Source organism: Hyperolius riggenbachi, chromosome 11 (genome assembly GCF_040937935.1).
Source record: "Hyperolius riggenbachi isolate aHypRig1 chromosome 11, aHypRig1.pri, whole genome shotgun sequence".
Lineage (NCBI taxonomy): Eukaryota > Metazoa > Chordata > Amphibia > Anura > Hyperoliidae > Hyperolius > Hyperolius riggenbachi.
In genome coordinates this window covers 48,705,660-48,994,017 of record NC_090656.1, presented here as the reverse complement: position 1 = coordinate 48,994,017, position 288,358 = coordinate 48,705,660, and the positions used below count along the sequence as shown (strand labels likewise).

General features: G+C 44.2%; 2 protein-coding genes across 6 annotated transcripts; one reads left to right on the top strand and one right to left on the bottom strand.

Annotated features, from left to right (window-relative positions):
• Window positions 1-27,622: 27,622 nt before the first annotated feature.
• LOC137537798 (solute carrier family 35 member F3-like) lies at window positions 27,623-71,245 on the top strand. Its single transcript, XM_068259760.1, has 6 exons — window positions 27,623-27,663; window positions 33,492-33,705; window positions 39,292-39,417; window positions 44,956-45,151; window positions 54,936-55,025; window positions 70,807-71,245. The coding sequence occupies exons 1-6, from the start codon at window positions 27,623-27,625 to the stop codon at window positions 70,995-70,997; spliced, it is 858 nt and encodes a 285-aa protein (XP_068115861.1). The 3' UTR covers window positions 70,998-71,245.
• Window positions 71,246-85,363: 14,118 nt separating this feature from the next.
• EHBP1L1 (EH domain binding protein 1 like 1) lies at window positions 85,364-266,926 on the bottom strand. Of its 5 annotated transcripts, none has more exons than XM_068260656.1 (20): window positions 266,248-266,926; window positions 182,130-182,187; window positions 158,705-158,800; window positions 157,292-157,345; window positions 143,064-143,242; window positions 136,906-137,045; window positions 131,197-131,232; window positions 131,036-131,095; window positions 130,707-130,959; window positions 121,866-125,703; window positions 111,819-111,964; window positions 109,531-109,579; window positions 103,267-104,148; window positions 103,108-103,171; window positions 100,606-100,694; window positions 99,356-99,476; window positions 97,085-97,184; window positions 94,159-94,232; window positions 87,182-87,296; window positions 85,364-87,090 (listed from the first exon to the last, which is right to left on the bottom strand). In XM_068260656.1, exons 1-20 carry the CDS (start codon window positions 266,349-266,351, stop codon window positions 87,003-87,005), a joined length of 6,546 nt encoding a protein of 2,181 aa, XP_068116757.1. In that variant the 5' UTR covers window positions 266,352-266,926; the 3' UTR covers window positions 85,364-87,002. The 5 variants fall into 5 exon arrangements, with proteins under 5 accessions (XP_068116757.1, XP_068116761.1, XP_068116759.1 ...); XM_068260660.1 differs by having other exon boundaries at window positions 124,188-125,703; XM_068260658.1 differs by having other exon boundaries at window positions 130,707-130,839.
• Window positions 266,927-288,358: the final 21,432 nt, after the last annotated feature.

Genomic DNA, 288,358 nt, shown 5'->3' with positions numbered 1-288,358 from the left:
AAATTGGGGGGGGGGGGGGGGGAAGAGGCAGCGGACACTAGAGGGAATAGGCATCGGTAGAGGATATGTGCAATATGCATATATTACCTTGTCCCGGGCCGCTCCTTCACTTCTTCAGTTAGTTTGCTGTAGTTCTGCAGCCAGCCAATCACCATGTGGTTTCAGTCCCCGCATGGTGATTGGCTGGCTGCAGGACTACAGCAAACAAACTAGGAAGTGATGGAGCGGAGGGAAGGAGCGATCGCCAGCTGGGACAAGGTAATGTATGCATATTGCCCACATCCTCCCCCGATGCCTATTCCCTCCAGTGTCCCGCTGCCTCTCTCCCCCCAACCCCCGCTGCCTATACTAGCCCCCCTGCATTTTTTAATGGTGCACTGTTCTGCAATAAATGTATCATAAAACGCTATTTACCGTTTTAATGTATTTACATTAAAACGGTAAATAGCGTTTTATGATACATTTATCGGCAGAACGGTGCGCCATTTTTCTCCCTGCGCCATTTTTAGATGGACGCGCTTTAACGGAATACCCAAATTCAAACAATAAGACTACATGTCATTGCCAGCGAAGGCCTACTAGATATGCCAAATCAGCACCAATCATTGCCAAACAACACCTTGTAATGTGCCAGCCAATGCCAGTCTTTTTAGCACTTTCAGTATGGATTTGCCATTTAGACTAAATATAAATATATTTCTGAATTCTGACAAGCTATTTTCAAATGTGGAAATGTAATATTTCCCCGTTATGGGAAATGATCTCAGGGGTTTTATAAGATGTCTTCTCAGCACAACAGTTTCATTTCCAGGCATATCAAGAGGAAGGGAGTGCAATTATTCATCTAAACAACAATGCCTAGCCCAAAAACAGACTGCAATCCATTGCAAATGAAGAATCAGAATGCAGATTCTAACCCAGTGGTCCTCAAACTAAGGCCCGCGGGCCGAATGTGGCCCCCTGAGGCTTTTTTACCGGCCCCCCACACAGAAAATGTATATCTTATTGATGCGGTAAGCTACATCTTTAAATATTGGTGGTCCACATATAGAATAGCAGTGCTGGCACCACCTATTCACATGGAAGCCAGAAAGCATTGCTGGTTTCCAATCAAATTCCACATCAGGTGACACTGCTGTCCAATTGGACTGCAGGTTGTCACCTGGGTATGCCTCACTGACTGTCTAGTCCACAAAGACTTCTACATCATCTTATGCATACTCCAGTCCCCCAGCAGTCTGAAGTATGTTGACCTGGCTCTTGACCCAAAATGTTTGGGGATCCCTGTTCTAACCAATGCCCATTCATGAGTGTTTATATGGCAGACTTTAAAGAGGGACATAATGAATAAAATTACTTTTTTTTACAATATTCATTTATAAATTATTTAGTCAGGTTTGCCCATTGAAAATCTTTTCTTACCCTAATTTACATTCAGAAATGTATCACAGTTGGGGACATCTATCAGGTGCATGTCTGCGGAATGTTTGCATACTTAGTGTTTCAAAATCCAGTACAAATAATACCTGGTCTCCCAGAATGCTCTGGGAGAAGAATTGCACATAGCTAAACAGCCTAGCCTAAGCATCACTGGGAGGGTCGGGTTTAATACCAATATCAAGACCGGATTTAGGCCATGGCCTAGGGCACCACAGGAGGAAGGGCACCAAAGCAGCAGGCTAAAGTGTTGCAGCATTTGCAAGCTTGCAAATACTGCAATGCAGGGAGATGAGGCGAGTGCCTGACCGCGGTGATGCCAGCCACCTGTGCAGCAGCCACCTTGCTCTCTGTGCACGTTTGCATTGTGGCCAGAGGCTATGGACTTGGGCAGCGTTGGAGACGGAAAGGAAGAGGAAGCTTCTGCACTGGAGACGAGCGGAGAAATGAGTGACACTGATGGCTGCTGCGGTGTGAAGGCGAGCTGGCTACCTATGCTGAAAGGATGGGGGGGAGGGATTAAGGGAGTCATCTGGCTACCTATACTGGAGGGAAAGGGGGGGAGTCATCTGGCTACTTATACTAGAGGGAAGGGGGAGGAGTCATCTGGCTACCTATACTGGAGGCAAAGGGGGAGGAGTCATCTGGCTACCTATACTGGGGGGGGGGGAGTCATCAGGCTACCTATACTGTAGGGGGCGGCTGGTGACCGTGGCCTAGGGTGGTAAAGAGTACAAATCCGGCCCTGATCATGTGGTTGTCTATAAGTTCTCTTTGCAGTAGAATTCTGTAGTGCAGACCTGTATTCACCTTAGTGACGGAAGTGTAAAGTTTTCAGACAGACAGACACGAGGAACCTCCTCCTTCAGCATGCGTATAAGTGACGGGCATATACAGAGGCCATATGACTGTTCACACTACCTTATGCTTTCATGATAGCACGGACATACCAAATGGATTATTTGTTCACTTCAAATTATATACGTACACTAGTTAATTAGCATTCAGATTCTGACGCTGCCTGTTGTCCTGAGCCCTTGTGCAGCTCTGTAATACAGCCTTACACTTTGTAAGAGACCACAGTTTCCTCTGTTTCTCACCGGCAACCCACCCCCCTCTTTTTGCCTGTGACAGTCACATCCTGAGAGTGCCAGGAAGCCAGAGACAATGAAGCAGAGACAGAAGCATAGAGAGAGAAAGGAGGGGAGCATAGAATAAGAAAGAGACAAACATCCTGTTAAAAGGCTTTACATACACCGAAATAGGCAGCTGCCTATGCTGCTTCTACCTGTCACTATTGCAAAATACTGTACTGCAGGGGCAAACACAGGACTTTCAAGGGGGAATTCCTGAAATGTCTCCCTCACCCACACACAATACAGTATAACCATATCTCCCAAGAGGGACACTTAAGCCACGCCCCTGCCACACCCCTGATCACGCCCTATCACACCCCTAGTCACGCATACCAAAAAGATTTCATAAGAAATATATGTTGTTTTATAATTCAAACCACACTGGTCCTTTCTACCCTGGTTAATTTTCCTTAATATTAACATTTTAAAATTAGTAACATATCAATTTAAAGGATGGGAATAAAATGTAGAGTCATTCAAACACATTTTCAGTAAAGGAATATATATATTTACATAGAAAGAGGGACAAAGTCCTGAAAGAGGGACAGATGAGGAGGAAAGAGGGACAGAGGGAAAGGGCTCCCAAAAGAGGGACTGTCCCTTCAAAAGAGGCACAGTTGGAAGCTATGTATAACATACCTCCCAACTTTTTCAGATCAGAAAGAGGGACACTTAAGCCACACCCCTGCTACACCTCTAACCACACCCTGACACACCCCTAGCCACACAATCTATAAAGTCACACAATTCTATTTCATAAGAAAAATATGTTGTTTTATAATTCAAACCGCACTGGTCCTTTCTATCCTGGTTCATTTCCATTCATATTAACAATTGAAAATAAGAGATATATCATTTTACAGGATAGTAATACACTTTAGAGTCATTTAAACATATTTTTTTCATTTGAAAAATACATATATTTAAATAAGTCTGTTCATGATTACTGAAAGAGGCGATTTTGTCGCTCCCGACGATCTCGCCGCTGTTTCCCTGCCGCAGCTTACTCGCTCTACCTTCTCTATAAAGGCAGAGCCCTGTGAGCAGGTCAGGAGCCGATTTCATTGCCTCCTGACCCTGTCAGAAGCCAATGAAAGTGGCAGAGTGGGTGGCCCAGGTTAATGACGTGCGGTGGTGATGGCGATTGCGGAGGGTATGTGCGGCGCTTCGTCGTTATTCAATGGTGTTCTGCCATTTCTGGTACCAGCGGTCTCTGGTCCTTAAGGGGGCAGAGACCGCTGGTACTTAAGTGGTTAAGCAGTGCAGTACAGAGGATGATGTTGTCATTCAACATTGTTAACTGTCCCTCAGAGGGGCTCACAATCTAATCCCTACCATAGCCATTTTTCTATGTATGTATGTGTGTAGTGTATAGCCAATTTAGGGGGGAAGGGGGGGCGATAAAAAAAAATGCAAAAATATATCTCTTTTTTATTGATAAAAAAAACCTAAAATTGCAGCAGCAATCAAATAGCACCAAAATAAAGCCCTATTTATGAGAAGAAAAGACGGTAAAATTCATTTTGGTGCTAAGTTGTATGACCGAGCAATAAACCGATACAGTTGTGAAGTGCAGAACTGTAAAAAATTGCCTGGTCAATAGAGGGGTATAAAACTCTGGTCCTCAAGTGGTTTAAGGGAACTTTACCAATAAATATTTTTCAAAAAGGACACCTAATGTATGTGTGGAGAGTTGTGCAGATGGTTACCGCAACTCCCATGCCCCGATGCCTCCCTTTATTCTCCACTAATTGTCCAAGTTCTGTACTTCCTGGTCGGCGCGGTGGTGCCCTCCGACCTAGACATACTATGCTGCACATGCGCAGTATGTCCGCTTAGGTGCCTTGCGACCCCGCTTACATCATATGGGGTCACAGGGGATCGCAATCGCAAGACTGCGCTGATCAGGAAGTAAAGAAATTGGATAATTACTGGAGAACAGAAGGACATTCCGGGGCATGGGAGGTGCAGTAAGCATCTGCACAACTCCCTGCACACACATTAGGCCTCCTTTTTGAAAAAAATGTTATCACTAAGGTATCCTTTAGGTAGCTAGAGGTGCCCCCAAGTATTAGGTAGCTAGAAGAACCTCCGTTTTAAGTTGCTAGAGGTGCCCTTGACTGAAGTAAGATCTGATCAGTGGAATGCTGAAAGCTGGATGAGTAACCTCTCATTTACACTCTCATCAGCACTCTGCATAAAGAAAGAGGGAGGCGCTCAGAAAAGGGAGTGAGCCGCTTTTGTATCATCAGGTGCCTGTAGGCACATGCCTACAGTGCCTTATGGAAAATCCGGCCCTGCGAAGCAAGTATTGAGATATACTTTCAGATGTGACATAGCAAAAAGCTAACATACAGAGGTATGCAATTTTTTTTTTAAATTCAATTTACAATCATTTTTATTAATGGATATTGATTGACAATAGTCAGTATTTAGATCAGTATTTGCCAGCATGTCCGATCTGCTTCCGATTTTTTGAGTTTGGGATCGGTCCCTGGCAATCAGTAGGTTCAATAATTTTTCCCCAGATTCGATTATTTTTTTGATCATAAGCAGGATCTGAAGTGAATATTGCACGGTGTGTACCAAGTTTTATTCTAGGTACACACAATGCAATTTCCCATCAGATCGCGTGTCGAATTGATAATTTCTGATGTGTCTGATCAGTTTACGGCCGATGTGTGAATTCACCGCCTGACAGCTGCTCTTCTGCAGGGGCTGGACGCTTGTTAGTGCACGCTACTGCTCAGATGAGACATGTCGTGGTGCTTTGCCACCAGGTAACGCCACTGTGTGTCAGCGCATGACGGGCCTGGTGTTACAACTATTGTAATTTGGCTGCATTTCAGTTGCACCCAAATTGCACTGGCAGGTGGTAAGCTGAACTGCTCGGCAAGCACTCAGTTCAGTCATCCATCTGAAAGAGGCCTAAAGGTGGCCACACACAATTTTTTTTCAATTCGAAAAGTACAGTCAATTTTTATAATTGATTATAACATCTGAAAAATCTAAGCGATGTTTCACAAACGCGTTTGATTTTTCCTCAATTATGGAAAAAAATAACTGAAAATGTAAAATTCTGCTTACATCAATAAATCAAGAAACTGACAATCTATCCTACAACTTTCAATGCACTGAAAACTGTATGGAAATGTCAACTACTCCTGATTGAGTTGTACGAAAAATTGGGGGAAAAAGCTTTTGTTTTTTATTTTGTTTTCATCAAGGTACTGTAAAATCAGATCCTTTTTTGTATTGTGTGTGTGGCCACCAGTAGGACTCCACTGAACTGTCTAACAAGGCTATCTCCTTAGCCACTACCCGATGACCCACCGCATTAAAACATCCGGTTGGAGCCTCTTAATGGCTCCAGGACATTTTAATGGGCCACTCCCTCGGGAAACCGTGTTAAGCAATTGGGGAAGGGGAATGAGCGTTCCCCTACCCAATTGCAATGCCTGGAATCATGTCCATTCATAAAACAGGAAGTAGTATAAAGCTCATAAAATGTAAAAAAAAAAATGAACACTTTCTTTTTACAGGACAGTGTTTGCAGCATCATCTAGTGGTCACACGCACCTTGCAATTACAATTAAAAATTATTAAAATGAATCCCTTCCCTTCCAAAAGCCCCCTTCCCCCCCTCCCCCAGCACTTGGAAAAATAAATAAATAAATAAAAACAGTTTAGCAAAAATACCTAAGTAGTTAACTTAGGGGCTCAGCTTTTTTAATATGTATTTTATGCGGCTATATTACTGTTATTTTACTACATAAGGGCTTGTATTTTTTCCCATTAAAATGCATTTAGAATAAAATAATTCTTAGCAAAATATCTTGCCCAAAGAAAGCCTAATTGGTGGCAAAAAAACAAGGTATAGATCATTTTGTTCTGATGAGTAGTAATAAAGTTATTGGCGAATAAAAGGCAAAAGTGCTGAAAAGTGAAAATTGGTCCAATATTGGTCCGAAAATCAGTACAAAAAAACTTTACATATTACATAAATTTACATAAAACCCTTTGCATACATTTTTTACATACCTGGGGCTTCCTCCAACCCCCACCAGGTTGAGTGTGCCTTTGCCGTCATCTGCTGCCTCCTCGTCCGTCCGCAATCAGCTCCAGTAAGTCCACTGGTCTGGGGCCAACTGTGCATAAGTTCCCATCATGCTCCCGTCACTGGGAGAGTTCTGTGCCTGTGAAGAACACTCCCGGCCGTGGGAGTGCGATGGAGTAGCGTAGGCAAACAGACTGCACCTGTGCCGACTGGCCCCGACTGGACAACTTACCAGGGCCAATTGCGGATAAACGAGAAGGAGGCGAGGACGGTGAGGGAGCAATCAGGCTTGGAGGGGGCTTGAGGAAGCCCCAGGTATATATCAATTTTTTTCTCCTACTCCATCTCAAGTTTACTTAAAGTGGATCCGAGATGAACTTTTACACATTGCATGATTGTGTTCCTTTCATATAGTTTATAGGGCATTCCTCAAGCCAAATACTTTTTCTTTTTGTTTTAATACTCTAATTCCCTATAAACTAAACAACCTTCGCCCACAGCTTCTCCAAAATGCCAAGGCACTCAGACCCATGTAGCAAGGGCTTATGGGATGGGCAGGAGGAGGAGGAGGCTACTAGTCAGATGATTTCAGAAGTGAGCTGAGGGCTGGAGATGCAGTTGCAGATTACCTGTGTAATGATGACAAACAGAACATGGCCACTCTCATTGTATCACAGGAATAATTCATCATATTCTATTGAAGCTGTTTGCAGCTAGATTTGCTGTGTAAACTATCTCAACTTTAGATAAGATATATAGACAAGTTACTTGTTATAGTTAGTTTTTCATCTCAGATCCGCTTTAAAAACCTAGACTCAAACTAACCTCTCCGGACCTAGAAGCTTGTTCTGACACCCTCAATGCTAACGCTAAAAAAGGGCAATGCTAAATGCTAAAAAAAGGGCAGCAAAGCTTTGCCTCAAAAACAGAAAAACCAGCGGCAGTACTTCACGGGTATCCTGTAAAAGGTGAAAATGAATAGCTTCCTATACAGGAAATTCCTTCCAAAAGTCTGTGAGAAATTCTTTTGCTATGAAATAATGCAAATATGCAGGAGCATTCTTTATTTTTCTACAGTGAAACCCATACACTTTAAAGGACAAGTAAAAAAATATGTTAAATTAAAAAACATGCATAAGCATATGTATTGGACATAATCATCTCCAAGAGTAAAATGGGCTGTAAATTACCTTTCTCCTATCTTGTTGTTGCATACAGTAGACAATAAAAATTTGACAGGTTCAAACTAAACCATCTCCTCATGGGGGATTCTCAGTATTACTCACACACTATTTTGGCACTAAGACTGCCATTCAGTAAGTGCTTTGAAAATAGAAAAAACCTTCAAGCAGTGTTCCCCAACCCTGTCCTCAACCAACAGTGCATGTTTTGTGGAAATCCACAGAGGTAGTTGTCACGGAAGAGCCGTGAGACCAGAAAACGCAATCACAATCGGTTTCCTGCACCGATTGTCGTTACCAACCCAGATCAAAATCTTATGTGTAGGGATGACAGGCAGTCAAGCCTTTTGGCCATCTCAGCTGCTAGCAGAACTCTTTTTATGAAGTCCCCTTTTGTCTCTGACTGACACCTAGTTGTGAAAGCTTCCCAGCAGTAAGCCCAAATGGCCGAAGTGTTGCTGCCTTCCTGAAAAGACAATATAATCCCAGCAGGAGATCAGACTTCTCAGCTCTGTTGGAGGCAGAGGGAAAATACATGCTGTGTATGATTTTTGCTTGTCTAAGGAATACCGTGCCCAGGAAAGTTGTGGGAGTTAGATCAATTGATTCGTGGTGTTTTGATGGACATTTTGATACCAGTCTTGGGGGGCAATGGATAAGCCACAACAAAGTATTAAACCTCTCAGGAACTAAACATAATATGGTCATCAAGTCTGGTCTCATAGGAATTGTCATATTCTGAAGAGTATGAATCTGTCATCTGCACAAATATGGCATTTCCCGTTTTTGAATTACAGCGTTTTATAAGTTTAAACCTAAATCTCTCTCCAAGGACATGAACTGTGATTGGTTTGTCAACCAGAGGGGCCGGCTTGGTCCCTCCCTAAAACTAGCTTCAATAAAACCAAGCTTCAGGCAAATTCCATCTCACGAAGGCATGCTGTTGCTCTGAGGACTGAGCAGCGGCCATATTTGTTTGAACTTTTCCCCAGAAACAAAAGGATTGTTCCAGGTGCTCAGATTTCCCAGAAGGACATATTTTTCACCTGAGCATAAGTATTCGTATTTTCTTCCCTTTTTATTTTTATATTGATCTACTATTGTCTCCATAATTGTTGATTTTAATGATTTTCTGTATATATTAATTATTTATATTACATTTATAATAAAAGACTTCTAAAAGTCATTTATTTTTCGGCTACGCCTACTATTCAGTAACACAAAACGAATCCTAGCATTCCCGAAGAGTCACTACTACTGTTGATAGCTAGATAAAATAGAGTATGTTTTAACCATTTTATTTGCAGGTATTAGTATCAGTGAGGTTAGGTCTCCTTCCCTTCTGCAGGAGTGGTGGCAGTTCTATACCCTGAAATAGTGTGTAATTTGTGTTACTGTAACTTACAAGCTCCCTTCTAGCCTGTCTGCTGCCAAAATTCCATTGTTTTCTGCGCACCGATTGCAACCACAGATTGCATGGTCTGTGTGCTGGAACCGGTTGGAAGACATTGTGAGGTCTGGCCATTAGGGGGAGTGTGACAGTAGTTATTAATCAGCTCTGCTGAGATTCTAGTTACCCCACCTGTGAATGTTTGTGGTTTCCTGTAAAACATGTACTGTTGTCGGCCTTGAGGACAGGGTTGAGGAACACTGCCTTAAAGAGAGACTGAAGCAAATAAAAATAGCTATTTTTACCTCATAGTTCGCTTCAAGAGTATCAGTAGAGGTAAACCGGCGCATCCCCGCGGCAAAACAAGGGCTTTAGACCCCCCAAATCCCCGGGGAGGAAATCATGGGGCGCTTCCTGAAAGAGGCAGAGGTTTCTGCTGTAGCTCTGCCTCTACTGAAGTCAATCGCTGCTGATCGCCACCTCTCCCCGCCCCTCTCACTTTTCTTTCACATAGAGGGGCGGGGAGAGGCGGAGATCCGCACGCTGATTGACGTCAGTAGAGGCAGAGCTACAGCTAAAAGCTCTGCCTCCCCGGGCAGCAAAATCCATGACTTTGAAAGTCGTGGATGTTTGCCCGAGATTTGGGGGGTATAAACCCCTCGTTTTGCCTCGGGGATACGGTTTACCTCTACTAGGACTCCTGAAGCGAAGTACCAGGTAAAAATAGGAATTTTTATTTGCTTCAGAGTCTCTTTAAAGGATACCCGAGGTAAGATGTATCACGATGAGATAGACATGTGTATGTACAGTGCTAAGCATACAAATAACTAGGCTGTGTTCCTTTTTTCTGTTTCTGCCTCGAAAGTGTGAACATTTAGATATGCAAGTGACAGCTTCTCTGTAGTCGGACTATAACATAATCCTCAGTGACAAGGAATTCTAACCATAAAACTCTTTCCTTGATGAGAACAGCTTCTGAGTGCAGGGGATAGATACAACGGTCAATGGTTCATACATTTTGGGACACTGAAACACTGTGTCAGCATATGAGACAATACAAACATTCAACATTATTTTCTTAGCTGATACACAGAAAATAAAACTGCAGGATTCTAAAAAAAAAGGTCATTTTTAGAAGAAGGAAGATAGATACAATTGTTTATCTCATCAATTTATTTTCACCTCGGGTTTCCTTTAAGGTTGGGTGATCGATCATCTGATTCAATCGTTTTGATCAATCATCGTGCCCACTAATGGACGAAAACCTGCTAGTTAATTCTATCAGATTGATGGGATCAATCTGAGAAATGGATTGATGTAATTAATCTGTTTAAAATTTGATAGCAGGTTTTAGTCTGTTAGTTGGCACGCGTGATCATTTCCAATTGTTCATAACGATTGAATCGGGCGATTATATATTTCATACATATGCACACACATGACAGGCCTAAACCCAACTCCTGACAAACAAATGCTAACACTCGTTTGGCCGCAACAGCTGGTGACATCAACGGGAGCAAGGACACGGCAACGCAGGCGCAGTGGTTTTCAGACTTTAAAGTCTGAAATTCCAGTAGTGAACCGGAGGCGGGGCCGGAGCATCGGTGAGTGGCTGCGTGGGCACAGGATGTCTGCGGGGGACTGTTAGAAGCCCCGGGTAAGTTCAACTCATTTTCCCCTGACCCCCCTACAGTATCCCTTTAATAGCTCAAAACCAAATTTGGGTGATTGGAAGTTCAGAATAGGTGGCTGGTGAATAATGCTGGCCTAGTGGCTAGAGTGCTGCAGGAGGTCAGGCCTGGCGGTGTGTGTGTGTGTGTGTGTGTGTGTGTGGGGGGGGGGGGGGGGTCTGGATTTCAGCAGGAGGACTGCTTGGGGGAAAAAGGTGCACCTGGTGGTTTTAGAGGGGACGGTTCTAAAACTATGGCACAATGGGAGGAGCTCAAAGAAGCGATTGTATGGGCTGGAGAGGTCGTGTGAAATCCTGGTGGCCCTCATACTGATGATCGCTAATTGCTCTTTGAAGCTTGTTCTTGTCACTAGCAGTTGCACCTGCATACAACACAATGGCGGGGGATTAGACGATGAAAATGGTAGCAGTGCAGAAGCTGGTCAGCAGTTCTCGTGGCATACCAAACGTTTTCAATTAGCGCAGGAGGAATAACCTCAGGCGAGCCTTGTTCTGAATGTTGGTGGTGTTCTGCCCCGATTTTACATTGTGTATAGTATTGCCAAGGAACCGAAAGCATGGTACCCTGGAGGCCTCAGTGTCATCAATGAGGCCTGGGTGGAGGGTGGAAGGGTTCTTCCTGACGTCCACAATCTTCCTGGGCTAAGAGTGCCTTTAACCAAGTATTCCATTTTAAATAATATAAAACTACTTGCCTTCAAACTTTAACTACTGAAACAAACACAGATAAGAAATGATTAGTAGCATAATTAATCTCCTTGATTTCACAATGTAATAAAATTCTATTTTTTTCCCCTATAAAGCTAATGGAGGTTAGTACAATGTTCACTACGTTCTCAGTCCACAAAGCTTTTCACCTTATTGCTTGTACCAAAGGGCCGCATGCAGTACTGAATAGAGCCAGAATTCTTTAAAATATCTATGTAGTCCTCATTAATAAATCCCTCTTGCCATAGTGATCTACCACTATCAGCAAGTAGGAAATCATGCCAAATCATCATGTAACTCCCTAGTTAGCCCGATATGCAGACAAGGATTTTTAGCCTTACTATGGGAAATGGAACTTAAATGTTAAAGACCAAACAAGAATTAAAGTGATACCTATACAAATAACGATTATTGTGTCGGCTCTTTTAAACCCCATTTTGTGAATTGGATTGATTCTTGTTATTCAGTATGACTGCCGCTTTTTTTTTTCACCATTGAAATGTATTGAGAAAAAAGATATCAATAGCAGGACAGGTAAACATTAAACATTTGGATAGATAGCACTTTTTTAACCTCCTTGGCATTCCGATTAATTTAGATTTTAGGTTCTAAAAAATTTCAATGTATCTTTGCTTTTAGACCTAAATTCAGAACTAATTAGAATGCCAGAGTCCTCCCCTGAGGCCCTGAGGTGCCGTATTTGTGGCTACAAGCACTATTAGGCACTGCTATTTGGCCTGAGGAAGTGGGTATGCATCGACGAAACACGTTGCCGGTGCAATAAAATTATATTAATACGTGAATTTGTCTTCATTGAGGTAAGCCACCTCACTTTTATTCATTTTATTTGTTTTAACGCATTTTATCTTCTCTGGGCTCCTCTTTCCCCTTTATCCTCCCTCATTAGTTAAGGCAGTCTCTGCACGTTACTCACCTCACATGGGACACAGAGGCATGTCCCCTGCTGCATGACATGCCTTTGTGTCGTGCTCCCCCACAGCGCAATCACCTCTCCAAACACCCCCAAAATTGGTGACAACTTTTAAAAATTGTGTATTAGTCCTTTAAAGACAACCGTCTCTTATCCCAATAACTGCTGAAATGTGAAATTGGCTAGATCAACGCCCCCAATAGTGTGCTGCTCCATTCCTCTTTTCCCTTCTTTTATTGTCGTATGTACCCTTTTTTTTCCAGAAAAAAAAATTGCACATACAAAGGATTTATTTGGCAAAATGAAACACGTTTGCAGAATGCTATTACTAATGATCTGATTCCTATGATAATTCACGGATGTATGGGATCATGAAATCTAAAAAGAAGATATTGAAAATCCTGTATTACGGTAACTTCCCAGCAAGACCATCTGTTCACAAAAATACATGGCTATAAAAATAGAGAAAAAGATGCAAATGGCAATTATAACACCATTATGTGAAAAAATGTTAATTATGACTCCATTGTATAAGGCAAAGTAAATATAGCTCTGTGTAGGAACTAACATGCCAGCAGAAAATAACATGCTGGCAATGTTTCAGGAGTGCGTCACTTTATCAGTCCTATTCCCTGCTAAGCTAATGTTGGATGATTTCAGAAGTCAGTGCTGAGCTATACACAGACTGTGGAGGTGATCGTCAAACTGTTCCGTGTTGCGCAAACCACACCAATATCTGTTTGCATGCGATTCTGAGATAAAAGTGTTTCCACAACACAATTCATGATAACATATAGCCATGAAACTACAGGGCAGCGCTATGGTAACAGGTCATGTTAACATGACGGCATGTCTGCTGCAGGTGTTAAAAACTGTTGATGACAGCAAAAGACCCAGAATGTGCATCCTGCGTGGGAAGGAAATGTGAAAATGGCCATCAGCTGTAAATTTAGTTTCAGATGCGCAGCAAATTGGTTGTCAGATAGCAACAGCAAATAGGGAGGCTAACATAACTCCTGGGCCATTCTCTGTGAGGGCCACTTCAAGTGAGTGTTGATTGAGGAATTGATTGAATTCCACTTTTTTTTACTGTTTACCCCAGCAGTTTGCATTTTTGAGTGCTGGTGCACACCAGAGTGGATCTGAAGCATTTTTTAAAATGGTTGCCGGGGAAAACCGCTTGGCTAATGAAAGTGAATGGTTCGTTTTCCCCCCAAACGCAAACTCCTGTCCTGCAGCATTTTTTAGATTTCTGAGGCGTTTCTGCCTCAATGTTAAAGTATAGGAAAGTGGAAAACCGCCCTGAAAAATGTTAGATCAGAGCGGTTTTCCAAGCATTTTTGTTACAGAAGCTGTTCAGTAACAGTTTTACTGTAATAAAATATCTGCTACACAAAAACGCTCCAAAAAACTGTAGGCATGTTTAGAAAATCTCTCTGAACATGCCTAGAATCCCTCTAAAAATCTGCTTCAAAAACCTCTAGCGTTTTGCGGATCTGCTAGAGGTTTTTGGTGTGCACTGGGCCTGACACTGCTTAATAAATTGGCCCCGCCCTGACAGGTGTTTCCTGTTTGCATGAATTTTGAATGCTGATACCAGATTGCCCACACTTCATTTTCAAGCTGCATAATTTTGCATAGACATTTTTCATGTTGTTTCTACATTAACTAGTTACTGCAAACACTTTTCAGTGCAAAACAGGTGTTTTAAACTGATTGGTTTTGCAGCATCTGGTGCGAGCTAACGACATGCGGTGCGTTACTGCAAAACACGTGCATTACCAGTGCCCGTGAGGCACAAAAAAAGTACCTGTGTCAGTTTTGATGTCCTGTAACTCTAGCATAGCTTTGAGCAAACTATGGGCTGCACTGTGAGACAGGCTCGCTGCATTGCACATGGCTGATCATTTAAATGTTAGAAATAACGCGCGCGCGCACACACACACACTATTTTTTAGTAGAAAAATACACATATTTACACAGATCTGTACATGAGTCCTAAAAGAGTGGCAGTTGAGGAAGGAAGAGGGACAGGTGGATTAAGTTCCTAAAGAGGGGCTGTCTCTCACTATCTCTGAAAACGGGACAGCTGGGAGCCATGGTTTAAAGAGACTCTAAAGCCTCTTTAAAAATCATCTTATTTATGTTAAGGATCTATGCCCGACCTAAAATGCCGCTATCCCGTGGCTGAACGAGGGTTTTATTACCCTCAAATTCTAGGGCAAAAATCCATGACTTTCTTGGTCGTGGATTTTGCTGCCCAGGGAGGCAGAGCTTTGCGCTGTAGCTCTGCCTCCATTTGCATCAATTCACCGCCGATCTCCGCCTCTCTCCCAATCCTCTCAGTGAAAGAAGATGGCGGGAGAGGCGGCGATCAGCGGGGATTGATGCGAGGAGAGGCAGAGCGCTTGCAGAAAGCTCTGCCTCCTCCAGGAAATGCTCCCTTGTCTTTGCCCTGGGGATTAGAGGGTGATAAAACCCTCGTTCATCCACAGGATGGCAGCATTTTAGATCGGGCATAGATCCTTAACATAAATAAGAGCTAAAAACTGATTTTTTAAAGAGGCCTCTGAGTCTCTTTAAGTGCAGGAGGGGGAGCAAAACAGTTTTAAAAAGACTCACTGGCCAGTATGTTGTGACCCTTCTATGCAATGATCTCCTCTACCAACTAAACACCAGAACTTCCCCTAGAATTTCACACAATACTCGACAAATAACAACTGGTATGAGCACCAAAACCCAGGTCAGGTCAATTGAGTGCCTTGATCGGCAGGTGTCTAATGGACGACTGTATTATTTATCGGTAACTGGGAATTCAAGCAGTGATTTGGGATTGGGCTGGTAGGTACTACATAGTTATTAATAGTTGAAGCCAATCATAAACAAGGGTAACGAGGATAGTTTTACAGCACTTACCGGGGGAGGGGAGTTAGGGTTAGCAACCTACAAGGGGGTTAGGTAATAGGCATTAGGTTGGGGAGATAGGGTAAGGCATCTACTACAGCCAGGGGAGTGTGTATGGGTACTGAATAATGCTTTGTAAAATATCAGTAATCTAAATTGCGTATGTACAAAAAGGGCGCCCGGACAAAAAGGGCGCGGGGTGTAAACTCTAAATAATAATTAATCATTAATAGGGTTTATAAAAATAGTGTGCTATATTTCGTTTACAAATAATGTTTAACAAAATTATAAATCATTAAATAATGTTTATGAAATCGGAAATTGTGAAAACGTTAATCTTCCCTGTTTCTAAAGTTAAACTTATAATTACGTGTATTAAAAAAACAATAATATATGTTTAATTGTTATAATTCTATATTATTGTGAATAACCTTCATTTACGGTTTGTTCTTATAATAAAATCTGAAAATATTCTTTATAACGATGATATAAATATAACTACGTTCGTAATAAGTGTTGTAAAACATTTGTAATTATTACTAAAATTTTACTAAAAGTATACCTAAGCCTACTCTTACACAGAACCCTCCCTGTACCTATCCCTAACCCCTAGACCCCCCTGTTGGTGCCTAAACCTAAGACCCCCCTGTTGGTGCCTAAACCTAAGACACCCCTGTTGGTGCCTAAACCTAAGACCCCCCCCTGTTGGTGCCTAAGTAACCCTCCCTGTACCTACCCCTAACCCCTAGACCCCCCTGTTGGTGCCTAAACCTAAAGGTGGCCACACACGATACAATAAAATGATCCGATTTTACAGCAATTCGATAAAAACGATCGTATCTCTCGAAAAAATCTAAAGCTTTTTTTTCATTCGACTGAAAAATCTGATCGGAATTCCCGTTTTTTTCGATTTAAATCGATCCGGAATGCCAGATATTTCTGTTCAATTTCTCTAAAGATTGTATGGTGTGTGTTGGATTGTAAGTTTATTAATATACACACCCTAGCAATTTTCTCAGAGTTTCCAATCATTTTTATCATAATTGGGGAAAAATTGAACATAGGTGTGTGGTACATTGGTCATATTTTTTAATTTGTTACAATCAGTCAGAAAAATTGATTGCAATTCTTAAATTGAACAGATATTTAAAAAATTGTATGGTGTGTGGCCACCTTAAGACCCCCCTGTTGGTGCCTAAACCTAAGACCCCCCTGGTGGTGCCTAAACCTAAGACCCCCCTTTATTATGTGGATAATAATGTTTTACTAATTGTGGATGCAAAAAATATTTTGCAATTTACGTTACGTACTGATCGCTTTATTTTGTGAATAATAATGTTTTACAAACAGTAAGGGATAAAACTTTAAATAATGTTTTAATTAGTTAAATAAGATAAATATGTTTAGTATTTTTATAAACATTATTCGGCACGGGTGCATTTTATAAACGTAAATCACCACAAGCCCAGTTATAAATCATTAAAAATCTCCTGGCGCCGTTTGTAAACGTTATTTATGTCATGCGCCCTTTTTTCCTGCTCGGCGCCCATTAAACGTTATTTATTATGAGAGTGAATGGCGGCGCCCTTTTTGTCCACTAGCAGCCTGCGCCCTTTTTTCCCACTTCCATCTAAATTACAGATATTTTACTATCAGTGGCACCACCTGGCACCCAACTTGTGTGGTGCTGCCCCGCAATGTGTATTCCCAAATCCTGCCAAGGAATGATATCCCCACTGTCAGAGAGGTGTAAGCAGGTGAGTGGGTGGGTGGGGGGGCGGTTGGACAGTTTTTGTTTATGATTACTACTATTCAAAGAACATATAGAGGAGATCATCCCCAGCATGACAGCAATAATGTGCTAATACAGCAGTTGAATGAGGGTTCCTCATTAAAAACACAACAAAAAAGATGTGGGCCTCCACATTTCTCCTACCTCAAGTTTCCTTTGATGTTCTTAACAAGCATAATACCAGTGAGTAAAACCTACTCTAGAGAAAGGCCGAGGATTAGCTCTAGTTTTTGTTTTTAATTGAGATCCTTCACTAATTCCACTAATCTGAAAGTGATCCTTTCTCAGTAAGAAGAGCAGCAGGTCGGAGAGGAGGGGGGCTGGAAGGTAAATCTCACACTGAGACATCGACTGTAAGGGATGGACGGGGACAGCGTTAAAACTCTTTCTGCTAAAGTCTCGCCTTCATCTCCTCCTTCTCAAACAACGAATGAGACAGAAGACAGAGGTGAGTGCCACCACTGTGAAACCCAGACAAGCAATTTGTAACAATGATTGCTATTATTATGCGGCCTGGAATTAATTTTGTACTTGAAAATCAGTATGACTTCATTTCACCTGACCCACATCCAATATTATGTTTTGTTACCATGGTTATTCCTTTCACTACTAATGTTCTATTGAGGAGGATATCAGGCTTCAAATATCCCCAACAGCTGATGATGCTTTCAAGACATGTGTCCTTGATCGTATGCCCACGCCAATATAAGCAGCCACCGTGTGCCTCCTGGGCACTGCTGTCAGGTAGATACAACAGAAGATGTTTGCCATTTTCAACTTTTCAACATTTAAAATGCATGTGTATAACATGTACATTTGTTGGAGAGTAAAAAGCACTATGCATTTATTTTTTTCCTATGTCACTGTCACTTACAAGACGATGTAAAAATCTGGCATGTTCTGGAGTAGTCCATCTTCTCATGGGGGATTCTCGAGGTTAAAATAGTGTGCAAGAGAGTAGGGAGGCTGGCTGGTATCTTTGTATAGATCCTTTCCAGGGAGTGTTTTTTTTTTTTTTTTTTTTTTTTTAGAATAAATGTAATACTAAGAATTGCCCATAAGGAGATAGACTAATCCAAAACCAATCAAATCTGTCCGATTTGTACTGCCTAATGTATGTGACAGGAACATGGGAGAAGAGTTATTTAACATGCATTTTATTTTAGGAGAAATGTACTTCTTATAAGTTTACAAAGTTGGAGGGGTGTCGCAGCACCCTAGGCAAGAGGGTACAAGAGACAAAAAACGGGAGCCCAAATAGTGTAGTATGTTAGATAGGAAAAGCGTAAAGAAAGAAAATTCGAAATACTACTCACAAAGGCGAGTTGCACGGGAGCAACCAATCGCAGGAAGCAGGTGGAGACAGTGAACCCGACTCCACTCAGGGTGGTCCGGCCAGACCTGGATGTGGTCGCTCTCCTTATGAAAAGTGACAGTGAACCTCTGTGGTAAGGACCACAGGTGTTCTGTCTCAACCCCTACAACAGGGACGTTGGGGGGTAAAGGAAGGCTTCCTTTGCTATTGTTATTTTCTTCTAATGGGCAATGTGATTGGCCTGAGGAAGCGGGCTAAGACCCGTAAAACGCGTTGCCTGTGCTAAATACAATTCTTTGTTCAAAAATTTTGTTATTGAGGTAAGCCACCTCACCTTTTTCGATGATTTTAAACTGGTTTTAATCCATTTTATACATACCAGGGCGCCTCTTTCCCTTTAACTGTTCTTATAGGTTTGTCTACTCATGTATTTTAGATTTAACAATTTTTCATGATGGTGGCCCTTTAATTCATTTTACAGCTTGCAGGTAGTTTTCATCAGTGCGAGACATATGCTGGATATGTCCTGTGCCACATCCAGTCCATTCCTTGCACTGATCAGGAAGGTGCAAGGCAGAACTCTGCCTTGCTGTTCATTTTCAATAGGTGGCATCATTAGATTTGGTGCCCTGCTTACAAAGACAAGGTTGTATGCAGAGCAGGGCCGGGCCGAGGCATAGGCTGGAGAGGCTCCAGCCTCAGGGCGCAGTGTAGGAGGGGGCGCAGAATTCATTCAGCTGTCATTCCTAATTGTGTTTGAAGCAGAAAGAAATAAGAAAAGGGGATACATGGCAGTGACTGCAAGCCATATAACTAGATATTAAGAAGTTAGGGAGGTTGTGGGCCCTGTGGCGCCTCTTAGTCTAATAGCAATCAGTGTGTGACAACTGGGGTGGCAGGGATGGAGGGGCGCACTTTGGTGTCTCAGCCTTGGGTGCTGGAGGACCTTGTCCCGGCTCTGATGCAGAGGCATATACTGTATACAGGGGGTGCATGTATGCCACGGCCATGGGCAGCTCTTACTTTAAACAATTTGGTGTGCTTCTCAGCAGGGTCCATGGGGTTCCCTATATAGATTAGATGTCTCCTCCCTCCCCAGAAGATTGAAGCAGCAGGATGGAGCCCTGAATCAGCTTTGCTCTCCTGTATCATGCCCAGAGCAGGATCATCAACAAGGCACCTTAAGCTGGTGCCTCTGGCCTAGTGTAGATTTGTGGGCCGACACGCCACTTTATCTGTCCTGTTTCCCACCTCAGAATGCCAAAAGGACTAACAGGATCAGCCAAAGCTACTATCTTGCCTAAGGCCCCATTTCATCTTAGTTCATCATTGATCATGATCATGCACATGCGGGCTCAATGTGCGGAGACTGGTAAGCTTTATAAGTGCTACCAGCCCTGCAAGAAATATGGGGCTAAAAAACCTGTCATGCACAGACTCTTTACAAATAGCGTAACGTGTTGAGCAGTGCTGCTCGGATACCACTTTTCACTATCTGGATCTAATTCGGATCCGGAAACCCAGATATCCGATCCGGGTCGGATATCCGAATTTAAAATTTTCCAATCCAGATCCGAATCGGATATCCGACCTCAATATCCGGCCGGGTTCGGATATCCGGATAGAAAACCGGAAGAGACCTGAAAATGGCTTAAAATGCTTCTAAAAGTCTCTTTAAATGGCAAAGACCCCTTTCGGAGGTTTCTCTCTCTCTCTCTCTCTCTTTCTCTCTCTCTCTCTCTCTCTCTCTCTCTCTCTCGGCCTGGATGCCTTCAAAAGGGATTTTTGCCATTGAAGGTGATTTTGGCTTCTGCTCAGATATCTGAACTAACTATCCGCCTGGATTTCTAATGGGAAATTCGAGTTTGCTCGGATAGTTTATTCGGATTTTAAAAAATATCAAAATTGCTATTCAGAGTTCATAAAGTACCTACATCTTATTGAAATAAATAGGAGATGGCCACCCATGATTGTCTGAATCTGGTGAATTGGGGCTTTAGTACCTCATTAACCTTCTGCTGCATTGCTTACCCCTTCATTTGCACCCTGAAATTTTCCTAAAACCTTTAAAGCTGCACTCTCCCCCAGATGTAATTCTAAACCCTTTCCTCGGTTGGGGCTCGCTCTGCATCTACAGGTATAATTGGGGAAGACCTCATCACTCAATGGTGACATGGGCTGCACGACCCCTCAATGCAACCCTGCCGATCAGGGAGGTCAGAGTGAGGTCAGAACTATTTATAACTATGCCTGAGAATCAGCATGATAGCCAGCATAAGGTGCATAACAATAACAGCCGCAATATTCCCCTCATGAGAGATTTATGTCATTATTTCCCAGATTTATATAGCATCAACATATTCTCAGCTCTGTGAAGGAGGTTTTTAAGGGCGAGGTCGCTCTCGCATGGCGCTGTTTAACGAAGACATGCAGATCCCCTGCTGAGCTATAACATAGCAATAAATGAAGATTTGTCTCCCCTTGTCATACCAGTGCTGGAAAGAAGGATCGTTTTCCAGAAATACGATACAGCTCAGCAGGAGGTAAAAGTGACTCTAACATACTTCCATAAAAGATGTTAATATGAGGAGCATTTGCCATTGATCATTATTTACTTGTGCAGCGTAGAAGTCTAATAGGTTAGCCGCTTTATTGGCGTACTTTTCTTGTATTATACTCACATCATTCTTATGTTTATGTTTTCCATGATTCTAGCCTTTGCTTGGCTTCTTGGCTTAGGGGGGGGGGGGGGGGGGGGGGGAAGAGAAGAGAAAGAGCGCATGACAATTTGTATGTTTGAAAAAGTAAAAAAGAAAAAGAAAATCTCAAAAGAGTTTCCTGTCTGAACTGTAAGGGATAGCGGAGATGCCGCCGCGGAGACAGGCGGCATGGCGGCTGTCTCCGCGTGTCAGCCGGCGGCCTCTGCCGCACAGTTTCATGCTGGTAATCTGCCTGGTCCTTCTATTGCACATAGATAGCGCGCCAGGCGACAGGACCTTTATGCGAATAGAAGAGGAGTCAGCTGATCTGCCAAGTCAGCTGACTCCAACAGTACTTCGGATTGGCTGAGTGGCTGGGGCGGCGCTGCAGAGCAACTTTGTATATATAGTACCAGACTGTCAGTTGCTCCGTGTCTGCTATTGCAAATGCTTACGTGTGAGCGCTCAGACCTTAGTCAGATCCCAAAGTGTGCTAGAACCAGCCGGAGCTGGGGATCCACACTTAGCCAGATTCTGTTGATAGCTTAAAGTACTAATTACATTGTATTATCTGTTATGACCTTCTGCTTTCATTGACTATTCTCCTGCTTGCTGACTCTGTACCTCTGCTCATCTGATTCACGTTGCCGACTCTGCCTGAACTCAACACTGAATCAGCCTTCTGTCTTTGTACCTTATCTGTCCGTACATTGCCTACGCTGCTTGTCTGACCTCTCTATCCTCGCCAGTGGGCCTAGCCACTGGTGAGGTATCTGTAGCATTCACCTGCCCCTCAGGTGAAGCTTTATTGCAGTACTATCTGTAACACCTGCTCCTCAGGTGTCCAATAGCTGTAGTATAGTCTTAATCACCTGCTCCTCAGGTGATCACCTTTTGCAGCACTGTTTGTAACACCTGCTTCTCAGGTGTCCACTGGCTACAGTACTGTCTTAATCACCTGCTTCTCAGGTGATCAACATTGCAGCTTTACCTGTAGCACCTGGTCCTCAGGTGTCCACTGGCTACAGTACTGTCTTAATCACCTGCTTCTCAGGTGATCAACCTTCCAGCATTACCTGTAGCACCTGCTCCTCAGGTGTCCTTTAGCTGCAGTACAGCCGGACTCGCTTGCTCCTCAGGTGATCCTTGGCTGCAGCATTTTCTGTAGTCACCCGCTCCTCTGGAGACCTCCTCTTCCTCATTACTGTTGCACCAAACACTACTCACATTGGTAGTCCTGTGTCTGGCTATACTAGCATTATTGGTGATTCTGCAGATCACCACATAATCAGGTATAGTATCTGTATTATTGGTGATACTGCAGATCACCAATAATCAGAAAATCTGTTTAGCTGACACCAATCGTTACATGAACCCTTAAAGCCTTGTAGGCAGAGAAAAAAACCCAAACGAGGCAATTGTTGTGCAAGGTCTTGGTCAATTATCTTGTGTGAGTACAGATGGTTTACTCAGGGGCGTAACTTGCATATCCCGGGTCCCCCTGACAACACCCAAAAAAAAAAAAAAAACAACAACATGGTGCCTTGTGTGCTTTTCCAAACCCTTCCCCCTCTTTCCCCCTGCACCTGCCAGATTTTCCAGAGCAGCAACAGCAAATCTTCATACTTCACCTCATTCTGTTGACAGGACAGGTCCTCCTCACTCTTCTGTGTAGTTGCACCACGCAGTCTATTAGCTTGCGGCTCCCAACACTGCATGTCATGTGACAGGAAGCCGCAAGGTAAAAGGCTGCACAGCTTAGCTACATAGAGGAGTGAGGAGGACCTGCCATGTCACTAGAATGCTGCAGCTGCCTCTGTTCTGCAAAATCTTGGGGGTGCTGGGGAGGGGGGGGGGGGATTGGTTCTTCAGTGCACACAAGGAATCTTTGCTGCCATGTCACTGCTCTGAACACCAGTACCGAGCCCCCCATCCTCGCCTCCCCCTCCCACAACAGCTGGGGTCGCGGGGCTATTGCTATGCCGCTGGCCTCATGATACTGTTTAGCAATCCCACACGTCAGATCTCTAAATGACTGTGAGGAACGGGCACCCTACTGTACACCACCCCGGCTTCCCTCCTCTCTATTAAAGGACATCCGAGGTGATAATAAACATATGAGAAAAACAATTGTATCTATCCTCCTTCTCCTAAGATATCCCACAGTTTTATTTTATATTTAAATCTAGTTTTTAAGTTTTTACTGTTTCATTGTCTCTGCTCAATGACACCTTCATTGAAGTATGCCAGAGCTCAAGTCTAAATTATTAGGCCATTTATATGGCTACACCTTAATAAAATGGGAATGGTTGGTGATATTAGCTTCCTGTTTGTGGCACATTAGTATATGTGAGGGGGAAACTTTTCAAGATGGGTGACCATGGCGGCCATTTTGAAGTTGGCCATTTTGTATCCAACTTTTGTTTTTTTTTCAATAGGAAGAGGGTCATGTGACACAACAAACTTAATGGAAATTTAACAAGAAAAACAATGGTGTGCTTGGTTTTAACGTAACTTTTTTCTTTCATGAATTATTTACAAGTTTCTTACCACTTATAAAATGTGTTCAATGTGCTGCCCATTGTGTTGGATTGTCAATGCAACCCTCTTCTCCCACTCTTCACACACTGATAGGCTATAGCAACACCACAGGAGAAATGCTAGCACAGGCTTCCAGTATCCGTAGTTTCAGGTGCTGAACATCTTCACAGCATAGACAATCTATCTATCTATCTATCTATCTATCTATCAATCAATCACCTATCTATCTATCTATCTATCTATCTATCTATCTATCTATCACCTATCTATTGATCTATCTATCTATCTATCTATCTTTCTATGTATCAATCACCTATCTATCTATCTCTCATCTATCTATCTATCTATCTATCTATCTATCTATCTATCTATCTATCTATCTATCTATCTATCAATCACCTATCTATCTATCTCTCATCTATCTATCTATCTATCTATCTATCAATCACCTATCTATCTATCTTTACTAGAGGGGTCCTGGGACCTTTGGGTACTTCTATGTTCTTCTATCCTTGGGGTGGGTCTTTCAAGTAACAAAGTCTCTAGTTGGTTAAAGCGGATCCGAAATAAAAAACTAACTATAACAAGTAACTTGTCTATATATCTTATCTAAAGTTTAGATAGTTTACACAGCAAATCTAGCTGCAAACAGCTTCAACAGTTTATGATTATTTATTCATGTGATACAATGACAGCAGTCATGTTTTGTTTGTCACATTACACACAGGCAAGCTAATAGCATCTCCATCCCTCAGCCTGGGAAAACTTCACTCCCCTCTCCTCCTCCCTCCTCCCATCTGCCTCTGAAATCTCTGGCTAGTAACCTCCTCCTCCTCCTGCCCAGACTGAGCTCCCATAAGCCCTTGCTACAGTGCCAAGGCCCCCTGAAAAAGCTGTGGGCGAGGCTTGTTTAGTTATTAGTTATAGGGAATTAGAGTATTAAAACAAAAAAAAGTATTTAGCTTGAGGAATGCCCTATAAACTATATGTAAGGAATACAATTATGAGTAAAAGTTTATCTCGGATCCACTTTAACTTTCTTGGTTAATTTGCTTACAGCTAAGGCACTGATTGGCCCAGGCTTGTGTAAGCTGAGTTGCTGAGTGGTGCAAAATAGTGTCCTGGACCGGTAACATAGAAAGGTAGGAAGCTGCAAGTGCATTACACACGACACCCTCCAGTGTTATAACTACAATTCATTTGGGCCCCAGCAAAAGTTTTATGGGCAAAGTTGGAGCGATAGCAGCAGGTTGGCGCTACAGCATATAGCAAAGCCATAGGCAGTGCAAAAGTGGCTTGGATGTATGTCCTCTCTTGCTTAGTGTACGCAGCATGCTCTAAGAGTCTTATGGGTTTTATGGGGCCCCACCAATATTAACATCCCTTTCCATGCCTTCCCTTGGTGCCATTCACTGTCTTGAGGCCCATCTCACAAGGGTCAAAAAACACGTGTGGCAATCAAAAACACCTGATCTGAAGTATAGTCCCCTGTATCGGAGGTAATGAAGGTTAGTAGTTGGGGTCCTACAAAGCTCCGTGCCTCTCAGATTATGCTCCTGCACCCTCTGGTGTGACCACAGGTCTCACAGTGTACTTGATGGATATTTGGTGACTGTTTCCTGTAAAAAAGCATCTTCATTAACTCTGTCTTGTCATCACTTCTCTTAGACCAGTGTTTCTCAACATTTTATTGGTATGTACCCCTTTTAAAACCCTGTACTCACCAAGTACCCCCTAGCATAGTAAACATTATCACCAGTACCCCTTGACAAATATATATTTAATCATAGTACATTACAATTTGTTCTAAACAATTTCCAAACATTTACTATTGCTTTTAATTAGCTAAAATACTAATTTGGCGTTGTTTAAATAAGATTTATCATTTTCTAAAACTCTAAATGTGTTATTTTTGGTTAAGTATATCAAGCCCGAGTACCCCCGAAACCATCAGAAGTACCCCCTGGGGTATGCGTACCACACATTGAGAACCTAGGTCTTAAGGTGGCCACACACGATACAATAAAATGATCCGATTTTACAGTAATTCGATAAATATGATCAGATCTCCCGAAAAAAAATGTGATCGGATTTCCCATTTTTATCGATCCGGAATGCTGGAAATTTTTCTTCAATTTTTCTAAAGATTGTAAGGTGTGTGTTAGATTGTCAATTTATTAATATACACAACCTAGCAATTGTATCTGAGTTTCCAATCATTTTTATCGTAACTGGGGAAAAATTGAACATAGGTGTGTGGTACATTGGTCATATTTTTGAAATGTTACAATCAGTCAGAAAAACTGATTGCAATTCTTAAATTGAACAGATATTTAAAAAAATTGTATGGTGTGTGGCCACCTTTAGAGCATGTTCCATGTGTATAAGGAGATGTGCTGTGCAGTAACATTCTGTGTGTAGTTAGCATAGTTACTGTAGACCGCAGGCACATGCATTGGTGGCACAAGAAAGGGGGCGTGTTCTTTGTGATTGTGCATTAGGCCTTAACTAATCAAAAATGCAGTCTTTACTTTTATCCTGTGGGCTCTTCCCTCCCTTTCCTCACGGTATATTCACGCTCATGCGTGTCTCACAAACCTATGGAATACAACAGGGTATTTTTCGCTGCCCTGCTAACAAAGCGCTTTAAGATCAATTTAGTCACACTGACTTCTTCTCCATACAGACTGTCATATGACATTTGTTTTCTATAAATGTTACACAGCTTCATTGTCTGCTCTGAATGTCGGGGCACAGTTGTAATTGCAGAAACCCAACGTAACCGGATTAGTTTCGCTGTAGCGTCTGATTTTTCCCTTGCGCTGTGTGTTAAAATTTGCCTGTTAATCAAGAGGGCTTGATTAAATTCACAGTAACAGTTAGGCCTGGGGTCACTTTCCTTCCACTGTCATTTGTGCTAACACTTACAGTTAGAACTGTCGATCTTGGTTCATAGAATAGAATAGGACATTTTTACATTTTTTAACAGACTATTGTTTACAGGGGCGTACCTATAGGGGAGGTGCAAGAAGGGGATGGGAAACAGCTTGTTAATGATTACTACTATTCAAAGCATCTATAGAAGTGATTATTACCAGCACAGGACCAATAGAGAGCTAATATTGAGCTTGAGGGAGGGCTCCTTGGGGCCCCTCTGGCCCAAGGGCCACGATGCGATTGCTACCTCTGCACCCCCTATTGCTACGCCACATTAAAGTTTCGCCGGGGGCCCCATGAATTGTAGTTACGCCATGGATTGTTTACTATAATTAGTGAATAATACACTTGGCATTAGACACAATAATAAACAGATCTCTGCTTTTTTCTGTTTTCAGATGAGCTCTCTAACATCTGTCCAAGCATAGGATGTTTTCTGCTGACAGTTACCGCATCTGCATGGCTTTGGGGTTTTGCCACTCATACGGCCTATATTGCAATACAGAAGGGCTGTAATCCTGTCCTGCTTGCCTGGCTTTGCACGGTAGCATCCACTGTAGCCCCTGTGCTGTGCCGTATAAGAATACTGGGACGTGCCGAGCAGGCTGGAAGGTAACTGCAGTCTATACAGTTATACATTCAAATGACTGTCAAATGTTAGCAATTATCACCGAGATGCTAATAATTGTGGTTTACTAGCAGAATGAATGCAGCCTATATGGAGCTTAGAATTGAGCCAATCAGAATCAGCAGGAAGTACATATGGAGCTACTGTGCTTGCCCTGCAGACAAGCGGATACATGCCCATCATCACTGCACACAGTGCGGATCAGGAGTAGAAGAAAGCACTGTGTCAGCTGTCCCACCTTATCCAGGGAGCTCAATAATAATGACACCAGATACAATGGCTATCATTCATGAACAGGCTGTCGGTAAAGAGAATCAGTGCGGGAAAACACCGCCGGCGGATTTTTAGACTTCTGGGTGGGCATTCATAAAGATGTATCCGTGTGCGGAAGCAGTGCAGAGATTCCCCGAGCTAAGCTGACGGTAGACAGGCGGTAGGCTTGCAGAGACACAGAAGCTGCCGAGTTGATACATTTCTCCGTGTTCCGCTCTGCTGCAGCTGCCTGGGAGGTCTGTGTGTCTCCATTCATTTACATTGATATCGCCACATCAGAGGGAGCGGAACTTCCCGACCTCACACCCCTTGCGGTGATCTTTATGAATGAACATTTTGCTACATTTGTATCGATAATCACCGCACAAGGCGGTGATTTATCACTCTGCTCGGTAGTGTCATTTTTCCATGCGGAAAGAGGCTTTATGAATGCTGACTTTGCCGAGTGGTCGGTAAAGTCAGCTGTTTTAAGCATTTCCGCATGCGGAAATGCTTTATGAATGATAGCCAATGCCTCCAAGCTGACATCTTCCTCCTACTCCGAACGGCATTCATCAACAGACACGCCTCTTACTGGAGGGCTGTGGAAGGAGGTGGGCAGCTTCTGAACTTCTGAGAGGAACTGATGCAGAGCTAAGTATGTAATTTTTATTTGCAGGTACCAAATATGTTTATTTTAAATCATTTTACTTGGTTCAAGTTCACTTTAAATGGAACTAAAGGTTAGATTGATATGGAGGCTGCCATATGTATTTCCTTTAAAACAATACCAGTTGCTTGGCTGTTCTCCTGATCCTCTGCCTCTAATGCTTTTAGCCATAGAACCTTTAGCCACAGTCAGAAGATCACAGGACTGCCAGGCCACTGGTATTTTGAAAAGGAAATAAATATGGTAGCCCCCATTTCTCTCTCACCTCGGGTTCCTTTTAATGTGAAGGGGAAGAAGATGGAGGCCCAGCTCCACGGCGGTAATACTGTGATAGTATGGAGCTCTTGGGGACATGGGGGGTTGGAGTGAAGAGATATTCTGCTTTTGGCTGCACATGGCTTGTGCTAGTGTGCAATGGCACTTGGGATGTGCCTACTAGTCTGAAGGTTGAGCACACTAGTGGGTCACCTAAAGCAGGCTGCATTTTATTGGCCCAAGTCCAAGCTGCGTACTTATTGCATTCAATTTGCATGCAAGGCAGAATTATTAACATCTCAAAGCCCATTCTAGTAAACGTGTGTTTATTATATGCTTTGTGTTGTGCAGGTCACTTTGTAATAACCTGGTTTTTCAAGTAGTTTAATGTGCCCATTAGTGGATCGATTGTTAGCATAAGCTTATTCAGATTGAAATAAAAGGTCTTATATCACCATTACTTTTGCAAATTAGGTCTTGTAATTATTGATCACATATAAAGAAACACAAACTGAAAAAATACACTTTTTTATTTCTAAATAAAATATTGTTATACATTGTACTAGGGACACAATTTAAACGGTGTAATAACCGGGACAAATGGGCAGATAAAACGTGTCGGTTTTATCTATCTCAGCACATTTTACTTTAAAACTATAATGGCTGAAAACTGACAAATAATGATTTTTTTTTTATTTTTCCCATATTACTCCCTTTTAATTTGCAGCTAAAATAAAATAATTCTTAGAAAAAATATGGGAGGATTCTCAGGGATTTATTTATTTTCAGAAGCACTTAGTGAATGGCAGTTGCTCTGTCCAACTGGCACAAAAACTGTGTAGCGAGCAGGGAAGCTGGCCAGCATCATTGTTTAAATCCTTTTTAGGGAATATCTTTATCTATATATATATAAAATCGGATGTATGTATGTATGTATGTGTGTGTGTGTGTGTGTGTGTATGTGCCGCGATCACGCGAAAACGGCTTGACCGATTTAAACGAAACTTGGTATACAGATCCCTTACTACCTGGGATGATATGTTCTGGGGGTCTCGGGTCCCCCCTGCACACGTGGGCGGAGCTATAAACAGAAAATCAGATTTCACCCATTCAAGTCAATGGAAAAAATGTAAAAGGCTGCCATTCTGACAGTAATCAAGCCAGAGTCCCCACACTTGGCACAGTTGGTCACTTGGTGACCGAGGTTACAAATCCAGGAAAAGTGGGCGGAGCATAAAACAACCAATCAAATTTTAGCCGTTCATTTTAAATGGGAAAATGTAAACTGCAGCCATTCTTAGACTGTTAATCGCAGGGTTCTCAAACTTGCCACAGTTGGTCACTGGGTGAATGCGATTAAGATTCAAGAAAATGGGTGGAGCCTACAACAGCCAATCAAAATTCACCTATTGATTTTCAAGGGGAATATTTAAACTGCTGCTATTCTTACACTTTTAATGGCAGAGGCTTCAAACTTGCTACAGTCGGTCATTGGGTGACCGGGGTCCAAATTCACTAAAGGGGCGGGGCCACATACAGCCAATCTGATTTCCATGGTGGATAAACTGCTTTCATTCACACATTTTTTATGCCAGGCACCTGAAAGCTCACAAACTTGGTCATTGAGTGACTGTGTGTCAAGGTTACAAAAAGTGGGCGGAGCCAAAACAACTTTTACTGGGAAAATATAAACTGCAGCCATTCTTACACCGTTAATGGCAGGGTTCTCAAACTTTGCACAGTTGGTCATTGGGTGACTGAGATTAAGATTTTGGAAGGTGGGTGGAGCCTACAACAGCCAATAAAAATTCACCTTTTGATTTTCAAAGGGAATATTTAATCTGCTACCATTCTCTTATACTGTTAAAAGCAGATGCCTCAAACCTGGTACAGTTGGTGACTAGGGTCCAAATTCAGAAAGGGGGTGGAGCCTCAAACAGCCAGATTTGTTAATTTTTCAATGGGAATATACAAAGTATTGATACCAAGGACCCCAAAGCTGATAAACTTGATAATTGAGTGACTGTATGTCAAGGTTAGAAAAAGTGGGTGGTGCCAACAATTACATTTTTAACATGGCAGGATTCCCAAACTTTACACAATTGGCCACTGGGTGACTGGGATGAATATTCAGAAATGTGGGTTGAGCCTACAACAGCCAATCAAAATGTACCTATTGATTTTCATGGGGAATATTCACATTGCTACCATTCTTACACTGTTAGTGGCAGAGGCCTCAAACCTGATACAGTCAGTCATTGGGTGACTGGGGTCCAAATTCACTAAAGAGCTGGAGCCACAAACAGCCAATCAGATTTGTTAGATTGATTTCAGCCATTCTGTTATTGGCAGGGTTCTCAAACGTGACACAGTTGGCCACTGGGTGACTGGGACTAATATTCAGAAAAGTGGGTGGAGCCTACAGTAGCCAATCAAAATTCACCTAGTGATTTTCAAGGGGATTATTTACATTGCTGCCATTCATACACTCTTAATGGCAGAGACCTAAAATCTGCTACAGTCAGTCACTGGGAGACTGGGGTTTCAATTCTGAAGGGAGCGGGCCAAAAACAGCCAATTAGATTTGTTTAATTTCAATGGTAAAATGCAACTTATTGATGCCAAGGACCCCAAAGCTCATAAACTTGGTCATTAAGTGACTGTATGTCAAGATTAGAAATAGTGGGCAAAGCCAAAAACAACTACCTTTTTACATGGGAAAATGTAAACTGCAGCTTTTCTTACACTGTTAATGGCAGGGTTCTCAAACTTCACACAGTTGGTCACTGGGTGACTAGGATTAATATTCGGAAAAGTAGGTGTAGCCTACAAGAGCCAAACAAAATTCACCTATTGATTTTCAAGGGGAATATTGAAACTGCAGCCATTCTCACACTGTTAAAAGCAGAGGCCTCAAACCTGCTACAGTCGGTCGTTAAGTGTCTGGGGTTCAAATTCAGTAAAGGGGCGGGGCCAAAAACAGCCAGATTTATTTGCTGGATAAACTGCTTCCATTAGCACAATTTTGATGCCAGGAACCCAAAAGCTCACAAACTTGGTCATTAAGTAGTGACTGTGTGTCCAGGTTACAAAAAGTGGGTGGAGTTAAAAACAGATTTTTCTGGGAAATTGTAAACTGAAGCCCTTCTTCACTGTTAATGGCAGGGTTCTCAAACTTAGCATAGTTGGTTACTGGGTGACTGGGATTAATATTCAGAAAAGTGGGTGGAGCCTAAAAATGCCAATCAAAAATCACATGTCACTTTTCAAGGAGAATATTAAAATTGCTGCCATTCTTGCACTGTTAATGGCACAAGCATCAAACCTGGTACAGTTGGTCACTGGGGCTCAAATTCAGAAAAGGGGACAGAGCCACAAACAGTGAATCAGATTTGTTTCATTTCATGGAAAATACAAATTATTGATGCCAAGGACCCCAAAGCTCACAAACTTGGGCATTGAGTAGTGACTTTGTGTCCAGGTTACAAAAAGTGGGCGGAGCCAAAAAGAAATTTCACTGGGAAAGCGTAAACTGCAGCCCTTCTTACACTGTTTATGGCAGGGTTCCCAAACGTTGCCCAGATGGTTACTGAGTGACTGAGATTAATATTCAGGGAAGTGGGTGGAGCCTATAATAGCCAATCAAAATTCATCTGTTGATTTTCAAGTGGAATATTTAAATTGCTGCCATTTTTACACTGTTAATAGCAGATGCCTCAAACCTGCTACAGTTGGTCATTGGGTGACTGGGGTTCAAATGCTGGAGAGGGGCGGAGCCACAAACAGCCCATCAGATTTGTTTAATTTCAATGGGAATATACAAATTATTGATGCCAAGGACCACAAAGCTCACAAACTTGGTTATTGAGTGTTTGTGTGTTAGGGTTAGAAAGTGGGCGGAGCCAACACCAGTCACATACATACCCGGGCAACGCCGGGTCATCAGTGGGTGGAGACAAATACAAATTTCACTGAGAAAATGTAAACTGCAGCCATTCTTACACTGTTAGTGGCAGGGTTTTTAAACTTTGCACAGTTGGCCACTGGGTGACTGGGATTAATATTCAGAAAAGTGAGTGGAGCCTACAAAAGTGAATCAAACTTCACCTATTGCTTTTCAAGGGGAATATTTAATTTCTACCATTCTTGAACTGTTGATGGCACAGGCCTCTAACCTGGTACAGTTGGTTATTGGGTGACTGGGGTTCCAATTCAGAAAAAGGGTGTGGAGCCACAAACAGCCAATCAGATTTTTTCATTTCAATGCAAATGATTGATACCAAAGACCGCAAAGCTCACAAACTTGGTCAGTGAGTAATTGTGTGTTAGGGTTAGAAAAAGTATGCAGAGCCAACACCAGACAAATAATTACCCGGGCAACGCCGGGCAATCAGCTAGTAAAGGATAAAAACCTTGCTGAGAATCCCCCATGAAGAGATGGACTAGCCCAAAACCTGTTGGTTCTCTCAGATTTCTACTACCTACTGTAAGTGTGACAGCAACATAGGAGAAAAGTAATTTATGGCTCATTTTACTCTGGAAAAAACATACTTTTTATTTGTCTATGTTTACTTTGCACATATTTTAAATTTTACAATTTTTCTCTATAGTGCCCCTTTAAAGTGTTATATGTCTCCAATACAAGCAGCAACATGATTCATTTCTAGTCAATTTGATTACATTTTGATATTTTGCTGAAAGAAAATGATCTATTTTATTCAACAAATGTCCAAGAAAAAAACCTAAATAAAATTGCAGCATGCGGGCACTGCCAGATTGTATTGTATGCTTTCTGTGTATCTGTATTTTGTGTTTTGATAGTCTGTCGGCCTCTAGGCTAAAAGTTGAGAAAGTAGATTAGAGTAACTAGGGTTTAGAGGAATAATAGGATTACTATGCGGCACTGTATTGCCACTCTTGCCATGGTTATTGAAACAGGTGACCTGTTCATGTTTTCTCCTCCTCTAGTTGGAGAGCTCTTGGGCTTCATAGTGTCACCCCTGCCCTGATCATTAAAAGGATCTTCCCAGTCTGCAGCTTCTCATTGTTGGCCCTCTCCCTCTACCTCCTCGCTCTGCACAGCCTACACTCTTCAGAAGCTGTCGTTCTCTATTCCTGCAATAAAGCTTTTTGTTACCTTCTCACATGGACCATACTAAGAGAACCATTCCTGGGGGCCAGAGTAAGTAGTATTATGAAATTTTGTCTGTTGTGTGTCTGTCCTTGTTGAGGATAATCAAGAATACCACATTGAGGACGTTAACTGAGTATGGTGTGTCTGGCTGCGGCTGATCTGTGCTCGGAAACCTCTGTCTCACGTAGGGCACAAATGGTCTGCTGAGTTGGTTGGCAAAGGGCTGGCTATGGTTTTGCGCCGGCTAATGCTTCTCCTGTGCCTCTGCAATCCTACTCTGCTGGAGGAGGTAACCATTTGCTGGTGCAGGTTTACCAAGCGTGGGCGATTTTGTAATAAGATTTCCCAGGAGTCCAAGTCAATGCTAAAGCTCCTCAGAGAGATTCTTAGGGCCCATTCACACTTAAAAGTGCAAAACGTTTTTGCGTGGGTGATTCTACAGCAATTAGCACAGTGAAATCACTGTATACTCCCGCGATTCAGAGCGATTGTGATCAGCGCTTGTTTAACTACTTTCGCCTCCTGGACGTACTAGCTACATCCAGGAGGCCATGGGCTTGATTCACAAAGCGGTGCTAACTGTTAGCACGCCTGTGAAAACCCCCTTAGCACGTCTAAACAAGCTTTTCGCGCATAAAACTTTATGCGCGCAAAACTTTATGCGCATGAAACTTTACGCGCGTACTGCACAGAGCGCAGGGCGCTCCGCGCGAAGTGCCCATTAAAGCCTATGGGACTTAGCGCGCATAAAACTTTGCGCGTGTAAAACTTTGCGCGCGCAAAGTTAGCGCGCGATCTGATTTAGAAATCCGGTGCTAACCTACTTAGCACCCTGGTTAGCGCGTCTAAAGACTTTAGACGTGCTAAGTAGGTTAGCACCGCTTTGTGAATCAAGCCCCATGTGTGCTCCCGTGCGCTCCTGCAGCCGATCGCGCACGTGCACGCACGCTCCCGGCCGCGGATCGTTAGCCCAGGAATCAATGAATCGGGCTATGGTGCCTGATCACTGATTCCTCTCCCCTGCAGAACAAGTGACAGCTTCTCTCGGAAGCTTCGCTTTTTCTGCCTCCTACGTCCCCCTACGTCCCTCTAAGAGTACGTGTTACGCTTAGAGTGGCGTCATGTAAATAAACCTAAGGTTGCCATCTTGTGGCCAAAAAGTAAAACTACATCTACATAAAAAAAAATAAACATATATTTACATTACAAAAATTACTTTTTACATCCCACCCTCCCAAAAATACCCAAATAAAATGTTTAATTAAAAAAAACACACATAAATATTTACCTAAGAGTCTAAACTTTTTAAATATCTATGTAAAGATGAAATATTACTATTTTTTTTATATTATAAGCTTGTAAATAGTGATGGATGCAAAACGGAAAAAATGCACTTTTATTATCAAATAAAATATTGTCGCCATACATTGTGTAGGCCAGGGACATAATTTAAATGGTGTAATAACCAGGACAAATGGGCAAATACAATATATTGGTTTTAATTATGGAGGCATGTATTATTTTAAAACTATAATGGCCGAAAACTGAGAAATAATGATTTTTTTCAGTTTTTTTCTTTTTCTTACTGTTAAAATGCATTTACAGTAAGGTAGCTCTTAGCAAAATGTACCCCCCCCCCCCCCCAAAGAAAGCCTGATTGGTGGCGGAAAAAACAAGATATAGATTAGTTCATTGTGATAAGTAGTGATAAAGTTATAGGCTAATGAATGGGAGGTGAACATTGCTCGGATGCATAAAGTGAAAATGACTGAGGGCTGAAGTGGTTAAGCACTGTATCGCGATTGCTCGAGAATCATGGCAAAATGCTGCAGGCAACATGATTCGCGATTGTCGTTAATCACAGAATGCCTACAGCCGTATAGTTATAATTGTGCTAGCACTTCGGTGATTAGCGAGAATGGGCCCTTAGCATGTCCTTAAATTGCTTTTCCTGCCCACCTTATATGGATTTGCCTTGCCTTGGGCCAGCTCACCATAGAGCATTTTTTTTAACTGTTCTGTTTTTTTGTCTTCTGTTTTCACGAATGGGTGCTGCTGTTAGCCGCAGTCATTCATTTTTAAACGTGCACAAGCAGGAACGACAAGAGTGTGCACATGCTGGAGCGCACGTGGAGGTGATTTTAGCTGTAGAATGTGAATTTCACATCCTGGTATGCACAGGAAGGCCAAAACATAAAATTCCCATCCTTAAATGTTTATGTGGAAGCGATTCCATTTTTGGCATGACATTCACAGTCCATGTCCATGGCAATCAGTTATTAATCATTAGCCGTCTGAATATGATTAGCCCTATGCAAGGATCCTAGTTAGTCATGAGACATGGAGACATGGATTTTTTGCTCATAAACTCATCTTTGTTACCAATTACAAAGCCAGGCTTCCCACTATTTATAGTCCATGCAGGAAAACAATCCATATCACTGTATCTGCCGCTGATATACAGTGTTATTGTTATTATTATTCATTTATATAGCAGCAACATCTTCTGTAGCCCTGTACATAGTACAAAACACACATTGGGGAACATAGATACATTAGAAGTTCAAGACTCTGTACAATCGGAACATCAGCAATACAAGTGCAAATACATACATAGTTAATGTGTGGTTTAAAATATCGCAAAAACAAATTGCACCGCTTTCAAAACCTAAAATCCTGAAATAATCATACCGCTAGGGAGGTTAAGATTACAAAACACACCATGGGCTTGATTCACTAAGCTGCGCTGCTACAGCAGCACAGCTTAATGAGTGCAGAGAGTGTTATAATGGTCTGCGCATGCTATGCAGCCATAGTGTGTGCAGTGACATTACGCTGTGATTAGTTATTGTAAAGGGCTCTTTGTTACTCTTAACGCAGCCTACAGGGCCAATCAAAGTGCAGGATTCTCGTACTTTGACGCTACTGGACCTGCCAGGCTCCGGGCGGGTTCAGTAGAGCGATCGTTATGAGTATCAAAGTACCCTTTACAATATCTAAGCACAGCGTAATTTCACTGCACACTATGGCTGCATAGCGTGCGCGGGCCATTATAACTCTCTCTGCACTCATTAAGCTGCACTGCTGTAGCAGCGCAGCTCAGTGAATCAAGCCTCAAATACCTTAGTTGCCTAGCTCTCTTGACATTTTGTATTACAAATCTGCAAATAAATTACCGGTAACCAGTGTTCAGTTAACACAAACCTCACATCAACAGTTAGGGCTGGTTCACTTGGGCGTCTGCCCGGCTTTTGGAGGCGTTGCGTTTGCCGGCGTTGCGGCAGCGTCGCGTTCGAGCTTTCAGTGGCGTTCAGTTGCAGCCAGCGTTTTTTTTTTTCCCCCATGTGGACATTAGCCACAGCGGTTAACCATCATGTAGCGTCCAGGGTTGCCTCGAATGCCAGGGAAAATCGAGATCTGAACGCTGCGTTTCCGCAAACGCCGGTAAAAGCCCGGTACAAATACTCCCATTCACTTGAATGGGAGCGATTAATGCCGAGTCCCGAATGCCGGCAGTAAACGCGTGGCAGACGCCCGTGTGAACCAACCCTTACAACGTTACAGAAAGCAGGTTGTAGGCAAGTGCTTACATTTACATATGTTTTTTTTTTTTTTTTTTTTAATAATTACACTTTAAGATGGTGAGAAGGAGATATAAAAATAAAAGGATTAGAAAAAGAAAGTGGTATTCAATGTTTCTCCTGTACAGGTCCAGCACAGATCAGAGATCCAGGTTACATGGTGTTAGTTCCAATTCTTTTGGCTCTCTAGAGAGACTCTGTCCATAGCCATTAGCAACAATATGACCAGTCAAGTGCGCATATCGGAAGTCTCTCTTGACCTTTTTAGTTACAGCAGAATAACGGGTGTCCTGGTTTTCCATCCAGCCACAGAAAGGCATGGACTGATCCAGGGGCATGTTAATGAGGCAGCAAATAGACTCAATGAGGAGGTGGTCATTGGAACCTGGCAATGTGGTTTAAAAGTAAAATAGAGTCCCAACTGGCAGCTGAAGCCCAGTCAACACACCTTCATAGATCACAAGCAGTGCATCACACTGGTACATGCGAACTCTGCAGCTTGTAGTGATGAAGCCCTGCCTAGGCTCTGGGCAAAGATGAGCTCAGCTGCAAATTTAAGGATACAAACTTAGCCTGAAAGTATTGAACTGGGATAGTAGAGATGGTCAAGGAAATGTAATCTTTCATGACTTGCGTGCTAACTGAATGCAAAACATACAGTGGCTTGCAAAAGTATTCGGCCCACTTGAAGTTTTCCACATTTTGTCACATAACTGCCACAAACATGAATCAATTTTATTGGAATTCCACGTGACAGACCAATACAAAGTGGTGTACACGTGAGAAGTGGAACAAAACACATACATTTTTTCCAAACATTTTTTACAAATAAATAACTGCAAAGTGGGGTGTGCGTAATTATTCCGCCCCCTGAGACTAGATAAGACAAGACAAGACAAATAACATTTATATTGCGCTTTTCTCCTTGCGGACTCAAAGCGCCAGAGCAGAGCAGCAGCCACTAGGGCGCGCTCTATTGGCAGTAGCAGTGTAAGGGAGACTTGCCAAAGGTCTCCTACTGAATTAGTGCTGGCTTACTGAACAGGCAGAGCCGAGATTCGAACCCTGGTGTCCTGTGTCAGAGGCAGAGCCTTTAACCATTACACCATCAGCCAGCTGCTAATAGTTACTAGAGCTAATAGAGACTAATAGTTGTCCTATGGACAGATTCCCCCACCTGAGCTGTAGATCTCTGCAGCTCGTCCAGAGTCACCATGGGCCTCTTGGCTGCATTTCTGATCAGCGCTCTCCTTGTTCGGCCTGTGAGTTTAGGTAGACGGCCTTGTCTTGGTAGGTTTACAGTTGTGCCATACTCCTTCCATTTCTGAATGGTAGCTTGAACAGTGCTCCGTGGGATGTTCAAGGCTTTGGAAATCTTTTTGTAGCCTAAGCCTGCTTTAAATTTCTCAATAACTTTATCCCTGACCTTTCTGGTGTGTTCTTTGGACTTCAGGGTGTTGTTGCTCCCAATATTCTCTTAGACAACCTCTGAGGCCGTCACAGAGCAGTTGTATTTGTACTGACATTAGATTACACACAGGTGCACTCTATTTAGTCATTAGTACTCATCATGCGATGTCTATGGGCAACTTACTGCACTCAGACCAAAGGGGGCTGAATAATTATGCACACCCCACTTTGCAGTTATTTGCAGTTATTTATTTGTAAAAAATGTTTGGAATCATGTATGATTTTCGTCCCACTTCTCACGTGTACACCACTTGTGTTGGTCTTTCACGTGGAATTCCAATAAAATTGATTCATGTTTGTGGCAGTAATGTAACAAAATGTGGAAAACTTCAAGGGGGCTGAATACTTTTGCAAGCCACTGTATGCAGCTTAGAATGAAGCCAACCACGTGATCATCCTAGTTCAAAACGTCGCACAGTTTGCATGCAAGTTAGACAAAGTGGCACCATACAACCAAAAGGAGCAGTTTAACAACTGGCATTTATAATGAATAAATTATTTCCTGTGTCATTAAATACAATTTACAATTGGGATATTCTCTGTTAGCTCAGATGTATCTTTAGTGAAGCAATTCATCTTGCAGGTTGTTGCTCTTGTTTTCTGTATGGCCGGAGTGGTGATGATGTCCTACAGAGAAAGCCCCGATGAAGAAGCCTCCAGTGGTCGAATTCTGGCTCTGTCTGCTGCAGCTGTAACAGCCATAAATGAGGTGAGATAATGCAGAATATATAGACATACCATATTTTTTGGACAATTGGACACTCCCGACCATAAAAGGCACATACCGTAGGGTTAAAGAAAAAAAATCAGGGGTGAAAAAATACTAAACCTTGGTGTGTCCATGGTGTAGGGGGTGTCTTGTGGAGCTTCTCCCCCAAGCTGTCTCTATTCCAGCTACACTAACCCCTGCTGCCCGCACTAGCTACACTAAATACACTACCAGCTATACTACCTACACTACCAGCTACACCTGCATAGCGGATGCCCTCACCTATCCAGCTGGCATGCTCCAAGTCCTCCATCTCCAGCCCCTGTAATGACGGATTCTGCTGCTCTGATGCCGCTGTTCTACCAGGTTTACTGGCACCTCCTTACTGCATGAACTGACACCGGGGTTACGCATGACGTGTGGCACACAAGCCTTGGGGTCATGCAGTGAGAGGGCACCAGTAAACAAGGTAGAACAAAGGCCTCTGAGGACTCGGAGCAGCAGAATATGTCATTACAGCAGCTGTAGTCAGAGGACTTAGAGCGTGCGGCTGGATAGGTAAGGGCTTCTACTGCACTCTGCACTTGCTTCTGGGGAAGGGGTACCTGACCGCATTTTCAGACTGTAAGATGCACTGACTTTTTCTCCCCACTTTTGGGGGAGAGAAATTGTGTTGCATGACAGGAAGTGTATCATGTTCTGTTGGCTTTAATGGCCATTGTGACAATGGGCTTGATTGACTAAGACAAATAGCATGCCTTATCAGAGTTAACGTGCCTTATCAGAGTTAACACACCTTATCAGAGTAGCATAGCGAGCGCTACGAACTTATGCCTGCTAATTGGCAATGACGAGAGCTCCACTTGTCCTGCCCTGAGTCCCTTCCGGACTCACTATGCTACTCTGATAAGGTGTGTTAACTCTGATAAGACATGCTATTTGTCTTAGTCAATCAAGCCCAAGGTTCGGTACGAGAGTCTAACACAATGCGACGCAACACGGCAGGTGTTAAAGGGACCTAAATATAGGTCACACTTGATCCCAAAATATTAGCCTGGGTGTCACGATCGCTTCTGCAGCGTTTAATGCTGGCTGCAGTGGTATTGCAACCCAAGCAGTTCTGATGTCATTACATGCATTTGCTTGCATAGTTTGGTTTGCACTTAAACTAGTTGCTGATTTCATCTGCAGTCGCTCTGAAGTTAATGACAGTTTAATATGCTTTTGTGAAAACAAACATTGTCTACTGCAATGGAGTGGCAATCCCTTTCCTGCAGGCTGCATATCATTGTCTGCCTTTTCCTGCTGTCAGCCTGTGATTAATTACCATTCACTTGTGTGGGAATCTGCAGGTCTGCTCCCATTGGATGACCTCAGTATAAAGAACTGCTTCCTGCAATGCTCCATGGGCTACCATAGTCTCAGATTCTGTCTGTTACTCTGTGCGGCTCCCACCTCGTTCCTAGTCTGTGTGGACTGCGCTGACTCCTGCGAAGGGGTCAGCGAGTCCTCTTAGTTCTGCTCTTGTTTCTAGAAGTTGTTACTTTGCTTGTCTTGTGTCATATATCCCTGTCCACCCCTTTGCCTGATATTACAATAAATGTTAACAACACGTCTATAACATCAGTTCCCAAAGCACGGTGCCTGGGGGTAATATTTGATTCTTCTCTCTCATTTACTCCTCACATTAACTCCCTAACCAGCTCCTGCCATTTCCAACTGAAAAACATAGCACGTATCCGACCTTTCTCTCCCATGACACAACCAAAATGTTAGTACATGCTCTTATTATATCTCGATTGGACTATTGCAATATATTGCTTGGTGGACTTCCAACTAACCGACTAACACCGCTCAATTCTGTACTGAACTCTGCTGCTCGACTCATTCATCTCTCCTCTCGCTTTTCCTCTGCTGACCCTCTCTGTCAAGCTCTTAACTGGCTACCAATTAATGGGAGGATTCAGTTCAAACTCTTAACCATAACCTACAAAGCTCTCCACAATCTCTCTCCCCTGTACATCTCCTCACTAGTCTCCAGATACCAACCCAACCGCAATCTCAGATCTGCACACGAGCTTCTTCTATCCTCTTCTACAATTACCTTCTCACATTCACGTGTACAAGACTTCTCACGTGCCTCACCCCTCCTCTGGAATGCCCTTCCGCAACACATCCGCCACTCTCCCACCTTTGAAATCTTTAAACGCTCCCTCAAAACCCACCTTTTCCGACAAGCATATTCTCTAGCTTAGGCCATGCACCCACTAAATAACCTAATTACGCACTGCCTGTACATATACTGTATACTTCCCCCACCTCTTGTTTCCACCCCATTCCTTTAGATTGTAAGCTCGCAAGGGCAGGGCTCTCACCCTTTTGTTTCATGGAATGTTATTAATTCAATTGCTTGCGCACTGTTAGAAATTTATACATTTTAGTCATCCTGTTAAATCAAATTGTAATCAGCAGTGCTGTATCTTGTATCAGTGTTCATATTTTCATGTATATCATTGTCTGTATCATTATGTATCCCTTGTTTGTTTTCTTACATTGTACAGCGCCACGGAATATGTTGGCGCTTTATAAATAAATAAATAATAATAATAATAAAAAAAAATAATATATTGGTTCATCGCCAATATATACGCATACTTGCACATTTTGTTATTTTCCTTGTATTCGTGTTACGTTGATACATCAGTGTCGCTGATGTATACGTACACGAACTGTTTATATCCCGTGTTCAGTTAGTCAGCTTTCCAGCACGTTTTGGTAGTTTGCGCGTATCGTGATCACCCGTGCTGAGTTAGTTATCCTGCTCCTGGTTCTGTTTATCCTGCTCCTGGTTCTGTTTGTGGATTGCGTTCATCTCTGCGAAGAGATAGCGAATCTTTCTGAGTCCTGTTCCCTATATTGCTCCAGTCCTAGTCAGTGTTCCTGCTTATGTCATATATCGGTTCATTGCCGATATATACATATGTTAGTCAGACGTTACAAATAGTTTCATTGATAGCTGTAATTGTAATACGCTAGGAAAACATACTTATTGTATTTTTGTCTGTGTTACGTTCATCTATCTTGATCCTGCTATTTCCTGACTATCCTGTCCTGTCTTTGTGAGGCACGCCATCACTGCAACGCATTGGCTGCCTCATTCCAGTCTGTCTTGTTGTGGACGCTTGCTGTCACTAAGTAGTGGCTAGTTAAGCAAGCGTTCATTCTGTCTACCTGTCCTGATCTCCTCAGTCCTGGTTTATGCGCTCAGCGCTACTTTGCGCTGAGACGTTATCACGAAGTATTGTTTGTGGCTGTTCGGATCTGCACCGGCTCTGTGCACCACAATCTCCTATTGGAGTCAGTCCTCTCCTCCACTAAACTGGGGATATCCTGATTCCTTGTGCTGGTGTGTGTACCTCCTTCACGTCAGCTTATGTGTTGCATGCTGACGGTGGAGAATAAGCCCACCAAGCCTAACACTGGGTTTATTGACAATCATTTGTTTTGAGGTGTGAAAGACCCACAACCCCTTGAATCATATCAGACCATAGAAGTTGCTGAAATAAAAAAAACAACAATTTAAAATTTTCTAAAATAAAAAAATGATTTACAATGTGTGCAGTTTCAGACACTTGATGATTACATTTGCTGATTAGCAGAGCAGCACAAACGTTTGCCCCTTTCTGCATTGAAAGTAAAAGTTTTCACTCACAGGGAATTCCTACAAATGTTCTTTTATGCATCTTAGAGTACATTTTGGTTTAGGGAGTTTAATCCCACTTGTTAAGAAATCTAAGGCAGTTTTACAGGATCAGTAATGGTGTTCAAGCTGGAAAAGTTCTAGGCCCATATCTAATTCACTTTTACTCCTGAGTTTTCTCCTAGGTGATATTTTCACACTTAGTCAATATAATGTCTTTTAAACCGCTAGCAAACGAGACAATACTCAATATTTTTTACCTACTTTTTGCTGCTTGTTCAATTGCAAAGTGCAGAAAAGTTATTTTAAAAAGAAGTTGAAAAAGTATCTCCTAGGAGAAAACTGAAGAGAAAACGTTAATCATATATGGGCCCTAGTGATTCAGGAAAAAGCTAGTTTGGATATCCAGTAAAAAACAAAGAAAGGCACTGGGACTTTGCAAGGAAAACATAAGAAAACCTGGCATATACTGTGCTTTACACGTTTCACATTTTATAGGAACTGGAGAAAAATCTCTCTATTTATATTTCCCATCCATCTATCTCATCCATCCTCCCACCTATCTATCCAACCATGTATCCATCCCATCAATCTTTCTCATCCATTCATCCACCCATCCATCCATGCATCTCAACCATACATCTATTCATCCATCCACCCACTCACCCACCCACTCACCCATCCATCCTCTCACCCATCTATCCAACCATTTATCCATCCCATCAATCTTTCTCATCCATTCATCCATCCATCTACCCATCCATCCATCCATCCATCCATCCATCCATCCATCCATCCATCTCAACCATACATCTATTAATCCATCCATCCATACACCCACCCACCCACTCACCCATCCATCCTCTCACCCATCTATCCAACCATTTATCCATCCCATCAATCTTTCTCATCCATCCATCCATCCATCTCAACCATACATCTATTCATCCATCCATCCATCCATCCATCCATCCATCCATCCATCCATCCATCCATCTTACTCATCCATCCATCCATCCATTCATCCAATCAATCTTTCTCATCCATCCCATCAATCTTTCTCATCCATTCATCTATCCATCCCATGAAGCTTTCTCATCCATCCACCCTTCTATCCATACATACATACACCCACCCATCCATACATTCATCCCAACAATCTTTATCATCCATTAATCCATCCATCCATCCATCCATCCATCGCCCATCCCATCAATCATTCTCATCCATTCATCCATGCTTTCCACCACATCTCATCTATAAATGCCTTCCATCCCATCCTGTCCCAACCCGCTATCTAACCATTCTGTCCCACCCATCCTACCATCCATTCCATCCTATTCTATATTACAACCTATCCATTCTTATGTCCATACCACTATTTATCCCATCCATCCCTCCTATACTTTCCCACTATCTATTTAATTTACCCATCCTCCCCACCATCTATCCCATCCTATCATCCATCCATCTATTCCTTCCAATTCCATGCAACCCATTAATCTCATGCATCCCATTCCATGCATTCCATCTTACCATCCATCCATGTTGCCCCACTATCTATCTCATCCATGCGTGCGTCTACCCCCTATCGGCCTATCCCATCACACGATCTGTCCCATTCCATGCACCCAATGTATCATCTCATCCTTCACAAGCTTTGCTGTTACATTGTGATATATGTTTGCACCCCTGTTCAGGAAGAGGATTTGCAGTATTACTGGCTGACAGTGAAATGAGTTACACATGGGAACACCGTACAGATGCAATCCTAATCACATTGTCATGTTCTGATGAATGTGTGTTTTACATGTTCTTCTCACTCTCCATATATGCAGGTAGTAACTCGCCTCCTTATTGGGAAGCTGAGCTGTCAGGAGACAGTTGTCTTCTTGGGTTTATGTGGATTGTGCAGTAGTTTTGTACTGTGGTGGGCTCCCCTGATCGTCCTTCTGCACCAGAGGATGGAAGAGCTGGAGCTGCTGATTTTCCCAGTTATTAAATATTTATGTGCATCAGTCTTCTTCTTCTTTTGTAAGTATCCATCTGTTCTGTTCTGTTTTTTAGTCTCACAACTAGAGATTGTCCATTTTACTAGAATGTACTGTATCCTACAAGTAGAATTCATGGAGAAGCTTCTTGGTCACTCCATTGGGTGACCACTTTGTACAATGTGTACTGCCTGTATTGGCTGGTCATGTTCAGTGTACACAGGAAGCTAAAGTGAGACATGATTACATAAATTGTGATCAGCCAATGAAAGAGTACAAATTGATCTCCAACAGTTATCGGTATAGAGTGTCTCCAGTTTGCACCGGAAGCAAAAATAAACTAATGAAATAAACTATTGTATCTATCTTCCTTCTCCTAAAAATTACTTTTTAAGATATTCCACAGTTTATTTTATGTTTTAAATCTACTTTTTAAGTTTTAACTGTTTTATTGTTTTTGCTCAATGACACATTCATTAAAGTGTGCCAGAGCTAAAATCTATGACCTGTTGATCCTTTTTATCTCTGTCCTACTCTCAGAAGCCATTTTCTGCTAGGAAAGAGTTTTATAGTTGGAATTTCTTATCATTGAGGGTCACACTGTAGTCACTTCCTGTCTGAGTCAGGACTGAGTCAGCCACTTCCATACCTGATATTTAACTCTTTCAGGCAGAGAAAGAGAAAAAAAGGAACACAGCATAGTTATTAGTGTGCTTGGCACTGTACATACACATGTCTATCTCATCATGTCACACGTCACTTCGGGTATCCTTTAAACAATGCTAACTTCCTGGCTTTTCTCCTGATCCTCTGCCTCTAATACTTCTAGCCTCAGACTCAGAACAAGTGTACGGGTCAGGTGCTTTGTATAACGTCTGACCACACTATGTATAACGTCTGACCACACTATGTATATCGTCTCACCACACTGGTCCCAACCATCTTTTAGATATGTGATTCAGAAACATCTTAAAGCCAAAAAGATCAGCAGGACAGACAGACAATTGGTATTGTTTGAGAGGAAATCAAATATGTCGGCCCAGATACCTCCCTTACTGCAAAGCTAGTTAAAAAATTCCCTTTGGCCTCAATGGAAAAGTCTGTTATTATGTTCCAGTTTCACTTGAAAAATGACTTGCACACATGACTTGCCGGACACAGCACATCCCTTTCCCCAGTGTTCCCAGGAGCTCCACACTATCACAAAATTACTGCTGCAGCGGTGACATCGGGCCATCGCCTTCCTCTCTGTTGCATTCACTAACATGCCTCCAGCTTCTGAAAAAAATCACTGTTGTCCTAATGCTGAGATGTACCTCTGTGTGCAACTGTTTGGACTAAGACTAAGTTCTGAATCAGAAATTATGTCCACCCTCTTCACCCTGCTGCTCCCACTGTCACCATCAGGGGTGTTGCTAGCCCCAAAGATCAGTGGCCCGTGCCCCAGATCTATTCTGAGGTGCCCCTGATGTCCCTCAGGCAGAGTCAGCTGTGGTGCCTCAATGCTAGGTATGCTGGGAGTTATGGTGCATCAATCAGGGGTATGCTGGGTGCTGTGGTGCCTCTATGTGGGCATACTGGGTGCTGTGGTGCCTTGCTGGGCACTGTGATGCCTTTATGGGTGCATGCAGGGAGCTGTGGTTCTTCTATGGAAGCATGCTGGGAGTTGTGGTGCCTGAATGGGAGGCCCATGGGAGCATGGGAGGAGGTCCACTAGAAGGTCAGGGAATGCTATGGGGGAACTGCCAGAAAACCTGGTGGCAGGTCATCCCGCCCAGCAGAAAGCCAGACCAGGCAGCACAGAAGCCAGGTAACTCTGCCTAGTTATGTTTAAGTGACACTGCCCATTTATGTAATATGCTGCATTTTTAGTTTTTTGTATTAATGGAGAGGGGGCTTCATCCAACATTATGCTGGGCAGGCCTACTTAGACCGCTGTTAAAGAGAAATTCCGACCAAGAATTGAACTTTATCCCATTCAGTAGCTGATACCCCCTTTTACTTGAGAAATCTATTCCTTTTCACAAACAGACCATCAGGGGGCGCTGTATGACTGATATTGTGGTGAAACCCCTCCCACAGGAAACTCTGAGGACCGTGGTACTCCTGGCAGTTTCCTGTCTGTGAACCTTGTTGCATTGTGGGAAATAGCTGTTTACAGCTGTTTCCAACTGCCAAAAAAGCAAGTAAATTTGGCTCCAACGATGAGCACACCCACATTCCGTGCATGGCCACACCCATTTTCCATCTGGAGTGCTCAAAAGTGCCCTGGATCTCTTAGGATCCTAGCAACACCCCTGGTCACCATCCTTAGTCATGTGATATTGGGTGCTAGATTAGTGAGCACTGGTGAAGTGGCAATTGGCCAATGGAAGCAGCTTAGCGAGGAAGGAAGTGACAGGCACAATTTATAACTCAAGCCTTAGGCAGGGAACACACTTTTCTTTCAGTTTTCTGCGTGCGTTTTTCTGCATACATCTTCTGCACACCAAGTGTGGCTTCTATGCAGGAGCGTTTTTTCACAGCAACTAATGTAATTGATAGAGAAAACTGACAAAATGTGCAGAATTATCATGCAAGAATGTCATTTTTTTTCAGCATCTGAAAAGCGCATTAAGTGTGAACTAGCTAATTAATTACCATGAGTTCTCAGTTTTTCTGTGCAGAAAATGCGCACAAAAACAGTCAAGTGTGTTCCCTGCCATATGTCTCACTCCATAAGTTGGACCTGGGACGTAGCTAGACTTAATAGGGCCCCCCTGTAAAAATGATAGCAAGGGGCCCCCATGGTCCCTGAACCCCATGCGGGTCATGTGATCGGGAGCCAGCGAATGGCAGCAGAGAGTGTTCTGCTGTGAAGCAGGGCCTGGAAGCAGGAAAAAATTATACACACTCCTGCACACGGTATTGGTAAACAAACAGGGAGTTTCTATGCTATGGCTGCACTTGCAGTTGGGGAGAAAGAGGAGGAGGGGCCCTCAAAGCCTCTGCAATAGCAGGGGCCGCAGGGGTGATTGCTACGCCCATGAGTTGGACCCTGCTTTGCTTTTAGAATGCCATATTGAAGACTGAACAGTCCCTTTTATATATCTCCACTCCTAGGAGTGGTCATCAGGATGTAAACAAACAGTTTAATTGGTTGTCTCCTTTACATCTAAGCAACTGATTTGCCAGGATGTTTATATCTTAAAGATGATCCTTAGGGTAATAAGGGTCATACAAAATAACAGTCTGATTGCAGGGACTTAAAAAAAAGTAAGCCTTCTAACCATGTGTAGTAGAAACATATTCTTGCACTTTCGGGTTGGAGGTAGAGGAAGACCTGTACAATACTAAAGAGGATGCAAGAGACATCTATACACACACTTTACATCTCTGGCTGAAAAGATCAGGAAGGAACACTTTAAAATAGAACCAAGCATGCATTGTTCACAGTGTAGGGCACTGAAGCTGGGGGGAGGGGTGGTTGTATTGGGAACTGAATATCTATCTGCAATACATCTTCTTTTTGGTTATTTTGTGTGGGTTTCCTTTTACATCCCAAACACTACAGTCCTGGCCAGCTGCTTTGAGACTGTCAAAAATATTGGAAATTAGAAAAGTTGGTGCTTAAGTTTTTATAATAGCAATTTGCATATACTCCAGAATGTTATGAAGCGTGTTCAGATGATTTGCATAGTCCTTCTTTGCCATGAAAATTAACTGAATCCCAGAAAAACCTTTCCACTGCATTTCATTTCTGTCATTAAACGACCTGCTGAAATAATTTCAGTAATCGTCTTGTTAACTCAGGTGAGAATGTTGACGAGCACAAGGTTGGAGATCATTATGTCAGGCTGATTAGGTTAGAATGGCAGACTTGACATGTTAAAAGGAGGGTGATGCTTGAAATCATTGATCTTCCATTGTTAACCATGGTGACCAGCAAAGAAACGCATGCAGCCATCATTACGTTGCATAAAAATGGCTTCACAGGCAAGGATATTGTGGCTACTAAGATTGCACCTAAATCAACAATTTATAGGATCATCAAGGAAAGACGTTGAATTATTGTTAAGAAGGCTTCAGGGCGTCCAAGAAAGTCCAGCAAGTGCCAGGGTCGTCTCCTAAAGAGGATTCAGCTGCGGGATCAGAGTGCAACCAGTGCAGAGGTTGTTCAGGAATGGCAGCAGGCAGGTGTGTGCGCATCTGCACGCACAGTGAGGCGAAGACTTTTGGAAGATGGCCTGGTGTCAAGAAGGGCAGCAAAGAAGCCACTTCTCTACCAAAAAACATTAGGGACAGATTGAGCTTCTGCAGAAAGTACGGTGAATGGGCTGCTGAGGACTGGGGCAAAGTCATGAAGCCACTGTTAGATTGTTTGGGGCATCTGGAAAAAGGCTTGTCAGGAGAAAAAAACGTGAGCGCTACCATCAGTCCTGTGTCATGCCAACAGTAAAGCATCTTGAGACCATTTATGTGTGGGGTTGCTTCTCATCCAAGGGAGTGGGCTCACTCACAATTTTGCCAAAAAAACAGCCATGAATAAAGAATGGGACCAAAACAACCTCCAACAGCAACTTCTTCCAACAATACATCAGCAGTTTGGTGAAGAACAATGCATTTTCCAGCATGATGGAGCACCGTGTCATAAGGCAAAAGTGATAACTAAGTGCCTTGGGGACCAAAACGTTGAAATTTTGGGTCCATGGCCTGGAAACTCCCCAGATCTTAATCCCATTGAGAACTTGTGGTCATTCCTCAAGAGGTGGGTGGACAAACAAAAACCAACTAATTCCGAGAAACTCAAAGAAGTGATTATGAAAGAATGGTTTGCTATCAGTCAAGATTTGGCCCAGAAGTTGATTGAGAGTATGCCCAGTCGAATTGCAGAGGTCCTGAATAAAGAATGGCCAACACTGCAAATACTGACTCTTTGCATAAATCTCATGTAATTGTCAATAAAAGCCTTTGAAACGTATAAAGTGCTTATATTTCAGTACATCACATGAACAACTGAAACAAAGATCTAAAAGCAGTTTAGCAGCAAACTTTGAGAAAACTAATATTTCAGTACATCACATGAACAACTGAAACAAAAATCTAAAAGCAGTTTAGCAGTAAACTTTGTGAAAACTAATATTTTTGACAGTCTCAAAACTTTTGGACAGGACTGTAAGAAGTTATTTGTTTGCCTCCAAACTGGCATTAGATTATAATAGTGTTACTTGAGAAGTCCCCACAGAGGCGCTCATACCTATTTGAGGAGCAGCCGTTGGGTACGATACCTGAAAAAATGGGCCAGACCCACAAAAGGCGTTATGGAAGGCTAAATACAAACCCTTGTTAGGGCTGGTGCACACCACAAGAGCTTTCTAAACGCTAGAGAATTAAGAAGCTCTTGCTATTGCAATGCTATGGGGGATTTTTACATAATCGCATCGCTCCAGTGAGAACACACACATAGAATAACATTAGGAGGAGGTTTTAAAATCACAAAGTGCTCAGAAAAGATCTTCTGGTGTGCACCAGCCCTTAATTTAATCTACTCCTGAATATTTGAGGTGAGTGCATTTAACTTACCTTCTTTACCATCTCTTAATGACATCACCGAACTCCTCAAGTTGCATTAGTTACTAAGCATTAGCATTGCAGTTGTGCACTCCTCCCCCCCCCCCCCCAAACCCCCGTGTCACCCACCCTCCCAACCTAAAGCTTGGAGGGCATAGGACAGAACAACAGATACCAAAGTGGGTGAGGAGCTTTCACCACCAGCAATAAATAAGCTGCGATAGGACATCCACCCATTGTGAGTAGTGATTTTATTAGTATGCTCTCCAAGGGATTCCTGATACTAAACGGAAGATGGAAGGACACAGAGGGAGTGCGCTAGCTGGGCAGGTGAGTGGTGACTGCGCTCTGCTTCTGTGATTACTCTGCAGTGGTCCCGTGGAAGCAAAATAAGGTGGCAGGAGACCTGGGGGAATGGGGGAGGAGGGAGGGCAGTCAGATCTGGAAAAATGCCCAGATATTCCCTATGGAAGCCTCTAATCTATTGCCAATCAATAATTGTGGCCTGAAATTGATTGAAATTATGATTGGACAGTTAAACTGGGACATTGATCTCTGGTGGATTCTGCCACGGGAAATAGATTAGTGTATGGGCACCTTTAGACTATGACTATGGCAGGGACATTGGATTTTAGCTTCTCTGAGGGACAGTCAAGTGACATGAATTTTTAAGTGTTGGTGCAGTGCCATATAAATACATAAAAATCATCATCATTACATGAATGCCTAAAGTAAATAAATTGCTAACAGCTGACTGCAGCTCTGAATAATTATTTGTTTTACTCTCCTGACCTCTGCTGGAGGAAATGAGACATGCAGTTGTCTTTTGTTACACGTTCCCTCCCCAGTACAAATCAGTATTTTTTCTTCTTCAAGCAGGTAATATACTGTAATGGGGTGGAATGCATCGCCCCTCTGCATTTATTGCCACATTAATCTGTGTAACAGCTGCTTCCAGCTATTTTTAAAGGGGCAAATAGTCTTTTCACTGCCTGAAAATTGCTATGAGCACTCTGAAGGTGACGGCAATTTCCATAGGAGAAAGTGACAGCCAAGACACCTCAGTTTTGGCAATTTAATACAAATTTATGCCGCTTGGAAATAGACCAATTAAACACTACTGCTGCAGCATCAGATTGGTCCATTTTCGAGCTGCATACATTTGCATGAAATTACCATAATAATTTGCACCCATTGGTCCTATGGGAGAAAAGCGCTATAGAAATGATATTGTATATTGTATTGTATTGTATTGGTGGCACCTTTTTCCACTTCGGTGAATAAGAAGACCTGTGATCGCTACTAATAAACAATTCATGATGATTTGCAAGCAGGGATAATACTGCAGGGAGGTGCCACACATAGTAAAATATTAAAAAATAAGACTAAATGGTGGAAAGGATTTATCTCTTCCAAAGGAGATCAGTAGCAAGGTAGAATATATATATTTATTAGATACAATGATGTAACACTCAAACAGTGTCACAATAAAGCTGTATCAGATGGAGGCACTCTGCTCCAAGGAAACAGGCCTGTTCCAACAAACACATCATCCTACCTAATAGTTTACTTTGGAGGAGGTAACTTCCCCACACTTCCTCCTTTTTACTAGCTGAAGACCCGGCGTTGCTCGGGAATGTATTTGGTTGTTGGGTCCGGCCACTTTTTCTAGCCTTGACACACAGTCACTCAATAACCAAGTTTGTGAGCTTTGGAGTCCTTATTATCAATGTGAGAATAGAAACAGTTTACATTTTTCCATTAAAATCAAACAAATCTGATTTGCTATTTGTGACTCTGCCCCCTTTTCTGAATTTGAATGCCAGTCACCCAATGACCGACTGTAACAGGTTTGAGGCCTATGCCATTAACAGTATAAGAAAGGAAGTGTAAGGCCTGGCAGATCTCTCGTCTTCCTTTAGCCTCTATACACTAATCTAATACCACGCTCTTCATCTATACGCCAAGCCCCCGTGTGATTAGGAGACCAGTATGCCTACCCGACTACGGTTACCTCACAGGATTTCACAGTGTATAGAGATTGAGGCCGGGAAGACTAGACTACTACCAGAACCCACTACACAAGATAAATGTTATTGGTTGATATCTGGAAATAGTGCAGGACGCACTTGTGGAGGAGACAACACAGATCACAGCAGGAGCTGTAGACTAGAGACAGGGAGGAAGGTTGCTCAGAGCGACCACATCTCTGAGCTTCCGATAACCACCACAATCAACAAAACCATTGCTCAAAGCAACCACAGATTTGAGCTTCTGTTGTCCACCACACTGAATAAGACAAGGACAGACAGACGGACAGGAAGGAACGTTTAGCAATCTAATTGCTACCGCAGCGATGGCGAACATCCATACAGGCATAAACAAAACAGAACAGGTAGGAGAATGACTAATAACAACTGCTGCTATAGTCACGTCCACAGGATCAGAACTAGAGGAGCGCTTGCCAATGACTACCGCAGTGCTGGCTGCATCCAGGCTAGCTGGACTGGAAGGACGTTGCTGTTTGCCCACGTAGGAACAGCAACCGTCCACAAGGAAGCAAAACACGGCAAATAACAATAGAGACACGGAGCCCAGCCAACAGCTATGGCAAAGCTGAAAGCTATGACAGTCCAAGTGTCAAGAGAGGAAAAGGCTTTTATATGGACACTACCCAATGAAAGCAGGCATGCAACTTCCAACACAGCTGAATGGTAATCACTCAATCCTGTGTTACCCTGACTGAAGACTGCAGGCTGATTGCAGATAAATTGTACTCTTATTACAAATGCATGCAACATTTTGCAGCAACATGCATGCAGGGAATTCAGCACTGTCTACCTGCAGCTCAGCTGCAATAAGCCATAGGTGGATTCATGACAGCATCTTGAGCTGCTTTGAACTGCAGGGTGATTCATACTAGCAAAACTATGCAGCTGAATGCATGCAGAGACGTCAGAACTGCCTGGTTGCAGCTCAGCTGCATCCAGCAGGTCATGCTACAGGAGAGATCATGACAGGCAGACATCTTTAACATCAATTGTTAAATTTTAATTGGCTTTTGCAGGCTACGCCCACTTTCCTGAATATTAATCCCAGTCGCCCAGAGACCAAGTGTGCAAAGTTTGAGACCCCTGTGATTAACAGTCTAATAATGGCCGCAGTGTACGTTTTCCCATGTAAAAATTTGGTCGTTGTTGGATCCACACACTTTTTGTAACCTTGATACACAGTCAGTCAATGACCAGGTTTGTGACCTTTGGGGTCCTTGGCATCAACAACGTGAGAATGAAAGCAATTTATCATTCAAAGAGATCTGATTGGCTGTTTGTGGTTCCGACCCTTGGAATTGGAACACCAGTCACCTAATGACCTACAGTAGCAGGTTTAAGGCTTGAGCCGTTAACAGTGTGAAAATGGCAGCAATTTAAATATTCCTCTTAAAATCCAATAGGTGAATTTTGATTAGCTGTTGTAGGCTCCATCCACTTTCCTGAATATTAATCTCAGTCATCCAGCAATTTGAGAACCCTGCCATTAACAGTGTAAAAATGGCGGAAGTTTACATTTTCCCATTGAAAATGAAATGCTAAAATTTGATTGGCTGTTTTATGCTCAGTCCCTGAATTTTTCACGTCGGACACCAAGTTACCAACTGTGCCAAGTTTGGGGACTCTGGCTTTATTACTGTGAGAATGGCAGCCTTTTTTCCGTTGACCTGAATGGGTGAAATCTGATTGGCTGTTTGTGGTTCCGCCCAGGTGTGCGGGGGGGGGGGGAGGGCTTTGCAGAACACCAAAACATATCTTTCCAGGTAGTAAGGGATCTGTATACCAAGTTTCATTTGGGGACGGGGACACACACACACACACACACACAATTTTATGCAGTCTAAAGACATTTTACTTCTACACTTTTTACTCAACTAGCCCAACTCTGATGATCGGTTTGGTAATTTTTTTTGTACCTTTAACTTTTTCCTACAACTTGAAAGTGGCTGTGCACCAGACCTGAGTGTGGACTGGCTTGTGGTCCACAGCCAGCTTGTTGGTTGCCTCTCAGGTGACCTAACCATGTGAGTACCTATCTTTACCATTCAGGTGTTACCAAATACTGTAATGCTACATGTACAAGCTGCACTCGGTTTTATATCTTAGAGTTTACTAATGATCTGCATCTCACTGGCAATGGCAAAGAGAGTTGTGTTATTGCATGTAGCTCCGATCGATCTGTAAAAAAAATTGTGTTCATATTTGCAATTTTGTTCTTTTCTTTAGTGTATGACATTTTAGAGAAGATTGGAAGTCATTTTGCACCAAGTTCTGGAGTGTCACTTGGAGTTTTTCTCAGTACGGCTGTCGTAAGTGGTAAGCATTTAATCTCCTCCCCCACCTCTTGGAACAGGGCTAAACAAACTGTCAGACAGTGAACAGAGAGTAAAAAATGCTTTATTGAAAACAACGCTAATGCAGTTAAAATCTTGGTGGTATGTCCTCAAGCAACCCAGTGAAATTTCTTCAAGCAAACCTGAACTAAAAAATAAAAGTCAAAATAAACATCCACACTTCAGACTTACCTCCCGCGTAGTCCACACATCAATCTCTTTCTACTCTCCAGCATACTGCTTGTTCACTGCGATCAATCAAATCCTCAAATTTTAAAAATGGTGATGACCCAGTAACAGCTTCTGGGTCAGCACTCTGCTAACCTGCTATATTGTCCACTTGGGCCATAGGGAACCATGTACATAACCTTGCACTACAGTTATTCTTTCAGTTATAACAGACAGAAGCTGACACAGTGGAAAGGGACCCTAAAGCTTCCAGTTCCGACTAGATCTAGTCGGAACTGGAAGGAATTGTTGTTAGAAAAAAATGGCTAGCCTCTGAGTGGGACTGATGGCGAGGTAAGTATGTAATATTAATTTGCGGGTACATCATGTGTTTATTTTAAATAATTTTACTTGTTCCAGGTAACCTTTAACAGACAGGCTTTGCGCACTGCTGCCACTGCATCTCGCATCATCATTATTTTGACCATAATGTGGTCTAAGAAGATCCAGTTCTGGAAAATCTGTTCTGCAGGAAGTAACCACATTGGTGTCCACAGACAAAATAAAGAGACATGCACAGGGCCGGTTCTAGACTTTTTGCTGCCTGAGGCACACTTGTGAGGATGCCCCCCCCCCCCCCTCCCGATTTGGAATGATCGCACAGCACCCTAACATTTTCGCCCTCAGTATAGGTAGGTAGCCAGGTATAAGTGCTGCAGTACAGGTAGCTAGTATAGTTTCCCCCAGTATAGTTAGCCAATATTAATGCCCCTGTATAGGTAGCCAGTATAATTGCCCGAGTATAGCTAGCAAGTATTCTTGCCCCTAGTATAGGTAGTATAGTTGCCCCAGTATAGATAGCTAGTATAGTTGCCCCCAGTATAGGTAGCACAGTTGCCCCGGTGTAGGTAGCTAGTATAGTTGCCCCAGTATAGGTAGTATAGTTGGCCCCAGTATAGGTAGTATACTTGCCTCAGTATAGGTAGTATAGTTTCTTCAGTATAGGTAGTATAGTTGCCCCAGTATAGGTAGTATAGTTGCCACCACTATAGGTAGTATAGTTGCCCCCAGTATAGGTAGGTAGCTAGTGTAGTTGCCCCAATAACAATAGTAAAGTTCAACACTCAGTACAGGCGCCACTCAAATTTATATGTAATGCCCACAAATTCCACAACATGAAGTCTTTTTCCTTCTCTGCAAATGTTTCAAGGTCCCTGTTCTTGCATATCCCAGTACACCTCCCCCACACCCAATCAGAAGCCACTCACCAGATGCAATGACCACAGTATCTAGTAGATCATTGGTGATATTCCTAAATCACCCCCAACCTCCACGATCAGATACAATCCACTTCTTATTCCACCTTCAATATCCCATTCATGGCTTATGTGATAACCTCAAATAAAAACCTCACATAGCGTAATACTGTAAATCGTACACTGCCACATCTGGGGTTCGCCTTCTAGATGTTTGTTAAAATAACTCACCAGTGGATAACTCATCAGGGGCTCTGATGAATTATTTTATAACGAAACTGGTAGGGTGAGCCCCAGATGTAGAAGTACACGAGTACAAGTGAAGAGAGCTGTGTTGGGAAGTTGCGAGATGGATGCTGTGCCCGCCGTAGCTGACCATACACTGCGAGGACAGCACATTAGGAGGAGCGAACTGAGGCCACCTGAATGGGGGAGAGCCCATACATAAAACTCTATGCTATTTCACAAGTCATTCTATGTGAGTGCAATACCCGTTATACTATTAGTTTTATAGTATTACGTTGTGAGACGTTTTTATTTGAGGTTATCACATTGGCCATGAATAGGATATTGAAGGTGGAATGGTAAGTGGATTGTATTTGATTGTGGAGGTCGGGAGTGACCTGGGAATATCCCCAGCGCGCTAATAGACCATGGTGGTCATCGCATCTGGTGAGTGGCATCTGATTGGGTGTGGTGGAGGTGTACTGTGATATGCAAGATAAAATTTAGAGAAACCGAGAGCCCAATATAGTGTAATATGTTAGGCAAAAATAAAGTAAGGATAATCAGTGAGAAGAGTATACTCACAAACATGGGTTACCACATAGGCAACCACTGTATAGGCAGGGAAGGAGATTAGGCCTGTCCTCACTCAGGGATAAGAAGTCGCTCTCTGTAGACCAGAAAAAGGAGTAGATCACCGCTCCACCAGGGGTGGACACGGTATAGCAGTAGGAGAACAGAGGCGCAAGCAGGATAAAAATGGATAAAACCTTTAAAATTTGCTTGGCGGAAGTGGTGGACTTACCTCCATAAGAAGACACGAAAGACTGTCTGAATAGTAACAATCACATTTATTATATAGTACCCCAAAAAGTGAAGTGCATCGCGTTTCGCAGGCCAAGCCCGCTTCCTCGGGCAAAAAACGTGGGGACAAAACAGAATTTTGGCAATAGCAGGTGATTTCGGCAATGTGATTGCTACTATTCAGACAGTCTTTCGTGTCTGATAAACTGAAAGAAAAGCACGGACTCCGGCACTCCAAAGGAACTCTTCTTTTATTGATGCCACAAAGCAACGAATACAGAAAGAAAGCCCCTCTGTCTACAGCTGTTTCGCGTGAAGTTCACGCCTCTTCAGGACACGTGGAGTCTTTCGTGTCTGCTTTATGGAGTTAAGTCCACCACTTCCTCCAAGCAAATTTTAAAGGTTTTATCCATTTTTATCCTGCTGGCGCCTCTGTTCTCCTACTGTGATATGCAAGAAGAGGTCTTATATTGTGAACACTGCGTTCCCAATTTACTCAAGGAGTGCAACCTACCAGAGCCTGCCAAGTAGACCTGGAATACCAAGCAGGGACGGTTATTTTCCCGCAAGCCTGAATGGAGGTTGCAGTACAGTGCAACTCATCCTTGCAAGTATAAAACTTACATATCAACACATCCAAATCTAACAAAGGATACGGCATCATTGGGCTCCTGGACTCTCCCATCCTCCCACCCTGTATGTATTATGTATTAAGTTTAGCCTGTGTAATTCCCCCTCATTTCTGTCTAATCACTAGTTGTAATTTGATCTCCCCCATGTCACATGACTGCCTATGGCAGAGATGGCAGAGAAAGCACAGTCTGTAAACAATATGTCTGCTTCCATGAATCAGGAAGTAAAAACGGTGCAGATTTATTTTAGGTATGTATCAGCTGTAACAAAGAAATGTTTTTGGTTTAAAGGATACCCGAAGTGACGTGTGACATGATGAGATAGACATGGGTATGTACAGTGCCTAGCACACAAATAACTATGCTGTGTTCCTTTTTTTTTTCTATGCCTGAAAGAGTTAAATATCATGTATGTAAGTGGCTGACTCAGTCCTGACTCAGACAGGAAGTGACTACAGCGTGACCCTCACTGATAAGAAATTCCAACTATAAAACACTTTCCTAGCAGAAAATGGCTTCTGAGAGCAAGAAAAAGATAAAAAAGGGGAATTTCTTATCAGTGAGGATCACACTGTAGTCACTTCCTGTCTGAGTCAGGACTGAGTCAGCCACTTACCTACCTGATATTTAACTCTTTCAGACAGAGAAAGAAAAAAAGAACATAGCATAGTTATTTGTGTGCTTGGCACTGTACATACCCATGTCTATCTCATCATGTCACATGTCACTTCGGGTATCCTTTAAAGGTTATTATGCTGTTGTGTTTCTTTTAGAGCATAAGACGTTCTAAATTCAGGTCCACTTTAAAGGAAAACTGAGACAAATCCAAAATCATTTATAATTACCTGGGCCTTCCCCAAACCCAGAAATAAATTAGGATGAAATTGGGGCGCTTGGCAAGATAGCAGTTTTTGCCAATCGCTTATGGTTTCCTGGCTTTTTTAGTAAGATTTTAGTGGGAGCTAGCATCCAGCAGGCCCCTAGACTCTCTCTGGGCCCTAGGCCACTGCCTTGCAGATGATCCGGCTGTGCCGCAGCCCCCTTCCCATCTCCAGAGTGCGGCTGAAGATATATACCGGGACAGCCAGCAGTGGATTGTAGCAGCCCAGGGAGATGGCGAGGGAACGCCCAGTCTGAAGGGGGCTGGAGGAAGTCCCAGGTAAGTATAAGTGCTTTCTTTTGATTCTGTACACTTTCATTTCTCTCATATTTTTTTGCTATAGTTTTTGCTTCTAAAGAAACCTTTTAACATTTTCTTTTTACCATAATGGGAGAGCTGTTGTTCTTATGTGCACAGTATATAAATGAATGCTATACTACAGCACTAATGCTAGGCATACACAATGTCATTTTACTGTCAGATCGATTATTTCCAACATGTCCGATCTGATTTCCAATCGATTTTTTGTTCACTTCTATGCAAAATCGACTGAAAAATCAGATCGGACATGTTGGAAAGAATTGAACTGACAGTAAATCTGTCTGAAAATTGCATCGTGGGTATCTAGCATAACAGTACAAATGACAGTCCAGTACTCCACATTGGTAGTGTAGCATTGCCATCTTGTGGCTAAATGGACACATTACAGTTTGAGAAAATTTCTCTGTGGAAAAAGCCTGATTTAAGGCTTCAATAGGGTTGTTGTTTTTTACTGAAAATGTGTTTCATGTGAATTTTCATGTGTGATTTTTTGCAATAGCTCCAATTGACTTATTCTGTTTAGTGACAAAATAGCAAGTTCCTTTTTCCAGTAAGCTGTTTTTTTCTTGCATTAATCGCAAACAAAAATGAGCATTAAACGGAAACAGGCCCATTCACAATCATTGGTTTTCATTCGAATACCAACTAAAACATGTTACAATAACGGGCACTAGGCCTCTTCCCTAACAACCCATCTCCCATCCCGCCCCTGTCGCTGCCGCCGCATGTCAGCGCACTTGGCCGCGACCCATTCCCCCGCACGCACAGACCTGCGCATACACGCCCGCCCCCTGGCCCAATCCTGCTTTTGTCCCAACGCCGCTCGCACACACATGCCACACATGCGCAGTATGGGCACGGGGGCAGGGACAGGAGAGGACGCAGGGACACAGGGGGTTTATTATATAGGATTAGTTTACACTGCAATTTTGCAATGCAATTTTTAGAGCAATTTTTAACCACTTGAGGACCCACCCTTTACCCCCCCTTAACCTCTTGCCGACCGCGTCACGCCAGTAGGCGTGGCCGCGGCGGCAGCCCCAGGACCGCCTAACGCCAATTGGCGTAAAGTCCTGGGGCTGGGATTTGCAGGAGATCCTGCACAGGCTGTGCGCGCATCTCCTGCTTGGGGGGCAGAGCTCCGCCCTGCCTTCAGTCTCCGAGCGGCTATTGCCGCTCGGGAGACTGTTAGACGGCGTGATCGCCGTCTATTTACTCTGTGCAGCGCTGCGATCAGCAGCAGCGCTGCACTGGGGACAGCCGTGCGATCGGCTCTCATAGGCAGAAGCCTATGACAGCCGATCGCCGTAATTGGCCGGCTGTGGGGAGGGAGGGAGTGAGGGAGGGAAGGGATTTAAAGGAAGAGGGTTTTTTTTTTAAAAAACAGCAACACAAATATTTATTTAAAAAAAAATAAACATGGGGGAGCGATCAGACCCCACCAACAGAGAGCTCTGTTGGTGGGGAGAAAAGGGGGGGGGGGATCACTCGTGTGCTATGTTGTGCGGCCCTGCAGCTTGGCCTTAAAGCTGCAGTGGCCTTTTAAACTAAAAATTGCCTGGTCACTGGGGGGTTTAGCCCTGCAGTCCTCAAGAGGTTAAGGACCAGCGTTATTTTTTGTGATCTGTGCTGGGTGGGCTCTGCAGCCCCCAGCACAGATCTGGTTTCATGCAGAGCGATCAGATCGCCCCCCTTTTTTCCCCACTATGGGGATGGTGTGCAGGGGGGGTCTGATCGCTCTGGTGGGCAGGCTAGTTGCGGGGGGGACACCTCAAAGCCCCCCTCCGCAGCGAAATTCCCCCCTCCCTCTCCTACCTGCTCATCCCCGGTGATCGAGGCTGCACAGGACGCTATCCGTCCTGTGCAGCCAGTGACAGGACGTCCCCTGTCACATTGCGGCGATCCCCGGCCGCTGATTGGCCGGGGATCGCCGATCTGCCTTACGGCGCTGCTGCGCAGCAGCGACGTACAATGTAAACAAAGCGGATTATTTCCGCTTGTGTTTACATTTAGCCTGCGAGCCGCCATCGGCGGCCCGCAGGCTATTCACGGAGCCCCCCGCCGTGAATTGACAGGAAGCAGCCGCTTGCGCGAGCGGCTGCTTCCTGATTAATCAGCTTGCAGCTGGCGACGCAGTACTGCGTTGCTGGTCCTGCAGCTGCCACTTTGCCGACGCACGGTATAAGCGTGCGGTCGGCAAGTGGTTAAAGGAATGTGCATTTTTGCCCATTCCTCTGTGCACAATCACTCTGAAAAATGTTACATGCAGCAAGATTTCCATTTTCTAAAAATTGCAATGCTTCTGTAAGAACACCCTCATAGAGTGACATGGCACTAATGCTTTGCTGATCGTTAGTGATCAGCAAGCGCCCCCAGTAAGCGTGAGCTTTTTTTGCACTTAGATTTTTGGACACTATGCATGTTCATCTGTACCTAAAGGGAATCTGAAATGAAAATAAACTTTTTACATAATGAATTGTATGTGCAGTACAGCTAAGAAATAGGACATTAGTAGCAAAGATATGAGTCTCATATTGTTTGCAGTACAGGAAGAGTTAAGAAGCTTCATTTGTTATATATGCAAAAGAACCTCTCTGAGCTCTCCGTCCAAACTTTGTCCGCTACAGTGCTATTTTATGAAGCACATATACATCAAAGAAACAGTTAAATACAACTATACAGGGCCGGATTTACAGCTCAGGAGCCTGTAGGCACATAAGCTCCGGCGCCCTAAACTCCGTCCCATAACAGGCCACACCTCTAATGCCATGTCCCCTTTTATTAATAAAACCACACAAGTAATACAAATATTACCAAAGACAAGTACTGTATAACAACAATGCGCAGATATTACCAACGAATAAGGGAATTTACCAAATTTAGGCTTTTACTAGGAGGAGACAGTGGCGGTAGGTTGGTGGTAGAGCACAGCAGGTAGGTATAAAGGGCACAGAGAGTAGTCAGTTGGAGTAGGTAGGTGGGAGAATGCAGTAGGTAGGTATATAGAGCAAGGAGAGCAGTCAGTGGGGGTAGGTAGGTGGGAGAATGCAGTAGGTAGGTATATAGAGCAAAGAGAGGGGTCAGTGGGGGTAGGTAGGTGGGAGAATGCAGTAGGTAGGTATATAGGGCAAAGAGAGGGGTCAGTGGGGGTAGGTAGGTGGGAGAATGCAGTAGGTAGGTATATAGAGCAAAGAGAGCAGTCAGTGGGGGTAGGTAGGTGGGAGAATGCAGTAGGTAGGTATATAGAGCAAAGAGAGGGGTCAGTGGGGGTAGGTAGGTGGAGAGCACAGCAAGTGGGTATAGACAGCACAGAGAGGTGTCAGTGGGGGTAGGTAGGTGGAAGGATGCAGAAGGTAGGTGTAGAGAGCAGTAAGTTAGGGTAGATAAGTAGGTAGGTGGGAGGTTAGAGCAGGTAGAGGAGGGAAGTCAGCGAACGGACCTGAACTCAGAACTTCCAAAAGATACGTAACAGCATAATGACCTTTACAGAATGACTATTTTGTTACAGCTGATACAAATCCTAAAACACATCACCTGTGTGTCTACTTCCTGCTTTCATGGAAGCAGACATTTTGTTAACATCCTGTGCTTACTAATGAGCTTATCTGCCATGGCAGTCAGGTGGAACAGGGAAGAGATCAAATACAAATGTGTGATTAGACACAGATAATGGGGAATTACACAGGCTTAACTCTAAATACATACAGCAGGGTGCAGGGTTTCCCTTCTGTCCTGTGTAAGAGATCAAGTACTGAGGGGGTATTAGACAGGCTACACGCTCTACTTACATACAGGCTGCATTTCTCTCTGTCCTGGGCAAGAGTTCAGGTCCACTTTATTGCGGCAGCGGCTCCCCCAGGTGTCGGAGTTGGTGGGGCTCCAGGTGGAGGACCGTCAGTAAGTCCTTCTTCTGCCCAATATCCTAAGCGGCTGAGGGAGAAGAAGTACTTAGGTGGTGGAGAAGACCCGGATCAGGGGTATTCTGCAGTCCTTCAGCAAGAGGTAGAGACCCGTTTCAAAGGACGCTCTATGCGTCCAGCGTTGACGTCACTCGGCAGTGCCCTCTGCATCCTCTCCATGGTCAAGCACTGTAACCATGGAGAAGACGCAGGGGGCGCTGCTGGGTGATGTATACGTTGGACGCATGGAGCAGGAGATCAGAAGGATGGACAGAAGGTCGGTGGGGCGGAGCTTTTTGCCTACCTGCACTGCTGCTGGATTAGTCCTCCTCTCTATCCCCTTCAGTCATGGCTCTGGGCGTACCAGCACAGCCAGACAGGCTAATTTCGCTGTTAAGTGGGTCCAGTCCCTCGGCATCATCTTGGCCGCCCACATGGTTTGCCACACTCATAGGACTCCAGCCGGCAACAGAGAGGAACAATCGTGCCGCCCCCCCCCCCCCCCCCGCCGCCTATGCTGTTCACTTGCAGCGCTGTGTGCAGGCATGAATAGGGCGGCCGGTGGGCGGGAGAGCGGCACGTAATGACAGACTGTGTGTGTGTCACTAGCCGCCAGCCCCTCACTGTAGTTGCGGCCACCGGATCATGGTGCACGGAGGAGGCAGTGGGCGGCGCTGGCATTAGTGTTACATTTTTTAGGTTTTTCATTTTAATGGGACATGATTCAACCCCGCCCTTTGCCAATCAGGCGCCTTATGGTAAATCCGGCCCTGCAACTATAGATACATTTTTGCTCATAGTTTAAAATGCAGAGAGTAGTGTGTAAACCGCAAATATAAGATAATGATGCAATGTTATAAAACAAAACAAAAAAAAGCTGTAATGACTGAAAATAAAAATATGAGACTTTTCTTTGCTACTAATGTTCTATTTATTATCCGTACTACACATACAATTCATTGTATTATACTTTTTTCTCGCTTCAGTATCACTTTAAACACATTCATTTTTTCCACAGTAGCTAATGTTTGGCAATGAGAAAACACACACAATGTGCAAAATGATGCTGCACTGCTGACAGTGGCGGCTCCAGGATTGTTTTTAGGGGGTGCTATGCAGCACGGACCAACTTCTGGGGTAGCTGACGACCTGTGGCGCGCAAAGCTATAACCTGCGCCGTGGCAAAAAAAATGGGCGTGGCCACTACCGGATGAGGGCGGATCTAACTGTAATTTAAAGTGAACCCGAGGTGAGAGTGATATGGAGGCTGCCATATTTATTTCCTTAGCACAGATCTTCTAAATCAGCGCTGGTCCTTAAGGGGTGGGGGGGGGGGGGGGGTAAAGGCTGAGTCCTGAAGTGGTTAAGATATTTATTGGCAGCGGGGAGCAGCAAAGATAGGATAAATGAAGAGGGGAAATAACGGGGAAACAGAAATATGTTTATTTTAATGTGCTGTACATTTTTCACAGATCATCTTTAACCACTTGAGGACGGCGGTGTTAAACCCCCCTAGTGATCAGGCCATTTTTTACTAATTGAGCCACTGCAGCTTTAAGGCCTAGCTGCAGGACCGCACAACACAGCACACAAATGATTCTCCCCCTCTTTTCTCCCCACCAACAGAACTCTCTGTTGGTGGGGTATGATTGCGCCCCAGTTGTTTTGTTTTTATATAAATTTATAATTTTATTATTTTTTGAATAAATCTGCCTATTTTTTTAATTTATTTTATATTCCCTCCCTCCCCCCGCCAGCCAATCAGCGTGATCAGCTGTCACAGGCTTCAGCTAGGCTTCACTCTCACGGCTGTCCCCCATACAACGCTGCCTTAGATCGCAGCGCTGTACAGGTATATTAGATGGCGGTTTCGCCGTCTAACAGTATCCGAGCGGCGATTGCGGAGCCTCCACCTTCCAAGTGGAGAGGCGCACACAATCTCCCGCTAGCCCCATTCCCAGCTATTCACTCCAATCTGCATGGAGTGGTCCTGGGGCTGCCGCCCTATACACGCCAATTGGCGTGGAGCAGTCAGCAAGTAGTTAAGCTGATCGCGGCTCGCAGGCTAAATGTAAACACAAGCGGAAATAATCCGCTTTGTTTACATTTTTACAACGCTGCTAACAGTAGCAGCGTTGTACCAGATCAGCGATCCCCGGCCAATCAGCGGTCGGGGATCGCTGTCACATGACAGGCAGGAGCCTGTTAGAGGCTGCACAGGACAGATCCGTTCCTGTGCAGCCTCCGATCTCCGGGGCAGGGAGGGAGAAGAGGGAGAGGGGGAATCCTGCGGTGGAGGGGGCTCCCCCCCCCCCCCCGCCACCCACACGCATGCAGGAGCGATCAGACCCCCCCAGCACATCATCCCCCTAGTGGGGAAAAAGGGGGGCGATCTGGTCGCTCTGCCTGTTGTTTGATCTGTGCCACAGGTTTCTCTCTTTGCCGTCTCTATGACGGCAGAGCATTCTGCGCCGGTCAGGAGCAGCTTTTATTGGCTCCTGACCCTGTTAATCAATGTAAGCCAATGGGATTGGCTTACAGTGATGACAGGGTCAGGAGCCAATGAAAATGTCTACTGACCGGCTCACAGAGCTCTGCCAACATAGAGACAACAGGGCGAGTGTATTGCGGTGGGGAGACAACGGTGCAATCAGCGGGAGCGGCGTGACTGCATGCCGACGATTGTTGAAATCTATGCCCTGTCAGATCCGCGCTGCCACATGCAGGACGTAGATTTCAACTGCGTTGGTCCGGAAATGGTACATCCTTTTTGTTTTTGTATTTTTCATTGGAAAGCCTTGCGTGTTGTTATTGTGTGATTTACCATGGCAATAACGGATATTTTAAATTGGGTAACTGCACAGATTTATCATTTGCCTCTGAGCACATCTGTATTATACATAATTGATTTGGCTCAGGATTACAGTCTTTACCATAGTAACTGGCTAGTTTCTCTTCATTAATATGCAAAATGCTTACATTTTGCAGGGATGCATTTGGGGCAATTCTTTAGGCTCTCACTGAACCATGTATCAAAGTGTCTCTAATAAGGATGGTTTTGCCTCACAGCTACTGGGCTTCCATTCACGCGCTGTAATTTCCAAATTCACGAGTAACTCATGCATAAAATAACAGGAGATGTTTACTTTTGGCTGGAAGACTGCATACTGTGTTTCAGTACCTTGATGTGCTGATCTGAATTGCTACAGCCAGCTATAACATACCAATGTACATTTAGGAAAACCTGCTGAGCGGTCTGGACGAGCTCAGCTCGTCCAACACCGCCAGAGGCTGCCGCTCAGGCCCTGCTGGGCCGATTTTCACCAAATAAAGTGCAGCACACGCAGCCGGCACTTTGCCAGCCGCGTGTGCTGCCTGATCGCCGCTGCAGCGCGGCGATCCGCCGCGTGCAGCGGCGAAAGAGGGTCCCCCCAGCCGCCCGAGCCCAGCGTAGCCGGAACAAACAGTTCCGGCCAGCGCTAAGGGCTGGATCGGAGGCGGCAGACGTCAGGACGTCGGCTGACGTCCATGACGTCACTCCGCTCGTCGCCATGGCGACGAGGGAATCGAAACACGGAGGGCCGCTCATTGCGGCCTTCCGTGTTATTTCTTGCCGCCGGAGGCGATCAGAAGATCGCCTCCGGAGCGCCCTCTAGTGGGCTTTCATGCAGCCAACTTTCAGTTGGCTGCATGAAATAGTTTTTTTTTAATTAAAAAAAAACCCTCCCGCAGCCACCCTGGCGATTTAATCAGAACGCCAGGGTGGTTAACCTCTCTCAACCTGAAGAACATTAGAAAGCACTAGGGACCATACGTTGGTGCTAATGGGAATCCATGTGTAACTAAAAAAAAGTCAGATACTCAACCTAAAGAGAGGGAAGGCTCGGGTCCTAATGAGCCTTCCCTCTCCTCTCCCGGTGCTGCGCTGGCTCCCCTGTTTCAATCCCCTGCCACGGGGACTTTGAAAGTCTTCGGGAGCCAAGTCCTCCCGAAGACAGGCGGCGCACACGCGAGTGCATCATAGAGGGCGCTCGCGAGTGCGCAGTGTAGAGCGGCCCATCTTCGGGAGCACTCGAGCTCCCAAAGCATTTCCGAAGCCTCCCTTCGGCCGGGAGACAGCAGTATTTGACCGAAATGGTCCAATGCCGCTACGGGGGAGCCAGCGTAACAGCGGGGACCTGGAGAGGAGAGGGGATGCTCTATGGGACCCAGAGCCTCCTTCTCCTTAGGTGAGTATCTGACTTTTTTTTTTTAATTTTGGTTCCCATTAGCTTTGCTATAATGACTCAGCTATAAATGATTCCTGAGCAGAGCCACAAGGGGGCAGGCTTGGGCTTGAAAAGACAGCACAGAAGACAGACTCAGCTACAGTATAATGATTCCTAAACAAAGCCAGACTGAATGTTCAGTCTGGGATTTTATCAGGGCTGATGATAAGCAATCTGAACAGTAAAGAATGAAACCGAGAGCAGAGTAGGTGTTTTCTCTAATGTTCCCACTGATATATATGGTAAAATACATGAGTGTGCTTTGTCTCTGGTTCCCTTTAAGGGAGGAGATAGATATTGCTTGCTTAAACACCCACTAGGGGCATTCCTGCAGGCCTACCAAAGCTGCCATTGGGCAGCTCTCTCCCCGGCCATGCCCCCTGCCACTCCCCCGCCTCCCTGCACGCTGCTCTGTGAGAACAGCTCTTTCAGCACCACGACCCCAAAGGTCACAAAACCAAAAGGAAGAGGATGCAGGCCAACAGAGCGGCGGAGAGCAGCAGGGATTGCAGCTACCTGATCCGTCCCCAGCCCCCAGGACCAGGTAGCATTATTCTTTTCTTAGTTTACTGCCCCACCTCGGGTTCTCTTTAAGGCTGGATTCACACTTAGATGCGTTGCGTTGCATTGAAGCATGCTTTCTTCAATGGGATGCAACACAACTCAACGTAACACAATGTATCTATGTTTGAATCTAGTTTCAAGGACACCTAAAATGAGAGGAATATGGAGGCGGCCATATTTATTTCCTTTTAAACAATTGCCTGGCAGTCCTGCTGATCTTTGACTGCAGTAGTATCTGAATTACACACCTGAAACATGTATGTGGCTAATCTAGTCAGAAACACCTGTTCTGATGCATGCTTGTTCAGGGTCTATGGCTAAAAGTACAAGAGTCAGAGAATCAGCAGGATAACCAGGCAAGTGGTATGGTTTTACACCTGGCCAGATGGTTGCGGTGCAATGCTCCGCCCCCTCGCACCACAAAATAGAATCATATGACCCTGCGGCACAGTGCGCTGACAAGGTCATATGCATAGAGCCCCCCCCCCCCCCCATCCCGCACACTGCTCGCACATCCCCGCACGCCCTTCGCCCAGTGACATACTACCTGCTGGACAGTTGCAGTGTTGTGCGCTGCACCGCTGACGTCAACACATTTAAAATGTCTGCATCACCTCACTAGTCGGTAAGTTTACTTTTCAGTGCGGTGATAGGTTTAATGAATTGGCATTTGGGGAGATGATTGGTAAAATCAGCTGTTTTCTACATTACCGAATGTGGTAATGCGTAGTGAGTTGAGGCCATTTATGATATTTACTACTGCATATTGGAGAACTTTTCTATTTACTATTCTGCATACTTTGGAATTTTTCTTTACATCTTTGTGCAAGTTTATATCCATCTGGCTTGCATTTAGTTAACCATTCTCCTTTTGAGACATTGTGCTTGTGTATTGCATCTGCATTGTTTGCTGGAACTATTCTTTTTGAATTTTCTGGAGCATCCTTGCCTTTAGGTAGGGCCGGGCCGAGGAAGAGGCAAGAGAGGCTCCAGCCTCAGGACGCAGTGTAGGAGGGGGCGCACAACTCACTCAGCTATCATACCCCTATTGTGTTTGAAGCAGAGAGAAATAAGAAAAGGGGATACATAGCAGTGATTGCAAACCAGATAAGTAGAGATGAAGGTGTTGGGGCCCTGGGGCACCTCTTAGTCTAATAGCAATCAGTGTGCAATGGCTGGGGTGGGAGGGATGGAGGGGCGCACTTTGGTGTCTCAGCCGTGGTTGCTGGAGAACCTTCTCCTGGCTCTAGCTTCAGGATTCCTTGAACCATTATTATTACTTATGTCACCAAGCCAGTCGCCTGGCAGCCCTGCTGATCTATTTGGCTTCAATAGTATCTGAATAACACCAGAAACAAGCATGCAGCTAATCTTGTCAGATCTGACACTATATATACTGTAAATATATATATATATATATATATATATATATATATATATATATATAGAAGTAGATAAATACTAGTTCTACTTACATAACACATGCATTGCACTGTGTACATTATGAGTCCTGTGAATTGTATAAAGGAAAAGCAGAGAATCCTATTCTAGACAGTTTCCATCTTGGTTACCTTTGAATGAAGCTAATCCTGACATCATTTCCTCCTTCATTCTTTTTTCTCCTCTTGCTAATTGTGTATTTGTTACCCGCCCTCCTCCCAGAGTCTTCAGACACTCCCACTGAGGTCTATACTAGGAAGTGCTCTGTCATGTCATTAGAAGGAGTGGGAAATAAAGGGAAGAGGAGGTTAAAAGACCCCCCCCAGCATGCAACTGTTTTGCCAGCCGATGGCAATTAAAGGGCCGGTGCTCCTAAGGTATATGATAACTCCAAACCATAACAGCAGAAAAAGTTTTGAATGCAGAATTAGCATCTTTATCACTTAATACACTCAGACCAGTTGCTGTTGAAATTTGATTCTTATGGTGACAATCCTGCTTTAACCACTTGAGGACCCACCCTTTACCCCCCCCTTAAGGACCAGCGCTGGTTTGATTGATCTGTGCTGGGTGGGCTCTGCAGCCCCCAGCACAGATCAGGGTGCAGGCAGGGAGATCAGATTGCCCCCCTTTTTTCCCCCCTATGGGGATGATGTGCTGGGGGGGTCTGATCTCTCCTGCCTGCTGTGGGTGGCGGGGGGGGCACCTCAAAGCCCCCCTCCGCGGCGAAATTCCCCCCTCCCTCTCCTACCTGCTGCCTCCCCTGGAGATCCGGGCTGCACAGGACGCTATCCGTCCTGTGCAGCCAGTGACAGGACGTCCCCTGTCACATGGCGGCGATCCCCGGCCGCTGATTGGCCGGGGATCGCCGATCTGCCTTACGGCGCCGTACAAATGTAAACAAAGCGGATTATTTCCGCTTGTGTTTACATCTAGCCTGCGAGCCGCCATCGGCGGCCCGCAGGCTATTCACGGAGCCCCCCGCCGTGATTTGACAGGAAGCAGCCGCTCGTACGAGCGGCTGCTTCCTGATTAATTAGGCTGCAGCTGGCGACGCAGTACTGCGTCGCTGGTCCTGCAGCTGCCACTTTGCCGACGCACGTTATGAGTGTGCGGTCGGCAAGTGGTTAAAGAGCAGCATGCTTTATGAAAGGATTATGAATATCAGCCTCTATACTCCTCTCGTTTTAACAATCAATTATGGTACATTTTTTCCAAGAAGAAAAGAGCTTGCATTATTGCTCACAATCTGTTGATGAAATGAGAATCTTATAGTAGATAAATCTTGGCTTCATGTCTGTTCTCAGGAATGGAGCAGCAGTGGGAGGTCCCGCCTGGGATGAACATGATGGGATACTGTAGTATTGGTGTTGGATTCTTTCTACTCCTCATTCCTGAAGTATTTTGGTCACATCTTGGTTTCACTCATCAAGAACAAGCTTATCAGGAGGAATTCAATGAAGAAATAAAGAACAAGTGCACGGTCTCAATCATGTAACAGCTTTGGCCACCTCCGAGCATAATAGAGTGGTTGCGCGTACACATTCACGGTAGTCTAAGTGGATTGGCCTAAAATAATGAAAATGTACATAGCTGGAGCTTCCATGTCCAGATGGTCTGCTGATGTGATGTCCACATACAGGCACTTCCTGTTAAATATATGTCATCAATACTGCATCTCTCAACGAACAGCTGTATTTATCGTGGTCCTTAAAGGGAACCTGAACCATGTAAAATTATTTCAAATAAACACATGATATACCTGCAAATTAATGACATACTTACTTTGCTGTCAGTTCCTCTCAGAAGCTCACCATTTTCTTTTTACAATTATTCCTTCCAGTTCTGACAAAAATATCTGTGTCTGTCAGTTATACAGTATATCAGTTTCTGAATGGGGTAATGGCCATTTTCAAAATGGAGGACGGAGAATTCCATTGATCACAGTGGACAAACGGGACGCAGGAGAGCAGAAAGAGATTGAGGAGTAGACTACACCAGAGGTAAGTATGACCTGTGCATGTGTATTTTGCCTTTTTTTACCTCGTTTGCTTTAGCCCCTTCGGGACCGGCTGCCTACCCCCCCCCCCTTAAGGACCAGGCATTTTACATGATGGGGGGGGGGCGTTTGGGGGGATCAGGCAGCCGGATCCCTACTGTGGGCACGTAGGTATGGTCCACCCTGGGTGGCCAGGTATCCCCCGTATTGCTGGCAGCCTTTACTTACCTCCCAGGCTCCAGCGATGAGCAGCTGTAGACACCTCCGCTCTCGCTGGCTTCCTGGCTCGTACTGACCCTAAGTCCCGGGTCGCGGCTTGATGATGTCATCAAGCAGGGACCCGGCGATGGCTGCTGATCACTGAGGGGAGATGTCGGGGAGATGTCAGCTGTCATATGACAGCTTAATCTTCCCCCTCCGGTGCGCATGATCGCGTCGGGACGGTTTGTTAGCGCGGACGTTCAATCAACATCCAATCAGGGTGGCAGCACCACCTGCTGGACGTAGATTCAAACTACGTCGGTCCCCAAAAGGTTAAGGACATGTACACTATAATGTAAAGTACAGATACTTATTGGTTCCCTCAGAGGACATAAAAACTGCCCATGATGTTCTCTATCTGAGGTGGATTTTTTTCCCCCCTCTTTTCACTTAAGTTCCTCTTTAACTTGTAGTGGGGTCACTTAAAAACATGGGCACACACATAGTGAATATGTAATGGTGATGGGGTGAATACAGGAAGTGGAAAAGAAAAGGTGGACAGGACCCATAAACAGGGAAGCATGAGGTAGCACATATTGCTGCAAAGAAAATATATTGTATAAAGCGGCACTTATTAAACAATGCACAGAATAGACAAGGATGCTGACTGCCAAGATGTGCACCCTCATGCTGGAAAACCTTTCTGGGAACTGTTCTGGCTAAGGTGCATTTATTTGATGCAGCAGGAACTGAGTAACATCACAGATCTTACAAAAAGGCATAAATGTTACAAGACAAGGTTATATTCAGTATAAATATGGTCTATACATGTTTCCTTGCAGTCCAGCTACTCTGCACAGCATTGATGTTTGTGTTCAGTATTATGGTAAAACAAGGAACATGTGTAAGAAAGTTTTCCAGTGAACATAAACAAAAATGTATTTTATTACATTTATTTAACACACCAACAATCCAGCAGTCTCCGTAATCTTTCATCATTTCCCTTGTACCATCCCAAAAACATATACTACAAAAAGTGTGCAACACTGTGTGACTCAAGCTTGTAGACATGATTTGGGAAATTCTTATCAAAATGAAATACACACGCACGCACACATATACAGTGCTGCCTATAATTATTCATACCCCTGGCAAATTTTGACTTAAAGTTACTTTTATTCAACCAGCAAGTAATTTTTTTGACAGGAAATGCCATAGGTGTCTCCCAAAAGAAAATAAGGCTGTACAAGAGGCATTATTGTGGGGGAAAAGAAAAAAACATTTCTCAGCTTTTATTTACATTTGAGCAAAAAGTGTCCAGTCCAAAATTATTCATACCCTTCACAAACTGTCACAGTCTGTGGGGAAATCCAAAGTTCTACCATTCCAAATAGTTAGAGATGTTCTAAAGCAGCTAGTGGCTGGAAAGTGTATAGGTTAAGGGCACCACCTTTGACATGGGAGTCCAGGGTTTGAAACTTGGCTAGGGTCAGTACCTATTCAGTAAGGAGTTCAAGGCAAGACTCCCTAACACTGCTGGGTGGCCTCTTGAGCACGTTCCAGTGGCTGCAGCTCTTGCGCGCTTTGAGTCCAACAGGAGAAAGGCGCTATACAAATGTTCAGATTATCAGATTATTAATTACCCTGATTAATTGTTGACAGCTGTTTTAGTCATCTCTACAGGTAAAAAACAGCAGCTTTCTGCAGTTGGTTTGTGGACAGTCATGACTAAGACAAATGAACTCAGTCAGGCTGCTCACAAGTCAGGAAAGGGCTACAAGGCCATGTCTAAATGTTTTCAAGTTCCAGTGGCTACAGTGCAAAGTATTAAAAATTAAAAATGTTTCACACTGTGGAAAATCTCAGAGGACGTGGTCGGAAGCCAAGCGACATCTGTGCTGTCCAGGAGGATAGTCAAAGAGGTGAAAAAGAATCTAAGGATCACCACCAAGGCCATCCTGGTGAATCTGGGCTCTGCTGGTAGCAATGTCTCAAGGCTAACAATCCTACGGACACTGCACACTGCTGAGTTCCACGGATGCAGACCAAGGAGGACCCCATTTCTCCAGATAAGGCACACAAAAGCTTGCTTGGCCTTTGCAAATGCTCAGCTAGACAAAGAAGAAAACTTCTGGTCTTCTGTGTTATGGTCAGATGAAACAAAAATGTAATTGTTTGGTCACAATGATTTTTCCTTCATTTGGCGTAAAAAAGGAGAAACCTTCAACCCAAAGAACATGATCCCCACTGTCAAACATGATGGTGGGAACCTAATGCTTTGGGAGTGTTTTTCAACGAATGGACCAGGGAACCTAATGACAGTAAACGGCACCATGAAAGAAGAGCAATACATGAGGATTTTCAACGACATCAGGCAGTCTGCAGAGAAACTTGGCCCAGGGTACCAGTGGACATTTCAGCATGACAATGACCCAAAATACACAGCAAAAGTGTTGAAGAAATGGGTAGCAGACAACAACATTAACGTTTTGGAGTAGCCCAGCCACAGTCATGAATTGAATTCTATTGAGAATCTGTGAAGGGAGCTAAAGATCAGGGTGATGGCAAGAAGACCCTCCAACCTGAAAGATTTGGAGCTCATTGCTAAAGATGAATGGGCAAAAATACCTGTGGAGACATGAAAAAATCTGGCATGCAATTATAGGAAGCGTGTGTTTGCTGTAATAGCCAATAAAGGCTTTTCCATTAATTATTAAAAAAGGTGTGAATAATTTTGGACTGGACACCTTTTGCTCAAATGTAAATAAAAACATTTGGTCTTGTTCCACAATAATGACTCTTGTACATCGTCTTATTATCTTTTGGGAGACACCTATGTCATTTCCCATCACAAAATTACTTGCTGGTTGAATAAAAGTAACTTTAAGTCAAAATTTACCAGGGGTATGAATAATTATGGGCAGTACTGTATTTATATAGTTGTCTTTGCCAACAACATGTCTAAATGCACGCAATCACACAAGTCTGGTGTGTAATAATGATATCACTGACCTAACACTACAGGCAAAACACGGCTTTTATTTTACGAAATTACATTTCACGGATATTGTATTGTTAATCCTTTAGTTCTTCTGTTGAAAATCTCTGTAAAAGGCAGCTACTTTCTCCAATGATATTCATGGAGGGGAATTCTCTGAGATAGGCTTGACAAGCCAGTCTCCTGCCTACAGGCAAGTTTGTGGTATTAGCGATATGGGAAATGAAATGGAAGGGAGATGTTAAAGAGTTAACAAAAATTATATTTCATTTAGAAAATTGTAATACACCCTAACAGTGTAACTATAATGTAGGGTATTTTTGCGACTGCAATGTCTAGCTGCACAGGCAGCTACAAAAATCAATCATGTTGTTTTGGGGAACCAGGCTGCCAGTAAGCACCACGGTTGTTTTGGCTGTACTGCGGGCTCATTCATCAAGTAAACTGAAAAGCAAAAATGTGGAGCTAATACCCGCAGCAGTAAACCAATCAAAACATGGTTTTTAGTGGATTATTTGCTACTACTGTGCTTTGATACACTTTTTTCTTTTTGAACCCCTCTTCACCAATCAGCCCCAGTAGAAGGGGCCCCGCACAGAAAAAACACCAGGCTATGCCACAAAGATCAGATTCAATAACAAGTTTCTCCAAAACTGCAGTGCAGTATCGGTTTTGAAAGTTCAAGATCAGACAGTTTTTATATGAATTCAATGGAATATTATACTAAATCAAGGATGCATTTTAAAAAAGTAAAACCAAGTTGCACACTTTGCAAAAAAAACAACAAAAGAAAAAAACACTTATGTCATGATCGCTGCTGCAGCAGGTATTGCTGGAAGTAGTAGTGCTGCAGCTCAGGCAGTTCTGATCTCTTTCCATGCAAGCTGCTTAGCTTTGTCTGCCTTTCCCTGCTGTCAGCTTGTGACTGATTATCATTCACCTGTGTGGGAATCTGCATGTCTGCTCCCATTGGATGACCTCAGTATAAAGATCTGCTTCCTGCAGGACTCCTCGGGTTTTCATAGCTTCAGTTTAAGCCTGTCTTGCTGTCGCTTCAGCCCCCGATCGTGTTTCTTGTTCTAAAGATACTTTGCTGGTTTTGCATCATATATTGGTTCATTGCCCATATATATGCATACCAGCACGTTTATTATTTTCCTTGTATTCGTGTTACGTTGATACATCAGTGACGCTGATATATACGTACACGAACTGTTTATATCCTGTGTTCAGCTAGTCAGTTCTAGCAGGTTGATCACCCGTGCTGAGCTAGTTATCCTGTTCCTGGTCCTGTTTGTGGATTGCGTTCATCTCTGCGAGGAGATAACGAATCCTTCTGAATCCTGTCCTGTTACCGTTTGTGGATTGCGTTCATCTCTGCGAAGAGATAGCGAATCCTTCTGAGTCCTGTTCCCTGTATCGTTCGAGTCCTAAGTCAGTGTTCCTGCTTATGTCATATATCGGTTCATTGCCGATATATACATATGTTAGTCAGACGTTACAAATAGTTTCATTGATAGCTGTAATTGTAATACGCTAGGAAATCATACTATTTGTATATTTATCTGTGTTACGTTCATCTATCTTGATCCTGCTAATTCCTGACTATCCTGTCCTGTCTTTGTGAGGCACGCCATCGCCGCTACGCTTTGGCTGCCTCATTCCAGTCTGTCTTGTTGTGGACGCTTGCTGTCACTAAGTAGCGGCTAGCTAGCAAGCGTTCATTCTGTCTACCTGTCCTGATCTCCTCAGTTCTGGTTTATGCGCTCAGCGCTACTTTGCGCTGAGACGTTATAGCGAAAGCATTGTTTGTGGCTGTCGGATCTGCACCGGCCCTGTGCGCCACAATCTCCCTTTGGAGTCAGTCCTCCCCTCCACTATACTAGGGATAGCCTGTTTCCTTGTGCTAGTGTGTGTACCTCCTCCACGTCAGCTCATGCGTTGCATGCTGACTGTGGAGAATACACCACCAAGCCTTACATTATGAAAACCCCATTACCAATCCCCATTGTGGGGGGGATTCCCAGAAAGTATGACACTGTTAATTATGGTTCCTGTTCCTTTAAGAAATTTGAAGAACTTAACTCTGAAACAGAAAATGAGTTTTTCTCTGAATGTGCCAGGTTCCTGGCCAATCCCGATCTCCAAGCGACTCCTGTTTCAACCTGGGCACTCCAGCTAGTTTATATTTTGTTTAAAGGGCAATTGTTTCAGTGGGCATTTGATGTTCTCAATCATTCCGATTTGAAAGAGAGACCGCTGGAATTTCTAGCGTTTGTGATCCATAACTGGTTGCGCATAGATCCATTGCCTTTTCCTCTAAATGATCTCCTGGCAGCAGGCCAATCAGCTTCCCCTTCAATTGTTTGCAAAAATGATCAGCAAGCAGAGAGTGCTCCTGATAATTTTCCTGCAGCTTTGAATAAATCACCAAAGGCAGCAGGGTCTAAGGCAAAACGCAAACGTTCTAAGAAACGTGTCCGATCTGCAGAGTCGTTATCCTTAGCGACTGAGACCTATAATGAGATTCTGCCATTAACAGATAATGAAATGCAATTGTCTTTCAGGGGAGTTAAATGGACTTATGAGACTACTAATGAACTTTCCTCCCTGGCTAGGGAAAATAAAGATTTTTGTTTAAAAGAATTATCTGAGTATGATTATGAGGAGATATTACAGAGTATTGAACAAATCAACTTATTTGTGAACCAAGGGAAGTTTGCATACACTACAGTTCAACACTTGCTACAGGTATTGGAGATTCTTAAGAATAAGGAATCTGCCAATCACCTGCTAATTAACCCTATACATGTGCCTGCCACAATCATATCTGCCAACTGTGATCAGCCTAAATGTTTCGCTGTTAAGTATGCATGGGATCCTCCATTCGAGAGGGGAGAGATGGAAGCCCTGGTCTGTGAATGGAAGAATGATTCAAGTTCATTTTGTCAATTTTACAGTGCAAAAAGTGAAATGGTATTGAATGCATGCATTAAGTCAGCCTATAACCTAATAGAGACTGGTGTGTGTAGGTATGACTGTGTGGCTCCCTTGATTGATGTGTGGGAACTGATTTTGGATGATTTTTATGTGACTCCGAATTCGCAAATATGGCGTTCTGACCCGCCTGCTTCAGCACCTTTCGCTGATTCAGCAGGTGATTCGGAGCTCTTTTTGTGTGAAATTGAAGTTCCTGCAATTCCACCCTGTACCATGGATAACTCAGTGTTACTTCCCAGTAAAACAGAAGCCACTGATACTTTCTTAACCTTGGCCTGCACAAATTTCTCAGCAGAGAATCCAGAGGTCCTGCTGACTTCCGAGTCCAGTCTAGCCAGTACTTATGAGTCTTTGTTCAGTGAAACAGACACCAGAAAAATCTTGCCTGCCTCTGCAAACACTTCTGCAGAAATTACCTGTGTTAATAAAGTTCAACTCCTGTCTGATCCAGCAGATGCCAATAGATGCACTACATCAGTTTCCGAGTCCCAGCAATCCTGTCTAGAAACCTCAGAACCCCAGCATCTGAATTTTCCAATTTTACAAATGAATGGTGATTCAGATGCGCAAACATTGTGTCTTGATCTTCCTGTTTCTACACCTCGCTCTAGTTTCGTGAATAGCTCAGAGCATCTGCTATGTGAACCTGAAATCGCAGAATTATTACCTTGTTCAGAAAATGTTCCAGTAAATTTGCCCTGTATCGTGAATAGCTCAGAGCATCTGCTATGTGAACCTGAAATCGCAGAATTATTACCTTGTTCAGAAAATGTTCCAGTAAATTTGGCCTGTATCGTGAATAGCTCAGAGCATCTGCTATGTGAACCTGAAATCGCAGAATTATTACCTTGTTCAGAAAATGTTCCAGTAAATTTGGCCTGTATCGTGAATAGCTCAGAGCATCTGCTATGTGAACCTGAAATCGCAGAATTATTACCTTGTTCAGAAAATGTTCCAGTAAATTTGCCCTGTACCATGAATTGTGCAGTAGATCTCTCCAATGAAACTCAGGTCACAGAATCATTATGCTGTCCAGCAGGTGCTTCCATGGTTTTGCCCTGCAATATGGACTGTTCAGTGATCCTGTCCAGTGAAGCTGTGGTCGCAGAGTCTTATGCTTCACCCAGTACTTTGGATACTTCAAACCCTCTAGCAGAGGAGTCTGAGGCACTGCTTACCTCAGTTGGTGTTGCAGTAATATTCACTTGTCTAGCAGCTGTTTTGGAATTACAGTCTGCTCTAATAAAACTTGATGAATTTCTGCCCAGCAAAGCAGAAGCCATTGAAATATTGTCCTCGTCAGCAAGTGTGTTAGATACCTTGCCCTGTACACAGTCTGATTTAACCAATGTTGTTGAGTCCCTCTCCAGTGTTGTAACAGCTGAGGAACTCCAGCCCTGTCCTCTGAATGTTTCAGAAGTCTTGCCCTGTAACATGGATAATTCTGATTCTCTGGTCAAAATAATAGAAATCTCAGAATTTCAGTCCGGTCTGATGAGTGTTCCTGAAACCCAGCCCTGTATCCTGAAAGATTCTGGTTCTCTGGCCGCTGTGGCAGAGGTTCCAGAGTCCCCTTCCTGTCCAGGGAATTCCTCAGTTTTGCCTAGTCCAGTGGGGGCTGCTGCAATACTGACTTGTTCTGCAGCGCCTCATGAGCTCCAATCCAGTGTATTAGATGAGTCTCTGTCCAGTCCAGAGGTAGTTGTGGAGTTCCTATCTAGCTCAGGTCATACATCAGAAGACTTGTCCTGTCTTGTTGATGCCCCTGAACCTGATTTGTTAACAACCTTGCTAGAATCAGCAACATCCAAGTCTGTTCCTGCATTCTTTAGTGAGAGTCCAGTGCTTGTGAAGTCTAGTCATGATGAATTTTTGTCCAGTCCTGGTTTCGGTCCTATCTTGGCTGACCCTGAGGTTCACAGTTCCTTGACATGCCCAGAAGTTTCTCTTGTACCAGTGTGCCCAGATGTGCTTTGTGTGCCAGAATGCCCAAGTGTGTCTAAGGTGTTAGCGTACTCAGATGCTTCCTTAGGGGAGACATGTTCTGATGTTGCCAGTCTGCCTGCATGCCCAGAGATGGTTCTGGTTCCTGAAAGCCCTGATCTTGATGTTTGTCCTTGTAACCCTGACTCGGGAATTGCCATAGGTTCCATGGGGATTCTTGATAGTTCTCCATGTGAGCCTAAAGGGCATTCTGACCTTTTGGGATCTCTTTGGAGCTTTAAAGTGTTCTGGGAGATCTCTGAGGAAGCTTGTCCTGGTACCTTGGACTGGTTCAACAGTGGGTTTTGTGTTGGTAAACACAGTTCCGGTGGGCATTGCAAAGGCTTTGGCATTTTTGGACGGTCCCTGGAAGGCAGTGGGTATCGCTCAGAGAGCTTCGGGGGGCTTTCTTCTGGAAATCATGGTTCTGATGGGTGTCACACTGAGACTTGTAGTACTGATGGGCATGGTTCTGTAGGTTCTGGTTCTGATGGGTCCAGTCTTGTGGGGACTGATTCTGGAATTTGGTCTTGCCGGGCTGTCCCGGTCATCATGAATTATCAGTCAGACTGTTTTGTTGGGAATTCTAGTTTTGAAAAGCGTCTGGAATCCGCTTTTAAGGGCGGGGGTACTGTCATGATCGCTGCTGCAGCAGGTATTGCTGGAAGTAGTAGTGCTGCAGCTCAGGCAGTTCTGATCTCTTTCCATGCAAGCTGCTTAGCTTTGTCTGCCTTTCCCTGCTGTCAGCTTGTGACTGATTATCATTCACCTGTGTGGGAATCTGCATGTCTGCTCCCATTGGATGACCTCAGTATAAAGATCTGCTTCCTGCAGGGTTTCCTTGGGTTTTCATAGCTTCAGTTTAAGCCTGTCTTGCTGTCGCTTCAGCCCCCGATCGTGTTTCTTGTTCTAAAGATACTTTGCTGGTTTTGCATCATATATTGGTTCATTGCCCATATATATGCATACCAGCACGGTTATTATTTTCCTTGTATTCGTGTTACGTTGATACATCAGTGACGCTGATATATACGTACACGAACTGTTTATATCCTGTGTTCAGTTAGTCAGTTCTAGCATGTTGATCACCCGTGCTGAGCTAGTTATCCTGTTCCTGGTCCTGTTTGTGGATTGCGTTCATCTCTGCGAGGAGATAATGAATCCTTTTGAATCCTGTCCTGTTACCGTTTGTGGATTGCGTTCATCTCTGCGAAGAGATAGCGAATCCTTCTGAGTCCTGTTCCCTGTATCGTTCGAGTCCTAAGTCAGTGTTCCTGCTTATGTCATATATCGGTTCATTGCCGATATATACATATGTTAGTCAGACGTTACAAATAGTTTCATTGATAGCTGTAAATGTAATACGCTAGGAAATCATACTATTTGTATATTTATCTGTGTTACGTTCATCTATCTTGATCCTGCTAATTCCTGACTATCCTGTCCTGTCTTTGTGAGGCACGCCATCGCCGCTACGCTTTGGCTGCCTTATTCCAGTCTGTCTTGTTGTGGACGCTTGCTGTCACTAAGTAGCGGCTAGCTAGCAAGCGTTCATTCTGTCTACCTGTCCTGATCTCCTCAGTTCTGGTTTATGCGCTCAGCGCTACTTTGCGCTGAGACGTTATAGCGAAAGCATTGTTTGTGGCTGTCGGATCTGCACCGGCCCTGTGCGCCACAATCTCCCTTTGGAGTCAGTCCTCCCCTCCACTATACTAGGGATAGCCTGTTTCCTTGTGCTAGTGTGTGTACCTCCTCCACGTCAGCTCATGCGTTGCATGCTGACTGTGGAGAATACACCACCAAGCCTTACAACTTACAATTTACTCACCAATCTCCATCCCCTTCCAAACCACAAACACTCCCAGTTAGTCTGATGACAACATCCCCCACTACCATAAACTGACGATAATACTTATGATCAGGCAGCAGGAAGGCGGGGCTTCAGCTGACAGAGCAATCACTCTTCCCCCTGCTTGCCATGTGACCAAATTGGGAGTGTTCTAGACTGACTGGCAGTAAGAAGACTGCAGTAGATCACTGACAATGACATAGGAAACTCTAATACGGCAGAGCAAGCATTTTCTCTTTTTGATTTTGCAAAAATTACATTTTTTTCATAATTAATATAAAACATTAAGGCGTGGTTGTGAGCATTTTTTAAAAACGCTTTCGGGCTGAAAACCGCTTGGCTGATGTATTTCAATGAGATGGTGCACACCAAAGCGGTTCGTTTTTTTTGCCAAACGCAAAATTGGGTCCTGCAGCATTTTTTGTGGTTTTCTGAGGCCTTTCTGCCTCAATGTTAAGTATAGGAAAGTGGAAAGCGCTCTGAAAAGCGCTAGATCAGAGTAGTTTTCCAAGCATTTTTGTTACAGAAGCTGTTCAGTTGCAGCTTTACTGTAACAAAATATAAGATCTGCTGCACAAAAACGCTCCAAAAAATGCTAGGCATGTTTAGAAAACCTCTCTAAACATGCCTAGAATCGCTCTGAAAAACCAATTCAAAAACCTCTAGCGTTTGAGGATCCACTAGCGGTTTTTGGTGTGCACTGGCCCTCAATGCATATAAAGAACTGTGGCTGAACCAGTAGCTGTGAGCTGCCAGCATACTAAATAAGTGCACATCCTTCCTCTTACAAATGTAGCCTTGATTAGGGAACTGTATAAATGACAATGTGTTTATGAATATGTAGCAACCAGCTACCTAAGATGCTATATTTGACTATTATTAATATAGGATAAATGACCAAAGATACAAAAAGTCTGTGGCAAAATAAAATAAAAAAAAAAAATATCTGGCAGCAGCATCCCATTTTACAAGGCCAGTGGTCGCCGTTATCAATTAAAAATAAACAAACCACCGTGTGAATGGCTCTGTGTGTGTGTAAATCTCAGTGATATCACTATTTATTACAAATCAGCCAATATAAATATTTCAAAAATATTAATATTATTCATTTTAAAAGTATTTATAATTAAAGAGAACCCGAGGTGGGATTTTATTATGCTAGTGGGGCACAGAGGCTGGTTGTGCACACTACCACCAGCCTCTGTTGCCCCATGGTGTGCCTCCAAGACCCCCCTGCGCGCCGCTATACCCCCCGCAGTGCTGGCGAATCGCAGCGTGTCGCCAGCACAATGTTTACCTAAGCGATGTCTGTCAGCACCGCTCCCCCGCCTCCTCCTTATCGGCGCTACCCGCCTGTGTCCCTTCCCTCACGCTGATTGGAGGGAAGTGACGCGAGCGGGTAGCGCCGATACGGAGGAGGCGGGGGAGCGCCGCTGACAGACAGCGCTTAGGTAAACATTGTGCTGGCGACGCTCTGCGTGTCGCCAGCACTGCGGGGGGTATAACGGCGCGCAGGGGGGTCCTGGAGGCACACCATGGGGCAACAGAGGCTGGTGTTAGTGTGCACAACCAGCCTCTGTGCCCCACTAGCATAATAAAATCCCACCTCGGGTTCTCTTTAAAAAAAAAAAAGTGTGATTGTCTTGTTTATTTTGACTGTGACACAATGCAGCTGGGCTGAAAGCAGAGAAAAGCACTTTATCTGCACCAATTCACACCAAAGCCACCACTGCCTGGAATCAGCATAGAAAGATATGGTGCCGCACACCTGCAATGCAGTGCAGAGGTATGGGCAGATGCATTCTGGAGTGCTGGAGATGGGCTTAGGCAGCAGCGGTACCCAGCTTTATGTACAGCGCAGCACCACTGCAAGCATCAGAGTGCCCTCAGTCTTGTAATAATAGCAGGCGCTCATAATCACTGAGAACATCTTATAGGGTGCAAATCCTAGCAAGCTGGAGCGGTCACATAAGGAGTTACAATTCTAGCTTGTAATATTTACATAGGAATTACTAAACAGAAACTTAGTGCACATCTTCTCGCTGATACAATGTTTTAAACTACCTTATATTCTCACGTATAAGCCTAATTTTTCAGCACAAAAAATATTCTGAAAAGTTATCCCCTCAGCTTATATGCGAGTCAGTGGAGCAGAATGGATGGTGGAACAGGTTTTGTTACTGGCAAAGGATAGTAAGGATCATGCACTAGTGATCCTGCTTTTGCCGTCTGGCTTCCTGATGTGTCCGTGCCCCACATCCCCTGCAACATGGTGTGCATATTGGGCTGCTAAAGACTACCTGTGTCCCCTGGCTTGTGGAGCGGAGCGTGCAAGCAGAGTGTCAGCTGTGTAATGATCAGGGATTCCTCTTGTGTGGCATTCACTGTGTCTCATATCTATGACCCCCATCTAGTTGCGTCTTAAGACATAACTGTATCATCTTTGGGGAACATCTAGCTATACAGAGGGGGGCTGTAAAGGGAAGGAGGAGGGCTGACTTGTACTAGGGGCACATCTGGCTACTGTGGAGGGGGCTTATACGCGAGTCAATCACTTTTTTCCTTGTTTCTGGCAGAAAAGTGGATACCTTGGCTTATACACGGGTCGGCTTGTATGCAAGTATATACGGTATGTTCCCAGAGATGGATCTGATGCTCAAAGCGAACCTGAAAGCACATTATGCATTTTTAGTAAAGAGGCACTGTGGTGACATTTGGAAGAATGCAGTAGATTATTTTGGATACCCACTTTTACGGAAATTATTTTGGTTTCAGCATCAGAAACATTTCCTATATCTATATATTGCTGTATGTTGAATGTAGCCCCGCCTTCCCAGTGATGTTTGGTCTAGGCTGATTAGCTATGCTGAATTTTCCCCCCACAGAGCATCCTGGGAGACCAGGTTTCTTTTGTATTGGCTTCAGAACTCCTCATTTTTAAAGGCCGTCTAAAGAGAATATTTATCCATAGGCCCGGATTTAAATCACAGGAGCCTATAGGCACAGATGTTCTGGCCCCTTAGACTTCGCCCTCCATGAACCTACAGACCCCCATTGAACAGTGTTCTGGCTGTCCCAGCTGTCACTTCTCCCTTACTTACCCTGCCTGTCAAAGGTAGCTACAGATGATCCTTAGAATTAGGTAGCTAGAGGAACCTCAATATTAAGTAGCTAGAGGTGAGTAACCCCTCATTTACACACTGCCCAGGACTCTGTATAGAGAAGGAGGGAGGGAGGTGCTCGGGTAGGAAAGTGAGCCGCCTTTTCATCATCAGGCGCCTGTAGGCACGTGCCTACAGTGCCTTATATTAAATCCGGCCCTGTTTATCCACTTACGTAAATTGTATCCGCCAGTCTAATCTAGGCAGTATCCTACCGCATATCAATGACACCACTTTTGTTAATGTGCATCTCCACTTCCATGCAAAAAAAAGGAAATTGCAACTTTTCTATAGTTTAATGTTATTAAAAATGACTTTTGCAGCTCAGGTTGCAGCCAGCTACCATTTCTGAAAAAAGTTGAATCATGCTTTCTTGCAGCTATGGCAACAACACATTGTGGGCGTGTCTGCTCCAAATAGTTGTTTTTTACATACTTATTCACCTATTCACTCAGTGGTTCATTCATGCTCACATCTCACATCTGTAGGACATTGATTGTGCCAAATCAGTGATCAGATATACCCTATTTGGTTTCAGCTACGCAACCGATTAAAAAAAAAAAAGGTAATGCAATATTTAGGTAACTGGTAAAACATTTGCAGTGCTTATAAGCGCCTTGAAGGGATTTTTTCTTTCAATTCATAGGAGTGAAGTTACACTTAAACTGTTGAGTTTGTTCAGTGCAGATTTATTGCTTTAGAAACAATACTGTACAGATAGCTTCCTTAGTTGAAGAGCTATAGAAAATCATAAAATGGGTGGAACTGTCAAAAGTCTCTTCTGATGTTAATTTCCCAGCGTGCATCTTTGTAGGCAACATGTAGTTGGCATAATCACATGATCAGGGGCCCATACACAGTTGTTTTTTTTTACCATTAACAGTTATTAAAAATGATTGAATAAACATTGTGTAATAATGGACAATATTACCTGCTGATAACATCTGTAAAGTTCAAATGTAGGATCCACTTTAAACAACAAATTACCTCTCATAGTTTAGAAACAATATTTCACTTTCTTAAGGCACATTGAAAAACAGCATTCATTTCAAAATCGCAAACAAAAAGAACTATTAAAATAATATGCATTACTTTGAAAAAGACTCTAAAATGTCACATCATGTGACTCTCTATATAGTAATTGAGTCACATCCATCAAGAAGACATGCAGTGACACAGATCCTGATAAAATTAAATCTTACATATGTTCAGCAAATGTTACACAAGGCAGCATGATTCCTGGGAAACAGAATTTCAAAGTAAGCATTCTCAATAATAATAATAATAATAATATTAATAAAAAGCCTTAAGAAAAGTGTCCCATGAAATCTTTTTCATGAAAACGAACTGATATTTTGCTTCTTATCCTAAGGTGCCATTCAAAAACTTCTAGTGACCCTCATCATTGGTAATTGTGGGCCACTGCCTCAATAGTCATTTCACAACTAATACAGAGGATTAAAAACACTCTTTATAAAACCTACAGGACCAGATTTGGTAAACTTCTGGGTTAGAGCACAGAGGAGAACTTAGGAAATTCTGAAACCTGACTTTCTTTTTGAAAAAAAATGTTCACCATTAGATGGCAGTCCTAAGGTAGCCATCAATGAGACAGTCTTGATTCTACAATCTTACCATATCTATGTAATATGAACGATTTCCTAAAGTATCCATACATTGTTTGTTCATTCAATTTACCCCTCTACTACTTAGATTTGGCAAGATTGTGGAAGCAAGATTGTATCATCTATGAGAACCTTCAGTCTAGTCCACACCAAGGATTGGCCAAAGGTTAGTGAAATTGCAGCCATGTGGTTGCACCATGTTCACAACCCTGAAGTGAGAAATTCAGATTTATTGATTTATTATAGAACATTCTTACTATCATATGACAGTAATGTTTGTACTCTAATTGTGAATTTTTTGAAAAAAATAAAAAATCTAGGCCGACTTTGCAGGATCATTTAATTACTCCTCTTGTTTCTGGCCCTGGAGAATCTTAGTAAACACATGTTAATATGTTCTCCATGGCAACATATATATATATTACTCCAGATCATAGCAGCAGGTGTGTAGATAAATGAGCATGGTGGGTGGTGCTCAGGAGGCATCTCAGTATCTTAGTCAAAGGTTGACCACTGACAAAAGTTTGTAGCCCTTTTTTCTTTATAGAGGAGATGCAGGGTGCAAGGTGTTCTTTTAAAAGTAAAGAAAGGATTGTGTGAAGCTTGGCATGAAGGGAACTGGCTTGTCTTCTGTTTCGCACCCCCAGGCTTCTCCTGTGAATACAGCTCTCCTTTCTCTCCAGACTTTCAGCTGATGCGGCACTTCTCCTTTTTGCTGAGTTTCCTCCTCCTTTGTTCAAGACTTCTCTCTATTAGTTCATCTTCCTCTATTGCTCTACAAAAGTAATTTGAGAAAACCGAGTGTTACCTTGGGTGACCTGTGATGCAAATGTGTTATATGCTCTAATAATGGAAGAATGACAGACCTTCTCTCCTTGATGTGGAGATCTCTCACTAGACCATCGCGCTGATCTACGAGTGACACCAATTCGTCAAGTAGCAGTTTTTCCCTTCTCTTTTGAGCCTCGCTCTTCAGACAGTCTATGATGGATACAAAAAATACAATACCAATCTAAATATGAGAGCTTGTATAAAACATTTTTACCATACCAACGCTTATGTAACCTCAAGGTTGATTCACCAAAACATTTTTTCCTTACTTATTTTTCTCTTAACTACAAGGAAAGAAAATGTATGAGATACAATGGATAATTGTAGGTAGTTGTGACAGACTATTAACAAACAAATTGAGAGATCATTCATGAGGTAAAATAGATACAGTGAGATAAATCATGAGTTAAGGTGCGTACAAATGCACGAGTTCTGTTGCCCAAGGGACTGAGTCCCAAAATCTGTGGGCAATAGAACTCGTGCATTTGTACGCACCTTAGTTTAAGGCCGAGTTCTGTAGGCTGCTGATGAGTTCCGTTGCCATGTAGCGGGGAGGAAGGATGACGGGATGGGAAAGAGCGGCACAGAACAGAACAGTGTTCCCAGTCTGTGCTTGGTCAAGACACATTGTTATAGGGTTTTTTCTTTGGTGATTCTTGTAAGGGCCAAGAATACCTAGGTGAGAAGTAGGTAGAGACCGGGAGCCCAATGGTGCAGTATCGTCGGGTATAGGGAGGGTAAACCTGTGTTGATATATACTCACAAAGGTGGGTGCAGTTCCTGCAACCACCGTATAGGCCTGCAGGGAATTAACCAACCCTGCTCGGTACTCCAGGTCCTGCTGGATAGTGGATGGTCCTCTCCTGTAGTACGATAGACTTTACAGAAAAACTGCAAAGCTATAACCTCCAAAGGAGGTCTGACTGGTAGTGGGTAGGATGGAGGCGCCCAATGTATGTTCCTCTAATGATTTGATTAGAGGCGCCTACACTCTATCCCCTATGCTCTCAAGGCATTTTGTATTGACCTGAGTAAGCGGGCCATGACCCGTGAAATGCAATGTCAGATTGCTTTTTGAATATAAACTTTTTTTCCAGTTGAACTGTTGTCTATCTCTTCTGGAGAGGTAAGCAATTACCAATTTTTTATTTTGTATTTTAAAATACTAAAATAGAATAAACACTGGGCGCCTCCATCTTACCCATTACAAGACACATTGTAGCTGTCATATACACATGCTACATTCTCAGTAGAGGTGGCTCCAAGTGGCCACTTCAGCTGACAACCATGTAGCATGTACCAGAAGGAACCGTCATGACATTTAGTAGAACATTACTATTACTTTTAGTATCCTGGTTTCAGCAACAGAAATGCTTCTTATATGTAGAGTGCAGTAAAGACGTGTAAAAATTAAAAATTTAGGAAAGTTCCTGAGAAGAAAGATTGTACAATGAGCTAATTTATTGATTATTTATAAATAAACATTGTGGAAATGTATTTATTAAGTTATATTCAGTAAAGTTCAGTAAAGTGACAGATGAGGGGAGATAATTCCTAATAAATATTTTGTGAATGAACCCCCATAAGGCCTCCATTCCACTTACTAACGGCTTTGTGTTTCAGTGTTTGTTACACAGTGTTCAACTGGCCATAAGCCGATAGGTCACTGCAGGTCCTGCCAGCCCCCCCCCCCCCCCCCACACACACCTACTATGTTCATGGGCTGATAAGGTGCAGTGCTGCCCATAATTATTCATACTCCTGGCAAATTCAGACTTAAAGATACTTTTATTCAACCAGCAAGTAATTTTTTGATAGGAAATTACATAGGTGTCTCCCAAAAGATAATAAATAGGACGTTGTACAAGTGGCATTATTGTGTGTGTGTGTGGGGGGGGGGGGGGGGGATCTCAGCTTTTATTTACATTTAAGCAAAAAGTGTCCGGTCCAAAATTATTCATACCCTTCACAATAATCAATAAAAAATCCTTTATTGGCTATTACAGCAATCAAACGTTTCCTATAATTGCAGACCAGCTTTTTGCATGTCTCCACAGGTATTTTTGCCCATTCATCTTTAGCAATGAGCTCCAAATCTTTCAGGTTGGAGGGACTTCTTGGCATCAAGGTATTTATAGACATACATGGAAGAAAGGAATGGAGCATACAAAATTTAATAAACTGTGATACCGACTGGGTCATTTATCGTTTGGAATGTCCCTGTTCAAAGATTTACGTGGGAATGACAACCCGCAGTTTGAAGACAAGAATAATGGAACATGTTTCAAATATTAAAAAGGGAAGACAGGATAATGGTGAACACAAAAGTTCTGTAGCTGGACTGGCCTAGGTCATAACTCTGACCCCACAGGATTGAAGTTCTTGGGAATAACACAGATCACCAGGAACAGGAGAGGGAGAGATAGACTGAACATTTTAAAACAATAAGAAAATAGATGGATATATCTCTTGGGGGCCATGGGTCCCAAGGGGATGAACCCCTTGGGACTCATGTACTTCAAATAATATTGAGCAACATAAGGCGAATGAGCTGTAGCATAGTGATCAAAGACAACTTGGAAAAATCCAGATTAAACTAAAGATATACCTCGTGATGGAAGAGAATGGAAGTGACAGTATGTTTGCTAACATCTGATGTGTTTATTGCAACTATTGGTGGAGTCTCCATATAAAACATAGCTATAATTCAGAACTATATACGTAAGCCACTGTGAAATGATTGACGTTTTGTTACCATGATAACTCATAGGGTGCTGCGGAGGAAGTTACTGCCCTCGTGAGGGCAGAGGGATAAAGAGGGCAGCCCATCCAATCAGAAGTCGTGCACATCCTGACGAAGCTCGCAAGGGGGCAGGAGCAACGCATAGGTGGGTAGGCCAGTATCCAGTGACTCAGGTGACGCACTAGCCATCGGCGAAGCCGGCAAAAAGTTTAACGGTTAGTGTGGCAGTGATGGCGGCTCCCCCGGGACTGCTACTACATGGGGTTGAGCTGTAACAAACGCCACAGATGTTTATCTACTTCGCAATGCATCTCTAAGTACTGGCCATCAAAGGACGGAAGTCTGTGGCTGAGACGATATTTCTGAAGAATGGGGAGAGCATCTTGCTAAAACTAATGCTTGCAAGCTGAAGAGGCTAACACATGAATTCAGGCTGCTGCACGATCTAACTCCATCTCTCCCCCTCTCTGAAGATATATGGTGAATGGTACCGGTACCAGATTGGGTGGATGAGAGATTGCATGCGGAGCTAATGGAATGTGTGGGAGCGCTCCACTTGGTCCAATTTTAATTGATTTTAGATTGGTTTGGTTGTCATTCTGTAGTTATGCCAAATAAATGCTGTTTATACACTTGCAATACCTGAATGGCACCGCATCTTCATTTCAACTATTAGCAGTCTTCTTGGCATCACCCTGATCTTTAGCTCCCTCCACAGATTCTCAATTGGATTCAAGTCAGGACTCAAGTCAGGGCCACTCCAAAACGTTAATGTTGTTGTCTGCTTACCATATCTTCACCACTTTTGCTGTGTGTTTTAGGTCATTGTCATGCTGAAATGTCCACTGGTGCCCAAGGCCAAGTTTCTCTGCAGACTGCCTGATATTGTCATTGAGAATCCTCATGTATTGCTCTTTTTTCATGGTGCCGCTTACTGTGATTAGGTTCCCTGGTCCATTTACTGAAAACACCACCAAAGCATTAGGTTCCCACCACCATGTTTGACAGTGGGTATGGTGTTCTTTGGGTTGAAGGCTTCTCCTTTTTTACGCCAAATGAAGGAAACATCTTTGTGACCAAACAATTCAATGTTTATTTCATCTGACCATAACACAGAAGACCGACTTCTTTTTTGTCCAGATGAGCATTTGCAAAGGCCAAGTGAGCTTTTGGGTGCCTTATCTGGAGAAGTGGCGTCCTCCTTGGTCTGCATCCGTGGAACCCAGCAGTGTGCAGTGCCCATTGGATTGTCTATATTGAAATTGCCACCAGCAGAGCCCAGAGTCACCAGGATGGACTTGGTGGTAAACCTTGGATTCTTTTTCACCTCTCTCACTATCCTCTTGGCCAGCGCAGGTGTCACTTTTGGCTTCCGACCACATCCTCTGAGATTTTCCAGAGTGCGGTACATCTTGTATTTTTAGTAATACTTTGCACTGTAGCCAGTGGAACTTGAAAACATTTAGAAATGGCCTTATAGGCCTTTCTTGACTTGCGAGCAGCCACAATATGCAGCTGCAGGTCCTCTCTGAGCTCCTTTATCTTAGCCATAACTGTCCACATATTAACTGCAGAGAGCTGCTGTTTTTAACCTGTTGAGTTGATTAATTCAGCTGTTCCCAATTAATCAGGGTAATTAGGATGTTTTAGAATAGCTTGGACTGGTATAGAACTTTGGATTTTCCCACAGACTGTGACAGTTTGTCAAGGATATGAATAATTTTGGACTGGACACTTTTTGCTCGAATGTAAATAAAAGCTGATAAATATTTTTTTCCCACAATAATGCCTCTTGTACATCATTTTTTTTATCTTTTGGGAGACACCTATGTCACTTCCTGTCAAAAAATGATTTGCTAGTTGAATAAAAGTAACTTTAAGTAAAAATTTGCCAGGGGTATGAATAATTATGGGCAGCACTGTTTTCCTTAGGCTGGGGCCACACTTGTCTATTTTCGTGTGTGGTTTCTACACAGAAAAAAACTATTTAAACTGAGAACTCATGTTAATCACTGGACTAGTTCACACTTAAATGCGTTTTTCGCATACAGAAAAAAAACTGACATCATGCAGGGTAATTCTGCACACTGCTATCAACTACATTAGCTACTGTGAAAAAATGTGCTAGTTTTTCTGCATACTAATGGACATGGTGTTCAGAAAACTCACGCAGAAAACTAAAAGACAAGTGTGACCCCTGCTTTACTATGAAACATATACATACAGTGGTTTGCAAAAGTATTCGGCCCCATTGAAGTTTTCCACATTTTGTCACATTACTGCCACAAACATGAATCAATTTTATTGGAATTTCACATGAAAGACCAATACAAAGTGGTGTACATGTGAGAAGTGGAACGAAAATCATACATGATTCCAAACATTTTTTACAAACAAACAACTGCAAAGTGGGGTGTGCGTAATTATTCAGCCCCCTTTGGTCTGAGTGCAGTCAGTTACCCATAGAGATTGCCTGATGAGTGCTAATGACTAAATAGAGTGCACCTGTGTGTAATCTAATGTCAGTACAAATACAGCTGCTCTGTGAGGGCCTCAGAGGTTGTCTAAGAGAATATTGGGAGCAACAACACCATGAAGTCCAAGGAACACACCAGACAGGTCAGGGATAAAGTTATTGAGAAATTTAAAGCAGGCTTAGGCTACAAAAATATTTCCTAAGCCTTGAGCATCCCACGGAGCACTGTTCAAGCGATCATTCAGAAATGGAAGGAGTATGGCACAACTGTAACCCTACCAAGACAAGGCCGTCCACCTAAAATCACAGGCTGAAACAAGGAGAGTGCTGATCAGAAATGCAGTCAAGAGGCCCATGGTGACTCAACATGAGCTGCAGAGATCTACAGCTCAGGTGGGGGGATCTGTCCATAGGACAACTATTAGTCGTGCACTGCACATAGTTGGCCTTTATGGAAGAGTGGCAAGAAGAAAGCCATTGTTACCAGAAAAGCATAAGAAGTCCCATTTGCAGTTTGGTACAAGCCATGTGGGGGACACAGCAAACATGTGGAAGAAGGTGCTCTGGTCAGATGAGACCAAAACTGAACTTTTTGGCCAAAATGCAAAAGGCTATGTGTGGCGGAAAACTAACACACATCACTCTGAACACACCATCCCTACTGTCAAATATGGTGGTGGCAGTATCATGCTCTGGGGGTGCTTCTCTTCAGCAGGGACAGGGAAGCTGGTCAGAGTTGATGGGAAGATGGATGGAGCCAAATACAGGGCAAACTTGGAAGAAAACCTCTTGGAGTCTGCAAAAGACTTGAGACTGGGGCGGAGGTTCACCTTCCAGCAGGACAACGACCCTAAACATAAAGCCAGGGCTACAATGGAATGGTTTAAAACAAAACATATCTATGTGTTAGAATGGCCCAGTCAAAGTCCAGATCTAAATCTAATCGAGAATCTGTGGCAAGATCTGAAAACTGCTGTTCACAAACGCTGTCCATCTAATCTGACTGAGCTGGAGCTGTTTTGCAAACAAGAAAGGGCAAGGATTTTAGTCTCTAGATGTGCAAAGCTGTTAGAGACATACCCTAAAAGACTGGCAGCTGTAATTCAGCAAAAGGTGGTTCTACAAAGTATTGACTCAGGGGGCTGAATAATTACGCACACCCCACTTTGCAGTAATTTTTTTCAAAAAAGGTTTGGAATCATGTATGATTTTCATTCCACTTTTCATGTGTACACCACTTTGTATTGGTCTTTCATGTGGAATTCCAATAAAATTGATTCATGTTTGTGGCAGTAATATGATAAAATCTGGAAAACTTCAAGGGGGCCAAATACTTTTGCAAACCACTGTACATATAAAGTATATTGGCTACAGCATTCCCAGGTTTCCTCCGCAATCAGTCAGTATTGCTGGTATGGCGGTACTGCTGTGTGTTAGACCTCGTCTTGGCTGATACCTTGCCTTGTTCTGTTCTTTCCTTGCTCGACCCCTGCCCTGGCATGCCCTGTATACTTGTTTATTATTTGTTTAGTGAGTCTACTGATTCATTGTGTTCATATACAGCAGTCTCTAGTACCGCATTTCACTTTTGTTGCTGTGCTTATTTTTCCATTTTTGGTAAATAAACACAAGTACTCTCATTTCCACATTGGAGTTTCTCTTCTCATAACACTCCAAAGTCTGTTCACAATACAATGATACATCTACACCACTGTTCTTAGGTCCACGGAGCCCAACTAGAATTAGTAGTTTATGTGCAGCTGAATGCTGATATCCAGTTTGCAATCTCTCACCGTCAGTGCACAGCAAGGCCCGGAGATCTCTGCTCAGCAGTTCAAATCGCCTTTCCAGGTCTTGTTCCTCCGCACTGCAACATGAAAATCAGGCAATGAATGAACTGGCTTACGCACCTGTAACATCACAATGTCATCTAAAGCATTTACCCTGATATATTTTATCTTAGCCACAAAGGTGATGTTGTCTGAAGGAGGACCTGAACTCAGAACTTCCTCTCTGCTCTAAAAGATATGCAATAGCATAATAACATTTCTTTGCAGATTTATTGTAGGATTTGTATCAGCTTTAACAGTGTATCCTCTTCCTGCTTTCATGGAAGCAGACATATTGTTAACATCCTGCGCTTTCAAATTAGCCTATCTGCCTTGGCAGTCAGCTGACAGAGCTAAAAGATCAAATTACAACTTGTTATTAGACAAACACTAACTCACACAATAGTGGTGTGAGGCGGCTTTTAATCTTAGACATAGTCCCTAAATCCATGAACATTATTAATACCAGTTAAACCATGACTCACAAAAAAAAAAGCCTGTTGGATGAAGGTTTTCAGGATTTTTAAAGTGAGAATAACAGCCATTTTCCTCATACATACGGCCATTTACAGTCATTCACCTCATACATATGGCCATTTACAGTCATTCACCTCATACATATGGCCATTTACAGTCATTCACCTCATACATATGGCCATTTACAGTCATTCACCTCATACATATGGCCATTTACAGTCATTCACCTCATACATACGGCCATTTACAGTCATTCACCTCATACATATGGCCATTTACAGTCATTCACCTCATACATATGGCCATTTACAGTCATTCACCTCATACATACGACCGTTTACAGCCATTCACCTCATACATACGACCGTTTACAGCCATTCACCTCATACATATGGCCATTTACAATCATTTTCCTCATACATACGACCATTTAAAGTCATTCACCTCAAACATATGGCCATTTACAGTCATTTTCCTCATACATATGACCATTTACAGTCATTCACCTCATACATACGACCGTTTACAGCCATTCACCTCATACATACGACCGTTTACAGCCATTCACCTCATACATATGGCCATTTACAGTCATTTTCCTCATACATACGACCATTTAGTCATTCACCTCAAACATACGACCATTTACAGTCATTCACCTCATACATACGACCATTTACAGTCATTCACCTCATACATACGACCATTTACAGTCATTCACCTCATACATACGACCATTTACAGTCATTCACCTCATACATACGACCATTTACAGTCATTCACCTCAAACATACGACCATTTACAGTCATTCACCTCATACATACGACCATTTACAGTCATTCACCTCATACATACGACCATTTACAGTCATTCACCTCATACATACGGCCATTTTCAGCCATTTACCTCAAACATACGGTCACCACATACACAGATTTTAAATTGCAAGTGAGAAATATATATCTGTTGTCAATATTCCTGGGTGTATTAACCCCCCTGGTGGTATGATTCTTCACGGATTTTAGGGTCTAATAGCGGTACAATTTTTTTTTTTGCATGCTTTTTGATGCTAAAACCGTGAACAAATCATGCTGCTAGAGAGCCTGGTGCAGCAGTTCTCTCTCCATCCTCCAGGTGGTGCTGTAATCATATAGTGAGATTGCGGCCTGTCCTCCTCATGATGACAAACGGCGATCTCCCCTGAGGGATGCAGAGCCTCAATAGACAGGAAGGGGAATGGCTGGGGGGAAGTGCGTTAAAACACCCGCTGCACATAGCACTCTGGATTTACCATAAGGCTATGTAGGCACATGCCTACAGGCAGGGCCGAGCTGAGGCAGAGGCTAGAGAGAGGCTCCAGCCTCAGGGCGCAGTGTAGGAGGGAGCGCACAACTCACTCAGTTATCATTCTTGTATTGTGTTTGAAGCAGAGAGAAATAAGAAAAGGGAATACATGGCAGTCACTGCAAGCCAGATAACTAGAGATTAAGGTGTTGGGGGCCCTGGGGAGCCTCTTAGTCTAATAGCAATCAATGTGTGACGGCTGGGGTGGGAGGGATGGAGGGGCGCACTTTGGTGTCTCAGCCTTGGGTGCTGGAGGACCTTGTCCCGGCTCTGCCTACAGGTGCCTGATGATGGAAATGCAGCCTACTCTCCTCCCTGAGTGCCTCCCTCCCTCCTTCCCTATGCAGAGTCCTGATGAGATAGTAAATAAGAGATTACTCAGCCTGCTCTCGGCATTCAACTGACGAGATCTCCCTTCAGCCAGGGGCATCTCTAGCTACCTAATACTTGGGGACACCTCTAGCTACTTAATACTGAGGTTCCTTTAGCTATGTAATACTTGGGGCAATTCTAGCTACTTAATATTGAGGGTACGTCTGGCTACCTAATACTAAGGGACACCTGTAGCTGCCTATGATGGGCAAGGGAAGTAAGGGAGAAGTGACAGCTGGGACAGCCAGCACACTTGCAGTGCGGTTCAGCGGGGGGTTTGTAGATTCCTAGAGGGCAAAGTCTAAGGTGCCAGGTTATCTGTGCCTATAGGCTCCTCTGAGGTAAATCCGGGCCTGCTCTGCACAGATCTCCTGGCGGCTACCACGAGCCACACTCGGGATTACCGCTCCTAGCTTCTTTTTTCCACCCCGAGCCTGACTCGGGATAACCATCAAGGAAGTTAAGAGAAGTATAAATCTGATCTCAATATTTCTGTGTGTATTGTGAGAAATATACAGTATATCTGTTGTTGCTGCTAAGATGATAAGCAAGCGAATTATGTGTAAGGAGCTGAGATGTAACCTGGTTGCCTGGTACCAGCGCCTCAAGCATCAATGGTCAAGAAATTCAGACAAGGCTACATACTTTCTGTAAAAGTCGTTATAATAAAGTGTAACAATCCTGTGCATTACTCACAGCAACTGTAGCTCATCTTGTCTGCGGATTAAGGCATTCTTCTTATTCACCAGAGTGAACCATTCTTGAATGAGGAGTTCCTCTGATTCTTTGTCAGAACCTGGAAGTCAAAAGGTAACAGGAAGTTTTCAGTCTGCACTGAGGAAGTAAAGCTGTATCTAACCTACCTCTACCTGATGAAACCCCTGTGTAAACAATAATGGCTCACTACAATTGTGTTTTCTTTGTGCTTATTAGTCTGGTATCACTCAGCCACTGCACTTCACTTTCGTGAAAGTTTTTTTAATTTCTTCTAAATAATAACCAACGTTTTAACATCCAGTTTGAAGAAAGGACTAACTGGTAATACAAACTACAGCATTTTGACTAATATAAAAGCAAATGTCTCTAAAGGTGCCCATTAATGGTACAATGATACTGCGCATGTATCTATGCTTCCCATTATTGTATATTTTGTACAGTATATAGCACTATATAAACACAAATAATAATAATCCAATCTTCTCTGTATGTTAACACTTCTAAATAATATGAGGAACTACTGCATATCCTTGCATATAAGCCTAATTTTTAAGCATAAAAAAATGTGCTGAAAAGTTACCTCCTCGGCTTATATGCGAGTCAGTGGAGCAGAACAGGTGGTGGAGCAGGTTTTGTTACTGGCAGAGGAGCATAAGGATTGTGCACTAGTGATCCTGCTCTTGTCAGCTGGCTCCCTGCTGTGACTGTGCCCTCCATCCCCTGCAGCATGCTATGCAGAGTGTGCTGCTCAAGACTACCTGTGTCCCCTGGCTTGTGGAGCGGAGCGTGCAAGCAATGTGCCAGCGGTGCAATGATTGGGGATTTTTCCTGTGTGGCAATGGCTGTGTCTTATATCTCTATGACGCCATCTAGTAGCTTCTTGAGACACAGCTGTATCATCCTTGGGGAACATCTGGCTATGGGGAGGGGGCTGACTTGTACTGGGGGCACAACTGGCTACTGTGGAGGGGGCTACATTAGGGAGGGGGCTTATACACGAGTCAATCATTTTTTCCTGGTTTCTGAGAGAAAAGTGGGTGCCTCGGCTTATACACGGGTCAGCTTATATGCAAGTATATACGGTACTTAAAGTATATTCATTCAGTTTACCATTCTACAAATATTAGGTAAGATTGTACAATCAAAATCGTATCAATAAGTAGGAAAAAGAAGAAGGGGAATGTGGGAGGAAACCAAGAGCTAATATAGTGCAGCACGTTTGTGACACAGGGATTAAGACAATGTGAATACCAGAATGCCGAAACCGGTCAGGAATTAGAGACTGGGCTTCTGTCTACATTGCTGTATATGCTGTATATGTGTACTGTCTGACGCTGATACACTGGTTACATCAAAAGGGTTCCTGTCATAAGGGCCTGCAATGTGAGTATTGTGATTACAGTTTTTAACTGATTTACAGGAGAATAAAAATTTCCATTGCATTTTAAACCCACTAAAATATTCGTTTTGATTTTGGTGGTAGTCACTGTGTATGTGCTTCATGTAGTTTGAGCACTACGTGACTGCAGAGAGAAACACTTCTGAAAACACCTGTTGAGCCTAGCGCTGTGGAGTTTATGACATGAATGATTATACTCACATTTGTGCCATGGCAGTGAGACGCTAGGCTCCACTACGGCTCATTGGAGATTTTACTCTCTTTATATACCCGAAGAAGCGGGAACCTAGTCCCAAGAACTGCATTCCAATATATGAGAAAGTTACAGTTCTTAACCTTAGCATTGCGTTTTTTTCCTCAAGAAGAGTAAGTTTACTGTTTACTTTTTACTCCTCTATTTTTATACTGTTTTTAATCATTGTATTTCACTTTGGCATCTCTTAACCATGAACAAGATTGTATTAATAGTGGGCACCCCTTAAGCCTTGGCCCCCTACAGTATGGACCCACAGGAGGGTACATCGGTAATGTACGGAATTGCTGTACTGCTCCAGGCAGACACTGTGGCCCAATACAACTTCTGCTGCTACCTCGGGCTGGTTGCTAGCCGTTCATCAACACAGACCACCCACCACTCGGAATAAAATAAAACTCGTTAGGATTTTCTGTTGTGGAAATGCAACAGGCAATCTGGACTTTTCCAAGATGGAGTGATGTGAACTACCCATAGAAATGTTATTGCCAACTGCATACTGTTCATTTTTGTTAACTGCCAATTCTGTCAAAACCGAAGGACCCATTATGACGTACGCCTCAGTAAAGACATAAAGCCGAGATACACATAATAGTACCATTCTCCATCAGCACTCGCAGATCCTTCTCTAGTACTGCAGCTCTGGCATCAATCTCTAATTGTTGATCTTCCAGTGCGGCGAGCTCGCAGGTCACATATTGGCTGGTGTCTTTAAGGACCTGAAAAGGAGGAGATGTCACTTAGCGAGCCAGGATGTTGTGGAGTTGTGAAAGTTTGCTGCTGTTTTTTAACTAATAATATAATAACGAATAACAGCGAATACCGACGAATCACCACACATATACACCACAATCGCCGTCCACGCCGCATGCCAGGAACCTCAGACACCCACTCTGCCGTTTCTATGACAGCAGGGTTCCTGTGGGCCGGTCAGGAGCCACTTTCATTGGCTCCTGACCCTGCCTATCAATGTAAGCCAATGGGAGCTGCTTACATTGATAGACAGGGTCAGGAGCCAATGAAATCGGCTCCTGTCCTGCTCACATTCTCTGCCGTTATAGAAGCAGCAGAGCGAGTGAGTTGCGGCTAGATCGCCTGGAGCGACGAAAGTGGCAAGAACGCGCGTCGTCAGTGTATTGAAATCTACGCCCTGGCAGCCACCAAAACAGGGTATAGATTTCAATTAGCGTGGCCCTTAAGTAGTTAAAGGATACAATGCAATATATCTGTAGGGTGTTATAAGCCAGGAGGAGGGAAAATGCTCCTCACCTGTACTGAATGGCTGAGACATAGTCTGGGCAACTAACTGTCATTGGACTATTACACCGCATGTCACCACGGTACAAGGCAAAAATACTGCTTTTAATATTGTCAGGGGCGTAGCAATAGGGGTTGCAGAGGTAGCCACCGCATTGGGGCCCTTGGGCCAGAGGGACCCCAAAGGGCCCTCCCTCCACTACAGTATTAGCTCTCTATTGGTCCTGTGCTTATAATAATCACTTCTATAGATACTTTGAATAGTGGTAATTATTAACAAACTGCTCCCCATTCCCTTCTTGCACATCTGGCACTGTAATTGCCATTGGCAGGTTTTGCTGCGCCGTATCAACTGCTATGTATTGAGTGCTTGGGGGGCCCCATTGTAAAACCTGCATCAGGGCCCACAACTCCTTAGCTACGCCACTGAATATTGTTAACACTCAAGCACTATTTGAACAACACATCTTTAAATTCAAAAATATTGTTCTCCTCAAGAAAAATCATACAAAGCACATAAAACACACAGCATGTAAATACAATTCAAAAGATCATAGAAGTGAAATATCAGAGAAAAACGTGAAGTCGTACCATAGGCTCCTCCTCTTTGACTGGTATTTCTGTTGTGGGTACTGCGATAGACGAAGAGGAAGCTGCAGCAGGCGCTGGAGGTTCTGCAACTAAATAAAAAAAAGTTACCATACTCCAAAAATACTCAGGAGATTCAATACTCAATATTTCTTAAAGGAGAACTGTAGTAAGAGGGATATGGAGGCTGACATATTTATTTCCTTTTAAGCAATACCAGTTGCCTGGCAGTCCTGCTGGTCTATTTGGCTGAAGAAGTGTCTGAATCACACCAGGAACAAGCATGCAGATAATCGTGTCATATCTGTCTAATTTGTCAGAAACACCTGATCTCCTGCATGCTTGTTCAGGGCCTATGGTTGAAAGTATTAGAGGCAGAGGATTAGCTGAATAGCCAGGCAACTGGCATTGCCTAAAAGGAAATAAATATGGCAGCCTCCATATACCTCTCACTACAGTTCTCCTTTAAGAATAATGTGTGTCTGAGGCTCAAACTCTATGCCTGCTTGTGACAACTTTATCCCTGCAGTAACAGAGCGCTTAATAGATGGTGGGAATTTTTTTTGTACTTTTGTCCGTTAGTACAGCACTAGGTTGCTGCTTCCTAACTGGGTGGTTCAAGGTTAGCCTAGCAACTTTTTTATTCAATGGGTGGCACATAAAAATATGCACGTGAAGCTGTAGATAAAATCGTGCGTATGAGGCCGAGAGGTGCAGGGGGCGTGTACTGATGCGAGTTTTGAGGACACGCCCCCACACCTCTACCACCACAACCCCAAGTCCTGGCCAGACTGAGGGAAAAGAGAGAGTCCTTGCAGGCGGCTTCATATATGCAATGATTTTACTGCATATTTTAGGCGTGACCCATTCATTAAAAAACGTGAATGCCCTATAGGAGGGCTCCCTCCTCCTTTTTTGTTTAATAGATAAACTGTCAAAGAGAATCTTCTCCAAAACAATGCAGAACAAATTCACTTCCCCTGCCTGAGCGAGGTAATTTTAGGATTACCCTGCAGGTGTTGATTATTTTGCTACATATTTTTCCAATTTTAAAATGTGACCTGGTAAAAGGGTACCACTGAGCAGTTCACAAATTGGGCCACAATTAGCTGTTAAAAATTACTGTGGCCATTATTCGTACAATTTTTAGTGAATGACCGTATGTTCAGATTATTCAGATCGTATAGTAGTACAAACAGAGAAGGTGGTGGGCCCATTAGATCCAGAATGATTGCATTATCAATAGTTTCCTTAAAGAGACCCTGAGATGGGGCCACAGGAATAAAATATACATACCTGGGGTTTTCTCCAGCCCCCTCCGGCCTGATCGCTCCCAGGCTGTATTCTTCAGTCTTCCTGTTCGCGTGTAATTGGCCCAGAGAAGTCCTTCGGTCCAGGGCCAACTGCGCATGTGCGGCTTGGCCGCGTGCCCGCTCCCTCCACGTTCACGTCGCCGGGAGCGCTTTGAGCCTGCCGGGGGGGGGTAAACAGATGAGCGCGCCTGGCCGGACTGCGCATGCCCCGACTGGCCCTGACTAACCTAACAGATTTTCCAGGGGGCCAGTAGCGGGCGAACAGGCAGTCAGAAGAGGACGGCGTGGGAGCAATAAGGCCGGAGGGGGCCGGCGGAAGCCCAAGGTATGTATATTTTATTCCTGTGGCTCCGTCTCAGGTACACTTTAAAGAAATGGTGCTATGGCATAGCAGATTTTTTTTTTTTATACGATCATAACTGGTTTACATATACAATTTGCATTTTTTTTTAATGCTGTGGATTAAATATGATATTTTTTTCTAACAATCTCAATGGCTTAATTGAAAATAAGATTACCACAAAATTGCTCCATTAATGGGCACCACCAGAATGTCACATTCCCTAGAAGCACAAGCACCAGCCTTCTTCTAAGAGATTTAATGTCATGTAGATCGTCATGAAAAGAATCACCACTTATGCATCATGGAACCAATCAGGTTGCACGGGAACTCCCCAGTCATGTTTACAACATGTAGAAAAGAGCACAGCGTACCACTGTTGATAGGATGAAGGGAAATGTAAAACAGTAAGGGATTCAAAAGACCCTCGTAAAAATGAATCAGGAAGGTTGGTTGGTAGGCTGTACTCTTTTCTGCTTCCACTCGGTCATCCAAAAAGCAGTTGGAAGCAGGACAAACGTTTCAGGGGAACAGTCAGTGATTCTTCCTTCCACTAAAGATGGTAAAAGTAGTGCACTGAGATTTAAAATACAAGTGCAAGACAACCTAGAGGCCACAAAGAAGAACAAAAAAATCAAAACAGAAAACTCATTACCAGTAACCTTTTTGTAGATACATTCAACGTATTAGACACTCACTGACCAAGAAGTGGTATTACAGAAATACCAATGAATCTAAATTTGGTAGTACACAGTGGTTTATGTTTACAGTGTTACAATGCAGTCCTATATACTGGTTACAAAGGATAGATAGATATGCTCTGAAAACAGTGTGTGCTCTTGTATTATTTACCAATGACAATTTGGGAAGAAGGCCTTGGACTTGTCTCATGACTTTTTGGTATGATATCCATGTCCTGCAGGTGAAGGTATTAAAATTTGATTAACGTCATATGTATTGAAGTATAGAAGCTATACCAATAAAGAAAGAATACAGTGGTAACAGACTAACCTCATCCTGTGAAAGGGACTGGGAGCGAATAAGAGAACGCCTTTTTTTTACAAGGTCAGCATCACGGAGGTGACCTAGACCTCCTGCCTTTCGTGGAGGAGCAACTGGAACGGATGACGATGAAGCTTCTCCCTCTTCTTGATCCGCTAAACCTTCATTAACGCTTAGTCTCTTTTTAACACGAGGAGGTGGAATAACTCCTTTTCCAATAGTGCTTGGCAGCTTCTCTTCCTCTGGGTTTGTAAGGTTCTTTTTCTTTGTTCTGTGCTCCACCATGACAGGAGATGGCGTTCTCCTTTCTCCAATGGAGTGTCTTTGTGAACTATTTACAGGCGAAGATCCTGATGGCTCCTGTTTCTCAACAGAGGCTTCATGCTTATTCTGGTTCTCAGGCATGGCGTTCACTTTCTCTTTTACCTCCGGTGCAGATATTACCCTACTGTCATGTATGAAATGTTTTAGTCCTTCATTCTGATTCTCTACATTGCTTAATCCTGCCTGAGATTCAGGTAAAGACTTTGTCACCTCTTGGTCTCCAGAGGTTGGATGTGTAATATTTGGCATTCTAGGCTCTACATTTATTAAGTTCTGTTTATCAGTAAGTTTGTCTGTAACAGTGCTTTCATCAGAGGTGGAGCTTATGGTATTCTGATCCACAGGAGAAGCATCTTTCTCCCTTTTAGAGACCAAGTCCTCTTTTACTTCTAAGGCATTGTCAGGTTTCTGCTTCTCTGTAGCAGGTGTCTGGGCAACACTGGTAAAGTGGGATCGTATTTGGCAGAGATATGTTAGAATAATGAGCTTGTCTGGCACAGAGCGAAGCAGCATGTCAGAGGGGGATAAAAGTGGTGGAATTCCAAGAGCAGCAAAGCCATCATATGCCTACAAACAAAAATGTTCAAAATCTCCATTAAAACATGTCCAACATACAACATGAAGTGTGCTTGTTGCTTTTCTGCCCTCTCTCATAGAAACACCCAATGCTGTATCTCTTTCATCCCCTCCTTTGCCCCAACAGCTGCCCCTCTACTTATGCCATATCCTGCAAACACATTTTCTGCCTTCAGAGTACCCCACCCACAATTCAACCTCTTTTTGCTTTGTCCATTTACTCAGTGTTTATGTCCTTTGCCTGAAAAGGCCACCTGCACTCCACCTCTTCTCTTTCAGCAGTTACCCACCATTTACCTCTGTTTGAATGTGTATTTAGCAAGAACAGTCTGTTATCTGTATATCTATGCATTACCAGCTATAACCACAAGGGGGCAGTGTCAAAATAGCAAAGGTCTCTTACTAAATCCTGTGTCTGTAAATGAAGTTGTAAAACAAACTTATTTGTTCTTCTTGGTTTGTATTAGCCTAGAGTACCACTACCACTAACATTACCATTATTAATTATCTGTCTATCATCCCTTTCTTGTTTTACAACATTCAATCCCTTCTCTACGTACACAGCCAGACAAAACTTCAATCCCTTCTCAATGTACACAGCTACACAACTTTTAATCCTTTCTTCAAATGCAGCATTCAACTCATTTTCTGCATACACAGCCACTTAGCATTCCGTTTCTTCTCTACAAACATAGCCACACAGTGTTCAATCTCTTCTCTATGGTCACAGCCACCCAACATTCAACTCCTTCTGCACATAAAAAATTACACTGCATTGAATTCCTTCTCTACATACACAGCATTCATTCCCTTACCTATCATTCAGGCCCTCCTAAATACACAGCCACATTGTGTGCATCTCCTATATGATATATTTAACTGACATTTTTTGTCGTAATAAGCAACGATTTATACAGGAAAATCATGACGATTAACAATGTCGTCTGAACTTCCGCACCCCACTGTATAATTTATTTCTGTGGCCCAGTCTCAGGTACACTTTAAAGAAATGGTCCGACCGCGTACCAGAGTTTTTCTTTGATACGATCGTAACTGGTTTACATATACAATTTGCATTTTTTAGTGCTGTGGATTAAATATGATTATTTTCTAACAATCTCAATGGCTTAATTGAAAATAAGAGCATTACCAAAAAATTGTTCCGTTAATGGGCACCATCAGAATGTCATATTCCCTAAAAGCACAAGCACCAGCCTTCTTCTAGGAGTTTTAATGTCATGTAGCTTGTCATGAAAAAACCCACCACTTATGCATCATGGAACCCTTTGTTATTAGGCCTCAGTTATTTGGACTGAGTTAGTCAAAAAGGCTTGAGGAGCAGACCTGCCCTTTAAGGGATTTTCTCTTAGAGAGAAAATCTGCAGTTCTGTCAGCAGAACTAGAACATACCAAGAAGCTGTTCTATGGACAAGGCCGCAGGTCTCACTGACCTCAGCTTGTACGCCACTGGAACAATAAACATCAGCCATATTTACTAAATATCCACATTCCAGTAAGTAAAGGAAAGGTGACATTAAATATTAATCGAGTGGGTGGGTATTATGACACCACGATGGGGTTCATCCAATAGTCTAATGCTAATGTTTTTCTTTCCCAAGGTGGTGCTTTTATAATGAAGAGTACTGTGCTGATGGTGATCCTAGGTTGCCATTTCGTCCTAGGAGAACGAAGAGAGGACATTCTCCTGTATAATAAGGGGTTAATGAGAATGCAAGGCCCAAGCATGTTAATGTTTGGTGACCAAGGTACTAATCCTTTCACACCTCCCTCTGCTTGGCACAGATGGACCAAGCAGGGATGGAGGAAAAGAGCACTTGTGCCAGGAGAAAACAAATTTCATGGCACAATGTGGGTGAAAGGTCTGAAGGGTCAGGTGTGCGGGCAGTGGGAATTGAATGGCAGTGTAAATCTGCTATTAAATGCCACACTCCCAGAATCGATGCACCGATCCAAAGTTTGGTTAAAAGGTACATTGCAGTACAATGGGTACATGCAAAAGGTGGAGTGTGTGATTCAGGGGTACCTTGTCTTGGTTATGCAGAGTGAGATGGTTCCAGATTGGAGAGGAACGAGCAGGAGGCGTCAATTCTCCTACCAGAGAGACGCAGGGGACAACATCACACTCTGGAACTACCAACAGAGAGTGCCTCTGAAACAACTATACACACGTAAAGGCTGGAAAGCCAAGGGTTGGTGGTTCTCAAAACAAGAAGTAAAAATCGAGATCAAGCCACATTTCCAGGTGACAAAGAGGGTGGGGAGAGCGGTCCCGGGGGAGGGAAAGCCAACACAGGGAACCCCATTCACACTACACGGGTCACCACAGGGGACTATAGTACACAGTCCATATGCAGCCGCTTATCCTCAGGCTAGTTGGGTAAGTGAAGAGGTACTCTTAATTGAAAGATTGCAGAGAGTACAGTCTTCCCAACCTCTGGTACATAGTGTGCCTCAGGACATAAGGGGGGAAGAGGTCCAATCAGGACAGTTGGGGACATATTTTGTCAGGGAGATGCTTAAAGATCCTGTCCAACTGAGATTGGACAAGGGGAGGTATATCGATTTTTCTGGAGAAGGATCTTTTGCATGGAAGCTTCAAGATGTTTGGGTGAACAAATGGAAACCGTGCAACATTCCTTTAGGCACCGCCACTTCCTTAGTTCCCACCTCAACACGTCTTACACCATGACCTGAGAGGTCAAACTTTTTTGGTGCTAGACGGGTAGGTGAAACGAGTAGAGTTGTCCTCATGCGGGCAATTCTCACAGAGGTACCTGTGTTTGCCGGGGCAAGTCAAATTTAGTGAAGAAGCCTGCAGGCTCCATAAAGCAGAATGCGAGGCTACCATTCAAAAGATCCACCCTGAAGCCCAACCGATAGTTCCGGTGGCTAAAGGAAAGGTTTGTTTTTTTAACATAGTGTCTAATGATACATTCAAGGTATATTCTCATAATTGTTCTGATAATGGGGATTTTCCAAGGGGAACATATTGTGTGAGTGGAGATCCCATATGGATCTAGTCATCCAGGTTGGATGACGTTGTTTCTCAAATTGTTAAGAGAACTCTAAAGGTCAAAGTTTCACGGGTAGTTCCCGTCCTAAAAGAGAACACGACGTGGGACAAAGGGGAACAGGGGTTGATCCAAGACGACCACACGTTGATACAACGGTTAAACAAACAGTACACTAAGTTAGAGGTAAGATTTCCCCATGATACAGGTGATCTTAACGAGGTAGAACACAAAAATAAGCAGGTGAGTTCCAGTCTGACCTGGTGGAAAAGGGTTCCGGCGATGTTCCAGGGACCCTCGGACTGGGCCTCTGCAGTTCCAAAGTTCTTTCTACACCCACTGGTCGTCTGGATGGGGATGACAACTTTAGGCATCATTATCCAGGTGAGGTTGCGTGTTAAAATTACGTAAAACAAATTAACCTGGTCCAGAGATTGGTGCCTCATAAACAATCTCATGAACCAATATTTTTAAATTAAGGGATATACAGGGTTACGGGTATAGGTTTAGTAGTACCGGTGATGGAGTTGATTGTATAGAGGCGCTCTTTTAGAAGGCTCCTGGTACTGCTCCATTGAGTAACAAACAAACGAGTTTCACTTTTCTGTGGTCATGCAAGTTTGTGAGTGATACGCAAGTGACGCAAATGCTGAGCATGTGGTATAGAGGGACTTAGAAGTAGGGCCTCCCCAGAGAGCCTGGTTACAGGAAGACCAAGAGGTCTTGCTCTCTCTTCCAGGGATAACCGCTTAGAGCAGAGAAGTTGTGTGAGCATGAACATCGAAAAGTGAAACATAAAGAAAGACACCAGGTACTGGTAGGTTCAGCTGCGGGTCAAGCCTTTTTAGGGGGGATTGTTATAATTTAAGTAGGCCTCAGTTATTTGGACTGAGTTAGTCAAAAAGGCTTGAGGAGCAGACCTGCCCTTTAAGGGATTTTCTCTTAGAGAGAAAATCTGCAGTTCTGTCAGCAGAACTAGAACATACCAAGAAGCTGTTCTATGGACAAGGCCGCAGGTCTCACTGACCTCAGCTTGTACGCCACTGGAACAATAAACATCAGCCATATTTACTAAATATCCACATTCCAGTAAGTAAAGGAAAGGTGACATTAAATATTAATCGAGTGGGTGGGTATTATGACACCACGATGGGGTTCATCCAATAGTCTGGTCTAGGGGATGGCGAATATGATGTCACGTTTAACTCTTTCCTAGTCGGTATTAAAAACCTAGGTGGGCGCTCAGAGCTCACTCTGCTTCTGACTTTCCCACTAGATCTAAAGGCTGACTGGAACCTCTATTTTTCATTCTATATATAATCTGATATAATGTATGCTGTACATACTGTAGGTAGTCTAGTGTAACGTAGTTAGGAAGAAGGTACCTGATTGACTTCAGCAGGAAGTCTAATCAAGAAGCTTGTAACACAACATGGAAATCTGCTTTGCCAGGATATGATGAACTATATCTGTATATATGTCTCCTGAATAAACTTCGTGAATATTGAAGAAGCCTGAGAAAAGTCTATCTCCAGCTTGCTGTGTGATCGTGTTTGCAAACTCTTGAGGAGGAGTTTGCTGGTGCCGGAAAAAGGTGAATTAGAACAGTTTATAACACCCTTCTCAATGTACACAGCCACACAACATTTAATGCTTTCTTCAAATGCAGTATTCAACTAATTTTTTGCATACACAGCCACTTAGCATTCCGTTTCTTCTCTACAAACATAGCCACACAGTGTTCAATCTCTTCTCTATGGTCACAGCCACCCAACTGCCTCTGACACAGGAGACCTGGGTTCGAATCTCGGCTCTGCCTGTTCAGTAAGCAAGCACCTATTCAGTAAGGAGTTCTTTGGGCAAGACTCCCTAACACTGCTACTGCCTACTGAGTGTGCTCTAGTGGCTGCCTCGCAAGCGCTTTGAGTCCGACAGGAGAAAAGTGCTATACAAAAAAAGGAATTATTATTATTATTTAACTCCTTCTGCACATACAAAACTACACTGCATTTCTTCTCTACATACACAGCATTCATTCCCTTACCCATCATTCAGGCCCTCCTAAATACACAGCCACATAGTGTCCAGTACCTTCTCTACATACACAGCCACACAGCATTCAATTCCTTCTGTACATACAAAGCATTCATTTCCTTACCTATACACAGGGCCACACATCATTCAGGCCCTCCTAAGTACACAGCCACATAGTGTACAGCACCTTCTCTACAAGCAATGCCACACAGCATTTAACCACTTAGCTGCCTGAAACTAATCCCACAGTTTTTCTTAATTAAGTAAAGTATATATTTTTTCACCATAAGATAAAAATCAAGCTGACCTTTTTATTATTTGAGTTTACATTTAAAGGGTCCAACTCTTCAAAGTTACTGAAAGAGAGTAAAAAAATATGTTGGCTACACAGTACTTCCTGTTGTAGTTAAAGGATTAGGATAGATAACTGCTGACACAGTGCGCAATGCATTGCTAAAGTTACATTTCTGTTACATAGAAAAGCTGGTTTCATTTTGTGAGTGTTAATGGCAATTGTTAAGTTTGACTTTGCTTATCATATACTTTAATACACTTGAATAAATAGAAAAGACTGTGAAAGACCATCAGAGCATCAGAATAAAATACTGAATATACTTTTAAAAAATAAATAAATTATGAATTGACTTTTTTAATATCTGACAATCCCTCATCTGTCAGCAGACCCCCCCCCCCCCCCCCCTCTATATTTGGAATCGTCCAAACAAATAAATTAAACATTGAGCACAGTAACTATAAATATAATCTGTGGGTGAATTCCTACAGTCTTTTTAATGACTAAAATCTAAGCGTAAATATGTAGATATCAATATACTGTGTGACAGCTGTGGAATCTCATGACTGATCGGGAAAATGTAAGCTCACACTCACAGGGGCTGGGCTCTCTCCCTTTGGATCTGTAATCACTACTGGAGAAAATATGACTTTTCAGAGTCAGATTTTAAGACAGGAAGAGGCAGGTTTGCTGCAATGTTCCCTCCATTCACCCTCCTATCCCCCCCGAGAGTAATTAGAAATCAATAGGCCCCCTTGAAAAACTTTGGATGGGGTCTTCTCCTGTCAACCCCCCCAGAAGAGCCTGCTGCACACAGAATAGAGACTGTCTATAACAATTTGTATGATTTATTAGAAGTGGCTGAGCAGTTGCAGTCATTAGAACAAATGCGCAGAGAATAGAAAGCTTTTTCTCTCCATGCCCAGACTCCTCAAGTATCACTACAGGACACAGCACTTGAGGTGGGGTATAAAAACGCTGTACACAAGACCCTGCCGAACACTGAATAGGGACTGTCTACCCATCTCTGTCTGCAAAACTTTGTATGATTCCTTATCAGTGGCTGAGCAGATGCAGTCATTAGGACGATTGTGCAGAGAGCAGAACTTTTTTTTCTCTCTTTGCCCTTAGTTGTCAGTTTCCCAGGACAAGCAATCCTGTGGCTTCTGAGCCCTCCTGTGGCTGCATCCCTTGCAGGGTCTATTGTTATGCCTCCCCCCTCCACATTCAGTCCCTTTAAAAAGGAAGGAATGGGAGGGTGATAGGAGGAGATATCATAGCAAGCCTGTCTCTTCCTGTCTGAAAATTTGACTTTAGCCAAAAGTCGAATTTTTCAAGAAGTGAATATGGTGGCCAGGCCATACATGTTATAGGCCTGCTCCTTTTGCATACTCCTAAACTTTGTACATGGGCAGCACGGAGGCGTAGTGGTTAGCACTCTCGCCAGGCAAGGCTAGGTCCCCAGTTTCAACTCCAGTCAGGGAGCGATCAGCGTGGAGTTCGTATGTTCTCCCCGTGTCCGTGTGGGTTTCCTCTGGGCTCTCTGAGTTCCTCCCACATCCCAAGAATATACAGAAAACTTAATTGGCTTCCCCCTAAAATTGGCCCTAGACTACAATGGACATATGACTATGGCAGTGTTTAGATTGTGAGCTCAAGAGACAAGACTAAATATACTCTGTAAAGTGCTGTGGAAGATGCCTGCAGGGTCGGTTCTAGACTTTTGGCTGCCTGAGGCAAACCTGTGAGGATACCCCCCCATTTGTAATGACTGCACAGCACCTGACAATTTACTGCCTCCCCCTCACTCACTGTCAGACTCCTCACACAGCACAACAAGCTTCTTATCCTCAATAATGTCCTCTTCACCTCACTCTCCTCTCGCTTCTCCTCCTACTGACTTCATGCTGTTAGTGTAAACACAGTACAAATATGCTGCCGTGGATGCCGGCGTTATATAAATGCTAAATAATATTAATAAATAGCCTCCCACTGTACTTTAATAGGAGTTTGGTTAAAACGGACTTGTGCCATTGCACTTACATGGATTCTTCAGTGGACTGTAAAGTAATGGCACTTTATTGTAATAAGAACCTCAAACAATTTAATATATTAAAGAAGAATTTGCGTTTGGCCGCCTCTTCTAATCGCTATGCCACACCTGTCACCAGTGGAGCCATGCACACAATTAGACAATACCTCATCTGTTAATTATCTAAATGTTCAGCTGAAAAATATAAGAATAGCAGCGAATGCCACATGAATTAATCACAATGAGCTCCCTATTGTTTGGCGTCTCTTACATGCTCTCTGGGTGGAAATGATGAAGTATGGCACAGAATGCCAGCCCGTTCCTCCAGGAGGTGGTGAAGTTACCGATCCTCACTCCCCGATATCCGGCCGTCACCTCCTGACACCAGCGCAGGAGCGAATCAGTGCTCAGCGCTTCCTGCAAGGATACAGCCCACATGTAGGAAGATTCATGGATTTCCACAGACGTAAAATTATAACATGCAGACAGGCAAAACACACACAGATATGGCTACATACTAATAGTATAACAAGAACATCGGACAAACCACATAGAGAACAGCTGCAGTTTAGCAATTGCCAGAACAGCCAGAGAAAGCCCCCAGTGCTACATGCATGGTCAGTGTGGAGGGTAGTAAGTTTAATCTGCAGGACTACAGCAGGAGACAGATGCTAACCTATAACGATGCCAGACAGAGGCTGGACTAGGAAGCTCTGTGTTGGTTAAGGAGAGCAGTAACAGGCAGACATCACTGGAGGGGAACTGACACTTCACAGTCTGTGCAAAGCGAGACAGAGACAGTGCTGATAGGCAGATCTTCAGCACAAGATAGGAGACGACGAGAAGAAAACCCCTCTGCATATTTTTATAATATGCATTTAACAGAACATAAACCATGCATAGCAACATTTTACTAAAAAAATAAAAAAAAGAAAGATTTTACTTGCTCCACCAGACCATAGATCCTCATTGAATGACAGCTGCCTGGTCACACCTAGCCAGCCTGAACCACCCCCCATCTAGCTACTTTTTAGCTAGGAAGGATTGTTCAGGACTTAACCCTTCCCAATCCTGTGTCGTGCCATATCCGACATTCGAGTTTACTGCTTCAGCTCCAATGTCAGACTGAAATATAGCTGATGCCCCGCCCCTATGCTCCCTCCCTGCATCACGTAATATAATGTTATATGGGCGCATTTGGGCTACCCACTGTCTGTGCCACCAGATCTAGTCCAGAGCAGCATCAGGCTACATGGATCAAAGTGTCAGATTTAAGGTGGGTACACACGTCAGATAAAAGTCTTTGGAAAATGAAAGATCACAGACCAATTTTACCCCCTTTCATGTAGTATGAGAGCCATACTCTACACAGTCTATTCTATGGAGCTGAACTCCCCATCAGATAAAAATCTTTGCAAGATGCTGCACACAAAGATGGTGTACACATGCAACAGATCAGTATCTGCAAAAGATCTGTTCCTGCAAAAGATCCATTGCTGCAAAATGCATTCATAGTCTATGATATCTGCAGATCCCATACACACCTTGTTTAATGGACATTCATCTGCAGATCAGCCAATTATCTGCCGATCTGAAGATCCAACCTGGTGGATCTGATCTACAGATAATTGTCCGTTAAACAAGGTGTGTATGAGGTCTGCAGATATCATAGACTATGAATGCGTTTTGCAGGAATGGATCTTTTGCAGGAACAGATCTTTTGCAGATACTGATCTGTTGAGTGTGTACAGCGGTCTTTGTGTGCAGCATCTTGCAAAGATTTTTATCTGATGGGGAGTTCAGCTCCATAGAATAGACTGTGTAGAGTATGGCTCTCATACTACATGAAAGGGGGTAAAATTGGTCTGTGATCTTTCATTTTCCAAAAACTTTTGTCTGACGTGTGTACCCACCTGAAGTCTGACACTTCCATCCCCTATGGCACTACGCTGCCCCATGTAACTACACTGGCATGCTTACACTTCAGGGAGCAGCTACAGGGTGCGAGCTGGCGCCATACTGGTCGCCTGCTGATTAAGGATTGGCTTCCTCGAGGCCAGGGCTGTAACTAGAATTCACTGGGCCCCCCTGCAAAACTTTGGATGGGGCCCCCTTCCCTTACACACTGAATAGGGACAGTCTACAAATCTTTGTCTACAAAACTTTGTATAATTCGTTATCAGTGGCTGAGCATATGCCGTCATTAGAACAATTGTGCAGAGAGCAGAACGTTTTTTCTCTCTTTGCCCTTAGTTGTCAGTCTCTCAGGACAGGACCCCCTGTGGCTTGTGGGCCCCCCTGCAGTTTCATCCCTTGCAGGGTCTATTGTTACGCCCCTGCTCGAGGCCTCTTTTCCACAGACTGTAAAGCTGTGTGCTCAGCAAGCAGTTACCAGGTAGCAGTGAGCAGTTGTGAGAGTTTTAGAGGCATTTCACTGCCTATAAACAGTCCGTGGAAAAGAGGCCTTAGTCACATGGGCATGAGAAAGGTAAATTATTGCTGTCAGCTGAGGCCACGCCTCCCTATTGACAGACAGCCTATCACAGCTTCATACTAACTGAAGAGGAGTGAGCAGGCATTTAGAGTTTGCTAAGGAGGAACTGCAAAGCTGTAAATTGTTACAGCAGTCATTTCCCTTTTTCTTTCTGAAAACTGTATTTTTTTTTACAAAACGTTATTTACGTCCTTTTAAGGCCTGGAACCCACTAAAGCGTTTTTATGAGCTTTTAGGGAGCGCTTTCAGTTACTAGCGATTTCCCTAAACGCTCTGCCAATGTAAATAGATGGGACTGATTCCACTAGAGCGAATGCGATTAAGAAAATCATAATCACAGAACATGCAGCATTTTGGGAGCATTTCCATTCCAATGAATTGTATAAGAGCAGGGAAATCGCTCCCAAAATCGATTGCAAAACACTATCACAAATCGCTAGGGATCGCGATAGCGTTTTGCGCTTTCTAGTGGGTTCCAGGCCTCAGTGTGCATTAACCAGCCTGGCGGCCGCTCAGGCCCTGCTGGTCCGATTCTCATCAAATAAAAAGGAGCACATGCAGCCGGCACCTTGCCAGCCGCGTGCGCTACCTGATCGCCACCGCAGCGGCGAAAGAGGGTCCCCCAGCCACCCGAGCCCAGCGCAGCTGGACCAAACAGTTCCGGCCAGTGCCAAGGGCTGGATCGGAGGCGGCTGACGTCAGGACAGCTCATCGCGGCCCTTCTTGTTACTCAGTGCGCATTAGGAGCGCCCTCTAGTGGGCTTTCATGCAGCCAACTTTCAGTTGGCTGCATGCAATATTTTTTTTTTTATTAAAAAAAAACGTCCGGTCGCCAGCCTGGCAATCTTAATAGAATGCCAGGCTGGTTAAAAAAACTATGACTGATCTTGGGCTTTGAAGGGACAGAGTTTGCGCACAAGCACAGATCAATGTCAGGTACACACAATACATTAAAGAGATCAGGTACAAGTTTAATGTTTCAAGTTCTTGCCCAAGTAAAATGCAATAACTAAAACATAGAGACGTAAAAAACCACAAACACTAAATATGACGTAGCTAATATGATGTACAGTATACTGTATGCGTATAGCAGGAAACAGCAGCATAATCGCCAAACCCCAGGCTTTCAGCAGTGCCACCAGGCTGCATTGATAAGCAGGGGAGAGCCAAACAAATTACTGATATCATGAAGCAAGTGCCACATTCTTCTGTCAGGCTGGGAGGAGATGAAAAGTTTCAAAAACTTACTTTGCAACAAAGTTTGGCCAACATTTCATGCACTCAAAAGCAACAGGAAATGCATCCAATTGGCTCAATTCCAAACTGAGTACAATTTGCATTAAGTTTGCATGCAAAAAAGAATCATTTGCATCTCATTGACCCTCTCTGCTAAGAAGACAACTTCATGAAGGGGACCAGGAGTTGCCACTGTCCAATCTGGTTCCTGGTATGACTGCTTGGAAAATGTTTCCCATCACTGTAAAGTGCACCTTCAGGTCAGAAGCACACTTCACAATCACATCGGGGGTAAGAGGCGTCAAAGGGTATATAAAACGGAGTTCAAATCAAATAAAAGGAGAAAGAGGAGGCGGCTTACTTAAAAAACGACAATCTCATGGGTTAATGAAATTTATCAGCAGAGGCAATGTGTTTTGTGAGTTTGAGCCCACTTCCTCAGGCCAATTATCATCCCAACAGGAGACACTCATTACTTTGGCTAAGACTCCTGTTGGCATAATAAAGGACAACTGAAGTGAGAAGAGTATAGAGGCTGCCATATGTATTTCCTTTTAAACAATACCAGTTGCCTGGCAGCCCTGCTCATCTATTACGCTGCTTAGTGACTGAGTTACACCAGAAACAAGCATGCAGCTAATCTTGCCAGTACTGACAATATTGTCAGAAACACCTGATCTGATGCATGCTTGTCCAGGGTCTCTGGCTGAAAGTATTAGAGGCAGAGGATCAGCAGGACAGCCAGGCAACTGGTGTTTAAAAGGAAATAAATATGGCAGCCTCCATATCCCTCTCACTTCAGTTGTCCTTTAAAAATAACCATTCTGCAAATTTGTTGCAGATAATAAGATTCCCTAATTATTTCTAGACTTGTTCAGATGGGGGTGAGTAACCCAGCTGACTCAAAAGGGTGTTTAAAAGTTGTGCAGCTGAAGAAGAAAACACATTTTGCAGTTTACATTACAAATGTTGTTCCTATTTGGTACTCAATGCAATGTAACTTTGTAGCATTCCCCTTAAAGGTTGCTTAAAGAGGAGCTCCAGGCTGCTATTTACTGCAGTAAATAGCTGGGCGTTTTTTTCTCCAAGGAGAGAAGAGAGGCGGGGCCAGGCGCCGGAAGTGGAGTGATGCAGGGTCATCCGGACGGGTTCGCGGGACATCACACCGCAGGTAAATATAACTTTTTCTACAGCAAGGCTGTAAGTTTTTGTATATCAGCCTGGAGGTCCCCTTTAAGGTTTATTTAAAGCATAAGCCTTATTGTTAAAAGTAGTGAAAAGGTTGAGGTTAGCATAAGCCTCGAGGCCAACTTCACACTGCATATTGGCCATGTGGTGCAGCAGCCGCACTGCCAGAAACCGGCCTTTGGGGAATAGCACGTTACTATGGCATCCGGCCAAGCACAGGGGTGCTTGCTAAGGTTTTTGTGACCCCAAGCGACACATTATTTGTGCCTCCTCCCTTCAGTCATAGGCCCCTTTTCACATAATAATATTTAATAATAGAAAGTCAAAAAATGCCTTCCCTCCCCCAGAAAACAAAAATAGGCAACTATCCAGTATAGGTAGGTAGCCAAAGGTTCACCCCCTCCGCCAACAATATAGGTAGTCAAGGAGTCCCCCAGTAAAGGTAGCCAAGGTGTTCCCCTAGTATAGGTAGCCGCACCCAGTGTAGGTACCCAATGGCCTTATAGGGCACTGGTGTCAGTGGGGGTATGTAGCTTCCTGCTTCTTCCCTATCCCCAACACTCACAGACCTGCAGATATGTGACAACCCAGAGAGGAGAACAGCCCACATAAACCGTGTGACACACTTCAAATGCAAGAAATGAGCAATGACCTCACTTCCGCAGTGTACTCCGTGGTCATAGTGCCGATCTACCCTCTGTGTACAGCAATAGCCTCTCAGTCACAGGCAGGGTGGCTCTGGCAGCATGGAAGGCCCCTGCTGTGGGTGAGGCCCCAAGCTGCCGCTTGGTTTGCCTGGGCCTATCTGCACCCCTGGCCAAGCAGGAAGAGACGCTCACTTCCTGTTTGACAATCGATGATGTATGTGGAGGCACATTTCTAAAATACGGTTCCGCGCATGCACGACACAGATAATTGCAGCGGGTTTTTAAACGTACGCGCGTTACCATAGACTTACACGACTTCCGGCCTGATGCAGATCGCAGCAGAATTCCACATGGTAACAAGTGTAAATTCTCTCCTAGATTAGCATTAGGCTGCGGTGGGGTGCGTTAAATTTACCGCACCGCCTCAGTGTGAAAGGGCCCTAAAGGACAACTGAAGTGAGAGGGATATGGTGGCTGCCATAGGTATTTCCTTTTAAACAATACCATTTGCCTGGCATCCTCTGCTGACATTTCATGTATCAGTAGTGTCTGAATCACCCAGCTGTGGCAAATTCAGTCAAACTTCAGTCAAATCTGCATGCTTGTTCAAGTATGACGGCTAGTTCACACCAAAAAGCACTAAGTGTAATCGCAAACCCTTAGCGCTTTTTGTAGCAATTTGCAGTAGCGATTCCCAGGATGTTCCTATTTTATATTTATACCTGGCGATTTTGTCAGAGTGTTTGTGTTTTGTGATTTTTATAGTTCTTGTGGCAAAATAGGAAGCACACTTTGATCTGGAAGTGAACAGCTTTTGGCAAAAAAAACCACTTTGTAAATCGCTCTGTTCAGCAATTCTTAAGGTGGCCACTAACGATCCAATTTCTAGCGAAAAATCATTCGAGCGATCAGAAATTCTGATCAGAAGTGAAATCGTCCACTACACCATCAACGAAAATTGGTTAGACGAAAATTAAATCGGACGATTGTTTTTATGATCGTTTGGAATCGATTGTGCCCATCAACAGAAATTATTTACAACCAATCCGAGCAGAATTTCTGATCGCTTGAGCGATTTTTCGCTAGAAATTGGACCGTTAGTGTCCACCTTTACAGCAATTTTACTTTCTTCCTAAACTTTATATAGAGGTGTTAACAGCTCCAAAATGCTGTAGAATCTGCGTTTGCATTTAGGAAAAAAAAACACATCACTCTGGTGTGAACTAAGCCATACAAACACATTAGCCAAGTACTTTTGGAAAGCGCTTTTAAGCGCTGGTGCTTTTAAAAGCGCTATTAGTGTGAATCAACCCTTAGAGGCAAAGGATCAGCAGGACAGCCAGGCCATTTTCATTGTGTTCACACATTATATGACCATTGTGTCGCATACAGTGAAACAATGAAGCGTATGATTCACTGTCACTGTTAACATCGTTTAATAGCCCTCTCACTTCAGGAGTGCTTTAACTGAGTACTTTATAACACAACTAGCCTGCATGCCCAGTCTGGATGTGCTCGTCCACGGCCCAGAACGTGACCAAAATATGCAGAGGGAACCTGTGCTGTCATAGTGGGGACTACAATGATCTGAAAGGTCTTTATCCAGAGGTTTCCAATTACTGAGGTACATATCTAACTACCCACGACTCCCCATACCTCCCAACTTTTTGAGATCAGAAAGAGGGACACTTAAGCCACACCCATGCCTCACCTCTAACCACACCCCTGACACACCCCAAGCCAAGGTTACTATAAAGATCCTGGTTCATTCTCCTTCCCATTAACATTTGCAAATAACAAATATATCAATTTAAGGGACAGGAATAAAGTTTAGAGCCAAACACAATTTTTAGGATAACTAAACTAAATATATTAACACAGATCTGTACATCAGGCCTGAAAGTGGGACAAATGAGGAAGAAAGAGGGACAGAGGGACTGGGTTCCCAAAGAGGGTCTGTCCCTCCAAAAGAGGGACATTTGGGAACTATGCCTCCCCACTACAAGAGCCTAGATACAAAATGTGTCATCAATGCAAATGAAAGGGATTAGAGCGCAAGATGCAGTTACTAGTATTATTAGCGTTGTAAGCAATATTTTACCAAGTCAGAAGGTTGTAAAGCCTGTCAGACAGCTGCAAGCAACATTGGACAATTCAACTCAGAGGCAGAAAACAGCAAAGGGACCTCTGCATGGCTGAACTATGACAAATAGCGATGGCCAATGAAATCCGAATAATTCCGGCAAAAGATATGCAGCTTGGAGTTACGGCAATCAAATGTACTTCCTGTTTATTTTAATTGGCTCAGCTCCAAGCTGCATGCAATTTGCATTATATCTGCATGCAAGATGGAATTATTTGCATTTCATTGCCCTTCTCTAACTAACCAGTATGTAATGCTCCTGAATGGAACGCACTGCAGGTTACTGATTAATAGGAGTAGGAGGAAACTATGATTGACACTCTGCAGCTGCAAAACTGGACAGACGGGTTAATTGTAAGATGCAACTGCAATAACCAGCTCAATCGGGGCTGAATTATATTAGTAGGTCGGTACACCAATATCATTTTTATATACGTAATGCTGACAAATATAGGATACACAATCTGTTAGCTGGAAAATAAATCTTTCACTAATTTAAATTATTATTCTTAAAAAAAAAACTCTAGACTATTCACCTCTTCAGGCCCCAGTAAACGTAAGTGGAATTTACATCTATTAATGAAACCATGGCTACAGTGAGATTGCCTCATCTCCCACTGATGCATGCTCTGCAGCCTTCAGAACTGACAGGCTGATCGGTGCTGAGTTGGGGGGTGGGGGGAGTGTTTCTCAGAGCAAGTGGATCTGTCGTATAAGCCTCAATAAAAGTGAATAGAAGCTGTGTAGCAGTTTAAGGTCACATGGCAGATCCCCTCCTTTAACTTTTTAAATGAAATGAAGCTGTAGGCCACCAACTAATTCTAAAAACTGCAGAGGAGCCCACTCTGCCGACAGCGATGGATTTCTTTTTAATTTAATGGAATTGGGATTTACAAGTTTTCTGTAGTACTCTACAGTGAAAAAAATGTATCTTAACCAGCAAGTCTCCACCAACCCATGGAGTGAATTAAATGTAAGTTATCACAGCCTCTAACCACTGGTTAAAGGACTCACTAGGTAAGTAAAAAAAATCCTCATTTTACTTACCTGGAGCTTCTTCCAGCCCCTACAAGTCATGTATGTCCCTTGCCGCAGCTCCGGTCTTCTGACGTTTCCTGTTGGCATCCAATGATGATGATCATTTGGGGTAATAAATATGGTATGAGTACAGTTGTCTTTCAGCATCAGCAGTCTTCCCTAGCGATCTGCCGAGTTCAGGTGCCCATAAATCTAGAAATGTTTGGGCAGATCAACCAAGAAACAGATTGTCTGTTTGATCGGAGAGAGAGATTAGCTGCCTGCCCATACACCACAGGCCAATTGCCGATATCAGGAATCTGCCTAGCAACAACACCTCCCCCTCCTGCATGGCTGCCCCCTAAATGCCTCCCCTGATGCCTGTGCAGTGTAAAATCTCACCTGTGCTGCTGCCGTGACTCCCGGCCTCCCCATTGTTCTGGCATGCTTGCTGCAGCACCAATTTAAATTCAATTGGATAAAATTATCAAACTGGTTGATAAGGCTGCAAAATCGATCCATGTAAGGGTACCTTTAGATCTTACTCTGTTGTCAACTACTGGACTTCCTACTGGGATTAGTGACGGAATATCTCCTGCTAATCCTCCCCCTTGCCCTCCCCATAGGCCAGATTGTGCACTTTCGCCCTTATTCAATTCCCTTTTTCTCCTAAGTTTTCCCTCCGGAGATAATTTTCTAGATTCTGGCCCATATGCAATTAACATTTTCTCCAGACTTTTCTCCTAGGTGATATTTTCAAACTTTACGCTAAAGTGCCTTTTAAACCACCAGGAAGCAAAAAATACTCAAAATATTTTTTTACAGCACTCTTTCACCTACTTTTTGGTATTTTTTTCCATCACAAAGTGCTGGAAAGTTATTCTAAATCAAAGATGAAATATTATCACCCAGGAGAAAAAATAAATTGCTTATAGCCCTCTGTGTAAAATAACTTTTCAAAACTCTGCAAGAGGAAAAACTCCCAAAAAGTAGGTGAAAAAGTATTGTCAACATGATTCTGATAATTTTCTTGCTTGCTGGTGGCTTAAAAGGCATTTTATTGATTAGGTGGATAATATCCCCCACGAGAAAACTTAAGGAAAAAGTGAATTCAATAAGGGCCGTTTTCTATTCACAGATCAAGGAAAAATGTCACTCAAAGCAATGAGGACAAATGTCTTCATATGGCGTTTATCCCGTTTATCCCATGTGTCTATGCAGCTTCATAGCTAGTGTATACAAACACTACAACTGTGTTTATGTTGCAGCTGAACCACACTCATGTAGTATTGAGCTTTTCCTAATACAGCATGTTCTGTTCTGCTGCATTGGCACAATCGCTTATGCAGTACAATCGCAATACTTTCATATATTTCAAGGGTACTGCAGTGCGCATTTTGGGCCTGTGGATTTTCTGCCAATGTGTCCAGCTGCAGAGTGCCATTCGGGTAAAGGCTTCTCCTGTATCACTCAGACTATTGTATATCCACCCATGCAGAGCCCCTTTCTGCCTCTCCATGCAGGAAATCTCCTACAATGACCACACCCATGCAGAGTGTCTTCTTCTCTTCTGCATAATACACTGTCACATACCTCCCCCTCATGCCCTGTGCACTCGCTCAGTCTCTTCGTTTCTGCACTTCTCTGTTGTCCAGGTATTGGTGGAGGGGGCATTGTGGGTTTCTTGACCTCAGACTTTATGCTACCTAAGGGATACCTAGGGAATGTCTCTTTAGGACAGATGGGAGGATCAGCTTCTTGCTTTGATCTTTCTCTGGCACCAGAGGGAAGTGCTGTCTCTGTCTCTGAGACTACTTGGCTAATTTCATCTACAAGCTCTGCCTGCTCCTTTGTGGTATCCACCATGTGGGTTTCCTGATGTACGATGCTGTCTGCAGGAGCCCACTGTGGTCTGTCCAAATTGTGGTCACATACTGAAGCAATATCCAGACTGCATTTTGTCATTGCGTCTGTGCCCTCCTCCTGTATGTGTGTCACATCTTCTTGCTCTTCAGTTTGTGCCACTCTCTCATGTACTGCCTCTGCCCAGTGCTTAACCTCTTCAATATCTTCTTCCGTTGCAGTTGAACTAAGTAAAAATTCCTTTTTCGAAACTTCCCCATAGCCTCCTTCTTCTGTCTGTGTAATATTTTCAAATACAGTAACTTCCTGCACTGCGGTTTCAAACCAGTAAGATGGTGAAACTGTCTCATTTGCAGACAATGATTGCTCATTTTTGCTTACCATGTGCCCTCTGTTTTCAATATTGGTATCTGTCCCTTGCCCTTCTGGTTCATAGCATACCTTCTCCTCTACTGCTATGGCTATTCTAGATACATCTGCTCTTTCATCTCTATCCATTTTAATTTCCATTATGGACTCTGCCTCAGTCTGGCTTCCTTGTTCACTTTCTGCAGTCACTACATCATTAAGCACAGTCCCTGTTTCTTCTAATACTCCTCCTGAATCTACTCCTTTCTCTATTGGTTTTTGCTCTTTATGTTTCTCATGGTCACCTATGCTTATATTGTTTACCTCCCCTTCTAATAAAGCCTCTTGCTTAAAAGTGTTCTCATTCAGTGTGTTATCAAACCTGTCTGTCCTCGCTAGTCCGCTCTCATCTATCCAGTCTCCATTAGATTTATAGATATTGCTTATATCCTCTACATGGCTGGTTACATCCTCTTCTTCCAAAATGTTATCTGCCCCAATACATAGCTGTTCAACCTGATTTGGTCCCACTGTGGTTTCTGTTTCTTCCTCCATTCTTTCTACTGCATCACTAAAGTCCTCTTCTGTTTCATCATCACCATCTAATAAATCTTCAGCTACAACCGTCTTCTCAAAGTTTGGTTCTACTGGTTTGTATACTGGATCTTCTGTTTGTTCTGCCCTGACTTGTTCTTGAACCGATCCCTCTACTGCTAAAAGATATGTATTTTCTACATGAGGATGTTGGTCTACCAGTTTTTTAGTTGCATCCCCCTCGTCATCCACTTTCTCATCTACCAAAAGAAAGCTAAGCTTATTTAGAATGATTGCTTCTCCAGGACTAGTGCTATTTTCAATAGACCTCTCATTGGTCTGAAGGTAAGTCTTTTCCATTCCATCTACCTGGTCTGGAACTGATTCTCCTCTATCTGGTTCTAAAGGAGGACTTTCAATAGTAAAAAAATGGGACTCTTTTGTTGCATCTTCATCTACTACTTCTGTATCCCCAGCAGATGTTTCTCTCAGTATTTTGTCTTCTAAAAGATATCTTTCTGCTAACTTGTCTTCTTGATCCAGGACCATGTCATCACTTGGTTTCTCTGCCACCCTTCCATCAGATGACAGAAATAATTCTTTAAAGCTATACTGTTTTATTGGAGATGTTTCAGAGTCTTCATTGCTGATAGTACTATCCTCCTCCCCTGTCTGCTCAGGTGTTGGCTTCTCCTTTGGCAATACGCTTTCTTCCAGCTTCTCCAGTTCATCAACTACACCTACTTGTATATGTGTTATTTCTGCTAAATCCGTCAACTGTTCTGGCTCCATAACTTCCCCTCCTATGTCTGTAATGTCAGTAGCACACCTTTCTGGCTCTTCATAGTCCTGCCTTCCATTTCCTGCTACAGCTGTGAGGTATGTCTCACTTGTATTGTCTACACTCTGCTGTGGATCACTTGCATCTACTTTAAATAACTCAAGTACATTATGCTCACCAGCCTTAAGTAATAGGTCTGTTTTAATACTATGGTCTGGAACATTTCTAGCTAGTCCTCCATCTAGACTACGTAACACATATTTATAATCCCTATCTCTGTTATCTGAAGTCACTGATGTGTCCTGAAGCCCCTCATCTACAACTGCTATATTGCACAGTGTGTCTTTTATCCATTTAGTATTTTCTTCCGTCTTTTCAGGTTCACTCACATTACTCTGTCTTTTGTGCACTGCCTCAGTAGTTTTTCTCTCCTTCTGTACAGCATCTCGGTCCGCGGTTCTGGTATTTTCCTCTTTCCTATTTGTTGTGTCACAGGTTTCGTAGGCTTTGGGTATTTCTTTTGAAGACTCCTCAGCTCTGTTCTTTTCAGAGGTTATTGTATGATGCGCTCTCTCTTCTTCCCTTTCCTTCACTGGAACCTCTTTTGTGTCGTCAGCCTTAGCGACTCTCTTTTGTTCAGCCCCATCTATTTCAAATATGCCTTTATCTGTTCTATCCTGATCTAGTCTGTATTGTCTGTCTGCTTTGTCTGCCTCTACCGGCGCATCTTCTGCTTTACTATGTACAACACCGGTGTCTAGGTCTTTCATTATGCTAGTTAGTGGCATGTCTTTTACGCTCGTGTCTGCAATGAGCTGTGTGTTTTGAGATGTTGCTTCTGTAGGCAGAATTATAAGGCTCTCATCTATCCAAAGAGGGTTTTCTTCTGCTATACGTTCTTCCTTCTCAGTGATCAGATCTTTGAGTTTAATTTCCTGTGTTAGTTTGTCCCCCTCTGTCACCTCTGCTCTCACTAGAACTGTGGCCTGACCTTTCTGTCCTGTGTCCTCAGGTGTGGAATCAATTTTACTTTCCTCCACTGGCCTCTCCTCTGTGATCTGCTCTTCAGCAGCTGTAGTACTTTTATTTCCCTCTGGCTTTTGCTCACTTGGTGTAACATTTTGTATGTGTGTTGCTTCTTCTAATTTAGGTTTTACATCCCCTGTTGCTTGAACGTCATTATTATCGACTTTCACCATTTCTGTATACAGTGTTCTGTCTATACTGTGTGGCTGTGGTACAGCAATATTCTGATCATCCTGCTGTGTAATGTGACCTCTGATATGGACTGGTTGTGTATCTTCTACTACTGCTGGTGAGGTTAGTGTGTCACTTAAAACAGTCCCACTATCAGCTGACTTGCATGCTGTCTCTTGCACATTTTTAGAGTCTAGCTTTTTTTGTACTGACCTGACTGCAATCTCAGGCATCTGAGACATTTCATTTGAGTTCTCATTTGCCTTAGGCGGTGGCTCCTTATCTTGATTTGCATCATTTACAGCTACGCTGAAAGATGTCTTTTGTGCAGCCTCCGTCTCCAACAGAACAACCTCGGGGACTACTTTTGCTGCATTGGCAACTGCCCTGTGTTTATTCTCCATTGCCTGCTCTGTTATTGCTCTACTTGGAACAGGTGGTATTTGAGACACCTTGGGATGAGTTGCATCTCCTTCTGATTGGCTAATCTGTTCTGCAGCCTTTCCTGGGACTTTGTTTTTCCTCATCACAACCTTTGGTCTATCTGTTATATCTGATGTTCTATCTTGTAGACCTCTTACTTCCCTCACACTGTCTCTGCTTTCCCTATACCCATCCCTGGGGGCTGAGTCAAGCTGTTCCGTGGCTTTATTGAGCAGTTTCATAGGATCAACGCTGAGCTCCCTGGTCTTCCATACCTCGTTAAACCTAAGAAAACAAAAATTAAAAACAATTGTATCACTGTTCTGCACAACTAGGTCTGAGTCATACTACAGTAGACTTCACAAATAAACAAGAATTACCAATTATAATTTATCCTCATTTATCTTAATATAAAGAGTTAAAGATTGCCCAGCAAGCTCAGGGTGAACCAGAACTCAGGGTGAACCAGCTCAGGGTGAACCAGGAGTGTGTAAGGCCTGAAAGAGACCAAAGAGCCTCCTTACTAAGATGATATGAAAAACAGAAGTTTGCCTTCTTAAAGCAGAAAGTGTTTGCAATTATTCAGGTTGGCGTGAGCTCTGTGGTGTCCCACAATGCATCACTGCTCAATAAATGCATACATAGTTCAGGCCAACGTGTACCTGAGATAAATGTAAAGAAGAAATGTATAATACCCATACCCATATTTGTATAGCGCTATTCTCCTGTGGGACTCAAAACGCTTGTGAGGCAAGTACTAGAGCACACTTCGTAGAAAGTAGCTGTGTTAGGGAGTCTTGCCCAAGAACTCCTACTGAATAGGTGCTGGCTTACTGAAAAGAAAGAGCTGAGATTTGAACCCAGGTCTCCTGTGTCAGAGACAGAGCCCTTAACCATTACACAGTCCAGCCAGTAGCAACATACCTGGGGCTTTCTCCAGCCCTATTCATACTGATCGGCCCCTATCCTACTGCCTATCTGGGGTTACACTTCAGACATGTTATACATGAAAGCCAATTGTGATAAGGTATGGAGTCAGCAATAACCTCCTTAGCGGTATGCCCGACTGCCCCCAGGAGTCCCCCGTTAGAATTTTAAGTGATCGTGTAGTTGTAATATGTTCAGCTAGCATTAGGCTAGCTAGCAGTGGTGGCCGGCATCTCCCTGATTACTTCTGATCCCCCCGATCGCAGGTAAATACAATACCCCCCCCCCCCCCCCCCGGATCCAGCGATGGCGCAGCCGCCCTGCACATCTCGGGTCTGCGCATGACGTCATGTTCGATCCTCCTCATAGAGAGGACCGGAGATGTGCAGGGCGGCTGCGCCATCGCTGGATCAGGGGGGGGGGGGGGTAATGTATTTAGCGGCGATCGGGGGGATCAGAAGTAATCAGGGGGATGCCGGCCACCATTGCTAGCTAGCCTAGTGCTAGCTGAACATATTACAACTACACAATCACTTAAAATTCTAATGGGGGATTTCGGCTGCAAACCCTCCGGCGTGCGTAACGCCCAGCAGGTTAAGTGACAGGACTGCTATCCACTTACCAGTGCCATGACTGGAAGGAGCTGGGAGGACATGCATCACTGAAGGTAGATACTAACTACAGAACAGTGCACTGGTTAAGTGCACCAACTTTGGTTTGAATGCTGGCCTACTCAGCTTGCCCTAAGTGACTGCAGCTCTCAAGTGCTTTGAGCCTGACAGGAGAACATGCTTTGCAGTGGGACAAGGGACCTGGACACAGAGAAGATGAGGACCAGGTAACGGGCAGTGCCAGGGGGGTAGCTACAGGGGAGCAGCGCCTGTGGCCGCAGGTGGGCTCAGAGCTATAACTCACTCTCGAATAAGGGGCCCATCCTTCAGATCAGGTGTTTTTGTGGCTACAACTGTTATGGGTGTGAAGACCCTGATGGCCACACTTGTTTTATGACCCTTGTAAGATGGGCCCCCAGGCTGTGAGGTTCACCAGGGGTAGGCAAGAGAAAAGGTGTGAACACTGGGGGGGGTCCCATGATTTGTACAGCGAGGAGAGGGCCAGCGCATACCACAACAGGCTGCATCTGAAATGATCAACAGCTCACATGTGCAGCACCTCTAATAAGCTATCTGCACACTTTGCATTCAAATCAGATGCAAATCATATGCATAACTACTATTACTTACCATGCAAACAGGAAACTCAGGAATACGGGCTGGGAGCAGCTAACCTGGTAGTTACATACTAGCAAAATTAGGAAAGGGGGGGGGGGGGTGTTGCGCATCCCTAAAAACATGCTGCAATTGACTACCTCCCTAGCGGCATTGACAGATTATCCGTCCATACAAAACATGCTTTGAACAGTATAAATGTGCATACACATCAATACTCTCCTGCACTGTATACTAGACCCTTGCTTAACACATTTTGGCAAGTTACAGGAAAAAAAAGTTATACAAATTAATTTTATCACTTTTTGCACAGAAATCCTGGGGAAATTGAATGCCAGGGAGGTTAATCACTCAGGCATGCACCACCTCTATTAGGCTGAAAATGCATGCCCTGTGTCCAAAACAAATGCTACATGTATTATGCTATGGAGGAACTTTGGCTTCCACTATAGTTTGCATGCAAAGTATAATATATTGGACACTTGCACCACGGTGAGGTAAACCTCTCCTCGCTGTCCATTAAAATGTAAGTTACACATTTTTTGCTTAGCTGCTTCCAGGGTTATACTCCTGATTTGTAGTTACACCACTGGGCAGAGCCATACTCACATAAGGCTTAATTTTTACCAGAGGGGGGCTTTAACTCTGCATTTTCCTGCTTCTACTAACGGCTGACACGGTACAGAACTCTACTACCAGAAACGTTTATAAGTCACTCATCTGAAGCAATTCATCAGATCAGCAGGTCTGACTTTCCTGTAATGTTCCTGATCTGCATATCTGACCCTGGAAAGTGAAAGCCGTGAAATGAGCACTTTTTAGAAAGAGCTGAAGGAGGCAGTTCCCTGTGGCTCTTTAATGGCCAGTGTACTTTAATAACACAATGAGCTGGAAGTCCTGAAAATAGCTACATCTCTGTACTAGAATTAGCACCCATAGAGAGAGACAAAGAGCCCCCACCGAAAGCTCACACTTTCCCAGCTCTGGATTTCAAGCTGCCAATGTGTGGCTGACATCTAGCATCGCCTTGTCTCAGGACCACAATCAAAGCATAAAAACTACCAATCGCTGTCTACGATTATCACGCTTCCATGTCAAAAACCCTGCACTAAAACATTTTTTTTTTAAAGTATACCTTAAGATAAGCAAAGAATGCAGCCCAACATGTACCAGAGTCAGTAGTAGTAGTATGTAGTTACCATTTTTAAAGAGCATCTGTAAAAAATAAACCTTGGAGGGGTTTAGCCTCTGGATCCTAAAGAGGATTCCCCCATCCTATTCTGTCCCTCCGTTCCAGCGCTGTCAGCCTCTGAAAATCTATTGGGGCTCCAGGGTCATAACAATCCTGTGTGAGTCTCGCGCAGGCACAGTAGCGGCTTTTGCAGCTTAACTAGTTCTGCCTGAGCCCGAAGCAAAGCCGCTACTGAGCCTGCCCGAGACACACACAGGATTGTTATGATCCTGGAGAGTGGCACCGCTGACATTTTCGGCGGCTGGCAGCACTGGAACGAAGGAAGAGAGAAGGATGGGGAAGCCTCATTAGGATCCAGAGGCTCCCCCCTCCGAGCTAAGTATCCCCCAGGAGCACTTTTTTTTTCTTGTAGATTCTTTTAAGTCTTTCCCTTTATAAGATTTTTCAGTCTTTTCCTAAAATAGAGATTATACATGCAGCTAGCACTTTGCTCGCTGCGTGTTACCTTCGATCGCCGCCGATCCGCCGCTACCCGCCACGTTAGAGGGTGCCCCCCTCCCTGAGACCCCGTGTGCTGCCTGGCCAATCAGTGCCAGGTAACGCTGAGGGGTGGATCGGGACTCCCTCTGACGTCACATGGCGACGGGGGAAGCCCTAAAGGAAATCCCGTTCAGAACGGGATTTCCTGATGGGCCTGATCGCCGGAGGCGATCGGAGGGGGTGGGGGGATGCCGCTGCTCAGCGGCTATCATGTAGCTAGCGCTAGGCTAGCTACACGATTTAAAAAAAAATAAATTAAAAAATAGTGCTGCGCTGCCTCCCTGGTGGATTTAATTGACCACCAGGGAGGTTAAAGAAGCTCTGCAGGCAAATAATTTTATTACTGCAAAAAATATTAGGCATTACAACCTAGTGATTCCCAGTGCAATGCCTGGAAAATGTGCTTGTCAAGAAGGAAGCAGCAGGTTCTGTCACCTCACATAAGCAACAGTGGCTGTTTACCCATGTCTCTGGAGAGCCATGCCGTTAGTAACTGGAATCACAGTAAGTGTTTTTTTTTTAAGCGCTGGCGATTTTAGAAATCGCCCTAAGGCTCCGCTCCCTGCACACTGCAAATTCATTTTGCGATTCCAATTCCGATTTGTAATTCCAATTTTCCTTGAATGCAATCAACAGAAAAACGGAGGAAAAAATGCAGCATGCAGTAATAATTAAAAATCAGAATAAGAATCGGATGTAAAAACCGATTAAAAATCAGAATCGGAATCGCATGCAGTGTGCAGGGAGCCTAAAAGTGCTAAGAGTGCTTGTGCTTACAAAATCACTTCTCTAAGCTCAAAGCGCAGGGAAAAGCGCTTTGAAAAAAGCTGAATAAATCGCTCTGTGCTTGCAATAGCAATTTATAATGTGAACAAGGCCTTATAGTTTATTTTTCCCTAGATCAGGCCACTTACTAGCAAAATGCATTGTGGGGGATGATTATGTAATTCTCAGCATTTCATTTAGCAATATAGAGGCAGCTAAACATCTCCCAGTAACTTCTAGTACACCACACACATTCCCTCCTTCTCTGACTGATTGCCAGTGGAAACAAGGGGGAGGAGCCTGAAAAAAGCCCCATTCCCAGAATCATTTGAAATTAACATTGTCTGCAATTTATTTTGGGAGAAGGGTTATTGGGTTGGAGTTCTGGCAAGGTATATCTATCTATCTATCTATCTATCTATCTATCTATCTATCTATCTATCTATCTATCTATCTATCTATCTATCCCATTTGGTTAGCTTGTGACTGAGGATTGAAAAAAAATATTTTTACACTTCTGCCTGGAGAACCTCTTTAGGAATCAAGTATCAATGCGGAAGGAGTGAATGGATTAGTTGTTGCTTGCTGGGCTGCTTTACACCACACTGAATGGCAATGATGATTAAACCGTTTCTCACCTTTGATCATGGCTTGTGGTGGAAGCTGTTCCATAAGAGGGCTCTAAAGACTTTCTAGACAGCTCTTTCCCATTGTGATGGCTATGATGGGTGTGCTGATCAGCGGGTGAAATGTTAATACTCTCTTTTTTGGCTGCAGGAAGAAAATGCTTGTGAGATTTTTTGTCAGTGCGGCTTAGCGGAGGAAATGGTGGAACTGGGGGAGCAGAAGTGAGAGAAGGTCTTGAGGAGGCGTGAAAAGAAGGAGCAGCTTCTGAAAGGAAACATGGAGACAGGAAATGAATGGAAACATAAGAAATGAATGTGAAGTGCTATTCTCAGTGACCTACTTGTGGAAGTAAAGCCTTCGTCTTCCTCCTCAGCCAGGGTGTTCAGCTCCCGCACAGGCTCTGTAATCAGGCGCACAAGAAGAGAAATGAAGCACTGCAATCATATGTATAGAGGGTGGAAAGACTTAGATAAAGGAGAAGATGGGAAAAGCAAGAGTTACCTGACAGGAAGTCAGAATATACACTTTTAAGATAACCTAAGGAAGAGAACATGGAGAGGAGAGACCATAACAAAGAAGAGTCAGAAAGCAGCAAGAGAAACAAACCAGCTACCCCCCATCTTCTTATGTAAACAGAAATTCACTTACCTGGTGTAGTGTACTTATACTTAAAGGGCCCCTGAACAGTGCAAAAAAAAATATTTCTGGACTTACTTGGGGCTTCCTCCAGCCCCCCGTAGCCCACGAGGTCCCCCGGCATCCTCTGGGTCCCTTCCCTGGTCCCACTGGTGGCTCCGGTAATCCGGCGGATTTGGCTGAACCGAGCATGACGCTTCCGGTGACCAGCGTGATGACACGCCGAAGTCACCGGATTACAGGAGCCACCAACGAGGCCACGGATGGGACCAAGAGGATGCCGGGGGCGACGGAGGGCTGGAGGGAGCCCCAGGTAAGTCCAGGTTTCTTTTATGCATTGCTCAGGGTCCCTTTACAACATAACGACCGCGTCACTCCAATGGGCGTGATCACGGCGGCAGCCCCAGGACCGCCAAACGACGATTGGCGTCAAGTCCTGGGGCTGGGTTTTACAGGAGATTTGTTCCGTCTTCATTCTCCCAGCGGCGCACCATCTATTTAGCTATTACAGCGCTGTGATCTACAACAGCGCTGTACTAGTGACAGGTGTGTGACACGGCTGTCCCCCTGGGGGACACAGGAGCGATCGGCAGTGATAGGCTGAAGCGTATCACAACCGATCGCTGTGATAGGCAGACGGGGGGAGGGGAATAAAAATAATGGGAAAAAAACACATAAAAATAAAAATAAAGACATAAATATTTATTTAAAAATAAATAAACATCTGGGGGGTGATCTGACCCCACCAACAGAAAACTCTGTTGGTAGGGAGAAAAGGGGAGGGGGGGAATCACTGGTGTGCTGAGTTGTGCGGCCCTGAAGTGAGGCCTTAAAGCTGCAGTAGCAATTTTTGTGAAAAATGGCCTGGTCTTTAGGGGTGTAAAGCCTGTGGTCCTGAAATAGTTAAAGCAAACCTGAAGTGAAAATAAACTTATGAGATAATGAACTGTATGTGAAGTACATATAACAAATAGAACATTAGTAGCAAAGAGCAAAGAAAAAAAAAGTCTCATAAATTCCATTACAGAAGAGTTAGAAAAAAACAAAAAAACTTCAGTTGTTACCTATGCAAAAGAGCTATTCTATTTGACCCACTGGATGAAATACGGTCCTGTTTTCTGAAGCACTTAAAGAGGAACTCCAGTGAAAATAATGTAGTAAAAAAAGTGCTTCATTTTTTACCATAATTATGTATAAATGATTTAGTCAGTGTTTGCTCATTGTAAAATCTTTCCTCTCCCAGATTCACATTCTGACATTTATTACATGGTGACATTGTTACTGTGGGCAGGTTATGTAGCTGCTTCTAGCTGTTTTGGCTGTTAGAGACAGCTGTAAACAGCTAATTCCTGTCTGTGAACATTGTTACATTGTGGCAGTTTGCCCAGAGTACCGTGGTATTCAGAGCTTCTTGTGGGAGGGGTTTCAGCACAAAATCAGCCATACAGCGCCCCCTGATGGTCTGCTTGTGAAAATCATTATATTTCTCATGTAAAAGGGGGTATCAGCTACTGATTGGGATAAAGTTCAATTCTAGGTTGGAGTTTCTCTTTAAACAGCTAAGAAACAGTGAGAGACATCTTGTGATAGGGTTTTACTGCAGGAAAGTTCAAAGGGTCACTATTTCTGCTTTGTTTTATAGCTTAAAGAGAACCTGTACTGAGTAAAATTATTTAAAATAAACACGAGGTAACATCAAATGAACATTACATAGTTACCTTGCCATCAGTTCCTCTCAGAAGCTCACCATTTTCTTCTTACAGTGATCCCTTCCAGTTCTGACAACATTTTGTCAGAACTGAAATATATCAGTTGCTGTCAGTTATTTATCAGTTGCTGTCAGTTATAGCTGAGAGGGCAACTGATGTGCCCGGTAATGTCTATGTTTCCCTAGGGCTCAAGTGGGCGATGTTACAGTTTAACAGTGTGCTGACCAGAAAGCTGTTATGAGGTAATGGACATTTTAAAAATGGAGGACGTAGAATTTCATCGATCACAGTGGACAAACAGGACGCGGGACAGGAGAAAGACACTGAGGAGTAGACTACATGGAAGGTAAGTATGACTTGTGTATGTTTATTTTTACTTTTTATTTTTAGTTCAGGTTTTCTTTAAACAGAGTGTGGTTTCTAAACTGCAAATATGACAGAATGATGCAATGTTATAAAAAAAACGCTATATGACTGAAAATAAAAATATGAGAGTCTTTTCTTTGCTACTAATGGTCTATTTATTATCTGTACTACACATACAATTCATTATATCATAAGCTTTTTTCACTTCAGGTTTGCTTTAAAGAGTAACTCCGCATTGGTTAAAGCGATAATACATGTTACAGTGCAGCACAAATCATTTCAGATTTTGATTTCAGGAAAAAAAATTCAAACTGAGCTAAATGGAAACCATAGCAACAGTATACTGATGGGACTGGTAGGACTTCCCAAAGTTCTCATCTCTCTGTGCATTTGGTTCAGGGCTTACCCAGAAGTCTGAACATATCAGGATGCACATTTTTCTCAGTATCTATTCTCTAGGCTTACTGCAATGACCCATTCATTACGCAGGAAAGAAGAGTGCATGCTAGGGGAAAAATCAGATACACGCTGAGGATGCCCTATTTTTCTGTACATGCTAATCATGCTTATTCATCACTTTCCTAGAGCATTTCCTGGTCAGATCCAAAGCAATGCAGGTATGCCAGAGTAACACTGATGAGGATCAACCAATCCGAAACAATCTGTATGCATGTTGGATTATTATGGCTCTGTACAAATTAACAAGCTGACACATCGTTTAGCTTCTAAGGAAAACAATGGTTAATTTGCATATATTCAGCAGTGATACACTGGGAGACATCTCAAGCTCACTCCAACCTAAATTATCGCAAATACTCCACAGTTTGTTCAGATACCTGCAAATTGTATCAGCGGTGGATTTTTTTTTTTTTTGTGCAGTGGAGTTGCTATTGCACTTCAAAGAGAACCAGAGATGACTCAAACCAAAGCTTTTATACATACCTGGGGCTTCCTCCAGCCCCATACGCACAGATCGCTCCCACTCTGCCGTCCTCCGCTGCCTGGATCCGCCAATTGTCCACATCACAGGGGCTCCCTCCATATACCTACGCGTGCGGCTGCCTACTGCGCAGCCGTATGCGTAAGTGTATGGAGGGAGCCCCTGTGATGCGGACAATTGGCCACGTCCGCCGGAAGTGACGGGACCCGGGACCGGCGATAGAGGAAGCAGAGGATGGCGGCGTGGGAGCGATCCAGGCTTATGGGGCTGGAAGAAGCCCCAGGTATGTATAAAATCTTTTTCTATTTTTAATGATCGTTCCTCTCTGGTTCCCATTAAGTGTGGTTAAGGGGAATCTGAAGTGAAAATAAACTGATGATATAATGATTTGTATGTGTAGTACAGGTAAGAAATAGAACATTAGCAGCAGAGATATGAGTCTAATATTGTTTCCAGTACAGGAAGAGTTAAGAAACTCCAGTTGTTATCAATGCAAAAGAGCCACTGATCTCCACGATTTTCAAAGTCACAGAGAGCTATGTCTTCTGAAGCTTATTATCTCAAGTGTCTGTCACGGTATTTTTTTTTTCTGCAGAGGAAAGTTCAAAAGTTCACTAACCTGCTCTGTGAAATCATTTAGAATGCTGAGTGTAATGTGCAAACTGCAAATATTAGAGAATGATGCAATGTTATAAAAAACAAAAAAAACGTTATAACTGAAAATAAAAATATGAGAATATTTTCTTTGCTCCTAATGTTCTAGTAATTATCCATACTACACATACAAATCATTATACCATAATTTTTTTCCACTTCAGTGTCACTTTAAAGTTACTTAACCACTTGAGGACTGCAGTGTTAAACCCCCCTAAAGACAGGCCATTTTTCTGTAAATGGGCTACTGCAGCTTTAAGGCCTAGCTGCAGGGCCGCACAACTCAGCACACAATAACCCCCCCCCCCCCCCCCTTTTCTGTCCACCAATAGAGCTCTCTGTTGGTGGGCAAAGATCGCTCCCAGGATGTTTGTTTATTTTATTGTAAATATTTTTATTATTATTTTTGTAATAAAATGTTTTTTTTCTTTTTCCTTTAGCTCTCTCCCTCCCTCCCCTCCCCTCGCCAGCCAATCACTGTGTTCGCTGGCATAGACTTCAGCCTATGACAGCCGATTACCCCTGAGCCTCTGGAGGGACAGCCATGTCACACGCTGTCCCCAGTACATCGCTGCCGTAGATCGCAGTGTTGTACAGCCATAAAAGACGGCGAGCGGTGATCGTCAATGGGAGACTGAAGGCAGAGCGGAGCTCCGTCATCCAAGCGGGGATGCGCGCGATCCCCTGCAAAATACTCCACCAGGACTGTATGCCGATCGGCGTTAGGTGGCCCTAGGGGAGCCACCGCGTTCACGCCCATCGGTGTTACGCGGTCTTAAAGTGGTTAAAGCAGGATTGTCAGCCACGAAATCAAATTCCATTTACCCACTGCTCTGTGTTTATTATGCAGTCTGCATGCAGTCTACATTGCAAGCATTCCAATTTAATCATAAATGTTCCTGCTGTAATGAATCTTATCTCAGTCAGTCTGGTTCTATTCTGGTACATTGCAGAGGAGAGAGAAGTTTGTTATCTCCCCTCCCACATTCCTGCTCCTCACTAATTGGCTGAGAGCAGCTCAGTGTGACACAAGGCTGAGAAGGCAAATACACCCCCTTCGCAAAAGCTGCTAAAATACAATCTACAGTATGCTGTGCTCACGTGTGTTTACAAAGCAAGCTAGATATGACAGTGCAGTTTTTAGGAGAGAAAAAAGAGTAAGAAAGAGACATTAGGATTGGCTTCAGTCAGAGGCAATAAAGATGGAAAATGCCTGGAACAATTTTCTCTTTATTTACTACATAAAAATTCACTGAAATAAAAATACAATACAATCCAACAGTACAATCCAAATGTTTTTTTAAGTAGAACAAGTATTTATCTATTTATATATGTTTTTTTCCTGGGATAGCATGGCTGTCCCTGCTCCTTTAAAATGATGTTCTAATCAATTATGCATTGAAGGATCAGAGCCCCCTTTTATGCACAGATAAGTATACTTGTTTAAACCGAATCATATATAAAGCTAAACAGTTTTAAAACTAAGAATAACTAGCAGGGCCAAGCCGAGGCAGAGGCGAGAGAGGCTCTAGCCTCAGGGCGCAGCCATCATTCTCCTTTTGAAGCAGAGTAAAATGAGAAAAAGGGTATATGACAGTGACTGCAAGTCTTGGGTGCTGGAGGACCTTGTCCCAGCTCTGATTTCTAGCTATGCTAACACAAGGCTTTGTATGTAGAAGAACTGGATGTGGCATTCATACATTGCATATTATGTGTGTGGTGTTATTGCCCCTACATGAGAAAAAGGTTGATGGAGAAGTCGGTAGAAGCCATGAGAAGCAAATACACCTGCAGTGTCTGGCACAGTTCACCATATTACTGGTGAAAGTATAAACTGCTGAAGTAAGACATCAGTTGGGAAGTTGAAGAGCGGTTGGGTTGGATTCTTTATTAGCCAGTACTTACCTCTGGATGTTGGGCCCAGGGAACTGCGGTTCGGTCTATGCGGCTTCTCCTCCTCGTCCTCGTCATTGAAGTCATCCATGTCTGCAATGTCTGAAGGCTTTAAGCTCAGGAGACTGGCGATGCTCTGCATGTCATCATCTCTGGTATATAAACACAGGGAGAATTACGGTAAATGTCAAGCCGAGCACAAGACTAAACAAATGGAAACAAAGAACACCATAAAACCATTTATTTTCATTACATTTTATCCCACCTATAATGAGGTGGCCTGTGTGACCGAGGCACGGTAACGTCACGCATCTCTGCGATCTTATGCTTTGTATATGAATAGATAGCAGCATACTGTGATTCATCTCAAGTGTATGACAGCAGCAATTCCTTTTTAGTGTGTTTTCAGTCTTAGAAAATCCTCTGCGGAGGTTAAATAAGTACATCTATCGGCAGAAGTACCCAGGGGCGTAACTACAGGGGAGCAGACCCTGCAACTGCAGGGGGGCCCAGAGCTGTAAGGTGGCCCCAACTACTTAACTTCCTCCAATAAAGGAGTCCACGCTTCAGAACAGAGGTTTATGTGGCTGCACTTGTTATGGGTGTGAAAATTGTGATGACCCTTGTAAGATGGGCCCCCAGGCTGTGAAGGGCACCAGTGGTAGGAAAGGAAAAGGGTGTGAACATTGGAGGGCCCTATCAAAGTTTTGCTGGGGTCCATGATTTGTAGTTACACCCCTGTAAGTACCCATAGGAAGAGTATGAAGATTATTCATTATTATTTCTATTTCCTAGGTATCAATATTTTACCTAGCAAGCACTCTAGAGCAGGGGTCTCAAACTCAATTTACCTGGGGGCCGCAGGAGGCAAAGTCAGGATGAGGCTGGGCCGCATAAGGAATTTCACACAAAAAAGTCCTCAAATGTCATTATTAACAGTTTTAATTATTTCTTCTGAACATGAAGTATCCTACCTTATAGTTTGGTTCAGTGCTCCCATTACAAGTAATCCGCCGTGTCCCCTCCGCAAAACGAGGCCTGCAGAGCCCCAAATCGCCCGGTGGGCAATCCGCCAGCATTTCCTGGAAGGGGCAGAGCTTTCAGCTTCAGCTCTGCCCCTCCTGACGTCAATCGCTGCGGATCGCCGCCTCTGCCCGCCCCTCTCACTCTTCCTTCACAGAGAGGGGCGGGGAGAGGTGGCGATCCGTGCGGCGATTGACATCAGGAGGGGCAGAGCTACAGCTGGAAGCTCTGCCCCTCTGCGCAGTCGTGGAGGTTTGCCCGGGGGATTTAGAGGCTCTGCAGCCCTCGTTTAGCGGCGGAGATGCGGCGGATTATTTGGGAGCACTGAAGCAAACTATAAGGTAAAATAGTTCGTTTCCGTGGCTCTTTTGCTGGCGCAGGCCACAAAATATTGTACCGAGGGCCGCAAATGGCCCGCGGGCCGCGAGTTTGAGACCCCTGCTCTAGAGAAATTCCTCATTAATTAACCTCCCTGGCGGTATAATATGTGCGGCTGCGCGGCCGCGGGAGGGTTTTTTTCAAATTTTTTTTTTTAGCATGGAGCTAGCCTAGCGCTAGCTACATGCTTCCCCCTCCCTGCGGCGTCCCCCCGTAGTCTCCTTGCCCATAAGGAAATCCCGTTCTGAACGGGATTTCCTTGAGGGCTTCCCCCGTCGCCATGGCGACAAACGTCGTGACGTCATCGACGTCGCAGGGAATCCCAATCCACCCCATAGCGCAGCCTGGCGGCGATTGGCCAGGCTGCGCAAGGGGTATGCAGGGGGGGGGGCCTGTATCGCGGCGGGATGCAGCGCATCGGCGGCGGCGATCAGATCAAACACGCAACTAGCAAAGTGCTAGCTGCGTGTTTGAAAAAAAAAATGATGTAAATCGGCCCAGCAGGGCCTGAGCGGCACCCTCCGGCGGCTAACCCAGTGTCACACAGGGAGGAGGTTAAAGGACACCCGAGGTGAAAATAAACTAATGAAATGAACAATTGTATCTATCCTCCTTCTCCTAAAAATGACCTTTTAAGATATTCATAAGTTGTATTTTATATTTAAATCTACGTTTTAAGTTTTTACTGTTTTATTGTTTTTGCTCAATGACACATTCATTGAAGTATGCCAGAGCTAAAATCTATGAACTATAGACCCCTTTTATCTCTTTCCTGCTTTCAGAAGCCATTTTCTGCCAGAACAGTGTTGTATAGTTGTAATTTCTTATCATTGAGGGTCACACTGTAGTCTGACCCAGTCCTGACTCAGACAGGAACTGCTACTTACATAGCTGATGTTTAACTCTTCCAAACAGAGAAAGCAAAAAAGGAACACAGCATAGTTATTTCTGTGCTAAGCACTGTACATACACACGTCTAATGTCCCCTCGGGTATCCTTTAAAGTGGAACTGAAATAAACTAAAAAAATTTTTTTTTAAAATTAAGAGTTTCACTTACCTGGGGCATCTGCCAGCGCCCTGCAGTCGACCTGTGCCCACGCCGTCCTGGATCGATCTCCTTTCCCCCACCGCGGCTCCCTTTTACGCAGTGGAAGCCGACTTCTAAGTCGACCACCACTGGGCCCTGGTACGTGTTCCCATAGCCAGGAGCGTCCTGCACAGCCGCAGTACGAGAAAATCTCTACTGCGCCTAGTGGGTAGTGTGAACAAGGACGCATGGGGCCAGGGCCGCACAGACGCAGCACACTCCAACTGCGTGAAGTGAAAGTGAGCTGTGGCAGGCGGCCAAAGCATCGGTTAGTGGTTGTGTGGGCACAGGGCGGCTGCAGGGGGCTGGCAGAAGCCCCAGGTAAGTGAAACGCTTTTTTTTCCATTTCTGCTTTAAAGAAACTGAACTAATTACTGCAATCAGTCACCACTCAGCAGTAAAAAACAGGCGTAAGACAAGCTAGATCCCCACGCTGTTCTTATAAAGTGGTAGAGGCTGAGTTATTACATCGGCAAGAAGATAATTGCCAAAAAACTGCTGTTTTTACAAAAAATGTAATGGCCCTTTCCTGGAGATCTGCTGTTCGACATTTTTTAGTACACAGTACACATTTTAGAATTTTGGCTAAGACATTCAGGAACAATCAGCCTACTCAAGGAAAATCTAAAGTGTGTACGTAGCTGTACAACCACCATTTGTCTAAAGGTCAGCACATTGGGACATTTACCAGTATTTACTTAATAATACCAGTTGCCTGGCTATCCTGCTGATCCTCTGCCTCTAATACTATTATACATAAACCCTGAACAAGCATGCAGCAAATCAGGTGTTTTTGACATTATTGTCAGATCTGACAAAATTAGTTGCATGCTTGTTTGGCATGTTATTCAAAAACTACTGCAGCCAATTGGATCAGCAGGACTGCCAGGCATCTGGTATTGTTTAAAAGAAAATTTATATGACAGCCTCCATATCACTCTTGTTAAGGTTGTCCTTTAAGGGCCAATACCATCAAGAACTACTGAATCCCTCAGATAAGAATGAGCGACTAAATAAAAATTAGGTGAGGAATAATATTTTCTTCTTATGTTTGTGAATTGAAGCCCTTTTTTGTATTTTGTATTTGTGTGTTGTATTGGGGTGATGATATTGATGGGTTAAGGATGTCTTGGGACAGATGAATTATGTTTTAGTTAGTGTGATACAAGCCTTATGATAAACAATTTATATCTCTAAAAGTTGTGGAGGTATCAGATGCTACATTTTTTTTTAGAATAAGTGGATTAATTATAGGACTATTTTAAGTGCCCTAAATGTAAATCTGCCACTTCATTCTAAAGCTGAGTACACACGTACGATAACGATCGTTCGAAAACGAACGATAACGACAATCGGAGCGATAATCGTGCGCTCCAAATTTTCCAACGATCGTTTTTTTGGACGATAACGACCATTATCGTTCAATCCGACCGATCCAACCCGGCGGATTTTTTCGAAAGATAATCGTTCAATCGTTGCAGTGTGTACAAAGATCGTCCGATAACGCATGTTCTTATTGCCTGTCATAACGTCACTTCCGTTTGCGCACGCATTTTTTAATCGTTCGTCGTTCAGTACTTTATACTTCTATCGTTCACGTGTGTACACAATCGTTCATTACGAACGATCTTTTCGGTCTAATTTGAATATCGTGTAAACGTCACGAATCGTTCGTAACGAACGATCTTTATCGGACGTGTATACGAACCTTTAGAATGGTTTGCACAGATATAATCACTACATATTTAAAAGTGCACTAATTTCAACAACAGCATCCAGTGCATAGATATTTGTACATGGCGTAGTGCACGGTGGCGTAGTGGTTAGCTCTCTCGCCTTGCAGCGCTGGGTCCCAGGTTCGAATCCCAGCCAGGGCACTATCTGCAAAGAGTTTGTATGTTCTCTCCGTGTCTGCGTGGGTTTCCTCCGGGCACTCCGGTTTCCTCCCACATTCCAAAAACATACAGATAAGTTAATTGGCTCCCCCTAAAAATTGGCCCTAGACTACAGTACTTACACTACATAATATAGACATATGGCAATGGTAGGGATTAGATTGTGAGCTCCTTTGAGGGACAGTTAGTGACAATATATATATATATATATATACACTGTACAGCGCTGCGTAATATGTCGGCGCTATATAAATACTTAATAATAATAATAATAATAATGTGTAATCTGACCATTATAAGGAACCTGCCTGTCATTGAGAGTGTTTCCACCGAGACCCAGGTGGAATCCGTCGCTTCCGGGTCTTGGCGCTTGTTCCCTGCTGATGCTGCTGCTGCAACACAGGCTGATAGGCGGATGGCGCGTTCCCAGTAAGCCCTCAGCAGATGTAAACAATAGTCAACTGACCACAGTCAGCTGACAGCGCGGTGTCAGCTGACACCTAGGTAGGGTACCGCTGTGTGATTGGATGTGCGGATTGTGGCCGGCCACTGATTGGATGAAAGTTGTATTTAAGCCTGCAGAGTGCTCCCAGTCATCGCCCATGATAAGCATAGCTGTGGCTAGTTGCACACTCACATTGTTGAATTACTGGATCTCATTCTTGTCTGCTGTTATTAACCATCGCTTTGATTCCTGGATACTCTTGCCTGTTTCCTGGACCGACCTCTGCCTGTTACTGGATACTCTTGCCTGCCGCCTGGACCGACCTCTGTATGTTAACTGGACACCCTTGCCTGCTGCCTGGACCGACCTCTGCCTGTTAACTGGATACTATTGTATGCTACCTGTACCGACCATTGCTTGCTACTGGACGATCTAGTTATACTTGAACTAATCCTTGTCTGTTGCTTGAATAGCCTTGCATGTGGACCTTGCATGAACTCTCTCATATATTGCCTGGATCATTCACTGGCTGTTCCTGATACATCTGTCATTACTGGCAATAAACGCTGAGGGCCTCATCCTCCTGAATTAAGGTAATAGCCCTGTATGATACCTTTGAACTATTGAACTGTGTTACTTGCTTCAGTGGGGTTCTGGTGGGTTATTGTCCTCTCTATTTCAGTCTGTATGCCTTGCACGTTAAGACCTGGGTGTAACCGTAGTCAGGAGACAAATAACGTGTCCTGTTCATGCAGGAGCTTGTCTATAGGTGAAGACCGTGGGCCGGGCTCAGAGAAGTGGCAATAGATTGGGGCATAGAGACTGATTGGGGACATAACCTGTCAGGCCTTACAACCATCTTGTAATTTTAGAAAATATCCAACCAGATTCGGATATCTGAAAGTAATGGACCTACCCCTTCCCCTGAATGTTTCCAGCGACTGGTTAGTTTTAATTAGCATTGCATTTAATTTCCAAGTTATTTATTAACTAACGTTAGTTCCTCCCCCACTCCCAAATTGGACCCTAATTTTATTAAATAACAGGGGTTTAGGAGATTGTGGGACACCAGTATTGTAGGGCCTTATTTAGTCTGTGACTTGATATGGGACAAAGAATGCCACCCTATAATCTCTTGCACTCCTGCCATTGAAAGAAGGATCCTCATCAGATATCCCTCACTCACTGTTCAAACAATATTTAAAGATATGAACTATTAAGGGGTCCAAAAGACCCAGTTGTATGTTGACTTAGTAAGCAGGTTGTTTGCACGGTAATTTGGGTGAAATCCTGGTTCATGCAAGTCAAATGTAAAGAGTGAGAAGCAGCGTTAAGACTTACGTAGCTTTGCCTTCTCGTATCAAAGTACAGGCAATAGTGACGCTAAGTGTCGCTGACACGACCTTGACGGAACGCGGAGTGAATGTTAGCTTCACTTCCCGAGGAGGAGCTGAGATGGCAGCAAACTTCCGAAGGTCAATGGGAGCCACGGCCAAGAGCTTCTTGTGACCCCGGGACTCCTGCAGTTGAAAAAAGAAAATTACAATGGATCATAAAATATATCAAAAAGTGGTGCTGTCTGTACAGAAATGTGAAAACATGTAAATGTGTGGGCTTAATGATGATGATCAGAGGTGATTCATTCTTTCTACATTAATGCTCCTTAAAGGGGCACCATTGCAAATTAATTATTTTTCAGATACTGTCATAAATGATTTTTTGCAAGATTAGCAATGTTTAAATTGGCTGGTAAAAACTAATCTGAACATTGATATGTCTGAGGTGACAATTTCCTCACCAGCTGAGTTACCGACATCCAGCTAACTTTTACTGACGTGATTACAACTGTTAGCAGATATAATAGAAAAAACCGAGAGCCCAATATGGTGTAGTATGTTAAAGACAATTGGTAAGTGCTTTAGTGAGAGAATTTATACTCACAAACATGGGTTACCATTCAGGCAACCACTCAATAGGCAGGTGAGGAGATTAGACCTGTCCTCACTCAGGATTAAGAAGTCGCTCTCTGTAGTAAAGAAACAAGAAAGCTGAGGCGCTACACCTGCTATTGCCGAAATTCTGTTTTGTCCCCACGTTTATTGCCTGATGAAGCGGGCTGGGCCTGCGAAACGCGTTGCACTGTTTTTGGGGTACCGTATTATAAATGTATTGATTTATATGAAGACAGGATCTCGTGTCTGCTTTTGGGAGGCAAGCCCACCACTTCCTCCAAGCAATTTTTAAAAATGTTATTGACTTTTATCCTGCTGGCGCCTCTGTTCTACATACAAATACAACTGTTAGAAGGCTCATTTGGCTGTTATGTCATTACCTCCCCCTCCCTGTGAGGATGAGATGGTAATCTCCCTCCTCCCCTGCTGCTGGTTGTAGCTCTGTGAGTAACGCTGATCTCTGGGGGGACAGTGCTCAGCCTAGCTGGCTCTGCTCTGTGATCTTTGTGTGTTTGCAGGCGACCCCCGGACATCAATGCTACAGAGCTACAGCCAGCAACACTGGGAGGAGGGAGATTGCTATCTCAGCCTCACACTGGGGGGGGGGGGGGGAGAGGAAGTGACATAACAGCTAGATGAGCCTGCTAACAGTTGATCTGGATGTCGGTAAGGCCTTGTTCATATTACCAAACGCAGATGGCCTTGCGATCAGAGCGCAACAAAAACGAACGTCCGCCATCTGCGTTTGCAGCCGCGTATTTTGGGAAAAAATGCGTGCAGCATGCGTTTGTGGATCGCACTGGTCTGGAACGCATGCAGTGTGAACATCAGACAGTGCAGTCTATGCACTTCTGATGTTGTGCATGTCTGCCTCCTGCACCGTTGACGAAATCCGGACGGCAACGCGTGCAATGTGAACGAGGCCGTACTCAGCTGGTGAACAGATTCTCACCTCAGACATATCAGTGTACAGATTAGTTTTTACCAGCCAATTTAACTATGTTAAACATAATCTTGCAAAAATCATTTATGCCAATAACTGAAAAATGATTAATTCGCAATAGTGCCCCTTTAAAGAAAAATGTACAAGCATGTGATTGATTTTCTAAGACTGTGTCAGGCTGATCATGATCATGTGGTCAAATATCACTGCTTTTCAGTTTTAGCCTATAGAAGGAAAAATGACAGTTGATCACGATTTTAATGTGACCACCACAGACTTCAATACTGATCAATTACTTCTCCACAATTTCTCCTGTACAATAATTTATGCAGCATATTTTCCTGAAAGATGGCTCAAACACACTTGAAACAGTGCAAGAGAAAAGAAGAATGCATACATTTGCAGTAACTAGGTGGAAAAGTGAACGATACCCTGTGAATGGATGTAATAACATTGGTTTAGTGAGGTTGGAGAATACTGCAGAACGCAAGTGATCCAGCTGCTTTTCAAAGATGAAATTCCAGACAAAATAGTGTCTTCATTTTATATAGTGTGGTAAGAGGTTAGTGCCTCTTTTAGATGTTTATTTTGGTCTTGAGTTTCCATTTGCAAGAACTTCCCTCACCTCCTGTCAAGGCAGGAAATGAGGAACATTCTCCAAAAGTGACAATCACTATCATGTATGTATAAAGAAAAAAAGTTGCAGACTGCCTGTCTATTTTATTATTGCTGTCTCTCATTTCCTGTCCTCAGGACTATACGTTTTCACTTCGGAGCAGTGCTTTTCAGCGCTGCTAGATTTGGGCGCCGCCGTAGACTATAATGGGAATCAGTCTATAGCGGCGCTCAGTGAGTAACGTCGGTGCCATCAGAAGACGGAACCAAAGTTGCTTAAAAAACACAATAATTCGGCCTCCAGCAATCGCTGGAAGCCGGATTACAGTGGTGTGAAAAACTATTTGCCCCCTTCCTGATTTCTTATTCTTTTGCATGTTTGTCACACTTAAATGTTTCTGCTCATCAAAAACCGTTAACTATTAGTCAAAGATAACATAATTGAACACAAAATGCAGTTTTAAATGATGGTTTTTATTATTTAGTGAGAAAAAAAAACCTCCAAATCTACATGGCCCTGTGTGAAAAAGTGATTGCCCCCCTTGTTAAAAAATAACTTAACTGTGGTTTATCACACCTGAGTTCAATTTCTGTAGTCACCCCCAGGCCTGATTACTGCCACACCTGTTTCAATCAAGAAATCACTTAAATAGGAGCTATCTGACACAGAGAAGTAGACCAAAAGCACCTCAAAAGCTAGACATCATGCCAAGATCCAAAGAAATTCAGGAACAAATGAGAACAAAGTACTGTAATTGAGATCTATCAGTCTGGTAAAGGTTATAAAGCCATTTCTAAAGCTTTGGGACTCCAGCGAACCACAGTGAGAGCCATTATCCACAAATGACAAAAACATGGAACAGTGATGAACCTTCCCAGGAGTGGCTGGCCGACCAAAATTACCCCAAAAACGCAGAGAAAACTCATCCAAGAGGCCACAAAAGACCCCAGGACAACATCTAAAGACCTGCAGGCCTCACTTGCCTCAATTAAGGTCATTGTTCACGACTCCACCATAAGAAAGAGACTGGGCAAAAACGGTCTGCATGGCAGATATCCAAGGCGCAAACCACTTTTAAGCAAAAAGAACATTAAGGCTCGTCTCAATTTTGCTAAAAAAAAAAACCATCTCAATGATTGTCGAAACTTGTGGGAAAATACCTTGTGGACCGCCGAGACAAAAGTTGAACTTTTTGGAAGGTGCGTGTCCTGTTAAATCTGTCGTAGAAGTAACACAGCATTTCAGCAAAGAACATCATACCAACAGTAAAATATGGCGGTGGTAGTGTGATGGTCTGGGGTTGTTTTGCTGCTTCAGGACCTGGAAGGCTTGTTGTGATAGATGGAACCATGAATTCTACTGTCTACCAAAAAATCCTGAAGGAGAATGTCCGGCCATCTGTTCGTCTACTCAAGCTGAAGCAATCTTGGGTGCTGCAGCAGGACAATGACCCAGAACACACCAGCAAATCCACCTCTGAATGGCTGAAGAAAAACAAAATGAAGACTTTGGAGTGGCCTAGTCAAAGTCCTGACCTGAATCCTATTGAGATGTTGTGGCATGACCTTAAAAAGGCAGTTCATGCTAGAAAACCCTCAAATAAAGCTGAATTACAACAATTCTGCAAAGATGAGTGGGCCAAAATTCATCCAGAGTGCTGTAAAAGACTTGTTGCAAGTTAGCGCAAACGCTTGATTGCAGTTATTGCTGCTAAGGGTGGCCCAACCAGTTATTAGGTTCAGGGGGCAATTTCTTTTTCACACAGGGCCATGTAGGTTTTGAGTTATTTTTCTCACTAAATAATAAAAACCATCATTTAAAACTGCATTTTGTGTTCAATTATGTTATCTTTGACTAATAGTTAATGGTTTTTGATGAGCAGAAACATTTAAGTGTGACAAACATGCAAAATAATAAGAAATCAGGAAGGGGGCAAATAGTTTTTCACACCACTGTATATCATTCCCCCACTATCCATGTCGGCCTGGAGGGGGAATAGTAATTAACACGGCCCGGACTTGTGCAGGAGCAGGATCAGCTATATACCGGCTGTATCCTACGCCAAAATCTAGCGGCGCCGTTTTCATATGTATGCTTTCACTTTAAAGGCGCAAAACTCTATGGCAGTCAAAGGAAAAGGAAGTGAGGGAAAATCTCTTCAATGAGACACAAACATAAATACAAACCTCCGAAAGTTTCTAAGCCCTTTCTGGACTACTCAAAACCAAAATAATAATAAAAAAAAATATTCCTGGAACCGGGGTTTGAAAACTTGCTTTTTTATGCAGAACGAATGCTCGGACATTTTTATTTGAATTTTAGGTAGTACAACTATCGTAGTACAGACATTAGATTGCTTCTTAATCCAGCTGCTATTGGTCAGACATGGAGACAGCCATCTGATGTTTGTCTGCACCCTTGCAGTAGAATCTGACTTTCTTTGCTAGGATATCACTGCTGAGTTAAGGGCCTTTTTCCACTAGCCTGTGATTTGCGATTTGCTTCTGATCGCAAATCGCAAGGTACATTAAACTAATGGAAACTGCAGCAGCAATTTCCATTAGTGCGATCCGATTGCGATGCGATTTTGGTCAAAGCGCAATCGTCGTCCTGCCGCGTTTTGTATGCGATTGAGCTGGACTATAATGAGTATAGTAGCTCAATCGCAATCGCATGGTGGAAATTGAAACGCGATCGCGATCAGAATCGCGATCGCAATCGCATTCCATAGTGGAAAAGAGGGTTGGTTAAAAAAATTGCAGAGGAAAATAGCAAAATGAAGCTCTGTTAACAAAGGATTGGATATTTGAAATGTGCACAGCTTCATGTTGCTGCTCTTTGCTGTACATCTCCTTCAGGAAAGCACTTCCCTTGAGCTGTAGGCTTCCTCTTTGTCCACTCAAAAAGCTGGCAACTGAAAGTTATAGAAACTTTTTTAATTAAGCTCAGCTGTAAGATTTAATTAATCATTTAACCTCAGCTGGACAGAGCAGCAACGCAAATCTACAAAATGATTTATTAAGGGCAACGGAACAAATTAAATTGCATGGGAAATTACACTATAACATTGAGATCCCACAAAGGATAACGTCACTTAAGCTATATGGCATTGTAGCACAACAGCATTAACATGCACATAGGACATCTCATGAGGATATGAAGGAGTCTTTGACTTCCATTGACTTTCACTCAGAGTGGATGTCTCTTCACACAAGTCTGCCACCATTTCACTCTTCACCTGTATTCCCTTATTTTGGGATCAAGTATGCTAAGTGACTTGGGAGCTACTTACAAAACAAACTGTGTGGAAGGGTGAGCAATGCATCCTAAGAAGAAAACTCAGAGATAATGGGAGCCCAGGTGGTACAGTACATCACAAAGTATATAAAAATAAAAATGAGGCCAAATGAATACTCACAAAGGGAGGTTGCATAGGGAGCAACCAACCACTGGAGCAGGTGGAGATGCACAAACCCGACTCCGCTCCGAGTGGGTGGTGATGGTCGCAGTCTTGGAAAGCAGTAGTGAGGTTCTGACGTGTGGCATCAGCCACAGTGTAACCAGACTTTGCCCTCACAAGGAGGGAAACAAGCACTAAGGGGGTAAGAGGCACCCATAAGTTTATAAAATGGAGTTAAAAACTGAAGAGAAAAAGGGGGAGGTGGCTTACCTCAATAACGACAAATTCATGTATATAAATATAATGAATTTTTAATAAGCACAGGTAACACATTTTGTGGTTCTCAGCCCACTTCCTCAGGACAAAGTGCCGAAGGCTTTCAAAAGCCTGGTACAGAATGCTCAGTTTCATTTTTTAGTGTCAAATTATGATCTGCGTCTCAGCCTTGGTTGAGTATATGCAGGTCTAGTTGATGTAGATGAAACACATTGCTCACAATTACATAGGAGAGTGAATGAAGTTAGTCGCACAGTTACTTGACTTTACTAATGAATCAAATTAAGTGAAGGTCTGTTGTAGCTGAACGGGGGTGTGTGACAGTGAAAAAGTATCTGTATATAAGGGTTATTACTATTGGATCTATATAGCGCCAACATATATCGCAGCACTGGACATACAATGGAGGGTTGTATAGAAAAGTGAAACGTTGAAAATGACTATTTGTTTAAGACCCCTGGCTGCTTCTTGGTTGTTGCCTCAAATTCCTTGCCAGTTGCTTTGGTCTTGAACCTTCAACTCTGTTTGCTGCTTTAAGTCTCTACACTCTTCTGTGTTTGCTGTGAGAGTCTGCCTTTAATGTTAAAGGCCAGGGTCACTGGTCTGAACATCCTCCTTTTTGGTAAGTTGTTAGGTGCCAAAACTACAAAGGTTTGCACAGTTAGGAATCCCAGGTAGATCTGTGAGATCTCCTGATGCTGCTAGGATCTGGTCACTGACCATGCTTTAGGGCAGCCTCAAGACAATGTCCCATCGAGCTTCTGGATTCCTGGAGCTCACTGAAGCCCTGAAGATCTAATCGATCCAAAAATGTGAAGGATCGATTTGGGGAAGCAAAGTGGTCAAGGGATTTTGCATTTACTCTGTAAGTGCTGTAAAGGAATCTAGTAGGCCTTTAATATGGAGGTTAAAAGTCCTCCAATTTTGCTTCAGTTTAGTCCAGCCTGGTATCATGGGCTTCAATATTGGGCTTCAATATTGTGTTTGTCCTTTTTCAAAGCATCGGTTATGGAATCATACTGCTGCTCTTAAGTGCCCACTTGACTGCTGATATCATCATTTTAAGGATTTGTGGAATTAGATTAGTTTGATTAGAAGCGTGGACAATGCAATAACACTGGCTGCAGTTCAAAAGGCCGGTGTCTCTTTGCTCTGAAAAGGACGTGGCCGAACCTTGTGGAGAGCCTGAGTCCATCATGGCTGCCAGCTACTTCCTTCCTATTGGCTAGCAGCACCTGAAGAATCTGATTCAGGGCTTGGTTCGGGGCTCAGAGAGATGGCCTTCTTCTCTTTGTCATCTCCCCCTGGTGCCGGGTGAGTTTAAGGCGTTTCTGTTGCTGAATGCCTGCTTAATAGGTCCCAAATCCACAGCTCAGAGTCGGAGCTCAAAGCCCGGACATCCATCCTGAAGCGCGCCACACCTCCTCAATTTTCTTTTGAAACGTTTCCTTGGCATCAAATTGAAGATGAGCATATATTTTTCATAAACTAATAAAACTTCTCAGCTCTAATATTTAGTATGGGGTCTTTGTACTGTATTTTGTTCAATGAAATAAAGGATGTAAGAATTAGCAGACTGTCACATTTTATACAGCATCCCATCTTCCTGGGAAGCGGGTTGTAGTATTACTTTATTACTAGCAAGTGAACCATTCATCACACATCTTGCTCAGCTAAGTCTGCTGTTCAATTTCATTCTGTCTTTTGCTTTACTGGAAACATATGAAATAGCAAAATAATTATGACTGGAAAGATGAATATTAACACAAATAAGACATTTCAATGAAAAATTGTGACAGTGTGACCTCCTGCCTCCAGGCCACCAACCCATCCACAGTCACATTAGCTGTGTCATGACAGAACTCATTTTAATGGCCTGGATAAATGATTTTTTCATGAGTGTTTCAGATATATGTTTACATGAAATGATCAGGAATTCAATATTTAATGGAAAAAGGTTGACCTTAGCTTCCTCACTGGCTTGTGTGGAAACTAAAATTAGCAGTCCTCATGCTCCAGGAGTCAAATACAAAGACAGCTGCAGAAGGCAGAGCTGTAGGCGATGTGTGGTAAAATGCATTTACAATGTGCAACTGCATGCATGCATTTGTCAAGTAATTATATTATAATGGGAAACAAAGTGTCACATTAAAATTCAATGTATATCCATTCCATGCAGGATTTACATAATGTGTTTACTTCCTAAGGCTGACTTTTCCATTTATTAATATTACCATATATACATTATATATACAGTACATAGTTCATTCTACAAACTCAGCAAGTTTGCCTTCTTCGACTTGCTGTAGTGTTACCATATACCTGCATACTAATCTGTGTGAACAGAGGTGATACTTTAGTTTTACCAGCACTGGGGTGGGCCAGGTTTCTCCAATACGAGTTTTACAAGCAACAAGTAAAGTTAGACAATACAATTGAGCATACAATGATATAGGGTATAAGTTAACTACAGTGAAAACTGTGTTCCTAACTTATATCCATAGATTAAAGCAGCTGTAAGTGGACCTGAGAGTATAGTGAACTAAAGTCAAAAGCTTTCTTATTGGCAATTTTACTATTCATCACATTAACCTCCTTGCCGGTTATACCGAGCTCAGCTCGGGGTAACCTGCATAGGAGGATTTCTCAGGCCTCGCTGGGCCGTTTTTCAAAAAAATTTTTCCTACACGCAGCTAGCACTTTGCTAGCTGCGTGTGTTACGCGATCGCTGCCGCTACCCGCCGCACCGAGCCGCCCCCCCCCCCCCCCAGATCCTTGCGCAGCCTGGCTAATCAGTGCCAGGCAGCGCTGAGGGGTGGATCGGTGGTCGGTGACGTCATCCCGCCCCGTCGCCATGGCGACCGGGGAAGCCCAGCAGGAAATCCCGTTTTGAACGGGATTTCCTGCTTACTCTGATCGCCGGAGGCGATCGGAGTGGGTGGGGGGATGCCGCTGCTTAGCGGCTGTCATGTAGCGAGCCCTGGGCTCGCTACATGATTTTAAAAAAAAAAGAAATTTTAAAAAAAAGTGCTGCGCTGTCCCCTTGCCGCGGGAATTGGACCGGCAAGGGGGTTAATGGACCAATAAATGGCTTGGAAGCGTATTGAGGAGGAACCTTCTCCTGATACTGGGGAACTACCTCCTGACACTTTTAGCTACAGGAACAAAAAAAAAATGGTTTGCCATGTTAATTTGACCAACTTAGGGTAACCAACAGCTGCCTTTAAATTAGGAGGCAGTTAGTGCATTAAACAGCACCTAGAGCACAGGTGTCGAACAAGGCCCACAGGCCAAATGCGGCCCTCCTCGCCATTTTATGTGGCCCTCCAGAGCTTCAAATGTGCATCATTGTAAGCAGCAAGAAAACCACAGCACACTGCCTTCCCATCCAGAGGAGCGCACTGGTGACAGTTTTACTGCCTAAAATATTGTCAGTTTGAGGCAGGGTGCAGCAAAAATCCATGGGACCCCTCATCAAAATTACCACGGGGCCCCCTCTTGGGATACAAACCCCCTTGTGTAGCTGGTAGCCCCCCCATCAGCTCACCAATATTAAACTGCTCCACTGCGCCACTCTGAAGAGGGGGGAGGAGCTGCCCCCCCATGGCAGCTATAGTCATGCCACTTAGTTTGAGGCTACTTTCACACATAGACGTTGCGTTAGATGCGATGTTAAGGTCGCATAACATGTCCCTAACGCAATGCATGTCAGCTTTGAAGTTGGACGTTCTATAGAGCCGCGTTAAGCAGCTCTTGATGCGTCCGTGATGCGTACTTTTTGACGCATGCGCCGGCGGAGACCACGTAAGCGGAACACTCCGCATCACGTGGTCCCGCCAGCCAATAAGCGGCCATTCCAGGAAGTAAACACTGCAGTGCAGTGCATATTTATTAGCCATGTGGCTGGCTGCAATAGCGGACTCTCCCCGCCTCCTCTGCTGCCCCAAAGTTAAAAAAAACACATCAATGAGCATGTGCAAACAGCCTAACGCTGCTAATGCCGCTATAAGATACAGCATGCAGCACTTTCTTTAAACGTGCTGCGTTACAATGTAACGCAATGTGGGCACTGTGAACAGTCCATTGATTTATCATTGCTGTCAGTTGGGCTGCGTTACAGGCTGCTCTAACGTGCGCCTGTAACGTCTCACTGTGAAAGCAGCCTGAGACTGTTAAATAAATGTTACATCTTAATAAACTATTTGGCCCATGACTTAGAGTATGGTTTTGATTTTGGCCCCTTACATGATTGAGTTTGACACCCCCTGACCTAGAGCCTTTGATTGGCTAAATTTAAATTCATGTTTGGAGAAATTCATGTTTTGAGAACGTTATGCTCATGACTGGGAGAACTTAGCATTCCTGCTTAGCCCTGCAAGGCTCCTGGGATTCGTTCCCACTTGGGGTTCTATCTGAGGACAACTGTGCCGTGTGAGATATTTAACGTCTTCTTGGTAATTGTCACTATGTTTTACTGTTGATGCTCTGTTCATTCACGAATGCCATTGCTATTAAAACTTGCTGTTTCAGGTTGTCGGTCAGTGATTAACCACTCAACATGGTTATATGATGCATAAACAGGAGAATAAACACTGGTTTAAAAAACAGCAACAGTCCTTAATGCATTTTAAGTCCTTTGTCGGTTCTCATATTTGTTTTTTGTTTTAGGTCTGAATATGCTGCTTTGGCCCAATACAACTGGCCACCTGATCTACCGAAAAGCAAATAAAGTGACTTTTTTTTATTAGCAAAAGCTACATGATCTTACTACATTAGTAAGCAATAAAATTTGAATCCTTCATCTCATCAAAGCCAGAAAATCTTAAGACAAATCAGTAAAGCTCGACTATCCAACAACTGTTGGTGTGCAAGAAAATTAACACAACAAAGAAATTCAACTAAATCGTTACACATATAGCAATAAAAACAGCTACCGGTTAGTTTCCATACTAACCAAAACTTTTTCCCCTTCAGTTGTTCTTTAAAGAGAATCTGTATTGTTAAAATCGCACAAAAGTAAACATACCAGTGCGTTAGGGGACATCTCCTATTACCCTCTGTCACAATTTCGCCGCTCCTCGCCGCATTAAAAGTGGTTAAAAACAGTTTTAAAAAGTTTGTTTATAAACAAACAAAATGGCCACCAAAACAGGAAGTAGGTTGATGTACAGTATGTCCACACATAGAAAATACATCCATACACAAGCAGGCTGTATACACCCTTCCTTTTGAATCTCAAGAGATCATTTGTGTGTTTCTTTCTCCCTGCAGTTCTCATGCACTGAAGTTTCAGGCTGCTCTTTTCTTCCTGCAAACAGCTTTGCCCTTGTTTGTAATTCCTAAGTATGTGAAAGCCCAGCCAGCTCAGAGGACGATTTATCCAGCTTGTAAAAGATAAGAGAGAAGCTGCCCTAATCTAAATAATACACAGGCAGTGTGCATAGAGGGGCCTGGAAGGGGGAGTTCATAGTAGAACCACAACACTGAATAACTTGGCAGCCTTCCAGATACAGGCCGACAAGTCTGACAGGGGAAAGATACATTGGTTTATTACAGAGACTGTGATAGTAGAAAGTGCTGCAGTAAGCCAGAACACATTAGAATAGCTTTTGGAACTTGTAGGATGATAAAAAACAGGATGCAATTTTTGTTACGGAGTCTCTTTAAAGCAATGCTGAAGCAAAAAAAAACAAACAAACAAACAAACAAAAAATACCTTATGATATAATGAATTGTATGTGTAGTATGGATAGTGAATAGAACATTAGTAGCAAAGAAAAGAGTCTCATATTTTTAATTTCAGTGATATAGCTTTTTATTGTAACATTGCATCATTCTGTCACAGATGCAGTTTTAAAACCACACTCTGTATTTTAACAGAGTACTTTAAGGGTATTAAAAAATGAGTTAAACTTACCTGGGCTTCTCACAGTCCCTCCAGGTGACGTCAGTGGGAGAGAGGACGCGCATGACGAGGGCCGTGCAGGTGCAGTGACTTGCAACATTAAAGTCGCAAATTTCGGAAGTAGCAGGAACTGGAGGATCGTTTTGCCCCGGCGTGGGCACAGGTCTGTGGGGGACTGGTAGAAGCACCAGGTAAGTTAAAATCATTTTTTTTTTGTTCCCTTACTGTACTCCTTTAAAGTGAACCAGAGACGAAGCACCCTCGTGTATTTTACCATACATATCAGTGGGAACATTAGAAAAAACACCTACCCTGCTCTCTGCTTCATCCTTAACTGCTCAGCCTGCTTGTTATCAGCCCTGATAAAATCCCCGACTGAGCATTCAGTCGGCTTTGCTATAATGACTCAGCTATAATGATTCCTGAGCAGAGCCAGAAGGGGGCAGGCTTGGGCTTCAAAAGACATCAGAGAAGACAGACTCAGCTATAATGATTCCTGAGCAGAGCCAGAAGGGGGCAGGCTTGGGCTTCAAAAGACATCAGAGAAGACAGACTCAGCTATAATGATTCCTGAGCATAGCCAGACTGAATGCTCAGTCGGGGATTTTATCAGGGCTGATAACAGGAGCAAACAGTACTAGGAGAACAAACATTTGCAGTATGTCACAGATGAATGGGTAGGCACCCGAACACGGCTGTTAGATTGCATTAGCACTTTATTTGGCCTGAGAAAGTGGGTGAGATTCCACGAAACGCGTTGCCTGTGCTTGTTAATAAATATTTCTTTGTCTAAGTGAGTTGTCTTCTATGAGGTAAGCCACCTCAAGCTTTAGTTTTAAGTGTATTTTTAAACCTTTTACACTTCATTGGGCGCCTCTTTACCCCCTTATGTGAGGGAGCAGGCTGGTGTTGTACTTTATACTGGATGAACTCGATGGACGTATGTCTTTTTTCAACCAAAATAACTATGTAACTATGTAAGAAGCAGGCTGAGCAGTGAAGGATGAAGCAGAGAGCAGGGTAGGTGTTTTCTCTAGTGCTCCCACTGATATATATGGTAAAATACATGAGGGTGCTTTGTCTCTGGTTCACTTTAAGCTATAAAACAAAGCAGAAATAATGATCCTTTAAACTTTCCAGCAGAAAACCTTATCCAAGCTGTCTCTCACTGTTTATTGGCTGTTTAAAGTGAACTAGAGTTTAAAATAACTAAAGATTTGATACTTACCCGGGGCTTCCTCCAGCCCCATAAGCTTGTCTGAGTCCCACGCCATCCTCCTGGGGTTACATAGTTACATAGTTATTTGTGTTGACAAAAAGACATACGTCCATCGAGTTCAACCAGACCAGGGTATTCCTTTTAGCTGCGATTAGCCCCAGTAACAGCTCAGTTGCATCCAGTGTGGGTCTTCTGCACATGCATAGGTCCATACATGCGCAGAAGATCCAGACTGGATGCGACTGAGCTGTTACCGGGGCTGATTGCGGCTGAACGGCAGACCGCGGGAGGACGGCGTGGGACTCAGACAAGCTTATGGGGCTGGAGGGATTAAGTCGCTCAGGGAGAAAGGTCAGAAAGGACAGGGCACATGATTTTATGTAGTGCTTTTGCCCTATCATCTAAGGACCATTTTTCACCTTGAAATGCAATCATGCTGCGATGCAATTGCATTTCTTCCGAATCTCCACTACTGCGATTGAGCTTCTAAACAGAGTATAAAAAGCAAATCGCAGCCAAAACATGGCAGGAGGATTGCGTTCAGTAGGAAACCATGCTGCAATCGGATTGCACGAATGGAAATGGTTGCTGCCATTTCCATTGGATTAAACTGTACTCTGCATTTTGCAATCCATTAGCCATCAGAGCCGGATCACAGGATAGTGGAAAAAAAGCCCTTAAAAGCCATTTTTGTAGTCCAAGCCTTAATGGAAATGTACAGTGATGTTTTTGAATTTTTGATTTGTCTCTTAGACTTACTCCTATGTTTTGTACTGAGATAATATTAAAATATATCACAAACAGAAAATCTGATGTTTGCTTATATCTCTCCCTGCTTTTCTAACTGGAAAGGCTACATTTTGCTACAGCAATATGTGCACAGAGAATAATACAGCTCAGTTATCAGTCACCAAGTCTGGGGACTTGACCACTGCAATGTTAGTGACGTGTTCACTGTAGCAGTGAAGTGACATTTTTCTGCTCCCAAAACCTCACCAGAAGGAAACTCCAGTGAAGCATCAAAGCTGAGAATATGCTAAATACAACAAGAACAATAAACAAGAAAAATAGTATGTGTTTTTTCAGTATCAGTAGTTTCAGGACCAAAAGGCTCCTCACAGCCTCAAAGCCTGACCAGTAGGAGAACAGTGGAAAGTTTGAGGACCTGCACAGGAGTTCACAAAACCGAATCAGAGACCGTCAGGAAAAATGAGTGAGGAAAAACCTCCATTAATTTATAATGCTGAGTGGAATTTACCCCCTCAATCTGGAATGTCCATTCCTTTTCTTCAAAGTGATCCGAGTGTGGGTCCTGAAATAAAGAAATAAAATGTTACTTTTGTGATTAAGTGTGACAAAAAAATGTAAGTTCTCAGCCCCAATTTACTATTTTGTGAAACTGCATAGGTACTACATAATATGTTCGTAGGTTTCTTTGGGAGAGAGTAAAAAAAAAAGAGGGGAAAGGGACGACACCGGGAGCCCAATCTGGTGTATTATCTCAGAGGATCAGAAATATACTCAAGTCTGGGTTGCAGATGGGGCAACCTCTCTCACCAGCATGTGAGGAAGTACTGTTCCCACTCGGCCTTGTGTCAATATGAAGACGGTCACTGCTTCTTTAAAAGTTACCACCTGCCAAGGTCAGTCATTTAAGTGCCCAATAAAAATCTTTTATACCTTATTGATGGCCTACTGTGTAAGGTACAGGGGTTGGACAAAATAATGGAAACACCTTGAAAATCAACAAAATATATTTTAATATGGTGTAGGTCCATCTTTTGCGGCAATCGCAGCTTCAATTCTCCGAGGTATTGATTCATACAAATTGTGAATTGTTTCCGATAATGGTTCAGTAGCATCCTTTGGGGTTTTCTGCGCATGCGCTGACTGAGGGTCACACGGTCTGCGCATGCTCTGCCTTTCGTCACCCTCCTCTCAGCCTACCTGTGCACGACCAGCACGTCATTGTGCTCAGTGCAGGAGAGGAGCTTCCGGGGTCACAGCGCGACTTTTCTGAGAGTCGCTGGCCCCAGTGTAATTTACACTGGCCGGACCAGGGGGATAAAGCTTTACAGCATGGGCGGTAAGTGAGAGGATATTGCCGTGCTATTTATTTGTGGGTATGCTTAAATGCAGACGGCGTGCTCAGGGTCCCTTTAAGGTTACTCTTTGTTTGCTGTCTTTTATCTATACATATAATTGATCCCCACTGTCACACTGTGTTGAATAAACTCTAGGGCAGTACATGGTTCTTTCTAAGGCTCGGTTTGCACTTGACACTAAAGACGTCCTGTTCCATGGAGCGGAGCACAAGGAATGATGGACATGTTGACGCATCCCATCAGACCTGGTCCGACATGTCAAGTCTGTCCGATTCAGTGACAGAACGCAGACCTGCTGGACTAACACTGGACAGAAGTCACACATGTCATGATAGCAATGCCACTATAACATGTCTGATGCAGTGGAAACATCTGAATGTTGTTCTGTGAGTGTTTCTTTCCATAGACGATAACAGTGTAGGCACTGATCACCCCTAGTGTAAACCTGGCCTAATATTTTATACCATCAATGATTATTCTGATTTCAAAAGTGCCAGTTTTATTTAATTTTAAGAATCTACCTGCAATTGACCACACAGTGTTTTATTGCTATTGCTGACACTTACTCTGTATAGAGTTGCAGTGATGTCCACATTTTCAGGAACAGCCCAAACAACAGATCCACGAAATGGGTCCTTTATCCCAGGTTGCCAGCTATGAGGCTGAAAAAAAGAAGAACATCAGTTATATTTAAGGTAAAACACAGGCCAGTAATAGTTGTTGCATTTTAATAATATATTTATTATTATTTAGTATTTATATAGCACCAACATCTTACGCAGCACTGTACAGAGTATATTGTCTTCTCACTTAGCTGTCCCTCAGAGGGGCTCACAATCTAATCCCTGCCATAGTTTTATGTCTATGTATGTATGTATTGTAGTCTAGGGCCAATTTAGGGGGAAGCCAATTAACTTATCTGTATGTTTTCGGGATGTGGGAGGACACCGGAGTGCCCGGAGAAAACCCACACAGACACAGGGAGAACATACAAACTCCTTGCAGATGTTGACCTGGCTAGGATTCGAACCGGGGACCCAGCGCTTCAAGGCAAGAGCGCTAACCACTACACCACCGTGCTGCACATATTTAGAGAGTTTCTGTGAAATTCCTGAACTTTAGAACCCATAAGACCTAAACCACTAGAGCAAATTTTAGCCAAAGGGTGAACCTGTGTCCAGCTGTTTATAAAGCGAGACAGGCCAGTGTGGTAAATTGCTTACACCCCTTCCTTCCTTACTGAACTGCTCCCATTGGCCAACTCTCATCAACTCTAGTCAAGCTAAATATAAATATACCTTCTTAAAAAAGAAGGTACCTTGAAATGAATCAGCTTTGTGTGAGCAAGAAGGAACTCCCATGATACATCCCTTCTGAATATGCAAATCATTATTTTATGTCCCTGACACACATACAGAGTTGCTGGTGTACAGTGCGCCTGTAGCCTATTCATTTTACACAGCCATACTAGTCCAATTTGCATACAGCTGTTTCAGACTCATCATCAGTGGAAGTACTACTGGCAGACATGGAAAAAATAAAAAAAGACAGCCCTATCAATGCGATAGGCTAAAAGTTTTTCTTTATAGACATACCTATGCACAGAGGGAGATACTGGTTGCTTGCCAGTTGGAAACAGACGTTATTTCCCACAATGCAACAAGGCTCCCGCAGTGTGATGTCAGGACCTAGGTCCTGACATCACACTGTGGGAGGTGTTTCATCAAAATATCACCCATACAGATGTGCTTGATTATCTACTCGATTCGATAAACTGACCTGACTAAATTTGCCTCATGCTTGTTTCAGGTGTGTGATTCAGACACTACTGATGCCAGAAAGATCAGCAGGATGGGTTGGGCAACTGGTATTGTTTAAAAGGAAATAAGTATGGCAGCCTTCATATACCTCTCAGTTCAGCTGCAGTAGCCCAGTCTATGGTAAATCACTAACCTAGGCAATACATTCCAACAAAGTCCCAAGAATTGTGAAGTCTGAGATAATTTATGTTCTCCACTAAACTGTACGCCAACCTTTGTAAATCAACCTCAGTTGCCACAATAAGTAACACAACAACACTCTTGCTCATTAAGAGCTATTTCTGGCACAGTCATTTCACTGGTAGGGCTGGAAAGAGCCCCTGTGTGGATCCTGGTCATTATGCCTGTAGAGAATGCAAGTACTTTGTGAAACAACATCTACAGATAGTCTCAGACACAATCATGGAGCATTGCTTCAGCTGCAGCACAGCAGGGATAATCTATGTACTTTAATGTTCTTGTAAAGCATTTTACAAAGAAAAAACTGAAACCGTACTTAAAACCATATTTCAAAGTCTGCATTGGATATGTCGAATGGTTACCTTTTTGCATCATGCTATAAGCAGCAGTACAGCAAGGTGAGGTATGAAACGGCATCTATCGCTGCGTTTTAAATAGGCATTACAAGTGCTCCCTCCCCTCATGCAAGACCCAGATCTTGCTGTGATAGCCCTCTAGTTACATTTTTCAAGTGTTATCGCCTGTCTAAAGCATTGTTATTGTTTGTTATCTCCTGTGTCTGTGATAAAGGAGCCTACACACCTTTGATGGATGTCATGCGTCAGGGATTGGGACCCAATCCCCTTGGGGGATGTCGCTTGGCCTGGCTGCACAGTCGTGAGTCAGCTGTGTAGCTGATGATGCGCTGTGTAGCTATGCAGGGCGGGGGGCACAGCGTAGACAATGGGATTGGCTGTCGCAGGGGGTGAGCTGATCCGCCAGGCGAAACGCTTGCTGGTTGGGGTTCGGGGGCCGCGGTGCACATGCTTGATTATCGGCTGAGGCGGTCATTATCAGCCACCTCAAGCCACTTTAGTCAACCGTGTGTATGAGACAGACTTGAAGATGGCCATATGCTTGTTGATCTGCCACCAGATCGACCATCAGATAGAGCCCTCTCTGATCAAATCTGACCGCAGAGGGATCTATAGCCTGCCCACATACTGCAGACAGATTTGCAATAGTTTCCAGCATGAAACTTACTGGAAATAGTCCTATCGCTGCTGCATGTCAGGTCAACTTCCCCCCAAATGTATGTAGTCCCCCTCCATCTCCTTGGTGAGTGTTGAAGACTCATCTATCACGCCCGTGCAAATCCCCTTCTTCTGGTGTCCAGCCTCTTTTTGGGGGGACAGACAGACACACATACACTTGGGGTGACACCAGACCGTCGATCATCAAGAAAACAAACACGGTTAACACCACGTGTCTGATTGAGCCCTTGCAACAGAGATTTTCCAGTGTGCCTGGACGATCGGGCGGCCATGTTGTGACATCGATAATTGTCACATTATGATTGAAACGGCTGGATATTGATGCTGAAAATTGAGTAAAGTATGGGCACCCTAAAGGTGTCCAAACATCTAGCGATTTGTCTGTACAATCGACTATTTGATTCGATCATTTTATAGAATCGAGAGAGAATCGAGCGTTCCAGAATTCCCAATGGATGAAGAGTGGCTGATTTCGTGTCGAATCGACCAGCTTAGTGGATCGAGCAGGATGCAAGACATCGGTCAATCGCACAGGAGTCGGCTACTGTTTACATGTCATTCGATCGACTCTGAATTGATTTTTGCATTCAGAACATGGAGACACAACATCGGTCAGATCAAATGTGTAGGTGAATCGCATAGGATATTGTTTGTAGTGTGTGGGTCACTAGTCGATCGACTTTCGATCAACCCTACTAACGTCGATTCCTTAATAAAGTCGATTGCTTTGTCGATTGAATCAGAATCGCTAGATGCATGGCTACCTTTAGTATACTGGTTTTGTAAACCTAAATATGTAGTGAACAGAAATAAAGTAACAATAAATGTGGAAGTGAGGAGAGGGATTCCTGGAGAACAATCCCGGGACAGAAGTTGCTTTACTGCTGATGTGGATATTACAATATAGCAATACGGGGGTATTCAGACTTCAGACATGCTTTTTTTAAATCTCAGATGAGCTCTCTTTACCTTATTTGGATGGGGGAATGAGGGGATGTGTAGAAGAACTTTGGTAAAGTGTCTATAAGAGGGTGCCCGAGTCACTTTTTTCAAACTGATGTTGGCTGAATTCTTCACAGCTTAGAACACGGTTGTCAGTGACACTCTGCTATAAATCCATGTCTCTATGAGGTATTTATGGGAAAATCGTGAGTCAGAAGTACTGTACTCTCTATTTTGGATATAATCCAGCAGCAAACATTAAAAATACAAAAAACAACAAATGATGCACATATGAAAATTCATTTTGGGCTTCACATTTATCCATATTACTTATCCTAGTGCTGTAGCCTGGAGCTTTTGTTACTACTATACTATATTTTATATTTAAGACCCGAGCAGATAGATGGGGGTATTTTTTGTTGAATTTTTCCCATTGGCATCCCCTGAAGATCGCTTGTTTAACCCGTTCAGTACCAGCGGTCTTTGGCCCCTTAAGGACCAGAGACCGCTGGTATCAGAAACCGGTTCATGCAGACATGGCCGGATTTGAGGCAAGGCCACAAAGGCCATGGCCTAAGGCACCAGAAAGCAAGGGGCAGGCAGCGGGCTGGCATACTTGTAAACCGCAGGGGCAAGCAGTGGAACACTGGTCCTGTGCTCCCCCATCCTGTGATGTGCCCCCCCCCCAAGCACAACACAAATGGGGGGGGGGGGTACAAAGCACCAGGGGAACAAATGGGATAGAGGGAGCACACAGGACAGGTGGTGCACAGGACGGGGCTGTTGGGGAAAAACGGTGTTGGTGACAGTGGGCCTTGGGCGGTAAAATTTCCAAATCTAGCACTGCATACAGACGAATGAAGGGCATGAAGTCTCTATGCACATGTGTGGCGCAGTATGTCCGGGTTTGGAGTTGCCAAAGTCGCCCAGGAAACCGGGACTGACCGGAGAAGAGCGGCGAGGGAGGGAGGGAAACGATAGGCGCAGTGAGTGTGATTATTGCCACCTACCCAGTACAGCTTCAGTTTTTACCAGAGCTGGGTATCCTTTAAGATTTTAGCAACATGGCTGTCATTTACCGCCGTAAAAATATCCGTCTGAACCAGCCCTTAGTGGATGAAGCAGCTGTTAGGTGTCTCTTAACCATGTCAACTGAGCAGGTAAGATTGCTTCCAAAAAGCAAGATGACAGCTCCCATGAAACAGACCAGATTCTGCACTAGCAAGGTGAGATGACACTATGTGCTATTAAAGGAAACCTGAACTGTCATGTGACATGATGGGATAAACATAGGTACATACAGTAATAGTCCTACTAAGAAAGTACCTTTCTGTTTTCCCGCAGAGCAAGTATTAAAAACTATACAAATGAGGCAGTCAAACATAAACTCAATTAACCAGCACAAATTACCGGCAGTTCCCAGTTGCCTGACAGCCCTGCTGATCTATTTGGCTGCAGTAGTATCTGAATCACACCAGAAACAAGCATGCAGCTAATCCAGTCAGATCTGATAATAATGTCAGACACACCTGATCTGCTGCATGCTTGTTCAGGGTCTATGGCTAAAAGTATTACAGGCAGAGGATGAGCGGGACAACTGGTATTGCTTAAAGAGGAGCTGTCAGCCATACTATTTCAGAAAAAAACACATATATAAGTAGATAAATACTTGCTCTACTTACATAAAAAATGTATTTCACTGTCCACATTTTGATTCTAGTTATTTTTCTATAGTAAAAAAAAAAGAACATCCTTCTTAGGATTCTCCATTTTAAGTGTGGCTATTTTGAAGCCAATCCTGATGTCATTTCCTCCCTTACTCTCCTCTGCCTGATCGTGTATGCATTGCCATCCCTCCACTATAGAAAGTGCATTGTCTCAGCATGAGAAATATTGGCAAATCAGAGAGGAACAGAGGTGTGGGAGGGGAAAATAGGAGGGAAAAGGGCTTCAGCCAACCAGGCTGCATTAGTCAAGTCTGAGGGGAATGAAAGAAGCAAAAAAGGACAACCCAGCATGCCCTGTAACTTCCTTTTTGTGTACCAAATTTTGTGTGTACCAAATTGTGTGTGTTCTAAATAAGAGTCAGGTAAACTTGGGAATTATCATTTATCAACAATTTATCAAGTAATAGTGATTTTAACTTTTGGATTGCCTGGTCAGCATCCTTATTACCGGATAAAAATAAAGAATTTATGTTTGATGTTACGCCCGACAGTTAAACCTTCAAAAGGAACTAAATAATGGCAACCTACATATCCCACTTACTACAGTTGTCCTTTAAAAACTGGATTCCGTGGCTCCCTCAAGTTTAAAGAGAACCCGAGGTGGGTTTAAAGAATGTTATCTGCATATAGAGGCTGGATCTGCCTATACAGCCCAGCCTCTGTTGCTATGCCAAACCCCAATAAAGTTCCCCTGCACTCTGCAATCCCTCATAAATCACAGTCGTGCTGTGAGGCTGTGTTTACATCTGTAGCGTCAGTCTCAGCTTCTCCCCCGCCTCCTGCATAGCTCCGGTCCCTGCCCCCGTCCCTTCCCTCCAATCAGCAGGGAGGGAAGGGAGGCAGGCGGGGACAGGAGTTCTGCAGGAGGCGGGGAGAGCAGCAGACTGACACTATAGAGATAAACACAGCCAGCTTTGACAAGCTGTTTGTCAGCAGCGTGGCTGTGATTTATGAGGGATTGCACAGTGCAGGGGGACCTTAGGGGGGTTTGGGATAGCAACAGAGGCTGGGCTGTATAGGCAGATCCAGCCTCTGTATGCAGATAATATTCTTCAAACCCACCTCGGGTTCTCTTTAATATACTTTCAGTTACTGTATTCTAACATTAAAGGACTCCGAGCTCATCTAAAAAATAAAAGTTGTACTCACCAGGGGCTTTCTCCAGCCCAGTGCTGGTCGGGAGGTCCCACGCCGGCGTCCTGGCTCCTCTCCTTCTCCCTGCTCCGGAATGGCTGACAGGCCACAGCCCGGGCGACACTCTCCCGAGTGTCGGGCTGCTTCTTCCGCATATGACGCGGATTACGTCACACGCCGGCCGCCTCGCGTCATCACGGCGGCCAGCGTGAAAGTACTGCGCATGCGCGATTAAAGCGCGCATGCGCAGTACTTTCACGCCGGCGCAGTGATGACGCGAGGCGGCCGGCGTGTGACGTAATCCGCGTCATATGCGGAAGAAGCAGCCCGACACTCGGGAGAGTGTCGCCCGGGCTGCGGTCTGTCAGCCATTCCGGAGCGGGGAGAAGGAGAGGAGCCAGGACGCCGGCGTGGGACCTCCCGACCAGCACTGGGCTGGAGAAAGCCCCTGGTGAGTACAACTTTTATTTTTTAGATGAGCTCGGAGTCACTTTAAATACAAAGTTCATAGTATGTATATAGAGTGGGGTATAGTTCTGAGTCTCAAGTAACCAGAAAGTGCACGTATCTGGCATCAGCCAATCCCCGTTGTTGCCAGATAAGGGAGACTCTACTGTATTAGCTTATGCTCAAGAGTGTTATTTCTCAAATATTGCTTTTCACTTTACTTGGACTGTTTTTAACATGTGACTGGTTGCCTTGTGACTCTGCTAGGCACGGCTCTGATCCTGACTACTCGTTTGACTTTGCCATTTGGTTCCTTCTTTCCCTGTATCTGCCCTCTGCTTGTATATTGCCTGTCACTGCATCTCTCTTTGGTTTATTATGCTTCTGATATTTGTTTTTGCCAAGCTGAGATATAAATGACGAGAGGACACCTGAATCCCAACAGGCATTGCGAGCATTATTAGAAAGGTAAAGGCCACAGCTAGAGATGTCATTACATCTGAGCCTCAAAGGGCTTCTGTTCCATCTCCTGCTACAGTCAGGCATAGCCAGTGTTACACTGTGGCCTGGGGATGTTTTGCTGCCAGAGGACTGCTCTGTGGTTTCTATCACTAAAAGAGGCATGAAACACGTAGTTGATGTTCGCAACTGAGAGCGGCACAATCAGTTTTTGACTTTAAAGTGGCAACTGTTTCTCCTCCTGCTGGATGGCACACTTCATGGAATACAAAACGTGGCTTTTCTCCTCACAGCCTCCAGTTGTGTGCTGCTTGAACTAGCGAAAACCTGGAAAAATGAATTTCAAATGTCCGAAAAACTAAAATATAGAGAAACCCGGGACAGATACAAATATATAGGGCAGTATGGTCTTTAAAGCAGGGGCAAACCCAGGATTTTCAAAGTGGGGGTTCCTGAAAGATCTCCCTCAGCCACGCGCAATACAGTATAATAATAATTCCTGACCGACCGACCGACCAACAACGGGATCGATCAAGGGCAGTTTGGATACAGATAATAATGAGGACAGCCAACATTGATAATGAAGAGGAAAGTGAAGCATACACACAGCAGGGCACAGGGCTATGCTCATACCTGACTCTGTTAAGTTCCCCAGAGCTGCTCCATGCCCTCTACAAACACTGCTGATCCATGCTCTGTACACACACTGCTGCTCCATGCTCTGTACACATGCTGCTGCTCCATGCTCTGTACACGCGCTGCTGCTACATGCTCTGTACACACACTGCTGCTCCATGCTCTGTACACATACTGCTGCTCTATGCTCTGTACACACACTGCTGCTCTATGCTCTGTACACACGCTGCTGCTACATGCTCTGTACACACACTGCTGTTCCATGCTCTGTACACATACTGCTGCTCCATGCTCTGTACACACACTGCTGCTCCATGCTCTGTACACACACTGCTGCTCTATGCTCTGTACACACGCTGCTGCTACATGCTCTGTACACACGCTGCTGCTACATGCTCTGTACACACGCTGCTGTTCCATGCTCTGTACACATACTGCTGCTCCATGCTCTGTACACACACTGTTGCTCCATGCTCTGTACACCCGCTGCTGCTCCATCCAAAGTCAACTGTAGCTGGGAAAGAAAGGGGGCAGTGCAGTGAGCTGCAGGATACCTGCATATATTCTGGTGTCTCAACTTGTGCCTGTCCCCAGACACTGCACCGGCCCTGGACTGAGGGGGATTCTGGGCAGCTGTAATCCCCCCTGTATTAGCCTATGTTTAAAGGACACCTGAAGTGAGAGGGATAAGGATGCTGCCATATTCATTTCCTTATGAAGTAAACATGAGACGGGCACACTAAAAGCTTTTATACTTACCCGGGGCTTCCTCCAGCCCCATGAGCACCGATGCGTCCCTAGTTGTCCTCCTCCCATGTGGCTCCATTCCCCTGGTATTGGCCCCGGTAACTGGCTCAGCCCCGCCAGGCTCTTCTGCGATTCCCATGTCAGTGGTAAAGGGGAAGGTAGAATCATGCAAGTCCTGCTGAGATGATGTGAAGCTCCTAGCTGGGCTTTCAGGTGTTTAAGTTGAGTGAAGAGCGTTGTTGGGTGGCTCACCACAATATTACTTGGGGGAGCGGAGAAAGGAAGACAAAGAAATGGATAAAGTGGACCTGAACGCTTGCACAGGGCAGAAGGAAAACATCTTGCACAGCACAGGACAGAAGGAAAACATCTTGCACAGCAGAGGGCAGAAGGAAAACATAGAGTAGTGCACCCTGTATGTATTTAGAGAGTTTACTGTCTAATTACCCCTCATCTGTGACTAAACACCACCGTAATTTAATCTCTCAGCTGTGTCCGCTCAGGAACCTCATCTGCCATGGCAGAGCAGCTAATTTGTAACTCACAGGATTTTAACCCTATGTCTGCTTCAGTAAAAGCAGGAAGTTGACACACTGCAGATGTATTGCAGGATTTGTATCAGCTGTGAGGGCTGGAACCCACAGGAGCGCTTTGGGCAGCGTTTTGGCAGCACTGCGATACGCTAGCAGTTTGCCAAAACGCTGGGCTAATGTTAATGGATGGGGCAACTTCCACAGGAGCGTTTGCGTTTCCCAGAAACGCAAACGCAGGACCTGCAGCATTTTGGGAGCGTTAGCGCTTTAATGTAAAGTATTGAAACGCTAGCAGAAACGCTCAGCAAAACCTAAACTGAGCGGTTTTGCTAGCGTTTTGCGGTTAAGCACACTGTAACAAAATGAAAAATAATTCACAGGACCAATCAGGATAAAAACGCAAAACGCAAAACGCTAGGCACCCGCTGGGGAAAAAAATACAATGTTGCAAAACACGACCAAAAACGCGCATGAATCCGCTTGCAAACCGCTCAGACAAAACGCTAGCGGTTGCGTTTTGCGTTTGCGGTTTTCAGTGGGTTCCAGGCCTAACAAAGTAATGTTTGTCTTTGACAGCTATTATGCTATTGCTTATCTTTTAGAGCAGAGAAGAAGTTCTGAGTTCAGGTCCGCTTTAAATGTAGATACAGTGTATTCTGTTATCTTGTGGTTTTCAGGAACTGTACATGAGAGCTTTACCCCTCCCCCCCCCCCCCACCCCCAAACATGAACCCTGCAAAAGTTGTATTCAGTTAACTCCTGAATAGAATGTACAACAGAGGCCACTAGTGTCACACATACATACAGCTTCTTAGAACGAGCAGCATAATTCTACATTAAGGCTCCTTCAAAGAACAAGATGATAGCACCGTTACAACCTGTTATTACTCCGCAATAGTCTGAAAGAAGTCTTCCGTAAAGCCACAGACTTGGCAATCAGACAAGCACCTTGTTTAATGCTGAGAATGATTACAGTACAAGAAAGAATCGAGAAATTAGTTTCAGCTGAATTTTGTTGCAGTTGTAAGAGTGATACGGCACCCAAACTTTGGAATGGCGTACATGGAAATTAATCACGGTGTCTATATCATATCAGGCCCAGTACACCAAATCAACAGAGAGGATGCTGAGAGGGATTGACACTGCCTATTAGACTACGAATCCCCGGGGCAAACACTGTAAAAACAGCTTAGGAGATTTGGGTACAGCCGGCACCACCATAGGCCATAATAGGAATTATGGCTATAACAGCAATCAGTGAGTGAGTTGGGCGCTGTCAAAAGATGGAGCACCAATCACTACAAAAGCAGTGTCATTCGGCCACCTGCAATAGCTGGAAACCAAATTACATCTTACCCCACTATGCATGACAGCCTGGAGGAGGAACAGTAATTAACGCCACCAGGACTTGAGCAGTATAAGTTGTTTATCGGTGTTACCCTGCGCCCAAATCTGCTGGCGGCCGACTCATAGGCACGCTCCCAGGGTCCCTAGTGGTGACTGGTAGCTGATAGATTTATTCTAAGTATTTATATAGCACCGACATAGCATAGCGCTGTACAGAGTATATTGTCTTGTCACTAACTGTCCCTAAGGGCCCTTTTCCACTTGCAATCGCTAGCGTTCATGCTGAACGCTAGCGATTGCTGAATCGCAATTACCGGCGATTCCCCGACGTTCACCGCCGCGATTTTGCTATGCTATGCACTGCATAGCAAAATCGCGGCAAATATCGCTCCGCCGCACGTTCGCGTTCCTGACAAAAACGAATCGCGGTAGTGGAAATTACCTACCGCGATTCCTATGTTAAAAAACAAACCGTAGCGATTGTAAAATCGCTAGCGGTTTGCGTTTTTGCGATTCAGCCAGCGCAAACGCGCTGGTGGAAAAGGGCCCTAAGAGGGGCTCACAATCTAGTCCCTACCATAGTCCTATGTCTATGTATGTATTGTGTAGTGCATGTATCATAGTCCAGGACCAATTTAGGGGGAAGATAATTAACTTATGGTATCTGCATGTTTTTGGAATGTGGGAGGAAACTGGAGTGCCCCGAGGAAACCCACGCAGATACAGGGAGAACATACACACTCCTTGCAGATGTTGACCTGGCTGGGATTCGAACCAGGGACCCAGCGCTGCAAAGCAAGAGTGCTAACCACTACGCCACCATGCAGGCAATTTGTAGTCCTGGTGCCCATCTTGTAACAATGGAAGGAGGGAATTCACAGTAACAAGACATTACAGAAGAGAAAGGATGCAATGATATCTTCACTTAACTTACACTTACATGGGTACAACATGTCTATTTTTACAATCTGGTTGGAGTTCCTCTAACTCCTGACATTCTTACAATTGCTCCTATGCTTAAAACCTTGTTTCTAGCTAGAAAAGTAATTATACTTAAATGGTTTGCTCCTGACCCTCCCCAAGTGAGTCAGTGGAAGAAGTTAGTAATTGAAACTATACATTTTGAAAAGATCCTATACTCTCATCGTAAGTGTCCACAAAAATATAGTAGGATTTGGCAAAATTGGTTGGATGCAATAGATACGGTTGAATAAATCAGAGACACATGTCATTGTTTGCTCCTGGGGCTTCCTGCCCCTACTCTAGACTGCTTGTTAATGGACAAATACAACATGTTGTTGTATTCAATGTTAATTGTAGGATAATAATCTTTGTGAAAATTGAATAAATAAATAGTGCATGGGTAGATGATGAAGAAAAGAGTTATTACTCAGTGAATTATATATTGAAATATATAATGACCTAGCTCTATAATATGGAAACTGATAATACTGTACACCCGAATGTAGTTTTGTGAAAGATAATGTAAAGAAATATCTGCTCCTGTTTAGTACAACAGCAAGTACCATATTTGTTTATTACTCATGTACAATAGGAGTGCTGTATTGTTTTATGATTTTCTAAATAAAACGAATTTAAAAAAAAAAATTGATCCTATGCTTAACTTAACTCCCCTAATGCTAACTTTAATCTTAAAGGGAAGGTCCAAGCAAAAAAAAAAAAATGAGTTTAACTTACCTGGGGCTTCTACCAGCCCCATGCAGCCATCCTGTGCCCTCGTAGTCACTCACTGCTGCTCCAGTCCCCCGCTGGCAGCTTTCTGACCTCGGAGGTCAGGGCCGCATTGCGTACATTTTTACGCATTCCCGCTAGTGCAGGAACATTAACATATACATTTTTACGCGTTAGTGGTGCAACGCATACATTTTTGTTCCTGCACTAGCTGGAATGCGTAAAAATGTATGCAATGCGGCCCTGACCTCCGAGGTCAGAAAGCTGCCAGCGGGGGACTGGAGCAGCAGTGAGTGACTACGAGGGCACAGGATGGCTGCATGGGGCTGGTAGAAGCCCCAGGTAAGTGAAACTCATTTTTTTTTTTTTGCTTGGACCTTCCCTTTAACATTAGTCTAAACATTGCATCTAACCTTAAGATGCCCATCAACAGTACAATATTTTCATCAGATGCCATCATTCTATTAGATGTGTGGGATCAAAAGTAACCAGAAGGTAATTACCAATTATTTGCATGAACTGGATGATTACGGCACTATCTATCTTCAGATGCGATCACAAAATCCATTCATTCCGATTTTGAATTTGAATTTCTCTAGAATCATTTTACATCAATTTTCTTTACAAACAGTGTGGTTTTCTGTACAATTTGATCATAAAAATCTGAATGAAAGATCGCATCTAAGGAAAGTACTGTATTATTAATGTAACTTTTAACCACTTCCCCTCCACTGGGACGAGTAACTATGTCCCTGCAAAAAAAATCCCATATCTTCTTGCAGGGACATAGCTACTATGTCCCTTCCCGCTTACTTTTGTTCAATAAACCTGTAAAATTAACCTAGACATTTCATCTGGTTTTAACCCTAGCCCTAACCCCTTTGGGCTATAATGCTCTCCATTGGATCACCACCCCTGGCAAATCTCAGTGGTCACATGATCGTAGAGCACACTGCTTGGTCTCTAATCACTGTCAGGCTCACCTTTCTCGTGCTTGGCGTTCATCCTATGCGCATGCACCAGAGGCCAAACACAACTTTAAGTGTTTGCCTGAGAACGCTAGGCATTGCAGAATTATATGTTATGCACACATGCACAGTAATCCGGAAATGTGCTTAAATCCCCATAGGTTACAGAAATTTGTGGCCACGCATGTGCATAGTCCGACATCTGGCCACCTATACTGGGAGTGGGGGCAGTACCTACATCTGGCTATTTAGTGGTATTGATGTCCTCTGTGAATTATACATGCAGTTGGCCCCACCCACATCATGTCATGGCCACGCCCATTTTTCACTGTGTTGCGCCGCTTTATACGGCAGCAGGGCCACACCCATTTTTTGCACGCTTTACCTATACAGGTAGAGCCTATAGCTTATACATTTTACAGAGCCACATCAATCTAACATGCAGACAGTCTGTTTCGGACTTCAGGTCCTAATTAGTACATGGCAGGGATTGATATGGCACTATGGGATAGGACTTGGACCAGTACTACAGAGTACCGAGAGTAGCTGACATGTGGAATATCTTACCACCGGAGGTCATTATGGTCAATTCTATGCCTGAATTTAAAAGGGCCCTGGTTGCTTTCCTTACACACTGGAGATCATCCACAGCTATAATTACTAGACACTGAAGGGTGATACATTTTATCCAGCTTGGGAGAAAAAAGCACCGTTGTGGGCTTCTTTGACAGACCACATAAAGCCACAAATCTACCCCCTGCCTCTGTCCACTGACATATACTGGAAGAGGAATTGAGTGATACCTGCGCCACGTACTCTCCATTGCCCTGATTTGGGTGATAAGTGGAATGTTGCCCTCATCTCCCTCTCCAGCTTGCAGGCGTGCACCAGAAGTTGCAGTAGCAGCTGTCACATGACTACTTCAAGATGAAGGACTGAAGACTAGTAGGCAGGGTAAGGAAGTTTTTCCTAGTACAGAATGGTGCAAAAAGGTTGATGTTGATGGAGATTTTTTTTTTCAGTCTTGCTAACTATGTAATTATGTAACCACTAGTGACCTAAGCCCATTTAAAACCGGGATCTAGGTCTGTAACCTCTGTGCGTGTGCAACCTGCCGCACACACGCTCAGCCGCCTGGCCTCCCCTGGTCCTATCCCAACGGGTGACAGTGCAGGACATGCGCAGTAGCGCAAAAGCACTGACACAGGGACAGGCCGCAGGCACACTTGCCTTTTATTAGGTAGGATGTGCAACAAATTAGGTGACTATTCAACTTTAAAGGTCTCTCGGCATCCTCCTGGCTCCTCTGCCAGTCCTGCTGGCGACTTCATTACTGGCGACACCTGGGACGAGTGTCGGCCCAACACTTTCTGAACGGTGGCGCTCCACGCCATCACAGTGGCCGGCGTGACAGTCCTGCGCATGCGCGGTTTTTTAACTTATAACCGCACATGCGCAGAACTGTCATGCCAGCGTGATGACACAGAGCGTCACCGGGGGAGGAGCCAGGAGGACCTCGCGGCCTACGGTGGGCTGGAGGAAGCCCCAGGTAAGTACCAATTTCATTTTTATCTATTGCTCAGGGTCCCTTTAAGGATCAGATCGGGTGTTACGGTCCCTGTTGCCGCATGTCGGCAAAAGTCGTTCACATAATCGCATAATCTGTATCTATGCCGTGAGATTGTGGAATCAATCGCTCGTCGTTCAAAAGATCGCCAGTTGTCGGAAAAATCATTGCAGAAAGTGCGTAGTGAGTACGGACCTGTACTCTTGCAGCCACAGTCTCTTTGTGAATTCCCAAAATAGCCCCTAACCAACTGCAGGGCCAGTATACCCCGTAAGCAGGAATTCCATCTGTGTCAGGGCGTCTGGCTAACAGGCTAAATAGTGACTCTCAGCTCGGGCTTCCTCCCAGTCACTGCATCAATACTGATGAACAAGACTGCAGAGTCAGATTCAGCCAGATTACACAGTTCACACTGCATAGCAAAGCTGACCTTCAGGCCCCATTCACACCTACAAAACGCAAAACTCTAGCGTTTTGCTCTGGCGATTGTTGGATTTCGATTAACGCCAAACAAATCGCCATTCACACTTGGGGCAATTTTACGCGATCACAATTAGCGCTTCTATAGCACTAATTGCTGGGAAATCGTCTGAAAATGGTGCAGGATACAAATTTGCGTTTGCCGATTTGCGTTAATCGCAGATGATTAACGCAAATCGCCCAAATGAGAACGGGCCCATAGGTTATTTTTGCACTAGCGCTTTGAAAAGCGATAGCGCTTGAGAGTTTTGCAGAAATCGCTGGCAAAACGCTCTAGTGTGAATGGGGCCTTAAAGAAGTCAGCCATAATATCTCAGGGGAAAAAAAAACAAGCATGTATAAGAAGATAAATACTTGCTCCACTTATATAACATGTATTGCACTGTCCACATTTGATTTTAGTGATTTTTTTATAGTAAAAAAAAAAGAAGAGATTTTCCATTTGAACTGTGTCTATTGTGAAGCTAATCCTGATGTCATTTTTATCTCTTACTCTCTCTGCCTGATTGTGTATGCATTGCCCACCCTCCTCCCAGTCTTCAGGCACTCCCACCCAGCTCTGAGTGATTTTCTCAGCATGAGAAATATTGGCCAGTCAGAGAGTAGTGTTGGGCGAACAGTGTTCGCCACTGTTCGGGTTCTGCAGAACATCACCCTGTTCGGGTGATGTTCGAGTTCGGCCGAACACCTGACGGTGCTCGGCCAAACCGTTCGGCCATATGGCCGAACTAAGAGCGCATGGCCGAACGTTCCCCGAACGTTCGGCTAGCGCTGTGATTGGCCGAACGGGTCACGTGGTTCGGACCCGAACGCGCTCTGATTGGCCGAACTGTCACGTGGTTCGGGTAAATAAATACCCGAACCACGTCATATCTCCGCCATTTGTCTGTGGGTTTAGCTTTGGGTAGGCAGGCAGGGTAGTTCGCGCTCCAGCCACGCTAGCCAGGGTCCCCCCTGTCATTGTGTCACTGCTGGGAACAGTAGTACACCGCTTGCTCAGCCACACTATATAGCATTCTGTTTACTGCCACTCTGTGTACCTCGCTCAGCCACACTATATAGCATTCTGTTTACTGCCACTCTGTGTCTGCTGGGAATAGTAGTACACCGCTTGCTCAGCCACACTATATAGCATTCTGTTTACTGCCACTCTGTGTACCTCGCTCAGCCACACTATATAGCATTCTGTTTACTGCCACTCTGTGTCTGCTGGGAATAGTGGTACACCGCTCGCTCAGCCACACTATATAGCATTCTGTTCACTGTTCTGTGTCTGCTTGGAATAGTGGTACACCGCTCGCTCAGCCACACTATATAGCATTCTGTTTACTGTTCTGTGTCTGCTGGGAATAGTGGTACACCGCTCGCTCAGCCACACTATATAGCATTCTGTTTACTGTTCTGTGTCTGCTGGGAATAGTGGTACACCGCTCGCTCAGCCACACTATATAGCATTCTGTTCACTGTTCTGTGTCTGCTGGGAATAGTGGTACACCGCTCGCTCAGCCACACTATATAGCATTCTGTTCACTGTTCTGTGTCTGCTGGGAATAGTGGTACACCGCTCGCTCAGCCACACTATATAGCATTCTGTTTACTGTTCTGTGTCTGCTGGGAATAGTGGTACACCGCTCGCTCAGCCACACTATATAGCATTCTGTTTACTGTTCTGTGTCTGCTGGGAACAGTAGTACACCGCTCGCTCAGCCAGAGTATATAGCATTGTGTTTACTGCCACTCTGTGTACACCGCTCAGCCAGACTATATACCATTGTTTACTGACACTCTGTGTACACCGCTCAGCCAGACTATATACCATTGTTTACTGACACTCTGTGTACACCGCTCAGCCAGACTATATACCATTGTTTACTGCCACTCTGATTCTGCTGGGAACAGTAGTACACCGCTCGCTCAGCCAGACTATATACCATTGTTTACTGACACTCTGTGTACACCGCTCAGCCAGACTATATACCATTGTTTACTGCCACTCTGATTCTGCTGGGAACAGTAGTACACCGCTCGCTCAGCCAGACTATATACCATTGTTTACTGACACTATATAGCAGACTATATAGCATTGTGTGTACACCGCTCAGCCAGACTATATACCATTGTTTACTGACACTCTGTGTACACCGCTCAGCCAGACTATATACCATTGTTTACTGCCACTCTGATTCTGCTGGGAACAGTAGTACACCGCTCGCTCAGCCAGACTATATACCATTGTTTACTGACACTATATAGCAGACTATATAGCATTGTGTGTACACCGCTCAGCCAGACTATATACCATTGTTTACTGACACTCTGTGTACACCGCTCAGCCAGACTATATACCATTGTTTACTGCCACTCTGATTCTGCTGGGAACAGTAGTACACCGCTCGCTCAGCCAGACTATATACCATTGTTTACTGACACTCTGTGTACACCGCTCAGCCAGACTATATACCATTGTTTACTGCCACTCTGATTCTGCTGGGAACAGTAGTACACCGCTCGCTCAGCCAGACTATATACCATTGTTTACTGACACTATATAGCAGACTATATAGCATTGTGTGTACACCGCTCAGCCAGACTATATACCATTGTTTACTGACACTCTGTGTACACCGCTCAGCCAGACTATATACCATTGTTTACTGCCACTCTGATTCTGCTGGGAACAGTAGTACACCGCTCGCTCAGCCAGACTATATACCATTGTTTACTGACACTATATAGCAGACTATATAGCATTGTGTGTACACCGCTCAGCCAGACTATATACCATTGTTTACTGACACTCTGTGTACACCGCTCAGCCAGACTATATACCATTGTTTACTGCCACTCTGATTCTGCTGGGAACAGTAGTACACCGCTCGCTCAGCCAGACTATATACCATTGTTTACTGACACTCTGTGTACACCGCTCAGCCAGACTATATACCATTGTTTACTGCCACTCTGATTCTGCTGGGAACAGTAGTACACCGCTCGCTCAGCCAGACTATATAGCATTGTGTTTACTGCCACTCTGTGTACACCGCTCAGCCACACTATATAGCATTGCGTACTCTGCCAGTCAGTGTGTATATTGCTGGGATCAGTAATACTCCACTCACCGTCAACCACTATATGAGCTCAACATGAGTTCCCCAGAGACCTCCGCTGTGAGCAGCACTCCCAACAACAGCAACAGCCAACGCCCCACGCAAGCTATAACATCCACCCCAGCAGCCAGTGGTCAGCAGCAGCCCTCCCCGGAGGAGAACGTTGTGTCCATCAGTCCGTCGCCAGAGCGATTAATGAGGGCTGCCATTGAGGAGATGATGGGGCCTGATGTGGAGGAGGAGGTCTGGCTCAGGCCAGCATCCCAAGTTAATGTTGAGGACGATGAGGGGTCTGTGTCTGGGGATGTTGGGGTGGCAGAGGTGGTGGGTGGGTCAGACTCAGGAGAAGAGTTGTATGATGAGGATGATGATCGGGACCATCTGTATGTGCCTCAGAGTCCGACCCCGGAAAACATGTTGTATCGTGTGTTTAGGTACTAAAATCTGCGTTCCCTCCCAGTAGTGTTGGGCGAACAGTGTTTGCCACTGTTCGGGTTCTGCAGAACATCACCCTGTTCGGGGTGACTATATAGCAGACTATATAGCATTGTGTTTAATGCCACTCTGTGTACACGGCTCAGCCACACTATATAGCATTGTGTTTACTTCCACTCTGTGTCTGCTGGGAACAGTAGTACACCGCTCACCCGCCACTGTATAGCATTGTGCTCTGTGTCACTGCTGACAATAGTGGTACACCGCTCACCCACCACTGTATAGCATTTCTGTACTGCCACTGTACTGCTGCCAGTCAGCGTGTACTTTAAGGATAAGTGAAATGAGGAAGAAATCCGGTGAAAGAGGGAGGGGCAAGGGAAGAGGTGTTTCCCCTGACGGTTCACGTACAGGCCACAGGGGAGCACCCAAGAAAACCCACTCAATACTGCCCATGTTGTCCAGGACAACAACCCTCACAGATCCAAAAGAACAGGACCAGATAATTACTTGGATGACCTCTCAAGCGTCCAGCAGTGGGTTAAGCAGCACCAGCACATCACGCACGAGGTCCGAGTCCTCAGCCAGTTAAAGTCTGGGCTTTCTTTGAAGACTGCACTGAGGATGTTACCATGGCGATTTGCAAGGTGTGCAAGACCCGCCTGAGCAGGGGGAAAAGTATTAACAACCTCTCCACCACCAGCATGAGCCGCCACATTCTATCCAAACATCCCACTCTGTGGGCAAACGCGGCAGGACAGGGTACCACCAGCAACACTGCCTCCCTTGGGTTCACCAGACTCACCACCAGACCCGCCTCAGCAGCAGCAGTAGCCCAGCCATTGCGTGGTTCACAACATTCACAAACATCAGACGATGCTGACACTGTCACTTTCCGGACTAGTGCTCTTGAGGTCTCCCAGTGTTCATCAAACACAACAACCAACAGCCCTTCGGTGTGCAGCGCTACGGTTGAGTTGTCTGTCTCTGAGATGTTTGAGCACAAGAGGAAATTGCCAGCAAATGACCCCCGGGCCGTGGCAGTAACAGCCAGCCAGCATAGCCAAGCTTCTGGCCTGCGAAATGCTGCCATATCGAGTGGTGGAGACAAACAGCTTCAAGGGCATGATGTCAGTGGCCATCCCACGTTACGTGGTTCCCAGCCGCTACCACTTTGCGCGCTCTGCAGTGCCTGAGTTGCATGAGCACGTGGTCAGCTAAATAACCCGAAGCTTGAAGAATGCCGTTGCCTGCAAGGTTCACCTCACCACTGACACCTGGACGAGTGCGTTCGGCCAGGGTCGATACATCTCCCTTACCGCGCACTGGGTGAACCTTGTGGAGCCTGGCAGCGATTCCTCACCTGCTACGGCGCGGGTGTTGCCCACGCCGCAAACAGCTGGATAACAACAGCAGCACCTACCTCTCTGACTCCTTCTCCTCCAACGCATCTCAAAGCTGTACCTCATCCGGAAATGCTAACCCAGCACCAGCAGCAGTAGGATCGTGGAAGCAGTGCAGCACAGCTGTTGGCATGCGTCAGCAAGCGTTGCTGAAGCTGATCTGCCTTGGGGATAAGCAGCACACAGGGGAGGAAATTTGGAGGGGAATAAAGGAACAGACGGATTTGTGGCTGGCACCGCTGGACCTGAAACCGGGCATGAAGCTAGACACCTGGCACGAACTGGCAATGTACACAATAGAGGTGCTGGCTTGCCCGGCAGCCAGCGTTATGTCGGAACGCTGTTTCAGTGCTGCCGGAGGCATCATCACAGATCGGCGTATCCGCCTCTCCACAGAAAATGCAGACCGTCTGACTCAAATTAAAATGAATCAATCCTGGATTGGAAACGACTACGCAACACTCCTGGACCCCAACCAAGTAACATGACCGATGAACATCTGGGATGGTTTAGCGTTTCCGGTCCCTGTTTATTGAACCTCTCATCTGTATTACATTTATGACTGCATGGCGGCAAAAAGCATTGCTGCTATATCCGCACGCTTTTTGTCCTCATGCAAGGCCTGGGTTGTTGTGTCTCACAAAGCGTGGCCTTCTCCTCCTGCGCCTCCTCCTGTTCCATCACGTGTGCTGCTGCTGCTGCTGCTGGGTTACCGTTGCCGGTCCCTGTTTATGGAACCTCTTATCTTTATTACATTTATGACTACATGGCGGTACAAAGCATGCTATCCGCACGCTTTTTGTCCTCATGCAAGGCCTGGGTTGTTGTGTCTCACAAAGCGTGGCCTTCTCCTCCTGCGCCTCCTCCTGTTCCATCACGTGTGCTGCTGCTGCTGCTGCTGCTGCTGGGTTACCGTTGCCGGTCCCTGTTTATGGAACCTCTTATCTTTATTACATTTATGACTACATGGCGGTACAAAGCATGCTATCCGCACGCTTTTTGTCCTCATGCAAGGCCTGGGTTGTTGTGTCTCACAAAGCGTGGCCTTCTCCTCCTGCGCCTCCTCCTGTTCCATCACGTGTGCTGCTGCTGCTGCTGCTGCTGCTGGGTTACCGTTGCCGGTCCCTGTTTATGGAACCTCTTATCTTTATTACATTTATGACTACATGGCGGTACAAAGCATGCTATCCGCACGCTTTTTGTCCTCATGCAAGGCCTGGGTTGTTGTGTCTCACAAAGCGTGGCCTTCTCCTCCTGCGCCTCCTCCTGTTCCATCACGTGTGCTGCTGCTGCTGCTGCTGCTGCTGGGTTACCGTTGCCGGTCCCTGTTTATGGAACCTCTTATCTTTATTACATTTATGACTACATGGCGGTACAAAGCATGCTATCCGCACGCTTTTTGTCCTCATGCAAGGCCTGGGTTGTTGTGTCTCACAAAGCGTGGCCTTCTCCTCCTGCGCCTCCTCCTGTTCCATCACGTGTGCTGCTGCTGCTGCTGCTGCTGCTGGGTTACCGTTGCCGGTCCCTGTTTATGGAACCTCTTATCTTTATTACATTTATGACTACATGGCGGTACAAAGCATGCTATCCGCACGCTTTTTGTCCTCATGCAAGGCCTGGGTTGTTGTGTCTCACAAAGCGTGGCCTTCTCCTCCTGCGCCTCCTCCTGTTCCATCACGTGTGCTGCTGCTGCTGCTGCTGCTGCTGGGTTACCGTTGCCGGTCCCTGTTTATGGAACCTCTTATCTTTATTACATTTATGACTACATGGCGGTACAAAGCATGCTATCCGCACGCTTTTTGTCCTCATGCAAGGCCTGGGTTGTTGTGTCTCACAAAGCGTGGCCTTCTCCTCCTGCGCCTCCTCCTGTTCCATCACGTGTGCTGCTGCTGGGTTAGCGTTGCCGCGTGGTCCCTGTTTATTGAACCACTTATCTTTATTACATTTATGACTGCATGGTGGTACAAAGCATGCTATCCGCACGCTTCTTGTCCTCATGCAAGGCCTGGGTTGTTGTGTCTCAAAGCGTGGCCTTCTCCTCCTGCGCCACCCTCCTCCTGTTCCATCACGTGTGCTGCTGCTGGGTTAGCATTACCGGTCCCTTTTCCTGGAACCTCTTATATGTATTACATTTATGACTGCATGCCGACAAAAAGCATGTTACCTGTGCAAAGAAAACAGACATTTCCCGCATTTAAAAGACAGTTTTCCCTTTGAAACTTTAAAATCGATTTTCTCAAAAACTATAAGCTCTTTTTGCTAAATTTTTTTTTCCTCTTGTACCCACTCCCAAGGTGCACATACCCTGTAAATTTGGGGTATGTAGCATGTAAGGAGGCTTTACAAACCACAAAAGTTCGGGTCCCCATTGACTTCCATTATGTTCGGAGTTCGGGTCGAACACCCGAACATCGCGGCCATGTTCGGCCTGTTCGGCCCGAACCCGAACATCTAGATGTTCGCCCAACACTATCAGAGAGGAACAGAGGTGAGGGAGGGGAAACTGGGAGGGAAAGAGGCTTCAGCCAGTCAGGCTGCATTAGTTAAGTCTGAGGGGAAAAAGGAGGAAAGTAAGGAAGAAAAAACAAAAACGCAGCATGCCCTGCAACTTCCTTTGTGCGGCAGATGTACCAAATAAGAGCCAGGGAAACCGGGGAATGATGTTTTATGGATAAGAAGTAAGAGTGATTTTTTAACTTTTGGATGGCCTGGTTAGCATCCTCATTACTTGTTTACCAGATAAAAATAAAGAATTGATTTTTTTATATTATGCTCGACAGTTATACTTTAAAGACCATCTATCTACATGTAGTGAGCTGCTGCTGAGCTAGTCCTCTCCCTGCACCCTCTCTGCACTACAGCATTTCTAAAATACATGAATTCCTGTTTATGTATCACATCTGCATCCATCTGTGAGCTCCGAGCGAAGGGTGCTCAGCTAAAGATTCCAAACGGGATAATTTAAAAAGTTGAGAATTTTTCAAATTTTGTTACATTAAAATTTACAAATTATATGATAATCTGTGCTGTCTTAAAAAGCGGACCTGAAATCAGAACTTCCTCTCTACTGTAAATGAAAAGCAACAGCCATAGGGTTAACATCCTGTGTTAAAAATTAGCTGCTCTGCCGAGGCAGCCAGCTGAGAGATCAGATTACACTTGTGATTAGTCATGGATGAGCTGGCATTAGACAGGCTAAACTCTCTAAATACATAAAGGGTGTATCTCTCTATGTTTTCCTTCTGTCCTGTGCAGGAGTTCAGGTCTACTTTAAGAGAAATCACAGTATATCTTGCAGCTTGTAATGACAATAATGAAGCAATGGAACCTTACCCTGGAGCAGACTCTCCTGTTCCTCCTTGTCCATACAACCACCACCTTATCTGGTTGCCTGGAAAAATAAGAGATGGATCATTAATACAACTGAAATCTACACACTATTTACAGCTACTGGCAACACAGGTATCTTACTAAATGAGCAGAAAGGAAAAACGTGAAGTTACATTTTACGAGAACAAGATTTTACATATTTGAATACGTTCAGTTTTCTCAGTATTCACACAACCCCTTTATAAGGGTCTTTGAAAAAAAAATATTCCACATGTTCCAGACCTATTCAAAGTAGACGAGTACCAGCAATCTTGAAAATAAAGGTCAGATGTATAGAAATGTTTTTCTTAGATTTTTGTCAACATTTCGGTTTCTCCTCTGATGATTGAGAGGGAGGGGGGGGGGGGGGGGGGCGGCTCCAGCGGCATTATCATTGCTGTGGCAACTGATGTACACTCTCTCTCGGAGAGAAGTACAGAGACGATCCGTACAGCTGCCGCCCTCAGCACTAATAGAAGCAATAGCTGGGCAGTGCGGACACATAGAAGAACCGATCCTGCGCCCATTAACCCTCTGGGCGATACAATTATATCGCCCAGGAGGTGGTGCAGCACGATTTTTTAAATTTTTTTATTTTTTAAATCATGTAGCGAGCCCAGGGCTCGCAACATGATAGCCGCAGCGCAGCGGCATCCCCCCACCCACTCCGATCGCCTTCGGCGATCAGAGTAAGCAGGAAATCCCATTCAGAATGGGATTTCCTGCTGGGCTTCCCCGGTCGCCATGGCGACGGGGCGGGATGACGTCACCGACGTCATGGACGTCGTGACGTCAGAGGGAATTCCGATCCACCCCTTAGCGCTGCCTGGCACTGATTGGCCAGGCTGCGCAAGGGGTCGGGGAGGGGGGGGGGCTGCGCGGCACGGCGGGTAGCGGCAGATCAGCGGCGAGCGGAAGTTACACGCAGCTAGCAAAGTGCTAGCTGCGTGTAACAAAAAAAAATTATGCAAATCGGCCCACCAGGGCCCGAGAACTCCTCCTGCGCGACATACCCCGAGCTCAGCTCGGGATTATCGCTCAGGAGGTTAATGACATCACTGACCAGCGCCCAGAGGCTGCAGCCTTGCCAGCCTATGTGTCAGCACGGCTCTGATTGGAGCAATGACACGGGATGTTTTGGTGAGCTTCTTGGAGTTGAACCTTGTTAGTTGTCTTATCCTGTGTTTACACAAACATATGTAGCGCAAGTCGAAAAAGGTTGATTGGCCAGTGTAAAGTGTGAATGCCAAAGGCTGCCTACACACATGCATGGTACGTGGCCGGCAATGGTTAAAAAATAATTCATTAACCTGATTCTGGGCTAGCAGTGGGGCTATCCTAGCGTTAGAATCCTAGGTTACCAGTGTTCCCTAGGGAATTTGGAGCCCACCAGTGTGTGTCTCTGCCGCCTGATCAATACCAGCTCATGTGGTCTGAACCACTAGGGAATGCTTTCCAATAAATAGGACAGGACAACAAATCCCCCCCCCCCCCCCACCTTCCCCCTTGACCAAAATTATGGAAAGGGACTTATACCCACCTCCATGCCCAGGAGATGCGGGTAACGGCTCCTACACATGTGGCAACCTCTGAGTCAGTCTGGAGTCATGTCTCATTATAGGCTATGAGTCAGCAGGGAGGCGTGGCTTCAGCTGACAGAGCAACCCCCCCCGCCCCCTCCCCCACATGTCCATGTGACTAAAGGGGGAGTGTTTTAGGCTGATTGGATGTGAGCAGCCAGCTGTTAGTTGCCAAAGATGTGTAAATTGGTCTGGTTAAGTTTGCAAAAACTGCTACAGCCCTTCTTTAATGACTTTTTTTTTTCAGGGGACACCCTCATTCAAAGCCCTTTAACTTGGCAACGGAGCATTACACTGACAGGGGACCTGGTGTAATGGAAAGCCAGGACTTTCAGCTTTCCAAAAAGAGTTAAATCTCGGTAGTGAAGCAAACAAAACTTAAACAAGAAACTGCCAAACTGGTATAATACGTAAATACCGATAGTTGTAGATTAGCCCTTCATTTCTTTATTATAACATTGTACCAAATGCAGTGTCACATCTCTTCCCCATCACAGCTCTGCAGGAAACACATCAATGATAATATAACAAGTAATAAACATAATTTATGGACGTGTCAGCAGGAAGCAGAATTTACACATCTATAAAAAGCAATGCACTTTGTATTATGCTTTAATCCATCAAACACAGAGTCTATGTGTAAAATGATATTAATTTGAAGAAAGTATGGCTTCTTTAATCTATCTATCTTGCCATGCATTGAATATGCGATTAAGCTATGCCCATGTCTCGCTGTACATATAATTGACTGCTGAGTGTATGTAAATACACACGGCAAACCTGGATACAGCACTTCCCTATATAGTGTACATGTATGTATTCCAAGGCAAGCCAAGGCATGTCAGATTTCTTAGAGGTATTGACACAGGTGACTAATGTTGTAGAATACAGTCAGTGTTATTTATCTGGCCTAAATAAGTGCTTATACAGAGATCTGGCATGAAATGTAGGTCTTCTCCATGCAAAGGTAATCCCTTATACACCACATGCAGGCTTAGGTCCACAATGACCTTGAGGTTACAGCTAGGTTAGGCTACCCACAAATGGGTCTGCGGCTTGGGACACACTTGAGAAAGGTCTGCTTTACTTGGTTGCAGTGCTGGGGCACCAGGATCCAAGACAGGTCATTTGAGCACCGTGCGCCGCCTGGGAATTTGGGCGTGATCCGTGTAAAAAAGGCAACAGGATCCGGCAAACATTATCCACACCACCAAAAGAGTGAGGATAGGTAAAGTTATGCAAGCGGTGGGGGTAGCTGGCCCTGCTTGAAGCCCAGCTGCTGAAGACTCTGGGGGAGGCTCCAATTCCCTCAAGCAAGATCACACACACAGCATTACTGTATATTAGCAAGAGATTTTCAAATCACAAGCACTTATAAAAGCCCTCATAGTGTGAACCAGCCCTATCAGCTTACAATCACGCACTTCTGAAGCTCTTGAGAGGCACATAATATAGCGAGGAGGGTGTTGAGTATGACACCTATGGTCTAAGTGATACCACATAAGCTTTCTGGCTGGTGGTGCAAAGCATCAGGAAGTCTATCTATCTAGCTGTTAGAACCTGTTCACACTAATGCATGACAATCTTCAAATACATCCATTCCATTCAAGTATTGCTTTACAGATACTGCCCTCCTGCACAGATTTGAGCAACCCCCCTCCCCAGCAGAGCCAAATCATCCACAAGGCAAGCCTGTTGTATGCCTGGGGCAAGGAGATAATTCAGGAACCAGGTTACTCCTCTTATCTCTTTTCCCTATCCTTCACCTTACAGATAAGGTCAGGTGGCTATCATGTGGAGCATTAGATGGTACAGCAATATTCTATTTTATTCCATATCCGCCCACCTCCTCCCTACATGCTGTAACCCAATACTGCCACCTTGCTGAGAAAAAGCACAACAAAACAACAACAATCCATTAGAGTATAGTTATACAGGTTACTGCTATGCACGTTTCACAACCTGGCAAACATTATTCAAATGAAAAGTCTGGGAAGTAGAGGGGCATTTTCAAAAAAATTTGTATAAACACGGCAGACTCCATAAATAACCGATATCTCAAAATATTGTCAAAACAATGTTTTTTTATCGTTTCTACATCTTTATCTATGCTGGATTTGTAAATATTTTAAAACAACAGTATTAAAAAAAATTGCGGGGTGAAGCCGTAATCTCAAAATATCATCAACAATGAAATTGAAATATATAAATATTTACAGTGGTAAGGACGATAGGTTAATTGGTAAATATTACCAGGTGATTGGTCAACATTACTGCTATTTTACTACAATTAAACCTAACCCTGCTCTCACACAAAACCCTCTCCCCTTGGATGCCCAACCCTAAAACCCCCCTTCCTGACATCTAACCCGAAGGCCTCGTTCACATCATTAGCGCAGATGGCTGTGCGATTGGAACGCAACGCGTCCGATCGCACGCCATCTGCGCTCCTATGCGCTGCGCTGCAGATCCCATTCATTACAATGAATGGGATCTGCGCTGCGATTCCCAAAAATGCGTGCAGCACGCGATAGCGCAATCGCGCTGCCACGCAGCGCATATGATGGGAACGGTAGAAGGGCTGTCTATGCCCTTCTACCGTTCTTGCGTGTCGCACACTATACGCGCTGCCAAAATGCGGACGGCAGCGCGTATAGTCTGAACGAGGCCTAAAACCCAGCTTCCTGGCGCCTAACTCTAAGACCCCCCTTCCTGATGCCTAATTCTAAAACCTCCCTTTCTAACACCTAACCCTAAATCCCCCCCCTTCCTGGCGCCTAACCTGAAAACCCTCCTTTCTGACGCCTAACCCTAAAACCCCCTTTCCTGATGCCTAAACTTAAAATCCCCTTCCTCTGCCGCAAATAAGGTTAATACCAAAACCATTTTTTTTTTACATTTCTTATAAAATACATTTAAAATGATAATTTACAAAATGATAATGCTCAAAACAAATTTAAAAAGCATAATTATCAAACCGATAATTCTGAAAACAGAAAATTTCGGTTGGGCGGTACAGACTGCTATTTACTGGGCACCCAAATGTTTGCTTCTGGCATCCATTAGCCGATATTTCGCATTAGTGCCTATGGAGCATCCAAATAGTCCATTAGTCGCAGGCGGACAAATTTTCTGCTTCCAACTCCATATTCCTCATACTTTATTATTTCATTCAAATGAAGCTTCTATGGTAGATTGAATGACAGCTATATGCTTGTGATGCAATACTAAAAAATAAATGTGACAATAAGAAATGTGAACATAAGAGAAACAGGTCGATCTGCGGTTGCCAAAGGCACAAAAGCCCAGATAAGTTGTGACTCACAAACAGGCAAGCTGCTGCAAGTTCTCATGATGTGCAGTTTACACGATAACTATTCTGTCTCCTCTAAAGCCATTCCACAGCACTTTGGTACACAATATCTATCCCGCAAAAAAGCTCCGTAGTAAACTTGGTCTTCCCAGCAACAGTCGGTTTCATTCTTGTGTGATTTTCCAGAGAAGGCTGGCCCGCTTTCCTCATACCTCACAGATGACTTTACCAGATTAGAATTAGCTTTTTCTAAAATTAACAGCCTCAGCCAAAGCTGCACACACTTTCTGTAAACCAGTTCAGGAAAAATTTGTGCTGTTATGATTATATATATATACCCCAAATCTCCGTAAGATGACTCATTGTCAGCTCAGGAAAAGCTGCTTGATTGTTCCCGTGCATATTTGTGATGTCTGCCAGTGCACAGATTGGTCAAACCTTTCCAAAAAATATTATTTTTTTTTTCCTTTGCACTGGAAACAGGCTAGCATGCTATGTTCACATACCAGCATTCTTGAATCAAACTTTAGGCCTAAACAGGCCCTTATGTGGCCAGATGAAACGTCTAATAATGTTCCCTTGCCAAAAATCTCTACCAGTCACAGGAAATCCAAGACAAAAAATACATTCTGGCATGAAGGAGATAACCGTCTACATTTCTTCTTCTAACTATAGCTTACTAAGTTCAGGGCTGAATCAGTTTTTTCTGTGAATTTGAAATCAACACACCGATCAGATTTTTACGATCAAATTGTACAGAAAACCATGTCTTATGTGGAGAAAATCGAAGGCAAATGATTCTATGGTCGATTAGAATACAGAATTGTGTTGATCGGAAGGAATGTTGGATTTTATGATTGTATCTGAAGGGAGACAGTACCCTAATCAACCCATTTATGGGAAAATTTGATAAATACCTTTCAATTGTCCCCCAAATCTGAACGAATGATCACATATGAGGAAAATACTGTGCCATGAAAGTAAACCAAGCGCCACTTTTATTCTGCAGTTAGTTTTGGTTTCTAATAGCTATAGGAGCTGCCGTGTTCCCCCTCCCTTTCTAGCTGCCCATTATTTATGCAGTGGAAGGTGTGTCTCTAAACTCTCTGAAGCACAGTGTCCAATATCTCCACCCCACTTCCTAATGAAAGCTTTTGTGTGTTCTCTACTAATTTGTGCAATAAAATAATTACACCAGTCTTTATCTGCCTGAAATTTCTGCAGTGGGGCAGACCTCGGAAGTAGGAGGAAGTAGCATAATAAAGGCCTCTGCTAAACTTTTAAATGTAAAAAAGAAAAGGTAAAACTGCCTTTTTTTTATAATAAGGCACATTGTTAGTATGCATGTTTAACATGCTATTGAGATGCCCTGGGTGCTAAAAATGGTGCTTGGTTCAATTTAATGGGCAACTTTAGGGCCTATTTGGGGATTGTTGGTTTCTTATATGTATGTGTAATATACCTTTAAAATACCAATAAAAAGAAACTTTAAAAAAAACAAAAAAACTTTAGGGCCCATTTCCACTGAAAATCACAAGTCACAAACACACTGCAATTGCAATTTTTGTCTTTTACACCAATTGGATTTGGATCAATATTTACATTTTCTGTGATTGTCCCAGTGCGACTGCATTTTTACAATGGTTTGTAGGACAAAAAAACCAAAAACAAATGCAGAAAAGATACAGTGTGCACTGCGTTTGCATTTGGGGAAAAAAATCAAATTGTATTAGTGGAAAAGAGGCACTGCTGCTATTATCATTATAATCATGGTGCTCTTGCGTTCGAAGAATTATCGGCAAGTGCATGCGTTCTAAAAAGGAATACTGGAGCGCATGCAGTGGAAAAAGGCTGTAAGTCTGCCTCGTCCTCCCTCACAAAGCTCCATCACCATTTCTGTGACATTGGTAATAGAACCAATGGGCACCAGTCATGTTGTACTTGGCCAATAGGAGCAGCTTAGAAGGCAGGAAGCAGTGGGCACAATTTACAACTCAGGCCTGAGGAGCCTCGCCCCATAAGGGCCCATTTCCACTCTCTGCATTGTCGTCTTGCAGTGCGATCGCCACTTCGCACACAACCGCATGTACTTCTGGTCACGCCACCAATGCGGTGGGGCTCAATACAATCTCTATGGGACCCGCATGCGGACTGTGGGAAACTGCAGCATGCTATCCATAAGTTTAGCAGCATCGCAACTTATCACGACTGGAAATACGCGTCAATGGAAACGGTCTCATTGACTAGCTATGACTGCAGTTTCAGTGCAGTGCGGCGATTGCACCGCATTGCGTGTAGTGGAAACGGCCCAAAGATATACTGAGGGGTTTATTTATAAAGTAGCAAAGTACACCCCTACCTACATCGCTGTGCATCAAAATCACAGATTAAAACTTTGATTTTTAAAATGCTAAAGTCTTTGAGTAACAGTTTGTTTGTTTTTTGAGGACATAGTTAAAACCACACCTTCTCTGCTTTTTGGTGGCCTGTTCTCTCCCAGTGGGTTTGTCTGAATATTTTGAAGGCCTTTAGTTCAATTTTAACATGCTAAATGTACTTACAGATATTAGTTTGTTTTTATATAATTTATTATTTTTCTAATCTTACAACTTGGTCCAAATTCTCCAGAAGCTACACTCTAGGGCACAGCTCCCTAACCCTATCCTCAAGGCCCACCAACAGTGCGGGACCGTTCACACTAAGGGCGTTTTTTGCCCTTTTTTTCAAGCACAGGCGATTTTCGAAATCGGCCTAAAACTGCTTTTGCAATGATTCCCTATGAGAGAGTTCACAGCTGAGCGGTTCGTTTGCGATCCGCTCAACAAAGCGCTGCCTGTACCATTTTTGAGGTGATTTTGCCTCAAGGTAAGGTATAGCGATTGCGTTCGTGTTTTTAAGAATAAATACATTTTTCCGGGTCAAAGAGTTCACTTCCTGACTTGTGCCAGGGAGTTAATTACAAAAACGCTCTGGAAAAGCGCTTAGAAAAGTGCTTTTACCAGAAACGCAGCACGCAGTGAAACGCCGGGGGGGGGGGGGGGAGCACACAAAATCATAAAATGCTTGCTTTTGCGTTTTTATTTTAGGTGTGAATGAGGCCTACAAGTTTTGCAGAAAACCACAAACATGCACAGGTGGGCCTCAGGTGGGTTAATTAACTACCTCTGTGGATTTCCACAAAACATGCACTGTTGGTGGGCCTTGAGGACAGGGTTGGGGAACACTGCTTCTAGGCCTAGGGTACTTATCTATTGCCAACCTAGGAACTAATGCATGGTTCACTTCATACGGTAACAGCAGTTTTAATGCAAACAAAAGGAATCCTCTGTAATTGACCTATTTGAACTCTTGATCCAGTGTGTACTGTAAAATCATTTCATATAGTTTACAATGGGATTATGACATAATACGCTACACAACCCAGTACTTGGTCTATAGATAGTTGGTGAAACATGAGCAGCGCATATGATAAACACTGTTCTACTTACAGAAATATTTAGCCATATCTGATTTAAGATAATAGCAAAAGTCCAAAGTCTCTTACATCTGATTCAGGCCTTCACATAAACCTGATTCTCCTGCAGAAAAGGTAGCAGCACTGTCACTGGTATGACATACTGATGCCTCCAGGCCCAGGTTGGAGAAGTCTGGACAGCTTTAGAGATTCTGCAAAACTGGTATTTTTTTAATATTCTGCCATTAGGTGTCAAACGTGTGTAGCCCTCACCTGGGTCACATCAGAGTTTAGTGAGGATGCAAAAAGGTACTGGCGTTTGCGCTATTTCTGTTGTATGCAACTTACACAGCAAAAACACACCCAGGACAGCCTTTAGTTAGAATAAAGCTCGGTTCACGGTGGTGCATTGCTGTGCGGCATATTGGCCACTTTTCAACACCGTTTGCCGCAATGCACCACATATAGTGATGTTCACAGTGCGGTGGGTGTGTTGCGGTATAATGGCGTGTGGCATTCTAACGCACTGCATGCAAGGCCAAGGTCTGCTGTCCAGACAATACAATGCACTGTGAAGATTTTCAGAATGCCAAAATTTTTCACATTTTACATAATAAAAAAGTGGTGAAAATTGGCCATCTGGGGACAAAATGGCATCTACACCCTAGTTCCATGATTGTCAAAGCTGTCAGTGGAGCAGCCTTCCCATTTATTGCTTGCTTTAAACAAAGAGCAGGATTTCCTCTCAGAGGAGGAGGTTTTCCCACATGACCCATTCAACTGCAGCAGCTTCTATTCCTGTTCACCACAATTTAAATAACCCAACCTCCACCAGTGTGAGTACGCCCTGCAAACTCGGCATTAGCAGCCTGTCAGTTGTAAAGGCTGCAAAACAGGTAGAACTTAAAGGACAAACGAGGTGAAAATAAACTAATGAAATGAACAATTGTATCTATCCTCCTTCTCCTAAAAATGACTTAAGATATTCCACAGTTTTATTTTATATTTAAATCTAGTTTTTAAGTTTTTACAGTTTTTTCTCAATGACACATGCATTGAAGTATGCCAGAGCTAAAATCTATGAACTATTGACCCTTTTTATCTCTTTCCTGCTCTCAGAAACCGTTTTATAGTTGTAATTTCTTATCAGTGAGGGTCACACTGTAGTCTGACCCAGTCCTGACTGACAGGAACTGTCACTTACATACAATACCTGATGTTTAACTCTTAAGGCAGAGAAAGAAAAAAAGGAACACAGACTAGTTATTTGTGTGCTAGGCACTGTACATACCCATGTCTATCTCATCATGTCACCTTGGGTTTCCATTAACCTCCTTGCCTGTCTAATTAATCCGGCAAGGAGGCAGCGCAGAACTTTTTTATTTTTTATTTTTTTTAAATCATGTAGCGAGCCCAGGGCTCGCTACATGATAGCCGCTGAGCAGCGGCATCCCCCCACCCAGTAAGCAGGAAATCCCGTTCAGAACGGGATTTCCTGCAGGGCTTCCCTGGTCGCCATGGCGACGGGGCGGGATGACGTCACCGATCCCATGGACGTCGGGATGTCACAGGGAATCCCGATCCGCCCCTCAGCGCTGCCTGGCACTGATTGGCCAGGCTGCGCAGGGGTCTGGGGCGGGGGGGGGGGGCTCGGTGCGGCGGGTAGCGGCGGATCGGCGGCGATCCCGTACTACACGCAGCTAGCAAACTGCTAGCTGCGTGTAGGAAAAAAAAATTATGTAAATCGGCCCAGCGGGGCCTGAGAAATCCTCCTGCACAGGTTACCCCGAGCTGAGCTCGGGATAACCGGCAAGGGGGTTAAAAAATCACTACAGAATCAAGAATCAACAATGGAAGATCTGAGGTGAGGCAATCTAGTTTTAGATAGAGTTAGAATGAGATTCATGAGGTAAGTCAATTAAATTGTCTGGGGTACACAATAGCATGAACAATATTTATTTAGATCATTTTAAGTTTTGTTTTTTTAAACATGATTTTATTGAAGCAGGTATGAAGAAAGAGTACAATACAGTAAAAGCATTATTTTAAGTTTTAAAGTGGACCTGAACTCTTCCATAGGAGTGAAGAAATACATAGAGAAATGCACCCTGTATGTATTTAGGAGTTTAGCCTGTTTAATTCCCCATTATTTGTGTCTAATCACAAACTGTAATTTGATCTCTCCCCTGTGGCACATGACTGCCACTCAGATAAGGCAGATAAGCTTATTTGAAAGCACAGGAGGTTAACAATATATCTGCTTCCATGAATCAGGAAGTAGAAACTGTGCATATTTATTTTAGGATTTGGATCAGCTGTAACAAATACATGTTTTTTGTTTAAAGGTTACTATGCGGTTGTGTATCTTTAGAGCAGAGAGGACATTCTGAGTTTAGGTGCGCTTTAAGTGAATAGTGAAGAAACAGATTAGAACCTTTTGGGGATTTTATTGGTGTTGGTGTCCCAATCTAGTTCTGACACCACATTTGAACAGATACTTTGACTATTTGGGTTGCTAGCCGTTTTAAAACAGCTGTGCTTTGCATTACAGCATGTACCCGAGCATGATGCTATTTGTTTTATTCTTTTTGGTTCATGTAATCCTAAAGCTCAGCATGACAGCAAAGCAACTGACATTGCCTATAAGGGAATTAGGATGGGCCCTGGTAGCAGATAAGTGAGCTGACACTTATGGATGAGGCTCAACTGAGTAAAGTAGCTACAAGGCTGGTGGACAGTTCTACTATGAATAACAATGTTGAGGTGATACTAGAAGCAAGGCTGTGGAAATATTATTATTTAGCATTTATATAGTGCTGACATCTTCTGCAGCGTTCCCGGCGACAATAGCACCCTCTATAATGCTAGTGCGGCCGGGAACGCGGCTAATGAGCCGCGTTTCCAGCCTGTCGGCCGATGACGACCGAACCGGAAGTGGCCGCCGGCGAGTCCAGGCGCATCGGAGGGACACGGCGAGGGCACCGTTCAGCTGCAGGGGGCTGAGGAGAGCCCCGGGTGAGTAAAAGTCATTTTTTTTAGCTGACTTAAGTATTCCTTTAAAGAGGAGCTCCAGTGAAAATAATGTAGTAAAAAAAAGTGCTTAATTTTTTACCATAATTATGTATAAATGATTTAGTCAGTGTTTGCTCATTGTAAAATCTTTCCTCTCCCTAATTTACATTCTGACATTTATTACATGGTGACATTTTTACTGTGGGCAGGTTATGTAGCTGCTCCTAGCTGTTTTGGCTGTTAGAGACAGCTGTAAACAGCTAATTCCTGTCTGTGAACATTGTTACATTGTGGCAGTTTGCCCAGAGTACCAAGGTACTCAGAGCTTCTTGTGGGAGGGGTTTTAGCACAAAATCAGTCATACAGCGCCCCCTGACGGTCTGTTTGTGAAAAGCATTATATTTTTCATGTAAAAGGGGGTATCAGCTATTGATTGGGATAAAGTTCAATTCTAGGTTGGAGTTTCTCTTTAAGGAGAAAAATAAGTAACCTTTGTGATTCTACCTCTATGTAAGTTGCGATGCGATAAGATCACACCACTGAGCCGAAAAGTCAAACCGTGCGGTACCATTTATGTACATTCAGTAGAGTAAAAGCATGGCTCACTGCCACTGTTGCAGACAGCATGCAGTGCCTTATTGTGTCGAAACCCACCGCACTGCACTTACTGTGGCAGCCAAAGAAGAATATTGTTGCATCATGTTGCGATATTGTCTATTGTGTCAAAAAGCTAAACTCCAGGTCTGTATGAGGATTTGACTGTCTAATGACCCAAAGCCACAAATGCTTCAACTATTTATGACAATCTCATTTATTGTTTGTACCCATTTAGAGGTTGGCTTCCAGTGTCTCGGGATTCCAGCTCTGACTGACATTTAATGCTAATAGGGAGAAATTATTGCTTATGTTTAAAACCTTCCAAAAAGAACTAGAAAGTACTACCAAGTCATGGGATATTTTTAGAGCTGTATGAAAATAACAGTTTTCCTTTAACTATCAGTTTTGTTGTTGACATGATAAAGCAAATTGACAATAGGGATTGTTTACTGTCAGCTGGTTCAGTGACGGCTGGCATGTGTGAGTAAATGGATGGGGCTGAGGGCGGACGTGGAACCCAATCCAGTAACATCTGAACAGAAAACAAGCACCCCTCACAGGTTACATGCAATGATTTGTAACCATGCAGCAGTCACACAGGTGATCGTTGTCTATAGCTAACCCCATTCAGTTGCATATACAGCAACCAAGTGATGCTTGATCCCTGGTTGCTAGGTAGCTGAACTATATAACAAAAAAGCAGTGCAACTATTCATGTGGAATAGACTTTAAAGGGACTCCGAGCACCTCTCATGGGTATGTCTTCAAACAAAGTCGTGCTATGACCCCTCTGGAGGAACCTCTTGCAATGGCCATGCGTGTCTTTTCCTCTTCCTGCTTAACCTCCTTGGCGGTAATCCCGAGCTGAGCTCGGGGTATGCCGCCGGAGGTCGCCGCTCAGGCCCTGCTGGGCCGATTTTGATTCTGTAAAAAGCAGCACACGCAGCCGGCACTTTGCCAGCCGCGTGTGCTGCCCGATCGCCGCCGCTCCGCGGCGATCCGCCGCGTGCAGCGGCGAAAGAGGGTCCCCCCAGCCGCCCGAGCCCAGCGCAGCCGGAACAAACAGTTCCGGCCGGCGCTAGGGGCTGGATCGGGCGGCTCTGACGTCAGGACGTTGACTGACGTCCATGACGTCACTCCGCTCGTCGCCATGGCGACGAGGAAAGCGAAACAAGATAGGCCGCTCATTGCGGCCTATCTTGTTACTTTCGATTGCCGGAGGCGATCGAAAGTACGCTTCCGGAGCGCCCTCTAGTGGGCTTTCATGCAGCCAACTTTCAGTTGGCTGCATGAAATACTTTTTTTTTAATTTAAAAAAAACCCTCCCGCAGCCTCCCTGGCGATTTTAATAGAACGCCAGGGAGGTTAATTCAGTGATGCACTTCTCTAACAGAGAAGATGGGGCTGACCCAGAAGTTAGCCAAGATGGCAGCCGTGATTTTTCAATTGAAATCGAATGAAAACTATTTGTTGTAGGACGGCGATTCAGGCATCAAATGAAAGAGGAGAGCACAAGCTACAGAAAGGTATGCATATTTAAGTACTTTGCAGTACTGGTCGGAGTCTTGAAGGCATGCCCATGAGAGGTGCTCGGAGTCCTTTTAAAGCTGGCCACTAACGATACAATCTTTTTTCATTCAATCTTACCATTTCTATGTAATATAAGGTAACTGCCTAAATTATCCGTTCAATATATTCACTCAGTTTATACTACATAGATTTGGTAAAATTGGATGAAAAATATTGTATCGTTAGTGGACACCTTAAGGTGGTGATGCGCCTTGCAGTCTTGACTGTACAATCTTACCACATCCATGTAGCATAAGGGCCAACAGATTGGGAAGACATGGAAGAGATTGTTTTGGTAACCTCTCATGTCATAAGGTTGTACAATCAAGCTTAATTTACCACTTAGGACCCGGCCACACGTGTGTGTTGCAGATTTCAGCAATGCAACACATACGGCGACCTGCAAGGACATTAGCGTGTGGATAGACACATTCTGATGTCTTCCATCAAGCCCTGCGATGTGGTGCATTTAAATAACGTATTAAAGGATTCATTTTTTGTAAAAACGAAAGTCAAAGGATGCATTGCAAGCAACGCACCAGAATGCAATGTACTGTGTTTTTCCCTCAATGTTATTCTCTCTCAAAGCAAGGTTTGTTTTCAAGGGATTGTGTTAAGACACATCTAAAAAAAATGCATTAAAAAATGCATAAACGCATGTTTTATGTGTCCTGTGTCTGTGATTTTCAGCATTTTTATGCTTTTTTTTAAAAAAAAAACAACAACAACAAAAAACCCCCACAAGAGTGTGGACAGGTCCTAAAGGCCCATACTCACTGGAATACGTATTGGAGAACCATCAGCAACGCGACCCCGACGGACGAGCATTCGCCAATCTTCCTATCCGCTGGAACATGCAACATTACACAACGGGTAAGTTTAAACAATTGCAGCACTTTGCACAGGAGTTGTTGGGGATATTTGAGGAAAGATACAAGGTAATTAAAAAACTAAAATCTAATTGCCCAGGGCTTCCTCCAGCCCCTGGCAGCCATCCTGTGCCCTCGCCGCAGCTCCGCTCCCTGCCAGTGGCCTGGGGTTCCCTGCGGTGCAGATACAGACGGGCATCTACTGCGCCTGTGCAAGAGCCACTCACGGTCGCGCTGACATCATCTGGAGTGTTCTGCGACCTAGCGAGGTCGGCATCTGCACCGGAGGGGACCCTGGGCCAAGGGTTGGGAGCGGAGCTGTGGCGAGGGCACAGGGCAGCTGCCAGGGGCCGGAGGTAGCCCCGGGTAAGTAGATGTTTGTTTTTTAATTACCTTGGACCTTCCTTTAAAGATCACTCATCGCAGGAAAAAAAATTGCTTGAAAAATCATGATGTGGGTACGTAGTTTAAGAGTTCAGCAGTCCTCACCCCCAAAATGTTTTTTCCCTGAAAAACCGCAAACACTCATGATAAAATGCTCTGCGCGCTTCTATTCTGAACAAACAAGTGGTGTTTCAGTTTCAAGTATGATTTTAAATGTGCCAGAGCGAACCGTTAGAAAAGAACAGAGAATAGCAACAAATCATAGGAAAACAGCCCGAGAACCAGAGAGTAGGAAAATAACGAACAAAGCACTGTGGAAAGCATGTCTAAAGTTTACTGTACAAGTGATTTATAAGGCCATAAATATTTGGGGCAGATGAGAAGCAGCCACCATATCGGAGTGCCCACTATATATTAGGCAGTGCTGAATAGGCACATGCAGCTCTATACGAGGCATGCTAGCCTCACTCTGTTTCCATAGGAAGATTCCACATGTGTAAACATCTGCAGAAAAGTCCATATAAAGACTAGAGGACAGGCAGTGAGGAAGGAAGGGCAGTGATGAGAGATGGAATGAAGAAAACAGAAAGGCACTGGCATATTCCACACACTTCCAGGTGACATTATAAATCAGAAGGAGTAACGGTGACCTGTAATCAGAGGTGTCTGATGTGAAGTTTATAGTGATATAAAGTGCTGCTAAAGGAACCGCCAACGCCTATAAAATCTCCTGTATACATTTTTAATTTTAATGTGTCACACAGTATGAGACAACACAAGTGTATCCACTGCTCAAATAACTTTTCTTGGTTCTGTTTGAGATAAAAGCAGAAGCAACGATTCTTACTGACAGGAAATTGAATGGGATGCACATGATCAGACATTAAAAACTAAAGTACGCTTCTTGCAGAATAAAATGAGCCATAAATTACTTTTCTCCTATGTTGTTGTCACTTACAGTAAGTAGTAGAACCAGCAGGTTTTGGACTAGCCCATCTCTTCATAGGGGGGTTTTCAGGTTCTCTTTATTTTCAAAAGCACTTAGTGAATGACAGTTGCTCTGTTCAACTGCCAAAAAGGTGTACGGTGAGCAGGGAGGTTTACCAGCATCTATGGCGAGGAGAACGCCAGCGCATACCACTAAGGCTGCATCTGAAATGACCACCAGCTCAGTGTGAAGCACCTAAATAGATTTTCTGCACACTTTGCATTCAATTCAGATGCAAATCATATGCAAATCTGCTACTACTTATTATGCACACAGGAAACTTAGGAGGAGGGGCTGGGAGCAGCTAACCTGACAGTTACATAGTTACAAAGTTAAAAAAAGGTGGGGGAAAGGCTGCGCGTCCCTAAACACATGTTGCAATTGAATGGTTAATCGCACAGGCATACACCGCCTCTGTCAGACTGAAAAATGCATGCCCTGCATCCTAGACAAGTGCTAACATTTATTAAACTAGGAGGAATTTTAGCTTCCAATATGGTTTGCATGCAAAGTATATTATACTAGACACTTGCGCCACGGTGAGGCAAACCTCCGGGCAAGTGACCTAACCTAAATTTAAAACCTTGGGAGCAGCTAAGCAAAAAAAATGTGTAACTTACATTTTGTTGAACAGCGAGGAGAACGCCAGCGCATACCACTAAGGCTGCATCTGAAATGACCACCAGCTCAGTGTGAAGCACCTTAATAGATTTTCTGCACACTTTGCATTCAATTCAGATGCAAATCATACACATACACATTTCTTTTTGCTTAGCTGCTCCCAAGGTTTTAAATTTAGGTTAGGTCACTTGCCCGGAGGTTTGCCTCACCGTGGCCCAAGTGTCTAGTATAATATACTTTGCATGCAAACCATATTGAAAGCTAAAGTTCCTCCTAGTTTAATAAATATTAGCACTTGTCTAGGATGCAGGGCATGCATTTTTCAGTCTGACAGAGGCGGTGTATGCCTGTGCGATTAACCATTCAATTGCAACATGTGTTTAGGGACGCGCAGTCTTTCCCCCACCATTTTTTACCAGCATCTATGTATAAAGCAAGAAGTTTTAAATCAGGATGATACAATACCCTACTGCTACTACTATCATGGGCGTCCGCACATACGGCAAAACCGGGCATCTGCCCGAGCCTGGCCGCCCGCTGCCCCCCCCCTGGCCGCGTGCCCGTGCAGCCAGAAGGAGACAGCAGCGCAGAGAAGAGAGAGAGCTATGGGCACAGTGGGGAAGGGCGGACGTCTCCCCCCCTTCCCTCACCTTAGGGGGCTCTCTCTCCCTCGCTGTCCCCTCCGGAATGAAGTGTGCAGCGGCTGGGCAGCGGGCGGAACTTACCTCGTCTCGCTCCTGCGCCGGAAGTTCTGGTGCCGCACTCTGGTCTGGATCAGACCAGAGTAGCGGCTAATCCATCCGGCGCGTGCGACGAGAGGAGGTAAGTTCCGCCCGCTGCCAGCCACTGCACACTTCATTCTGGACTCTGGAGGGGAGAGCGAGAGAGGGAGGGAGAGCCCCCTAAGGTGAGTGCCCATAGCTCTCCCTTTTCTCTGCGCTGCTCTCCTCCTGCTGGGGCACACATGGCCACTTTTTCTGGGGACATATCCCCTGGCTACATATACTGGGACATATCCCCCTGGCTACATATACTGGGACATATCTCCCTGGCTACATATACTGGGACATATACCCCCTGCCTACATATACTGGGACATATACCCCTGGTTACATATACTGGGACATATCCCCCTGGCTACATATACTGGGACATATACCCCCTGCCTACATATACTGGGACATATACCCCTGCCTACATATACTGGGACATATCCCCCTGGCTACATATACTGGGACATATACCCCCTGCCTACATATACTGGGACATATCCCCCTGCCTACATATACTGGGACATATCCCCCTGGCTACATATACTGGGACATATACCCCTGCCTACATATACTGGGACATATACCCCTGCCTACATATACTGGGGACATACAGTATACCCCTGCCTACATATACTGGGCACATATACCCTTGCCTACATATACTGGGCACATATACCCCTGACTACATATACTGGGCACATATACCCCTGGCTACCTGTTCTGGGGACATCTCTACCCCTGGCTATCAGTTCTGGGGACATCTATACCGCTGGCCACCTATTCTGGGGACACCTATAAACCTGGGGCTAACTATTTTTGTGGAACCACTGCTGTCAGATTGAGTGTATTTTGGGGAACTGCTGCCAGGTGAGAGGTGTCTACATATTAAGGGGGCATTCTGCCTATTTATGTGAAAAGCTGTCTATTTATGTGCCTCATGACTGCTGAATTTGTCTTGTTGCGTGCCTCATGGTTACTGACTTTGTCTTGTTGGGGGCCTCATGATTTGTTGGGGGCCTCAAGATTGCTGAATTTGTCTTGTTGGGGGCCTCATGATTGCTGAATTGGTCTTGTTGGGGGCCTCATGATTGCTGAATTTGTCTTGTTGGGGGCCTCATGATTGCTGAGTTGGTCATGTTGGGGGCCTCATGATTGCTGAATTTGTCTTGATGGGGGGGGGGCTCATGATTGCTGAATTTGTCTTGTTGGGGGTCACATGATTGCTACCTGCGAGACTATGGAAAAAGCTGAATCATTATCATATGAGACAATAGCATTAAACCTACTTTTTCAAACAGAAAATGAAACTGGGAGGTTCTAAAAAAATGAATAATTTTTTCAGGAGTACGATGGATGAAATTGTTTATCTTCACAGTTTATTTTCAACTTAATTTTCCATAATGTTCATGTATGAGTTTACGTTTGTATTTAGTTTAAATTGCTGTTGGCACTTTGTGATAGTAAAGTGACTTTGCAGTTTGGACACTCGACCTCCAAAAGGTTCGCCACCACTGTCCTAATCTAATGTCCCACCATTGCTTAGTTCATGTAAACTTGTCTCCACCCACGACCACACCCACATTCTGGTTCATGACCACACCCATTCTTCGGTGCGGCGCGCTACGCGCGCCACATGACGTAGCTCCATTTTAACACCAAGCCAGATTTTTTTTGCTCCCCACTTTTTGCCCCCCCCTGGAAAATTTTCTGCGGACGCCCATGACTACTATGTATAAAGGTGGCCATACATCAGGCGACTTGGCGGCCGATCGACCATCCAATTCGATTGCCTGACTGACAATGTGACCAATTTCGGGATGAAAATTGGTCTCATTCTTGATTGCGCATGCTGCAAGATGTTGCTTGATCATGTGCGCGGCAGTAACACCGTGCAATTTCCAGACGATCGACAAATGCGATGAAACCCCCTGGCGTTGTCCCCCTGAATGTAAATGTCCCCCCGGTGCCCAGTGTAAAGTATACATTACCTGTCTGCAGCTTGTGCTTGTCCCTCCGCTGGCTTCCAGGTGCATTCCTCTCTCTATACACACACGCCCCATGTGGTTTCCTAGTAAGGGTGCGCATGTGACGTCACACACGTGGGGCACGCGTGTATGGAGAGGAGATATCCAGGAGGCAGCAGAGGACAAGCGCAGGCCACAGACAGGTAATGTATCCTTTACACCGGTCACCAGGGGGACATTGATATCAAGGGGGCTCAGCGTCAGCGCGGTGAGGCAGCAGATGCGGCACACAAGGCCGATTCTGGATGGATTTCAGCATGAAATTGATCAGGAATCGGCCTTTGGTGTACGGGCAGCTGACAGATCTCTCTCTTACCAGATTCGATAAGAGAGAGATTTGTCTCTTGGTCACATCTGCCCATACATCAGGGGCGTAACTAGAAATCACTGGGCCCCCCTGCGAATATTTGGATGGGGCCCCCCCCATAGGTGCCAAATAATCGTAATGGGGCAGCGTTTCACTGTAAATTAATTGTAAAGTGGGCAGCATTTTACCAGACAATCGTAATGTGGGCCACAAAATCGTAATGTGGGCAGAGTTCACCAGAAAATCGTAATGTGGGCCTTTAGAAAATCATAATGTGGGCAGAGTTCACCAGAAAATCGTAATGTGGGCAGAGTTCACCAGAAAATCGTAATGTGGGCACCAGTCACCAGAAAATCGTAACGTGAGCAGCAGTCACCAGAAAATTGTAACGTGGACAGCATTCACCAGACAATCGTAACGTGGGCAGTGTTCACCAGAAAATCGTAATGTGGGCCAGAAAATCGTAATGTGGGCAGAGTTCACCAGAAAATCGCAATGTGGGCCAGAAAATCGTAATGTGGGCAGCGTTCACCAGAAAATCGTAACGTGGACAGCATTCACCAGACAATCGTAACGTGGGCAGTGTTCACCAGAAAATCGTAATGTGGGCCAGAAAATCGTAATGTGGGCAGAGTTCACCAGAAAATCGCAATGTGGGCAGCAGTCACCAGAAAATCGCAATGTGGGCAGCAGTCACCAGAAAATCCTAATGTGGGCAGCAGTCACCAGAATATCGTAATGTGGGCAGCAGTCACCAGAAAATCCTAATGTGGGCAGCAGTCAGTCACCAGAATATGATAATGTGGGCAGCACACACTAGAAAATCCTAATGTGGGCAGCAGTCACCAGAAAATCCTTATGTGGGCAGCAGACACCAGAAAATCGCAATGTGGGCAGCAGACACCTGAAAATCGCAATGTGGGCAGCAGACACCTGAAAATCGTAATGTGGGCAGCAGACACCTGAAAATTGTAATGTGGGCAGCAGACACCTGAAAATCGTAATGTGGGCAGCAGACACCTGAAAATCGCAATGTGGGCAGCAGTGACCAGAAAATCGCAATGTGGGCAGCAGTGACCAGAAAATCGTAATGTGGGCAGCAGACACCTGAAAATCGTAATGTGGGCAGCAGGCACCTGAAAATCGTAATGTGGGCAGCAGACACCAGAAAATCGTAATGTGGGCAGCAGACACCTGAAAATCGTAATGTGGGCAGCAGGCACCTGAAAATCGTAATGTGGGCAGCAGACACCAGAAAATCATAATATGGGCAGCAGACACCTGAAAATCACAATGTGGGCAGCAGACACCTGAAAATCGTAATGTGGGCAGCAAACACCAGAAAATCATAATATGGGCAGCAGACACCTGAAAATCACAATGTGGGCAGCAGACACCTGAAAATCACAATGTAGGCAGCAGACACTAGAAAAAAAATGCACCTGTGAAAAAAAAAACAATTCACTTACCTGACAGAAGTCTTCTCCTCTCCCGGCATCTGGCTCGCAGCTCCCCGAGTCCTCCTGCAGCACATCTCCCTCGCTGACAGGCAGAGTGCAGGACTACGGCCAGATGGCTGCCGAAGCCCTGTGCTAGAGACACAAATAGTCTCCAGTGTAGGGCTTCTTCGGTGGCCATCTTGCCGTAGCCCTGCTCTGCCTGCCGGAGACTATGCAGGCTGCTTGAGCGGGGCAGCGGGGAATGAACTGGCGCAGCGTCTATTAGACGCTGCGGCCAGTTGAGCACCTTGCTGGGGGGTCTAGAGCAGCGCTCCCCCCACGCACAGTGAGCGGGCCCCAGAGCAGCCCCGGGCCCCCCTGCGGCTGAGGGGGTCGCATCCCCGGTAGGTACGCCGGTGCCATACATGGCTAGATGTATGGCTAGCTTAAATATTTTTTAGGGAGTGTCTTTATAAAGAATAAAGACCATGCTGAGAATCCCCTATGGAGAGATGGACTTGCCCAAAATCTGTTGGTAATGTCAGATTTCTACTACATACTGTAAGTGACAGCAACATAGGAGAGAAGTAACTTATGGCTCATGGAAGAAATTTACTTATTTGTATATGATTACATATATTTTATATGTTAAGATTTTTGGTGACAGAGGTCCTTCAAGAGGTGACCAGTCCTACCTGCATGTACATTTTATTTACAGCTGTCAGCTGCACACAATGTGACCCAAACATAGATGTTAGCAAAAAGAGTTCCAGAAAAAACCCTTATAGGTGCACTTCTGAGGAGAGGTTGTTTACGCACTGATTTTAATGCATTTCACTGAAAGCAATACACAGTAAACTGAATGCTCCCACCAAGGTTTCCCTGATTTACACATAACTAAAGACAAATAAAGCTAAATCACAGGAAAAGAGATCACATCAGTAGGCTCAAGAAGGTCAGGCCAGGCAGAGTTCAAAGGAAATGATGATAAGCGGGGTCATCAATTAGATCAGTTCAAAACAACAACAACAAAATAGCCTCCACAGCCTGGCTGGAAGATACAAGGGCAAACACAATGTGAACTCTGCTGCCATTCAAATGAGCAAGGACTAATCTCTCGCCTGAGGGGATAACTACTGAAAATTGCAGGCATGTGGATTCACAAGAAGTCAGCGCTGGGAAGCAGAGGTTCTAGAGAAGCAACAAGAAATATAGGCTGAGTGAAATCAGGAATAAAACCAGATACTGTAGAAAGGAGAAGACAAGTCAGTAAAGGAACTTGCCAAGGGGGACTATTTGCCAACGGACTGCTTGACACAACCATGGCTTATGAGGACCACTATGCACCAGATGCCCTATGACAGCTGGGCTAGATGATGCTGCTGTTCAGGGCTGTGGAGTTGGAGTTGAGGGGTTGGGGCAATTTTTGGATACCTGGAGTCAGAGTCTGAGGCTTCATAAATGGAGGAGTTGGAGTCGGAGTTGGAATCAGATGATCTTTGTACCCACTCCATAACCCTGCAAGGGCTGCGGAGTCGGAGTTGAGGAGTTAGAGCAGTTTTGGGTACATGGAGTCGGTGGTTTCATAAACTGAGGAGTTGGAGTAGAAGTTGTAGTGGTTACTTCCAGTATTCTGGGAGCACAGAAAGGGTTAACCTCCCGTGTTTACATATTAGCTCATAATTCGGCAGAGTTAGCAGATAGATGACAGCTTAAATCACCTTAGCTCAAACACACACAGGGTGGACGCAGGGTGGATCTCTCTGTGTTCTCCTTGTTTCCTGTGCAAGAGTTCAGGATTGCTTTAAAGAGAGACAAACAGTCTCACTGTAGGTGCTTGCATGCAAACGGTAATACAGATACCCCCCCCCCCCTTCCCAAAAGACCCAGGAGAGAGCTGCAATATTATCAGCTAATAACAGGCACTTCTTAAAAAGAACAGTTCAGATTTTTTGATTGCCCATGGTAGCGCTAATGGGGGGAAGGGAGGACACTAGAACTTCCTTTAGTAAATCAAGCCTTAACATTTTTACTCTATTTGTGAAGACACAGAGCTTCCTGAGATTGCAATACTAGTATTATTATTATTATTAATTTCTATCATAACATGGAAAAGTACAATACAGGTAATTAGAGAAAGGGCCATGTCAGGCTACTTTGTGGGACCTCTATGTCCCCAAGACTACTAATACTACTGATACAGGACTTTTGTGCAGTTAGGGCTGGTGTACGCCAGAAGAGCTTTTCTAAACACTTTGTGATTTTAAAAGCTTCTGCTAATGTTATCCTATGTGTGTGTTCTCACTGGAGTGATGCGATTATGTACAACTCCCCTCTAGAGTTTAAAAAAGCTCTTGTGGTTTGCGCCAGCCCTAAAACTACTGATATTACTGATCCAGGCATTCTGTGCAGTACAGCTGATACTACTGATCCAGGCATTCTGTGCAGTACAGCTGATACTACTGATACTAGGCATTCTGTGCAGTACAGCTGATACTACTGATACTAGGCATTCTGTGCAGTACAGCTGATACTACTGATACTAGGCATTTTGTGCAGTACAGCTGATACTACTGATCCAGGCATTTTGTGCAGTACAGCTGATACTACTGATCCAGGCATTTTGTGCAGTACAGCTGATATTACTGATCCCGGCATTCTGTGCAGTACAGCTGATACTACTGATCCAGGCATTTTGTACAGTACAGCTGATACTAATGATACAGCCCTTTTGTGCAGTACAGCTGATACTACTGTTCCAAGCATTTTGTGCAGTACAGCTGATACTACTGATCCAGGCATTTTGTGCAGTACAGCTGATACTACTGATCCAGGCATTGTGTGCAGTACAGCTGATACTACTGATCCAGGCATTATGTGCAGTACAGCTGATACTACTGATACAGGCATTCTGTGCAGTACAGCTGATACTACTGATCCAAGCATTCTGTGCAGTACAGCTGATACTACTAATCCAGGCATTTTGTGCAGTACAGCTCATACTACTGATCCAGGCATTCTGTGCAGTACAGCTGATACTACTGATCCAGGATTTTTGCGCAGTACAGCTGATACTAGTGATACAGGCCTTTTGTGCAGTACAGCTGATACTACTGATCCAAGCATTTTGTGCAGTACAGCTGATACTACTGATCCAAGCATTTTGTGCAGTACAGCTGATACTACTGATCCAGGCATTTTGTGCAGTACAGCTGATACTACTGATCCAGGCATTTTGTGCAGTACAGCTGATACTAGTGATACAGGCCTTTTGTGCAGTACAGCTGATACTACTAATCCAGGCATTCTGTGCAGTACAGCTGATACTACTGATACAGGCATTCTGTGCAGTACAGCTGATACTACTGATCCAGGCATTCTGTGCAGTACAGCTGATACTACTAATCCAGGCATTTTGTGCAGTACAGCTGATACTAGTGATACAGGCCTTTTGTGCAGTACAGCTGATACTACTGATCCAGGCATTCTGTGCAGTACAGCTGATACTACTGATCCAGGCATTTTGTGCAGTACAGCTGATACTACTGATCCAGGCATTCTGTGCAGTACAGCTGATACTACTGATCCAGGCATTCTGTGCAGTACAGCTGATACTACTGATACAGGCATTCTGTGCAGTACAGCTGATACTACTGATCCAGGCATTCTGTGCAGTACAGCTGATACTACTGATCCAGGCATTCTGTGCAGTACAGCTGATACTACTGATCCAGGCATTCTGTGCAGTACAGCTGATACTACTGATACAGGCATTTTGTGCAGTACAGCTGATACTACTGATACAGGCATTTTGTGCAGTACAGCTGATACTACTGATACAGGCATTTTGTGCAGTACAGCTGATACTACTGATACAGGCATTCTGTGCAGTGCAGCTGATACTACTGATACAGGCATTTGTGCAGTACAGCTGATACTCCTGATACAGGCATTTTGCGCAGTACAGCTGATACTACTGATACAGGCATTTCTCACAGTACAACTGATACTAATGATACAGGCATTTTTCACAGTACAGCTGATACTACCGATACAGGCATTCTGTGCGGTACAACAGATACTATTGATACAGGCACTTTGTGCGGTACAACTGGTACTACTGATACAGGCATTTTGTGCAGTACAGCTGATACTACTGATACAGGCATTTTGTGTAGTACAACTGGTACTACTGATACAGGCATTCTGCGCGGTACAGCTGATACTACTGACACAGGCATTTTGCAAAGTACAACTGATACTACTGATACAGGCATTTTCTGCAGTACAGCTGATACTACTAATACAGGCATTTTGTGCAGTACAGCTGATACTACTTATACAGGTATTTTACGCAGTACAGCTGATATTACTTATACAGGCATTTTTCACAGTACAACTGATACTACTGATACAGGCATTCTGTGCAGTACAACTGGTACTACTGATACAGGCATTTTGCGCAGTACAGCTGATACTACTTATACAGGCATTTTGTGCAGTACAACTGGTAGTACTTATACAGGCATTTTTCACAGTACAACTGATACTACTGATACAGGCATTCTGTGCAGTACAGCTGATACTACTGTACAGGCATTTCTCACAGTACAACTGATACTAATGATACAGGCATTTCTCACAGTACAGCTGATACTACCGATACAGGCATTCTGTGCAGTACAGCTGATACTACTGATACAGGCATTTTGTGCGGTACAACTGATACTATTGATACAGGCATTTTGTGCGGTACAACTGGTACTACTGATACAGGCATTTTGTGCAGTACAGCTGATACTATTGATACAGGCATTTTGTGTAGTACAACTGGTACTACTGATACAGGCATTCTGCGCGGTACAGCTGATACTACTTATACAGGCATTTTGTGCGATACAACTGGTAGTACTTATACAGGCATTTTTCACAGTACTACTGATACCGGCATTCTGTGCAGTACAGCTGATACTACTGATACAGGCATTCTGTGTGGTACAGCTGATACTACTTATACGGGCATTTTTCACAGTATAACTGATACTACTGATACAGGCATTCTGTGCGGTACAACGGATACTACTGATAAAGGGATTTTGTGCAGTTCTACTGATACTACTGATAAAGGGATTTTGTGTAGTACTACTGACACTACTGATACAGGCATTTTGTGCAGTACTACTGATACTACTGATACAGGCATTTTGTGTAGTACTACTGACACTACTGATACAGGCATTTTGTGTAGTACTACTGATACTACTGATACAGGCATTTTGTGTAGTACTACTGATACTACTGATACAGGCATTTTGTGTAGTACTACTGATACTACTGATACAGGCGTTTTGTGTAGTACTACTGATACTACTGATACAGGCATTTTGTGTAGTACTACTGATACTACTGATACAGGCATTTTGTGCAGTACTACTGATACAGGCATTTTGTGCAGTACTACTGATACAGGCATTTTGTGCAGTACTACTGATACTACTGATACAGGCATTTCTCACAGTACAACTGATACAGGCATTCTGTGCAGTACAACTGGTACTACTGATACAGGCATTTCTCACAGTACAACTGGTACAGGCATTCTGTGCAGTACAGCTGATACTACTGATAAAGGGATTTTGCGCAGTACAGAGAGAGGAAGTGTACCTGGGACAGGCTGTCTGCAGAGATCAGTAGTGTCCCTTGGACTAGTCTCATGATAGTGTCAATTCAAGACCGGCACAGGATGATAGCATTGCAGACAGATTCCTTTCCTTTGTGCTTTGCAGTAAATTGATGAGTAACATTAGTACATCTGACAGTGGTGATATCAAACACTGCATTAGTAAAAAGGATATACCAGACTTATCCAGTTGTCAAGGAGATGAGATTGGAGCATATCCTACACACACACACACGCACGCACGCTCGCACACACACACACACACACACACACACACACACACACACACACACACACACACACACACACACACACACACACACACACACACACACCACCACCCTCACACGCATGCACCCCTGCTCTGGTCCGCATGCTCAGGACGTGTCACTCCAGGCTGCACGTAATCCAGGCTGAACAAATCTGTAAATGAGGAAGTGAGCCAATTACAAGAGCAGAGGGGTAACTATTCTGGGAAATCGTGACCAAACGCCAAAGTCTGTTGAAATGGCATAATCAGGAAGAAATAAGATTTTTACTTTGTCAGAAACCAATAGATGGCCACACATTCATGTGGAATTCTCCATTGAAAAGAGCTAATCTGGCATGTCTGTACATTGCACTATTTTTAAACACATTAAGGGCCTGACTAACAAAGCGAATTAGTGGCTGCGTGATTGCAGTCAGATACATACATTAACTGTAGCGGATGGTGTGGATTTCAATATGCTGCTTAAAGAGACACTGAAGCGAAAAAAAAACTATGATATTATGATTTCTATGTGTAGTACAGCTAAGAAATAAAATATTAAGGTCAGATACATCAGTCTAATTGTTTCCAGTACAGGAAGAGTTAAGAATCTCCAGTTGTTATCTCTATACAAAAAAGCCATTATCTCTACGACTTTCAAAGTCGTGGAGAGGGCTGTTTTCTGACTTTTATTATCTCAACTGTTAGTTAACTATTTACTTTTCCTCTGGCAGAGGAGAGGTCATTAGTTCACAGACTGCTCTGAAAGAATCATTTTGAATGCTGAGTGTTGTGTAATCTGCACGTATTAGAGAATGATGCAATGTTAGAAAAAACACTATATACCTGAAAATAAAAATATGAGAATATTTTCTTTGCTGCTAATCTTCTAGTAATTATTCATAGTACACAACCAATTCACTATATCATATATTTTTTTTCGCTTCAGTGTCTCTTTAAGCACAAGGCAATTTTCTGTGTGGGAGGCAACTACAAACAGGGCCTTCTTTTGGGTTTTGATCTCTGCTTCAGTGGGTTACCCGAGCCATTTCTAGGCCTCTGGAGCTTGGCTGCAGGGGAATAACGAGAGGGGAGTAGCCCCAGCGACTGCAGGGGGGCCCAGAGCTGTAGGGGGCTCCAATTGCTACTTGAATCCCTCAAATACAGGGGTCCATCCTTCAGATCAGCTGTTTTTGTGGCTACACTTCTTATGGGTATGAAGACCCTGATGGCCACACTTGTTTTATGACCCTTGTAAGATGGGCCCTCAGGCCGTGAGGGTCACCAGGAGTAAAAAAAAAGGGCGGGAACACTTGGGGATCCCATGATTCCTAGTTACGCCCCTGCTTGCCTGAGTTCACTTGAGGCTTCTTTCAGCCAGACAGCTGAAATCTGTGGTTGTTGGGCAGCTCAGCATGCAGTCTGCTCGCACAAGAGCAATTTGGGTGCAATTAAAAAGCAGCCAAATGGCAGCATTTATGACACCATGTGAGCCATTGTTTGAGATGCGATGGTATTACTTAGCAGCAAAAAGCTGCAACATGTCAGGTTTCAGATGTTAGGCTCGGTCCACACTTGTCCGGTTCCAGATCAGATCCGTGTCAAACGGATCCGGTTCTCTGAAAAACTGATCCGTTTGACACGGAGCTGATCTGGATGTAGGGCACATTCTGCTCCACGCGTCGATAACGTTGGTACGTATGCGTCGGCTGCTTACCTGTCTTGCCGCCACCGCTCGTCCCACCGCTTGGTCCCTTTCACAGCCTGGAGGCCAACAGTAGCATGGCTCTCCATAGGCTGCAACAGGCCAATTCTGCCTAGCAACAGGGAGAATTTTCATTGGGTTCAACATGAACCAATTAGAATTCTCACTGTTGCTGAGGATTCCCATTGGTCTGCTGCAGCCCCATGAAGAATCCCCATGCTACTGTCGGCCTCCGGGCTCTTCAGCATGGAGCAAGCGGCAGTGATGAGTATGATGACATGACAGCGACGGGATGCAGCTAAAATGGGCGACGCGGATGCGGCGACTAGCCTAGTGAGAAAATGGTCAGTTCTCATAGGCTTGCATTGGACATCTTTTCCCGTCCAGTCCGGGAAAAAGTGTAAAATCCGGACATTCCGTTACGTTTTCTTTCTGTACAACATGGATCCGTGTATGATCCGTGTTTCTGCACGACTGGAAGCGGGTCCTATTTTTAACATAGGATCCGCTTCATGCGTTTTTCCAGAGCTTTAAAAACGTATCCAAGTGTGAACCGGCCCTAACTCCATGTGGGGGCCGCGTCTTCACTGAGCACTAGTAAGCACCCGGTCAGTGTGAGGGAGCAGCTGCAGCCTCCCATTTGAAAGAAGCCTAAGGCAGGGGAGCTCAGGGTGGAAGTTTGTTCAGGAAACCAGAAAACCGTGGAATCTTTTCTACACAAGCTTCTCAATTGCACACGCAGATACATAGACCAAGTCCTCCTGGGAGTGACTCTGTTGTCCACTCCCAGGGAAGCACCAGTCCAGGCACACCCATGAGGGGCTGCTCCTGATCGGAGGTTACTTATGCCTATATCTGGTGGCCATGCCATGCATCCACATTGCTGACTATTTCTGAGGCCACATTGAAGCAGATGTCCTAGTTCTTTGATCCAACAGTGTGGACCAGAATTGGATCTTCCATTACAAATTTAATGCCGGGAATACGTTTCCGCTGCTCGATCGATCATTTCCGATGTGTCCGATCACCCGCCGGATCGATTCCGCGCTCGATACCGCGGGCGGGAGAACAGAAAAAGATAAGGAAAACGAGCAAAAGATAAGAGAATCGCCCACGGGGACAAGCGGGAATCGATCCGGCAGCATAATCGAGCCGCGGAAACGTCCCATGTATTCCCGGCATAAGAATGTTCTGCCCCTGCCTGGTGTTATTAAAATAAGTAGTACACAAGGATAACCTTTTGTCTTGCTTTGAGGGTCTAGGGTCACACGACTGACTCCTTCATCCCAACTTTAAGGGTCATATACTCGCCACTAGCTGCACTGACTAAATCACCATTATACCCCATTTCTCAGCAGGGATGTGTTGCTACATTAGCAATCCTGAAATGGGAGGATGGGAGAGAATAGAGACTTTGGTCTCTATTACATTAAGCATATGGACACTTTAAGCATATAAACTGACAGCTTATTATGCAGAATACCCAAATGACATCTTCTGTGCATGAAATAAGGCTTCTGCAGTGTACAATCTTGCATCACTAATCAAGTCACATGACGTTTAAGAAATCAGCGTCAGGCTCAGTGGCCTGAGGTGCCGCTGTGTGGTAAAAGGGCAGGGCAGGCATACTGTAGCTTTCAGAGATTTGACCCTACAGCTCTGCAATCTGTGCTACAGGAAGTGGCTGAGAAGGGCTACCAACTAGGTGCTTTTTAGTGATTTATTTAATATTAGCTACTCAATAAGCTTATAGGCAAATGATAAAAACAAACTCTGCTAGTGAGTGCCTACATAGATTTAGTAAAACATCTGTGCCTGGAGCGAGGCTTAGTTTCTTCCTGACACCATCCTTGTTAATGCCAGAGTAACTTCCAATGAACTAAGGTTATTGTAATTGTCATTATTAGCAAGCATTAGTGTTGTCATGACTTGTTTACATGTTGTCTACTTGTGGGAAAAGTCTGAATATCGAACATAAAATATACAAACTTAGAAAGTCCATTTAGGAGACGTGATACCTTAAGGCCTGATGTCACAATGAGATAATATGTAAATTCTGTAGGTGCAATGAATAATCTGGCAGTTGAGGATAGTTGTAGAGCCTCGTACAAACGCCATACCAGATGCAACGACGGGTCCACCGGACCTTCCCACTGCGCGGTCTTTAGCCGACAGTATGCGCGTGTGTACGCACTGTCGGCGGACTGATAAGGCTGTTTCTGAACGATCCGCTGAGGAACAGCCTTAGTCCACCGACAGTGTGTACACACGCACTACAGTCTGCTGAAAGTCCGCCCAGCGGGAGGGTCTGACGGACCCGTCGTTGGCGGCCGTAGTGCGCGTGTACGCACCTTAAGTCTAAGGTGCATACACACGCACTACAGAAGCCATCGAAGGGTCCATCAGACCCTCTCGTTGGGCGGAATTTCAGCTGACAGTAGTGCGTGTGTGAGCCTTATCAGTCCACCAACAGTGCGTACACACGCACTGCTGTCTGCTGAAAGTCCGGGAGGGTCTGACGGACCCGTCGTTGGCTTCCATAGTGCGTGTGTACGCACCTTAAAGCCTCATCTACATGGTACAATTTTCCATAAGATGGACAGATCTATTAGATAGATCTAATAAGAAATTGCATCGTGTGTTGACGGCCAAATTGTTTCAGATCAATTTTGCGATAGAGTTTGCTTTGATAAGTACCTAAAATCTATTGCAAAATCTAACTGAATCCGATTGGACCATTTGGAAATGATCTAATAGATCTGATTTGACGGAATAATGGACCATGTAGATGAGGCTTAATGTCTGTATTACTCCAGTTAAAAGTTGCCACTGGGGTGTATAAAAAACACATCCTTACTTACAGCCAAAGGGGGTAACCCTATGCACTGGGGTCAGAGGTTAGGTCACAAACTCACAACAGACTGAAATGCAAGGTGACACCCTATGTGCCAGGCGCAGTGACTTCATAGCATGACTTACTGGTTCATGATGAGTGGGTACTGTAAGGAGGACTGAGAAATAAAGCCCACCATTGTGCACTTCCCAGTATGGTGCAGGGGAAGTGCCCAATGCCCTCTGCAGTACAATCCACCCCATCACCACCCAACCTAATGCTGGGCATACATGGCTCCATTTTCCCGCACAATCGATTCTCTGCTTTAGTCCGCAGGCGATACTCTTATCTTGCGCTCGTTTTTCTTATCTTTTTCCATTGTCCTCAATGCGGAATCAAGCGCGGAAACGATCGGGCCGGAGATCGGACATGTCGGAAATGATCTATCGAGCCATCTAAATGGCTCAGAATCGAGCCGTGTATTCCCAGCATAAGGCTCTGGCATAGTTATCTTATATACACACACAAGTGGTGGCCAATTAGAGGTTTTCAGCCTTCTGATTGGCCACCACAGTGATAACAAAGGCACTTGGTCAGAAGTTTTTGGTGGCCAATCAGCATCATTGTTGACATCAAAAGATAGAGATTTATTACCACTGACTACCCAACCCCAGCCTGTATAAAAAGTGCTGATAGTGCTAAAGGGAACCCGAAGTGAGAGGTATACGGAGATTGCCGTATTTATTTCCTTTTAAGCATTGCCAGTTGCCTGGCAGCCCTGCTGATCTATTTGACTGCAGTAGTGTCTGAATCACACCAGAAACAAGCATGCAGCTAATCTTGTCAGTTCTGACAATAATATCAGAAACATCTGATCTGCTACATGCTTGTTTAGGGTATATGGCTAAACGTATTAGAGGTAGTGTATCAGCAGGGCTGCCAGGCAACTGGAATTGCTTAAAGAGACTCTGAAGCGAGTTAAAATCCCTGTTTTTAACTTTTATTTATGTTAAGCACTATAGCTAGTGCTAAAATGCCGCATCCCCCGTGGCAAACGAGGGGTTTATACCCCCCTAATCACAGGGCAAAAATGCACAACTTTCTTGGTCGTGGATTTTGCTGCCCAGGGAGGCAGAGCTTTGAGCTGCAGCTCTGCCTCCATGCGCGACAATCCACCACGGATCTCCGCCTCTCCCCGCCCCTCTCAGTGAAGGAAGATTGAGAGGGGCGGGAAGAGGCGGCGATCAGCGGAGATTGATGCGATGAGAGGCAGAGCTACAGCTCTGAGCTCTGCCTCAATCAGGAAGCACTCCGCGCAATTGGTCAGATCTGACAATAATGTCAGAAACACCTGATCTGCTGCATGCTTGTTCAGGGGCTATGGCTAAAAGTATTGGAGGCAGGGGATCAGCAGGATAGCCAGGCAGCTGGTATTATTTAAAAGGAATGAAATATGACAGCCTCCATATACAGTACCTTTCACGTCAGTTGTCCTTTAAACATAAGTGGTGATTTATGATTGTGATCCTCTAGTGATGGAATGGTAGATTTGTTTTCACATTAGGACCAGTCACTTCCTTACACAATAGCAATGCCGGCGATTACCGCCGGTGTTTTGCGGAAAAAATCACTGGACACTGCAGTGATTTTCCCATGATCGCGTTTAGCACTTCTATAGCACTGAAATGCGATCGCCGGAAAATCGCCTAAAAATGGTGCAAGCTACGTGTTTGCATTTGGCGATTCGCGTTTATCGCAGGCGATTAATGCAAATTGCCCAAGTAAGAATGGGCCCATAGGGTTTTATCACACTAGCGCTTTCAAAAGCGCTAGCGTTTCAGCGTTTTGTCAAATTCGCCGGCAAAACGCTCTAGTGTGAATGGGGCCTGAGGGCTCATTCATATGGACAGCTGACAGGTGCGGAGATCATGGTGTGTCAGCTGCTCTCCTGCACAGGCCAGGCGCTTGTTAGTGCTCAGTACTGGTTTTAGACAGGTGCCCCACCCACCTTGCAATCACCTCTGAATGCACTGCGGTTCTCTACCTCAGGGTAACTCCGCTGCGTGTAAAACGACACGCCTGGTGTTACAAACACTGCCATTCGAATGTATTTATGGGCGGCAGACAGGACTATGATCTGCCTGACAAGCACACAGAGCACCCCATCTGAATGAGGCCTAACATTGCTGTGCTTCTGAGAAGCAGACAAAAGCCCGTTAGTGTGCTCAGGCCCTAAATGAGTAAATATCAGGGTGTGAGAGTTTGTCATTCATAAACTAGTTTCAAGCCAGTAACCCAGGACTGCGGACCATCCCAGCACATGAGGGAAATCAGCCGAGGCACTTCCACGCCTGGAGCAATAGGTCTTATTGAATAAAGTCTATTTTAGCTAGATTATATGGAGGGTAATAGATCTAAATGAACTGACAGCTGAATACGTTTGGACTGTTTTCATAACTATCTGCCAAAAGGTCATCATCTATAACTAGGATTTATTATTCTTTCCTGTATATATTAGAATTCTGATAGCTAGAGATTCTTTTGGTGTTGTCTTTTTTGCAAAAAACACCTTATTGAAATGCCAGATGGTATAACATCCATCCTGATAATTGGGGGCATTTCCCTTTAAAAGAATCAAAAAAACTGAAACCAGTAGTGCCGCTAAATGTGTGCTTAAATGTATACAACAATGTAATCTAATGATCATGTGATAACATCAAAAAGATGCCCAAGATGATCATAAACCAATAAGTGTGTGTAAGCAATGTAACAAATTCCAACAGCAAAAAATAAAAATGATGAACCAGGCTCTTGTTCTAGCTCAGGGGTCTCAAACTCGCGGCCCGCAAGGCCATTTGCGGCCCTCGATACAATATTTTGTGGCCTGCGCCGGCAAAAGCTTCCTTATAGTTCGCTTTAGTGCTACCAAGTAATCCGCCGCATCCCGCCGCTAAACGAGGGCTGCAGAGCCCCCAAATCGCCTGGGGGGCAATCCACCGGCATTTCCTGGAAGGGGCAGAGCTTTCAGCTTCAGCTCTGCCCCTCCTGACGTCAATCGCTGCCTCTCCCCGCCCCTCTCTGTGAAGGAAGAGTGAGAGGGGCGGGCAGAGGCGGCGATGCGCCGCGATTGACGTCAGGAGGGGCAGAGCTGAAGCTGAAAGCTTTGCCCCTTCCAGGAAATGCCAGTGGATTGCCCCTTGGCTAAAAATCAATGCAATGGACGGACAGACGGACGGGGGGGGGGGGGGGGGGGGGGGTTAGGCTGGAGCTGCTGATTGTGAAATTCCTTATGCGGCCCAGCCTCATCCTGACTTTGCCTCCTGTGGCCCCCAGGTAAATTGAGTTTGAGACCCCTGTTCTAGCTGGACTACTATTAATAGACTGGCTTGAACTGTGGTGGGTGGGATTATTATTATTATTTAGTATTTATATAGCCCCAACATCTTCCGCAGCGCTGTACAGAGTATATATTGTCTTGTCACTTAACTGTCCCTCTAAGGGGCTCACAATCTAATCCCTACCATAGTCCTATGTATGTATTGTGTAGTATATGTATTGTAGTCTAGGGCCAATTTAGGGGGAAGCCAATTAACTTATCTGTATGTTTTTGGGGTGTGGGGGGAAACTGGAGTACCTGGAGGAAACCCACGCAGACAGTGGGCTTGATTCACAAAGCTGTGATAACTTATCATGGGCGCGCTAGCGTTATAGCGCACGTAACGTTTTTCACGTGAAAATGTAAATATGTGCATGAAATCGTGGCCGTTTTTGCACAAAAACACAAATTTTCACGTAAGAACAGATGCAATTTCGCACGCAAATTTGTGTTTGCGTGCAAAAAAAGTTACGCTCACTATAAGGCTAGCGCGACCGTGATAAGAGTTATTACAGTTTTGTGAATCAAGCCCACTGGTAGAACATACAAACTCCTTGCAGATGTTGGCCTGGCTGGGATTCGATATGGGGACGCAGTGTTGCAAGGCGAGAGCGCTAACCACTACTCCACTGTGCTGCCATGCTGGGATATTAAGTAGTTTGGCCTCTGCATTCGATATTCACCGGATGTTCTTTGCCATTATACTAGTAGCATGTAGCAGTATTTGTGCATAACTCCTACTATGTCTTACCGGTATATATCTTTGGTTAGCTATCACCTTCTTGTATGATATAAAACATATTACTGTTCAGGGGCATTGCTAACCCCTTCAATCCCTGCACATGTCCCTGATCTATTCTGGGGTGCCCCAGATCTCCCTCAGGCAGAGTCAGGCAGCTGACAGCAGTACTCACCTCCGGCCACCCTGTTCTCCAGATTCTGCAGACATCTCATCTTCTGGACTTCTGTCCCTTCTCCACCAAACACCCAACATGCCCAATAGAGGCACCACTGCACCCAACATGGCACCACACAGGGCATCGCTGTGGGCCTACTAGGGGCTGTGGTGCCATGCTGGGTGCTATGATACCTTTATGGGGGCATGCAGAGAGATGTGGTTCTACTATGGGGGTCCACTAGGTGGTCAGGAAATGCTATGGGGCGACTGCCAACAACCTGGTACTAGCACGCCCCTCAGAAAGCCAGACCAGCCAGCACAGAAGCCAGGTATCTGTGCCCAGTTATGTTTAAAGTAGTATAAAACGCAGCATTTCTTCTTTGCTCTAAAATATTATTTATAGCATATAATATACTACCACATTTTTTTTTTTGCAGAACAGCATTCAAAGGGTTAAAACACAGAAACTTCCCTGACTGTGCAGAAACTTCTTCTAATGTGTCCTGAACTGAAACACTGCTCAGAAATCATTACTGGGTACATTACAATCTGAATACACCAGTTATGAATAAAATTCAATGGCAGCTTTCAGAGCAAATAAAGTTTTACTTTGGAAACTTGTAATTTCTAAATGAATTATAATTCGTATGCTGAAATGAAAATATGAAATCTGTATGGGATATAAAAAGTAGGAAAACACATTTTTATTGAATATTATGTTATGTCTGCCGCTTTAAGTGACACAGCCTATCTATGTTATATGCTGCATTTTTTTGTATTAATGGAGAGGGGGCTTCAGACAACATTTTGCTGGGCAGGCCTACTTAGATCGCTGATCGGCCGAATAGGTTGCTCACTACTGCGGAAGTGCAGGCCCGCCGACATGTGTCCTTGATCGTAGCCAGGAGTGCTCTGCGCATGCCATTATGTACACGAGTATTTACAAGGGAACTGCTTCTTTCCTAGTGATATTACCAGCAGATTTGTAGATGGGATTACAAAGGAGCATCAAATGAAGAAATAATATCAATCTCTGTATTCAGTGAAGCCTCTGTTCTGCTATTCTTTAGCCATCTCTAAATGTAAATCAGTTATGTAGCTAAAAATTATTAATAAAAATGAGGACGCTCCAACCCATCTTGTGAAATCCAAAGTTGAAGAGCATCTGAGGATAATCTTTGGATCAAGCCCAAAGCAACAGAATTATACAGTTATAATATCTCTTTGATACACGACATCTAAAGCAGATAAAAAGTATAGAAGTGCATATCACTATTACTACCTAACACAGTGATGGCTAACCTTGGCACTCCAGCTGTGACAAAACTACAAATCCCATTATGCCTCTGCCTCCCCAAGTTATGCTTAGAGCTGTCAGAGTATTGCAATGCCTTATGGGACTTGCAGTTCTATCGCAGCTGGAGTGCCAAGGTTAGCCATCACTGACCTAAGAAATCTTGATGTAGATTATGACAATTTTTACGGCTCTTTCCCCCCACCTGCATCCTGAACTGATCTGTCGCGATTTGCCAATTACAAGTATACCGTAATTAACAATTGCAGAAAAAAGGAAGGACGAGCTGGGCACCAAGGTGTAATGCTTCCAGTCTTTTAATCTAACAGGTAAATACAGGAAAAAAGCACAATAGGGAGTGAAAGATGGATTAACGGCAGTTTCACAAGGGACACCCGCTTCCTCAGGGACAAAGTGGGTGGACCCCGTGAAACTGCTAAGGCCATATCTCGCTCCCTGTTGTGCCTTTATTGAACGCAACTGATCTCACCCCATCGCACAATATGCGCTGTGTGAATAGCGAAAATCAGTTTTCAGTGTGAAAGGGGCTTAAAGGTGCCCATGAAGGGCACAATATTTTCCTCAAATGCAATAATTTGTACAGAAAACCACACAGTATGTGGACATTGTTCTGTATGCAACTCCGGTCTTGGGCAATGTGTAGGTCCACTCTCTGTTCCAGCACTACTCCATGAGTGAGATCCAGTAGAGGGCTTGGCTACACTCCTGGATACAGGGTTACAAAGTGGACACAATAGTGCAGTATACGGATTCCGGCTGAGTTTTGGCTATTGCCTTTAACAGGCTACCCTGACAAAGGCAAGAAACGAAACCCTGGTCGGGATGTGTATACTTTTCTACATGCTTTTCTAATTATTTGTATGAGTGGGAGGGCAGTTGAGGTTAGGCTTTGGGAGGAGGAGTTAGGCACCGGTAGGGGAGGGGTTAGAGTTAGGCATCGTTAGAGGGAGGATTCTGTGTGAGAACAGGGTTGGGTCTAGTTGTAGTAAAATATCGGTAACATTTTACCATAAACGTTACCAATATTATACTATCAGCTATTCCAGGGCGCCTACATTTCACAGCACCTTTTTTCCATAAGCTGCTAGTCTTGCTTAAACACATGTGGCAAAATACGTGAAGCGTAAGTGGTGAAATTGGGCATTCTTTAAGCCACACCACCCTGAAGCATTATCATTCAAGTGAGTTCGTTACAGGTCAATGTGGGCACATTTCTGTCATGAGCTCTGTGACATTGGACCAAAAGTTCACAGGGGAAGGTGTCCAGGCAGCTCAACTTACAGCAAAGTCAACCACAGATTAAAGCGAAGAGTTAGTCATAAAGAAACCATCCTCCAAGGGAAAATACTTTGGCCCTTAATCAATTTTCTTTTACTCCTAAGTTTTCTAATACGGTAGGAGATAATTTTTAATCTTCTGTTAAAAGTAACTTTTCAGTACTCTGCAACTGAAAAAAACAAAAACATGGGTGGAGAAGAAGTCGATATTATTTCTAGTATTTTTTTGCCTGCTTGTGGCTAAAAGGCATTATATTGATAAGGGACCATTTGCTTTTTGACCTGCGTTTTCTCCTTTTAAACTACCAGCAGGAAGTACTCAAAGTAATTTTGATAGCACTTTTTCAGCTACTTTTTGGTACTTTTTTAATTACAAAATGCTGAAAAGTTAATTTGGAAACAAGTTTAAAAATGATCTCCAAGGAGAAAACTCAAGAGAAAAAAATATTTGCATATAGGCCTTTATGCAAAAATATCACCTAGGAGAAAACTTTGGAAAAAAGTGAATTGAATAGGGGCCCTCGGCTCTTATGCAATTACCTTTTTCTCCTGAGTTTTCTCATAGGAGATAATTTTTCATCTTCATTTTAAATAACGTTTCAGCACTTTGCAATTAAAAAAGTACCAAAAAGTATGTGAAAAGTGCTATCAAAATTATTTTAAGAACTTTATTTTAGGTAGGACATATCACCTTGGAGAAAACGTAAGAGAAAAAATTAACTGCATATAGGCCCTTGGCCCATACACAAGTCACATTTTTCCTGAGTTTTGCCTAGGTGATGTTTTCATATCTTGTCATAAAATGCATTTTAATCCACCAGCAAGCAAGAAAATACTCAAAATAAATTTGATAGTACTTTTTTTTTTTTTTTACCAACTTTGGGGTACTTTTTCAATTGTAAAATGCTGAAACGTTAATTTGAAGAGAGGATGAAAATGATCTCCTAGCAGATAACTCAGGTGAAAAAGTTAATTGTATAAGGGCCCTGGTCTTCTAATAATCACAGGAATATAATAGGTCATATCTCACACATGTGTACTTTATGTCCATTGGACAAACCTGCAGAACTGGTCTATTTTCTCTACCCCTTGACAGCCTGTAGCTCCAACATTATGATGATTCTAACAAGCATTCTCCACTGAGAAGTGACTATGTGCCATGAAGTTAGAAAATTACTTGTTTTTCATCATGTGATCAGTTTTTTTGCTGTCTAGGCTTGTGACAGATTTGCCTTAAGGCAAGGTTTGATGAGAAACATATAATAACATACATAGTCCTAGATTACCCTCCACACTGTCACCTGAAGGGATCTGGATTTAATCCCTTAGCAACAGCTTGTGACTGAGTGCTGTACAGTTGTATTGCTAGGCTACTGATGCCTTCTGCTGCTATGGAGAGGGGGGGTGGGGTAGGGACGAGTGCACCGAGCAGAAGAGGTAGGAGGAGAACAATGGCCCTGGCCTGCTCTCAGCCGAAATGATCCAGCAGACTGAATCTCTCCCCCGGTTCATTACACCGCTGTACACATGCTACACATGCAGCCCTGATCTTTTGCTTCGACCGAGACTTGCACGTGCCCACAGATCCGCTCGGGAACAGAGTCGGTTCTCTCATAAAGCAAGGTGAAACACTTGCATCAGGTTCAGAGATTACAGGGGCAGCATGTTTGTACTGTGTTTACACTAACAGCTTACAGTCAGAATAGGAGGAGAAGCAAGAGGAGAGTGAGGTGAAGAGGTCATCATTGGGGAAAAGCAGCTTGTTGTGCTGTGTGAGGAGACTGACAGTGAATGAGGAGAGGGGAGGCAGGAGAGCAGCAGTGTTTCATTTGACTTGCACAGCAGAAGGGAGAAGGTGGCACTGCTGTCCTGACTGGCTGAGGAGGAATGGGGGACAGCTGACTGGCTGAGGGTGAGCAGTTTGTTTTTCACAGACTCACAGCCAGCCAGTGTGTTATTGTGTAGAGCTGCAGCATGTCATGTTTCAAGTTGTTGCATATGCCCCCTTGCTGACTGAGAACATTAAATGAAACAGAGTAAATTGCTGGGTGCTGAGCGATCATTTCAGGAAGGGGGTGGGGGGGCGCATCATACCAAGTTTGCCTCAGGCAGCAAAAAGTCTAGAACCTGCCTTAGAATACGAGTCACTCCTAAGGCTTTCCGAGGAGTCCCAAAGCAGCGGAATTTCAATGGGAAGAGCATGGGGCCGAGGACACGGAGAGAGGGACAGGATGGCTCTATAGAATCCAGAACCTTCCCTTTCCATAGGTGAGTGTACCTCCCAACTATACCAAAGAGGGACACCTTTAGACACACACCTGACACACCTTCAACTACACCCCCAACATGCCCCTAGTAACGCATACTATGAATAATTTTAGCAAAAGACATACAATAGGCTATATACAGTGGAGGAAATAATTATTTGACCCCTCACTGATTTTGTAAGTTTGTCCAATGACAAAGAAATGAAAAGTCTCAGAACAGTATCATTTCAATGGTAGGTTTATTTTAACAGTGGCAGATAGCACATCAAAAGGAAAATCGAAAAAATAACCTTAAATAAAAGATAGCAACTGATTTGCATTACATTGAGTAAAATAAGTTTTTGAACCCCTACCAACCATTAAGAGTTCTGGCTCCCACAGAGTGGTTAGACACTTCTACTCAATTAGTCACCCTCATTAAGGACACCTGTCTTAACTAGTCACCTGTATAAAAGACACCTGTCCACAGAATCAATCAATCAAGCAGACTCCAAACTCTCCAACATGGGAAAGACCAAAGAGCTGTCCAAGGATGTCAGAGACAAAATTGTAGACCTGCACAAGGCTGGAATGGGCTACAAAACCATTAGCAAGAAGCTGGGAGAGAAGGTGACAACTGTTGGTGCGATTGTTCGAAAATGGAAGGAGCACAAAATGACCATCAATCGACCTCGCTCTGGGGCTCCACGCAAGATCTCACCTCGTGGGGTGTCAATGGTTCTGAGAAAGGTGAAAAAGCATCCTAGAACTACACGGGAGGAGTTAGTGAATGACCTCAAATTAGCAGGGACCACAGTCACCAAGAAAACCATTGGAAACACATTACACCGCAATGGATTAAAATCCTGCAGGGCTCGCAAGGTCCCCCTGCTCAAGAAGGCACATGTGCCGGCCCGTCTGAAGTTTGCCAATAAACACCTGAATGATTCTGTGAGTGACTGGGAGAAGGTGCTGTGGTCTGATGAGACCAAAATAGAGCTCTTTGGCATTAACTCAACTCGCTGTGTTTGGAGGAAGAAAAATGCTGCCTATGACCCCCAAAACACCGTCCCCACCGTCAAGCATGGAGGTGGAAACATTTTGCTTTGGGGGTGTTTTTCTGCTAAGGGCACAGGACAACTTAATCGCATTAACGGGAAAATGGACGGAGCCATGTATCGTGAAATCCTGAACGACAACCTCCTTCCCTCTGCCAGGAAACTGAAAATGGGTCGTGGATGGGTGTTCCAGCACGACAATGACCCAAAACATACAGCAAAGGCAACAAAGGAGTGGCTCAAGAAGAAGCACATTAAGGTCATGGAGTGGCCTAGTCAGTCTCCGGACCTTAATCCAATAGAAAACCTATGGAGGGAGCTCAAGCTCAGAGTTGCACAGAGACAGCCTCGAAACCTTAGGGATTTAGAGATGATCTGCAAAGAGGAGTGGACCAACATTCCTCCTAAAATGTGTGCAAACTTGGTCATCAATTACAAGAAACGTTTGACCTCTGTGCTTGCAAACAAGGGTTTTTCCACTAAGTATTAAGTCTTTTATTGTTAGAGGGTTCAAAAACTTATTTCACTCAATGAAATGCAAATCATTTGCTATCTTTTATTTAAGGTTATTTTTTCGATTTTCCTTTTGATGTGCTATCTGCCACTTAAAATAAACTTACCATTGAAATGATACTGTTCTGAGACTTTTCATTTATTTGTCATTGGACAAACTTACAAAATCAGTGAGGGGTCAAATAATTATTTCCTCCACTGTATGAATTTAAATGATCAGAATTCATTTTTTGAGTCACATAGGAACATTTTAGTAGAGAAATACATCAGTCCTGAAGGAGGGGCAGAGGAATTCCATTCCATTGTACATGGCTACAGAAGATATTGGCGCTAATAAATAAAAAATAATAATAATAAAGAAGGGATGGGCGGAGCGTGCCATGGACGGGTGAGGACGTGTGGACCCAGAGCTCCCGGCCACGGGTCCCCTTTTAAGCAGTTTTACCACCTTTAATCACTACCATATTACCCCATCGGGGTATGGCAAGTAAGCACAAACGGCAAGGCAGACGTTGGCAAACTCAGAAGACCTCCCGGGGGCCATTAGATAGCTTCCTCACCCAGCGCGTCACCCGAAGCAGTTCTTCCAAGATGGCCGACACCCCGGCCTCGGGCACTTCACCAGCTAGCTCCCCGGGTATGTCGGACAAGAAATCTGCACTAGATGACATTTGGGACTATTTGAGAGGCATGCCAACCAAAGCTGACATGCTCCAGCAGACCGAACAAATAGTACGCTCTACTAAAGAAGAAATCACCGCACTGCGATCGGATATCGCCGCCACGACACACAGGGTCTCAGGCCTGGAGGTTATGGTGAAGTCGTTGCAGGCAGAGGTGACATCTCTAAAGGAATCACAAGCTAAACAGATCCTGCAACAGAGCCATGCGAAAGCCCAGCTGGAAGACCTCCAAAATCGTAGCCGACGCAATAATGTGAGAGTCCGCGGACTCCCAGAAGCAACGAGACAGGAGGACCTTCAACCCTCTCTGCAGGCCATTTTCAACGGCCTATTAAATAGACCGGCTGATAACTTCATAAAGATGGACAGAGCCCACCGGGCGCTGCGCCCAATCCCCCGCGGCGCGGAGCCCCCCCGCGATGTGATTTGCCGGATTCATGACTTCCCTGTCAAGGATGCGATCATGATAGCTGCACGAGCCGCGGGCTCCTATGATTTTGATGGGGCGACTCTCACCTTTTACCAAGACTTAGCACCCTCCACCTTGGCTCAGCGCCGCGCCCTGAAGCCCATCATCTCGGCCTTACAACATGCGGGAGCCACTTATCGCTGGGGCTTTCCTTTTTATCTCTACGCAAGCCTGGGTGAGGCCTCATTTACCCTACGACATCCTAGAGATCTGCCTGAGTTCTTCTCCACTCTGAATATCGCCCAGGTTGCTGTGCCCGAATGGGACCCCGACATCATTTTTGTACCAAAGCCACCACGTGCGAGACGACAAAGAACCTCTGCCTCCTCTCCAGATGATGCGACATCATGAACAACACCGAGTCTTTCATTTTTCCTTCATATGAACACCTGTTGGTAAGACCCTCGGATTACCTTGTTTAGTGACTCTCCCTATCCCCTCCTGCGGGTGTCCCCCTCTCTCCTCCATTTTATTAATCAACACTGGGCTCGGACTTTCTCGGTGCACTGACTTTCTATCACGAACCCCTGCCATTAAGGACCCATATTTAGCGCCTTCCCGCCACGCGGCACACACACTTTTACCTATCTAGCCCTCTTTCCTTTTTTGCACTATGAGCGAATGGAAGTTAATGGTGATGACACTATTGCACTACTGGGAACTTGTGGCTATGCTCACCACGGATCTTATTATATACACTTCCTACCTCCCCTTTATGGTACTCTTGTGGTGCATGGTTTGAACTTTATACATGTGCATGGCCTATTACCACTGCAATAAGACGTTCTTTTCATATGCCTATATTCATGTGTTACCTCTTTAAAGATGGAAAACTTTCTCCTTCCACCATATAGGATATACTAGATTGCAAATATATAGCGTTCAGTTTTATATCACATGTGTTATATACTCCTCTGAGCCGAGATGATGTGCACGGATCAGGTATTTTGGGGTTGGGGGGGAGGGTTCGAGAGAAATATTTTCTTCTAGGAGGGCTCTCCACTGAGGATAGCATTAGCCATAGACCTAGGAGGGGTCGCCATATTAGGCCTAAGATATCCCTCCTTGAAATAAACTCGGCATCACTGGCTTTCACTGTCATCATACTATGTCTGTCCAAAAACCTCTAAAACTGCTACTAAATGCTGCTTTCTACCCTGTGGCCGGGGGCAACGGACTCCATCCCTGATGGTGGCGCGTTTCTCCTCTCCTTCCTCTCTGGCCAGTACACTACTTTTCCTCTCTCCAATTCTGGAAGAGAGGTCTGGCCTAACGAGAGTGACATGGAGTGTGGAGATTTTTCTCCACGCGACATGGTTCATGGGACTTTTTCCCTTTTTCTTCGTTTTCTTCATTCTTTTCTATTCCTACTCTTATGTGTTCTCTATTCTCTTTCTTTTTAAGCGGTCTGGTTTGACATCTGGGGCTGGAGGTAATCATATATGCTCAACACCTGCGACAGCTAATGGCATCACTTAAAGTTCAGACGCTTAACGTCAGGGGACTGAATGTTCCTGAGCAGAGATCCGCTTTGCTTTCGGAACTACGTAGAACTAAAACACATGTAGCCTTCCTCCAGGAGACACACTTGTGAGGTACGGAACACCCTAGAATTGACAATAGATATTTTCCACATACCTTCCTGAGTAACTCTCCTGACTCCAAGTCCAAGGGAGTGGCGATATTGCTATCTAAAGATGTTCCTATCTCCCAAATACAAATGTGTAAAGATAACGAAGGCAGGTTTGTTATGATAAAAGGTCAAATCAATAATCAAATGTTTACTTTTGGATCATACTATGCGCCCAACTCAGGTCAACATAATTTTCTGGAGCGTTTTCTGTGTGAATTGGACTCATTCGCAGAGGGGAGTTTAGTTATCGGTGGTGACTTGAATGTGGCTCTGGACCCTGTCCTAGATGCCTCCTCAGGTAAAACAGCCCTCCCACATAGATTGATCCATAAATGTAAGCATTCATTACGCTCCAGACAATTGGTCGACGCATGGCGCATATTAAACCCCTCGGTAAAGGACTACACCTTTTTTTCTACTCCCCATGGAACCTATTCCCGTATCGATCACATCTTAATATCCCATAACCTCCTGTCGGCTGTCTCAGTAGCCCGGATTAATGCATGCCCTTTCTCAGACCATTCTTTTGTAACTATTTCGGTCAGTGTCCTAGAGGGTAGACGAACCCCATTTTCATGGAGACTCAATTCCTCTCTTCTTAAAAATAAAGACATAGCTAATAGGATAGCAACTGCTATCACTAATTACTTTGATACCAATGATGTTGAAGGAACCTCCCCTATGACCCTATGGACTGCTCACAAATGTGTGATTCGAGGTATATTGATACAGGAGGGAAGTAGATTAAAGAAGGAAAGAAACGAGGCAATTATTAAGGCACTTGGGGAGATTCATAGGTTGGAAACACTTCATAAGGGCTCTATGTCTAGGACAGATTTAGAGGCGCTTACCAACGAACGGGAAAAACTGAAATCCTTATTATATTTCAAAGCGAGATACGCTGCTTCCCGCTGTAAACAACATTACTATGAATCGGGCAACAAATGCAGTCGCCTCCTAGCTAGAGCTCTTAGGATCCAACAAAATGCTAATTATATTCCTCATATAAATGACACCAATGCCACAAAACATCATAAATCATCCTCTATTGCTCGGGTGTTTCGGGATTTCTATAAAACTTTATATAATTTACCAGGCCACGACCCAAATCAGTTAGGCCCCAATATCACACAGAACATACAAGAATATATTAAGAATTCAGGTCTCCCTAAAATCCCCCAGGAGGCTGTGGAGGAGCTAGAGGATCCTATATCACTATCAGAGCTGAAAATTGCTGTAGCGCAGACCCCCTTGGGTAAAGCTCCAGGCCCAGACGGCTTCTCAGTAGACTATTATAAGCGATTTTTGTCTCTGCTGCACCCTTCCCTTCTCAAGGCCCTAAATTCCACTGCTGACCCTGACTCTCCAGTTCCTTTTCCTAGAGATATGCTACTATCTCATGTCACAGTTATTCATAAAGCAGGAAAGGACCCCTCCCTTTGCTCCAACTACAGACCCATATCTTTGCTTAATGTGGATTTGAAACTTTATGCTAAGATCCTGGCTAACCGCCTCTCTCCCTGGATGACTAGCCTGGTCCATTTTGACCAGGTTGGCTTTATACCTGCCCGGGAGGCCAGGGATAATACCCTCCGGACATTGATGGCAGTACATTGGGCACGATCGAAGGCCTCGCCTATGATGCTTCTTTCTACTGACGCAGAGAAGGCCTTTGATCGTGTCCACTGGGATTTTATTGGAATTACCCTACAATGTATTGGCCTTCCCAGAAATATGTTAAACCATATTATGGCCCTATATGGAGCTCCCTCGGCTAGGGTCAAGGTAAATGGGGAACTATCTGATCCATTTTCTATATCTAATGGCACCCGACAGGGCTGCCCTCTCTCCCCCTTTATCTTTGCCTTGGCCTTGGAGCCTCTACTGCGCACCATTCGAGCCAATCCTGATATTAGTGGGCTTCACTTTCCATCTGCTGAGCATAAATTAGCTGCTTATGCAGATGACCTCCTTTTCTACATAACGAACCCTCACATATCACTTCCTAATCTTATGCGAGAATTTGCTAACTATAGTGCCCTGTCTAACTTCAAAATTAATTATAGCAAATGTGAGGCATTAAGCGTTGGCCTTTCCTCTAACCTGCAGGCACAACTTGAATCCAATTTCCCTTTCACTTGGTCTCCCCATGCAATATCCTACCTTGGCACCAAAATACCAAACAACCTAGCTGATGTCTTTACCCTTAATTATATCCCCTTGCTCTCTAAAATTAAGACAGACTTGAGAAGATGGGATGTAGCAAAATTTTCCTGGTTCGGCAGAATCAATATCATAAAAATGAATACTCTACCTAGGTTCCTCTATATCTTCCAGACCCTTCCCGTATTCGCCCCTGCTTCATATTTTAAAGAAATTAGGAAACTGTTTCAGAAATTTATCTGGAAAAATAGACCCCCCAGACTTAAATATGCACTAACAATTCTACCAAAGGACCAGGGGGGCATGTCGATCCCAGACCTCTCTTTATATCATGGGGCCTCGGCCCTTATGCGTATTATTGATTGGCATAGACACGATGCACTTAAGCAGTGGGTTAGCATGGAGAGTGATATGGCTGCTCTTAACTTACAACATCTACCATGGTCACCCACGACAACACCTTCCATGATAAAAGCTTCCCCGCTGACTGAAAGCACTAGAAAACTTTTTAACAAACTGAATAAATCTGCTCTCCTTTCCTCTCGACCCTCACCTTTGATTCCTCTGCTCAACAATCCTGATTTCCCCCCAGGTATGAGCAAAGGGGCCTATAAACACTGGAGAAACTTTGGCCCCATCAGAGCATACCATCTTCTTGAGAATTCCAAGTGGGCTGAACTGCCTTCTTTAAGGGATCGTCTGAAATCTCCCTCCTTAGATGTCTGGTCCCACTCGCAATTTATACACTTTTTATCGAGTATGGGCAATGCCGGATGTTTCTCCAGAGCCCTTTCTCCCTTTGAGAGACTGTGCTGTGAAGAGGGCCCTGTCACCAATGGAATCTCTCAAATCTACTTAATGCTCCTCACTGACCAGGGATTGTCCTCCTCACTGCGCTCCAAATGGGAACTTGCCCTTGGCAAAGCTTTCACTGATCCACAGTGGCAAAAGATCTTAATACTGTCCCAGAAATCCTCTATATCAACGCGTATCCAAGAATCGGGGTACAAGATGTTAACACAGTGGTTCCACACGCCGGATAGACTCCACAAGATGTTCCCCAACTCCAGTCCTTTATGCTGGCGTTGTGCGGCGCATACAGGGTCCATGCTCCACATTTTCTGGGGCTGCCCAGTCATTGTGCCTTTCTGGAATGCCGTGAAGTCTATTATTGCTAAAATTACGGATGTGGAACCCTCAGAGGACCCTTCTTACTACCTATTACATAATACCCCGAGAAGACTAGGCAAATATAAAAAATCCCTCTCAAAACATCTAATTAATGCGGCCAGAATTGTTATTGCACGCCACTGGAGGTCGACCTTGGCTCCCCCCATTGTAGAATGGCTAAGAGAAATTCAGCATACCAAGTATATGGAGGACATCACACACTCCCTTCATGATAGACTTGAACAATTTAATCGTACCTGGTCACCATGGTGGGAGTTTGAAGAGACTGACATGTACAAAAACCTAATGACCCCTGGTAGGGCCTAGGGATCATGGGTCCCACTGACGTTGTTTTAGCGTCTTCATCTCGTTCTGGTATGGTGTTGACTAATGAGGCCTAACTTACTGACCTCCCAGGGGGGAGTGAGAAGCCTCTTCCCCCCCCCCTGGAGGCCCTGGGTGTTGCTCCCGGACCGTCTTTCTTTTCCTTTCTTTTCTTTTCTTGTTTTTTGTTTTTTTATGTTTGTGTTTGTTTTCTCCCTCTTCCTTTTTCTTCTTCTCTCCTCTCCTTTCCTTTCCTCTTTCTTTTCTCACCTTCTCTATGTTTTGTCTTGCTACGGCTATAATATACCTCCCTTTCACTGATTGTGGACTAAGTATTAAAAATTTTGCACCGCTTTCTCCACAATATATATCAGACCTCTCCTGATTGGAGGGCGGGGATGGGCTCGCTGGGTGCATGACCCCTTTTTGGGCCCCGATGCCCCCACCCTCGCCTCTAACACTTTTCACTAGGCATAGGCAAAGGTCTGATCTTTCTACACATAGGGGCAGCTATGTGTCTACATTCAATCAATGGAGAATGTTAACTTTTTACCTCCTTTTTTTTCTTTAATATACTCATATATACATAAATATATACTATGTTTGAGCAATGTGTTACTTTACTTAAGAAACAATGCCTTGGACTATCCTTACACTGTTCTAGCACTGATTATTGAGGGACCCACAGCGGGGCTCCCATGTTATCTAGTTATATGCACTCTATTATGGGAACAATGTGATATCTAGATAGAGGATATTATATCACTGCACTATTGTTTACCTGTTTTGTTTATTGTGAAAAACCTTTAAATAAAGAATCTTTAAAAAAAAAATAAAGAAGGGATGCAGCAGACTCGAAAGATTCCTGAGAGATTTCCTGCTGAATTTGATCAGGAATCGGCCTGTGGTGTATGGGCAGTCGATAGATCTCTAATCAGATTCGATTAGAGAGAAATTTGTCTCTTGGTAAAATCTGCCCATCATCGCTAGATGTATGGGCACCTTTAGACTCTAATGATGGGCAGAAGGAATCGGTAGACTCTAGTGTCTGCTTCCTGCTTTCATGCACATCCTGTGTTTTTATGCACATCCTGTGTTTACAAATTCGCAGCTCTGCCATGGCAGAGGAGATTCCAGAGCTGACTCAATTGAAGAGATCAAAATTACAGTGGTAGGGGGTAGATATCCAAGACCTTGTATAAAGAAAAAAAAAATACACAAAACAAGAGCAGGCGCCCAATATTGTGTAGTACGTTGTCACAAATGGGTATTAAGTGTTGAATAAACAAGGTACTCACAAACCAGGGTTGTTCAACGCAACCACCTTCTGCGCATGTGGGGAACGCCCGTCCTGCACTCGGGTTTGGAAGAGGGTCTCTCTCAAAAGTAAGTTGCTCTCTCTGAAAACTGAAGATCGGGGCCAAAGGCCCTTCCCTCTCCATGGAGGGTAATGTACTGTAAAAAAAAGGGTTAATTGGCGCCCAGGGTGGCGTGTATGACGATGTACATGTCTATAATCAATACTATATTTATAAAATATATTTTAAAAAAGTAATTCTTGCCTCAATGAGACTTCAAAATAAAAAAGATAAACAACACTTGTTTATTGCACAATAATACAACGTGTTTCTTGAGACCAAATACTAACTTCCTCAGGTCAATGGTGTGCTTATAGGACAGATGTAGGATACATCCTATAGGCACACTATTGACCTGAGGAAGTGAGCGTTTGGTCTCACAAAACGCGTTGTCTTATTGTGCAATAAACTAGTGTTATTTATCGTTATTTTGAAGTCTCAGTGAAGTAAGAATTGCTCTATTTATATATTTTACAAATACGAGTATTGATTAGAGACATCTCCATCGTCATACAGAAAGATGGGCAATCTTGTGCTGCTTAAACAGATGTACCGACAGATAATGAATACCGAATCACACTCTAGCAACTCCTACAAACTTTGCTGTGCAGCAGAACTAAAAACAAAAGAAGAGCAGGAGCGCTCCGTAGTGTGAGAAAAACTGCACCTGAAATGCTTTGTGACATCACCAACACATGTTTAGCACCATGGCAGGCACCTCCGGTCTCCCAATCCATCAGGACCCAAACCGCTACTGGCCATAGCTGTTTCCAGGTCTCTCCCGTTGGTTGCTGTTGAGAGAGCTGGTCAGCCCGGATATATGCCTGCGTTTCATTTACATCCAGTAAGAGCAATTTGGCCCGGTTCAAATCTGTGTTTTTTTTGCGGAGCTGGCAGTACAGATCCGGCCATCTGGATCCTGGAAAACAGTCCGTTTTTACAGCCAGTGTGCTGTTAAACGTCCGTTTTCCATAGGATTCTATTGTGCTGCCAAACTTTCCGTTTCCGTTCCGCTGAGCAAACCGGTCCGGAAAATTGGGTCCAGCTGCATTTTTTTGCACGTTCAGCAGAACAGACAACAGAACCGTACAGCCGGTTCCATTGGCAAACGCAGATGTGAACCCGGCCTTTGTTTTGCGCATGTTTTAAATAAATAAAGGATATCACACTACGGAGCGCTCCTGCTCTTCTTTTATTTTTGCTTTTACATCGTCATACGCACCACCCTGGTCGCCTCTCAACCCGTGCTTAAATTACAGTGGTGATTACTCACAGATAAGGGGGAATTAGACAGGCTAAACTCTATAAATACATACAGGGTGCATTTCTCTCTGTTTTTCTTCTATCCAGTACATAAGTTCAGGTCCACTTATATGTCATCATTCAGAAACAATGTAAAAAATGCACACACTTCTGATGCGTTCAGAAAGTAACGGCTGTAAATCTATTTAAATTTCCATCCGCACAGGTGGGGACAAACTGCCTGTGATTGATGTGTTGCAGGGAAGCCCAGGGTCACATGGTGGTGAAACTGGATCATTCGTACTTTTATGGAACACTTGGAATGTCGCACTGAATGCTGCAACCGATGGCCCATAACATTTCTGTTTCTTCACGTTTGCTAATCCTATTGATTATATGCAGTGAACCAGTTTGGTAAGTAAAAACAAGCTGGCTTTGAAGCCAAGGCACAAATCCAGAGCAAGCACTTAGCGCAAGGCTTCTTCTTATCCCTGTACAATCTCCCTGATTAGCTTACGTCAAATAACTATCACTTTTGAAGTATCTGCTCAGTAGCTCCTAACCCAGCCATTTCCTGCAGCACAGTCCTCCAGATTTCCAGGCTGGATCTACTTGAGACTGAGATCTGTCTGTGCAGTGTTCTCCCCAGGGCCAATCAGGGGGGCGGGCCGCCCGGCTGTTTTTAAACCCCGCCCGCCTGTTGTCATTGGCCCACCTAGCTAGGAAAAAAAACAGCCAAAGCAGAAGCGTCCGACCGCGCTACAGTACATCATGCCGACAGCTGCAGTCTGCACGCACGCCTTCTGCCCTCATCTCTACCTCCGTCTGTAGCCTGCATAACTATGCAGATAGGCAGCAGTGGGTGTGGCCGCGGGCAGGCTGGAGGGGCTCGCTTATCACGGATTCTGTCTGGCATTCTTTCTCTAGGCTCCGGTGAAACTTTTAGAGCTGCCAGGCTTCCTTACGTTGAAAACAGGCCTGTGTAACAGCTCAGCCAATCGCTGCGCTCTTAGCATGGCTTGGGGAGTGGCTTATGCAGTGCTGTGACACACGTGGAGGCAGCTGGCGGCAAATGATAGATCAAGGAGGGAGCCGGGGCACCGCGCACGGAACAGCCAGGCAGAGAGAAGCAGCTACAAATACAGGTTAGCTTAATGTGAAGTCTGCCTGGCTGAAATGTTAGGAATTTCTTTTCACTTACTGAGTGGCTGCGCTGGCAGTGTGGATTCACACCCCTTCCCCCTCCCTCCCCCTTACTCCTCAAGATGACCCGGTGTGTGTGGATTGCAGATCTCGGAGTCTCCCAGACAGGACACTGGCCAGCTGCATACCGAGGGGACTCTGCTTGTCCTGTCACAAGGCTTTGTTACATAGCCTGATAGCAGTGTGCAGGTGATCATCTGAGATAACATACGTGGTGGCTGTCACCTGTGTGTTTTTTTTTATTAATCCAGCTTTTTGATGCCTATTTTGGATCAATATCTATGATAATTGAATTACCCCTGCCATCAGGTAACTGACTATCCACAGAAGAGCTTACAATCTAATTCATGCCTTTATGCCACTTACTCTCCAGGAAGGATCTTACCATCTAGTCCCTGATGTTCTGTCACTAACTATCCACAGAGGATCTTACCATCTAATCCCTGCTGTGATGACACTAACTATCCACAAACTATTTTACAATCTAATCGCTGCCGTTGTGTCCCTAATGGTTGGTACACACAATGAGATTTACTGCCAGATCGATTATTTCCAGCATGTTCTATCTGATTTCCAATCGATTTTTCATTCAATCCTAGGGAAAATTGAGCATGTTGGAAATAATTGATCTGGCAGTAAATCTGCCAGAACATCGCATGGTGTGTACCAGGCATAACTATCCACAGAGGAGTTTACAATCTGATCCCAGCCATTATGTCACTAACTACAAACAGAGAAGTTTACAATCTAATCCCTGCTGTGATGTCACTAACTATCCATAGAGGACCTTACAATCTAATCCCTGCTGTGATGTCACTAACTATCCACAGAGGAGTTTGCAATCTAAACCCTACCGTAATGTTACTAACTGTACTCAGAAGATCTTACAATCTAATCTTTACCGTCAATCATGTTGCTGGGGGAACCTGAGCACCATCATCTGAAACAATTTCTCCCTAATGCCTGGTACACATGATGCAATTTTCTGACAGATTTATCATCAGATCGACTATTTCCAACACGTCCAATCTGATTTCTGATCAAATTTCTGCTCTGTTTCTCATAGAAGTGAACGGAAAATCGATTGAAAATCAGATTTAACATGTTGCAAATAATCGATCTGACAGTAAATCTGTCAGAAAATTACATTGTGTGTACCTAGCAGGTACATCGGCTTGTCTCCTCCTCCACCTATGCTGTAAGCAGAGTTGCACTGGTCCGGCATTCCCCTGTCACACCCCACCCGGCTACTTTTTCATGCCACCCGGCTGGAAAAAATTCCTGGGGAGAACACTGCTGTGCCCCATCTCCTCACAGTGCTCAGATTGCAAAGCTAAACAATTGTAGCAGATCTGCTGCTAAAGGGAACATAGTTACATACATCGTTAGTTGGGTTGAAAAAATACATACGTCCATCCAGAGTACAGCACCAGCTTGCTCCCTCACATATCCCTGTTGATCCAGAGGAAGGCGGAAAACCCTTACAAGGCATGGTCCAATTATCCCCAAAAGGGAGAAAAAATTCCTTTCCGACTCCAGATGGCAATCAGATAAAATCCCTGGATCAACATCACTGGGCATTACGTAGTAATTGTAGCCATGGATGTTGCTAACACAGGATGTCTGCGGGGGACTGTTAGAAGCCCCGGGTAAGTTCAACTCATTTTCCAGTGACCCCCCTACAGTATCCCTTTAAGTATCCCTTTAAACGCAGATATAGGGCTTGATTCACAAAACAGTGATAACCGAGTTCTCACGCCTAAAAGCTTTGCACTTGCTAACTTGTGTGCAAGCCCTTTTGCACAGGTGTCACGCATGCAAAGTTTTAGCGCTCGCGCGTTAATCTTTACGCGTGTACGGCATTACGCCGTACAAACGATAAGTCCACTTTGCACGTGAAAACTATGGTACTTCGCGTGCTAACCTATTAGAGTGTATGCTTAGCACGCCCGTACTAAACTGGTTTGCATGCCATGTAATGCGCGCAAAACTTTACGTGCGTAAACTTATGACTTCACGCAATGTCATTAGTTTACCCGCGTAAAGCTTTACGCGCATGATATCACGTGCAAAGCTTCCCCCAACTTCCTCCGTCCATGGTGGTCTCTGTCTTCCCCTCGAAAGGCACAGCCGACAATTTATCAGGCTGTCCAATATTTACCTTCCCTGGCTCCAGCGGGTGGTGCTGTTGCGTTTTTGTGCCCGGAAATAGATGAAAATAGCCAATCCTAGTCGGGTCTACTCAGGCGCCTGCACAGTACAGCGGACCCGACTGGGTTCGGTTATGTCCGCATATTTTGGAGCAGAGAGCCGCTACTGCACCTGCGCTGGAGGCGGTAAGGTAAATATTTACATCCCCGCATTTCGGGGAGCTGTATCTCCGCCGCCGTGGGACAGAGGAGGACGGGGGAAGCCTCAATAGGATCCAGAGGCTTCCCCCTCCCAAGGTGAGTACCTCCCAGCGGCGTTTTTTCTTAATACAGATTTTCCTTAAAGAGGGGCAATATTATGCTAGCATCCTGAGTTTTCATTTCCCTTTTAATGCATCCCAAAATATTATTTGCTTTAGCTGCAGCGGCTTGGCATTGAATATGATTATTTGACTTGTTGTGGATGAGTACTCCTAAGTCCTTCTCCAAGTTTGATGTCCCCAACTGTATCCCATTTATTTTGTATGATGCTAGTCCATTGGTACAACCAAAATGCATAACTTTACATTTTTCAACATTGAATTTCATCTGCCATTTATGTGCCCATTTAGCTATCCTATCCAGATCCTGTTGCAATATGTCACTATCTTCCTGAGAGTTGATGATTCTGCACAATTTTGTATCATCTGCAAAAATAGCAACATTGGTTTGTACTTCATCTACAAGGTCATTAATAAATAAATTGAAGGGCACTGGACGCAGTACTGACCCCTGTGGGACCCCACTGCTAACAATCTCCCATTTTTAATATGATCCATTGACCACAACTCTTTGTTTTCTGTCCATTAGCCAGCTCCCTATCCATGCACACAGACTCTACCCCAGTCCTTGCATCCTCAACTTTTGCACCAGACTATTTTAGGGAACTGTATCGAAAGCCTTTGCAAAGTCCAAGTATATTGAAACTACAGCATTTCCAATATCCACATTAGCATTCAGCACCTTATAAAAGGTGAGCATGTTAGTCAAACAGGGTCTGTCCTTAGTAAACCCATGCTGAGAAATAAGATTATTTTCTGATATGAAGTCTTGAAGTTTTTCCCTTTAAATAAGGGAAAAATGTGAGCTGTATGCCAATCTATTGGAACTCTGCCAGTTGAAAAAGAGTCACAAAGATAAGATAAAGGGGTTTATCGATAACTGAACTTAACCTCCCTGGCCGCGCAGGAGGTTTTCTCAGGCCCTGCTGGGCCGATTTGCTTAATTTTTTTTTTTGCTGCACGCAGCTAGCACTTTGCTAGCTGTGTCAGCACACCGATCGCCGCCGCCCCGCGCTCGATTGCCGCTATCCGTCGCGCCGCGCCGCCCCCCCGCCAGACCCCATGCGCTGCCTGGCCAATCAGTGCCAGGCAGCGCTGAGGGGTGGATCGGGACTCCCAATGACGTCATGACGTCGGTGACTTCATCCCGCCCTGTCGCCATGGTGACGAGGGAAGGCCTCCGTAATTTCCTGATCGGAGATCGCCGATGGCGATTGAAGCGGGCGGGAGGATGCCGCTGAGCAGCGGCTATCATGTAGCGAGCCCTGGGCTCGCTGTATGATTTTTAAAAAAAAACTGCTGCGCTCCCTCCTGGCGAAATTAATTAGACCGCCAGGAGGGTTAATGCCCTTAGGACCCAAGGATGTATGCCATCTGGGCCAGGTGCCTTATCTATTTTTCATTTATTTAGTCTTGCTTTCACTTCTTCTTACGTTAAGTATTTAATATTACAATTGGAAGACAGAGACTCTTCTGCATCTGTCATTTGCAACAGTGATGTTTCCCTTGTGAAGACAGAAGCAAAGAAAGCATTCAATAGATCCGCCCTACCTTGGTCATCCACCATTGAGTTTCCTCCTTCATCCTTTAGGAGTCCAATACAGTCAACCTTTTTTTTTTTTTTTTTTTTTTTTTTAGAGTTGGTGTACTTGTAAAACTTCTCTGGGTTAGATTTGACATCCCTAGCGGTTTGATTTTCAGCTTCAATCTTTGCCAGCCTAATTTCCCTTTTCACAACTTTTACTGCATGAAATATTATTAATTTCCTTTTATATAATACCATTTTCCTGGCAGTCCTGCTGATCTTTCTGGTATCAACTGTGTCGAATCACACACCTGAAACAAGCACACAGCTATCTAGTCAAATTTCAGTCAGAGCACCTGATCTGCATACTTGCTCAGGGTCAAAGGCGAAAAGTATTATGCTAAATACACAAGATGCAATTTACCATCCAATTGACGGGATTGGACAATTATCATCAACATGTCCGATTTGCTCCCGTTCGATAACGGGATTGGTTTTGCTAAATTATTCATGGAAAGTCAATCCCGTTATCAATCGAGACCAGTTTGGACATGTACACACGATACAAATTCCTGTCAGATTACACATAGATTGGACAGGAAATTGAATTGTCTATACCCAGCATTAGAGGATTAGGATAAACAGGCAATTTGCATTGTTTAAAAGGAAATAATATGTCAGCCTCCATATCCCTCTCAGTTCAGGTGTGCTTTAAAGTTCATTTCTCACCTCAGAGACAAAGTCCAGTTCTACAGTTCTTATTCCCTTTTCCCCCTGTCTTAGGCCACATACACACATCAGACTATAGTCTTTGGAAAATGAAAGATCGCAGACCAATCTTACCACCCTTCATGTAGTATGAGAGCCATACTCTACACAGTCTATTCTATGGAGCTGAACTCCCCATCAGATAAAATCTTTGCAAGATGCTGCACACACAGATGCTGTACAGACACAAAAGATCAGTATCTGCAAAAGATCTGTTCCTGCCAAAAATCCATTCCTGCAAATTGCAATGATAGTCTATGAGATCTGCAGATCATCATACACACATGATTTAACTGACATTCATCTGCAGATCAGATCCACCAGGATGGATTTTCAGATCTGCAGATGATTGCTTGATCTGCAGATGAATGTCACTCAAATCATGTGTGTATGATGATCTGCAGATCTCATAGACTATCATTAAAATTTGCAGGAATGGATTTTTGGCAGGAACAGATCTTTTGCAGATACTGATCTTTTGTGTCTGTACAGCATCTGTGTGTGCAGCATCTTGCAAAGATTTTTTTCTGATGTGGAGTTCAGCTCCATAGAAAAGACTGTGTAGAGTATGGCTCTCATACTACATGAAGGGTGGTAAGATTGGTCTGTGATCTTTCATTTTCCAAAGACTATAGTCTGATGTGTGTATGAGCCTTTACTCGTAGCAGAGCTTTACACACACCAACAGTGTTGGTGTTCTAATTCAGGACCAAGTGGTTCCAAGCTGGAAGGAGAAAGTATCAGGTAAATTAAACTGGCTCCGTCCTGCTGTTAGAGCTGAAATAGAGCTGAATACATGTGTTTGGGTTCCGAACCGTGTGGTGCTGAATTCGAACATCAACACTACCTACCATGCCTCCCTCATACTCACCTAATCTCGGGGTCTCCAGTAAGAATGCTCAGCTCCGGCCACATCAGGCTACCTTCATGTAAGCCACCTGCTCTTACAGGGAAATGAATGGCAGATCACATCTACCCCCTTATGGTAACCTGTGCCACATTCCGTAAACTCCCACGCTGGATCCCACACGCCCTAACAAAAGGGTGGTTACTTACCTCAACAGCACAGAGAGAGCGGGAGGCACATACATTTACTTTTGATGAGCTGAGGGAAGGTGTGCATTTATTTAACTACTGTAGGACCAGTCTGATTGAAATCTACGCCCTATTTTGGTGGTTACCTGGCTGTCAGGGCGTAGATTTCAAACAGCCGCTGCTGCCGTTTCCACCGATCTCGCCGCGGAATTCTCTTGCTCTGCCTGTCTCTATGACGGCAGAGCCCTTTGAGCGGGTCAGAAGCTTCTTTCAAATAGGTAAAGAGATAGAAACTAAAAACATTTTTTTAGTCTATTAGTGTTAGAAATGTTATATGTTATTGCTGTCCCTGGTACTACCAGGGCGCATACTGAGTGCGCATACACATACACAATTTTGATTGGCCAGTTTAACCACTTTCATATAGTATGAGGGCCAACAGATTTTTAATACTATGAAGAGATTGGGAAGATAAGGGCCCTTATGCAATTAACTTTTTCTCCTGAGTTTTCACCTAGAAGATAATTTTTCAACTTCTCTTTAACCACTTCACAACTGAGGGAGTTTTACCCCTTGAGCACCAGAACAATTTTCACCTTTTAGCGCTCTTTCTATTCACTCGCCAATAATTTTATCACTACTTATCACAATGAAATAAACTATATCTTTTTTTATTTCACCACCAATTAGGCTTTCTTTTTGTGGTACATTATACAAAGAATTATTTAATTCTAAATGTTTTAAATGGGAAAATAAGAAAAAAATGGGGGGGGGGGGGGGGGGATCATTATTTTTCAGGTTTCAGCCATTATAGTTTTTAAATAATGCATGCTACCGTAATTTGTACCGATTACACCATTTAAATGATGTCCCTATCACAATGTCTGGAAATAAAGGTGCATTTTTTCAGTTTTGCGTCCATCACTATTTACAAGCCCATAATTTAAAAAAATAACAGTAATATACCCTCTTCATATACATATTAAAAAAGTTCAGCCCCTAAGGTAACTATTTATGCATTTTTTATTGCCATTTTTTTTTATTATACAAAAAAATGTATGGGTACCTTGGGGAGAGTGTGGGATGGAAGGGGTTAGTTGTAAATGTAAAAAAAAGGCCTTTAATTTAAAAAAAAAAATTTGTTGATGTAATTTTACTATTTGGCCACAAGATATCCTCAGTATTTTTTTGTAATGCGTCCTGTAAGCATACTATATACGCTTACATGAAGTGTACTGTGGACGGGAAACTTTTTTTTTTCAGAATGATCGCGCGACTTCAATCATTGCTATTGGGACTTAGAACTGTGTTCCCATTCATTGATCCCCGGGTGAGCGGGCAGCGATGTGAATTAATGCAGGAGCGCGCTCGAGAGCGTGGACAGCAGGGATACCAATATCTATGCCCCAGGCGCTGAAGTAAAGTTTAAAAGAGCATAGATATACTGTACGGGGGCGTCAAAGTTGTTAAAATAACTTTTCTGCACTTTGAGATTTAAAAAGTAACAAAAAGTAGGTGAAAAAGAATTGTCAACAGTATTCTCAGTGTTTTCTTGCTTACTGGATGTCTAAAGAGCATTTTATTGACAAGATGTAAAATATCATCTAGGAGAAAACTCAGGAGAAAAAAAATCTCATACTCATACTACGTGGAAGTAGTAAAAGTAGCCAATCAAATTTGGATGTGAGTACACACCCTAAACTCCATGGTGTTCACAAATACAGGAAGAGAGGGAAAATCACCTTCATAGAGGCATGGACAGCAATAAAAAAGCAAAAGGCTGGTAACACACAAGCAATAAGAGGCCAGCATTAAGGCCTGAAACACACCAGAGGAGTTTTTCTGAGCGTTTTGAGTTTTTAAATCTGCTGCTAAGGTTATCCTATGTGTCTGTGCACACTGGGGCAATGAGGTTTTGTAAAAAACCCCATAGCATTACATTGGGGAGAGGTTTTGAAACCTCTAAAAGCTCTTCCCAATGTAATGCTATGGGGTTTTTTACAAAACCTCATTGCTCCAGTGTGCACAGACACATAGGATAACATTAGCAGCAGATTTAAAAACTCAAAACGCTCAGAAAAACTCCTCTGGTGTGTTTCAGGCCTAAATCACTGCAATAAATCCTGGAGAATTCCTGCTGCAAAGTAACAGAAAGTAACAGAGAGCCACAAATCTCTCTGGCGGCAGTGGAATGAAGCTGTATGACAACCATCACTTCCTATAGAAAAACATAAGCAGTACATGTTCCTCTGGAAATGTGATCTATAGCAGAGATTTATTGCTGAGGTTTTATCGCTCGGGTGACATCAGCCTTGCCACTTTCCACACTATTCAATATGAGAACAAAGGAAAATGATGAAAGATACTTGGGTTCTTCAACAGAATTTTAAATGTTTCCAAATTATTTTAAAATAACCAAAAAAGGAGAAAGGGAGAAACAAATTGCAAACAAGCCAGGAGAAATGTATCAGCAGCTGAATCGGTGATTGCTTTCACACTATGGGCTATATTTTCTGAATGCCGGTTACATTAGTATTGTGCACGTTGCCTACATAACATGTGTGCTATGTCACTTGCACTAATACCGGTTACATTTATTGAATATAGCCCTGTTTAAATGCATGTAAAAACACATGCGAAATTACAGACTGATACATGATTTTATTTTTTTGTTTTGTACACAATTTAGGCACAGCCCATTTACCACTCCTGCACTATGCTTTAGTAGCACACCATTCAAATTGCATACGATATAGACATAGCCACGGAAGCCTACTGTCTGGGCTGGCGCTGGGGAAATGCATAAGTGGAAACAGCGACACATACCAAGGCAATTAACTGCACTCGCTAACAGGTATACTGTAAACAGAGCCTAAAGGACAGGGGAATTTGCAATATTATTGCAATAACTATGCACAAATTAGAAAATGTTTGCATTATCAGTGGTTCGTAAAACCCTTTATCCGAGTTTAAAAAAAAAAGTTAAGATTTACTTACCTAGGGCTTCTTCCAGACCCTAGAAGTCTATCTGGTCCCTCGCTGCAGTACTGTTGCCCCCCCTCCCCCCCGGGGTGCCGCTGTTCCTTCCGTAAGATTGCCGCCCCTACCTGGGTTGTGGGCTTCTGCGCTTGTATAGTCAAAAATGCAATGTGGGTCGGCACCACCTAAGTGGTATAAAGCTCTTTATTCCATGCAAGCAGTGACAGACGCTGTTTCAGGCTTTATAGCCCTTTCTCAAACTGCTACAGACAGTAGCAGTTTGAGAAAGGGCTATATAGCCTGAAACAGCGTCTGTCACTGCTTGCATGGAATAAAGAGCTTTATACCACTTAGGTGGTGCCGACCCACATTGCATTTTTGACTATAGAGGACCCCAATAGGCACTGGGGTTGGGGTCTGGGCACACCGCTTGGATACATTGGTGCTCCTACTACTCGATATTTTGGCTTCTGCGCTTGTGCGGGCATGCCGCTGAGGATTGTGTACAAAGACTTGAATTGCACAAGTGTGGAATGCTCCCGGCCACAGAAGCATGATAGCGAGAGCGGACAGCAGCAGCCTGGAGGACAGCGGAACGGCAGCACTGGACCAGACAGACTTCTAGTAGTTGGAAAAGCCCCAGGTAAATAAAGTTTAACATTTTTTTAAGCTCGGATTTCCTTTAACCAGTTTGCCACTGAGGGGTTTTTCCCCTTATGGACCAAAGCAATTTTCACCTTTCAGCGCTCCTCCCCTGCATTTGACAATAACTTTATCACTACTTATCACACAAAATGATTATAACTTTTTTTTTGGCCACCAATTAGGCTTTCTTTGGGCGGCACATTTTGCTAAGAAATGTTTTATTCTAAATGCATTTAATGGGAATAATAAAAAAATGAATAAAAATTAATTATATCTCAGTCATTATAGTTTTAAAATAATATATGCTACTGTAATTAAAACCCACAAATTATTGATTGCCTATTTGTCCTGGTAATTACAATGTATTGCAACAATATTTTATTTGGAAATAAAAATAACTGTAATATACCTTCATGGCATACATTTTAAAAAAAAGTTGAGTCCCTAAGGTAACTATTTTTGTATTTTTTTTAAATGTCTTTTTTAATATACAAATTAGTTTTTGGGGTCACTATGGGAAAGTGGGGGAGGTAAGGGGTTCATTTTAATGGGTGAGATATGTAATTTATATTTAAAAAAAAATGTGTGTAGGTATAATTTTATGGTTTGGGGTCACAAGATGGCCCCAAACCGATTCTTCCTGCGCGTGCTGTTAGTACACGAACAGGAAGTAACTTGTGTACATGATACTGTGTTTGTTACAATGACCGCAGGCATCTCATTGATGCTGGTGATCTTTGACACAAAGACTTAGATCAATGAATAGTAACTGAGTTCCCATTCACTGATCTCCCCTCTAACGGGCGGCGACGTGAACTTCAGATGAAGGCCTGCAGTGCGTAGATGTACTGCATTAGTTAAAATACCGAATTAAATGAGGTGAAAATCTTAGTGAATCTATTGGTGCTAAGATGAAATCTCCAAGGGCATAGATATACTGTATCAGATACATCAGCTGGTTAAGCACAACTCTTAAAATGCGGAAAAGCATATAAGCTAGCATAGGGTCCCTCTTCAGAGATATATTCACACCTTCATGAGATAAGGCTCACACTGCCTCATCCGCTAGTCTTTCTGCACACTTGCAGAAAAGCATTCGGCCGACACTCGTGTGAACCAGCCCTAAGTCCTCAGCAAAGAGAATGGCCCTAGTTAGACAGGCAAAGGTCACCAATTCATGTTCCAGCATTATCTGCCGTCACAGAGAAACAGATACCATAAACTGTTTATCACTGGATAGCTAGTGAAGTTCTTTTTACTTTTAATTGTCTCATTAATAATTAAAGAAAATAACCAAAACACCACAGATGAACAGTGATATCATTGTTTTCACAAACAAAGCTTGTAGACGAATATACCTGGTCTTTTTAGCCAGAAAGTGTGTACACAGGCCCGGATTTTCATCACAGGAGCCTATAGGCACAGATGTTCTGGCACTCTAAACTCCGCCTTCCATGAACCCACAATCCTCCACCGAACCACACCACAAGTGTGCTGGCTGGCCCAGCTGTCACTTTTCCCTTAGTTCCCTTGCCTGTCATATGTAGCTACAGGTGCCCCTTAGCATTAGGTAGCCAGAGGTGTGTTCAGTATTAAGTAGTTAGAGGTGCCCCCGAGTATTAGGTAGCTTTTGGTGCTCCCGACTGAACAGAGATCTGGTCAGTGGATTGCAGAGATCTGGGTGAGTAACCTCTCATTTACACTCTGCTTGAGACTCTATATAGGTAAGACAGCAGGGAGGCACTCGGGGAAGGGAGTGAGCCTCCTTGCCATCATCAAGCGCCTGTAGGCATGTGCCTACAGTGCCTTATGGTAAATCCGGCCCTGTGTGTACATGTATCCCCTGACATTGCTGGCCTCCTCCTCACTGATCTGCCACTACAGAGCAATATCCCCCAATGCCTACCATCCCATAGGGAGTTTCCACACCTTAGCGCTGATCATGCATCTCCCTCCCCTCTCCATAAAAACAGAACATGCTGCTCGGTTAGGAGCTGAGCAGTGTCTGTACAGCAATCGTTTCAAGACAAGGTATACAATGTATAAATGGTTTTACTCTGCCTTCCGTTTCAGCCTATAGGCATGCTGAGAATTATTCAGCTGGGACAACCAATCAGGTTTCTGCTGTTTGACTCTGGTTTGCTGCTTTGGACAAATGCTTCAATCTTGTTCCAGTCTTCATTGAAGCTGCCATAATAAATCAACCCTATCATACAGAAATGTTCAGACCATTTTTTTGTCTTCTTTTTGTTTCTATTACCATCCACATCTGCCATGGAACTGTACTGTATGTACTTGCAAATAAGCCAACCCACGTATAAGCCGACCCACGTATAAGCCGAGGTACCCACTTTTCCTTCAGACACCAGGAAAAAGTAATTTACTTGCGTATAAGCCCCCTCCCTATATAGCCCCCACCACATTAGCCAGATGTGCCCCTAGTACAAGTCAGCCCCCCTCCCCATAGCTAGATATGCCCCAAGGATGATACAGCTGTGTTTCAAGACACCACTAGCTGGCTACATAGATATGAGACACAGCGATTGCCACAGTGGAATAATCCCTGATCACTGCACTGCTGACACGTTGCTTGCACGCTCCGCTACACAAGCCAGGGGACACAGGTAGTCTTGAGCAGCACACTCTGCACACTATGTTGCAGGGGATGGTGGGTACGGACACAGCATGGACTCAGCTGGAGCAGGATCACTAGTGCAAGATCCTTACGCTCCTCTGCCAGTAACAAAACCTGTTCCACCATCCGTTCTGCTCCACTGACTCGCATATAAGCCGAGGGGGTAACTTTTCAGCACTTTTTTGAGCTGAAAAATTAGGCTTACACGCAAGTATATAAGGTAGTTTAGTTGCTACATACACCAATCAGCCAAAACATTAAGGCCGATTTTACATGATCTCTGCCATGCGACTACCACACCGCACAAATCCTTCTTCGTATGACCCGGAGACAGGGTCGTATGCATAAGCAGGAAGCACGTCACTGGGATTCCCATCGGTGTGTGAATGTGCACTGCGACACACTTACTGCGTCACCCATAGACTTATTACCCCAAGCACCATGTGTTAAGCGAGAGGGTTGCGATAACGTGCTGCTGCCCTTACGTGGGATTGGATACCTCCGGCACACCGCAACTGACCGCAACGGACCGCAATAGGTGTGAAAGTCACTTTCACACCTATTGCTTTGCTTTTGTGGCCTCTTGCAGTAAAATAGGGAAATGCACTGCAGGTTTCACGCGCGGACGGACAGGAATCCAGGAAATCCAGCAGGGAATACATCACTGGGTGGGGGGTGGCGCTGTGCATGTGACTCTGTCGGCGCACTGTGTCACAGGGTCATGTTTGTCATTTTTTGTGTTAAGGTGGGATGCTGCAGGAGCATCATATTCCCACAGCGATGCAAAAATTAAGTGTAAAACCGGCCTGGCTGAAAAAAATAATAATGTCCAATTACTTACCTGGGGCTTCTTCCAGCCCCCTAAAGTCTTCCTGGTCCCTCGCCACCGTCCCGCTCTGCTCGATTCCCCCAGTGTCCCCCTCTGATCACTGGATGCGCGGCCCCGTGCCGTGCTCCTCCTCCAACGCACTCCTGAGGCCGGGAGCGCTCTGCTCTTGCACAGTAAGCTAAAATTGCCACTGCGCTTGTGCCAGTGTTGCCAACTCATCCCTTTTTGTTTGTGGCTAGGTAGATGCAGTTAAGGCACTGATTATGTGCAAATAGCCCCAGAACCTGTATAACTTAGATGTGTCAGTAATTAAAGGGATGAGTTAGCAACACTGGCTTGCGTGGAGCACTTCCGACGACAGGTGTGTGATAGAGGAGCATGGGAAATGGAGCACGGAATCACGGTAAGGGTGCAGGAGGACTTCAGGAGGCTGGAAGAAGCCCTAAGTATGCAACTGGGCAATATTTTTTTCAATTAAGTGTCCCTTTAAAACATTAAAACGAAATACCGCATGATTCCTTAAAGAGGAACTCCAGTGAAAATAATGCAGTAAAAAAAGTGCTTCGTTTTTTACCATAATTATGTATAAATGATTTAGTCAGTGTTTGCTCATTGTAAAATCTTTCCTCTCCCAGATTCACATCCTGACATGTATTACATGGTGACATTTTTACTGTGGGCAGGTTATGTAGCTCTTTCTAGCTGTTTTGGCTGTTACAGACAGCTTTAAACAGCCATTTCCTGTCTGTGAACATTGTTACATTGTGGCAGTTTGCCCAGAGTACCGCGGTACTCAGAGCTTCTTGTGGGAGGGGTTTCAGCACAAAATCAGTCACACAGCGCCCCCTGATGGTCTGTTTGTGAAAATCATTATATTTCTCATGTAAAAGGGGGTAACAGCTACTGATTGGGATAAAGTTCAATTCTTGGTAGGAGTTTCTCTTTAAAATACCAAATGAAATGAGGTAAAAATCTTAGCAAATTGTCATGCAGTTTTTCGGTAATTTATCCAACTATTACTACATATGTGAAAATCTTTGCAAATTTGGAAAAAAAAGATCTAACATACCACTTGAGGTGGATTACTGAACTGTACATTTTTACAGATTTTTTTGTAGGTATTAACCACTGAACACCGGATACACCATACAAACACCTGACAAGATTCTCTAACTTAAAGGTTAACTGTAGTGAGAGGACTCTGTAGGCTGCCATATTTATTTCCTTTTAAGCAATTCCAGTTGCCTGGCTGTCCTATTAATACTCTGCCTCTAAGGCCCGGTTCACATTAGCATTCGCTATCCGGATTTTCCGGATCTGATCCGGACCGCATACTGTACAAACGGAACGTACGCTCCGCATAGCAATGTAAAGTCTATGCGGACGTTCACACGCGTCCGTTCTGTACGTACCGGAGCCGGATCGGATCCGGACTCCTTTCCAACATGCGCTATTTTTTGGCTCCGGATCTCCGGCCCACGCACCCGGACCGGAGCCGGACTGGAGCCTGACAGCACCATCCGGAACACAGAAACCAATGGGGAACGGAAGGCACAGAACACACTGCCTACAAAAACCTGACGTTCTACCCCACTTCCTATGCGTATCTAAACGGCCATTTCGGATGGGGACACATGGGCCAAGCATGTCTGGAGTGGAGCAGCAGTGACAGACGTGCTGGAGCTGTTTGGCAGTATGTCGGAGGTGGAGGTGAGGCCTACAGCGGAGGAACCTGATTCTACAGGTGCAACAGGTGCACCTTCTGCTGACCCCAAAATTTTTTTCTTAAAATTTCGCTATTTTTTGCCCACGGATCCGGATGGCAGCCTGATGAAAACGGACCAAATCCGGATCGGAACCGTACGGTTCTGATCAGGATCAGGTCAGGATCAGGTCAGGATCCGATCAGGATCCGGTCCGTTTACTTGCCAAAACGCAAGTGTGAATGGGGCCTAATACTGCTAGCCATAGACCCTGAACAAGCATGCAACTGATCAGATGCTTCTGACATTATTATTATTATAAGATTAGCTGCATGCTTGTTTCTGGTGTAATTCAGCCACATAGATCAGCAGGGCTGCCAGGAAACTGGTATTGTTTAAAGCCAATGGGTACCACATTAAAAATAAAAAAGTCAGATACTCACCTAAGGAGAGGGAAGGCTCGGTCCTAATGAACCTTCCCTCTCCTCTCCCGGTGCCCTCAGTGCTGCGCTGGCTCCCCCGTTCGCGTCCGCCGCCGCAGGGACTTCGGAGGTCTTCGGGAGCACTCGGGCTTCCGAAGATGGGCCGCTCCATACTACGCACTCGCGAGTGCATCATAGAGGGCGCTTGCGCATGCTTAGTATGGAGCGGCCCGTCTTCGGGAGCCCGAGTGCTCCCGAAGGCTTCTGAAAGCTCCCTTCGGCATGCGGAAGTGGCAGTATTTGACTGAACTGGTCGAATACTGCCATGGGGGATCCTGTGCGGGACCGGGCACCGGGAGAGGAGAGGGAAGGCTCATTAGGACCGAGCCTTCCCTCTCCTTAGGTGAGTATCCGACTTTTTTATTTTTTAAATGGTACACACTCACTTTAAAAGGAAATAAATATGGCAGCCTCCATATACCTCTCACTACAGTTGTCCTTTAAGCATCGTTAACACCCCTGACTAAAGTCAGCTGAGCCGGTAGTCGGGGGTGTGCACACCGATGCCCCGCCCGCCACATGACGTCTCACACATGTCGCTCTGTCTTGCCTTCGCATAGCAACAGAACACGTTGTCAGCTACACAGCTGACACGCGTATGTACAGCCTGGCCCAGCGATGTCACCCAAGGGGATTGTTTAGGCATCTAACAGTCAATATTTGACCCTTGTCAAAGTTTGTTAGGTCCTAATGCCTGGGCCTAAGAACAGATCATTCACTTGCTGCCTAATATATTCTACTCCCTTGACAGGTGCCATAGTAATGGGATTATCATTATTATTTACTGTGCCTGTCACTATACATAAAAGTAATTAGTGAGGGAAATGCAAAATGAATTCAGAATAAAAGCGTTGATGTTTCCAATAATCATGATAGTCAGCAGTAAGCACCATCATCATCTGAGACCACAACAGGCCACACCCACGCAGGGTGGCTACTTCCTGTAACTGCCTAAAAATTCTAGCCTTACATTACAGGCTACAATAATCAACGTTTTGTTTTGCAAGCTTTAAATGTCCCTGTTCCAAGTTTCTGCAGACACATGTATGAGGTGTTTAAAGGGGAACTGAAGAGAGAGGTATATGGAGGGTGTCATGTTTATTTCCTTTTAGACAATACCAGTTGCCTGGCAGCCCTGCTGATCCTCTGCCTCTAATACTATTAGCCATAGCCCCTGAACAAGCATGCAGCAGATCAGGTGTTTCAGTGGTTCAGACTTATAAGTCTGATCTGACAAGACTAGCTGCATGCTTGTTTCTGGTTTTAATCAGATACTACTGCAGAGAAATAGACCAGCAGGGCTGCCAGGCAACTGGTATTGATTAAAAGGAAATAAACAGGACAGCCTCCATATACCTCTCTCTTCCGTTCCCCTTTAACCACACTTCTGCATGTTTTTAGGGCATCCAACTGGCCACCTAACAGCAGAGCTGTCAAAAGATTGTTTTCTAAAGTACACGTGCTAGAAAGGATTGCCTCTAAGCCCTGCCCCTTTTCCCTCTAGCCCCACCCCCTGCCATAATCCTACTGTACCCGAAGCTGAAAGGGTAAGCAACAGTTCATAAGTATTTAGAATGTTTGAAGGAGACCATAACTATAGATTAGCAATGGCATTGATGTTTCCCATATTGTGAAAATGTACCTTTGTTGTTTTTTTAACAGATATTCTGTATTATTATTAAAAACTGTGATAAAATTCTACTTTCGCAGAATACAGTAATTGTTTTGAAAATAATGTTTTCTGTACAGCTGGATTGTGCGGCTATCAATTATGGGATCTAGCCTGTGGGAGAACCTCAGTAGTTTCCATAGACCCCTATAATCCTCTGAGGTACTTGTTAGTCCAGCACCTTCTCTCCTCCTGTGATAATAAGGACATTGATAAGGGCCTCCATGGGCTTTATACGGACACAGCTTCCTCTGAGGCAGTGTTTCATAGCATCATTACAGCAGGTTATGAAACACAGTGTCAAGTGCCTCCTGTTGAGGGTAACATCATCTCAAGTGCCCTTTGACATGTTTTTGTTAGGATTACTCCATAATAATTGGGCACAATTGTTTCCAAACATTTTCCTGTGCTTTTAACTCTTATTTTGTTTATATATTACCCTTTTTTTTTTTTAAAGCGGACCTGAACTCAGAACTTCCTCTCTGCTCGAAAACATAAGTAACAGCATAATAACCGTTAAAGAAAAACATTTCTTTGTTACAGCTGATACAAATCCTGCAATAAATCTGCAGTATGTCTACTTCCTGCTTTCGTGGAAGCAGACACAGGATCCTGTGTTTACAAATCAGCTGCTCTGCAAAGGCAGCCAGCTGACACAGCTGAGAGATCAAATTACACTGGTGATTAGTCACAGATGAGTGGGAATTAGACAGGCTAAACTCTATAAATACATTCAGGGTGCATTTCTCTATGTTTCCCTTCTGTCCTGAGCAAGAGTTCAGGTCCACTTTAAGCTCAAAACTTTCTGTAATATAGAGACTCTTCAATTGCCCTGCTGAACCTAATATAACTACCCCCCCCCCCCCCCCCCGGGAGATGGCTGTAAGACATTTTAAGAACCTAGGCTATTCAATACTAATGCTCTACCTCCTCCCCTGCTCTGACGCCAATGGCCTCCATGAGTTTTATACAAGCATAGGACTCTGAAAGATACACATGGATCCACTTCCTGTGAGGCAGGCTGCTTGGTAGATAGCAATACCTTCTGTAGCTTCTCAGGGTCACTCACACTGCAGCATACTCTGAGGCACAGACCAGGAGGAAGAACACACTGTGAGTCAGTGAAAATTGCACAAAGCCTGTATTCCTTTATCACATGCATTTCCTGTTTTGCAGTAATAATGGTGAAAGGGAAGGTGATTTAAAGAAATATACCCAATTCAATGTAGTTCATTGTACTGAGGTTAAACTGGTGTGTAATGCTTTTCCTGAAACAATTACCAGGATCCTCTATTTGCATAAGTACCATAAATTCTCAGATAAACTGATGCAAGTGTTACCAAGCTCTCCATGTCCACCTGAGAGGTAAGGTTATAATAGCAGACTTGATTATGAATCAATGGGCCCTTTACAACTCCACCATCACTCCTACCTCCATACTCTCCTTCTATCCTGTCACCACTGTGACTTCTGCCCCCTCTCATAGCAGCCACTGGTGTGCTATAATATCACGGGGGGAGAAAACGGATGGAGGAAATGACGGCTGGATTGAGTAACACCACTGACAAGCTCCTTGGGAGCTTTGGAAAACAGCGGAGGACTATGGCCCCCTTTCATACCTTCATTTACCTTAATGAGTACTTTGGACCTTTTCCCCTTTTGATTTTTGTGGGTCCTTATTATATTCAATGTGCTTTCCGTAGACGCTTGGATCATAGATGTGATTGGTTAAGCAGCCGACATGTTTTCATCGTCTGAATTTTCTTTTGTTACGGGGCCCATGCACTGGTCGATTTCAGCCATCGATCAATCCATCGTTTCTATAGAATCGATCGATCAGAAATCGATTCTATCAAATCTATCGATCAATTTGTGGCCGATTTTGATCGATTTAGATGGATTTGATCTATCTGACAGGATGGAAAATGTAGGTCGTTCAGCTGCTGGCAGCAGATCGATGGCCGATAAGGGGCCTATACACCTAACCATTTTCCCGCTGATATACAGCAGATTCGATCACTGTGATCGAATCTGCTGTGAAATAAATGCGCAAACGCTGAAAGAGCGATCGATTTCCCTCCCAATCGTTCCCGTGGATTCCCGTCCATCCGTCCGTGCGGAAGATTTTCCTCAATCGCCAGCGGGTCGGGAGTGTGTCGATAGCGGCGTTCGAATGCCCAACGACCAACGCAATACAGCGGCAATACATTACCTGCGCCCTCTACTGTTTAAACTTTCCCGGACAGAAAGAAGTGAAGCCAGTCGGAACCCGGAGCCCAGCGGAGAAGAAGACAGCGGTGATACGAGCCGGCGGAGCAGGTAATGTATGCGGGCAGGCGGGCAGCGGCAGCATTACCACAGATTGTGATCGGTTTCATGATGAAATCGATTCACAATCTGTTTGCAGTAAAGACAGCCATACGATCCCTCTTTGATCAGATTCGATCAGAGAGGGATCTATCTGTTGGTCGATCTGATGGCACATCGACCAGTGTATGGCCACCTATAGAGTTGCTTTGGATCTAATGGTCCAATAATGCATTTAGATAGATTTCCAATAGATTTCATTCTGAAATCTATTGGAAATCTGTTCCTAGTGTGTGGCACACATCAGATAGATTCCTGTCAGATTTGACTTGACAGGCATCTGACAGAAATCTATCTGATGGTCGAATCTGCTGCAAATCTATAAGTGTATGGCCACCTTTACATGGTTTATGATAATTGTTTGCTATCTTCTGCTCACTTCTTTATTCTTTTTCAGATCCACTATATATGAAATTTTACAGTTGCTATTTGTGGATCATTTATACTAATCTGGATAGTACTGTATAATTGTTTTAACTTATGTATCTTCTGCATAATGTTTATGTGCATATTCTTATTAGATTGTAAGCCTCTGGCAGGGCCCTCCTCCCTAGTGTTTCCAGCTTGATTATGCAATCTTACTGTCAATCACCCCTCTTGTGGACTAGAACAGTCTCTATTTTGACCTACAGTTGTGTTCAAAATTATACAACCCCCACTGAAATTGAGTGTTTTGGCCAGTTTGACATTGATTTTGATTATTTCAATCATCTACCACAAAAGTTTTGGGATAGTGTTCTGTGGACTGATGAAACAAAATTAGAACGGTTTGGGCCCATGGATCAACGCTATGGCCTGGTGCACACCAAAAACCACTAGCAGATCCGCAAAATGCTAGCAGATTTTGAAACGCTTTTTCTTTTTCTGTAGCGTTTCAGCTAGCATTTTGCGGTTTTGTGAAGCGTTTTTGGTGTAGTAGATTTCATGTATTGTTACAGTAAAGCTGCTACTGAACAGCTACTGTAACAAAAAACGCCTGGCAAACCGCTCTGAAGTGCCGTTTTTCAAAGCGGTTTGCGTTTTTCCTATACTTAACATTGAGGCAGAAACGCATCCGCAATCCAAAATCTGCAGCAGCCCGGGAGTATGCGTTTCTACAAAACGCCTCCCGCACTGGTGTGCATCAGCCCATTAAAATACATTACCCAAGCGTATCCGCAGCCGCAAGCGGATCGCAAAACGCAGCCGAACCGCTCTGGTGTGCACTAGACCTATGTTTGGAGGAGGAAGAACAAGGCCTATGAAGAAAAGAACACCTTGCCTACTGTGAAGCATGGCGGGGGTTACATCATGCTTTGGGGCTGTTTTGCTTCTGCAGGTACAGGGAAGCTTCAACATGTGCAAGGTACCATGAATTCTCTTCAGTACCAGCAGATATTGGATGAAAATATGATGCAGTCCATCACAAACCTGAGGCTTGGGAGATGTTGGACCTTTCAACAGGACAATGATCCCAAGCATACCTCCAAAGGTGCATACACACATCAGACTATAGTCTTTGGAAAATGAAAGATCACAGACCAATTTTACCCCCTTCCATGTAGTATGAGAGCCATACTCTACACAGTCTATTCTATGGAGCTGAACTCCCCATCAGACAGAAATCTTTGCAAGATGCTGCACACACAGATGCTGTACAGACACAAAAGATCAGTATCTGCAAAAGATCTGTTCCTGCCAAAAATCCATTCCTGCAAATTGCAATGATAGTCTATGAGATCTGCAGATCATCATACACACATGATTTAACTGACATTCATCTGTAGATCAGATCCACCAGGATGGATTTTCAGATCTGCAGATGATTGCTTGATCTGCAGATGAATGTCAGTTAAATCATGTGTGTATGATGATCTGCAGATCTCATAGACTATCATTGCAATTTGCAGGAATGGATTTTTGGCAGGAACAGATCTTTTGCAGATACTGATCTTTTGTGTCTGTACAGCAGCTGTGTGTGCAGCATCCTGCAAAGATTTTTTTCTGATGTGGAGTTCAGCTCCATAGAAAAGACTGTGTAGAGTATGGCTCTCATACTACATGAAGGGTGGTAAGGTTGGTCTGTGATCTTTCATTTTCCAAAGACTATAGTCTGATGTGTGTATGCACCTCAAGTCCACTAGAGCATGGTTGCAGATTAAAGGCTGGAACATTGTGGAGTGGCCATCGCAGTCACCAGACTTAAATCCGATTGAGAACCTCTGGTGGGACTTAAAGAAAGCAGTTGCGGTGCACAAGCCTAAGAATGCGACTGAACTGGAGGCTTTTGCCCATGAAGAATGGGCTAAGATATCCGTAGATTGCTGCAAGACACTTGTGTCCAGCTATGCTTCACGTTTAAAAGCTGTTATAATTGGAAAAGGATGTTGTACTAAGTAATAAGAATGAATGTCACTTGGGGGTTGAATAAAACTGATAATGATGTCAGCACAGAAAAGATATTTGTGGTTATTTCATTATACATGTTATGTTACATTTGTCTGACTTACAAGTGCCTCTTTGATTTAATTGTAAACAAGATGACTGAAATGATCAAAATCAATGTCAAACTGGCCAAAACACTCAATTTCAGTGGGGGTTGAATAATTTTGAACACAACTGTATGACACTGTACTGTTATCAAATCATTTGTATGATCTTGTTTTGTTGTGAGTTTCCTGTATGTCCTACCTTGCATATTGGCTGTGAGTACTACCCAATCACGTAATTGTTTTTCTTTGCATTTTTAAAATCGACTTTCTCAAAAACTACAAGGACTTTTTGAGCAATTCATTTTTTGTCCTGTCCACACTGTTCCCTTTAACATATGTAACACAGGCTTGCGACAGTAACACGTATGGGGCTTTGCTATTAAGCGCATAAAATCGGCACGAAATTATGCAAAAATATCAAAAGCATGGTTACGAATTACTGTTGCAAACAAAATTACTTTCAATCTTTCCCGAAATTTCGCATCACAATTGTGGATTACTATGCGAAATTACAATTATGCGAAACTCTCATTGATCACTAAGGCTCCCTGCACACTGCATGCGATTCTGATTCCAATGTAATGGTGAGGAAGCAGACATATTACAGGGGGGTGCAGGAAGCCCCATGTAAATATAAATCCTTTTGCTACAATCATCTCAGGTTTACCTTAAAGCAGATCCGAGATGAAAAACTAACTATAACAAGTAACTTGTCTATATATCATATCTAAAGTTTAGATAGTTTGCACAGCAAATCTAGCTGCAAACAGCTTTAATAGAATAGGATTATTTCTTCCTGTGATATAATGACAGCAGCCATGTTGTTTGTAAACATTACACAGAAGCAGGCTTATCTGCATCTTCTGTGAAAAAATCTAATCCTCCCTCCTCCCCTCTGCCTCTGAAATCTCTGGCTAGTAATACCTCCCCCTCCTCCTGCCCAGACTGAGCTCCCATGAGCCCTTGCTACTGTCTGAAAGTGCCTTGGCTCCCTGAAAACCTGTGGGCGTGGCTTGGTTAGTTTATAGGGAATTAGAGTATTAAAACAAAAACGAAAAAGTATTTGGCTTGAGGTATGCCCTATAAACAATAGGAAAGGAACACAATTATGTAATGTGTAAAAGTTCATCTCGGATCCACTTTAACGTCAAATTAGGGTTTGGACAAGACTTACAGTTTTAGAAGGTGCAAGTCCTGGATAAGGGTGGGCTTAGGCAGGGTTCACACTTGTCAATGCAGAAACATGTCTGTTTTTCACAAAAAACTGTAAGCGTAAATGGAGGAGGCGTACACTCCAATTAAACGAAGAGATCGTAGTAATATAAGAATACAAACTTTATTAAATACTGTTACATAAAAAAACCTTTTAAAAAGGTGTGCACCCGCAAGGAAGTCAGCCGACCCTTCACAGATCACTACCCTTACCACTCATACACACATGCATACCGGGACAAAACATTCCTTGAAGGCGATCGCCCAAAAAAATGTATATGTCCGTATATTAATAGGCAATATGTCTCAAGCTCCTTGTTCCATAGCAAAAAAAAAAAAAATAGACTGAACAGAACACAGTTCTTTGAATAGCGTAATGCACACAGCAAGTTTAGTGGTTAAGCCGGGACACACCATGCAGTTTTAGCAGAAGAAAGCATATGCAGCAAAGCAAAGCCAGTTCATAAATTGCAGGTCACTGAGACAACACAGTTAGTGCAAAGCACATCAATGCATGAGTCAGGGTTCCGGTAGCATACTCTACCCGTTCCACGATGTTAGTGGTCGGATAGGATTCCCTGTGTCCTTTTCCGTAGATACTGTGTAGATCACACAAGTGTCAGTGTAGTTGTCATCATTTGTAATCAGGAACGGATCTGGGGGGGGCAAGCGGGTCTCTTGCCCCAGGCGCAGTTTGTTGAAGTCTTAAAAAGGCGGCAAAATTTGGATGAGGAATGGCAGTTTAGGCGCCAAAACCTGAACTTGCCCCAGGCGCAACTTGGGGCAACTTGGTCTAGATCCGTCCCTGTTTGTAATCCACAGAGAGGTCCTTGCTGGCTAATGCGCTGAAGGCATGGGGTATTCGCAGCCGTGAGGCAACGCCATAGTCCATCCGGCCAGGATACAAGAGCGAGACGTGTGCTGCGAAGGCAGTAGGTGCAGAGCGATGCACACTAGGGGTAGCGGAGGGTAGGCGTACTCCACGCGGGTCACACCGTCATGCCATACAGACCTGACATGTTTCGCAGGTTCACTTCCGGCTTTCTCGAGCGGGCGTGTCAACAATCTTGCGTCATCGCACACATACTTCCTATTCATACAGACTTGCGGCCAATTAGCAAAACATCGTCCGCCCATCCCACACGTCACTGGAACGCAAACCAGGGCCAGGGATGCGGAAGGGGGGGGGGGGCGCGACAGTGCAGAGCAGCCACAAAGATATTTTCATAAAACTTGATTTGAATGCTCAACACAATATGGATAAGTGGCCACAATAATCAAGGTGATAGTATACATAAGAGTTAAAGGGTTAAGGGACTATATAGGCGCAAACCACTAATATGGGCTATCCCAGGGTTATCATAAGCTATAACTATAACATAGAAGACCACACGATATATTTCAAGACTGCAACATCACCCTAGGATAAAACTCACAGACACACAGGCCGAGAGGGAAATGCAAAATAGCAACACCCCATCAAACGGCGGCGTGCCGCAAAACGCAGCACGCCAGGGAAAAGACAAATCACTGTGGTAAAAAGGAGGCATAGCTCTGTGAGTCATTAAGACCTGAAGGGACAGTGGCTTTCAGTTCAAAAATCCAGTGTGCCTCTTGTTGGAGAGCCAGTCTGTCAAAATTACCACCCCGGATGTTGGTGTCAAGACCCACTACCCTCAGATTTTTACAGTTACCGCCATGAGCAGTTTTAAAGTGGTGAGCTACCGGTGACAGACCCTCTGGATTCTTACTTTTGACCTTTGTTATATGTTCATTAATTCGTCTCCTAAGTTCTCTCTTGGTCTTCCCCACGTAGAAAGCCCCGTAGGGGCAGACCAAGAGATAAATAACCAGAACCGTGTCACAGTTTACAAAATGAGAAAGACTCCAGGTTTTGCCGTCCGGCAGCTTAACCACCTTGCAGGGGCGTAGCAATAGGGGTTGCAGAGGTAGCGACCGCATCGGGGCCCTTGGGCCAGAGGGGCCCCGAAGGGCCCTTCCTCAACTACAGTATTAGCTCTCTATTGGTCCTGTGCTCATAATAATCACTTCTATAGATGCTTTGAATAGTGGTAATCATTAACAAACTGCTCCCCATCCCCTTCTTGCACCTCTGACACTGTAGTTGCCATTGGCAGATTTTGGTGTGCCGTATCAATTGTTATGTATAGAGTGCTTGGGGGGCCCCATTGTAAAACTTGCATCGGGGCCCACAGCTCCTTAGCTACGCCACTGCCTTGGCTCAACCACCTTCCCAACCTGCATAAATCTACAGACAGTACAGCCACCACACCTGTAGGTACCTGTGACCTTACAGTGTCTGGGGGTGTCGCCTGTACCTGCAAAATGGCTGTTCACCAGAAGGTCTCTCAGGAAGGGTGCTCTCCTGAAGGAGACGTTCAGGGACTCTGGAACAAGGGCACCAAGTTTGGGATAATTCTGTAAAATATACTAATGATGCCTAAGGACGTCCATAATCAAGCCACTCTGGACACTAAATCTCGTACAGAAACGTGTATTATTCTCAGCGCGTGTGGAGTGATGTTGCACTCCTATTAGTGCTTCTCGATCAGCATGTGCTGCGCGTTGGTATGCGCGTCTAAGGTGGGTATCACGGTATCCCCTTTCTATGAATCTGCTACATAAATCCTTGGCCTCCATCTCAAAGGTGGTCATCTCGGAGCACTTCCTGCGCACCCTTAAATACTGCCCGGTAGGGACCCCTCTGACAGTATGCGGGGGGTGGAAACTGTCTGCTCTCAGCAATGAGTTGGTGGCTGTCTCCTTCCTATACAAGGAAGTGGAGACATAGGCCTTTATTCATAAAGCATTCCCGCATGCGGTAATGCTCAAAACAGCTGACTTTACCGACCATCTAGCAAAGTGTCCATTCATAAAAGCTGTTTCTGCATGAAAAGCTACAATTCCTGAGCAGTGCGGGAAATTACCACCTTATGCGGTGATTATCACAACACATGTCACTAATGTCAATTCATAAAGATTAGAGCAGGCAGAATGGGAACGGAGAATACCGGCTGTTTAGATAACGCGATAAGCATGCGGATAACAGGCAAGCTAATAGAGACAGACCTCCCAGACAGCAGCAGTGAGAGCAGAGCAAACAAGGCATCCCAGAATACCAATATAAAGCAGAGGGACACCAAGAGCCCCAATAGTGTAATTCGTCTTGGGGACAACAAAATAAATGAGAAGTTAAAATTATACTTACAAACCAAGGTTACCAATAGGCAACCACTGTATAGGCAGGTGGGGAGAACAATCCTGACCCCACTCAGGAATAAAAATTCGCTCTCTGTAGACAGGAAAATAGGGTAACAACCCTCCACCCAGGGTGGACTCAATGTAGTGTACAAGATACAGAGGCGCCAAAAGAATAATTTATTCGGAAGTCACAGTAGGAGTCACTGAGAGGCGCCGAGCTCGTTGATATAATACAGATGCTGTGACTCCTACTGTATTTTGCCTGAGGAAGCGGGATGTATGGCCCGTGAAGCGCGTTGCATTGTTTTTTGGAGTTCCGAATAAATTGTTGACTGTCTGAATCGCAGTCCTTGCCTGTGTCTGTTTGGAGGGGGTAAGACCACCGCTGCCTCCTCTGTTTAACCAGTTGGTTTTTTAAGTTCATTTAATTACCTTTTATTCTTTTGGCGCCTCTGTATCTTGTACATCCCAAAATACCAAGGCTGTGTTGTTTAACCCCTTGGGTACCTGTTTTCAGATACATTTCACATCAGAAAGCCTGCATGTGTAACATTCTTGAAGTTCTTCTAAGCTGTGGCAATTAAATAGATTGTTTAGAAAGACTAATAGACAGATTCAGAGAAGATTCAGGGCAAGGAGAGGCAGTTTTTAAAAAAAATGCACATCTATAGGGATGCTGGGGCTGCCTCCTTTATAGTAACTGTCTCTGCACAGAGAAAATGTAACAACTCAGCCAGCACCGCTAGTTTAATGCGGGAATTCCCTGACCTTTCATCGCAAGTGTAAACATTTTTATGAATTAGCACACAAAAGTCAAAAATACCGATGCTGTGTTTTCCCTCCAAGATTTTTTTTCCCGCAAATGTTTTGTGAATAGGGCCCATCCACCTGAAACATGAATCGCAAATTCCATAGATTGACATTCAAGCAACGTACAAAATCTGTGAGCAACTTGTGCCCACCTGTCTGTTTTTCAGCACACATTTTTTCCATACACTATGGACATTCGTCTGCATTATAACATGCACATTTTGCCATAGCAGCTTAAGATTGTCAACGAGAAAATGCATGTGGTGTGACATCAAAGACACGCCCACATATATATGCCGGTAACCACGTGGAGCCCGTGTATGTGGACTGAGCACAGTGGATTAGTGGTTAGCACTCTAGCCTTGTAGCGCTGGGTCCCCGGTTCCAATCTCAGCCAGGGCACTATCTGCACTGAGTATGTATGTTCTCCCCGTGTCTGCGTGGGGTTCCTCCGGGCACTCTGGTTTCCCTCCCAAAAACATACATAAGTTAGTTAGCTTCCCCCTAAATGGGCCCTAGACTACAATACATACACTACACTATATAGACATGTGACTAGTAGGGATGGCTCAGCCTTGGAGAACTCCTGGAGAAGCACATGATCAGTTTGATCAGCTGATAGATTTGTAAGGTTCCGATTTGCTGGTCATGATCATGTGTTAAACCAGGAAATCATCACAGCAAATCAAAGGCTTACAAATCTATCAGCTGATCAAACTGATCATGTGCTTCTCCATGAGTTCTCCAAGGCTGGGCCATCTCTAGTGACTAGGATTAGGATTAGACTGTGAGCCCCTCTGAGGCACAGTTAGTGATAAGACAATATACCGGTTTACTCTGTACAGCGCCGCAGAATATGTCAGCGCTATGTACATACTAAATAATAATAATAATAACTGAGCACAGAGCCAGCAGCGCACACCGACAGGTAAAGTATACGGCACGTGGCACAATTTACATTAGTGGGGACAGCACTGGGTGTTCTGTTGCATTCGCTGCTCGTTCCCCATATCGCACGGTCGCACCCTGTTACCACCATGCACCCAATCGACCATGTCAGCCCTACACCTTGCAGCATGTACAATCGATACAAGCAACCAGTCTCAGACCGAAATCGGCTGCATTGTCGATCAAGCATGCTCTTGGTGACACCAATTTTCATCTGATCTGATTATAATAATCGAATCAGATGGTTGATCGCCTGCTAAGTTGTCTCATGCATGGGCCACCTTAAGTTTTTGCTTGGAGGCTAGCGACACGTCTGTTATTATGCAGGGATGCGTGGTGTACAACATAACAGTTTCCACCGAGTGTGATGAGTAGGAGAACAATGCGTTTGGGGGTTGCTCAAGAGTCAGAAATTGCTCATAAATCGGCATTCTGGATCTTGAGGCGATGCAACAAAACTCCTGCACATATGCTAGATTCTCGTCTAAGCCAAGTTGAATCTAGCGCATACATGTCAAACTCCAGCCCGTAGGCCAAATCTGGCCCTCAGAGCCATTCAATTTGGCTACCAAGTGGATTTCCCACTTTGCATTACGTTTGGCCCACTCTAGACCACCAGGGAGCTATACTGATGATGAAGCCCTAAAACACCAGGGAAGCCTCTTGGAAGAGTTAGGAGAAAGCACTTAAAGAAAACCTGAACTGACAATTAAAAGTCAAAATAAGCATACACAAGTCATACTTACCTTCCATGCAGTCTACTCCTCAGTGTCTTTCTCCTTTCCCGCGTCCTGTTTGTTCACTGTGATCAATGGAATTTTCCGTCCTCCATTTTGAAAATGGCAATTACCCATAACAGCTTTCTGGTCAGCACACAGTTAAACTGTAACATCGCCCACTTGAGCCATAGGGAAACATGGACACATCAGTTCTCCTCTCAGCTGTAACTGACAGCAACTGATATTTTACTGACAGCAACTGATATATTTCAAATCTGACAAAATATTGTCAGAACTGGAAGGGATTATTGTCAGAAGAAAATGGTGCGCTTCTGAGAGGAACTGATGGCAAGGCAACTATGCAATGTTCATTTGAGGTTACCTCATGTGTTTATTTTAAATATTTTTACTCAGTACAGGTTCTCTTTAAGACTAGGGAACTGAATAGGGGAGGGTGGGGGGGGGGGGGCACTAGACACCAGAGAACTGTATAGGGGAGGGAGGAGAACCACTAGGCACAGGGAAACTGTATAGGGGTTGGAGGGGGGCCATTAGATTCCAGGTAACTTTATAAGGGAGGAAGGTGGCCAGTAGACATAGAAGTTGGCCCGCAACTTGGTCCCAGTGTACAATTTTGGCCCACTTTGTATTTGAGTTTGATACCCCTGATCTAGCGTGTATGCATAACGTTAGTATGTGCTAGTGACTTTACAACATAAGAAAATGTGTAGCCCATGGCCTACTAGCACAAACAATACATGCCTGAAAACCAGGCCTTAATATGTGCTAGTGAAGAGATGATACAACATACTTAAATATGTACAGTTCAACATTCAGTACAGGCGCCACTCAAATCCATATGCAATAGCAACAAAGTCCCACAAACTCCACAACATGTATTGAGTATTGAACTGTACTATTGTTAAAAAGAACAGGAGGCGCACCAACAGAAAGCTGACTAAGGTGCAAACGGAGACAGCTAGTGCGCATCAGATATTGTAAAAAAGCAGTGCAAGGCCCTAACAGCGCTAACCTGAAAATGCGTTAGACTCGGTTCACACTAGAGGCTAAAAGGGTCGGTTTCCTAGAGCAGACCAAAACAGACATGTTGAGGTTAAGTAGAAGATCCGTTCAGACATGTGCTAACATGTCTGTTCTGTCTGGTGTCTTTTGCAAAGCAGAATGCAAAGTTCTGACCTTGCACAATTTTATTGGATACCAGACGAACGTTGGATATGTTATACGTTATAGCAATATGATGCAGCAGACACAGCAGTTCCGATGTCACCATCCACGTCACAAATGCGTCATAGGGTGAACCCTGCCTTAGTGACATTAACAGGGTCTCCTTGAGTTCAATTCAGGTGAAAGTTTTGTGGAACAACCACACAGATCTATGTATAAAGTAAGGAGCTGTCAGAAGAGAAAGAGTTGCTTCCCCAGCAAAGAGCCACCCCCTAGCTTCATCCACCACCCTCCATTCCCTTCTGTGTAACAAAGGTAGATGATCTGCAGGGTTAGCTCTGCAATTGAAGATAAACACTGGCTGGTGCACCAATGCCATCTCCTCCCTAGCTACCTCATGTGGATGATGACTGCATATCAGGAAGAGTATGGTCAGATAAGAGAACTTAAGTTTCTTCTGGAAAGCAGCATCTGCAACTGGCACTGGAGGACAGCTTTGCACACCCAACAAGCTAGCTAATGAAAACAATAATGCGTAACAGTGCATTGCAAAGGATATGTCGCACACACTATGCATTGAAAAAACATGCCTGGCCTAGGGCTTTAATGCATTGATTGACTGATTAATTGTATGCTGTCATGTACATAGAGAACAATGAGGCCTAGCTATCAGACACCAAGTCTGGGGACTTTGCTCTTGCAATGCTAGAAATCCAAACACTCTCAATCCCTTTAAAAGCCTCTTTTGATAAAACAACATTGCACTATTTTGAAGTTTTAAAGCCAGAGTTAACCCTAAGAGCTAGAGTTGTAGACAGCATGAAAAAGAGCTAGAACACCTTTTGGGTTTTTTTGTGTGCCATTTGGAAGAACCATCAATACGACGTTACCACCTAATCTCTACCTTTTTATGGAGGGGAAGAACTAGAACATACATGTCAAACCCTGGCCCGCGGGCCAAATTTGCCCCTCATAGCCATTAAAATTTGGCCCTCAAGTGGTTTCACCATTTTGCATTGTGTTTGGCCCACTCTAGACCACCAGGGACGCTATATTGGAGGTGAGATCCTAGAACACAAGGGAAGCCATATGGGGGAGGGGGAAAGCACTGAACACTAGGGAACTGTATCGGGGTGGGGGGGAGGGGGCACTAGGCACCAGAGAACTGTATAGGGGAGACTGGATCACTAGACACCAGGGAACAACTACATAGGGGTTGGAGGGGGGCCATTAGACACCTGGGAACTTTATAAGGGAGGAAGGGGTCCAGTAGACATTGACATTGTGGTTTCCCCACGACTAGGTTGCAGTGTACAATCATGGCCCACTTTGTATTTGACACCCCTGAACCAGAACCTTTCTCAAGGTTTGTTTTCCCTCACCTCCTGTACTGGCCGGCCACCAGGGTCCACACAACGCCTCAGGAGGTCACTGGGACAGGAATTAAAGAGTACCTGTCACAGACAGCAGTGACAACCTGATTGTGACCATGGCTCACTCTATCCCAAATACTTATTTTTTAAAGTTTTGGCTGCTGAAGTAAACAAAAAAAATATACAAACATTACACCACAGGGAAAGTGTTACATTTTCCGTAACCTTCAACAGTGAGGTGAACTATGGCCTCTGTGTGACCAAGCAATAACAACGACATACACAAAACACGCATGTGTAGTTTACAATCATTATTGTAATACAAGACGTGACCCTGTACCATTCTATGCAAATCGTGCAGTGCAGGCCTTCCTGATCCTACAGCTCAGTCGCTGCGTTTAGTGACATGTGTGACATTTGACTCAGTGTCCCCATTAGCTGTCACACTCCATGACATAGAGCCTGCCAGTGACAGTTTCCTATAAGGGCACATAGAGGTGGCCACAGAAGCTGTAGGTACACATTACGCAGCATGGGAAACCTGTGTCATATCGCTTTCCAAAATAATATTGCACAAACGCAGAGCTTAGGAAGGCCAGACAGCTAATGGGTGGCTCCAATTTCAGCCCAGAGAGGTGTGCTGTGTATTATAGTGCAGGGTGCTTTCACACAGATAAGGTTACAGTGTCAGGACGCAATTTCATCTCACCATTTCTGGGTGCACTCTAATATCAGCTCCTGGTAAGAGGCCACAAACTGGAAGCGGGATGCTCTCTTCCCAGTGCGCTGCAGTCTCTTCCATACTGAAGTCATGGTTGTCTCTCCTCAGTGGCAATCCAGCATGGTGATGGGCAAACAAACTCTTTCCTTGCTGGTGACTCAGTCGTGCTCTCTGGTCGCCTCTCCCTTCCTGTATGATTTCTCACTGGGTCTCAGTGACTGCACATGTGCATGTCATACTCTTCAAATACTCTTTTCAACTTTAGCTCACCTATCTTGCTGCTCTGACTTCTCTAAATAGCAGAGCTGCTGTTTCTGAGGCAATAGGCATTTTCAAGTGACTTTTTTTTTTCTCAGAGTTTCAGCCACTGAGTTCCCCAGTCACTCTGCCTTCCAGTAAGTATTCTTGCATGTCATTGACAGCTTCTTTCGCTTTAGCTGAGCAGCTATCAGTTTGTCTGTTTCTTTCCTGTTTGCTGGTGACAGCCGCCCAGTCCAGCTCCTGGCTGTCTCTCTTCTGCAGTCTTCAGTCTCCCAGTGGGGAGGTCTCTCTCTGGCTGTGACTGTCTCTCTTCTGCTTTTTTTAGGTGTGTGTCTTGTGTGTCTCTTCTCTTTCCCCTGTGAGTCAGAGGCAGCCTGTTCCCCTCAGCTAGGCAGAAGTAAAACTTCTTCTTACAAGGAGGAGGGAGGGGAGAGGAAAGAGGGTGTGTCTCTGTGTGTATATGTGTATTTATATATACAAAACTGCCTGTGTGCATGTGTATCCCTCCTGTAATGGCAGTGGGTACCAGATAGTAAACTATTGTATGAGTGCAGATTGTGCCTTTAGCACAACAATGCCTTGCATCACAAACAGGGAAAAGTTAGATAAAGTTCCAGAGAAAAGCAAATATTTTTGTTAAATTCCTACCTTTTTGTTGTTGCTGTTTTCTTTTTATTTGTTTTTTGATTTTTATGTACATTAGGCTTGATGCACAAAAGTGCAGTAATATTGCTGCGCACAGACAGCGCATGGCTACATTACCTTTACTACCGGCAGCATGTACCACGAGTTTGGCGGCCATAAATCTATCGGCTTGGCGGACGATCAAACATTGGATTCGATAATTATTATAAAATCAGAAATATTGGGACCAGCAACGAATGCATGGAAACCACCGGTTCTGTCCCCCTGCTGTATAAGGGCCACTAGAAATCGCAATCACAAACGCCAGCGTTTGCGATTTTTCATTAATTTTGTTATGCGATTGCGATTTTTCATTTGCATTGCATTATCCCTCTTAAAATCGCTCCAAAAAGCAATTGCGATTTGCAAATCGAATCACTATAGTGGAAAATACTTTTCATGATTTCTATGATAAAGTAGCAACCGTAGCGATGTAAAAAATCACTAGCGATTTGCAATTTTGCCCCCTGTGTGTGTATTTATACATACATGCAGCGTGTGAGGTGCAAATAGAAGAGGAACAACCGGAAGACACATGGGCGCAAAGTGATGGGAAACACGGGACAGGTAATGTGTAATTGCACATTTATACTCTGGGGGCAGCAGCGGACTCGGCCGATTACCGAGAGATTTCACGCTGAAAATGATCAGGAATCGGCCTGTGGTGTATGGGCTGCCAACAGGTCTTTCTCTAATCAGATTCAATCAGAGAGAATTGTCACTTGGTCTAGTCTGCCTATCATCGCTAGATGTATGGGCACCTTTAATTATTACCCTTTACTACTGTGTAAAGCCTTTACACAGTAGTAAAGGGTAATAACTGTCTGTGCACTGCAATATTATTACACTTTTGTGTATCAAGCCCATGGTATGTATCTTTAAGGATATGTGAGGTAGAATAATAAAAGTTATGCTTTACTCACCTGTGACTGCTTCCAGTCCCTAGAAGTCTACCTGGTCCAGCGATGAAGTTCTGTCCTCCATGCTGCTGCTGTCCCCTCTGTAATGATCGCCAACCTCAACTGGGTGGTGGGCTTCTGTGTTAGCATGCCGCACGCCTCTCATGATTACGCAGATTATATTCAGGGACGTTCTGCAATTGTGCACTTGGAGTGTTTGTGAACTGTGTAGGTGCAGGACCTTCCCAGCCACAGGAGTGCGATCGCTGAAGGCGTCCGCGCATCCAAAGGGGTCCTCAGCGAGCGGTAATCGTGAGCTACACTCGGACTAGCTGCCGAGAGCGTTATGCAGAGCATTGCGCACAGCGGGAGCTTTTACTCACCTCCCGGGGTTCCAGACTTTGATAGCCGTTCTCCTTCCTGTCCGCCGAGGCTCTGAATCACTCTGGTGAGATCGCCATCATTGATCTCAAAGTGTTACAGCGCCACCCAGAGGACGGAGGTAAAATTGCAGCGCTGGAGCCCAGGGAGGTGAGTGAGAGAAGTGGCTGCTGCTGGCATTCTGGCGCCATGATTTTTTTCTGATTTTAGTCTCTGAAACCTTTTAAAAAGACTGTAAAAACCGGAGCCATGCTCCTGTCCTTGAACAAACGCAGGAGTAATTCCATGCAATTGCACAGGTGCAAAGCATCCTGCAGTTCAGCCACGCCTGTACTCAGACGGAAGCATAGCTCAGAACCTCCAGAGTGTTCCAGTGCTGGATCGGTGGTCTCGAGGAGGACGTGTGAAGCCGCTGGAGGATCAAGAGGCTTTCCTCTACTATGGAAAATATCTGACTTGCTTTTGTTACAAAAAAAAAAAAAGTACAGGTTTATTTTAACGCCCCTGATGAGTCACGGAGTGACGAAATGCGTCGGGTGGAGCCTAGTCGGACGGTCAGGAAGTATTGGAATGCTCACGGAGGTATTCTACGTATAGAAGGGAAACTAGCAGCGGTGGCGTGGACTGACCTGCGTGCCTGACCGGGAGGCACGGGGGAGAGCCCGTTCACAAACTGAGCGCTGTTTACGCCAACCTATTCGTGAGTGCAATTTTATAATAAAAGTTCACTTTTTATCTACGGAGCTGTACTATGTGACTTTTGTCATTTCATGAGGTACAATCAAACTGTAATCAGCAAGAGCAACATCGGAGGAGGAATGTCAGAAGCAGGAGCACAGACAATGCAGGATATCACACAAGCGATATATGACCAGTCTAGCAGTGGTCATTGGACGGGGTGAGTGTGATACCTTCTGAATTACAACATTGATGTTATTTTAACCTAAAGTGAAGTGGAGCGCTACCTATCATATCGAGACATTCATTGAGGCCCCGTTCACATCACAAACGCGGATGGCCACGTATGCGGAACGCAACGCATGCGAACGCACGCCATCCGCGTTTGTGTGCATTGCATGGCTGATCCCATCACTGAAAAGTAATTGGGACAGCCACGCGTTTTTACAAAAAATGCGTGCAGCATGCGTTCCCGGACCGCACAGGTCCGGAATGCATGCAGTGTGAACATCAGACATTGCACTCTATGCAATGTCTGATGTCGTGCGTGTCGGCCACCTGCACGCGTTTCCAAAACGCGGCTGGAAACGCGTGCAGTGTGAACGGGGCCTGAGATGTAACTGACACCTGTGTGGAGCACATACATAAATAAGAGACTGTTTTCTTCTTGCACCAGCAATAACTGTGTGGCCTATTGCACCAGTTTTATACGGTAAATTGGCACTCTGAGAGATTGTTTATATTATTCCACTCTTTGATCTTTATAGTTATCATTTGTGTGGCTTTGACTGCACTGTTTCCATATTGCAAATTGGAAACAGATTACAGAGTGATAGCGTTTTGTATAGTAGACATCCAACTGTAGCGCTTATCTTTAGAAATCTTCATTATTTTAACTACTTTAGTACCAAAGGCTCTGTCCCCTTTAAGGACCAAAGGCTTTTTTTTTTCATTTCTATATTCCTGATCACTGATTGGCTCACAGTGATGAGGCGGTCAAGAGCCAATGCAAACAGCTCCTGACTGAGGTACGGAACTCTGCTGTCTTTAGACCGGGGGGTTTTGTGCCGGTGGGAACGCACTATCATGTCACGTGCATGACAGGCACGGGTGCCGCCTTCTCAGGCTTAGGCAGCCACAAGCGTGGCGGGCCCAAAGTGTTAATCAACGAAGTTTTATGTGGTGCACTAAAACCGTTTTTGCTTCGTTCACTTTAACTTTTTATAACAGGGCTATGCCAGGGGCATAACTAGACGTAATAGGGCCCCCCTGCAAAAATGATAGCATGGGGCCCCCTTTGTCCCCGAACCCCACATGATCGGGAACCGGCGAATGGCAGCAGAGAGTGGTCTGCTGTGAAGCAGCGTCTGGAAATAGGAAACAATTATACAGTCTCCTGCACATGGTTTTTGTGAGTGAATGCTGAATGGGGAGGTTTCTTTGCTAATTGGCTGCACTTGTCGTTAGTGAGAGGGGGGTGGAGGGGCCTCCAAAGCCTCTTGGCCCCCCTGCGATGGCAGGGGTCGCAGAGGTGATTGCTACGCCCATGATAATCACTAATACACTTGTATGAAGAACTGTCAGTATTGGCATTTTAAGGTGAGCCGCTCTCTGCATTGAGGGGCTAAGATCTGTTTTATACTTTTAAACACACAGAGCATTACCTTCTTATCTATTTTACAGTCTTTCACCACCTATGATGAAGGGTGGAGGCGCCCAAGAATAAACATCTCTCAGAGTTTACATTATAGACAAATAAATACATGAGATATCTCACCTCTCCAGATGAACCAACCCAGAAAAATAAGCGTTTAGATCTTGTAAGGTTTATTCATGCACAATTTTAAAAATATGGATTTTGTCCGGTCTCTGCCCACTTCCTCAGGTCAATAAAGTGCCTATAATCAAAAAACATACTGTATACTGTACATCTATGTACTGGCACTGAAACTCAATATTCACAATTCAATATTCTATCTGCAATCAATAGTTTTTATTTTAAACATTGTTAGTATTTTAATTACTTAAAGAGAACCTGTACTGAGTAAAATTATTTAAAATAAACACGAGGTAACTTCAAATGAACATTACATAGTTACCTTGCCATCAGTTCCTCTCAGAAGCTCACCATGGACTTCCGGTTCCGGCGCCCGCATGATCGGAGGCTAGGGGTGAGAGCTCCGTGCAGAAACCGGCTTCGCTAACAACCCGCAGCCAGATAAAAGATAGGAGTTGATCCTCCGAGTAACCCCAAGTCACCAGCACACAGACGCGGCAGATGGACAAATACCTCACCCGGTCCTCTCGGAAAAAAGCCGAGAAAAACGCCCGGCAGGAACCGCATGCAGGCAAGATGGCGGCGGGAAGATCCCACACCTCCCAGAGCCCTGAGCCTCACTCACCCGCGGGAACGTGGGACACTGAGAGCATAGAGGAGGATCACACCAGAGGGTCGCTCCACAGTGAAGACTACCGGGCAATCGCCCAGGAAGTGGCCAAGTTTATTACGCCTGACCTCCAATCCATAGTGGAGGGAGCTGTGAGGAAGTCCTTGGGACATGTAACGCGTCAATTGCAAGACCACGCGGGGAGGCTCGGAGAAGCGGAGAAACGCATAAGAGAATTGGAGAAAGATGTAGAGGAGGCAAGTAAACAGCTAGAGGACTCCCAGAGACACGAGCAAATGTTCTACGATCGTATTGAGGACATGGAGAACCGATCTAGACGGAACAACCTGCGAGTGGTAGGCCTCCCTGAACAGTATAAACTACAGGACATTGACGAGTTCTGTGAAAAGACCCTGCCAGAACTTTTAAATATGGATGGAACCTGTAGGGCAGAACGAGCCCACAGAGTGGGCCCCCAGAGAGCAGAAGGAGATAAGAGACCACCTAGGCTGGTAATGGTCCGCTATTTGGACTATAAAGATAAGGCAAAACTACTCTCAGCTTTTAAAGCACGCAGGGAACCACTTCTATTAGAGGGTAAGAAAATCATGATCTTTAACGATTACTCGGCAGATGTTACCAAGCGCCGTCAAGCCTTCAACGAAATATGCTCGGAATTGGTGAAGAGGAAGATTCGATTTGCCCTGATGTACCCTGCAACTTTGAAAATAACGGCGAAAGATGGGGAGACCTACATCTTCAAAAAACCTTCTGAAGCCAAAAAATTCCTTTCGCATCCTACGGCCTTTAACAGCCCGGCTAAAGAACGTGCTGACCACTCGACGGAAGGTCCGGACATGAGTACCTGAGAAGAAGTGTTCCAGGAGGTCGTAAGTTACTGTGTGATCCTGTGTTGGGGACTGTTTAATGTTATGCGCTTTTGAGAAGTTATATGGCTGCTCATACACACGAAGCAATTGTATATTGGAAACCCGCGAAGCCGGGGAAGCAGGAGAAAAGACACTCACCGAGGGAGAGAATGGCGGAAGCGACATGCGGGGAAGAAGTGAGGTCTGAAGAAAGAAAGGATGATAATGGGGAACTGAACTTACGGGGAAAGTTATTCAGCTGCTCATTGAGCAAAGATACGGGGGGTAAGGGAAGGGGGGAGGGGTATATAACTGGTCACTCCATGCTTAAGGCTCTTATAGGGGATTGTTGTCTAATCTATAGTCGTTTAGTGGATAAGAGGAGCTCTGACTGGCAAATTGGTTGTCTTAGTACCAGGTGCTACACATTCTCTCAGATATATAGATGACGTTCAAAATTATATCATGGAATGTGAAGGGCCTGCGGTCTCCACATAAGAGATCGCAGGTTCTGCGCCACCTAAAGAAATTACGTGCGGACGTAGCAATATTGCAGGAAACGCATCTAAAAGTAGGGGAAGCGAAACTCATGCGGAAAAGTTGGGTGGCAGAAGTATTCGAATCTCCAGCACAGAACCGCAAGGCGGGAGTCTTAACTCTAATCAGTAAAAAGGCCCGGGCAGAGTCAGAGCTCCTCTGGTCGGATGGGGAGGGAAGATGCTTAGCGGTAAATCTCATACTACCAGGGGATAAACTCACAATTTTTAATATTTATGGACCAAATGCTGGTACGAGTCAGTTTCTACATAACTTACAATGGCAGGTAACAAAGGTGGTGGCTAATAACCTTGTAATAGGAGGGGACTGGAATACGGTAATGCACACAGATGAGGATAAAAAGGGAGGAAACTATACCAGGCCGCAATTAGGGGGCAAAGAAACAGTCCTGGCTAAATTCCAAGCAGCTATGCAGCTTACGGACTCATGGAGATATATGCACCCATATGACCGGGAGTACTCCTTTCACTCGGCAGCGCATGGAACCTTTTCCCGCCTAGATTATATCTTCATAAATGACCGTTTAACGAATAGAATCCATACGGCGGAGATAGAAGATATAGTAATCTCCGATCACGCTCCGGTATCTCTGGAAATACAGGAAAAAATTCAGAAGGGTTCGGATATAATCTGGAGATTCCCCTCCTTTCTGTATGGGGATGAGGGGTTCCATGCGCTGCTGAGGGGCTGGTGGTTCGAATATAGGGAGGACAATAGGGGACACGAGGCAACCCCCCTTCTCTTTTGGGACACGGCCAAAGCGGTCCTGAGAGGTCGCATCATGGCATATGTGAGCGCAAAAAAAAGAGAAACAGCAAAGCAATATAAGGAGGCACTTCTGAGGGTTAGAGAGGCTTTCAGAAATTACAAGCTGTCCCCCACTGTACAGAAAAAATCTGATTGGCTTTCAGCTAAAGCCAATTCAGACAAGTGGTTTAGGGATAAAGAAACAATATCCAGATCATACACAGAGCTGAAATTTCATAAATATGGCAGTAAAGCGGGACGTATTCTAGCCTTTATGGCACGAGGCCACTTTACACCTACAAAAATACACACAATACGGGACGAGGGGGGAAGCCTGTTACACAATCCGAAGCAGATAAACGAACGATTCCGACGATTCTACGAGGCATTATATGCAGATACAGGGGAAGTAGATGTAGAGGGGATTCAAAATATACTACGAAAGGTTCACCTGCCTCAGCTTACCCAAGAGGAGGTAGAAGGCCTCAATGCAGATATAACAGAAGGAGAGATTAAAGCAACAATTAAAAATTTAACTAACCACAAAGCCCCAGGCCCAGACGGCCTCCCAGGAGAGTTCTATAAAATTATGAAAGAAGAGATAGTCCCTACACTTAGACGGGTATATGACACCACATTGAAAGGTAGAGGCCTTTTGGGCACAGGGAATGAAGCCCATATTAAATTACTCCACAAGGCGGGCAAAGACCCACAAAACCCAGGGTCCTACCGCCCAGTCTCCTTAATAAACCAGGATATTAAATTGCTCTCTAAGATCATGGCTGATAGACTGGCAGATCTTATGCCCAAACTAATCCAAGGAGAGCAGGTGGGCTTCATTAGAGGAAGAGCGGCGGTCACCAACATTAGAAAAGTGCTCCTGGTCCTAGAACAAGTAAAAGCGTACCCTAAATCGAATAAGAACTGTGCCCTGGTAACTTTTGACGCTGAAAAAGCGTTTGACGCAGTTAGATGGAAATGGGCAGAAGCTGTCCTTGTTAAAATGGGATTCCAGGGGGCATTTCTCACTATGTTTCGACTCATGTATAATTCCCCCCAGGCTAGAATTAGTACACCAGGCTTCCTCTCCTGTCCCTTTTCATTACATAGAGGCACAAGACAGGGGTGTCCTCTTTCACCCCTGTTATTTAACATATCACTGGAGCCTATGGCTCGGCTATTACATAATAAGCTGGAAGGTATACGCATTGGTCACATGAAAGTAGTGCAGACTCTATTCGCGGACGACCTCCTACTCTTCTTGTCAGACCCAGCCCAACAGCTCCCGAAGGCCCTGGAAATCATTCAGGAAATAGGCAATCACTCAGGATTTAAAATAAACACATCAAAGTCTGAACTATTATTGCTCTCAAAGTACGCAGATCATGAATCGGCCAGCGGTCTGGGTCTACAAGTAGCAAAAGAAAAGATAAGATATTTAGGAATAGATATTGGTAGGGATCCGAGCTCACTCTATACCCGCAACTTTTCCCCACTTATAAAGTCTGTAATTGAACAGATGCAGAGCTGGAAAGAGATTCCACTAGGAGTCCTTGGGAGAGCGGCGCTAGTCAAAATGATTAGCTTTGGGAGATTACTCTACCCTATGCAGGTTATCCCTCTATTGTTAAAACACAAGGATGTTAGAGCCCTCAACGCCGCATTCACTAAATTCTTATGGAGGGGGAAACGAACGCGCATATGTCTGATGAGGTTACAGCTCCCAAAAGCGATGGGGGGTCTGAGCTTTCCAAATATCAGAAAATACAACCTAGCTTGCATGTTCCGACATGTTAGGGACTGGATTGCTAACACAGGACATTTTTCAAATATAGAACTAGAGAAATGTGTAGCTGAACCATGGGAACTGACGGGTCTCCTACACACGAACTGGCCATGCTTGCCAGTACGACTTAAATATAATGTAATATATAGAGATACCTTGCTAACCTGGAGAGAAATACGTAAACTATTCCACCTTCCTTGGAGGATATCAAAATACATGCCCCTAGGAGGGAATCCGGGATTTAAACCAGGTTCTTTACATGAAAACTATACAGTCTGGGCGGATAAGGGGGTTACAAAATTGGGCAATTTGATGGATCTCCGGGAACATAGACTCTCAACTCTGAGGGAATTATCGCAAAACTATGGTATCCCAAGAACTGACTTTCTCATATATAATCAAATTTGCTCTTACGTTAGAGCTAATCTACAAAACATAGCTTCAATAGCTGATATCTTACCATTTGACCTTTTCTTAAAGCCAAGAGGGGAGAGGCTATCTCTATCGGAGATCCAAAGATCTATTGCAACAATTGGGATGGAGGAGAAAGCAGTTCATAATATGAGCAGCTGGTCGAAAACATTCCAGGCCCCCAACCTAGAGAAAAGGATACTAGAGGGCAATAATTCAGTGAGAAGGGTGATGATAAGTGAGAAATGGAGGGAGTCCCACCTACTAATGATATATAAAGCAAAGTATGCCTTTAACTTAATTTATAAGACCCCAAGACCTGGATACATAGACCATTGCCCTAAATGTCATCAACCTCAGGCTAACATGGTTCATTGCATCTGGGACTGCCCTCCAATCCAAACTTTCTGGGACACGATTTGCATCTTTGCAGGTAAACTAGGAAATTGCACCATAGTAAAAGAACCACTTCTGCTTCTATTCAATGCAGCCCCGGTAGAAAACACACCGGATCAAACCAAACACATACAGGACATTGTACATATAACAATGTTGGCAGCACGCAAATCAATCTTTAACAGGTGGATATACTCAACATCTCCCACTTTGTGGGATGCTCAAGAGGAACTGAGACAATTAATGCTGATGGAAAAACTGGATGCAACTATGAATATGGATAAAGGGACGAAAAGATTCTTCAAGAGATGGAAACCCTTCTTATTGCTCACAATGTCAGATGCAGACCTACAACGCCTGATGCAGCCCTTCAAGTATTCCTCATGGTATGCGAGAGCGGATCTATCTGGCTCTCTAGGCAGACTGAAACTAAGAGCATGATCTGTCCAAATGGACAATGGGCATAAGACCCTAACCCCTAGGCCTTGGGAGAGGTTCTACTTGACTCTATTCTAGCTAAGCAGGAGTGACCAGGGGGGAGGGAGGGTAGAAAGGGAGAAGGGGGGGGGGGGAGGGGGTTGAGTTCTACATCCTGTTTGTCTTGAACTATATCTTCGCTGTGAAGATCATTTCAGCTGTCATTGTTTATTGGAAAAATTCAATAAAACGTTTAAAAAAAAAAAAAAAAAGAAGCTCACCATTTTCTTCTGACAATTATCCCTTCCAGTTCTGACAATATTTTGTCAGAACTGAAATATATCAGTTGCTGTCAGTTATGCATCAGTTGCTGTCAGTTACAACTGAGAGGAGAACTGATGCGTCCATGTTTCCCTATGGCTCAAGTGGGCGATGTTAGAGTTTAACAGTGTGCTGACCAGGAAGCTGTTATGGGGTAATGGCCATTTTCAAAATAGAGGACGGAGAATTCCAGTGATCACAGTGGACAAACAGGATGCAGGAGAGGAAGAATGGATTGAGGAGTAGACTACACAGGAGGTTAGTATGGCTTGTGTATGTTTATTTTGACTTTTATTTTCAGTTCAGGTTTTCTTTAAGGACCACGGTACGCCCTGTTTTGGTGGGCTCCTGGCTGGCAGGGCGTAGATTTTAATCACCGCCGCAGCGCGCATCCGCCGTTTCCGTCGATCGCGCCGATCAAACCCGACGTCTCCCGCCACAGCTCACTGGTTCTGCCTCTCTCTATGACGGCAGAGCCATGTTAGTCGGTCAGGAGCAGATTTCATTGGCTCCTGGCCGTGTCTATCAATGTAAGCCACTCCCATTGGCTTACATAGAGACGGCAGAGTGGATGTCAGGAGGATCCCGGCGTGCGGTGGTGATGGCAATTGCGGCGGGTATTGTACCAGCGGTCTCTGGTAATTAAGTAGTTCAACAAACATGTAAGTCTCACAAAAAAATGACAAATCCATGCCATAATCTTGCAACCAGGTCAAAAAATGTTTCATAGTGTAGATATTAATAACTGGAATACATTATAGCCCCTTTTGCAAGAACACCTCTTGTGCATAATGTGAACTGCAACAGTTGCATGTATAAAATGATAAGCATTATAATAATGCATTCCTATGATAGGTATCACGTAAAGTGCAGACACTTAAATGAAAAATGATAAAGAACATATGGTGTTTCCCCACCTATACTGAAGTAGCTCTCTGGATACCTATACTGAGGGAACCCTCTCTTGCCAACCAAGCGACTGATGGAAGTGCAGGAAAAACAAGGTCCACGAAGGCCTCACATCACACGTTCGCAATTTATAGGTACAAGAGGCGAAGTCTTAAAGAGAACTTGAAGAGGGCATGTTTGTAAATAGAAAATACTACCTGATCCGGGGGAGGGTTGCCAGATGAGGTAGCGTCAGTTACCTCCGCTCTCCACCGCTCTTGCATCCCGCAATTGCCGACTTTTGATATTACAAAAAACATGGCCATGACCCCTGGGGTTACGACCCTGCAGCTCTGGCTCTGTGTGTCTTAATACAGAGCAGAGAGGCAAGGAGAAGCGAAGCAGAGGCAGAGCTGCCCAATCAGAGCTGGGGAAGTGGCGTTCCTAGTGCCAGAGTGGGCGTTTTGCAGGAGTATCTCTCCTGCAAGAGACGCCCCTTACCCTTGAGATTGACAACAGACTGCTAGTCAAGAATTTCACAGGGTGATAGCAGGCGTAGGGGAGGGGCTGAGAGCGGCACATAGGGGACATAGAGGCATGTCATGGAGCAGGCACATTCTGTGTCCCATCTGACCCCCCCCCCCCCCCCCTTCCCTGCCTCTAATACACTAGGATCTGCTGCCACCATCTTGGTGCAAAATAGCACAGAAGTCTTTCAAAGATGTTGTGGAAATATTTCACAAATTGGGTCAGAGTTGTTTAGGCCGTGCAAGGGGGAGTTACGCAGTATTAGATAGGTAACTATCTATCCACCCGTTGATTTAGGTATAATACACTTAAAGGAAAACTGAAGCAAGAGGTATATGCAAGCTGCTATATTTATTTCCATTTAAGGAATACCAGTTGCCTGGCAGCCCTGCTGATCCTCTGCCTCTAATACTTTTAGCTGTAGCCCCTGAACAAGCATGCAGCAGATCGAGTGTTTCTGACATTATTGTCAGCGCTGACAAGATTAGCTACATGCTTGTTTCTGGTGTTATTCAGACATTACTGTGACCAAATAGATCAGCAGGACAGCCAGGCAACTGGTATTGTTTAACAGGAAATAAATATGGCAGCCTCCGTATACCTCTTACTTCAGTTGTCATTTAATTTTACATGTGATGTTCACTGTACTGCTATATCTTTGCTTAGAACAACAAGACAGGGCTTACCAGTGAGAGCAAGAAAGGGATACTCCCTTGCTCTATTGCCCATTGCTTATCTCGTGGCAGAGTGTGGACACGTCAAACTGCGGCTCCACAAAACCTCACTCTTGTGTAAGACTTTGTGCAGCACGTGATGGCTGGGAACAGGGTGAATAAGGCAGATAGGACTCTATATTTTCCACAGCAGCGACTAAGAAAAACTACAGAAACAACAACACGCTAACAAATACGGTACAACAAACTGCATTCATGGTATTCAGTGTGGTCACTATCTTTTCATGTTTGGATACTGTAAAGCTGTGTAGGGCTGGTTCACACTGGGCACTGGGCCAGCGATGAGCAAAGCGCCGTGACAATTCATCCCTATGGGACCGTTCTCACTGCAGCGTTTGCAATTTGTACAAATTGGAAAGGCACTGTGTGCACCATTTACAGAACGACAGCAATTTGATATTCGTTCCCCGCGAACAAGGATTGCATAGCACAATTGCTGGTAAAATTGCTGAAAGAACGCAACACAAAATCGCAATTGCAGCATTTTGTGATCCAAGTGTGAACCTAGCCTAAGAAAAATGCAAATGCACCTAAGACATACCAAATGTGTTGTAGTTCAATGAGTCACTTAATGTACCCATACACCTAGCGATTTTGGCAGCCGATCAACCATTAGGCAGATCTCTCTCTGATCGGAGACAGGTCTGTTGGCAGCCATAAACCACAGTCCGGTTCCCGATTAATTTCAGCATGAAATCTTTCGGAAATTGTACTCGTGACGTCGCCTTGTTGCCTTCCTGCCCTTGGTTGGTGCCCCCCCTAGTGTACATGTACCCAGGGGTGGTTGGTACATGATGCAAATTGACCCAATTGCGTCAGGCGGCATGGGCCCTGGAGTGGCATTTCCGTCCCCCAGCCGCTGCTTGCCCCCCACCCCCCCTCCCGTAGCTGCCAGCTCCTGTTACCGTACTAGCTGGCGACCGCTTCCTCCATTAATCCCTGCCGTCCCCCCTCTCCTCTGTGCGTGTGATGTCATAAATCTCTCTCACAGCAGCGTATCCTGCAGCTGCTGTGTAGAGTCAGGAAGCAGGGCAGCAGTTCCCATGGTAATGGCGATATACATCGCTGCTACAGGAAGCTGCTTCCTGCCTCTCCACAGCAGCTGCAGGACGCGCTGCTGTGAGAGAGATTTATGACATCACACGGCCGCTAGCTCCTGCTACCTTATGAGCTCTGTCGGCTGCGCCAGGGGGCAAGCAGCGGCTTTGGGGGCCGGGGAACAGGCACTGGGGGCAATTATACTAGCTATAATGGGGGCAACTATACTATCTATACTGGAGCGGCTATACTACCTATACCAGGGCAATTATACTAGCTATAATGGGGGCAACTATACTATCTACTGTATACTGGGGGTGGCGATACTACATATACTGCAGCAACTATACTAGCTATACTGAGGGCAACTGTACTATCTATACTGTGCTAACTATACTAGCTATACTGGGGGAAACTGTACTATCTATACTGGAGGCGGCGATACTACCTATACTGCGGCGATACTACCTATACTGCGGCAACTATACTAGCTATACTGAGGGCAACTGTACTATCTATACTGCGGCAACTATACTAGCTATACTGAGGGAAACTGTACTATCTATACTGCGGCAACTATACTAGCTATACTGAGGGAAACTGTACTATCTATACTGCGCTAACTATACTAGCTATACTGGGGGAAACTGTACTATCTATACTGGGGCAACTATACTATCTATACTGGGGGTGGCTATACTACCTATACTGCAGCAGCTATATTAACTATACTGGGGGCAACTATACTATCTACACTGGGGGCAACTATACTATCTATACTGGGGCGGCTATACTACCTATACCAGGGCAATTATACTAGCTATAATGGGGGCAACTATACTATCTATACTGGAGGCGGCGATACTACCTATACTGCGGCAACTATACTAGCTATACTGAGGGCAACTGTACTATCTATACTGCGGCAACTATACTAGCTATACTGAGGGCAACTGTACTATCTATACTGCGGCAACTATACTAGCTATACTGGGGGCGGCGATACTAACTATACTGCGGCAACTATACTAGCTATACTGAGGGCAACTGTACTATCTATACTGCGGCAACTATACTAGCTATACTGGGGGCAACTGTACTATCTATACTGCGGCAACTATACTATCTATACTGGGGGCGGCGATACTAACTATACTGCGGCAACTATACTAGCTATACTGAGGGCAACTGTACTATCTATACTGAGGCAACTATACTAGCTATACTGGGGGCAACTGTACTATCTATACTGCGGCAACTATACTATCTATACTGGGGGCGGCGATACTTACTATACTGCGGCAACTATACTAGCTATACTGAGGGCAACTGTACTATCTATACTGCGGCAACTATACTAGCTATACTGGGGGCAACTGTACTATCTATACTGCGGCAACTATACTAGCTATACTGGGGGCAACTGTACTATCTATACTGCGGCAACTATACTATCTATACTGGGGGTGGCGATACTAACTATACTGCGGCAACTATACTAGCTATACTGAGGGCAACTGTACTATCTATACTGCGGCAACTATACTATCTATACTGAGAGCAACTGTACTATCTATACTGCGGCAACTATACTATCTATACTGGGGGCGGCGATACTAACTATACTGCGGCAACTATACTAGCTATACTGGGGGCAACTGTACTATCTATACTGCGGCAACTATACTAGCTATACTGGGGGCAACTGTAGTATCTATACTGAGGCAACTATACTATCTATACTGGGGGCGGCTATACTACCTATACTGCAGCAACTATATTAACTATACTGGGGGCGGCTATACTACCTATACTGCGGCAACTATATTAACTATACTGGGGGCAACTATACTATCTACACTGGGGGCAACTATACTGCAGCAACTATACTATCTATACTGTGGCAACTATACTACCTATACTGTGCATCCTCACAAGTTTGTCTCAGGCAGCAAAAAGTCTAGAACTGGCCCTGCATGTACCCCCTTGGTCCCTCAAGCAGTTATACTTTACCTGCTGCTGTCTGCAGTGATATCACACACATCCCACGTGCTATAAAACAATGCGGCGGCAAACACATTGAGCGCAAACGAATGCAACATAGAGGCGGACAGCACTGTGAGAGTGCATACAATGTGGCCTAACACAATTCATTATAATTGCGCAAAAGGTGGATCAGCGCAACACCAGGCCGCCTCCGAATGGCCTCCAATCAGAGATGCGCTAAGCCCCCCCAGGAACTACAAACGCACCTTGAACCCAAACAGAAGGTCTGCATATACACAAAAAGCATGGCTGTTAAGTGGGAGCAGCTGACCAAAAATGAATTCAATTAGTACATAGCAAGGAAATGAACAGCGCTACTTAAAAACAGGCAAGTGCCTACCTGCAAAAGAGTGCAAGCCCCACTTGTGGGATATAATACACACCGAGCATACACATGACCTGTCTACCACTGGAGGAGGATGTTGGTTTCCTGTAACAGCTTGCATGCAACCTATTAAGTACTCGTCCCTCCCACTGCGAAGAAGTCAATCCTCCATGGGAGGGGCCTAACACTAACTAAATCCTAACCTATGTATATGCATAGCCTGGGTGCGGCTAATCAAGTAAAATCGAAAATTGAAAATTGCGCAAAAGGTGGATCAGCGCAACACCAGGCCGCCTCCGAATGGCCTCCAATCAGAGATGCGCTGAGCCCCCCCAGGAACTACAAACGCACCTTGAACCCAAACAGAAGGTCTGCATATACACAAAAAGCATGGCTGTTAAGTGGGAGCAGCTGACCAAAAACGAATTCAATTAGTACATAGCAAGGAAATGAACAGCGCTACTTAAAAACAGGCAAGTGCCTACCTGCAAAAGAGCGCTGTTCATTTCCTTGCTATGTACAATTCATTATAATGACAGCAAACTTTGTGGACATATAATTCAGTGTCAGTCTTTACCGGACTATGCTAACTGATTGTAAGCAGAGTGCCCAAATGATAGTCCAGATACCTCCAAAATATATTTCCATTTCAAAAAACGATTTACAAAAAATGAATATGCCCTGTGTATTTAATATCCTGACTTGACTATAAATCTCCTGAGTATTTACTACTCTTATAAAATAAATGTTTCCACATCTGAAAAATGAATTAACTAATAACCACGTTACTACAGTATTTTGTGTCATTCTGTAACTAAAAGCTTTGTTCAAAAATGTGGGCAGATGACTTGCAGCAGCCTATCAGAAGGAATTAACAGCAGGCCTTGTGTCCCTCCACACACTAGAGGGTGCTAATTAAAGGCCAGCTGAACCCTGGCAATACATATCATTATATGAATAGGACTGTTGTACAGTATATCCAGACTAGCAACAGGTCACTTGTCGTAAACAGGCTCCTGCTGCCCCATGCTCTCTAGTACAATAATTTTTTCTACAATAAAGAAGAGCCGGGATAAGGTCCTCCGGCACCCAAGGCTGAGACAACAAAGTGCGCCCCTCCATCCCTCCCAACCCAGCAGTCACACACTGATTGCTATTAGACTAAGAGGCGCTCCAGAACCCCAACTCCCCCACCCCCCCAACACCTTAACACCTTAATTATCTGGCTTGCAGGCACTGTCTGTGTGTGTTGTGCACTCCCCTCCTACACTGCGCCCTGAGGCTGGAGCCTCTCTCGCCTCAGCCAAGGCTGAGACACCAAAGTGCGCCCCTCCATTTCTCCTACCCCAGCCATCCCACACTGATTGATATTAGACTAAGAGGTGCCCCAGGGCCCCCAACACCTTAATCGTTAGTCATCTGGCTTGCAGTCACTGCCATGTATCCCCTTATCTTATTCCTCTCTGCTTCAAACAAAATAGGGGGATGATAGCTGAGTGAGTTATGTGCCCCCTCCTACACTGCACCCTGAATGGGCCTCTGCCTCGGCCCAGCCCTGCAATAAAGAGCATCATTTAGCAGGTAAGACTTCCTTTAGGCCCTGTTCGCAGTGCTCAGTTGTGTAACAAAATAATTCTCCATGTCAACTTGCTGCCCATACAATGCTATGGGCCTGTTCACAGTATTGCGTTGTAACTGATCACATTATTCTAACTCGCTGCATGCTGGCTTAGTGGCTTTACATTAAAATCTATGTCCATTCTCGATGGCAGTTCACACACATTATAATGCATGCGTTATACAACTGACCACTGTGAACCTAGCCTTAGGGGTATTTTACTTTGAGTGTGTTATGCGCTGCAATTCCGATCGCTATGGCATCACAAACAATACACTATAATTCTTGGAAACTGTGCAAGGATGTTTCCATTAGTGTGCTGCTTTAGCGACGTCACTTTTTTTTTTCCGTTGGAAACCGCAAATGCTCAACAATTGCAGCAAGGCTTGGTGCAGAGGCGCCAGAGTAGAATAAAAACGTTTAAAAACCGTCTAAAAGAGGGGGATGTTCAGGTGGACTTACCTCCCTCAAAAATATAAAACTCAATTGAGTCACAATATATCAATACAGAAGTGAGCGCCTCTGACAGAGGCGCTCACTTCTGCATCTAGACCCATTGAGTTATACTCCTGTTTGCCTGATGAAGCAGGACCACACCTGCGAAACGCGTTGCACTAAGTGGAGTTCAATAAAATATTTTTGTATTGATATATTGTGACTCAACTGAGTTTTATATTTTTGAGGGAGGTAAGTCCACCTGAACATCCCCCTCTTTTAGACGGTTTTTAAACGTTTTTATTCTACACTGGCGCCTCTGTACACCAAGCCTTGCTGAAATCTTGAGTCCACCCTCGGTGGAGGGGTGCTACCCCGTTTCCTATCTACAGAGAGCGACATCTTAAAAACCTGAGTGGGGTCAGGTTCTAATACTCCCCACCTGCACTTGAAGTGGTTGCCTATGGGTAACCCATGTTTGTGAGTATATCTAAATATTTTGCTTTTAACCACAACCAACTTAACAATACTACACCATATCGGGCTCTCGATTTCTCTTTTCCCAGCTCAACAATTGCGTTTAACAACTGTCAGATCGCTACCAAATGGCGGTAGTGGGAGAAACATAATCACAGTTTCTTAGTGGAAAAGAGCCCTGACTATACATAGGCTAAATGCTGAAAACAGCTGATTTTACATAACAGTTTGTTCATAAAAGCTGTTACTGCATGGCAAGCTGAAATTACAGAGCAGTGAGGTAAATTACCTATCTGTGGGGTAAACATCTCAATGTCAGCAAATGTCAATTCATGAACATTAGAGCATGCAGTAAAGCTCAATAACATAATCGGTAATTACTGGCAGCTCTGATTCTGACTGACAGAAGCAGAGAGCCAATAGTACCAGCCTCTGTCTCGTGCTAGTCCCTGTGATACACTCCAATACCTTCTAGGGAGCATTGAGCTTCTCTACCCCTCAAGCAGCAGAGGAGAGAGAGCTGGCACAAAAGAGGTTTCCCCTGCAGCCCTTCAGACGTCTAACCCTTTAGGTTCCTGTTTGAAGATGCAGGGGAACAAGTGGGGAAATCACCTAAGCATGGCATGTTTAATGTTTCTTGGAAGTTCATCTAAATTGTGGCAATAAAATGTTAAGAAAGACTAATAGATTCAAAGGGAGCAGAGGGAGTATAACAAACATGTACTTGTAAAGGAATGCCGGGGTTATCTTTTACTATTGTAATAATAATAATAATGGCAGTATTTGTATAGCGCCTTTCTCCTGTCGGACTCAAAGCGCTTGCGAGGCAGCCACTAGAGCGCACTCAGCAGGCAGTGGCAGTGTTAAGGAGACTTGCCCAAGAAACTCCTTACTGAATAGGTGCTGGCTTACTGAACAGGCAGAGCCGAGATTTGAACCCAGGTCTCCTGTGTCAGAGGCAGAGCCCTTAACCATTACACTATCCAGCCACTAATGCTGTCAGTGCATGGAACAGCATGGAACAAAACAGAGGAAACGCCACACTCTTCTGCTGTTACTGAGCAGGTTTTAGTGAATTGAAACCCATTTTGTTTGGTAAATTGCCGAACTTCTACCGTACCTGTAAAAATCCTGATAAATTAGCAAAAGAATTCTAAAATCAGAATCAATTTATTTTTCGCCAAGTAAGTTTGCACCTACAAGGAATTTGTCTTGGCAGTTGCTTAACAAACTCAAACAAAAACAATACAAGGACAGACAGTGTGTATATACCGAATGCAGTATTTTTTTTATCGAACAGTCTTTGATGAATTGAAGCCAATGTTTGTGGAAGAAAAACATGGCAGTGATCTTGCCGACCTGTATAGTTGTCCTTTATCTACCAGTATGTGTTTGGGTTGTGGGAGGAAATACGCATGCATGGAAGGGTGAATTGGCGCCATGCAGATAAAATCCTGGCCAGAATTCAAACCGGATTCCATGAGAGACTGCTAGCCAGCTGGCCACTGTGCTGTCCCAATCCTCTCAGTTCTTTGAGGCAAAAGCTTGCGGTTCAGGATGAAAGATGAGAGTTTATACACAAATTAAAGGACAACGATCACGGAAAATTGTAATAGTTTAAAGACATAATATATAAATTAACATTTCTCCCAGAGTAAAATGAATTATAAATTACTTTTATCTTATGTCACTTACAGTAAACAGTAAAAATCCACAAGTCAGTCATGTTTTGGACTAGTCCATCTCTTCATAGGGGAGTCTAACCGCCCATTCACACTTAAAGCGGACCCAAACCAAACATTTTTTTAATTAAAAATATTTAGTTGCACTACTCTGACACATACAAAGATAAATAAACACTCCATCAAGCCTATGAGCATTTCAGTGCATGCTTTTCACCCTTCTCTTTCCATAACTAGGATTATACAGGTGGCAGCCATTAGCAATTCCTCCTTTGCTGGACACCATCTACTCCACCAGTTTGCAGGATTATTTGCCGGCAATATGAAAGGAAGGGGAGGGGTTTCTCCAATAAATGTAAAATATTTTATATTTGTCATCATGCAGCTGAAAAAAGGCTGCTATTTATTATTATAATTTAGAAAATAGATTTTATTTCTGAAATCTTGTATTTTTAGTTTGGGGCAACTTTAAAGAGACTCTGAAGTCTCTAAAAAACCTTCTTTTTATTTCATAAATCTGTTTAATACATTAGCCCTAACTAAACCGCCGCATTCCCGACGCTGTAAACTATCGAAATCCCCCCTAACTCCCCCCTCCCTCTCCCCCGCAAAATCCACGACTTTCTTGGTCGTGGATTTTGCTGCCCCTGTGCGCTTCCGTGTGAGGCAGAGCTATGAGCTGGAGCCCTACCTCACACGTGTCTGTCAACGGCGGATCTCCGCCTCTCCCCCGCCCCTCCGAGTGAAGGAAGACTGGGAGGGGTGGGGGAGAGGCGGCTATCCGTGTGAGGCAGCTCATAGCCCTGCCGCACACGGAAGCGCTCCCCGTAGTGTGCCCCGGGGAGTTTGGGAGGATTTAGATCGTTTATAGTGGCGGGGATGCGGTGGTTTAGTTAGGGCTAAAGTATTAAACATATTTGTGCAGAGAAAAGACGTTTTTTTAGAGACTTCAGAGTCTCTTAAAATCGCAAAACAGTAGCGCTTTCACGGGTGATTTACCGCGATTAGCACGGTAAAATCACAGTACATTCTCACAATTTAGAGCGATCGCGATCAGTGCTTTTATAAGCACTGTATCGCAATTGCTCCTGGAAGAACAACGTTTTGCAATTGCCACTAATCACGAAACACCCACAATCAGTGGTAATTGTGGTAGTGAGATCACTGTCATAAGGTTATTATCGCGGGAGCGCTTTCAAAAGTCTGGCGATTAGCTGGAATTACCCACTAATCGCTTACATGAGAACGGGCCCTCAGGGTTTTCTTGATTTTGAAAGGCACTTACTAGCATTTTGGCACACAGTATGTTCGTGTGTCTGCGATTTCTTTACAGTAGCCAGTTAGCCAGTGAATTTCAGCGAGGAATTGCATGTGTGCCAAAAAGCAGTGCAGGTTGTATCTTTTTTTTAAAAACACTACAGAATCGCAGATGGCTCCCGAAATGCAGCAATGTTTTCACGTGCAAAAATCGATGCCGCCAAGTGCATGTCCGATCAACAATGCGACAAATTTCGGGCCAAAATTTATTGCATG

Excerpts from the sequence above, each read along its gene's own strand:
- LOC137537798 (XM_068259760.1), top strand. The coding sequence starts at position 27,623 with ATGGCTATCATTCATGAACAGGCTGTCGGTAAAGAGAATCA. Across the intron at positions 33,706-39,291 it reads AACCATTCCTGGGGGCCAGA|GTTGTTGCTCTTGTTTTCTG; the intron begins GTAAGTAGTATT and ends TTCATCTTGCAG. Across the intron at positions 45,152-54,935 it reads ATCAGTCTTCTTCTTCTTTT|TGTATGACATTTTAGAGAAG; the intron begins GTAAGTATCCAT and ends TCTTTTCTTTAG.
- EHBP1L1 (XM_068260656.1), bottom strand. The coding sequence starts at position 266,351 with ATGACTTCAGTATGGAAGAGACTGCAGCGCACTGGGAAGAGAGCATCC. Across the intron at positions 143,243-157,291 it reads GGACATTCCAGATTGAGGGG|GAGTCCCGGGGTCACAAGAA; the intron begins GTAAATTCCACT and ends TTTCAACTGCAG. Across the intron at positions 131,233-136,905 it reads CCTGGGCCCAACATCCAGAG|GTTATCTTAAAAGTGTATAT; the intron begins GTAAGTACTGGC and ends TCTCTTCCTTAG.